The 269,246-nt window shown below is 40.1% G+C and overlaps 6 protein-coding genes and 3 non-coding genes across 23 annotated transcripts in view; 3 read left to right on the forward strand and 6 right to left on the reverse strand.

Moving 5' to 3' along the window:
• Positions 1-43,707, reverse strand: part of BDP1 (B double prime 1, subunit of RNA polymerase III transcription initiation factor IIIB) — an 85,066-nt gene extending 41,359 nt beyond the window's left edge. The window contains 21 exon segments of the mRNA XM_010816707.4: positions 1,490-1,697; positions 2,614-2,792; positions 4,404-4,626; positions 5,076-5,260; positions 5,930-8,054; positions 10,699-10,832; positions 11,751-11,946; positions 12,792-12,868; positions 14,711-14,870; positions 17,390-17,545; positions 21,202-21,349; positions 22,491-22,760; positions 26,228-26,371; positions 28,089-28,143; positions 34,032-34,126; positions 35,336-35,469; positions 36,585-36,713; positions 38,692-38,751; positions 39,617-39,726; positions 41,552-41,828; positions 43,238-43,707. Coding sequence (XP_010815009.2) covers positions 1,490-1,697; positions 2,614-2,792; positions 4,404-4,626; positions 5,076-5,260; positions 5,930-8,054; positions 10,699-10,832; positions 11,751-11,946; positions 12,792-12,868; positions 14,711-14,870; positions 17,390-17,545; positions 21,202-21,349; positions 22,491-22,760; positions 26,228-26,371; positions 28,089-28,143; positions 34,032-34,126; positions 35,336-35,469; positions 36,585-36,713; positions 38,692-38,751; positions 39,617-39,726; positions 41,552-41,828; positions 43,238-43,449 — 5,277 coding nt within the window. The 5' untranslated portion in view covers positions 43,450-43,707.
• A 6,120-nt stretch (positions 43,708-49,827) lies between these two features.
• SERF1B (small EDRK-rich factor 1B) lies at positions 49,828-53,608 on the forward strand. The gene is given in 3 exon segments (NM_001113301.1): positions 49,828-49,964; positions 50,964-51,072; positions 53,342-53,608. Coding segments are annotated over 3 exon segments (189 nt in total). The 5' UTR covers positions 49,828-49,957; the 3' UTR covers positions 53,415-53,608.
• Positions 53,609-63,993: 10,385 nt separating this feature from the next.
• On the forward strand, positions 63,994-95,917 carry SMN2 (survival of motor neuron 2, centromeric; the record flags this gene model as incomplete). Its single annotated transcript, NM_175701.1, is given in 8 exon segments — positions 63,994-64,062; positions 85,113-85,184; positions 86,613-86,729; positions 87,822-88,019; positions 88,148-88,303; positions 89,684-89,776; positions 90,569-90,679; positions 95,758-95,917. Coding segments are annotated over 8 exon segments (864 nt in total). The 3' UTR covers positions 95,806-95,917.
• A 7,116-nt stretch (positions 95,918-103,033) lies between these two features.
• Positions 103,034-145,247, reverse strand: NAIP (NLR family apoptosis inhibitory protein). Of its 8 annotated transcripts, none has more exons than XM_010816709.4 (15): positions 145,143-145,246; positions 141,165-141,738; positions 138,771-138,870; positions 134,655-134,736; positions 132,970-133,021; positions 129,492-129,620; positions 127,183-127,282; positions 122,196-122,277; positions 120,428-120,485; positions 118,073-120,178; positions 111,892-112,053; positions 110,576-110,728; positions 109,909-109,995; positions 107,555-107,719; positions 103,034-105,601 (listed from the first exon to the last, which is right to left on the reverse strand). In XM_010816709.4, the coding sequence occupies exons 2-15, from the start codon at positions 141,733-141,735 to the stop codon at positions 105,228-105,230; spliced, it is 4,221 nt and encodes a 1,406-aa protein (XP_010815011.1). In that variant the 5' UTR covers positions 141,736-141,738; positions 145,143-145,246; the 3' UTR covers positions 103,034-105,227. The 8 variants fall into 8 exon arrangements, with proteins under 8 accessions (XP_010815011.1, XP_059734839.1, XP_059734841.1 ...); XM_059878856.1 differs by having other exon boundaries at positions 141,165-142,984; positions 145,143-145,205; XM_059878858.1 differs by lacking the exons at positions 138,771-138,870; positions 141,165-141,738; positions 145,143-145,246 and adding exons at positions 134,022-134,103; positions 134,254-134,293 and having other exon boundaries at positions 134,655-134,679.
• A 5,745-nt stretch (positions 145,248-150,992) lies between these two features.
• GTF2H2 (general transcription factor IIH, polypeptide 2, 44kDa) lies at positions 150,993-181,896 on the reverse strand. Of its 5 annotated transcripts, none has more exons than XM_024981256.2 (17): positions 181,860-181,896; positions 178,988-179,077; positions 178,277-178,354; positions 177,919-177,955; positions 177,613-177,699; positions 176,903-176,953; positions 176,532-176,586; positions 170,436-170,541; positions 168,887-168,977; positions 168,609-168,696; positions 168,005-168,112; positions 167,457-167,520; positions 165,513-165,616; positions 164,854-164,956; positions 162,117-162,156; positions 160,556-160,667; positions 150,993-151,845 (listed from the first exon to the last, which is right to left on the reverse strand). In XM_024981256.2, exons 2-17 carry the CDS (start codon positions 179,071-179,073, stop codon positions 151,808-151,810), a joined length of 1,248 nt encoding a protein of 415 aa, XP_024837024.1. In that variant the 5' UTR covers positions 179,074-179,077; positions 181,860-181,896; the 3' UTR covers positions 150,993-151,807.
• Positions 181,897-187,370: 5,474 nt separating this feature from the next.
• OCLN (occludin) lies at positions 187,371-234,388 on the reverse strand. 4 transcript variants are annotated; one of them, XM_005221440.5, is made up of 9 exons: positions 234,035-234,096; positions 226,843-226,958; positions 222,912-223,590; positions 219,642-219,803; positions 201,040-201,185; positions 194,332-194,547; positions 192,510-192,681; positions 190,081-190,122; positions 187,371-188,740 (listed from the first exon to the last, which is right to left on the reverse strand). In XM_005221440.5, the coding sequence occupies exons 2-9, from the start codon at positions 226,890-226,892 to the stop codon at positions 188,639-188,641; spliced, it is 1,569 nt and encodes a 522-aa protein (XP_005221497.1). In that variant the 5' UTR covers positions 226,893-226,958; positions 234,035-234,096; the 3' UTR covers positions 187,371-188,638.
• On the forward strand, positions 189,368-189,440 carry TRNAK-UUU (transfer RNA lysine (anticodon UUU)). Its single transcript has one exon. It is a non-coding gene; the product is annotated as a tRNA-Lys (tRNA).
• On the reverse strand, positions 221,036-221,094 carry MIR7858 (microRNA mir-7858). The gene has a single exon (NR_107838.1). It is a non-coding gene; the product is annotated as a microRNA mir-7858 (primary transcript).
• MIR11986B (microRNA mir-11986b) lies at positions 222,015-222,071 on the reverse strand. The gene has a single exon (NR_162290.1). It is a non-coding gene; the product is annotated as a microRNA mir-11986b (primary transcript).
• Positions 234,389-269,246: the final 34,858 nt, after the last annotated feature.

The raw sequence follows: 269,246 nt of genomic DNA on the forward strand, positions 1-269,246 counted from the left end.
AAATGGTACCTCATAGTGGTTTTGATTTGCATTTCTCTGATAATGAGTGATGTTGAGCATCTTTTCATGTGTTTGTTAGCCATCTATATGTCTTCTTTGGAGAAATGTCTATTTAGTTCTTTGGCTCATTTTTTGATTGGGTCGTTTATTTTTCTGGAGTTAAGCTGTAGGAGTTGCTTGTATATTTTTGAGATTAGTTGTTTGTCGGTTGCTTCATTTGCTATTATTTTCTCCCATTCTGAAGGCTGTCTTTTCACCTTGCTAATAGTTTCCTTTGATGTGCAGAAGCTTTTAAGGTTAATTAGGTCCCATTTGTTTATTTTTGCTTTTATTTCCAATATTCTGGGAGGTGGGTCATAGAGGATCCTGCTGTGATGTATGTCGGAGAGTGTTTTGCCTATGTTCTCCTCTAGGAGTTTTATAGTTTCTGGTCTTACGTTTAGATCTTTAATCCATTTTGAGTTTATTTTTGTGTATGGTGTTAGAAAGTGGTCCAGTTTCATTCTTTTACAAGTGGTTGACCAGATTTCCCAGCACCACTTGTTAAAGAGATTGTCTTTAATCCATTGTATATTCTTGCCTCCTTTGTCAAAGATAAGGTGTCCATATGTGCGTGGATTTATCTCTGGGCTTTCTATTTTATTCCATTGATCTGTATTTCTGTCTTTGTGCCAGTACCATACTGTCTTGATAACTGTGTACCACAGCTTTCTTATCCATTCATCTGCTGATGGACATCTAGGTTGCTTCCGTGTCCTGGCTATTATAAACAGTGCTGCGATTAACATTGGGGTACACGTGTCTCTTTCCCTTCTGGTTTCCTCAGTGTGTATGCCCAGCAGTGCGATTGCTGGATCATAAGGCAGTTCTATTTCCAGTTTTTTAAGGAATCTCCACACTGTTCTCCATAGTGGCTGTACTAGTTTGCATTCCCACCAACAGTGTAAGAGGGTTCCCTTTTCTCCACACCCTCTCCAGCATTTACTATTTGTAGACTTTTGGATCGCAGCCATTCTGACTGGTGTGAAATGGTACCTCATAGTGATTTTGATTTGCATTTCTCTGATAATGAGTGATGTTGAGCATCTTTTCATGTGTTTGTTAGCCATCTGTATGTCTTCTTTGGAGAAATGTCTATTTAATTCTTTGGCCCATTTTTTGATTGGGTCATTTATTTTTCTGGAGTTGAGCTGTAGGAGTTGCTTGTATATTTTTGAGATTAGTTGTTTGTCAGTTGCTTCATTTGCTATTATTTTCTCCCATTCTGAACATTTTTGTAATGAATAGGTTAGTGGGGGGGAGGGAGAATCTATTTTCATTAAAAAAAAAAAAAATCCACAATAGTAAATCTGAAACAAAAGTAAATATGTTATGTATTAATTAACTAGAGTAAACATCAGGTGCTTATATTCTAAGCCAAGTCTGAGCTACCATTTGATATTCTCATATGCATTAAAGGGCTTGATTTAATTACACAGCAATAACTCACCACAGTCAGGAATTTCTCTCCAGTTTCATCTTTTTGTAGCATCTTTTCTTCCTTAGTTGTTTCTTTGGTTTCACTAATTTCTATTACTTGTCTCTGGCCAGCCTTTCTTAAGTTTGGTCTGGGTCTCTGAAGTCGACCCCTTACTAGTGGAGCAGTTTGGATAACCCTTTCCTTTATTCCTTGTTCAAAAGTGTTTATATTATGAGTCCTAGATAAGGGGACAGGAGAAAAGAGAGAAAGCTTGATTGTAAAAAATGAAAATTACTGTAAAAATATAAAATTTGAATCTAATAAAACTATAAAAACATTTTGTACAGTAAAGGAAAATTAAATTACTTTCTGATTATAACTCATTTTATTAAAAAAAAGTTATTTCAATTTTCAAAAGGTAGTGAGGTTACCTACAATATCCAAATTCATAGTAATAGAAAGTACGATGGTGGCTGCCAGGGACTGGAGAAAGGGGCAATGGGAAGTTCCTCTTTACTGGGTATAGAGTTTCAGTTTGGGAAGAAAATGTTCTGGAGATAAATGGTGGTGATGGTGTACTGATGATGTACTTAATGGCCCTGGACAATACACTTAAAAATGGTTAGATAGCAAATTTTATATGTATCTTTGTTGTTGTTTAGTCGCCAAGTCCTGTCTCTTCCCTGACCTGATGGGCTGCAGCCCGCCAGACTCCTCTGTCCATGGCATTTTCCAGGCAAGAATACTGGAGTGGGCTGCCCATTTCCTTCTCCAGGGGATCTTCCCAACTGAGGGATCAAATCCGCATCTCCTGCATTGTTGGCAGGTGGATTCTTTACCAGAGCCACTGGTGAAGCCCATATGTACCTTACTAAAATTTTTAAAGAGGTAATCAATACATACCTTATACACACATATTTTTAAAATTCATTGCTTTGCATAAGATTCTAAGCAGCTAACAGTGAATATAAGCAGGCAAGTGTTGAAACGTGTTGAAGTAAAACTGATTTTCTATTTTAGGCAGTCTGCCACATGAATAAAAAATAAACCAACTACTCTTGATACTCACTTTTAAACTACACTAACACATCTTAAAAAAAATGAATACTTGAAATGATTCTATTTTAGATTTTTAAAATACTATCACTTTTTACCCCATAGAAACAAGTAATTCCTTTTCCTGGGCTTGTGTGGACTGAGACTCCTCTTTAGATTCACAAGAACTCAAAGGTGAAAGGTCCTTTTCGGTCTGCACACATGGTAATATCACAGTCTCCTCTGGACCGTGATCTAATTTGTCTTTTTCTCTTGATGTCATTAGAGAAGCCACATCCTAGAAGGTAGATTAAAAAAAACTTCATCAAGGGTTGGTAAAAGTATAGGGAAATAAGAACTTTATAAACGATTAGAAGAATAAATTGATATAGTCTTTGCAGACAATAAGGCAGTATCAATCAATAATTTTAATTCCCAGCAATTCTACTTCTAGAAATGTATCTTATAAAAGCACTCAAATAAGGATCTAATAAATTATAACAAGGATATTTATTTATTTTTTTAACAAGGATATTTATTGTAGCAATATAATGCTGCTGCTGCTGCTAGCTCCCCAAAAAAGAAAAAAAAAAAACTGGAAATAAGACAAATCAGTAGGCAACTGAATAAATAAATTATAATTTCTTTACAATGTAATAATACAGTCACTTAAAAGAAGTTTAACTTGTATATACTGATCCAAAAAGATGTTCACAATATTGTACATGAAAAAAATTATAAGATATGATGCTATTTTTGGAAAACAATGAAAATACCAACACATTCTATTATTTATATAAATAAGTATCTATACAGAAAAATTTAGATAGACATATTTTAAATTGCTACTTGGGATTAACTTGGGAGGAAGAGATGGAACATTATAAAGGCCTAACTTTTTAGATGATTTTTTTAATTTGAAATTTTTATAATTGGATAAAATAATCAACAAAAAGTGATTTCGAGGGTTGAGGAGGGGCCATGCCATGTAGCTTATGGAATTTTAGCTCCCCAGAGACTGAACGCAGACCCTCAGCTGTGAGAGCACAGGATACTAACCACTGGACTGCCAGGGTATTTCCATGATTTATCTTTTTTAAATATAAGATTAGGAGGAAAAAGCACAAATATTCAAGTATAGTAAGAATTAAGTTAAGCTGTAAAAGAACTTTAATTCAAAAAAGTACTCTGTACATTTACAGCACTCAACTTATCAGTGTGAACGTTTCATTTCAAGGTTTCTGATGCTGTATCATACTTCTTGATCTCTTATAGACTACGTTAATCAAGTAAATAAAAACCATCTCCTTTAACTCATATCAAGCTTTTTAACTTTTTATTTTACTTTCACAACAGAGTGAAATAAAGATGGATTGTCATTCTCAATCCCCCTGTGAAGAAAGTGGCTGCATTATATGGCTTATGGTCACATAATGAACTTTAGGTCACATAATGTAGCTCAATAACTTGAACTACAGCTGGGGCCTCTTAAAATCCTTCCCCTGATATTTGTCCATCATCAGAGATTTGAGATTCTTACAAAAACCATGTGGAATAATGAGGTACATTAAGTTCAGCAACAATAATATCGAACACAGTAAAAATTACGTGAGAAGGACTTCCCTGGTGGTCCAGTTGTTACAAATCCACCATTCAGTGCAAGGAACTCAAGATTTGATTCCTGATCAGGGAGCAAAGACCTTGTATGCCTTGGCGCAACTAAGCCCATGCACTGTAACTAAAGAGAAGCCCACAAAAATCCCACGTGCTGCAACTAAGACCCAATGCAGTCAAACAAATACATTTTTAAAATAACATGAGAAAATATTTGCAAACTTTCACTCCAAATGTTTTACTTTAATAATTGTAATAACTAAGACAGAAAACCTCCATTTTAAATAACACTCACATGTTGAGAAGGGAAAGTACTCATTTGTTCACAGTTCTGCTGTATCACAACCGTCTCTGTTTTATCAGCTTCCGCCTCCTTCCCAGGTGCATGCTTTTCTGCTTTCGTAGTCTCTCTTTTTGAAGCTGCTCTTGCTAAGTTTGGTTTAGGTCTTTTGAATCTACTTCTCACAAAAGGTGTCAGCTTAATTTCACATGGCGTCTGTTCTTGAGGAAGAGATTTGCTTTTGGAACAAGGATTATCAAGCTTTAGGATGAAATGAAGGGGCAGTGGGAGTGGAGTCTTAGGACAACTTTAAAGACTGGCAGTAAATATTTAATTCTAAGTCTTAACAGGAAAACAAATCAGACTATTTGGTAGATCCTGAAAAACATGAGTGGTACAATCCAGGAATAAGCCCAGGAATTATAGTATCTTTGCACAAAGAAAATACAGGTTTGTCACACCTGTAATGACTTAAAAGTATGTGTTGCACACAATTTTGTATGTTTGGTGATTCTCACAATCTACTGTCAAAATGACCTCAAACCTCTCCCAGTTTTCCCCCAAACCAACTTAAAATTTTCAACACTGTGCTACAGATGGTATGTCTTAAAACCTTAGTTTAACATAATCTGCAAATTTAACTTTATATCTTTCTCTTCAAAAGCACACAGACCTATATACTTGTACCTTAAATTAATATCTGAAAACTGCTCTGGAACACTTGGAGGTCGCATCCTCTGGTCTTCTACTTTATCAAGTTCCGAAGACTGCGAAGAAATGTTCAAATGACTCAACTGATTTGACACTTCCTTTTCAGAATTTTTTTCTTCTACAGATATATGAACCACGGACAGCACTTCCCTGCCCAAGTCCTGGAAATAAATCGGCACATATACTGGGTTGGCCAAAAAGTTCATTCAGATTTTTCTATGTGAAAAGAGCTTATGGTAAAACGGAAATCAACTTCTTGGCCATGTCATACATTTCAAACAAAAGCCTATATATTCTATTGTCTTTAAAAATACAGAAGTTTGGAGGTTTTTCATTTTTAAATAAAATTAAATTTAATTTACAAATGGTGAAACAGAGAATTTAGGAAAGTCTTTCTATATATTGTACATTATGTTTTTTCCAAACTAGAAACACCATTACCTATCCAAAAAAAGTTAGAAAACTAGAAAATGTTAGAATATCTGCAACTTCAATGAACTGGAAACTTTCAATAAAAGGAACTTTTAAAAGTAAAGTGAAATGAGGTGGGGCAGGAAATAAAGAGAAAAACTGATACAGGTACGGTCAAAAGAAACAATTTCACTGTATGTTCATACGAGCATTAGCACAAATTCAGTCCAATTTCCTATACTCCTTTTATCTAAGAGTAACTTTAAACTGACATTAAGAACAGTAACTTTGCCACAATTAAAAAATTTTAGTGATTTTATGTTATTGGACTTAAGGCCAATAATCCTGGAATTACTTTGATAACTTTTCTCCAAAAAAAACTATTCATAGATATTTTTAAAGGACAGAAAAATACATACTCTATTAGTCAGTGAAGACACAGTGCTGGAGTCATCACTACTGGTCTGCAAGGGATCTGCCTCAGCTCGACTTGAGGTCCCAGTGTCCTCTGGATCTTTTTCCCTTAGAGAAATGTCTATTTCTTCTATGTTTTCCAAATCTGCCATGCTTTTCTCAATCTCTTCTGATCTGCTTTTCGTCAAGGAAATTTCTTTTCCAGTGTCTTTCAAATCTGCCTCTATTTCCTCAACGGCAGCCACCTTTGCTGATGCTTTCCGCATCAGGAAAATGTCTCTCTGCCCAGTTTCTTCCAAATCAGTCTCTCTTTCCCCTGTGGCACTGATCCCCACTAATACCTTTTCCCTTGGGGAAGTTTCTATTCCAATTTCTTTCAAATCTATCTCCATTTCGTCACCTACAGTTTTGACCTCTGAGGCATTTTCTTGTGTAGATATTTCTCTTCTATCAGTTTCTTCTAGATCTGTCTCTACTTCCTCAGCAGCATCAGGCATCTCTGTTATCTCCTCATTTGGGGAAATTTCTCTTTCAGTTTTTTTCAAATCTGTTTCTACTTCCCCGATAGTATCAACTTCCTCTGGGGCATTTTCCTGTAGGGACATTTCTCTTCTTTCAGTTTCTTCCAAATCTGTCTTTCTTTCCTCAGTGGCATCAGTCACCACTGTTATCTCCTCCCTTGGGAAAATCTCTCTTCTGGTTTCTTTCAAATCTGTCTCCATTTCTGCAGTGACATCACTCATTTCTGGCATTTTCTCCCTGGGAGAGATGTAATTTTTTCCAGTTCCTTTCAAATCTGCCTCCATTTCTGCAGTGACAACATTCGTTTCTGGCATTTTCTCCATGGGAGAGATGTCATCTTTTCCAGTTTCTTTCAAATCTGTCTCCATTTCTGCAGCAACATCAATCATTTCTGGTATTTTCTCCCTGGGAGAGATGTCATTTTTTCCAGTTTCTTTCAAATCTGTCTCCATTTCTGCAGTGACATCACTCATTTCTAGCATCTTCTCCCTGGGAGAGATGTCATTTTTTCCATTTTCTTTCAAATCTGTCTCCATTTCCACACTGACAACATTTGTTTCTGGTATTTTCTCCCTTGGAGAGTTGTCATTTTTTCCAGTTTCCTTCAAGTCTGTCTCCATTTCCGCAGTGACATCAATCATTTCTGGTATTTTCTCACTGGAAGAGATGTCATTTTTTTCTGTTTCTTTCATATCTGTCCACATTTCCTCAGTGACATCACTCATTTCTGGCATTTTCTCCCTGGGAGAAATGTCATTTTTTCCAGTTTCTTTCGAATCTGTCTGTATTTCCACAGAGACATCAATCATTTCTGGTATTTTCTCCCTGGGAGAAATGTCATTTTTCCCGGTTTCTTTCAAATCTGTGCCCATTTCTGCAGTGACATCACTCGTTTCTGGCATTTTCTCCCTGGGAGAGATGTCATTTTTCCCGGTTTCTTTCAAATCTGTCTCCATTTCTGCAATGATATCACTCATTTCTGGCACTTTCTCCCTGGGAGAGATGTCATTTTTTTCAGTTTCTTTCAAATCTGTCTCCATTTCTGCAGTTACATCACTCATTTCTGGCATTTTCTCCCTGAGACAGATGTCGTTTTTTCCAGTTTCTTTCAAATCTGTTTCCATTTCTGCAATGACATCAATCATTTCTGGTATCTTCTCCATGGGAGAGATGTCATTTTTTTCAGTTTCTTTCAAATCAGTCTTCATTTCCACAGTGACATCACTTATTTCTGGCATTTTTTCCCTGGGAGAGATGTCATTTTCTTCAGTTTCTTTCAAATCAGTCTCCATTTCCACAGTGACATCACTCGTTTCTGGCATTATATCCCTGGAAGAGATGTCTTTTCTTCCAATTTCTCTTAAATCTGACTCCATTTCCTCAGTAGTATTAGTCTCCACAGGTTCCTTCTCCCTTAGTGAGGTTTCCAGTGTTGCAGTTTCTCTCAAAGCTGCTGTCATCGCCTCAGAGGCAATTACCTCCTTTGGTACCTCTTCCTTTGAGGAAATTCCTCTTCTTCCAGTTCTCCTTCCTATATTTGGCTTTGGTTTCTGAAATCGAGTCTTTGGAATTCGAACATCTTTATTTGCTCTATTATCCTCCTGAATACTAAAAAAAAAAAAGAAAGAAAACACACACACAATCAAATTTTAAACCTGTCAATTGAAGATGTGATCGTTAAGAAATAACTACTGAAAAATCAGGAACTCTCAAATTAACAAAAAAAATTAATGGAGCACCAGGACTCTTTGGGCCAAATTTAAAAATTAAAGGAGAGAAAAAAAACTCCATCCTTGGAAATTACAGTAAATTTTAAAAATAATTAAATCTATCAATAAGGTCAATGAGTGAAAGTGTGTTAGTCACTCAGTCGTGTACAACTCTTTGCAACCCCATGGACTACAGCCCGCCAGACTCCTCTGTCCATGGAATTCTCCAGACAAGAAGACTGGAGTGGGCAGCCATTCCCTTCTCCAGGGGATCTTTCTGACCGAGGGATTGAACCCAGGGGCTTCGCAGGTGGATTCTTTACTGTCTGAGTCACCACAGCAGCCCTAGGTCAATTAGAATAATAGCAAATTGGGCCTGAATAGTCTCTCGCTAATTGTCATCCACATCAGTGTTGGCAAATACCTACTGAGAAAGACTCTTCCATTCTCAACTTGGAGTTAAATCAATTTGTATCTGCTATTTCTACCTTTTCACCCTTACTATCCTTTATCCAGACACATGCCTGGATAAGAGTTAAAGAACTCATTTATATGGCCAGAATTAACCAAGATCTCAAATAGTTGGATGGAGGTATAATTTGAATAAGATACAGTCTTATGACTAAAAACTAAGTATACCCCTCCTCACTTTTTAAAAACAATTCAATTTGAGATTTCCTATACAGTCATTTCTCTAAAAGCTTGTGATTTCATAATATAAACTGGGAATGAAACAAAAGAGAAAATAAACAACATGGTGCAGTCTGCTGAATGCTATCACTATCTACTCCAAGTACCTTATTTTCCAAAAAAGCAGCAGCACACTGCTGTGCACTTTATCATCATACTGGTGGTAAAGCCAATAAAAATATACAACTGAATGAAAAACCACCTAGTGACTGGTTAATATTTTGATCTCCTAGGCCTTTTCTGGTGTAGGTATTTCTCTTCTTTCAGTCTCTTCTAAATCTACTTCCTCAGTGGCATCAATAAACTCCAGTATCTTCTCCCTTGGGGAAATCTCTCTTCCAGTTTCAAATCTGTCTCCACTTCACCTACATTTTTGCCCTTTCCTGGGGCATTTGCCTGTAGGGATATTCCTCTTTTTTTCAGTCCCTAGATTTTTTTCAACAGTGTCAGGCTATAATTCATATTTGTATCAGAGATATGTAATAATGCAATTGTACAGCCTTCCCAGGTGGCTCAGTGGTAAAGAATCCGCCTGCCAGTGCAGGAGACGCAGATTCAATTCCTGGGTGAGGAAGATCCCCGGAGAAGAAAATGGCAACCCACTCCAGTATTTTTGCCTGGGAAATCACATGGACAGAGAAGCCTGGTGGGCTACAGTCCATGGAGTAGCAGAGTCAGGCACAACTTAGCAACTAAACAGCAGCAGCAATGCAGTTGTATGTATAAGGTTCTACCCGGGATTTCTACGGCAAAGCAGAGAAATAGGTTGGGGGCATAGGGAGAGGATACAGAGAGGGAAGTTAAGAAGCAAAGGAAGAGAGAAAGAAGAGAGGAATAAAGGAATTTTTTTGTCTTCTAACAGAGACCTTTTGAGTAGTTCAGGAAACTTAGTTTTCACTGATAGGTTATTGCTACTGCTGCTACTGCTAAGTCGCTTCAGGTCGTGTCTGACTGTGTGTGACCCCATAGACAGCAGCCCACGAGGCTGCCCCGTCCCTGGGATTCTCCAGGCAAGAACACTTGCCATTTCCTTCTCCAATGCATGAAAGTGAAAGTGAAAGTGAAGTCGCTCAGCCATGTCTGACTCTTATTGATCCCATGGACTGCAGCCCACCTGGCTCCTCCATCCATGGGATTTTCCAGGCAAGAGTACTGGAGTGGGGTGCCATTGCCTTCTCCGACTCATAGGTTAGGTAGTATTTAAATGGGTTCATATAGCTTTAAAGTATACAATAGGCCAGACTGTGAATGCAAAGATTGGTAAAATATGAATAACTGCTGAAACTCGATAGTAGGTACACAGGAATCTGTTATTCTGTTCTCACTACTTTTGTGCACTGAATATTCCCAAAAGGAAAAAAAATGTTAAAGCTAACTAATAGCTCTGTCGATCTAGTTTGGTATCCTCCAAAGGGGAAATAACAAATACAGAGAACTCTGGCTGTAAAAAGGTATCAATTTATATATATAAGTATTATATACGATCTACGTATGTGTGATCAATCTAAGCCTAAAGAAACAAATACTAAAGTAAGTAGGATTTTCACATTTGGATATAGACATATAATTTAATATGCTTGTCAAGTGATATTAGTAACTATGCATGTTATTAATAACTCAAGGTCTAATTTGTGATGGGTAAAATTCATCAGAATACCAATAAGTGAGAAATCAACATGAAGGCAGTGAGATAAACTGCCTTGAAAGGTGAATATATGTTTGCAAATAACTATGTAACTTGATAAACAGATAACAAATCAATCTGATTTGCTATTGTTTTTAAAAAATGTTTGATGATTTCTAAAACTTTACATATAATTAAAATATTATACCATCAATAAGATGATGCTTACCTCAGACATTCATTAACAGCCTTGGGGTCATCTGACTGCACATTTTGAAAGGAATTGTCTTTTTTTTCAGATAGTGATGCAATGTCTTCACACTCAAAATTTTTACATGACTGATCTTCTAGCTGTTCAGGAGTCTTAATAAAACAAACACATTTTTTTTAAAGTTTTAGGTCTTAGAATGAAACACCCATTTATAAAAGATTTCACTCATTATGTACAATTTGAGTACAAGGAAAATGGTAAACATTTCAAAACTGTAAAATGATATTCAAGGGGCACTTTTCTTTTTGGGCTGGGCTGTACAGCTAGTAGATCTTACCCAGGCCTCCAGCAGCAGAAGCACAGAATCCTAACCACTGGATCACCAAGGAATTTCCTAAGAGGCACTTTTTAATGTTTTTTCTTAAGATATAGAAAATTTCATAAGCCACACCTTTTATCTCATCTCAAAGCCCTTATTCTTTCCTTCCCAGTCAGAAAGCAAGTAATCTGTTAAAATTATTCCTTGGGTTCTGTCTTTCTAAATCTTTTGGATTATTAAAATCACATTATAGACCTCGGGAATTACTACAAAAGAAATTCCAATCTCAAACCATACCAATTTTTACTCTTATCACAAAGACCAGTTATTATGTAAATATCTAAAGTTTATAATGTTTGTTGAAGGAATATTATAGTAGGGAGCTTTTAACATTCTATTTGTTTAAATCAGTGTTAAAATTCAGACACCTACCTATATTTTCGAAAGAGAAGTATAATCCTGTAATTCCCTTCAAAAGGGAAGTGTAATCATACCTGCTGAGTGATGGGGGAAGAAGGCAAGTCCAAACATGCATAAGGTAAAAGCAGATGATTCATTATATAAATGCTTAAAATCCACAGAGCTGAGAGCTAAGTGACTTTACAATTAGCAAAGCTTCTGGCTATGACATACAGGCATTAAATTTAAAGAACAGTGTAGATAATTGTATAATATTGATGTTTTAAAACGGGAGATGAAAGGAGGCTTATGTTTTGTTTAACAAAACACTGGAGGGCATCAGAATACTTACATCTCTGTTGATACAGGATTCGTTTTCATTTTTTTCTATACTGGCACCAGGTTTTTCCTGTGATGTAACAGTTTCTTTTCTTTCAGCAGCTTTACCTACATTTGGTTTTGGCCTTTGTAATAAGCCCCGCATTAGTCGTGCAGGTCTGAAAGCCTTTGGTTGATCATCTTCCTGCACACAAGTTTTTTCACTCAAACTAGAGTAATTACAAAGGAATAAAATCAGTGGTTATTCTGAAGTCACATAATTACTCATATATCACAGAGAGACTTATTTTAAACCATTTGGAAATACAAAATAAGTCACAAGTGTCAAGAACACCTGCAAAGATACACATACCTCTTAATACCTTAACTCTCTAGAACAGACACAGTCCTAGAAGCATGACTATAAAAAAAATTTTTAAATCAAATTTTCACCACAAAATTGGAAAAAATCTATACCCGACAAATATGGAATATTATTACCCACTCAGGATAGCACTGTGTAACATACATCTTCAGGGCACTAGACACAGATTATGGCATAAATATACAGTCCTGAATCCACTGGTTCAGGTTTATATTGGACCAAGACCTATTATAATTCTCACTCCGTGTTAAATATTCTGTTGTTTTTTTCTTTTTGGTCACACCGAGCAGCCATGTAGGATCTCAGATCCCCAACCAGGGATTGAATGTGTGACCTGCAGGGGAAGCACAAAGCCTGAACCACTGGACTACCAGGGAATTCCCCTAAATATGCCCTTTTGAAACCCCTTGCTATAAATAAAATTACCCATCATCAAACATCTTAACCATTAATGTATCTAACAAAATTTGGTTAACTAGTGGACCCACACCGTAATTTATTTAAGTGTATTTATTATGCTTGTAATACCAAGCATAAATAACATTATTAAATGTTTCAACAATCCATATAATTAAAAATGGACTTAATTACACTAGCTGAAAATAAAATTCAGACATTAGCAAGTAGAAAACAATCCATTACAATCATTCCTAAGAGTTACTATTTTTATTCTAGTTCCTAAATACTTACTTAGATACAGTCTCAGGTTCTGGGTTCCCTTTCTCTGTATTCTCCATTCCAGAAATACAATCCTTTTCCATGGGATTCTACAAATTTAAGTTTTTATATTTAATCTACTTAACATAAAAACTTTATAATAAATAAATAAGTGGGAATAATAAAATTTATCTTTTTTGTACTTAACTAATTATTAGAAGAGTTGTTAAAATCATAAACACGGATGAGAACATTTTAAACATATAATCTCATACATTACTAATAGAAGCACAAATTGATATATCCTTACCAATATCTATCAAGAGCTTTAATAATGTTCATATTCTTTGACCCAGTAATATCATTTCTTAGATGCTACTCTAAGAAAATATTTAGACAAAGACTTAAGTACAAGGATGGTCACTGAAACACTATGCAAAACAGCAAATACTATAAACTGACAAATATCCAACAATGAATAAACGGTTAAATAAATTTAGTTACACTCACTGATAGAATATTATGAAATTATGAAGTCACTAAAAATCATGTTTTCAAAAGACATTTAATGATGTGAAAAAAAATTTATGAAACGTTAAAATACCAAAGTATACAAAACTGAATTAACAATACTACTCAACTTTGTAAAAAAAAAAAGTTGGAAGTATATATCCTAAAACAGTTGGTTGCATGTGGATTAAACAATTAGTTTCTATTTTAATTTTTACATAAGTCTGTATTTTCCCAATTTTCTAGAATTTAAAAATATCTTCGAGAATATAATAACTACATTACAAAAAGTATGGAAAGATTTCACATAAGAGGAAAAAAGCAGACTAAAATTCAAAGAATTATTTTAGCAAAAATAAAACATTTTTAATAATATAATACTGGCAAAGATATAATGAAGCAAACATTCATAATGCTTACAGAAATTTAAATAGATTTTTTGGGGGGCTGGGGGGGGTGCTGCATGGCTTGTGGGTTCTTAATCCCCTGACCTGGGATTGAATCCAGAGCCAGGCAGTGAAAGCACTGAGTTCTAACCACTGGACTGCCAGCGAGTTCCTAAGATTCATTTTTTTTTTGACTGTCAGTTTGATAATACATAACAAGAGCCAAAAATACATTTTAAATACTATGGCCCAGTAATCCCTACCACCTCTAGAAATGTATTCTTTGCTATTTACAAAACTGCTTTTACTTAATAGAGTTAAAAAAAAAAATGGAAACAACCTAAACATCAGAGAAATGGCAGGTAAAGTAATAATAATGTTCATCTGAAGCAGCTATTAAAAAGATCAACTAACCCCCAAGAGAGTATAAATTAATAGTTTCAGAGAAAAAAGTTTTAAATGTAATATATGTAATAACTAAAAAATACAGAAATGTTTATTTTCATAAAAAGAGAAAATCTATAAAGGAAAGACAAAGGAATAGATCTGTGTTTAGAAAAGAGAGTTGTGGGTATAATTTCACTATAGCTGGTTTAAAAAATACTTTTAATAAAATCTTATATAAGTAAACAGAAGATAGCTTTATCACGACTAAGGATGTTCAAAATATATCAGATATTCTAAAGAAAATAGAAAATCCCATGGATGGAGGAGCCTGGTGGGCTGCAGTCCATGGGGTTGCTGAGAGTCGGGCACGACTTCACTTTCACTTTCATACATTGGAGAAGGAAATGGCAACCCACTCCAGTATTCTTGCCTGGAGAATCCCAGGGACAGGGGAGCCTGGTGGGCTGCCGTCTATGGGGTCGCACAGAGTTGGATACAAATGAAGCGACTTAGCAGCAGTAGCAGTAAGACAATTTATTAATGTGTGAATTTCTTATATCTTGGCTTTTTATCATTTACTTTACAATTACAAGTTAAACATTTTTATTCCCAACTACTTAGGAAAAAAGTTTTATAATTTTAATTTCCATTATGCCTCTTACTCCATACCTTTTCAATAGGAGTTTCTTTATGCAAACTCTTGTTCTCTGCATCTGTTTTGCCTCGTGAAAGAACTGATTTCTTCCCAACTGCCCTTGATAAATTGGGTTTAGGTCTCTGGAGTCGTCCTCTTGTCATTGGTTTAACAGTTTCTGTTTGATCAGTTTCCCTAGAAAATTAACATCCTTCAAATTTTACCAACATGCAGACATATTCAAAAGAAATTCTGGAAAATTCTTTAAAAATTCATTTAGAGCTAGAAAAGAACTCTTTTAAGCTTACTTACAATAAAAGTAGCCAAGAAAACTGAACAAGAAGAGCAATGAATGATTATTAATTTGTTTTATCAGATATTTACAATACTCAGCATCGATAATTAAAATACTGTGGTACTAATACATGAATAACAGATAACTGAAACAAAAAAAACCTGAGATAACTTGAAAATACATATGATTTTAGTATACAATAAAGTTAGCAATTCAAAATAGAATGAAATGAACACAGAAGTAATATATCTTTTTAATAAATATTCAATTAAATGGTGACGGGAAAACTAGTAATACTGGGAATAAAATAAAATAAGTTTCATCCCTTGCATTGTACTTGCAATATATTCCAAATGAATCAAAGATTTAAGTGAAACCACAGAGAAAACATGAATCAATTATTTTATAAATTTGAAATAGGATAAGCCTTTCTAAAACTTGATTAAAAAATCAGGAGCCATAAAAGGAAAAAAAAAGAAAAGAAGGAGAGAGAAATCTGACAATATAAAAATAAAAAGCTTTTACATGGCCAAAAGATATGTTGTAAGACAAACTACAAACCAAGGCATGTTTTACAACTCTTATTAAAAAACTAACCTAAAAAAAAAAAAAATAAAAGTAAAAGACTAACCTCTCTAAAATGTAAAGACCTCCTACAAAATACACCAATAATAACTCATCAGAAAACTGGACAAAGGGTATGAACTCAGAAAAAATAAAAATAAAAATAAAGATAGGTTTGCAATGTGAAGAGATGCTCAATTTCACTCCCAATGAGAAACGTATTGAATACCAATTAAAAGTAGAGCAAGTAAGCACAAATGTGAAAAGATATTAAGAATCAGAGACTCTAAGGGGAATCATATACAAATGTTCATTATTCCATTCGTTTGACTTTTCGTTAGGTACAGAAAATTTTTAAATAAGCAACTGAAGGGGAAAAAAATAATAGAATTATATACGCCTGGTCAAAAAGGAGGAGGAGAGATATATCATACTGAGACACTATTTTCTTTTACTATCTAGCAAGGCTGGCAAAAGTCCAAGTTTGTAACACTGTTGGTAAGGGAGACATTTCTTATGTTGTTAGTGGAAATATAAACTAGAGTAACTCCTAGGAAGAGCATTTTGGAAGTATCTATTAAAATCACAAATGTACACACACTCACATACAAATACATCCTTTGGGCCAGCAATTTCATGTTTGAAACTTAACCTACAAATACACTGCACAAAGGTGAAAGGGCAGAGGCCTAAGTTTCTAAGCACTGCCTGTAAAAACAACATAGAGTCATCAGCAGGGCACGGATAATATAAACTGTAATTCATCCATACAACAGAACAGTATGCAACTATAAAAAGAATAGAGAAGGCCTTTACGTAAAGATATGAGGATATAGGACAAAAACTTGCAAAACAGCAAGTATACTATGCTACCACTAAGTTTTTGAAAAGAGTAAAAAAAAAAAATTATGTACTTTGTCTATTTGTATTAGCTTTAATGTCAGTTTTTTGTGTTTTTTTTTGGGGGGGGTTGTGTTTTAATTTTTTAATCTCTGAAAGAATGTCAGAAATAAGTAATACTGTTTGTTTACTTGTTAGGGTAAATGGGGCCACGGTAGAAGAGAGACTTCACTGTGTAACTTCTTGTATTTTTGAATATTTGAACCCCAAGAATATATTACCTATTCCAGAGACTAGTTTCTATTTTTATTGGAAAAAAATAAGTCTTGGGAATTACCTGCAGTCCAGTAGTTAGGACTTTGCACTTTCACTGTGGAGGGCACAGGTTTGATCCCTGGCCGGGGAACTTAGATCCCACAAGCCACTCAGCCAAAACCAATTTTAAAAAATAAATAAATTTGATTCTCAATGTGACCATGCTTTACTGAAAATAAAAATTCATAAACTAAACAGGTTTTAAACTCATCAGAGGAGTTATAAAGGAGACAAAAAGGAAATCTGAATTTCTGAGATATCTTTTCAAAGGAAGAGTCTTGTGGTGCTTTTATTGTTTTTACTGAAGGTATTAATTTAACCACTATTTTCACACTAGCAAGCATAACACATAATCTCTTTAAAGTATCAATATCAAAATCTACTACTTTGACAATAGGTATGAAAAATAACTCAGACCAAGTAAAAGTTAAATCTCATAGCAAATATTTAGGTTTCCAAATTATTTTAGAATTTCATTGTAAGTTACCACTTTGCTATAACTCCTATCACTACTATATATCAGATATAAAAGATAATCTTTCAGTAATAAAATATAAAAGTAAAAACCTTTGATGTCTCTCAGGCCACAGTATAATTACATACTAAATGGTCTATAGTACCCTCCTAATCCCTTAAGAATACAACATTATCATCATTTCTTAATGACAAATTTTAAAATCCTACCATGTAAAATACTTACAGTGATTTATCTTTTAGGTCAACATCTCTTTCTTCTGTACGACTACTCTCAGCACTGTTCACCTCACACAATGCTCCTGCTCCACCTTCTGATGAAAGCAAGTCTGAAGTGTTTGATCCTGCAGTCTCAGCTGCTACTGATACAACATCTTGTTGACTATGAAGGAAATGAAAATATATTGGGAAAAGAACCTTTTAGTAATTTACATCTTCTACTAAACATTTAAAAGATTTTTTAAAATATACAAGGTTAAAATTCTGGAAGGTGATCCTTCATATCATGGAATAAACAAAACGGGTATTTTGGTTTCTCTGAGATCCTTCCTTGCACCGTCCTTCCTTACTGTACCTTAGGAGACAATTAGCAGCCACAATGAACAGGGTAAGTGCTCAACAAGTTACAAAATGAACCACTCTTAACTACACGGGGTTCACAAACCAAACGTATGTGTAAAGTTTGGGAATTATCTCATTAAAATTTATTATCGGCAGTCCTTCACACAGTACTACCGCATTACCCAAGAGTCATGGAGATCAAGGACGCAGTTCCAATACCAAGCTGCAGTTCACGAAGCACCACGGAAGGAGAGGACTGCTGCATCATGAAACATTTCAACTAACGATAATATAGACAATGACTAGCTAGTGGCCAGCATTCAATTTCAACACAAATTCACATTTAGCCATGCTTTATTTTTGCTGCTTTTTTTCCTACTGGGTGTTTCTTTTCCCAGTGCTCCTTGTATATTCTTTTTCAGGTTAGATGTTACATGTAAAACCTCATAATCAGCAACTTGAGTTTTACTTCATGGAGGCTTTTGTCAATAAAAGTATTTAACGTTACTGCAGTTGAATTTATCAGTTTTATCCTTTAAACTTTGTGCTTTTTATGTCTTAAGAAATCCTTGCCATCACAAAAATATTTTTATACAGTTTCTCTTAAAAGTTTTAAAGATTTGCTTTATATATGTCATCTTTAATCTATGAAAGTTACTGCATAGGGTAAATAGGTAAAATAGGGATCTACTATCATTTTTTTTCATATCTAAACACCATTTAATGAATGATTAATTCAATCTTTACCTGCTAATCTCTTTTTTACCGTACATTGTTTTTTCTTATCTATTTTTATTGAAGTATATAGCTGACTTATTGTTAATTCCTGTTACTCAGCAAAGTGATCTGGTTACACACACACATTCTTTTTTTAATATTCTTTTCCATATGGTTTATCATAGTATATGGGAGATAACTGCTAATGCTACCTCTGACATCCATCAGATTCCTAAATTTCTCTTCCTAGATTCTACATCCAGTTCCTCTCAGTCAACTTGTCCTTTTCCAGTACCAACCACACTTTTGATTACTCTAGCTTTAGAATAACCCAATACATTTCATCTCCAGAGTTGTTTTCCAAAATTGTCTTTACCATTCATGACCCTTCACTCTTAGGGACATAACAATTATGGAATCAGCTCATTGTTTTGCAAAACCAATGGGATTTAAACAGTCATAACAGGGTTGTTTTCCCCCCTTAAAAAAAGTCATCAGTATTGTTTTGTGCATAGTCTATGAAGTTAGTTGCGTGTCTGAGGTGAAAATTTAGATATTTGTCACCCAGCAAGTTAAAGACCTGAGGTCTATGGCTTGTCTTCACAGAAGCCATTAATCTTCTGAACTGTGTGAGTAAATTGGCACATGTGCATACATGTATTTTACATGACAGTAAGTGGTTTTCATCAGATTTTTCAGAAAGGGTATACAGAGACCAATGGATCAGAAAAAACAGCCCAGAAATATACCCATGCATATATGATTAAATGATCTTTGACAGGGTGCCAAAACTACACAATAGGAAAAGGATAATCTCTTCAACAAATTATGTTGGGAAAGCTAGAAACACATACACACACACACACACACACACACACACACACACACACGAAACTGGACCTTTATCTTACACACAAAAATTAACTCAGAATGTATTAAAGATTTAAAGGTAACATTTTTTCTTCCCCTTTCTCAGCTGTGCTACACAACTTGTGGGATTTTAGTCCCTGCCCTGGGGACTGAACCCAGGCCCACTGCGTTAAAGGATAAAACTGAAACCGTAAAACACCTTTTAAGGTGCTTTAAGGTGCTTAAACCGTAAAGAACCCGGATAAAACACCTTAAAGGATAAAGCTAAAGGAAAACAGGGGGAAAGCTTCATAAGATTGGTACTGGCAATGATTTCTTGGACATGACACAAAAGGCACAGGTGAGAAAAGCAAAAATAGACAAGTGGGACTATGTCAAACTAAACACCTGCTGTAGAGCAAAGGAAACAATCAAAAGTCAAAGGCAAACTGTTGAATGGGAGAAAAGATATGTAAACTATGTATCAGACAAGGGCTTAATACTCAAAATAGATAAGAAACTTCTACAACTTAGTAACCGAAAAACAAATAGCTCCATTAAAAAACTGGAAAAGCGTGCTTCCCTGGCAGAAGTTAAGGCTCCGCCCTTCCACTGCAGGGGCAGGGGTTCAAGGCCAGGGACCTAAGGCCCCACAGGAGGCTGCAAGGTACAACCAAAAAAGAAAGAAAGAAAATAAAACAGTTTTTTTTAAAACTGGAAAAGGAATTGAATACACATTTCTCCACAGAAGATATACAATGGCCAACAAGTATTTAAGCATTTAAAGAGCTCAACATCACAATAATCAGGGAAATACAAATCAAATCCATAAGTTATCATCTCACACCTATTAGGAGCTATTGCATTAATTTTTTAAATGTAATTAAAATATATTAATTAAATATATATTAGTTTTTTAAAAATGAAATAATGCAGGTAAGAATGTGGAAAAACTGGAATACTTATGAATTGTGGGTGGGAATGTAAAATGCAGCCACAATAAAAACAGTATGAAGGCGCCTCAAAAAATTTAAAGCAGAAGAATTTTCATATGATCCAGCAATTCTCCTTCTGAGTATTTATCCAGAAGAACTGAAAACAGAGCTCTTAGAATTTTCTTCAATTTCATGTTTATTGCAGCATTATTCATTACAACCAAAAGATGGAAACACTGTAAATATTCACGGACAGACCAACAAATAAAGAAAATGTGATATATACCTACAAAGGAATATTATTTGACCATAAAAACAGAAATCTTGTCATATGCTTTAATATGGATGAACCCTGAAAATATTATGCTAGGTGAAATAAGCCACTCATAAAAGGACAAATATTATATGATTCCACGTATTTGAAGTATCTAAAGTAACTCACAGAAACAGCAAGTAGAGTGGTTACCAGGGGCCAGAGATGGGGAGGAAACAGAGTTACTGCTCAATAGATAGTTTCAGTCGTGTGCATAGTTAACAACATTGCACATTTTAAAAACTCATTTAGAAGAGTAGATCTCATCTTATGTGTTTTTTACTGGGAGTAAAAACAAACAAAAAACTCTCAGCAGGATATATCACATTCAAACAGCTGAAAACCAAAGTTAAGAGAAAATATTTATAGAAAATGATAAGTCTATGCAAACATTAACCACACAAAGGCTGTAGCGGCATAGCAAGCATCAGAACAAAGAGCAGGACCAGAATGATATCACACAAGTGATGAAGGGTGATTTCACCAAGGAGATCCAACAATCCTAGAAATGTACACACCTAACAAAGGAGCTTCAAAAGACATGAAAAAACAACCAGAACTGGAAAGAGAAATAGGCAAATTCACAATTACAGGTGGAGATTTCACACTCCTTCAGCATCTCTGAGAAGATGTAGACAAAGTGAGTAACCATACAAAAAATACCTTGGTGAAAGAACAGGGTCAGTTCTTTGCTCAGCGTCTTCACTAGAGGATAAATCCACAAGGTCATCTGTGTCCTGTACACAGGGAAGCTCTTGTTCCTTACTGGATTCATCTTCATTAATCTCAGGACTTAAAGACAGGCCTTTATCTATTAATACAAAACACATATTATTATAAAAATGATAGCAAAAACATTTCAAAAAGCACAAAGGAATTCACATACAACCCTATAAAGTAAGGATTATGAAACTGGCCCAAAGTGCAATTTCTTGATAGTTGAGCTCTTCTCCTTCATATGTAATATCTTTAACCGTAAGCCACAAAAGAGCATAATATTATGATGCCTATAAATCACACTATATTACCTATCAGTATTCACTTAAAATCTTGGTGAAGCTGAACCACATAAAATTTAAATTCTACAGAAAGATTGTTCTAGTCTGCTACTATCTTTTCCTCCTCTCTTACTTGGTTATCTGCTTTAAGTAATCTGTATTACTTAGATACAGAAATCTATATATACGTATTCACATATATAGTAATCTATATATGAACTCTTAAAGAAAGAGACTAAGATGTCCCTTAACTCTTAGCTCTCATTCTCCAGGAACTGAGAAGTGTCAAAATGTCTACATTCTAGGGAGTTCAACAAAAGAAAAAATGGAAGAATATTTATTTCAGTAGAGCTTCCCAGGTGGCACTAGTGGTAAAGAAACTGCCTGCAAATGCAGGAGACGTAAGAGACACAGGTTCAATCCCTGAGGTCCGGGAAGATCTCCTGGAGGAGGGCATGGCCACCCACTCCAGTATTCTTGCCTGGAGAATCGCATGGGCAGAGGAACCTGGCAGGCTATACGGTCCATAGGGTCGCAAAGACCTGGAGCGACTGAAGCGACTTAACACATACACACACACACCTTTTACACAAATTAAACAACTTACTTTGGGTTCATAGAGGGGCTCTGTAGACGTAGGACATGAAAATCCGTGATTTATTAACAGATACAGTATACATTTAACTATATAAACATGACTTGGAACCTTGTTAATATGAGTACCTAAGAGGTAACACTTCTCAAAGACAAATTGAGAGGAAAAAATTCATTTCACTTCATTTTTTTAAAATAATAAACTATTTTTTCTTTAAATTAAAAGGGTTTAATACAGTACCATGAATACGGAACCAATGAATACTCATCATTAGTTGCTATTATTCAGAGGAAGCATAGTTAAGTTATACGTGTCTTCACAAGTAATATAGGGGCTGTTAAAATATGTAATAAACTTACTTCTGTGTTTTTCTCCTTTAGAAGAGCCTGGCTGAACAGTGGCACTTCCTGAAAGATGCACTTCTTGTTCACTACCTTCACCCTGATTCTTTCTTCTTCTTTTCTTTTGATTTACATCTAGTCCTAATGCATTCTGTTCTGAATCCTGTTCAGATAAAGTCAGAGACTGCAGTTCTTCTTCAACTGTCTGAGCATCCTTTTGCGACCTTCCTGGGTTTGAAATTTTAGTGCTCACAGACTCATCTCGATCATCATTAGCAACTTTTTTCACTGAAAGTGAGAGAAATTGTTGTAACTACAAAAACAACCTATAGAAAAATGCTTAAAGGTGGAGAAGATAAATACTTAAGGATGTCTTAGCAAAAATTTAAAGACAACTTAAACTGTCCAATAGAGAATGACTAATAAGTTATAATACATTTATGCAATAGAAATCTAGGCAGTAAATAATGAGGTAGCTTTATATGCAGTAATATATAAGATTTCAAAAATTATTGTTGCATTTAAAAAATCAAGTTGCAGAACAATATACACAGTATCATCTCATTTTTATTTTAAGGATAAAAATTACATATATTCCAAGACACAAACATATATAGGCATATTATAGAAAAGAGTTACTGTACTAACTAAAAGGCTTCTCTGGTGGCTCAGATGGTTAAGAATCTTCCAACAATGCAGGAGACCTGGGTTTGAACCCTGGGTCAGGAAGATCCCCTGGAGAAGGGAATGACAATCCCCTCCAGTATTCCTGCCTGGAAAATCCCACGGACAGAGGAATCTGAGGGCTACAGTCTATGCGGTCACAAAGAGTCAGACACAACTGAGCATTTTTCACCTTCATACTAACTCATTATTTACTAATAATTATCCCGAAGAAAGCTGAAGAATTTGACTTGAGGGCAAGGTAGGAGAGAGAGTTCAAGAATTTCATTTTCTATATTCTTTGTTTTTCAATGAACAACCTTATTAGCAAAGATTTTTAAACAATTTCTAGTGCTTTTCTTTGAAGACACATTAACAGTTAACTATATCAAAAAGGTAAAATAATGGGGACTTCCCTGGTCATCCAGTGGCTAAGACTTCACGCTCCCAATGCAGGGGGCCCAGGTTTGATCCATGATCAGGGAACTAGATCCCATATGCTGCAACTAAAGATCTAAGGAGATCTGAGTGCCACAACTAAAATCCAGCACAGCCAAATATGGGGAACACATGTATAATTTTTTTTTAATTAAAATTGAATAAAAAAAAAAGTAAAAAAAAAAATGAAAATGAATATTTAAAAAAAGATAAAATAACAAATTACATTAAAAAAAACAAAAACAATAAAATTCAATGTCATTTGTGAAAGTGAAAGTCGCTCAGTCGTCTCCGACTCTTTGCGACCCCATGGACTATACGGTTCATGGAATTCTCCAGGCCAAATACTGGAGTGGGTTCAGTTCAGTTCAGTCACTCAGTCGTGTCCAACTCTGCAACCCCACGGACTGCAACACGCCAGGCCTCCCTGTCCATCATCAACTCCCAGAGTTTACTCAAACTCATGTCCATTGAGTTGGTAATGCCATCCAACCACCTCATCCTCTGTCGTCCCTTCTCCTCCCTCCCTCAATCTTTCCCAGCATTAGGGTCTTTTCAAATGAGTCTGTTCTTCCCATCAGGTGCCCAAAGTATCGAAGTTTCAGCTTCAGCATCAGTCCTTCCAATGAATATTCAGGACTGATTTCCTTTAGGATGGACCGGTTGGATCTCCTTGCACTGGAGTGGGTAGCCTTTCCCTTCTCCAAGGGATCTTCCACTGGAATGGGTAGCCTTTCCCTTCTCCAGGGCATCTTTCCAACCCAGGGATTGAACCCAGGTCTCCCAATTTTATTCAAAAAAAGTCAAACAAGATTTTAAAATTAAGAAAATACTCTGGATTATTTTCTTATCAGAATAATAATCAGCAATTTTTAAATTCTGACCTGTAACAAAATACCTGAGAAGTTCTCACATTAAGTTACAATGGGGGTACTTATGCTATCATCTGTAACATAGTAATCACAAGATTATTGATAGATTAGTATATTTATTTTAGTTTCCCAGGGCTAAAGAAAGTAAAAAATTGACTAAAGAATGAAACGACTTTGCAGTCTTTAACACTATGTTTAAAAAGACAGGGAACTATGCTCTAGAGAAAGAAGTTCTATATTGGCTCTGTGCAGAAAAGAGTTAACAAAGCAGGGCTCACTGCACTCCTTTGAAACGCCTGCATAAAAGGTTGGCCCATGGGCTGTGTCTGGAAACTTGGGTCTGGGGAAGAGTTCCATTAGCCTAACTGATGACAAAAGTGGCTCACTGTACCTAAATTGTTTAAACAATGTAGTTTATGCTGAACAACTGCTGTCCTTCTGGGCATTTTGAATTCTGGTACATGACAGGAAGATGGTGTCTACATGACCAACCTCTAAAGAAAAACCCTGGGTGCTGACTGGGTAACAAGCTTCCCTGGTAGACAATTTTTTTTTTTTTTTAAGTTTTTACTTTTTATTTTTTGGCTATACCACACAGCATGTGGGATCTTATTTCCCCCAAGTGTGTTAGCCATTCAGTCATGTCTGACTCTGCGACCCCATAGACTGTAGTACACCAGGCTCCTCTGTCCATGAAATTTCCCAGGCAAGAATACTGAAGTGGGTAGCCATTCCCTTCTCCAAGGAGACTTCCCAACCCAGTGATCGAACCCAGGTCTCCTGCACTGCAGGCAGATTCTCTAATCTGAGCCCCCACCCTGTGATCAAACTCATGCTCCCTGCATTGGAAGGGCGGAGTCTTAAGCACTGGACCCCCTTACACGTCTCATTCCTGCATGATGTTGGGAAATTAAGCACATCCCGTGTGGCTCGTAGACACCTGCACATGGTCCCCTCAGACTTTGACCTTTGTGCCGTCTCTCTTTGCCAATTTTGCTCTGCATTCTTTCAATGCAATAAATCTCAGCTATTTGTACAACTATATGCTGAATCCTATGAGTCTTAGCAAATAATTGAATCTGGGGGTCCTCTTGGGGTCCCCCATCACAGACTCTCACAGTCCTAGGTTGAGTTTTGCTGCTGTCACTACTAACACTGTGATACGTTAAGAAAAAAATGAGAGGATCTCTGAGGTTATTTCTGGGTTATTAAAACAAAAGGAAAGGGGCTGGGATGTACAGCTAACACATAAGGTTCCCTATAGTTCAAAGATCCTTTAAATGATAAGATTATAGCTAAACATTGTCCTCAGATCAAAATTCAAATAGTTAAGAAAATATAAGCCTAAAAATAGAAATACCCACATATACCTGGTATAAGTCCCTCAGAAATAAGTTGTGCCCACACAATACAATTTAGTCACAAGCTCAAAGTATTGGACTTCCATTTTTCATTATATTCGACTTTTGAGCCAGATTTGATTTACAGAGAAAAATAATAAGTAAGCAAACATGACAGCTCACGATTCTAACTCTCCTTTATTAGCTACAACTATGCCCCAGATGCAAGAAAAATGCTAACGGCCCAGTTACACCAGTTATAAAATTACAAAGGGAGCTGCTATTTGTGGCCAGTTAACTAGAAGACTGAAGAAAAACCAATGCCCTCCAATCAGATGTCTTCATGATCTCAACTGCCTGAACTATGTGAACGCCCTAAGACTTTAGACACAATACAGAGGGTCTATTCTTACTAAGTAAAATAACTCTTTTCAATAAATACCTTTTGCATTTTTCCGTGATTTAGACGACTTCTTCTCCTTTGAACTCTGATTTTTAACAGATTTTTGTTTTCTTTTCTCTTCTTCGGCAAGAACTTTCTGAAGCAAATGAGCAAAAAAATCGAAGTCAAAAGGGCGCTTTTCCTCTGTTTAAAAAAAAAAAGAACCTTCAAGTTTTTATTTTTAAAAAAAGGAAAAGAACTTCCAAGTTTTAATTTTTCTTAAGTAACATCAAAAGCAAATGATCTTGTCAGCAAGAGAACAAACAACTTTAATCACTATAGTACAGTCACATAACAGAATCCCACTGAGCAATAAAATAAGACATCTAGAACAAGAGAAACTAACCTATGATGATTCAAATAAACGTGGTTGCCTGGGTTGGGATTAGGAGTGGAGACTGACTAGAAAGGGAAAAGAGGGGCCTTCCTGGAGTGATGACAATGTTTCATGGCTTATTTAAAGTGGTGGTTACACAGGTGAATTATTTATCAAAAGTCAAACTATAAATTGCACTGTGCATAGTTATAAATAAACTTTTTTAAAATAATGGAATGACTAAGAAGTTCCCAAAAGCCTACCACCCACTTCATATCCTCACTTTATTACCACCTTTCACTATTAACTCTACTCTTTCAAATATCAGCAAAGGAGGAAGTAAATGAACATTAATTAGGACCATTCCACTAAATACCCATTAACAGTAAAATAATTTCTACTATAAAGCACCAAACAGTGAATTTTAAAGGTTTTAGAATGGTCTGACAAAGACTCCACACCCCATAAAGACTGTTCATAGATTTATGGATTCTTTTCTGATTAAATATAATGAAAAGTTTCAAGAGCACTTCTCTAAAATGGAGAGAGTTGAGGACTACAGCATTCCAGGCCCCCCAGGAGCCGTTCCTGGGAATGGTTCTCCTGAGCACTCAGCACCACACTGACAAGGTGCGGGGCCCACTCAACTACCTCTGTGCCTATACTCAGGAAATAAACGTGCAGAGCTACACGATCTAAGTACCTCTCTTTAGAATTGGTTTCTAAGATTAGCACTATAGCAAATGAACGTAGAACACATTTATCATGAAATGTTGGTGATTATCTTCCAAACAAAGAATGCAGGAACTACTTCAAACAGTACATTTAATTCTGTTTTTCTTTACAGATCCCTTGATGTATTTCTCTGGACTTAAAGAGAAACTAACAGCCTCATTTTAATGAGGTTATTAGTTAAAAATTGAAAGGTATACATCATTTCTTCAAATTAGGTCTAAATTCAAATGTCACACCTTTAGACAGACCTTCCCTGAATATCCAAACTCCCTCTTTTTTGATTCTTAGAAATTACACTATCTGAAATTATCCTGCTTACCAATTATATTCCTCCCCCACCCACTTAGACTTAAGGCTCTAAAAGCAGGATTCTCAACTGTCCTGTTCACCATGATATTCTCAGAGCCTACAACAGTAGCTGGGGCAGGGCAGGTGGTCTGCATTACCAACTGAATAATGGACTTACCATTGTAAGGAATCGTTTAATAGTGTCTTCCAGAAACAAGGAACTTCTTCAATACAATTCCCCCAGAATAAACAGCATATAGAAATGGTTTCCTCAGTCCCTCTAATTTCTTGGGACTCAGAAACCTGCTTAATTAGTTCTTGATGTTTTAGTTACTCCCTTGCCTATAAACTATATCAACTGCCAGACCTGAACTGCTAAAGAGAAAAATTTCCAGTGCTATTCTTCCTATGACAATATAGGGAGATAAAACAAACCTAAAACACACTGAAACCAAAGACAAAATACTGGTCATTTGCCAGGCTCTTCAAACCATTCATTCTTAAAGAGGCATTAATACTTACGGAATGCTTTGTCTATTCTCCATCCATTTGTTTTCTCTTCACGTTTAAATTTATTCTGTTAACAAAACAAAACAAACCCTATGGTAATTTTCTCCTGTTAAACAAGTGAAGATTATGTTTAAAAAATTACATCAAAGTAAAATTCTTATAACATATGATTCTCTAATAGAGAATAATAAATAACTTGCTAATAGGTAAATTACTTAAACCCTTAGCTTTTCAAAAATAGAGATGAAAGATTTCTACTAAGCTCTGTGCTCCTCAAGATCAATAACATGGATTAGCAATGGAAGCTGGATTTACGAGGACAGAAAATAAAAAATAAAGTTGACTAGCATGGAAACAGATCAAACTGTGATCAATTAAGCTAACTAGTATTAACTCTTTAAAAATTAATATATTTATATCAAGTTAAACTTCTTACATTATTATTCTAATGTTTTTAACAGCATGAAGGGGAGACTGTACAAAAACAGCTGAGAAAAACTTTGAAGCTGGCCAAGTTTATCTTTAGAACCTTCTTTATTCCCTAATGCTTTCCTGAGCACTAAAGAGCCCCATTCCCAATTTTACTACAGATTACCTCCTTTAAGATAGAGATGGTTAAGGTTTAAGGCTCAATGCATCCTAAGATCCAATTCTATTCCAGATAACCCCCTTTAAAATGGAGATGGTTAAGGTTTAAGGCTCAACGCATCCTAAGATCCAATTCTATTCCAAATAACCTCCTTTAAGACAGAGATGGTTAAGGTTTAAGGTTCAATGCATTCCAAGACCTTCAGAAAGTCTGAGGGCATACACATACACATCCTAGGGGAGGGAATGATTAGCCAGTCTCTCCCTTTACAGATCAGTGCTCTAAAAGCTTTTATTAAGAATACAAAAATCATATTATTGAAAAAAGAGAGAGAAATCACACACAATAACCTCTTCACTGACCCCTTCTTCCCTCCAAAAGAAACCACCCGCTAACCTGACTTTAAAGCAATCACTTTCCTGCACTTCCTTACTGTTTCTCATCCAAGGGTACACCATTAGGCTCTATAGTCTAACCTTTCCTATATTTTCCAGTATTTTGGTCATCTGATATGAACAGCTGACTCACTGGAAAAGTCCCTGATGCTGGCAAAGACTGAGGGCAGGAGAAGAGGGCGTCAGAGGATGAGATGGCTGGATGGCATGACTGATGCAATGGACACGAACTTGGGCAAACTCTGGGAAATGGTGAGGGACAGAGGCCTGGCATGTCACAGTCCATGGAGCTGCAAAGAGTTGGACACAATTTTTTATATGACTAACATTTTTCAATCTACAGATTATTCCTCTTTTCCATTCTTCCTAACCCTTATTACCAAGTAAAATAGAAGTTTCCAAAGAAAATCATCTTTCTCCCTTAAAGATGATATTATTCTTTAAATATTTCCTCAAAAGTTAACAAAAGTCATATCTACACATAACAGAAGTTACATAAAAAGTGACAGGCTACAATCACTAAACATCCTGAAGAATGCCAATAGGCTTTAGGCATTATTTAATTCTAAAACATGGCTACAGCATATTTTATCTAATTGAGAATATAGTCCAGAACAATTTAAAACTTTTAAGATGTATTGATATTAACCATTCTTTTTTAGGCCTCATCATGCGTGTGAGATCTTAGTTCCCTGACCAGGGATCGAACCTGGGCCCCAGCAGTGAAAGCACAGAGTTCCAACCACTGGACCACCAGGGAATTCCCTGATATTAATCACTGAATCCATGCAGGAATCATTGTAAGCCAAATTCCATGATCATAAAATAAACCCCATAACTTCCACTTCTGGCCTTGACAAAGTAACTGGTAATGGACTTGTTCCACACATCCAACCCACCATAAATACCTTTAAAACTGAACAAAACAAACGCATCAACTATTTTTAAGCACTGGACAAGACTACAATCTTGGGAGAGCAAGACCACAATTCCACAATCTCAGAAAGAAGGGGAACACTAAAGATATACCAACTTTCGCCCTGACTCTCTGCCTGGGCTAAATTTCCTAACCACGGAGAGAGAAAGGCCAAACAGAGCCCAGAGATCCCACTGAGCTGAGGAAGTAAAGTACCTTCAGAGGCAGGTTCTACAGAGAAGAGAGCTATTTAAAGAGGAGTCTCACGGATCTGGTAGAGGTATTCCACAGGTGGTTGGTCCACATCTGGGTTCCGTATGCCCTGAGCATGAAGTCTAGTAGAGAATAGCTACTACAGGGATGGGAGCAGAAAGAAGATCCTAGAAGCCACGTAACATAGGGAGATGACAGGGTTCATCATACCTGAACGCAAAGACTTTGTTTAACACCCACACATTTACCTCAGACATCAGAACAAGCACCAGTTAGAGACAGGGTCACACCTTAGAGCAGCCTTTCTCAGACAGGGTTGTAGCATGAGATTTACGCCCCAGTGCCCCCAAGGGACCTACTATATGTAATGAATTATCTTCTGCCCTATATATCTAGAATGGTATAATATGACCGTTCTTGGAAAAATCAGAAAACAGTAACTCAAATTATCTTCTGTAATTCAGATGAGAAACCTAGAGTAAGGATCAGTCTTAAGAAAGCCTAAAACCAAGACTTCATAAGAATAAGGAGAGCTGACAATACAGACATAAACACTCTGAAGGAAAAAATAAAAACAAACATAATCCAAACACTGTGTAACACATTATCCACCATGTCCAGCCTGCAATTAAAAAAAAAAAAAAAAAAAAAAACATGAGAAAAGATAGGAAAAGGTGCTGCATGGTCAAGGAAATAGTCAACAGAAACAGACTTCAGATGTTGAGATTAGCTGACAAGAAAGTTAAGCAGCTGTTATAAATATGTTCAAGAATTCAAAGGAAAATATGGAATGATCAGATACAGAAATCTCAGCAGAGGAATGGAAACTAAGAAAAATAACCAAGCTGAAATCCCATAAATGAAACCATCACTGAAAGGACTTAGCAGATTGAAAACAGCTGAAGACAAAATCAGTGAACCTATAAACATGATAACAGAAGCTAACCAATTGAAATAAAGAAAAAAGACTGGGAAAAAAATGGACAGAGCATTAGTACAATGTCTCACAAACTCACTCATATAAGTGGAGTACCAGAAATAGGGAACACAGATACATAAGGCCAACCAGAAGTTATATTCTTGACTGTAAGGAGGATCAGGACTCCTAACCCCCATTTTAGGACAAGGAATGATAGCAAAGATAAATAGGGACATTTCCTACTAATAAAAGGATAAATTCAACAGCAAGCTAAAATGTGAATGCACCCAATAAAAGAACTTCAATACACATGAAGTTCAAATTACACCCAAAACTGATCAATTTAAAAGGAGAAACACAAATCTATAACTGTGATTAGAGGCATCAACTCTTCTCTCAGACAACACCACACCCAACAACTGCAGAATACATGTTCATTTCAAGTGCATGCTCATCGAGATGAGAGTACGAGAGGCTTTAAAATAAATCTCAACAAATTTCAAAAAGACTGAAATCTTACAGATTATGTCCTGTGACTTTCACAGTGTCAAAGAAAACAATAACGGTAAGATATTTAAGACATGTCCCAACGTTGGAAATTAAACACACTTCTAAACAACTGGTATGTCATGGAAGGAATCACAAGGGAAACTAGACAACAGTTTTAACTGAATGACAATGAAAACAGCTTATCGATATTATAGGCTAATCTACAGTTCATATGAAACTATATAGCTTTAAATGTCTTCAATTAAAAAAAGAACAGTTTAAAGTCTACATTCTAAGTTTTCATCTAAGGAAGCTAAGGGAAAGAAATAAGAGAAGATTAAACCCAAAGTAAGTATAGGCATAAACCTTGAAGACATTGCAGGTTCAGTTCCAGACCACTACAATAATGTGAATATTGCAATAAAGCGAGTCACAGATTTTCGTTTGTTTCTCAGTGCAAAAAACAGTCGTTTACATTTACATTACACTGAGACAGTCTGTTAGGGGTGCAATAGCATTATGTCTAGAAAAACAACGTATATACTTAATTTAAAAATTCTTCATTGTTAGAAAATACAAAAAAAAATACAAACCATCATCAACCCTTTAATTAAAAAAAAAATTGCAGTATGCGTGAAGTGCAATAAAATGACGTATGCCTGAAGAAGGAAGGAAATGCTAGACTTTAAAAAAAAAAACAATGAAAACATACATACAATTGATAACATAGCTAAAAGTTGGTTCATTAAAAGACTTTTGAAGTCAAAAACCTTTAGCAAGACAAGGGAAAAAAAGAGAGAAAGAAAAATCATCAATCAGTAAGATACATCCTACAATAAATCCTACAAGCATTAAAACGGTAAGTGAATAGTATGAAATTTGTATGCCTATAAATTCAACAACTTAGCATCTAAACTGACACAAGAAGAAACTGAAAATATAAATACCCGTATCTCTATTAAAGAAATTGAATTTATAATGAAAACCCTTCGTCCAAAGGAAATATAGGCCCAAATGATTTCACTGGTAAATTATATCAAACATTAAGAGGAGAAATAATACTAATCCTAAATAAAGTTTCTCAGAGTTCAGGATGCGAACACTTTCCAACTCATTTTCCACGACCACCAAAATGCTGGTACCAAAACCACAAAGACACTAAAAGAAAATTACAGACCAATACTGTCATGAACAAAAGATACAAAAAATCCTCAAGAAAATATATTAAAAATCAGCAACATATAAAAAGAATACAGTATGACTAACTGGGATTTATCACAGCAACGCAATGTTGGTTCAAAATTTGAAACTCAATATAATTTACTAGTCCATTTTTACTTTTCTGTACTTTGCCCAAAGACTTGCTGGGACCACACTAAATTTTTTTTTTTCACACTGAATTTTTAAGGGAAGAATCTAAACTATTTTTAAGAGAAACAGTCTCAATTCAGTTCAGTTGCTCAGTCATATCCGACTCTGCAACTCCATGAACAGTCTAGTGACAAATTTATCATTAAATACTCAGATCCAAGAGCTCCCCTAAACAAACAACTTTTAGCCTTCAAACACTTTAACATTTTGTTCTCATTGTATCAGAGATCAATATTCAAAAAGGAACATAAAGAATATAAAAGATCCCTCATCTTCTACAGAAATAGAAAGACCATTACGCTATACAATGGTTCCCAGTAAATCAGTCTATGCCTGATCTATTTAAAAAAAAAAACAAACCTAACTTTCCTAATAGTCCCTTCAATTAATGAAAAAGAAAGCCCATGGTCGCATAAAAATCTCACTATGAATTAGAAACGCATTATAGCAACACAGTGTGCACTCGAATGCACTCCAACACAGGAAACTTATGATGAGGTTTCTCAACAAAAAGAACTATACGACAGAGAAAGATCATTCTTTTAGGCATATTTAAGCACTAATTGATAAACATCATTGCTGTTGTTAATAGTATCACTTAAAAAAAACCAAAAATTAGTATCACTGGTTGTCCTCAAAGTTAAAGTGGCCTAGGAAAGCAACAATTAGAGAACTACATAACTCAGCGTGTTCTTTTCCTAGAAAATTCAAAGATACATTTTGTGTTCAAAATCTATCCTTAACCCCAAAATTCTGGTACATTTATTCCTCTTCATTATCTAACTCTACTTTTATCTCAGTTTCATTGGCTTTGTTGGTACGCCCTCAAATCCCTTATAGAAGTGGAAAAAGATAAATAAGAACATATAATACTGAGGGTTAAAGAGACAATACTCATTTTAGAACTGAGAAATATTATATTACACTACTTTTTGAATGATAAAGGACAGATGTACCAAAAACACAGTAGCAAAAAAGGATGGACTGAGATTTCAACCAAAGGTTTAAAAGACAGTAATTTTTAATCTCTTTTCAATCAACAAATGTAATGAGTTTACTTTACCTTAATTTCTATTCTTGCTCTGTGAGGAAAAAGCTGTCCAATCATAGAAAAGTCAGTTCCTACCATGCTGATGGCTAAAAAAAACATATCTGTCTCTGTAAAAATAAAAGATTTAGAAAGACTGAGAATTAATCTTATAAATATTTCAGAGGAAAAAAATTTTACACAAGTATATAAAAGTGTTAAGTCGCTCAGTCGTGTCCGACTTTTTGCAATCCCATGGACTATAGCTCACCAAACCCCTCTGTCTATGGGATTTCCCAGGCAAGAATACTGGAGTGGGTTGCAATTTCCTTCTCCAGGGGATCCTCCCGACCCAGAGATCAAACCTGGGTCTCCTGCATCACAGACAGATTTTTTACCATCTGAGCCACCAGGGAAGCCCTACGTAAGTATGTATTTCGAGTTAAAAGTAAATTTGACAATACTGAAGTTTTTATTAAAGTCCATCAAATCTTTAATCATAGAAATATACCTATGAACACATAGACAGTTCAATTTTACTGCAAGGAGCCTCATGGATCTAAAAACACCTTCGTTAAACTTTTATATAAAAATATGGTTTAAGAAATTTGCATGTTCATATCAAAGTAGCTGGAATTTTTAAAAAGACATTCTGCCTATCTGGTCTCAAATGCCTTGAAGAAAACTTTCAGTCAGAACCAGTACATTAAAAAAAAAAAAAAAAGAACCAGTATATTGCTGCAATGTAAGCAACTAAGATGTGCTAAGTAGTACACAAAAGAAAAGTAGCTAGAAAAACACTCAGGAACAGAACTAGCCTCAAGAGAACAGGGCTGGGGAAGTCAGAAATTCATTCTGTATTACTCTGTTGTGTCTGAATTTTTTCCCAAAACAAACTGTACCATTTTTATAATAAAAAGTAAGTAAAACAAACAACAGCCTGCAGTAGGTAATATATGCTTTTTTACATGTACTTTTTATCATTAAAGACTGTATTATACAATAGTGAGGTAGAATATTATTATGAGCACTAAAAATATTGGTAATTTTTCATTAAAATGATGTTTGCTGTACAAGGATTTGACAATGAAGAATATTCCAGCTGAAATGATCATAAGGCTAACCCCTAAAAAGATGTCGAAAGTAAAGTCAGAGGCATAGTTCTATGGTGGGGCAGGGGAAAGGTGCCAATAAAATTAGCTACAGAAAAAACTAGCTGGTTTGCATTTTATTTATTTATTTTTTACTCAGGGGATACCTGGCATAACACAGAAACCAAGAAACAAATTCACTTCATTTCCAATAAATAATCTACATAATTCAAAATGAAAATCAGTTACCTTTATTTGACCATGGTTTAGAGTAGTAGCTTTTCCTAAAGCTGGAATATGTAGTTGTAGAACCACGCTCAAATATGGGGTCATTTTCTTCAACCACACAGGGACCTTTTGTCCTTAAAACTTCTACAGTTAAACTGAAAGAAACATTTTTAAATAGATCCACACTAAACATGTAAGGAAACAAACAGTAAATGAGATTTAATAGTTATATTCTGAAATCTACCATGCCAAAAACCACATCAAAAGTATAATACACAAAACAAAAAAGTAATATACATTTGAAGTATGCATATTTTCTAAGAATCTGCCAATTTTCACTTAAAATGTGATTGCCAGGGAGCAAAAATTAATGCCAACTTGTTTTTAAAATCCTTAATAGAAATATAAAATCTGTAAAATATCTTTGGGCCACCTAAATAACTGTTTTTTTACTGACTTCTGCATGTCTCCTACATTTAACATAGCTTATCATGCAATACCCAATAGGGGATATTGAGAAATATAAGCATTTTATATTTACATTTTATATTCCTGCACACAAAGCAGTTAAGTAATGCTTTTAACAATAAAATCATCATCACAAAATAGTGCAAAACAACATGCATAAACAATTATTATTAACAGCATTATATTTTCATTTATCATAGAATTTATATCCTGTAAACCAATTTATTATTAATTAAACTGTAAGGAGACTTTCCATCTCTTTTTTTTTCTTCCTAGTTTATCTTCTTTTTTAAAGAAACACACATTGGAAAGACAAGTAAGTTTCACACTGCCAAATTTGAGAAATTTAATGTTATAACTACGAAATTAAGCCAGAAAGTTAATTAAAAACCATAAAATATGTTTCATTGAATTTTCAACAGTTAACACCACACACCAGAATATGGTAATAGTTAATAAATATTGACATCAAGGCCGAATTAATCTTTGAAATGTATTCTTAGTTGCGGACAGTATGTGATTAGTTCAATAGCTCATTTCAACTACCAGTAAAATTAGTAAAACAATGGTAGTAGGTTAGTGGGTGGCAGGTCAGCAGTACCATCTTCTCATGTAAAGGACACAATTATAAAAAATTGCTAAAAATTATAAACAAATCTAACCCACCCTTCTATTTATAACATCTATTATGCAAATATAAATATCAGTCAAAGTGACAGTGAGAAATACGGAAATTCAATCTCGCTCATTAGACAAAACTCATTTGTTCTCAAAACCACAATCTCTCTCTCTCTTAACTTACCTTTCTTCATCCAAAATAATAGAACCATCTTCTGCCACTTTTACTCGAGGAACCAGCAAGGGCCCATCATCCAACTCTTCTTCTATTTCTTCGTTATCTTCACCATCAGGAGTAGTCTTGCTTTCTTGCCTACCAAATGTCAAGGTAGGTTACTTCATACAGCCATCAGAGACATCCCCTGAGTACTATGAACTTCTAAAACAAACTACTGCACCTTCAACCTTCTGTTAATAGCTATTTCCCACTTTTGCTATAACCTAACTGAAAATACTATGTTATTGAGACCATGGCTATAAGATTTCCTCAAATTGTATCTAGTAGCATTTCATAGGAGTCTTTACTCTCTTTGAAAAGAGAAATAAATGCTCATCTATTCTATCTCAATAGAGCATTGGAGTAAACCATACAGATATTATAAAATTAATAAAAAATAATCCATACAGGATTAATTTCCATATCATTTTATTACCTCTTCAGAACAATCCTTGGGGGTTAGATTTTCACACCCATTTGATGTTTGGAGAAGATAAATTACTGTTGCTCTAGACTACACAACAATAAGAGTAGACCAAGAAGCCAAACACAGTTTTCCAAATAATGGTTCCAAACTCCATACACTTTCCATTCAATTAGATTATCACTTTAAGGTCTTACTGAAAGAGGCATAACCTATAAATCTGTAAAAACAAAACCCATTTCTGGACTTCCCTACAGTGGATAAGAATCCACCTGCCAATGCAAGGGACAGGAGTTCAATCTCTAGTCCAGGAAGATTCCACATGTCACAGAGCAGCTAAGCCCATGAGTCCCAGCTACTAACCCTGCATGCTGCAACTATTGAAGCCTGCCCGCCGAGCCTGTGCTCCACAAGAGCAGTCACCACAAAGAGAAAGCCCGCACACTGCACTCAACAGTAGCCCCTGTTCAACTGCAACTAGAGAAAGCCCAGGGAGAAGCAAAGACCCAGGGAAGCCAAAATAATTAATTCATTAAAAAATAAAACAATGCAGATTCTAAGAAAAAGATTAGTCATTACAGGGAATTCCCTGGCGGTCCAGTGGTTAGGACTCGGCACACTTCACCGCCCTGGCCTGTGTTCAATCCCTGGTCACAGAACTAAGATCCCACAAGCTGCGTGGTATGATCCCCCACTCCAAAAAAAAGTAATCATTACTTAAGGATTCTTACTTGAAATAATAACCAGAAAATTCCAATGTTTCTGCTATTTTTCCACAATTACAAGTCCACAATAACTTCCAGTGTCTTGGAGGGATTTCTTCTTTATTTTTGGGCCGTGCCGTGTGGCACATGGGATCTTAGTTCCTGGACGAGGGATTGAACCCACACCCCCTGCAGTGGAAGCACAGGGTCTTACCCACTGGACCACCAGGCAAGTCCTTTTTGCAGACATTTCTTAGGAATAAACTAATATATATAACAGTGAAAGCTTGTATGCAAAAAGGGACTCTGTAGTTGTGTCAAAACTATACCTACTGAAGGACAGTATATACAGAATGCTAAGGAAAAAAAATGGAAAGATAGAAAAAGAAAAGGCAAAAGGAGAAAATGGAAAACAAAGAAAAGAAAAGGAAACAGAAAAAAATAGGTTTGCTTGGAGAGACATAGACTAGACTAAAAAGATACATTTAAAGAGTGGTAGTTGGTGATGGACAGGGAGGCCTGGCGTGCTGCAATTCATGGGGTCACAAAGAGTCAGACACAACTGAGCAACTGAACTGAACTGAACTGAACATTTGTTGCCTTCAGAAAGAAGGATTAGGTGGCAGAAAACAAAGTCAGAAAGATTTTCTCAGTATTTTAGTCCCTTTTGAATTTTGTACCATATGAATATCATTATTCTAAAAGAAAACCTTTTTAAGTCTAAAAACTTTAAAATCATAATACTATTTATATATGTAACACACAAAGTACAAATACATAGTGTGAGGCTTCCATATTGATTTAAATCAAGCAGCTTTTTTTTCTTGTTGTGGGTCTAAAAATTCCTATCACATGTAATTTAACTAAAATAGGAAGAATCATTTGATTTCATTTCTTTTTAAATGTACCCATAACAGAATATATTCAAAACAGATGAGATGCTTACTCTCGTGTTCGGACTGGTGTTGATGATTTTTCAGTTTTCTTTTCCTGCTCCAGTGAAGAACTATCAATCACAAATTAAAACATACCTTTTAATAAACAAGTAATTTACAGTTTGTCAATTCCATCTGAGGCAAGAAGCAAATAATTTACCTTGCAATTTTTTTTATGATATACCATAACACTAACACTAATGATGGTGTGGTCCTACACTCAATTTTTCACTTAGGAACTTTTGTTATCAATATAAATAATTTGTTAGGCCTTAAGAAGGAAACACTGTTCCCTCAATTCCTCAGCAAAAGCATGAAGCAAACTCGGTGGCTTGTTTCCAACTCCTAGATGTCAAACAACTCAAAATCTCGGTTTCCAGCCCTTCCCTCAAGTAGGTCAAAGACCTGCTGAATGTGAAACAGGCTACACTGAAAATATGCCACTACTCCTACATTCACCTTCTACCCCATCAACAACACAACAATGAGCAGATTTATTATAATCTCTCTGCCTCCCCAGACTAACTTTGATCAAACAAATTTTGTTCTTGTAGGATTGGTTAATCAAATGTTGCTATGTTTAATTAGGAGGTAGGGTATAAAAGTTAGATCACCCTTTTAGACCACATTATAGTATGTAAGAAATATAAATGGCAATCCAGATTAAAGAAAAGCTGTTTAGTTGGTTTTTACTGCATCTTGGTAATATAACAAAGGAAATTTATCTTTAATCTCAGAGGTAAAGGTCATCATTTACCATCCCAAGAAAATAGTTACCTGAAATAACACTAATTTTTGTTATAAAATTCTTATCCAAATGGACATCACATGTGCTAAACATTTCATCAACATGTTTTTGGAAAACTTGAACTCTAAAAGTGATACTTAAATCACTACATACTCAAAGAAAGTAAAATAGAAATAAAGATTACTTACGTCATTGGATTGCTTTCTGGTAGATAATATATGAAGTCTCTCATAGTCATTTTGGAACGATCCAGTGGCCTCTGAGTTTCATTTACGGCATACTTGTTTTTCCATTGCTTCTAGATACACAAACACACAGACATGCACTATTATTTGACAAATACAGAAGAGCTTTAGGGCAAGTCCCTGGCAGTCCAGTGGTTAAGATTCCGTGCTTCCTCCACTGCAGGAGACACGGTTCAATTCCTGCTGGGGGCCAAAAAAAATACATAAATTTTTAATACTTTTAAAAAGAGATTTTTAGATGTATATATTTACTACATTCATTTCAAGTGTGTTATTGAGTGTATTATTCCCGTAACAATTATGCCTAATTTTAGGAAAAATTTTATAAACTGATCAAAAACTTGTAGCACATAAAACCTCTCGGAGCTTATTTCCTCCTAAATAAATAGTGACAGCCACTTCATACAATTGAGATATTTGAATGAGATAGACATAAACCACGAGGAAGGACTTCCCTGGAGGGCCAGTGGTTAGGACTCCACGCTTCACTGCCCAGAGCAAGAGTTCAATCCCTAGACAGGAAACTAAGATCCAGCAAGCCTCAAGGCGTGGCCAAAAAAAAAAAAAAAGGCACCAAGATAAGGGCCTTTCTCTTAGTTAAAAAGGGAGGCACTCTACAAACTAATAATAAAAGTTGACATTTGCCAGGCTTACTAATTGGTAGACACTAGTCTAAATGTGTTTTACCCATATTAACTCATTTATGCTTCACAACCTTCCAATGCAGATGGACACTATTACCAGTCTATTTTACAAATGAGAAAACAGACATGGAAGATTACTTAAATTGTTCAACATCACATATTAATAGTAAGGGAGGACTCTAAAGTTCAGCCCTTAAGTATCAAACTCTAGAGGTTACATGTTTCACTACTCTGTTACATTGCACTCAGAAAAAGAATGCAGACTCTATTATACATATACACACGTATTTCCCCCATTCATAATTTCCCATATTGTCAGTTTAGAAACGGAGAAGGCAATGGCACCCCACTCCAGTACTCTTGCCTGAAAATCCCATGGACGGAGGAGGCTGGTGGGCTGCCGTCTACCGAGTCGCTAAGAGTTGGACACAACTGAGCGACTTCACTTTCATTTTTCACTTTCATGCACTGGAGAAGGAAATGGCAACCCACTCCAGTGTTCTTGCCTGGAGAATCCCAGGGATGGGGGAGCCTGGTGGGCTGCCATCTATGGGGGTCGGACACGACTGAAGTGACTTAGCAGCAGCAGCAGCAGCAATTTAGAAAATATTACTAATTCATTTTGCTCAACTACACATGTCATAATTCAAATGAATGTAACTCAATTGGACATCCTCACGAAAAATCTCACTGAAGGATTAGTTTATAAATACATTTGTTTGTGTATCTGTATATGTGAGTGTGCAAATGTGAAACTTCTATCTGTGGCCTCCACCAAAAAGAATGAAAGATACAGATGAATAAAATACAGAAAAATTAATACGGGGCAAAAATAGCTTATAATTCCATTGTGCTTCTCAATCATTCTCTCAACAAAGGGAGATACTCTATTAATACGAGGGATCTTATTTGGTTTTGTTTCCCACATCAAAATGCTATAGATGCTTGGGACTTCCCTGGTGGTCCAGTGGCTAAGACTCTGCTCCCAAGGAAGAGGGCCTGGGGTCCCATCCCTGGTCAGGAAACTAGATCCCACATGCTACAACTCAGAGTCCACATGCCACAACTAAAGATCCTGTAAGTTGCAGCGAAGATCAAACCAAGGTTCACCGCAGCCAAATAAAAAAAAATTTTAATGTTACAGATGCTTATTTTTCCTCCAAATGACAAGTCGACTAACATAAAAACAGAAACCTAGAAGGCAACAGTCAAAATTCTGATTTTTCTATCATACCTTCTCTTTCCTCAATTCTTCTTTTAACATTTCCCTCAGTTTCTGGGCTTTGTATATTCGGTATCTGTCTGAACATGGCTGTTTCTCTTTTGTTGGAACAGGGTTTGGCTGTGGAGCTTCTTGATTAACTGTAGATAATGGATGAGGTTCTGAAGGAACACTGACACTAGGTTTGACCAGACTAGAAGTAGTTGGTATTCGCTTTCTTCTCTGTGAAACAGTAGAGGAAGGCTTACTGGATTCTTCAACATCCTTCCCATCATCAGTCTTTTCAACACTGTTGATATTTAAAAAGAAAAAAAAAACGGTATTATGGATCTTCTTTGAAACATTCTAGTACTAGTCTGACAAAAATTCAAAACAGCAAAGCCTTTTGGATTATTAAAATCATAATCACTTATTAAAAATCAATGACTTAAACAGAGGTTGCAATAAGGAGAAGAACATACAATCTGTGGGCTCTTACAATTAGCAAAGACCCACCCAAAAAATAGGAAATATATGATAAAAAACACACATATTCCCAAAATGTCAAGCTGTATTCTTGAACTTAAACAGATCAAGACTACAGAATGAGTAATTTTGTAAATTATCAATAATCATGCATCACATGTACATTATCTCTGTGAACTTTATTAATTTAACAGCTGAAGCCCAGGAACACTGCCAACTGCAGCTGGTCCCAACACTACAGTAACTGCTATTTGTATTCCATTGTTGGGAGAAATTCTGAAAAAATTCATGTAAAAAACTTGGAAATTACTAAGTACCAGTTTGAGATCAACAGAAGTCAGGCCAAAAAAAGGAATAAAAAATAAATTGTCACCTTCCTGTCACAATATAAAAGAAATTTATGCCATCTCACTGTTATTTAATAGGGTTGATTTTCATTGGTCCCCTCACATTTATAGTATAGAAACAGAGATCATTATTAGCTTAACATATCTTCACTTTAACTACTTTGTTGCCTCACCTTTAAACACCTAAAGATAGGCAACTATTCCGCATGTCCTGTGCAAGACAGTTTTTATCAGTTATCTCTAATCTCCACAATAACTCTTGAAGTGAGAGTTATCCCCACTTTGCAGATGAGTAAATTCTGCCTGAGCAAAGTCTATAAATTGTAAGATAAGTAGAAGAATCCTGAATCCAACTGTGGTACATGATACATGCTTTTCTGTTCAGACAACAGATTCACCATAGTTAAAGGGGCACACCCACAAATCAAAACAAGTAACCAGACTTCCTTTCCACTGACATAAATCAGCAGAATCAAAATAACACTGCTTTTCTTTTAAAGTGTTTTCAAGATTAAAAAAACAAACAAATTTACCCACTTACCCCTACAATGTACTTCAAAAGGATCAAAACAGTGGTAACCTACACGCTCTAAAGAATAGTACCACGTGTGAGTTTTCCCGAAGACGGTTAGACCGGGATTCCTCCCACCACCACTTGAAGACATGGTCCTCTCCCCGAGAATCTACACCCTGTAACAAAACCCACACCTGCCACACCGTGGTCAGAGGGACCAACTGCACTTGGCAGCGTGTTCGTGGGCCTCAACTGTCAGGCTTAGTGCAAGCGAGGGAGTACTTCCACGGTAAACTTTCTTTGCTCAGCTTCCAGGTGACGCGCCCGGAGAGGCAAGGGCAAATGAAAATGCTCCCCTCTGCGAGCACTTACCTGCTCTTGGGAGTCTTTTCTTGGGGCTGCGCTTCCCCGAAATCCACCGGGGGCACATCTGTGGACTCCGCCGCCTTCGGAGCAGAGGCCGCGGCAGGCTCCTGCGGCCTTGGAACCTCTTGTTCACGCTGGGAATTGGGGGCGGTGGAGGCCCTGGCGCCTGCTCCGGGCCTGACATTCGGCTTCACGCTAAGGCGTGCCCTGCGGAACATGGCGGAGCCAGGGGGCCCGGGGAGGCGGCCCCAGGGCCGCTCGCAGCCCCGAGCCCCGGCCGCTGCCCGGAGAGGGCTTTAGGAACTACGCCCTTCTCACAAAGCCACACCACCAGCCCAGCGGCCAGCTACCGCAATTTCGCGCCCCGGCCACCGCCCGGGATCTCCCGCCGCCGCCTCTTCTTCATGACCCTGCTACACTAATAGCTAAGTTTTCTCCTATACCTTGCTCCCCCGCCCTCGGAGGGCGCCGGAACTGATTACGTCATCATCCAGCGCCGGAGAATGACGTACAGCGACCGGAGCCATGGTAACTGTCAAGCTAGGGAGCCTGGGTTACCTGAGAACCGGAAATACTGAAAGAAAGACTTGTGGCAGTGTGCTCTTCTCTCTCCAGGGGTCCTTAGGCGGCGTTCAAAAGAGGAGAAGGAAGTAGTAAATCCCTCAGCCCACACTTTTACGGAAATTATTAAAACTGCTGGCCTTGGGACTTCCCTGATGATCCAGTGATTCCATTGCAGAGGGCACTGGTTCCATCCCTGGTTGGGCAAATAAGATCCCACCTGCCAGGTAGTGTGACCAAAAAAATTCTTTTTAAACTACTGGACATTTTTAGTGAAAGTGAAGTGGCAAAGTCGTGTCCGACTCTTTGCGACCCCATGGACTGTAGCCTACCAGGCTTCTCTGTCCATGGGACTTTCCCGGCAAGGGTACTGGAGGGGGTTGCCATTTCCTTCTCCAGGGGATCTTCCCAACCCAGGAATTGAACCCGGGTCTCCCACATTGCAGGCAGATGCTTTATTCTCTGAGCCACCGGCCATTTTTAGAGGGTCCTGTAGAACACTGTCTGTTCGTCACCACGTCCTAAGGCTTAAAAATTCTAAATTGAAGGGACTGCTCTGGTGGTCCAGTGGTTAAGAATCCTTGATCCAATGCAAGGTACATGGGTCTGATCCCTAGTCCGGGAACTAAGATTCCACATGCCAAGGGGCAACTAAGCCCCTGCACCAGATCTATTGAGCCCAAACTCTAGAGCCCACAAGCTGAACTACTGAAGCCCTTGGGTCCTAGAGTCTGTGCTCAGCAACAAGAGAAACCACCACAATGAGTCCCTGCACAGCAACTAAAGTAGCCCTGCCTCACCACAACTAGAGAAAAAGCCCACCAGCTGCAACAAAGACCAGCACAGCTATAAATAAACAAACAAATAAGGTAAAAAATAAAGTTCTCCAAAAAATTCTAAATTGAGTAGAATGTAGATTAGAAATTCAAGTGTGAAGAAAGTGGTAACAGTTAATTTCCAGAAAGGGAACTGTGTTTCTGAGAAGTAAGTCATGGGAAGAACAACATTCATTGTATACCTTGTTTACTGTTAAACGTGAATATAATCTCTGTTCAAAAATTATTATAGTTAATGAGAATTCCCTGGAGGTCCAGTGGTTAGCACTCTGCACTTTCACTGCCAAGGGCCCTGGTTTCATCTCTGATCACGGAACTAAGACCCACAAACCTTATGACACAGTCAAAAATTAAAAGAAATTTAAAAGTTACTATAGTTAAACTTTGTCAATTAATGTGAGCATTCTTAATATGCTTCAAGAGGGAGCAATAAAGCAATAAGCAAGGAATACTGGGTGGGAGAAAAAAATTCAACAAGTGAACAAGATAATTTAAGAATTATTAAATGCCATGAAAGAAATTTAAAGGAAATTATGACAGAGGTTAATAGGAGGCTGGCTTACCTTATGCAGGGTGGTTAGGGAAGTACTCTATGATGAGAGGGAAAATGTCCAGAGAACAGACTGACTCTGTAGATTGTGGGCCTGTGTTCGAACTGGTTATACAAGTCCCCTGACTCATAGGTGGAAAACAAAGACCTGACTTCCTTCTTAGAAGGAGAAGAAAATTCTATAAGAACATCTTACTACATTAAGAACAAAATGTCAAAGGAATAAAATCCTGAACTGATTAAAGAGATTGCTAGTTCATCCAGAAACAGAAAGAAAAGAGACAAGTGTTTTTAAGAGTAGGAAAACAAGGCTGAAAAATCAGAAGAGATTCCTTTAAGACTGAGAAGGAAATGAAGGTCTGACATGGTCTCCCTCCAGTACTCTGGAGAGGGAACAAGACCTCAAACACACCTCAGAGAGCTCAGTTCAGTTCAGTCCAGTTGCTCAGTTGTGTCTGACTCTGCGACCCCATGAATCGCAGCATGCCAGGCCTCCCTGTCCATCACCAACTCCCGGAGTTCACCCAAATCCACGTCCATTGAGTCAGTGATGCCATCCAGTCATCTCATCCTCTGTTGTCCCCTTCTCCTCCTGCCCCCAATCCCTCCCAGCATCAGAGTCTTTTCCAATGAGTCAACTCTTCGCATGAGGTGGCCAAAGTATTGGAGTTTCAGCTTTAGCATCACTCCTTCCAAAGAAATCCCAGGGCTGATCTCCTTCAGAATGGACTGGTTGGATCTCCTTGCAGTCAAGGGACTCTCAAGAGTCTTCTCCACAGTTCAAAAGCATCAATTCTTCTGCACTCAGCCTTCTTCACAGTCTAACTCTCACATCAATACATGACCACTGGAAAAACCACAGCCTTGACTAGACGGACCTTTGTTGGCAAAATAATGTCTGCTTTTCAATATGCTATCTAGGTTGGTCATAACTTTCCTTCCAAGGAGTAAGCGTCTTTTAATTTCATGGCTGCAGTCACCATCTGCAGTGATTTTGGAGCCCAAAAATATAAAGTCTGACACTGTTTCCACTGTTTCCCCATCTATTTCCCATGAAGTGATGGGATCAGATGCCATGATCTTTGTTTTCTGAATGTTGAGCTTTAAGCCAACTTTTTCACTCTCCACTTTCACTTTCATCAAGAGGCTTTCTAGTTCCTCTTCACTTTCTGCCATAAGGGTGGTGTCATCTGCATATCTGAAGTTATTGATATTTCTCCCGGCAATCTTGATTCCAGCTTGTGCTTCTTCCAGCCCAGCATTTCTCATGATGTACTCTGCACAGAAATCAAATAAGCAGGGTGACAATATACAGCCTTGACATATTCCTTTTCCTATTTGGAACCAGTCTGTTGTTCCATGTCCAGTTGTAACTGTTGCTTTCTGACCTGCATACAAATTTCTCAAGAGGCAAGTCAGGTGGTCTGGTATTCCCATCTCTTTCAGAATTTTCCACAGATATTAAGAAGAGGTGGCAAGAATACACAGAAGAACTGTACAAAAAAGATCTTCAAGACCCAGATAATCACGATGGTGTGATCACTGACCTAGAGCCAGATATCCTGGAATGTGAAGTCAAGTGGGCCTTAGAAAGCATCAGTATGAACAAAGCTAGTGGAGGTGATGGAATTCCAGTGGAGCTATTTCAAATCCTTAAAGATGATGCTGTGAAAGTGCTGTACTCAATATGCCAGCAAATTTGGAAAACTCAGCAGTGGCCACAGGACTGGAAAAGGTCAGTTTTCATTCCAATCCCAAAGAAAGGCAATGCCAAAAAATGTTCAAACTACTGCACAATTGCACTCGTCTCGCACGCTAGTAAAGTAATGCTCAAAATTCTCCAAGCCAGGCTTCAGCAATATGTGAACCGTGAACTTCCAGATGTTCAAGCTGGATTTAGAAAAGGCAGAGGAACCAGAGATCAAATTGCCAACATCCGCTGGATCACCGAAAAAGCAAGAGAGTTCCAGAAAAACATATATTTCTGCTTTATTGACTATGCCAAAGCCTTTGACTGTGTGGATCACAATAAACTGTGGAAAATCCTGAAAGACAGCTCAAGGACTTGACAAAAATAACCCCTGCTGAAGATATCTCAAAAATCTTAGAGCTACCGCCAGAACCATACAGCTTTGGACAGCATATTCTGGTATACACTGAAGACACCAGACCTTTCCCCTAATGCTCTGTTTCACCTAAGAGTCTATGGTATTCACACAATTCTGTGGGTAAAGAAGTAAAAAATGACTAGGATTTAATTTCCTATTTGTAAAGAGATGGGACTAGAGTCAGATTCAATTTTACTATTTAAGATAAAATCATAAGATATTTTTACATATCAAAGTTGGTATAGTCTTATCAGTATTATAATTTTAAAAGTCCCCAGGTTTGTCTGGCAGACACACATATTACTTGTATACAAAGTATATATCATGTGTATCCCTGCAACTCAATAACTATAGTTGTAGCTACAAAGAAAAAACTCAATTAGACTCTTAAGACCACACACAGAAACAACTCTACCACTTAACTTTAATCCCAAACTCCCCTCCCTTCCTCTTTAGATGATCTCTTTATCTCTATAAAGTGCCAGAAAAATCAATCTTTCCCCCTGCTCAAGTTACTGCAGAAGAGGACTCTACGTGGAAACAGACACCTGGCCTGTGAGGAGTACTGAGGAGGACGAGTGGGATTCAGGGACAATGGTAAGCAGGAAAGGCTCTGGGAGGTTGAAAGAATGATGACAAATATAACTAACATGTGAGTGCATCCCCGTGCTGGGCACTGAGCACTTCACATATACTCATTCGATGAGTGAAGGAGGCACAATTACCTCCGCAATTTTTAGGTAAGAAAGCTTTAATGCAATGAAATAACATTCCCAAGTTCACACACCTACTCATTGGGAAAGCTGGGCTTTCAATATCCAGACATTCCACATCCAGAACCCTCAAAAAGTAGTTTTTATGAGGTGAAATAAAAATTGTTGAAGCTTGGTCATATATACTTAGAGGTCCATCATGGTATGTTCTATACTTTTTTATATATATGAAACCTTCCAAATTAAAAACTTTAAAAAAATAGGGTGATTTTAGGGTGTCCAGACAAACTCTACACATTTCTCAGTTTGAAATAGAGGAATAAACAAAGAAAATAAGCACCAATCATCCATGTCTGTTTCTAGCAATGGCAAATGCTCCATGGCTTTTATGTAAGTTTAGGTTCAGTTCAGTCGCTTAGTTGTGTCCAACTCTTTGCAACCCCATGGACTGCAGCACGCCAGGCTTCCCTGTCCATCACCAACTCCCAGATTTTACCCAAACTTATGTCCACTGAGTTGGTGATCCTCTGTCGTCCCCTTCTCTTTCCCAGCATCAGGGTCTTTTCAAATGAGTCAGTTCTTCGAATCAGGTGACCAAAGTATTAGAGTTTCAGCTCCAACATCAGTCCTTCCAATGAACACTCAGGACTGATCTCCTTCAGAATGGACTGGTTGGATCTCCTTGCAGTCCAAGTGACGGTCAAAAGTCTTCTCCAACACCACAGTTCAAAAGCATCAATTCTTTGGTGCTCAGCTTTCTTTATAGTCCAACTCACATCCATACGTGACTACTGGAAAAACCATAGTCTTGACTAGATGAACCTTTGTTGGCAAAGCAATGTCTCTGCTTTTTAATATGCTATCTAGATTGGTCATAACTTACATTCTCGGCTATTTTGAATTCGTGATAAGACTGCATTCCCTAGCACTCTCTCCCCATCACACAACCCAAGCACAGATCCACAGAACTCTAAAGTACTATCCACCGTGACAAGCGCACTGGGATCAAATGGGAAATGAAGAGACTTTGAGAGTCCTTTTTAAATTTGAATCTCACTTCTACCAGTCCCTACTTATTAGGTCTGCGCTTCTGGTCTCAGAGTCTCAGGCTCCTCTTTCCTAAAATGAGAATTAAGCCTACCTTGGGCTTCCCTGGTGGCTCAGATGGTAAAGAATCCGCCTGCAATGTTGGGAGACCTGGATCCGATCCCTGGGTTGGGAAGATCCCCTGGAGGAGGGCATGGCAACCCACTGCAGTGTTCTCGCCCGGAGAATCCCATGGCGGTCCCTGAGGGCGCAGAGTCGGAGACGACTGAACAACTAAGCACAGCACAGCACAAGCCTACCTTGGGGCTTGGTGCGTGAATAAAGAAGGAAAAGATGTAAAGGGCCAACACTGCCTTTCACAATTAACCTTCAACCTGTTCTGTCCCCCTTCTCTCTGTTCGGCCTCTACAATGGGATGCGGTGAAACAACAACAAAAAAACTAACGTTCTTTGTCGAAAAAGTTATAGATACTGTTGTGTTTACGTCTTTACCAAAAATATGGGGGCTAGTGAAGCCCCAGTGCCCCGGATACAGAGGGGAAAATCCCCAAACGCCTATACATCTCTCAGACTCAAGGACCCGCTTTCAGGACGCTACCAAACTTGCACGGGCAAAGAGAACCCTGAGACCGACCTACGGCGCTACTCTGGCAGCTGCGGCTTCGGAGCCCCAGCAGAGCACAGCCCAGCCCCGCCCCCCTGGCCGCGCACGCGCAGTCGCTCGCCGGCCACGCCGGCGGCTGTTGTCGGGTCTCGGTGGGCGGGACCGCCGGCAGAGCCCAGGCGTATCCCGGCGAGGGGCCGGCGGGGGCTTAGTCTTCCAGATCAACGGGTGGGGACGGCGGCTGAGCGTGCGAGGCGGTCGTTGCTTTTCCGAGTCGCTCTCTTCCAGGCTCGGTCCGGTTGTCATCATGGCCCGTGAGTGTGCGGACGGGTAGGGAAAGCGGCGGGGAGTGTCCTGCGAGGAAGTCGAGCTCCGCGGCGTGGCGGGCGAGGAGGCAGGGGCGGGCTGGTGAAACCCCTTCGGTCTAGCAGCTACGCGGACCAGGTTTTTAGTCCGCGGAGGGAGAGGGGCTTTGGAGTCTGGTCCGGCCTGAAACGTCCGGCAGGTAGGTGTCCGCCTCACTGGGGCGAGTTGACACGTAAGGAACCGCTCTCCGGAGGTGAGGTGTGTGGAGATCCCAGGGAGCGAGGTCCTAGGTCTGGAGGTGGTTTATGCTGGTACTTACTACTTAAAGTCCTGAGGCCTAACGAGCACTGGGTCTCCTCTCTAGTTCTTTGTTTGGCTCTGGAAGGTACTGTCTTGGAAGCAGCTGTATTTGCTCGCTTAACGGTTGAATTACAATGGGCCAACTTATGCGAGGGCTTCTCTGATGGTTTAGCGGTAAAGAACCCGCCTGCCAATACAGGAGATACAGGCTCGATCCCTGGGTCTGGAAGATCCCCTGGAGAAGGAAATGGCAACCCACTCCAGTATTCTTGCCTGGGAAATCCAATGAACAGAGGAGCCTGGCGGGCTACAGTCGTCGCAAAAGAGTTGGACACAACTGAGCGACTAAAAATAACAAAATGTGTGCGAGATATCATCTGTGGTATGGATCTTTCTCTCTTCATCTCAAAAAGCCAGACTTTATTTTAGGATACTGGTCCATATAGACAGACCATTGGAATGCTTCTTTTAAGAGGTCTGGTATTTATAGTCAGGGAGCACCTTAACGGGTACCATAATATTATTAAGACCTTAAGTATTTACCTTTAAGCTTCCTTCTTGTCGTCAGATCCCTAAACACCTTTCCATGCAGTACTCTGCTGGCTCATCTTGTCAAAGGCAAACTTCAAATCCTTTTAAATAAGAGCCCTAGAATGGAATTATCAATTTTGGAGATGGAAAAATAACATGGCTGTTTCTCTTTGTAGGTGGAAATCAACGAGAACTTGCCCGCCAGAAAAACATGAAGAAATCCCAGGAAATTAGTAAGGGAAAAAGAAAAGAGGATAGCCTGACGACCTCTCAGAGGAAGCAGCGGTAAGTGATAGTGAAGGAATTCTCAAGTCACAGAAGTTTTCATTCTGAAGAATGGAAAGCAGTTTTTAAGTCCTTAGTAGAATGAGGCCTAACCTGCAGGAACAGGTAACAGTTGCCTATCGGTTATGTGCCAGTCATACTAAAACTATGTAGGGTAGTCATTATCCCAACTCATGGATGAAGAATTTGAAGCTCTCAAGCTATAATTTGTCTTGCAGAGAATTTCATTCAACTCCACGACAACCATAAGAATTTCATTTAGCTTCTGTGTGCAAAGCATTGTTAGGTGCTAAGGATAAACATTTTCAAAGCAGACAACCTGCCTATACTTGTCTGTATGACAGGTCACCAATTATATTGATAACTCTTTTGAAAAAGATACAAAGTATATGTAGTTATATCTTCAGAAGCCACTGAATTGGAGAGAATGCAGATATACAGCCTTGATATATGACTATAAATGACAAATAATATAAAGTTGCTACAGAAATACTTTACAGCTTAAGGGTTTTTTAGGAAAATCATTCATTTTTCTAAAAAAAAGTTAGCAAAATTTAATTTTTTTCTAAAATCAAATTTTGTTGTCCATGTGAAGCTTGGAGATCAGGTGAATAATTGATGACACAGGGTTCATTATGGCTTCTCTGCAGTCCTCAAGCCTGGCTACACATTAGAACCACCTGGGAAACCTTCACGTCTGCTCAAACCTGTGCCTTACACCCAGTCCTGGTTTAATTGGTCTGGGATTGGACATTAAAAGGTGCTTTAGGGAGACTTCCCTGGTGGTCCAGTGGCTGAGACTCTATGCTGGTCCTGGAATTAAGATCCCGTATGCCACCATGCTACAGACCCCCAGAAAGGTGCTTTAGGTAGTACATTTTATTATACTTAAGTTAAACCTGACTTTAAAAGTTCCCTAGGTGATTCTGATATACAGCCAGAGTTTAATGAGGTTGAATCCCTTAATTACCACTTCACATTTTCTGTGACATTTATTGTTAAAGTGATAAGCTTTGCTTTAAATTTGCTTAGATAGGAGTAGAGGTGAACTAATCAGCGGAGTGATACAGGTCAGTAACGCTGAAATCATATTTTTGTTGGGAGACCTAGTACAGCGTGGCTTAGTGATAGCCACTGCGTAATGACTACCCACTATTTACAAAGCTCTGTGCTAGGTGCTCTATATCAACCTCTACTCATTACAATCATGAAAAGCAGTGTTAGCCTCAATGCATGCAATGAGAGAGTGAGGCTCTGAACTTCAATAACACTACTAGTGTCATACAGCAAACACAGCAGAGTTTGGTCACAAACAGAAAAGTAACTTTTTATTCAGGATACCTCATTTTTTTGGGGTAACTGTCTTGTTTTTCCTTCCTTCTCATTCTTTATTTTTGCTATTGGCTTTACAGAAATGTCTTAATGACATGGACAGAGCTACTTATCCTGAATTAAAGCCTAATATGAAATATGCAGTGACAATATAGGAAAGAGCCTCGACTTTGAAACTGGACAAACCTTGGTTTTTATGATTTGAGGCAGATGAGTTAGCTCTAAGCCTTTAACTTTTTAACCTGAAACATAAAGACAATAACTCAAAGTTGTTGTGGGATTTAATTCAGAGCCAGCAAAATGCCTGGCACATTGGAGCTGTTGAATATATAGTGGTGTAATATGTTTTTAATATGGGCTCATGGACCATCCAGCCCAGGTAGTTTGGTCTTAGTTCTTAGTACTTGCTGTTCAACCAGAGACACAAAGGGTTAAGAAAATGCCCTGAATATCCTGCTTGAGTGTAATCCATTTTTCATCACTAGCTATTTGGCTTTTGGCTTGTAAGAAACTGAATTGCTTAATATAATGACATCTGTGTCCTAATCCTAGGTATCATTTAAGATACCTAGAACACTTCTGAAATGCCCCTTTCATGAAAAAATTTAGAGTGAATTAACTGTGTTGACAACCAAGAATAACTGCCATTATTTCTGCATATAACTGCCTCTTGTCAAATGATGTGTAGATGTGTGGTATATATGAAACATAAGGACACACACACATACCTGAACACAAACTGTATTCAAAATAAGACTTCAAAGCATTTCTGTTCTTTGCCTTCCCATTCATTCCATCTCCACCCATGAAAATGGAAAGACATGAAACTGTATATCTTCTTTTAAATTGTCTTCTATGATACTGAATGGATTATTATAGAATACAAGAGAGAACATAATTTTTCTGTAACGACTTACAGCCTTTTTCCCCATTATAGGGACTCTGAGATCATGCAACAAAAGCAGAAGGCAGCCAATGAGAGGAAGTCTATGCAAACAAGAGAGAAATAATGACTATCTGGAAAACCTGGGTGCTACTGCTAACTAGGTGTATCATAAGCTCTATGATCAAGATTTTGTAGAGTGAACAGTCAGTACATATGTTATATCCTTATAAAACTATTTTAAACTTTTCCTTTCAACCTGACTTAGTGTGATGTTTCAGAACCACTCTTCAAAGAATAAAACACTAACCATGCATATGACATATTGGTGAACATTATTTTTTTTATCAGCAGTGAGCATTTATATAATTTATTAGAAAGGTAATATGATCAGGTAATAGGATCATGTATACAAATCTAGAATCTTTGCCATAAACTTTGTTAAAGTAGATCTTTAAAGTCTACTTTATAATATATAATAGTATAATAGTTTATATATAGCATATAGTAATATATATAACATAGTATAGCAGAATTTAAGATACATTTATCTAATTTTGCTCTGTAGTCAACTAGTTTGCTTGAAGAATTTACAAAATAGTGCAAACCACTTGGAACCACAACTAAAAGAAGGTAAACTAAATGAAGTCTCAGTAAGAACTCACTCACAGCTTTAAAATTTTCTGGAATAAGTGCCTTTCTTAATAGGCTTAATTTTTTTAGAGCAAAATTAGGGTCACAGCAAAATTTATTAGATTTCTGGTATACCCCCTGGCTTTACTCATGCATAGCCTCCCCATGATGAACATCCCCAGCCAGAGTGGTACCTTTGTTATAACTAATGAACCTACATTGACACATCATTATCACCCAAAGTACATAGTTGACATTAGGATTCACTCTTAGTGTTCTAAGAGTGCCTCTTTTCCTATGATATGTTAGTATTTTTTATTGCAGTCTAATTGTTTACACATGTAAGTGAAACTATACGGAATTTGTCTTTGTCTGACTCCACTAAGCCTAATTCCCACCAAGTCCATGTACATTGTTGCAAATGGCAAAATTTCATTTTTTTTTTAATCACTGAGTAATATTTGTGTGTATGTGTGAATCTGCACACACATATATACCACATCTTCTTTATCCATTCATCTGTTGATTGGACACTAGATTGCTTCCATATCTTAGCTATTGTAAATAATGCTGCTGTGCACATTGGGGTGCGTGCATCTTTTCAAATTAGTGTTTTCATTTTCTTCAGATACTCTAAAGAGTGTTATTGCTGGATCATATGGTGTTTCTATTTTTAGTGTTTTAAGGATCCTCCATGCTGTTTTCCACAGTGGCTACACCAATTTACATACCCAAACAACAGTGTACAAGTGTTCCCTTTTCTTCACACCCTACGTTTTATGTTTTTGATATATTTTATATCTTTTTATTTTATGCATTACTTAGCATCTAATTGTAGTTTTAGTTGCTTTTGTTTTTTAACCTTCATACTAGCTTTTTACTGGCTGATCCACTGCCTTTATTATCTATATTTGCCAATTTTAATCTGTTCTGAGACTCTTCAAAAATTTGTGACTTGATTTTAAATTTGGAAATACATTAACTTAGAGAAACTGACGTTTGAAACCTCATTCTATTCTGAAGTAAACATGCATATTTATTGCAAGAAGAATAAAAATATCATGAAGTGATGAATAACTTTAAAATATTACTCAAATATTTGATTTTTCACATCATACAATTCAGGTTTTTACTAATCATCTATTACGTCTACCACTACATGAATGGACAGATCTTCAAGAGTTCAGCTAACATCTTAATGATAGTTCTAGTGATCTTGTGATAGGTCACATACCCATGGTACCAACCATAAACAGGACGGAATCCTAAGTGTCTCTAATACGAATAAGGCAAACATGTTTTTTAGCTTGAGTTATCTTCATATTAACAAAGATTTTCAGTTAAAATAAAGCTGTGTTCTATTGTGGGGGTTACCTTTCATCTTCAAAACTTTATATGATGGAGGAACTTCCCTCGTGGTCCAGTGGTTAGAGGTCTGCACTTCCAACGCCAGGGGCATGGGTTTGATCCTGGCCAGGAAACTAAGATCCCACATACCACATGGCAAAAAAAAAAAACACTTTATTTGATGGTACTCACAAGGTCAAAAGGACTACAACAGCTTAAGTTACATTCCAATGAAAGATATAATGAAGAAGACTGATTGTACCACAAAGATTCTTTGAGTCTGATTTCTGTAATTCTATCTCCAGAATTTCTTTACAGAGTGATAAGCCTTGAGTACAAAGAGCTTATTATGCTTGAAGCCGCATCCTTTCTTTTTTTGTGTGGCCAAACTGGGTGGCATGCAGCAGGATCCTGGTTCCCTGACCAGGAATCAAACCCACTCCGTCTGCAGTGGAAGAGCAGAGTCCCAACCCCTGGACCCCCAGGGAAGCCCCCCTTTATTTCCTTTTTTAAAACATGAGTAATTTTCATGTCTAAAATATCCTGTGGAGAGGAATGACTTTGGACTTTTCAAAAGTTCATTCTTGAGACGTCCTTGCTGGTACAGTGGTTAAGACTCATAGCTTCCAAAGTGGGCAGGGGTGGGGGGTAGGGATGGTTTGACCCCTGGTCAGGGAACTAGTAAACAAACAGTAAAGAATCTGCCTGCAATACAGGAGACCCCAGTTCGATTGCTGGGTCAGGAAGATTCTCTGGAGAAGGGAATAGCAACCCACTCCAGTATTCTTGCCTGGAGAATTCCATGGACAGAGAAGCCTGGTAGGCTACAGTTCACAGGGTCACAAAGAGCTGGACATGACTGAGCGACTAACACGTCACTTGAGGGAGCTAAGATCCTACAGGCCCTCAAGGCATGGCAATAAATAATTAAACGTTAATTCTCAAAAATCTGGAGAAAATTTCCATCTTCAAAAGAATATAGATATTGATAAGGAAGATTTCTAGGTTGTAACTAATCATTAAAATTTAAATCCAAAACAATGTTTTTTGATTAATTTTTATGGCACTTACTTGAATGAATTCATTGTTGAAATAAAGTACTTGGTCTTTTTAATCTTTTTAAAATTTTGAGATAATTATAAATTCATATAAAATTCTTCATAAAGAATAAAGAGAAATCCTGTGTATTTTTTTTTTGACCATGCCTTGTGGCCTGTGGGATCATTTATATACACATATGTATATACATATACATACATATTATATATATATATACACACACATAATTATATAACTATGTATATATTTATTTTTGGTTCTGCTGGGGTTTTGTTGCTGTGCAGGCTTTGCTCTAGTTGCGGTGAGCAGGGCTTACTCTCTAGTTGTGGTGTGCAGGCTTCTCCTTGTGGTGGCTTCTCTTGTTGCTGAGCATGGGCTCTAAGGCTTCAAGTATTTGTGGCGGACAGGCTTAGTTGCTCTGCAGCATGTGGAATATTCGCGGGCCAGGCATCAAACAAGTACTAGAGATAACAAGGGAACATTTCATGGAAAGATGGGCACAATAAAGGATAGAAACAATATGGACATAACAGAAGCAGAAGATATTAAGAGCTGGCAAGAATACATAGAAGAACTGTACAAAAAAGATCTTCATGACACAGATAACCATGATGGTGTGATCACTCACCTAGACCCAGACATCCTGGAATGCGAAGTCAAGTGGGCCTTAGGAAGCATCACTACAAACAAAGCTAGTGAAGGTGATGGAATTCCAATGGAGCTATTTCAAATCCTAAAAGATGATGCTGCACTCAATATGCCAGCAAATTTGGAAAACTCAGCAGTGGCCACAGGACTGGAAAAGGTCAGTTTTCATTCCAATCCCAAAGAAAGGCAATGCCAAAGAATGCTCAAACTACCGCACAATTGCCCTCATCTCACATGCTAGTAATGCTCAAAATTCTCCAAGCCAGGCTTCAAAAGTATGTGAACCACGAACTTCCAGATGTTCAAGCTGGATTTAGAAAAGGCAGAGGAACCAGAGATCAAATTGTCAACATTGGTTGGATAATCAAAAAAGCAAGAGTTCCAGAAAAACATCTACTTCTGTTTTATTGACTATGCCAAAGCCTTTGACTGTGTGGATCACAACAAACTGGAAAATTCTTCAAGAGATGGGAATACCAGACCACCTTACCTGCCTCCTGAGAAATCTGTATGCAGGTCAAGAAGCACTTAAAAATGGACATAGAACAACAGACTGTTTCCAAATAGGGAAAGGAGTACATCAAGCTTGTATGTTGTCAACCTGCTTATTTAACTTATATGCAGAGTATATCATGTGAAATGCCGGGCTAGATGAAGCACAAGCTGGAACCAAGATTGCCGGGAGAAATATCAATAACCTCAGATATGCAGATGACACCACTCTTATGGCAGAAAGCAAAGAAGAACTAAAGAGCCTCTTGATGAAAGTGAAAGAAGAGAGTGAAAAAGTTGGCTTAAAGCTCAACATTCAGAAAACTAAGATTATGGCATCCAGTCCAATCATTTCATGGCATATAGATGGGGAAACAATGGAAACAGTGAGAGACTTTATTTTGGGGGGCTCCAAAATCACTGCAGATGGTGACTGCAGCCATAAAATTAAAAGAGGCTTGCTCCTTGGAAAAAAAGCTATGACCAACCTAGACAGCATATTAAAAAGTAGAGATATTACTTTACCAACAAAGGTCTGTCTAGTCAAGGCTATGGTTTTTCCAGTGGTCATGTTTGGATGTGAGAGTTGAACTATAAAGAAAGCTGAGGACGGAAGAATTGCTGCTTTTGAACTGTGGTGTTGGAGAAGACTCTTGAGAGTCCCTTGGACTGCAAGGAGATCCAACCATCCACCAGTTCATCCTAAAGGATATCTGTCTTGATTATTCATTGGAAGGACTGATGCTGAAGTTGAAACTCCAATACTTTGGCTACCTGATGCAAAGAACAGACTCATTTGAAAAGACCCTGATTCTGGGAAAGATTGAAGGCGGGAGGAGAAGGGGACAACAGAGGATGAGATGGTTGAATGGCATCACCGACTCGATGGACGTGAGCTTGAGCAAGTTTCGGGAATTGGTGATGGACAGGGAAGCCCAGTGTGCTGCAGTCCATGGGGTCACAAAGAGTCTGACACAACTGAGTGGCTGAACTGAACTGAGGCATCAAACCTGTGTCCTCTGTATTGGCAGGCAGATTCTTATCCACTGGACCACCAGGGAAGTCCTGTTATGTTCATTTTTATAGAGTTTATGGAAACTGAGGTGTTTTTTTTTTTCCACCCCGCCCCGAAACTGAGGTTTTGATTAAGGACTTTCCCCAAGGTCACCCATCTAGTTAGTGGCAGGTTAAGAATATGAATCCAAGCAGACTGAATTCAGAGCTTCCAGAGTTTGGACATTTGTTCAATATTTATTGGCTCTTTTGTTTTTTTCTTCTATGACTAGCTTACTTTGCTGTTATTTGTATTTGACAAAGCTTTTTTTATATATATTAAAGAATATTCACTTTTCTTGTTACAAATATTTTCTAAATTATTGTCCTTTCATTTTACTTACGTCATTTTTGTCAGTTATTTACATAATCAAATGCCTAGTTTCTTTTTTTAATTGAAGTATATAGTTGACTTAAAATGTTGTTTCAGGTGTACAGCAAAGTGATTCAGTTATACATACATACATGTATATTTTTTTCAGATTCTTTTCCTTCATAGGTTATTACAAAATATTGAGTTTCATAGTTCCCTGTGCTATACAATAGGTCTGTATTCATTATCTATTTTACATCTAGTTGGGTGTATATATTAATTCCAAAATCCTAGTTTCTCTCTCCCACCCCCGTCCCCTTTGGTAACCATAAATTTGTTTTTTATGTCTGTGGGTCTATTTCTGTTTTGTACATATGTTTCTTTGTATCTTTTTCCCTTAGATTCCACATGTAAGCAATATTACATGGTATCTTTCTCTGGCTTACTTCCCGTAGTACAGTAATCTCTAGGTCTGTCCATATTGCGGTCAATGACATTGCTTCCATGTCTCAGCTATTGTAAATAGTGCTCCAGTGATTATTGGGGTGCATGCATCTTTTTGAATTATGGTTTTCTCCAGATGTATGCCCAGGAGTGGGATTACAGGATTTATGTGGTAGTTCTATTTTTAGTTTTTTAAGGAACCTCCATACTGTTCTCCATGGTGGCTGTAGCAATTTACATTCCCACCAATAGTGTAGGAGGTTCCCTTCTCACCACACTCTCTACAGCATTTATTTGTAGGGTTTTTGGTGATGGCCATTCTGACCAATATGAGGTGATATCTCATTGTACTTTTGATTTAAATGTGTAGTTTATTAACTGAAGATGCAGACTGACAACCGGCAGACTTGTCCTGACATGTTAAAATTTTTTACTGTGAACTTGAATGCCTTTGTTTAGGATGGGAAGTAGGTGGAGTGAGTGGGGGTGCGGAGGTATGCAGAGGGGTAGTCTTGAGTTAACTGATTACAGTACCCAGCACCCCTTATTGCTTACTCTTTACTCATCTCCTTTTCCTGCTTGACCCCCAAAAGGTATTTGAGTTTTCAGTCCTTGCATAGTTTCTTATTTCTGTCTTAAAATCTCCCCCATCCCAAAGGTTACTTTATAAAAAGTCACCCAGAATGTATTTTGGTGTATGATGTGAGGGAAATGAATCCAAACTTTACATATTGGATGAGTGATTATATCTATGTCATTTATGAATTATGCTACTATCTGTCCATAATATCATTCAAATATTCTTCCAAAACATCCTTTGGAATTTTCAAATTTCTGCTGCTTTAATAGTGAGCATTCTTGTACACAAATCACTGACACATCTCTAATATCCTGATCTATCCTTCAGATAGACTCTGAAGATGAGGTAAAAGGAACTACTTGGTTTTGGTCTTTTGTTTATTGGCTGTTGTACATGACAATACCGATATATATTACCCTAAGTGGAAACTTGTTCACTAATCATTTGAGTAACCTACTTGATCATGGCAAGTTCCAAGATTCACCAAATGTAGGTTTTTGGTGTGTAAATGCCATATGCACAAAGACTGGTTCCAGTTCATGAAGTTAAGGTTTTTTCTTTTAAGGTTTATTTTATAAACATGTATGAAAAGTTCTACATTATTGTTGGTCAAATTACAGAACAATCTGCCTTGAAGCCAGTATACAGTTTTCAAGATCATCAGAGACACTCTGTTTTTTTAGGTCTTCAAAGAAAAAATGGTTTGACTTGTTTTACTTCTTGTTATGTAAGATTTAAAAGCATATACATCAACTTATTTGTGCAGCAATTAATTAATCTATGAAGCCATGATTTACTGTTAAAGTTAACCCATACCGTCTGTTGGCATTTCACGATAACTTGAAAACAGCTCCAGTGACAGTGGGAAGGCAATTTTAAGCAAAAGAGCTGTTACTGGGAAAGAGTTGTTTCTCACCAACTGGATCAGATGCTAAGAAATGGCCCAACAGTCCCTTTTCAGTTCCTCTTTGCTTTCTGCCATAAGGGTGGTGTCATCTGCGTATCTGAGGTTATTGATATTTCTCTTGGCAATCTTGATTCCAGCTTGTGCTTCATCCAGCCTGGAATTTCACATGACGTACTCTGCATATAAGTTAAATAAGCAGGGTGACGATATACAGCCTTGATGTACTCCTTTCCCAATTTGCAACCTAGCCATTGTTCCATGTCCATTTCTAAGTGTTGCCTCTTGACCTGCATACAGATTTCTCAGGAGGCCAGTAAGGTGGTCTGGTATTCCCATTGTTGAAGAATTTTCCACAGTTTGTATTGATCGACAGAGTCAAAGGCTTTGGCATAGTCAATTAAGCATATATTTTTCTGGAACTCTCTTGCTTTTTCAAGGATCCAACAGATGTTGGCAATTTGATCTCTGGTTCCTCTGCCTTTTCTAAATCCAGCTTGAACATCTGGAGGTCTACTTAATGAAATTCTTTCTCACGCAAGTACAATTTATACATTTGTGAATAACCTTCCTCTAGTAGGGGTCGCAGAGTCGGACATGACTGAAGCGACTTAGCAGCAGCAGCAGCAGCAGCAGTAGCAGCAGACTAGCCTACTGACAGAAGTGTCAAAGCTGGGATGGGGTCGAACAATTCATTGATTTACCAAACAGTTTTTAGGCATCACTTACTCTGAACTGGCCTCATGAGAACAGAGATAAAACGTGAAGACACTTGCTCACAGGGGCTGCTAGCAGGAAAAACAGAATATGAAAATAGAGTGTTGTGTGTACAGGACAGAACCACCAGGACTAGCCTGTAAGAGGGTCCTAGGACCTTAGAGAATGGAGCCGTTCCTGCAGTAGGGGGAATTACACATTCAGCCATGTGTATGAGGCCCCTGCCTGGTGTCAGGCAAGGTACTCAGACCTGGGACCCTCCATGATTGTGATGTTAAATGTAATACTTACATAAGTGCCTTCAAATCGGATGAAATGGTTTCCTTTGAAAATCCACTACCCTATGCTTTGAGTGCTTTGTCTATCATGTGCAATAACTTTGTAAAATCCATATAGTGATTCAAATCTGGATGTCACCATCAAGAAAAAAAGAACATGTTTTCTCTGATAACAAAAATTGCTGTAGTTCATTTTTATTGAGGAACCAAGTAAGGGGAAATTTTCTGGTAAGTAGAAATACTTTTTCAACAAAGAAACTTGCCATTAAATACTAATTAAAGCTAATTCCTCCTTGAAAACATGCTAAGTGAAGAAAGGCACAAAAGATCATATATGATGCCATTTACATGAAATATCCAGAGCAAGCAAATCTAGACAGTAGGTTAGTGGTTGTGAGGGACTGGGAAAAGGAGAGCATGTGGAGTGACTTTACTGGATACAAGGTTTCTTTTGGGGGGTGATTAAAACATTTTGCAATTTAGTGGTGGAAATGCACAGTCTTGTGACTATACTAAAACCCGCTAAATTGTACGCCTTAAATAATGAATAGGCTCCCTTGCTACAACTAGAGAAAGACCATGCAGCAAGGAAGACCCAGCACAGCCAAAAGCCATCAAATTTTTTTAAATGATGAGTATTATAAAATGTAAAGTCTATCTAAAAAAATTTTAAAAGAAACCTGGTTCCAAACTGTTTAAACTTCTGCATCATATTGCCATTGTGAGAATTATGACTGAAGCGTTTAAAAAATACATCTATTTCTGGTATCTACAAAAGCCGAAGGGAGCCCTCAAATTTCCCTGACTTTTAAAAAAAATTCTCTTACAATAGGAACATGGAAGCCATTTAGCAAGTCTAAATGCTCAATAAGAAATACTGGAAAAGTATAGGGCAAGCTTCTACAAAGAACTAAAAACCTGCTTGACCCATGTAAACACAAAGATTAAAAAAAAAATACAATTCATGGTTTTAAGTTCAAAAAGTCACAAGAAGATTTGGGAGAATATTAAGCCAAATGCTATGGCTGGGCCGTGTTAAAGGAATGCTGGATTCCAGATAGCTGTGTAAATGCTCTGTGCCTCGGTTTACTCATCTTTAAATGGGAACACCTTGCCATGCTAAGTCGCTTCAATCGTGTCCGACTCTGTGCGACCCCATAGACGGCAGCCCACCAGGCTCCCCCATCCCTGGGATTCTCCAGGCAAGAACACTGGAGTGGGTTGCCATTTCCATCTCCAATGCACGAAAGTGAAAAGTCCGACCCTCAGCAACCCCATGGACTGCAGCCTTCCAGGCTCCTCTGTCCATGGGATTTTCCAGGCAAGAGTACTGGAGTGGGGTGCCATTGCCTTCTCCGATTAAATGGTAATAACAGCCCCTAATTCAAAAGATTGTTGTGAACATAAGTACATAAAGGGGCTTCCCAGGTGGCGCTAGTGGTAAAGAACCTGCCTGCTAATGGAAGAAACGCAAGAGATGTGGGTTCGATCCCTGGCTTGCGAAGATCCCTTGGAGGCGGGCACGGCAACCCACTCCAGTATTCTTGCCTGGAGAATCCCCATGGACAGAGGAGTCTGGCGGGCCACAGTCCATAGGGTCGGAAAGAGCTGGACATGACTGAGGACCCACACATCCTTCCATCCTTGCCAATGTAGAAGACTGCAAGAGATGCAGATTCAATCCCTGGATGGGGACCATCTCCTGAAGGAGGAAATGGCAACCCCCTGCAGTCTGGAGAATCCCATGGACAGAGGAGCCTGGTGGACTACAGTCCATAGGGTCACACAAAGTCGGACACGGCTGAAGCAACTTAGCACAAGTACATGAATGTCTTAAAAGCACTTTTTAAAAAAATGGCAGCTATATAATTATCGGTTAACAATGGACCAACTTTTACTTCTTGCTTACCCATATTTTCTAAGTGACCTGCAACGAACACCATTTTTCTAAGAGGACTTATTGTTTAAAACAAAAAACGGGTCGAAACATTCCACGAGCAGACGAAAGAGTGAGATCAAAGAACTTAAAGGATACAGAGAGGGCACACCAACGCGCCCGACGGAAGCCGACGGAGGCAGGTGGCGCCCGCGGGCGGAGAGCACGCGGGGCACCCCGGACGCCGGCCGGCAGCCTCCGGCCGCCATGCTCTTCCGGTCCCAGAGGCCGGGCGGCGGAAGTCGTCACTCGCCGAGGGACGGAACCCACGCCGCGCACCCGGCGGCAGGCTAGCCATGGCGATGGGCGGAGGCGGCGGCGGCTTCCCGGAGCCAGAGGACTCGGTACTGTTCCGGCGCGGCACTGGCGAGGTGAGGTTGAGGCCCCGCTGTCGCCCACCGACCCCCGCGCTCCTTCCCCGGCCGGTCTGCTCACTGCGCGGCCGTGATCCGCATGTTTCTACATCTTTCCCCACCTTGGAGCCTCAGCCTCAAGCTCCTTCTTCGCCCAGTTTGGGCTCCGTAATGACTTTGAGCGCTGCCGCCACTTGACTGTCCCTTGGCTGTCCACCCCCTAGCTCTGAGAGGGGGTGGGACCTGTGTGGGGACAGGCCAGGGCGAAGCAGGGAAACTAGTTAGGTGTTTATTGAAATGATCCAATTGTTAAGCCGTGAAGAGCAAAATCACTTGGATTCTGGATATATTTTGAAATCGGAGGCAACAGGTTGTGCACGTGGATACAATAATAGACGCGTGAGAGGAAAGTGAAGGATAACTCCAAGATTGTTCTGAAGAACTAAAAAGATTAAGTTGCCTTTTACTAAGATGGGGAAGACTACACGTAGAGCAGGTTCATAAGGGGGTAAGATTTGAACTCATTCTTTAAAAAAATATATTTTTTTTAACTTTTGTATTGGGATATGGCACCCAACTCCAGTACTCTTGCCTGGAAAATCCCAGGGACCGGGGGGGGGGGGGGGGGGGGGGGTGGAGCCTGGTGGGCTGCCGTCTATGGGTCGCACAGAGTCGGACACGACTGAAGCGACTTAGCAGCAGCAGCAGCAGCATAGCCGATTAACAGTGTTGTGGTAGTTTAGAACTCATTCTTGAGTGAAATGTGATTGGAGCGAGTTCAAGAGTCAGAGAGGAGAAATTCAAGGCAACGCATATAAGCAAATATTTCAAGTTTTATTGTGGGTACTGGAAGATAGAGAAATCAGATGGAGAGGGAGTGAGATAAAGAGGATTCTTAATTGGTTTTTTATTTTGAAGATGGGAACAATGTTTCAGCATGTTTGTGGGCTGATAGGAAAGATCCAATAAGGACGATATAATCGATTTCGCAGAAGAAAGAAGAGGATTGCAGCAGCAATGTTCTAGAGTAGGTAGGAGGGAATGGATTTGGCCTTTGTTAGAAATATTGACAGTTCAGTTGTATGGGTACAGATTTGTGTGGATGGGCAGATAGAGTGGCAGGAGATTATGAAAATTCTGTTTTGATTGTTGCTATTCTCTCAGTAAAAGAAGCAAGTCATCAGTAGTGAGGAGGGAGCAGGGGTCAGGTGTTGGAGGTTAGGGAAGAGAGAAGGTAGGAAGTGAGCCTCTAGGAGACTGAGTGAGTGTTGGATTAAATGTAGTGGAATTGTTGCTAGGAAACATTCAAGGCCTACTTCAGATTTGTGGTTATGAATTTAAAGGAGACTAGATAGTATGATTGTTGCTCAGTTGTGTCCGACTCTTTTCGACCCCATGAATCCCAGCACGCCAGGCCTCCCTGTCCATCACCAACTCCCGGAGTTCACTCAGACTCACGTCCATCAAGTCAGTGATGCCATCCAGCCATCTCATCCTCTGTCATCCCTTTCTCCTCCTGCCCCCAATCCCTCCCAGCATCAGAGTCTTTTCCAATGAGTCAACTCTTGACATGAGGTGGCCAAAGTACTGGAGTTTCAGCTTTAGCATCATTCCTTCCAAAGAAATCCCAGGGCTGATCTCCTTCAGAATGGACTGGTTGGATCTCCTTGCAGTCCAAGGGACTCTCAAGAGTCTTCTCCAACACCACAGTTCAAAAGCATCAATTCTTCAGCACTCAGCTTTCTTCACATCCAACTCTCACATCCATACATGACCACTGAATAACCATAGCCTTGACTAGACGGACCTTTGTTGGCAAAGTAATGTCTCTGCTTTTGAATATGCTATCTAGGTTGGTCATAACTTTCCTTCCAAGGAGTAAGCGTCTTTTAATTTCATGGCTGCAGTCACCATCTGCAGTGATTTTGGAGCCCAAAAATATAAAGTCTGACACTGTTTCCACTGTTTCCCCATCTATTTCCCATGAAGTGATGGGACCAGATGCCATGATCTTCGTTTTCTGAATGTTGAGCTTTAAGCCAACTTTTTCACTCTCCTCTTTCACCTTCATCAAGAGGCTTTTTAGTTCCTCTTCACTTTCTGCCATAATGGTGGTGTCATCTGCATATCTGAGGCTATTGATATTTCTCCCGGCAATTTTGATTCCAGCTTGTGCTTCTTCCAGCCCAGCATTTCTCATGATGTACTCTGCATATAAGTTAAATAAGCAGGGTGACAATATACAGCCTCCTTTTCCTATTTGGAACCAGTCTGTTGCTCCGTGTCCAGTTCTAACTATTGCTTCCTGACCAGCATACACATTTCTCAAGAGGCAGGTCAGGTGGTCTGGTATTCCCATCTCTTTGTAAAGCGTCTGCCCACAATGCGGGAGACCCAGGTTCGACTCCTGGGTCGGGAAGATCCTCTGGAGAAGGAAATGGCAATCCACTCCAGCACTCTTGCCTGGAAAATCCCATGGACGGAAGAGCCTGATAAGCTACAGTCTGTGGGGTCGCAAAGAGTCGGATACAACTGAGCGACTTCACTTTCACTTGAGCACTCTTTGGCATTGCTTTTCTTTGGGATTGGAATAAAAACGGACCTTTTCCAGTCCTGTGGCCACTGCTGAGTTTTCCAGATTTGCTGGCATATTGAGTGCAGCACTTTCACAGCATCATCTTTCAGGATTTGAAATAGCTCAACTGGAATTCCATCACCTCTACTAGCTTTGTTTGTAGTGATGCTTTCTAAGCCCCACTTGACTTCACATTCCAGGATGTCTGGCTCTAGGTCAGTGATCACACCTTCGTGATTATCTGGGTGGTGAAGATCTTTTTTGTACAGTTCTTCTGTGTGTTCTTGCCACCTCTTCTTAATATCTTCTGCTTCTGTTAGGTCCATACCATTTCTGTCCTTTATCGAGCCCATCTTTGCATGAAATGTTCCCTTGGTATCTAATTTTCTTGACGAGATCTCTAGTCTTTCCCATTCTATTGTTTTCCTCTATTTCTTTGCACTGATTGCTGAGGAAGGCTTTCTTATCTCTCCTTGTTATTCTTTGAAACTCTGCATTCAAATGCTTATATCTTTCCTTTTCTCCTTTGCTTTTTGCTTCTCTTCTTTTCACAGCTATTTGTAAGGCCTCCCCAGACAACCATTTTGCTTTTTTGCATTTCTTTTCCATGGGGATGATCTTGATCCCTGTCTCCTGTACAATGTCACGAACCTCCGTCCATAGTTCATCAGGCACTCTATCCATCAGATCTAGTCCCTTGAATCTATTTATCACTTCCACTGTATAATCATAAGGGATTTGATTTAGGTCATACCTGAATGGTCTTGTGGTTTTCCCTACTTTCTTCAATTTAAGTCTGAATTTGGCAATAAGGAGTTCATGATCTGAGCCACAGTCAGCTCCCAGTCTTGTTTTTGTTGACTCTATAGAGCTTCTCCATCTTTGGCTGCAAAGAATATAATCAATCTGATTTCAGTGTTGACCATCTGGTGATGTCCATGTGTAGAGTCGTCTCTTGTGTTGTTGGAAGAGGGTATTTGCTATGACCAGTACATTTTCTTGGCAAAATTCTTATTAGTCTTTGCCCTGCTTCAGTCCGTACTCCAAGGCCAAATTTGCCCATTACTCCAAGTGTTTCTGACTTCCTACTTTTGCATTCCAGTCCCCTGTAATGAAAAGGACATCTTTTGGGGGTGTTAGTTCTAAAAGGTCTTGTAGGTCTTCATAGAACCGTTCAACTCTTCAGCGTTACTGGTTGGGGCATAAACTTGGATTACTGTGATATTGAATGGTTTGCCTTGGAAACGAACAGAGATCGTTCTGTCGTTTTTGAGATTGCATCCAAGTACTGCATTTCGAACTCTTTTGTTGACCATGATGGCTACTCCATCTCTTCTGAGGGATTCCTGCCCTCAATAGTAGATATGGTCATCTGAGTTAAATTCACCCATTCCAGTCCATTTTAGTTTGCCGATTCCTAGAATGTTGACGTTCACTCTTGCCATCTCTTGTTTGACCACTTCCAATTTGCCTTGATTCATGGACCTGACGCTCCAGGTTCCTATGAAATATTCCTATGAAATATGCTGTAGCATCCTCGTTCCTCACCTCCACCGCCAGATGATTCTTCCTCCCTAAAACTCCCAGGAAAATTCTGTCACCAAACTCCACCGTCCACTATCCCTTCTCACAGCAATCACCTACAGCCTCCTGGGTCACCCTGCTTCATTCCCTGAGGTTTATATCCCAGTACTCTCTCCAACACTACTCCTGTCCTAAGTTTTGGTTATTTAAAAACCCATGTACATGATCCTTCCAATACCCTATCCTTGTTAGTTCTGTAAATGCTTCACTACCAATGACCTTTTAGAGCGCCCAGTCTCAGCTACCCACTTCTATGGCTTTTCATATAACCATTAACTACAACCTCTCTATAAACTCAACTAAGAATCCTACTCTCCAGCTACCCCCTGCCAGGCTCTCCAACTTACTCTTAGTAGGTTGATGATGACAGTCATCTTCACCTCCCTGGGGCTGGTGAAACTGTGACCTTCCCACTTTTTAAACTGTCTCTCACCATCCTAATGTCCTCCCTTTCTTTCTTAGCCAGCTTAAATTCCACCATCAGTCAAGAAGATAACTCTCTGTACTGGCCTCCTCACTTCATACTAGGTTAAAACCATAACCCTATTAATTTCTACTTGTCATTGAGTAGAAATTTAACCTAGTCATCATCAACCTACTGGGAGTAAGTTGGAGAGCCTGGCAGGTGGTAGCTGGAGAGTAGGATTCTTAGTTGAGTTTATAGAGAGGTTGTAGTTAATGGTTATATGAAAAGCCATAGAAGTGGGTAGCTGAGACTGGGCGCTCTAAAAGGTCATTGGTAGTGAAGCATTTACAGAACTAACAAGGATAGGGTATTGGAAGGATCATGTACATGGGTTTTTAAATAACCAAAACTTAGGACAGGAGTAGTGTTGGAGAGAGTACTGGGATATAAACCTCAGGGAATGAAGCAGGTTGACCCAGGAGGCTGTAGGTGATTGCTGTGAGAAGGGATAGTGGATGGTGGAGTTTGGTGACAGAATTTTCAAACCTGGGAGTTTTAGGGAGGAAGAATCATCTGGAAGTGGAGGTGAGGAACAAGGAAGATTCCTTCCCACCTCTGGCACACTGATTTGAGAGATATGGAGAAGACATTTCATTTTGAAATGCCTGTAGGGACAGAGGTGGGCTACTGTTGATGACTGAGGAACAAATAAAAGTCAGTCCTGATGGTCTGTTCTCTTTGCTATGCTGGGTAACAAGTCATCCAAAACTTGGTGGCTTGGAACAATAATCATTTTATTTTTTCCTCATAATTTCCGTGGGGCAGGAGCCTGTGAAGGTCTCGGTGGGTGGGTCTCCTTCATTCCTTTCATGTGTTTACATGCACATAATTGTCGGAGCTACAGTAGCTGGTGACTGAGCAGCTGGGGACCAACAAGCCGTCTCTTTTCTTCATATTGTCCCAGCTTCTCCATGTACTACCAGTGTGCGGGACGATTTGAATTTCTTTATCAGATCAGATCAGATCAGTCGCTCAGTCATGTCCGACTCTTTGCGACCCCATGAATCGCAGCACGCCAGGCCTCCCTGTCCATCACCAACTCCCGGAGTTCACTCAGACTCACGTCCATCAAGTCAGTGATGCCATCCAGCCATCTCATCCTCTGTCATCCCTTTCTCCTCCTGCCCCCAATCCCTCCCAGCATCAGAGTCTTTTCCAATGAGTCAACTCTTGACATGAGGTGGCCAAAGTACTGGAGTTTCAGCTTTAGCATCATTCCTTCCAAAGAAATCCCAGGGCTGATCTCCTTCAGAATGGACTGGTTGGATCTCCTTGCAGTCCAAGGGACTCTCAAGAGTCTTCTCCAACACCACAGTTCAAAAGCATCAATTCTTCAGCACTCAGCTTTCTTCACATCCAACTCTCACATCCATACATGACCACTGAATAACCATAGCCTTGACTAGACGGACCTTTGTTGGCAAAGTAATGTCTCTGCTTTTGAATATGCTATCTAGGTTGGTCATAACTTTCCTTCCAAGGAGTAAGCGTCTTTTAATTTCATGGCTGCAGTCACCATCTGCAGTGATTTTGGAGCCCAAAAATATAAAGTCTGACACTGTTTCCACTGTTTCCCCATCTATTTCCCATGAAGTGATGGGACCAGATGCCATGATCTTCGTTTTCTGAATGTTGAGCTTTAAGCCAACTTTTTCACTCTCCTCTTTCACCTTCATCAAGAGGCTTTTTAGTTCCTCTTCACTTTCTGCCATAATGGTGGTGTCATCTGCATATCTGAGGCTATTGATATTTCTCCCGGCAATTTTGATTCCAGCTTGTGCTTCTTCCAGCCCAGCATTTCTCATGATGTACTCTGCATATAAGTTAAATAAGCAGGGTGACAATATACAGCCTCCTTTTCCTATTTGGAACCAGTCTGTTGCTCCGTGTCCAGTTCTAACTATTGCTTCCTGACCAGCATACACATTTCTCAAGAGGCAGGTCAGGTGGTCTGGTATTCCCATCTCTTTGTAAAGCGTCTGCCCACAATGCGGGAGACCCAGGTTCGACTCCTGGGTCGGGAAGATCCTCTGGAGAAGGAAATGGCAATCCACTCCAGCACTCTTGCCTGGAAAATCCCATGGACGGAAGAGCCTGATAAGCTACAGTCTGTGGGGTCGCAAAGAGTCGGATACAACTGAGCGACTTCACTTTCACTTGAGCACTCTTTGGCATTGCTTTTCTTTGGGATTGGAATAAAAACGGACCTTTTCCAGTCCTGTGGCCACTGCTGAGTTTTCCAGATTTGCTGGCATATTGAGTGCAGCACTTTCACAGCATCATCTTTCAGGATTTGAAATAGCTCAACTGGAATTCCATCACCTCTACTAGCTTTGTTTGTAGTGATGCTTTCTAAGCCCCACTTGACTTCACATTCCAGGATGTCTGGCTCTAGGTCAGTGATCACACCTTCGTGATTATCTGGGTGGTGAAGATCTTTTTTGTACAGTTCTTCTGTGTGTTCTTGCCACCTCTTCTTAATATCTTCTGCTTCTGTTAGGTCCATACCATTTCTGTCCTTTATCGAGCCCATCTTTGCATGAAATGTTCCCTTGGTATCTAATTTTCTTGACGAGATCTCTAGTCTTTCCCATTCTATTGTTTTCCTCTATTTCTTTGCACTGATTGCTGAGGAAGGCTTTCTTATCTCTCCTTGTTATTCTTTGAAACTCTGCATTCAAATGCTTATATCTTTCCTTTTCTCCTTTGCTTTTTGCTTCTCTTCTTTTCACAGCTATTTGTAAGGCCTCCCCAGACAACCATTTTGCTTTTTTGCATTTCTTTTCCATGGGGATGATCTTGATCCCTGTCTCCTGTACAATGTCACGAACCTCCGTCCATAGTTCATCAGGCACTCTATCCATCAGATCTAGTCCCTTGAATCTATTTATCACTTCCACTGTATAATCATAAGGGATTTGATTTAGGTCATACCTGAATGGTCTTGTGGTTTTCCCTACTTTCTTCAATTTAAGTCTGAATTTGGCAATAAGGAGTTCATGATCTGAGCCACAGTCAGCTCCCAGTCTTGTTTTTGTTGACTCTATAGAGCTTCTCCATCTTTGGCTGCAAAGAATATAATCAATCTGATTTCAGTGTTGACCATCTGGTGATGTCCATGTGTAGAGTCGTCTCTTGTGTTGTTGGAAGAGGGTATTTGCTATGACCAGTACATTTTCTTGGCAAAATTCTTATTAGTCTTTGCCCTGCTTCAGTCCGTACTCCAAGGCCAAATTTGCCCATTACTCCAAGTGTTTCTGACTTCCTACTTTTGCATTCCAGTCCCCTGTAATGAAAAGGACATCTTTTGGGGGTGTTAGTTCTAAAAGGTCTTGTAGGTCTTCATAGAACCGTTCAACTCTTCAGCGTTACTGGTTGGGGCATAAACTTGGATTACTGTGATATTGAATGGTTTGCCTTGGAAACGAACAGAGATCGTTCTGTCGTTTTTGAGATTGCATCCAAGTACTGCATTTCGAACTCTTTTGTTGACCATGATGGCTACTCCATCTCTTCTGAGGGATTCCTGCCCTCAATAGTAGATATGGTCATCTGAGTTAAATTCACCCATTCCAGTCCATTTTAGTTTGCCGATTCCTAGAATGTTGACGTTCACTCTTGCCATCTCTTGTTTGACCACTTCCAATTTGCCTTGATTCATGGACCTGACGCTCCAGGTTCCTATGAAATATTCCTATGAAATATGCTGTAGCATCCTCGTTCCTCACCTCCACCGCCAGATGATTCTTCCTCCCTAAAACTCCCAGGAAAATTCTGTCACCAAACTCCACCGTCCACTATCCCTTCTCACAGCAATCACCTACAGCCTCCTGGGTCACCCTGCTTCATTCCCTGAGGTTTATATCCCAGTACTCTCTCCAACACTACTCCTGTCCTAAGTTTTGGTTATTTAAAAACCCATGTACATGATCCTTCCAATACCCTATCCTTGTTAGTTCTGTAAATGCTTCACTACCAATGACCTTTTAGAGCGCCCAGTCTCAGCTACCCACTTCTATGGCTTTTCATATAACCATTAACTACAACCTCTCTATAAACTCAACTAAGAATCCTACTCTCCAGCTACCCCCTGCCAGGCTCTCCAACTTACTCTTAGTAGGTTGATGATGACAGTCATCTTCACCTCCCTGGGGCTGGTGAAACTGTGACCTTCCCACTTTTTAAACTGTCTCTCACCATCCTAATGTCCTCCCTTTCTTTCTTAGCCAGCTTAAATTCCACCATCAGTCAAGAAGATAACTCTCTGTACTGGCCTCCTCACTTCATACTAGGTTAAAACCATAACCCTATTAATTTCTACTTGTCATTGAGTAGAAATTTAACCTAGTCATCATCAACCTACTGGGAGTAAGTTGGAGAGCCTGGCAGGTGGTAGCTGGAGAGTAGGATTCTTAGTTGAGTTTATAGAGAGGTTGTAGTTAATGGTTATATGAAAAGCCATAGAAGTGGGTAGCTGAGACTGGGCGCTCTAAAAGGTCATTGGTAGTGAAGCATTTACAGAACTAACAAGGATAGGGTATTGGAAGGATCATGTACATGGGTTTTTAAATAACCAAAACTTAGGACAGGAGTAGTGTTGGAGAGAGTACTGGGATATAAACCTCAGGGAATGAAGCAGGTTGACCCAGGAGGCTGTAGGTGATTGCTGTGAGAAGGGATAGTGGATGGTGGAGTTTGGTGACAGAATTTTCAAACCTGGGAGTTTTAGGGAGGAAGAATCATCTGGAAGTGGAGGTGAGGAACAAGGAAGATTCCTTCCCACCTCTGGCACACTGATTTGAGAGATATGGAGAAGACATTTCATTTTGAAATGCCTGTAGGGACAGAGGTGGGCTACTGTTGATGACTGAGGAACAAATAAAAGTCAGTCCTGATGGTCTGTTCTCTTTGCTATGCTGGGTAACAAGTCATCCAAAACTTGGTGGCTTGGAACAATAATCATTTTATTTTTTCCTCATAATTTCCGTGGGGCAGGAGCCTGTGAAGGTCTCGGTGGGTGGGTCTCCTTCATTCCTTTCATGTGTTTACATGCACATAATTGTCGGAGCTACAGTAGCTGGTGACTGAGCAGCTGGGGACCAACAAGCCGTCTCTTTTCTTCATATTGTCCCAGCTTCTCCATGTACTACCAGTGTGCGGGACGATTTGAATTTCTTTATCAGATCAGATCAGATCAGTCGCTCAGTCATGTCCGACTCTTTGCGACCCCATGAATCGCAGCACGCCAGGCCTCCCTGTCCATCACCAACTCCCGGAGTTCACTCAGACTCACGTCCATCGAGTCAGTGATGCCATCCAGCCATCTCATCCTCTGTTGTCCCCTTCTCCTCCTGCCCCCAATCCCTCCCAGCATCAGAGTCTTTTCCAGTGAGTCAACTCTTGACATGAGGTGGCCAAAGTACTGGAGTTTCAGCTTTAGCATCAGTCCTTCCAAAGAAATCCCAGGGCTGATCTCCTTCAGAATGGACTGGTTGGATCTCCTTGCAGTCCAAGGGACTCTCAAGAGTCTTCTCCAACACCACAGTTCAAAAGCATCAATTCTTCCGCGCTCAGCCTTCTTCACAGTCCAGCTCTCACATCCATACATGACCACCGGAAAAACCATAGCCTTGACTAGACGGACCTTTGTTGGCAAAGTAATGTCTCTGCTTTTGAATATGCTATCTAGGTTGGTCATAACTTTCCTTCTAAGGAGTAAACGTCTTTTAATTTCATGGCTGCAGTCACCATCTGCAGTGATTTTGGAGCCCGGAAAAATAAAGTCTGCCACTGTTTCCACTGTTTCCCCATCTATTTCCCATGAAGCTTCCCTTTTATCCCTCCTCATGTCATGTCCCCAGACAACTGCTGATCCACTTTTTGTCAGCCTTGTTTAGTCTGCATTTTCTAGAATTTTACAAACACAGAATCTTTTTTTTAATATGGCGGCATCTTTTATTCAGCATATTTTGCATTTCATCCATTTATGTATCAGTTATTCATTCCTTTTCATTGCTGTAGGATCCTGTTGCATAAATATGCTACAGTTTATTCGTTTGCTTGTTCATGAACATTTGGGTTGCCTTCAGTTTGCAACTATTAAAAATAGAAACACCATAAATATTAGTGTAGAAGGCTTTGTATGAGCATATGCTTTTATTTCTCTTTGGGGAATGCCTGGGTCATGGAGTAGATATATTTTAGTTCTTTTTTTCCTTTTTTCTTTTGGCTCCCCTCCGAGGCTTGTGGGATCTTAGTTCACTGACCAGGCAATGAACCCAGGCCCCTAGCAGTAAAAGCAGGAGTCCTAACTACTGTTTATTAAATTGTTTAGCTTTTATTCTTCAGGAACCCCATTTACTCATATGCTAGACATTTTTTGCCAGTCACCACTTTTTTTCCTTCCTTTCTTCTTTCCTTTCTTTTCATCTATTCTTTGGTACCCGTTAGATGTTCAGTCAGCTATCTTCTTTGGGTACCTTGTAGTCAGTATTACTTTTTCTTCCTTTTCTTTCTTGATTTTGTTTAACTTCTGATTTGACTCCCAATTGCCTTCTTTTTTCATCTGAGTTTTTAGAAATTTTGATTGTGTTTTTTTCCATACTGCAAATGCTTGTTTGACAATTTAATTTCAGATGGCTATTGCATTTTCTTCTGTTTGTGATTGTTAGTTGAGAATTTTTGTCACCTAAAATATTTCTTCTTATAGTAGCTTTGTATGGATATCTTGGTGGTTCATTTTGAGATTTCTTGTAACAGTTGAAATGTGATGAGTTTAGACTGCTGTGTATTTGTGTCTTTTAAGAGTGCCCGCGTCTAGTGATAGAGTGGAGCAGGACTTTCTTTTATAAGTAGTACCTTTTGCATTGGCAGAAGTGACGTATCTTCTGCTTTAAGGAACATCTCCCATTCCAAGGGCAGCATAACCTTAGACGAGTCAATTACTTGTTTGTGGTTACTTTCCATATCTACAAAATGATTTAATGATTTTAACAAGTGTGTATTTATTTATGTTTGGCTGCGCTGGGTCTTTCTTGCTGCTCTGGCTTTCTCTAGTTGCAGAGAGCGGGGGCTACTCTACTTGCTGTGCCAGGGCTTCCCATTGCAGTGGCTGGTTGCGGAATACAAGTGGCTTGTTGCAGAATGCAGGCTCCAAGGCACGAGGGCTTCAGTAGTTGCAGCTCCCAGACTCCAGAACACGGGCTCAATAGTTGTGGCTCCGGGGCTTCAGAACACAGGCTCAATAGTTTCGACACACAGGCCTAGTTGCTCTTGCTGCTGCTGCTAGCGCTGCTAAGTCGCTTCAGTCGTGTCTGACTCTGTGCAGCCCCATAGACGGCAGCCCACCAGGCTCCCCCGTCCCTGGGATTCTCCAGGCAAGAACACTGGAGTAGGTTGCCATTTCCTTCTCCAATGCATGAAAGTTAAAAGTGAAAGTGAAATCGCTTAGTCGTGTCCGACTCCTAGCGACCCCATGGACTGCAGCCCACCAGGCCCCTCCGTCCATGGGATTTTCCAGGCAACAGTACTGGAGTGGGATGCCATTGCCTTCTTCTCAAGTTGCTCTTGAGGCATGTGGAATCTTCCCCAATCAGGGGTTGAACCCATGTTTCCTGCATTGGCAGGCGGATTCTTTACCACTGAGGCCACTGGAAAAGCCCGACTTAATGATTTTTAAGTACTTTCTACTATAGAGCAAGATTAATAGCTTTATATGAGAACGTATTTCTCTCTGTATGGTGGATATTAACAAGAAAAAGAGACATTCATTTTACAACTAAATGAGTTTTATATCCAACCTCTTTGGAACTTATCAGTTGACTAATATTGTATAAAATCCAACATACAAATTGATGGTGTTTTATAACCTGTCTTCCCTTCACCAACATTGTGTATTCAAACTTACCTTCAACTCCTCTATAGCATGGAAATTATTCTAGTTGGACTTGTTGCCCCACTGACCTGTCAAAGTGTGTATTTTTGAAAGTAAAGTGAAGTGACAGTGAAAGTCACTCCGTGGTATCCGACTCTTTGTGACCCCACGGACTATACAGTCTGTGGAATTCTCCAGGCCAGAATGCTGAAGTGGGTAGCCTTTCCCTTCTCCAGGGGATCTTCCCAACCCAGAGATCAAACCTAGGCCTCCACATTGCAGGCGGATTCTTTATGGGCTGAGCCACAAGAGTTTTTAATTGTGGTTTCAAAAAAAGACTATTATCATCTTAACTGCTGTTAAGCATACACCTCTGTGTGCGTGTGTGTGCTCATTGCTCAGTCGTGTCCGACTCTTTGCGACCCCATGGACTGTAGCCCGCCAGGCTCCTCTGTCCATGGAGCTTTCCTGGCAAGAATACCGGAGAGGGTTGCCATTTCCTCCTCCAGGGGGTCTTCCCGACCCGGGGATGGAGCCTGTGTCTCTTGCGTCTCCCACATTGGCATGGATATGCTTTACCTCTGTGCCACCTGAGAAGCCTGGACGTTTACAGTAGTGTTAAATATATTCATATTGTAGTACAGTAGATCTCCACAACTTTTTAATCTCGCAAAACTGAAACTCTACCCATTAAACATTTATTTCCTCCTCTTCTTTTAAAGCCTGAGGTAACTGCCATTCAGCTTTCTGTTCCTCTGACTTTTACTTCTTAGGTCCCTCGTATGAGTGGACTCATACAGGCAGTGTGTTTATTTTTGCTTCCATGCTTTTTTTGGCTCATGGTTGTCCTTAGAATGCTTGGTAGTTTCTTTTCTATCTGTCTAAATCCTTTTAGTTTCTATTTCCTAGCCTGTTTCCCCCATGATCATCCGCCGTATGTTTCCTCTTTTTAATTGAGGTATAATTGACATACAACATTATATTAGTTTTAGTTGTACAGCGTAATGATTTCAAATGTATACATATTTCAAAATGATCACAATAAGACTAGTTAATCTGTTACCATCAGTTCAGTTCAGTTGTTCAGTCATGTCTGATTCTTTGCAACCCCATGGACTGCAGCACGCCTGGCCTCCCTGTCCATCACCAACTCCAAGAACTTACTCAAACTCATGGCCATTGAGTCGGTGATGCCATCCAACCATCTCATCCTCTTGTTGTCCCCTCCTCCTCCCACCTTCAGCCTTTCCCAGCTTCAGGATCTTTTCCAGTGAGTCAGTTCTTCACATCAGGTGGCCAAAGTATTGGAGTTTTAGCTTTAGCATCATCAGTCCTTCCAATGAATATTCAGGACTGATATCCTTTAGGATTGACTGGTTGGATCTCCTTGCAGTCCAAGGGACTTTCAATAGTCTTCTCCAACACCACAGTTCAAAAGTATCAATTCTTCAGCACTCAGCTTTCTTTATAGTCCAACTCTCACATCCATACATGACAACTGGAAAAACCATAGGTTTGACTAGACGGACCTTTGTTGGTAAAGTAATGTCTCTGTTTTTAAATATGCTGTCTAGGTTGGTCATAGCTTTTCTTCCAAGGAGCAAGCCTCTTTTAATTTTATGGCTGCACTCACCATCTGCAGTGATTTTGGAGCCCCAAAATATAAAGTCTGTCACTGTTACACTGTTTCCCCATCTATTTGCCATGAAATGATGGGCTGGATGTCATGGTCTTAAGTTTTTTGAATGTTGAGTTTTAAGCCAACTTTTTCACTCTCCTCTTTCACTTTCATCAAGAAGCTTTTTAGTTCCTCTTCACTTTCTGCCATAAGTGTGGTGTCATCTGTGTATCTGAGGTTATTAATATTTCTCCCAGCAGTCTTGAGTCCACCTTGTGCTTCATCCAGCCTGGCATTTCACATGATGTACTCTGCATATAAGTTAAATAAGCAGGGTGACAATATACAGCCTTGATATACTCGTTTGCTTATTTGGAACCAGTCTGTTGTTTCATGTCCAGTTCTAACTGTTCCTTCGTGACCTGCATACAGATTTCTCAGGAGGCAGGTCAGGTGGTCTGGTATTCCCATCTCTTTCAGAATTTTCCACAGTTTATTGTGATTGACACAGTCAAAGGCTTTGGTGTAGTCAATAAAGCAGAAATAGATGTTTTTCTGGAACTCTCTTGCTTTTTCGATGATCCAGTGGATGTTGGCAATTTAATCTCTGGTTTCCCTGCCTCTTCTAAATCCAGCGTGAACATCTGGAAGTTCATGGTTCATGTACTGTCAAAACCTGGCTTGGAGAATTTTGAGCATTACTTGCTAGCATGTGAGGTGAGTGCAATTGTGTGGTACTTTGAAGATTCTTTGGCATTGCCTTTCTTTGGGATTTGCAGTCAGGTTGATGTAAACAAATAGCCCCAGGTCATTCACCTTAAAATCTAAATAAACAAACAAACAATTGGCCAACCAGAGGTATAGAATTGGTATAGAATTTAAAGACTCAAGCGACAGTTTTCTATAACAGGTTAACCTGGGGTGTCCTCTAATGCACATTAATGAAGTCTCCTTTATGTACAGCTGGGAAGGTCCCCTGGAGGAGGAAATGACAACCCACTCCAATATTTTTACCTAGAGAATCCCATGGACAGAGGAGCCTGGCGGGCTGTAGTCCACGGGGTCACAAAAAGTTGAACACGACTGAGCAACTAATACTTCTTTGGGATTGGAATGAAAACTGACCTTTTCCAGTCCTGTGTGCACTGCTGAGTTTTCCAAATCTGCTGGCATATTGAGTGCAGCACTTTCACAGCATCATCTTTTAGGATTTGAAATAGCTCAACTGGAATTCCATCTCCTCCACTAGTTTTGTACGTAGTGATGCTTCCTAAGGCCCACTTGACTTTGCATTCCAGGATGTCTGGGTCTAGATAAGTGATCACATCATCGTGATTATCTAGGTCATGAAGATCTTTTTTGTAGAGTTCTTCTGTGTATTTTTGCCACCTCTTCTTAATATCTTCTGCTTCTGTTAGGTCCATACCATTTCTGTCCTTTATTGAGCCCATCTTTGCATGAAATGTTCCCTTGGTATGTCTAATTTTGTTGAAGAGATCTGTAGTCTTTCTCATTCTATTGTTTTCCTCTATTTCTTTGCATTAATCACTGGGGAAGACTTTCTTATATCCTTGCTGTTCTTTGGAACTCTGCATTCAAATGGGTATATCTTTTGTTATTTCTGTCACCATACTTGGTTACAATTGTTTTTTCCTGGTGTTGAGATTCTGAGTTTTGCATTTTGCAGCGTGTAGTGCAGTGTTATTAACTGTAGTTAGCATGCTGCACGTTACAGCCCATGACTGACTGACTTCATAACTCGAAGTTGGTACATTTTGACTCCCGGTGCCCTTTTCAACCCCTCCACCCCTGTTCCTGGAAACTGCCAGTCTGTTCTTTGAGTCTTTGAGGTTGGGCTTTTTATTGTCGTTTGGTTGTTTTGTTTTTGTTTCTAAATTCCACATAAAAGTAAGATCACATGGTATGTATCTGTCTTTCTCATTTCATTTAGTGTAATGCCCTCAGGGACCATTCATGTAGTCTCCAAATGACAAGATTTCATTCTTTCTTATGGCTGAATAATATTCTATTGTATATGAACAGGTATCCCCTGCTTTTTTAAGTTGACTTTCTGCCACTTTGGTTTCATAAAAGACCTACATTAATATGTGTTTTCATTAACTGAAAGAAATCCAGAGAGGATTTTCACTTTTATGAAAAAAAAAAAAAAAGTGAAAAGTAAAGATAACACTGTTTTGTTTTGCAGCAAGGCATGATAGAGGCCGCATGCCACCCAAGCAGCGAGAGTGGCACCACCAGGCTCCTTCCCCTGGAGCTAACTCAGCATCAAGCCAGCGTAGCTTTGAACTGTGCCTGTGAGCATCTGTGCTTTATCCTGATTTTTTTTGAATCCATTAGCAGGTTATATTCTAACGTCATTGATTCTTTGCTTTATTCTGTCTCCATTTATAAAAGATTTCATAGGAATATCCCACTTTCAGGTTTTTCAGGTGGTGGGCAAAACCTGTATGCATTTTGTTTCCATTCTCCCATTGTTGGACACTTCGCTTATTTCCATCTCTTGTCTTTTGTAAGTGATAATGCAGTGAATGTGGGGAGGGGTGCATGTACCTTTTCAAGTTAGTGTTTTTGTTTTCTGTGGATAGATTCCATTAGTGGAATCAGCTGGATCATGTGGTAGTTCTGTTTTTTGAGGAAACTTCATACTATTTTCCGCAGTGGCTGTGCCGGTTTACATGCCCACCAGGAGTGTACTATTGTCCCTTATGTCTCCATCCTCATCAACACTTGTTATCTTTTTTTTAATGTGTATATATTTTATTTTATTTTTTCAAATTTATTTTTAATCGGAGGATAATTACTTTACAATGTTGTGTTGATTTCTGATGTACAACAAAGTGAATCAGCCACAAGTATACATATAGCCCCTCCCTTTAAGCCTCCTTCCCACCAGTTATTGCCTTTTTCATAATAGCCATTCTAGCAGGTGTGAGGTGATGTATCATTGTGGTTTTGATTTGCACTTACCTAATGATGTTCAGGCTGGTTTTAGAAAAGGCAGAGGAACCAGAGATCAAATTGCCAACATCCGCTGGATCAGGAAAAAGCAAGAGGGTTCCAGAAAAACATCTGCTTTATTGACTATGCCAAAGCCTTTGACTGTGTGGATCACAATAAACTGTGGAAAATTCTGAAAGAGATGGGAATACCAGACCACCTGACCTGCCACTTGAGAAACCTATATGCAGGTCAGGAAGTAACAGTTAGAACTGGACATGGAACAACAGACTGGTTCCAAATAGGAAAAGGAGTACGTCAAGGCTGTATATTGTCACCCTGCTTATTTAACTTATATGCAGAGTACATCATGAGAAATGCTGGGCTGGAAGAAGCACAGAGTGGAATCAAGATTGCCGGGAGAAATATCAATAGCCTCAGATATGCAGATGACACCACCCTTATGGCAGAAAGTGAAGAGGAACTAAAAAGCCTCTTGATGAAACAGGAGAGTGAAAAAGTTGGCTTAAAGCTCAACATTCAGAAAACAAAGATCATGGCATCTGGTCCCATCACTTCATGGGAAATAGATGGGGAAACAGTGGAAACAGTGGCAGACTTTATTTTTTTGAGCTCCAAAATCACTGTAGATGGTGATTGCAGCCATGAAATTCAAAGACGCTTACTCCTTGGAAGGAAAGTTATGACCAACCTAGATAGCATATTAAGAATCAGAGACATTATTTTGCCAACAAAGGTCCATCTAGTCAAGGCTGTGGTTTTTCCGGTGGTCATGTATGGATGTGAGAGTTGGACTGTGAAGAAAGCTGAGTGCTGAAGAATTGATGCTTTTGAACTGTGGTGTTGGAGAAGACTCTTGAGAGTCCCTTGGACTGCAAGGAGATCCAACCAGTCCATCCTAAAGGAGATCAGTCCTGGGTGTTCTTTGGAAGGACTGATGCTAAAGCTGAAACTCCAGTACTTTGGCCACCTCATGTCAAGAGTTGACTCATTGGAAAAGACTCTGATGCTGGGAGAGATTAGGGGCAGGAGGAGAAGGTGATGACAGAGGATGAGATGGCTGGATGGCATCACCAACTCAATGGAAATGAGTTTGAGTGAACTCTGGGAGTTGGTGATGGACAGGGAGGCCTGGCGTGCTGCGATTCATGGGGTTGTAAAGAGTCAGACACGACTGAGCGACTGAACTGAACTGAATGATTGGTGATGTTGAGCATCTTTCCATGTACCTGTTGGCCTTCTGTGTCTTTGGACATACACATTCCTCCTTACTTTATTATAAGTGATACCTAAAATAATGTAAACACTGAAGTGAGTCCCCTGTAGGTAGCATATAGGTGTTTTGTGTTTTTTTTTAATCCATTCAACCAGGCTGTCTTTTGATTGGAGAATTTTGTTCATTTCCATTTTAAGTAATTGTTATGTAGGTTTCTTACTGCCATTTTGTTAAACTTCTGGAGGTCTCATAGTTCTTCTGTCTCCTTATTTCCTCTCCCTTTGTGGTTTGATCATTTTATCTAATGGTATGCTTAGATGTTTTTGTCTTTATCTTTTGAGTATTTCCTATAGATTTTGCTTTTTGCTTTGTGGTTACGAGTCTTACATATAATAACTTATATTTATAGTCATCTATTTTAAGTTGATAATGAGTTGAATTTGAATTGGTTCTAGAGCTATGCATTTTTATTCCCCTCCACATTGTGCCTTTGATGTCACATGTTACATTAAGCTTCATTCAGAGAGTACAGTGAGCTTGAGCCAGACAGAGAGGGTGAAAATGTTGCATCTGGCAGCCTCTGAGCATCTCCATAGATCCCTGATATGCACCAAACTAGAAGCCTTCTCCTCAAGCCTAATTTTCTGGACAAGCAATGGGCCTATTTCACAGAAAGACTGGGGTGTGTTTCAGTCTGTTATTGGTGCAGTCCCCTGGGGGCAGTAGCCTGCCAAGGACCATTTCTTTGACTGTTGGTCCTGTGGGACCCAAGAACATGTGCCCACCCTGGGCTGCAGCTGTAAAAACCTGTACACCAGACGTAAATTATTAGGCCATGAGATGTGCATACGTCCCCTGTGGGAGATAACTGGTGCTGTGGAGAGCAGCAGAGGGCAAAGATGGCCCTTGTAGGCTGGAGTGAGGCAGACAGCATAAAGACGGTGTTCCTCGCCTCTGGTCTCAGTGTCCTAGCCGGTCACCAGACAGATGATAAATTAAATGCCTGGGCTTCCCAGGTGGGGCTCTCGGTAAAGAATCTGCCTGCCAGTGCAGGAGAAGTAAGAGTCTTGGGTTCCGTCCTTGGGTCAGGAACATCCCCTGGAGGAGGGCATGGCCATCCACTCCAGTATTCTTGCCTGGAGAATCCCATGGGCAGAGGAGCCAGGCAGGCCACAGTCCATAGGGTCACACAGAGTGGGACCCGACTGAAGCGACTTAGCACGCATGTGTATCCTGCAGACCACCACTTTAAGATAAGCACATGAGCCTCTTACAGAAAGTCTGGGCACCTCTCAGCCAGCTGCTTCCGCACCGGTATTATGGGGGAGGAGGGGTTCCAAGCATGGGAACCCTTTCAGAGCCAGTCCTCAGTTCTGTTCCTTTGTGTGACTTGTAGATAAAAAACCCCTTGTTTTATTGTTGTTGTTTTTTAATAGTAACCCGTTTTATTTTTAATTAATGACTTTTTAATAAATTAAAATTTATTTGGGTCTTCGTCGCTGCACGAGGGCTCTCTCTAGTTGCAGAGAACAGGAGCTGCTCTCTGGTTGAGGGGCATGGGCTTCTCGTTGCAGTGGCCTCTCGTTGTGGAGCACGGACTTTCGGGGCACACAGGTTTCTCTAGTTGTGGTTCCCGGGCTCTGGAGCGCAAGCTCAGTAGTTGTGGCACACGGGCTTAGCTGCCCCACGGCATGTCGGGTCTTCCCAGGGCAGGGATTGAACCCGTGTCCCCTGCATGGCAGGTGGATTCTTATCTACCGTACCACCAGGGACGTCCCACTTTGTTTTTTAAGTTAGATGTTTTGGTGACTCATCTCTCAGTTACTGGTCTTAAAACTTGGGATACCTAATTTGGGGTTCAGACCTTTTCCTCCTCAGGAAGAAGATGCAGGTTTTTGCGTTTCCTCCTGATTGTGGGTCACCACGCCAGGAGTGGAGTTTATGGCAAAATTCTTCCTCAGCCTTTCCTTCCCACTTTTGCATTAAAACGCTTATTGTTTGACTTCACATTTTAGTATTTTATTGTATTTGTTTTATATCATTCTTTTGTTTTGTGTGACAATATGTCTTATATCCCTGATTAGACCATCTCTCCTGAGAACATGATTTCATGTACCTCTCAGTGAAAAGTGCTTAGTACATGGTGGGCGCTCAAAAATATTTCTTTTTGGATTGGATTAAATATAAATAAAAAGAAATAGCTTAATTATTTTAGGTATTGATTATTTAATATCACTGCCTTTTAAAATTAAAATTAATTGATAAATCACTTTTAATGGTTTGTATCTTTAAACATTTTGAGAATTCTTTTTTTGAACAATCTAGACACATTGTAAGGTCAAAAAGAAAAAATATTCTTTGGACCACAGAGTCAGTGGTTAGAACGGCCTTCCCAGAGTCTACATACAGCTGAGCTGATGGCCGGGTGTTTTCCCATTCTGCCAGACTGAACCCCTTCATCTGCTCTTAGAAAAGACTGAAACTTGGGTTACCCCTGAACAGATCCACTTATGGTTGGTGGATAAGAGTTACATTGTAGAGTATTTACATCATGGCACTCCTAGAACATTTCCTTGTGTCTAGCTTTGGGGGTAATGTCACATAATTTCTAAGCAAATGGGCTTCTTGTGATTTATCTAGGTTATAAAATACCCCTTTTTAGTGTGACATTATGTCTGGATTAACTCTTGTTCCTCACACACATTTTTGATGAAACACAACCAAACGTGAGTTATCTTTATTCTTTACCTTTCCCAGAGTGATGATTCTGACGTTTGGGATGATACAGCTTTGATAAAAGCATATGATAAAGCTGTGGCTTCATTTAAGGTATGAAATGTTTATTTATTCTTTTCCTTATTTCCTCATGTATACTCATTTGGGAAGAAATTGATAACATACACCAAAGTGTTACAGTACATATTATTCAGTTCTAATTTTGAAGATTAAAGGATAACAGATAAATTAATTAGCTTCCTTCAGAAGTTGGTAACCTGACCATATGTCATCTCTTTAACAGAGGCAATTTAAGTAGTTTTCAAACACTATTTTGAATATATTTACACTGTATCAAACTTTTGGGGTCTTCTATTTCAGATTAGTGGAAGGACAGTCTAAATTATACTTTTAAAATATTTAACAAACCCTTATTGAAATAATATTGATGATAAATAGCCGTAGTGCAGTAACGAGTATTTGCAGGTGTTTATAGTGTTCCTGGCACTGTTCCATGTGCTTTACATGCATTAAATTAATTTAATCCTCCCCAAATCCTATGAGGTATCAAGTGTTCCTGATGGTGATGAATGTCAAGAAAGACACAGTTCATTTGCAGGGTGAAGCCTGTATTTTTGCAACCTAAACAAGACTTTTACACAGTTGTCCAATATGATCATTTTCTCTGCTGTTGGAGGTGTTTAGTCTCATTGAGCATCATGCCTGGCCCGTCAGTAGTCTGGGCACAGCATACACTCCCCTGCAGAGCACCAAGTGTAGCGTCTGCTTCCTTTCCTGGTCACTCCTGTAGTATGAAGGAAAGAGGAGATCTGCATGTCATCCTTGATAACATGGATGAACTCTAAATTGACCAGTAACATGCTTTCCCACATACATTTAGACTGTCTGACTTGTATGACAGCCAGAGTTACCAAGAGAGTGCCGTGAAATGCAGATCAAAATAGGGCTGAATGTGGGATGGGTTGGTGATATTGAAGGGGGAAGTAGACTGAGTAAAGAAAAAGAACTGATGTGGGCAAGAGATAGTTTCCTTTTAGTGGTGGGGTTAATGTGAAGATATGAAATTGGTGGTCAGAAATATTGAACTAAGGAGAAAAGCCAGAACTAGATAATAGTTTTGGAAGTTTGTTAGCATAGTAAGCATAATTGAAGTAACAGGAATAGATGATCATAAGCAGGTAAAGATGGCAGTTCTTATTGGGAATGCCCAAGTTTAAAACTTGACGAGAGAAGTAATAAAAGCATTAGGGCTCTGCATTGCTATGTCATCAAAAATGCTGTGACTATCAAGAAAAATGATTGACAGAGAGGCTGAGAGTGGGGAGACTTGCTCGAAAGGGTCCTTAGAGCTGGTGATCAGTATATGATATCTTCAAGAGCAGTTTCTGTAGCCTGTGGGATGGTGACAAAGAGCCTCTCTGAGGTGGTAGGGCCTGGAGGCCACTTTGTAGTGGCTGAGTTACATTGTGACTTTTTAATAATATATCACTCTGTAACACATTTCTATTCACATTTTCATAGCACGCTCTGAAGAACGGTGACATTTCCGAAGCCTCAGAAAAACCAAAAGGCACACCTAAGAGAAAATCTGCTAAGAATAAAAGCCAAAGAAAGAACACCACAAGTCCTTCAAAGCAGGTTATTTTAAAACCACAAGATTTAACTTCTGAGCATTTCTTGTTACTGTCCTTATTAAATAGTATAAAATATCTTTAATTAAATGATTAGTACAGTGTTTTCCATTGACATGTAATCATAAAATTTCTGAAGCACCTCAACTTTTCTATTGTTCAGGAACATGCATGTTAATAAAACCATAAGGGATTAGGAGGGAATGACACATGCTAAATTCAGGACAGTGTCTACTGTATGTTGGGGTAGCGGGGAGGAAGGTGGTGCTTCATGGGAGGGGTACCTGAGGGTTACACTGAATTGGCAGTGTTTGACTTTTCTAAAACTGAGACGTGTCCTCCTTTTCCTTCAAAATCCTAAAACTGTTAATACCCAGGGACTACATATTCTGGGTAGAGTCGCTTCTCCTATTTAAACAGTCAACCTAGAAGGTAATTAATTATTTTGGCATCTCACTAGTAGCTTTAGTGTCCTCTTTACCAAGGGGGAGCTAAACTCTTCCCTGGTGGCTCAGAGGTTAAAGCGTCTGCCCACAATGCGGGAGACCCAGGTTAGATCCCTGAATCGGGAAGATCCCCTGGAGAAGGAAGTCGCAACCCACTCCAGAATTCTTGCCTGGAAAATCCCATGGACGGAGAAGCCTGGTAGGCTACAGTCCACGGGGTCTCAAAGAGTCAGACACGACCGAGCAACTTTACTTTCACTTTATGAAGGGGGAAGAGAGCTGATGTGTGATTGGGAACTTGCTGTGCGCTGGGCCAGGATACTGGACACTTGTCATGCTTCCCATCCTCTCTGTTTGTCACAGCACATGTGTGAGGCAGATTATACTACAACCACTTAACAGATGAGGAAAACACAGCTCAGAGTAATTAAGAAACTTGTCCATGATTATATAAATGACGGAATTATGTGGTATTTCGATTAGAATTCAAATTTATGTGTTTTGGGCCCCAAATCTTTTTCTCTGTAACATTCTGTCTCCCAGAACAGTTAACTGGAGACTCCCTCCTCCACCCCCAACTCCACCCCACTCAAACAGGATTACAGTTTACTTTTTTTTAAGAAATGTGTTTGTGTCTTTGGTTTCTTTTACAGTGGAAAGTTGGTGATAACTGTTGTGCCATTTGGTCAGAAGACGGGTGCATTTACCCAGCTACTATCGCTTCAATTGATTTTAAGAGAGAAACCTGTGTTGTGGTTTACACTGGATATGGAAATAGAGAGGAGCAAAATTTGTCTGATCTACTTTCTCCAACCTCTGAAGTAGCTAATATAGAGCAAAATGCTCAGGAGGTAAGGATAAAAAAAATTAGAATTCTTAGAAGCAGAGACTAGATGAGAAACTTTGATCCACTGAAGCTTTAAATTTTTCTCAATGATGCCTTTATAACAAAAATACGTATATTTCTTTCTCTTAAAAGAATGAAAATGAAAGTCAAATTTCAACAGATGAAAGTGAGAACTCCTCCAGGTCTCCTCTAAATAAACCAAATAACATCAGGTCGAGAGCTGCTCCATGGAACTCTTTTCTGCCTCCACCACCCCATATGCCAAGATCAGGCCTGGGACCAGGAAAGGTAAACTTCAATCCAGGAAAGGTTTCCCAGGACGTGGTTAACAGTATTGGAACCTTCAGCCCCTGCATTAAGTGAATTGTAGCTTTTCTCATTAAACTGTTGGGGTGTTTTTTTGGCTGTGGATGCAGTCCACAGGATCTCAGTTCCCTGACGAGGGCTTGAACCCGGGCCACCGGGACCACCAGAGCTCTCCCTCATGAAGCTTCTGTAGCTTTCTACACGTGTTGTGAATAGGTACCAAGAATTCCCTGAAAAGGAAATAAGACAGTAATGCCTTTCCCAACAATTTTTATTGAGTATACATGTTAGAGTAATAATTTAGCAAACTTAAATTTGAAAATATTTTATCATCAGCTGGATGTTGTAGTCTAGTTCCTTATGGCACTTGTATAAGGTATATAAAAATTGGAAGAGAACCCAGTATTTACATCTGGTACAGGTGAAATCCAAAGAAGCTCCCAGGTTGTTTTGTAGAGTAAAATGTAAATACTGTTTTTACTTATAGTTTTTTTGGTTATCAGTAACAAATAAAAAAGGTTTTTACCTTTGTCATAGAATCCAAATCCCTATCCAGTTGTCTTGTTAAAGCATTGATTTCTTCAAGCAATAATAATACTAAACATTTTTGTTAATCAAGCATGACATTAAAACTTTTTCTTAGGATTTCCTGTTGAGAGCTCCTTATTGAAATTTGTATTAAATTACGTTTTTCAGAATGATCAGACCTCTTAGTTTATATACATATAATGCTTTGTTGGTCTCAGGGAGCTGATTTCCTTGTTAAGGAAGAGGTTTATAGTTTATAATATATATTTTTATAATACATACTCTTAAGTTAGCATGTGTAACTGAAAGGACATCCAATAGATGATACAGTTTAGTTTATGAAATTGTGGGAGAGATAGTCTTACATGATTGAAACGTCTTGCTGAATATTTGATCTCTTGCTTACTAGATAATGAAAATTTTTCCTTATTTTGCTTTTACTTCCTGACTGTCTATATAGAAAGGAAGTGAGAAAAATCTAAATTTGTGAGTCTAGGGTCTTCCCTGTCGGTCCAGCAGTTAAGACTGTGTTTCCAATGCAGAGGGTGAGGGTTAGATCTCTTGTAAGGGAGCTGAGATTCTACATGCCCTACAGCATGGCCCTCCTTCCCTTCCTCCCGCACCCCGCCAAAAAAAAAAAGAATCTGTATGATGTCAGCATTTGGTATGTGAAATTCTATCTAACCTTTTTGATATGAATAATATAGATGTTATTCTGGGCAGCTATTTTGAATCTTTTGACCTTGGGTTTTTGGGGTTGTTTTTGTTTTTTTTTTTTTGCTTTTTACATTTTAAAACTGGTAAATAAATTTTCCTTTGAAATACTCTTTATAGTCAGGTCTAAACTTCAGTGGCCCACCGCCGCCACCCCCACCCCCACCGCATTTCCTGTCACGCTGGCTGCCTCCATTTCCTGCTGGACCACCAGTAAGTGCAAAAGAATTCAGATTAAACTGTACTTTCATACAGAGTTTGGGATTTAGCCAGAACACAGGTAGTTTGGAAATGTCGTTGTATACCATCCCTGTGGCCAGGTTCTGATGGGTAAAAGTTCAGGCTAAACCTTCGGGTTTTTCTTTTTAATGCCCAGACTCAGTCCTCTTAGGGACCCGGCTCTGAGCCCTGCTGTGCGTGCTTCCTTCCTGGCAGAAGTGTCTCGTTCTAAGGGAAGTAGCTCCTGTCTAGAAGGATTTAATGACACCATGCTTAGGGATCAGTGTTTTACCTTTCAAGGCATGTAGACTGTGGATAGCTAATGGTAGACTTTTAAATATCAGTAATAGGTGAAATACAAAGACAGTTGTTTTGGCAAACTGTGTTGGTGTGGGGGCAGTATAGATGTTCTAGCCAGAACCTTTACTTGAAATGCTATGTGGGTGTTCTTTGAGGAAAATCATAGAAGTATCTATCCTTGGTTTTTTACCTGTAGATTCATAATGGAACAGATAAATAGGTCTAATGAAAGCAAAATGTTTAAATATTTTATAGGATCTGTTGTCTTTTGGTTCTTGTTCAGTTTAATTTTATTGGTCTTTTTTTGTTATTCATTACTGGTTAGCTTTCTCCAAATCCCAGATTAAAAAAAAAAAAAATTTGACCAAGAGATGACATGGGATGTCAGGAAAGATACAACTAACATTGAGCATTCTGTACATGAAATACATTTCCATACTTTGTATTTTTGTCTACTGACTTTAAAGTATATCTTTCTGTTTCCAGATGATTCCCCCACCACCTCCCATATGTCCAGATTCTCTGGATGATGCTGATGCTTTGGGAAGTATGTTAATCTCTTGGTACATGAGTGGTTATCATACTGGTTATTACATGGTAAGTGATCACTCAGCATCTTCCCTGACGGTCACTTTGTGGTTTTGTGACTTTGTTTTGCTTGTAACTAAAAAGTGGTTTCTTACGTTAGGTAGATGCTTAGAGTTAAAAACTGTAGGCATTCCTCAGTGAAGCAAGGCATGTGACTCTTTTGGTTTCCTAGTACATACAAAAATTATGTTTACATTATACTGTATTCTAGAATGTATATAATAGCATGATGTCTTAAAAACAGTGTGCAAACCTTAATTTTAAAGTATGTTATTGCTAAAAAATACTAACTACTGTCTGACAACACAGTGGCCACAAAACCTTCAGTTTGAACAGTATAGCTATTTAAAGCTGCAGGGAGCAAAGGTTTGATCCCTAGTTGGCAAACTAAGATTCTGCATGCAACAAAGCACAGCCACACACAGAAGAATAGCGAAATTTGCTTTTCTTATTCATCAGTCCTTTGGTGGCCAGTTTCACTAAACTGAGTGACCGTTTACTTCAACTATATTCTTTCTAACTTCCCTAGTTAGTTACCACATCATTTCTTTCTCCCCTTTATAGACAGACTTCTTTAAAAAGTTACGTCTAGTTGTCCTCTTTGCTTCCTTACTTTGTTTCGTTTTTTCAGGTCTATCGGGTAGACTTCTGTCTTCCCCACTGTATTCAGATTTTTACCTCCAGATTGCTGACTCCGTTTTTCAGTTCTCTGCTTTATCTCTTACTTCTCAGCAATGTTTTGATCTATTTGACTACACTTTTTTCTCCTGCCTTCAATAACATGTTGTAGTCTGCTAGTCCTAAGTCTTCCTTCTCGGCTGCTCCTTCTAGACTCCGTAGACAGCTTTTCCTCCTCCACCCAGTATCTGTGTGAGATCCCTCATGCCCAATATATATAGCCCCCTTCTCGAGCTATAAACTCACTAGGTGACCTCATCTACTCCAGGACTTAAAATGCCATGTTTGTACTGTTAAATTCTCAGATGTTTAGTTCTGAACATCAGACTGGTTTATCCAGCTGGCTGTTAGGTGCATCTCAAACACATCTCACCAGCACCGGACGACGAGAGTCATCTCATACACTGCCGTTCCCACAGCCTCTGACGTCTCAGAAAGCAGTGACGTTGGTGCGCCAGCAGCACCACTCTCTCAAGGCACAGGCATGGAATTAGCATTAATTGATTCCTCACTTTCCTTCACTTTCTTCAACCAATTTGTAAGAAAATTCTGTTGACTTATGTCCATACAGATCTTGAATCAGTGCACTTTGCTTTCACTCCCCTGCTGTTATACCCATTCAGGATACTATCGTCTCTTTTAACTGAGACATAATCACTATTTTATGTATTATTTAAAATATTTATGCACTGCTTTGGCTGCACAGGGTCTTAGTTGTGGCCCTCAGGATCTCCGATCTTGGTTGTGGCGTGTGGGATCTAGTTCCCTGACCAGGGATTGAACCCAGACTCCCTGCACTGGGAGTGCAGAGTCAGCCACTAGACCATCAGGGAAGTCCCATAATTCACTCTTAAAAAGTACAATTAATTGGTTTTTAAATTGTATTCAAAAGGTACAACCACTCTCACTACCTAATTACAGAATATTTTTATTTTGCATTTTAAAAAGCCATACCAGGTAATAGTCACTAGTAATCTCCTCTGCACCCACCTCCTGGCAACTGCTAATCTGCCTTCTAAGGATTTGCTTATTCTGAACCTTTCATATAGATGAAATCGTACAATACACGGCTCTTTGCCCCTGGCTTCTTTCACTTGACCTGTGTTTCTTGCTGTTCCTCTGCTTTAGCGTGTATTGACGCTCCTGCCACTGCTGAATGGCACTCCACTGTGTGGATGGTACGACACTGTGTGTACCCATTCATCAGGTGATGGACATTTGGGTTGTCTCCTCTTTTTGGCTACAGTGAATAATTCTGTTCTCTACATTTGTCTACAAATTTTGTATGGACACAGCGGTTTTCCATTTTCTTGGATATAGACGTAGGAATGGAATTGCTGGCTCAAAAGACCGCTCTAGTGGAACCATTAGATGCTGTTTTCTGAGTGCATCATCCTGTGTAGCTTCACGCAGTGTGTGAGGGGCCTGTTTCCCCACTTCCTCACCAGCATGTATTGTGGCCTCCTTGTTGGATCATAGCCATTCTGGTGGGTGTCAAGTGATACTTTATTATGGTTTTCATTTGTATTTCCCTATTGACTGATGATGTTGAGCATCTTTTCATGTGCTTATTGGCCATTTATATGTATATATCTTTTTGGAAAACTGTTCAAATCCCTTACCTGTCTTTTTGGTTGATGAGCTGTAATAGCTCTGTATATATTCTGGATAAGACAACATCTCTCACCTAACTGCACCAGATCCCAAGTATTCTTTTTGCTTATGAAATCTCACGTCCCATTCTGTCAAATCCATTCTGCATACAGCAGCTAGAGCGATATTTTAAAATGTAAAGCATACCGTGTCTTTCTCTTTAATACCCTCTGATAGCTTCCAGTCACAGGCTAAACTCCAAAACCCTCGTTGTGGTTTGCAAAGATGATGCACCATATCTTGTCAGGTTCTTTGCCCACAGTTTATTCCCTGCTCTTCTTACTCAACTATTCTCCTGCCACCCTGGCCTCTCTTCTTGCTCACGTCCAGGTTTATACCTCTTCTGGACCTTTGCACTCATTATTCTTTAGTTTGGAAAGCTGTTACCCTACAGTTTACTTGCTGACTTGTTATTCAGATCTTAACTGAAATTCCATCTTGCCTAGAAATATTTAAGCTAGAAGAGATCCACCCTTCCTCTCTATTGTATCACCCCGCTTAGATTCTCTGTGTGGCAATTACCGTTTCTGGTATGATTTTCGTTACCTGTTTAACTGTCTCCCTCCAGTAGAATGTAAGCTCCATGGGAGCAGGGACTTTGTCTGTCTTATAACCCTTGAATCTCTAGAATCAGGAATAGTGTCTGGTTCAGAATAAGTTCATCATTTGCTAAATGTTAAACATTAGCAAGCTTCTTGCAGATAAGTTTTGTATGATATCTGGAAGTACCATTATTGGGTCAAAAAGTATAAACTTTTAATTAAAAAAACATTTTAATAACTTTTGATACTATTGACTGACTTTTCACAATTCTTTTCATGTGTATTGCCACGAGTGCAACTTGAAAACGTCTGTTTTGCCACAGCCTTAAAATAGTTATACACCGTATTGCTTTCATCTTTTATAACTCTGAAGAGCAGTTACAAATATGGATGTTCTGGGACTTCGCTGGTGGTCTAGTGGCTAACCTCCATGCCCCCAGTTCAGGGGGCCCAGGTTTGATCCCTGGTCGGGGAACTAGATCCCCCACACGGCAATTAAGAATTCACATACCACAGCTGAGCTCCCTCATGCCACAATGAAGACTCAGTACAGCCAAATAAATAAGCATATTTTTTAAAAGTAGGGATGTTCTAATGTGTTAGAATATATTTGATTTGAAAGATGACATAGATGAAAGTTAGAGTTGAAGTGAGTACAGTGAGTTAACTGTGCTCAAATATTCATATTTCATGTACTTGATTCAACTGTTGTTAAAACCTAGCAGATTTTCCATAGACTTTGTTGTTTATTTTTTTTAAATATTTATTTATTTGGCTTGTTGGGTCTTAGCTGCAGCGTGCAGGATCTTCCGTTGTGGTGCACAGACTCTCCGAGTTGCGGTGTGTAGGCTCAGTGATTGCAGCCTGCCCACTCCATAGCGTGCAGGCTTCAGTAGCTGCAGCTCGCAGGCTTAGTTGCTCCTTGCCATGGAAGATCTTAGTTTCCAGAACAGGGATTGAACCTGTGTCCCTGTATTGCAAGGTGAATTCTCAACAACTAGACCACCAGGGAAGTCCTCAGCAGACTGAACACCGGTCCTGATCAGCAGACCGCAGCTATTTCTGTTTCTTTCCACAGTTCAAGCAACAGTTCCTGGGAGAGGAGCCTTGTCTGATATATTTGCCACAAATTCAGTACTAAGCTATGATTAGTTTGTTCCAGAGAAAATGATCTTTACTTTTAGAGGCATTACTTGTGTATCTGTATAAATTAAAATATAAACGTAGGTTCATATTCAGAAACAAATTCCCATTTCCTAGGTCTTGGCATTTTTTTTCTCTTGGAAATTGTTACCATTAAACAGAAGAAGCTACTATTCATTGTCATGTTTTCCAGTGGCTTTACGTGTGTTTTAGAGACTGTTGCCTTCAGCTTGCAGTGCTTAACTGTTGCTCCACAGAAGCATACATGTTTGACAACTTTTCCATTGCTAACCTGTTCCCATATGAGCAACAGAGGTTTGGGTCTAGCTCTTAACCTATACCTTTTTCTTTTTCTAGAAATCCTAACAATGCAAATAAATGAGGATAATATTATTAAAATAACATAGCATAGGCTCTAACTTTGGTACTTATTACTAAAAAATCACTTTTAAATACATCTTATGGCCTCAAAGATAGAGATTAGTGAACTAGAAAGTTAGTGTATGTGTGGGGGAAGGTAGCAGACACCGAGGCCGGAAGCCAGGAGCAGGACTCTGTGCTTTGAGACCAGGAAAAGTGGCAAACATTCCATTCTTCACCTGTAAAGTGCCTCTGTCTAATGCCAAAACATTTTAATGGTTTTAATAAATGAGTATGACACATTGTATGTATATCTTAGACTTCGTGACATCTTGAGGAAATTGTTTACTTTAAAGCACCTTTCAGAGACTTCCCCAGATGTCCAATGGTTAAGACTTCTCCTTCCAATTAAGGGGTGCAGGTTTGATCCTTGGTGGGAGAGCTAAGTTTCCACATGCCTAGGGGCCACAAAGAGCAAAACAAAAACAGAAGCAATATTGTAACAACTTCAATAAAGTCTTTAAAAATGGTCCACATCCAAAAAAAAAAAACCTTTTTTTTTTTTTTTTTTTTAAAAAGTGCATTTGAAGGCTATAAACTTATTTTCTGATGATATTTTATTAAAGAGAATTAATGAAATATGTGAAACAATGTTTACTTCTATATAAAATGTGTATTCTGTTCTTCTAAATTCCTTTATTTTCCTTACAGGGTTTCAAACAAAGTCAAAAAGAAGGAAGGTACTCACATTTCAATTAAGGAGTAAGTCTGCCATCATTTTAAAAGAGAATCTTACTTTTATATGAATTTTATAGTTTGTGGCAAATATATGTTTGAAAATTAAAATGTTGAAAAGTAAAAAAGTTAATGTAAAACTATATTAAAGACATTTTGATGCAAAACTATTTGATATAAGGTAGATCTGTATCCCCTCTAGAATCCTCATGATGTCAAAGTATCTTTTCAGCAAATACTTGTTGGTTGGTGGTGTGGAAGGCAAAACACACCTTTACAATAAAGAGATCCTTAAGGGACTTCCCTGGTGGTCCAGTGGTTAAGAATCCGCCTTCCAATGCAGGGGATATGGGTTCAGCCCCTGGTCAGGGAATTAAGATCCCTCATGCCACAGGGCAACTAAGCCCTGAGACCCAACGCAGCCAAAAATAAGTAAATAAATTAAAAAATAAAATTTTTTAAAGAGATATCCTTAGAATCAGAGATGAAATTTTGTATCACTATAGACAATCAGACTTGCTTTTTGATTTGTGATACAGTAAGGATCAGTTTAGTTCAGTCACTCAGTAGTGTCTGACTCTTTGTGACCCATGGACTGTAGCACACCAGGTTTCCCTGTCAATCACAAACTCCTGGAGCTTGTTCAGACTCACATCCGTCGAGTCAGTGATCTCATCCAACCATCTCATCCTTTGTCATCCCCTTCTCCTCCAGCCTTCAGTCTTTCCCAGCATCAGGGTCTTTTTCAGTGAGTCAGTTCTTCACATCAGGTGGCCAAAGTATTGGAGCTTTAGCATCAGTCCTTCCAGTGAATATTTAGGACTGATTTCCTTTAGGATTGACTGGTTGGATCTCCTTGCAGTCCAAGGGACTCTCAAGAGTCTTCTCCAACACCACAGTTCAAAAGCATCAGTTCTTCGGCACTCAGCTTTCTGCTTCTGTTAGGTCCATACTGTTTCTGTCCTTTATTGTACCTATCTTTGCATGTAATGTTCCCTTGGTATCTCTGATTTTCTTGAGGAGATCTCTAGTTTTTTTCCCATTCCATTATTTTCCTCTGTTTCTTTGCATTGATCACTTAAGAGGGCTTTCTTATCTCTTGTTGCTATTCTTTGGAACTCTGCATTCAGACGGGTATATCTTTCCTTTTCTCCTTTGCCTTTCACTTCTCTTTTCTCACCTGTTTGTAGGGCCTCCTCAGACAACCATTTCGCCTTTATTTTACACTTTTGGTCCATATTCATCTATATTTTGATACGTTTGTCATCAGTATTTTGTGCCTGTGTGTGGGTGTACATATCCGCACTTAACATCACATTTTTAATGTTTTGACACATTCTGTTAGATTGTTTGTATGCTATGTCACTGTTCCTTTAGTTCAGTAACCTTTGGTGTCTTGATAACATTAGTAAATACCTTCTTTTATATAGTGCTTGATTCTCTTCTGTCTTAGCCTTAAGGTAACTTTCTGTGCTGTGACTCTTAATAAAAAGTATGGACATTATGATTCTTGGTGGATATTTCTATGTTACCTTGAAAAGCAAATTTCAAAAAACATCTTTTCCAAATCGATGCATTCCTGGGAGGGGTATTTTTAAAATAATATAAATCCTCACACTTAACTGTGTAGTTGCCTATATTTCATTCTTCGATTAAAGTCATTTTTATTCAATTAAAGTTCTTTAGCTAAGTGCTAAGTCTAAAAAGGTGAATAGAAAGATTAGGCAAGGGGTGAATTGGGTTGAAGTGTTCCAGTCAGAGAACATACAAACTGGAGCATTAGGACAGTGTGTTTCAGGGCCTGCGTTAGCCCAGGTGATGCCCCTGTCTCTGATGCTACTCAGCCTTCTTACGCGTTCCCCGTCTGTGTTAGTTCCCCTCTTCTGTTTTCTGCTTATTTGTCACTGTATATTATCCTTATTATGTGTTTGTCTTCCCTCCATTGTTAGCGATAAGGCACTAGACCCCATTCTCCATCATGTCTTCAGTATCGGGCACAGTGTTTTGAAGTCTAGGTGGGCTTAGAGCATAGACTGGATGGAATGTCAAAGAGGAGAGAAAGTAGTGAATGGGAGTGAGATTTCAGAGTTTTTTCAGGTCAGATTTTTTTAACCCGTCATGAGAGGTTAGGCATCAGTTGTTTCTTTCATCTTTTTCTTGGCTGTGCTGGGTCTATTGCTGCATGCAGGCTTTCTCTAGTTGCGGTGAGCAGAGGCCACTCTTCACTGCAATGTGCCGACTTCTCATTGCGGTGACTTACCCTGTTGGGATGCATGGGCCCTAGAGCATACAGGCTCGGTAGTCGTGGCCCATGGGCTTAGTTGCTCTGCAGCATGTGGGGTCTTTCCAGACCAGGGATCAAACCCATATACCCTGAATTGGAAGGCGGATTCTTCATTTTTTATTTCATTTATTTGTTTCGGCTGCATCGGGTCTTAGCTGTGGCGTGTGGGCTCAACTGCTGTGCCGTGTGGGTTTAGCTGCCCTGTAGCACATGGGATCTCAGCTCCCTGACCAGGGATGGGACTCAGGTCCCCTGCGTTGGAAGGCTGATTCTTAACCACTGGACCACCAGGGAAGTCCTCATTTTAATAATTTTGAACTGACTCTCTCTGTCGATTTTGTTCTCTTTGCTTTTATGGACAGAAAAATGAAAAGGTCTGAATTTTCAACTGTGATCAAAAAAAGCTTATAGGAAAAAAAAAGATTACAAGGATGGTGTCTCTAGACTTCCATTAACACTTCTTGAAAGATAATCCGGTATTTTGGACAACAGAATAGAAATACTGAAGGATGGTGTAACACTGATGTTTATTTCACTGCTAATGATTTATTTCATCATCCTTTCCAGTGATTCCATCCTTTCATGTTCTTATTTTTAGTCTTTTTTTTTTTTTTTTTTAAGCACAGCTCGAGGTCATTGGTGAATGTGTTATCTGTTGCTCCATAACAAATCATCCTAAAATTTAGCACCTTGAAACAGCAGATATTTATTTATTTATCTCTAGTTTCTATGGGTCAGAAATGCAAGGGCAACTGAGGTGGGTGGTTGTCCTAAGACTGCAAGGCATCAGCCTCAAGGCAATGATCATCTCAGAGTTCTGGGGCTGGAGTGGCTGCTTCAAGCCCCCCCTCATGGTTGTTGTCAGGAGGCTGTCTTGCTCTTTGGGACCCTCCATAGGCAGCCTGAGAGTCCTCACAAGCAGATAACGGTCGGCTTCTCCAGAGTGAGTAACCCAGTGCAGAGTGATCAACACCCCATACACTTTATGGCTTGGTCTCTGAATCACACACCATCTCTTTCACCTTTTTCTATCCTTTTGACGAAGTGCAGCCCACAGCCAATGGGAGGGGATTAGATAAGGGCAGGTATCACTGGGGACTCTGTTGAAGGCTGGCTACCACAGTGAGTTAAATCCTGAGATGAAGACTAACAGAATGTTTCAAGTAAGGGATAATTAAATCACTAAGATTCTACATTGTAGATTTATGAAAGAGTCCAATAGAGTTACAGCTTAACTGCAAGATAGTTTTTTTTTTTTTAATAAAGTAAAATTTTTTATTTATTTTTTAAATCTTTGTTCTTTGGCAGATCGCTCAGAGTGAGTCCTGAATCCTTATAAATAGTTAGAACTGCTTGAATAAGAAACTCAAAAATGGGAATTCCCTGGTGGTCCAGTGATTAGGATTTGGTGCTTTCACTGCTGTGGCTTGGGTTTAGTCCCTAATCAGGGAACTAAGGCAAGACTCAGCCAATAAAAAAAGAAAGAAAAACAAACACAGAAATTAAAATTGGACCCAGATGATATACTCAGGATTGATTTCCACTCTCTGCTTTCCATACATGTTTTTAAAAATGTCTTCCTATCTGTTATTTATTAAAATGGACATTTCAGGACCATAAATTTTTCTCTGAAAATTTAGTTGATTCTGTAGAATTCTTGTTTTCTAGATATTCCAAATTTCAAAATTGTTTTTAATTCTAGAAATTTTTAGTAAATTTTAATTTTAGGTAGTTAGGTTTAATTTCTGGTTTTATTGTTACTGTAATTGTAGAATGTCATTTGTGTTGGTCTAATTACTGTTCTTTTTAACACATAAGTTTTATCATTGTTTTTAATATGTCTTAAATTCTGTTAGGACAAATCAGATACCAGTGGTCCTTAAGATTTTTTTTAAAGAATACTCTTGTCTATTCCTTCAAATGAATCTCACAGTTTGTCTAAATACCTAACTATCCCATAAAGATTGAAATTAGGATTACATTGTCTTTTACATTAGCACATTTTTATTCTAGTTTTATTTACCCTGATGACAGTGTTGCTGTTTTCTCTCTTCATGATTTTATATGAAAATAGGTTTTGTTTAGATTCATGATTGTATTTAGGTTTTTTATCTTTCAGATTCAGGTGTAGCTCTCTCCCAAGGAGATGGTATTTTGATGTGCCCTGGTTGAAGTGAACAAATGTTTCATCATTTTCTTCATGCACACTTGGATGGGTGCATGTCATCTGCATTTCCCCTTGTTGCATGTGACTCATGCTTAAATAAACAGATATTTTAAGGGAATAATCAGTTTGAATAACTGAACAACGGAAATATGATTAAAAGAAACTCAAGGTCACACACAGTGCAGAAAGTCAATCCATCAAAATTGCAACTGAGCCCATTTGTATATTGTAACTTTCTTAGTAAGTATGTTAAGCTTTTTATTAATGCCTTTAAAAATAAATAACTTTTTAAAAAAACTTGACTATCTGAATGCTTTTCTTTGGAATACATATGGTAAGTTGGAGCCTATGGAAAGATGTAAAAAGAACAACTCAGGCTTTTTTGGGTAAAGGATAGTATTGTAAAGATACAACCAACTGTAAAACAGTGTTGCTGATAATCCAAGGTTAGGGCAGAAAGCCTGTCTGAAGCTGAATGTCAGAGGACTGGGCCTGGCTGCTTGGGCGCTAAGCCTGTGTTCTGTTGCTCCGAAGTCATACTGTCATTCTCCTCCAGCACCTTTTCTTGCCTGCCTGCCTGCCTGTCTCCTAGCCTCCTCCACACCTTCCTCACGTACCCTGCCTGACATGATTGCCCAAGCCGTTGTCTTTACCACCGCCTTGCAGTTCCATCTGCCATCCATTTGACTGTATCTATGTGAGTCTCTCTGTTCAAACTCTCTAGAGAGGTAGAACATAATACTGGTTTAGTTCAGTCTAAAGCACTTGTGTCCATAGCCTGAGATTCTCCCTAGTCCATTTAGCTGTGGGAGATGTTAATATGATAAGTGCTATTTCTTTCAGAGGTTTTGCTTGGGCAAACTGCATGTGCCAAGCATATTAGTATTTATTGAATACATAAGTGAATATTCAAGTGATTGATAAGGAAGCTTTACAGAATTTTTTGTACAGGGTAAATAGAGTTTCATCATTTTTCATAACAAGCACCTAATATATTAATTGCCTAAAATGTGCCAGGTTAAGTTTAGTTCTGAAGGTAGCTTATTTGCCTTGTGAGAGTTTCGGATGTTACCTTCCTTAACACCTAATATGGTTGGAGAGTAGTTGTACATTCAGGAAAGTCATTCATTTCAGCAAATAGTTACTTGGCTTTGTGTGAGGCACTCTTCTATGTGCTTGGGAACAACACAGATGAATGTTCCTGCTTACAGTTGTGGGAACTAGCTAGTAAGCAGGTGAAATTTATAAAGTAGCAATAGTGATTCACGTCATAGAGGAAAGGGAAATAGGAAAGGGGGTTGGGCAAATTGGGATTGGAAGCAGAGACACTTGTTTTAAAAAAAGAACGGGGAACTCCTAACTGAGGTGACATTTGAATAGAGATCAAAGAAAAAGAGCCATTCATGTGTATAGAGAAAGAGCTTCCCAAGCAAAGAAAATAACAGGTGCAGAGGCCCTAAGACAAGAGTGTTTACATGTTCAGGGAACAGCAAAGAAACCAGCTTGGCTGGGCTGGAAGTAAGCAAGGAGAGATGAAAGAAATGGAGGTAAGAGAGAGGTAGCCAGGGGTCAGGTCATACGTAGACCTTTGCAACGTCTTCAACATTTCTTGGAGCTAGGAATTCATTGGAAAGTTTTTGAACCAAACGTATTGTGTGATCAGATGCATTGGAAGAGGCTTCTGGGTGAGTTCCTTGGTGGTCCAGTGGTGAGGACTCTGCACTTCCATTAGAGGGGCACGGGTTTGATCCCTGGTTGGGGAACTAAGATCCCATATGCAGAGTGGTGTGGCCAAAAAATAATTTAAAAAAAGCTTCTGACTGCTTTGTTGAAAATAGATGAGAAGTTTCAAGAAAGAGCAGGCTGAGTAGGACTTGGATCTGAGTGTATTTTCCAAGTAGAGCTCAGGGTTTGCCAATAGAGTCCATGTGGAGCTGGAAAGAGGAGTCCAGGATGACTCCCACGGTTTTTCGCCTGAGCAAGTGGGAGAATTCTCCAGCACCACAGTTCAAAGGCACCAATTCTTTGGTGCTCTGCCTTCCTTACAGTCCAGCTCTCACAACCAAATGTGACCACTAGGCAGACCACAGCCTTGACTATTTGTCATCAGAGTGACGTCTCTGCTTTTCAACATGCTGTCTAGGTTTGTCATCACTTTCCTGCCAAGAAACAATCGTTTCTGATCTCATGGCTGCAGTCACCATCCGCAGTGATTTTGGAGCCCAGGAAGACGAAACCTGTCACAATTTCCACCTTTTCCCCTTCTGTTTGCCATGCAGTAGTGGGGTCAGGTGCCATGATCATAATGTTTTTAAAATTTAATCTTAAGCAGGCTCTTGCACTCTCCTCCTTCACTCTCATCAAGAGTCTCTTTAGTTCCTCTTCACTTTCTGCCATTAGAGGGGTATCATCCACATTTCTGAGGCTGTTGATGTTTCTCCTGCCTATCTTGATTCTAGCTTGTAACTCATCCAGCCCGGCATTTCTCATGATGTGCTCAGCGTATAGGTTAAACAAACAGGGTGACAGGAGACAGTTTTGTGGGCCTCTAAAAATGTAAGAAATACTCTTAGCTCGTAGTCTGTAGTCTGTGGCCATACTTTGCAGCTCTCTGCTTTCCAGGGTTGGGGGGTTTGCTATATGTCCTGTGAGATCTTAGTTCCTGGAGCAGGGATTGAACTTGGGCCCTTGACGGTGAAAGCAGCCCTAACTACTGGACTGCCAGGAATTCCCACTGCCCCCTGCTTTATACTGGAAGTCCTTAGCAGAAGCTCTGGACAAATAATTTGCATGGAGTCCTGTTAGTTTTGTAAAGTATCATTTTTAATAGTACATGTATATAGTGCAGAATTCAGATGATTGTATGTAAAGTAAACGTCCCTACCCTGCCCACTATCCTGCCCCTCTCCCTGAAATGGATCATTAATACCAGTTTCTTGTGTATTTAGGAAGTTTTTCTGTGACAGGATGAACCTGAATACATATGCTTTCAATCTTAAATTTAACTAGGTTCTTTTTCCTTTAGGTCAGAACTATGAAATGTAGTAAGTAACACTTGTACCACTTCGACGTTACTGCCTTCATGTCCAAATCCAGCCTTCACTGCGTGCTCTGCAGTAGTGGATCTGGACCTTGGAAATACCCCTGCCTCGTCAGCAGGAACCGTGAAAAGCTTCACAGTAGAGGGTGCTGTTGACAGGAGGGGCACGGGCCTACCTCTGGGTCCAGTGTACCTCTCCAGCAGGTATGTGGAGCTCATGGTCTCTACACCATGTGCAGCACCTGGCTTCTGCAGTACCTGGTGGCCAGCATCACTTAGCACCCCCATATAGAAGGCTTCCTCTGGCACCCCCAAAGTTTCTAAGCAAAATGCTCCAAGCTTACACCTTCTTGGGTTGCAGCTCTTTAATTTAGCCAACCTTTGTTGTCCAGGGCCGTGCCTTCTCTCTTGAGGTCCAGACCTCAGTCCTGGGGTCAGTCCTTTGGGTGCTCTGTCACATCCTAATGTGAAAAGCCAGTAGGCTATTCCCTATGTCCATGCTTGGAGTAACAAGTAATCCTTGTTACTCCAGTTGCCTATTACAGTAAATAACTCTTAATAGTAAACTCCCCAAGTTACTAGGTGGTTTCTGTCTCCCAGTTGGACTTTGATACAGTACTTAAAACCTTTCTGATTACAAAAGTATTAGATATAAAATCAGACAAGAAGATAGCCCTTCTCAGCTTCCAGTAATCTCACTCTACAGAGCAATTATTCACGTGGTAATGCTAAACTAATTTTATATTTTAAATACAAAACAGGCGCTTGTAAAACAAAAAACAGTACAAAAAGGAAAAAGGAATGCCTTCCTATCCCTTTTCTAATCATTTAAAATGGTTACCACTGTTAAAATTTTTCTTGTATATTCTTTGCAGAAATTCTTAATGCATCTAGAAACATGAGAGTACATTTTTTAAACAAATAGAATCATAACCATATATACAGTCCCTATGTTTTGTGGTAAAAATAAAAATTACTGTAAAAGAATGGTTGTTTTCCAGCTTACACTAGCATTATGAATTTGGAATGGCCTTCTAGCCATTCAGAACACTACACTGATTAACTAATAGTGAAATTTTGGACACAGGCACAGATGTAGACATTGACATCAGATGTAATACCTGATATGATACTAATATATATATAATATATATATTATATATACTATATATATTATAATACTATATATAAAGTCACTGACAAAATATTCTTGAGCAAAGTGGATACATAAGACTTTAAGGCCATTATAAATGTATACGTTAGATTCTCAAACATCTAAAAAAACATTGATACTCAGTATTTTCAAAACCGCAGATTTAGCTAATTTCCAATGATGCTAAATTCTAAACTACTTTCTGCTTCTACAATAACCACTGAATCAAAGGGCTCTAGAATATGAGCATTTGCCCTAAATCCTATTTCTTCTGCAATAGATAAAAGGAAGGTATACATAAACCCTGCCACACTAAATTAAATGTACAAAAACAGACACTACAAGGATTAAGGAATATCTCTTGTCACACCTATGTGTGAAACAGATGCAGTCCTTAAATTAGCCATTTTGTAATAACTTGAATATTCCTTGCATATTGTGGCTTTACGATGGATACACCATTCTTCCCACCCCTCCCTGTGGCTTTGTTACCGTTTACCGAAGTTAGCCTGAAAGCCCTATATGACCTGAGTAATGAAGAGTTGGATGTGTAAATTTGATTAAAGGGCTGATCTTTGATTGGGGAGGATCATTTAGGGACTTCAGAGTCACTGGTAATACTCTGTTTCTTAAGCTCAGTAACAGGTAAGCAGGCTGTTTGGGGTTTTTTATATTACATGCTTTATGCATTTTACTCTTTTGTATGCAGCATTTAATAAGTTTTTGGATAATTAATATTATTCAAAATTTTATCCAACAGTTTTTAGAATTACTGACAAAAATTTTCTTGATTTAGTAGATTTTAGCTAATAGGTTCCTGAATGATTGGAGAGAATGGCAGTATCCATTTCCAGGAAAGGATGAAATGTTTAGACTGAGGGTGCTTTTTTATTGTGGCAGTAAGCAGTGTGATGTCTTCTGCATCCAGGAGCCAACTTAACATGTTAAGTCTCAAGAGGCTTGGCAGCCGTAACACACATTGACTCAAAGACTTGACTGTTGCAGCCTGAACTTTGATACATTCTTTGAAATGCCTGGAAATAGTTAACTCTTGCAAGCTAGGCAGGTTGTCCAGTGTTTGAAAGAAGTTTCTGTATCCTTCCTCTGTAATCTTGTGGTTCATTGAAAAATCAAGATGCTTGAGTTTCTGGAAACCTCCATTGATTGCTACCTTGGCTATAAATATAAAAGCAAAATATTTATGAGAACAGAATCATAGGGACTTCAATTTTAATACTGGTAGGCTAGATTATTTTAACACACCTCTTCTCCCACCATCACTTAAAATAGAAAATGCCCAATTTTAATAAAAATATATAAATTTAATAATACATTAGATTTACTTCTAACTGAAGTAGTAAATATTAATAAATTACATTTTTAAAAACTATATTTTTATAAGAGACACACTCTAAGCGTAAGAACATAGATTAAAAACAAAAGTGATACATCTCTAAATAACTGGTGTGGCAAAAAAATGAACGACTAAAATTAGAAAATATTTTGAACTGAATGAAAATATGACACTAAAACTTGTGAGAGAGAGCTAAAGCCAAAGTTAGTGCTCTAACTGTCCACCTCGGGACATTAGGACATTAAAAGGAATGAAAGAAGAAAGAATGAATTTAGAACAAAAATAAAAAGCAAATTATATCCAAAGAAAGTACCAGGGGATAATAGAGGTAAAGGCAGAGATAAATGAAAACTGTGTAGGGAAAAAGGCACAGGAGACCATCCTGCGTAGGATTCCATGACGTATTTTCAGAATGGGTAAAATTAATCTATGGTGAAAGAAAGCAGTATAGTGGTCACTTTTGAGAAGGACGGGGAATGTAGTGTCAGAAGGGACACAAAGGAAGCTTCTGTAATGTAATAATCTATATTGTAGTCTAAAGAGTAATTGTTAGCCAAGTATAAGTAGCAAGACTGTTCACTTGAAAATCCATTAAGCTGTATACTTAATTTTGTACTTTTCTTTATGTGTATTAATTTTCAATTAAAAAAAAGGATATGCTGGGCTAGATGAAGCACAAGCTGGAATCAAGATTGCCAGGAGAAATATCAATAACCTTAGATACAGATGACACCACCCTTATGGCAGAAAGAGAAGAAGAACTAAAGAGCCTCTTGAAAGAGGAAAGTGAAAAAGTCAGTTTAAAACTCAACATTCAGAAAACGAAGATCATGGCATGCGGTCCCATCACTTCATGGCTAATAGATGTGGAAACAGCGAGGGACTTTATTTTTTGGCTCCAAAATCACTGCAGATGGGACTGCAGCCATGAAATTAAAAGACGCTTGCTCCTTGGAAGGAAAGTTATGACCAACCTAGACAGCATATTCAAAAGCAGAGACATTACTTTGCCAACAAAGGTCCGTCTAATCAAAGCTATGGTTTTTCCGGTAGTCATGTATGGATGTGAGAGTTGGCCTGTAAAGAAAGCTGAGTGCCGAAGAATTGATGCTTTTGAAATGTGGTGTTGGAGAAGACTCTTGAGAGTCCCTTGGGCTGCAAGGAGATCCAACCAGTCAGTCCTAAAGAAAATCAGTCCTGAATATTCATTGGAAGGACTGATCCTGAAGCTGAAACTCCAGTACTTTGGCCACCTGATGCAAAGAACTGACTCATTGGAAAAGACCCTGATGCTGGGAATGATTGAAGGTGGGAGGAGAAGGGGATGACAGAGGATGAGATGGCTGGATGGCATCACCGACTCAATGGACATGAGTCTGAGTAAACTTTGGGAGTTGGTTATGGACAGGGATGCCTGGTATGCTGCAATTCATGGGGTCTCAAAGAGTCAGACACGACTGAGCAACTGAACTGACTGATAAAAAGGAGTATACGGAGGGTATGTGGCCAGCTGTCTGAAACACTACAGGTTAAGAGTGGACTTGAAGGTTTGTATAGTCTCAAACAGGAGGCTATCTTTTACTCCCAAATCTGACCAGAATGAACCAAAAATCCACAGAACATTAGAGGGAACATTATGATAGAGAAAATGAGGAAGTGGGAAATGGGTTGAACATTTTTAGAGAGGAAAATGTTTTTATAGACATTTTGCAGCAGAAAGCTTGAGTAGTACCACTGGCTTTCATGTGAGCTGAGTTTATCTGAGGGTAGCTCACCAATTTCTACCACGCTGTCATCATCCAAAGTCTTGAAAAACTGGAGAACTTGGAGACACTGAAGATGCTGACACTGCTGGATGATCAGTTTGGCCATTTGATGAATCCCATCCCCAGTGGGAAGGATCAATTCTTCCAGGTTATTTAAAGAACCTAAAGCGTAGGCTAATCAGAAGAGACAAAAAAAAAAGAGAAAAAACTATGTTCTGTGTTCCCAAATAATTGTAATCCAAAGCATCAAAATCTATACATTCTAGGAAGTTCCATGTAGCATAGAGGCTGGAGAAAGGGGTCAGCCTACACCTTGATCTTCATTGCTGCCTCTAGACAACCAATCTTCTGTCCTTCCCCAGTCAGCCTCCTGCCCTGAAGTCCCAAAGTTCAGAATGGGCTTCACATCCCCATTTCCTTTTTTTTTTTTAAACCACTGGACTGTCAGAGAATCCCCAACTATCTCCTCTTTCAGACCAAAGCTTCTACTGGACTCTCTATTAATGCCAGCTCCTCAATGCTTTTAGCCCCCTTCCCTTCTGTGATGCTGTCATCCTCAGTGATTTCTAGTACTAACTTCACAATCCACCACTCTCATAACTTGCCTTTTCACTTTGATCCCTCCTGAGTGTGATACAGTTTAGATCACTTGATCCCCAGAAAGTTCTCTACTTCTGCGGCCTCATACCTGGACATGTTTTGAACACTTTCTAGCATAAAACCATGTAGCAGGCTTTTCCTTTCGCTGTCCCAGTTCTTACATCAGCCATTTCTTCAAGGACCCTGGTTCCTTTTAGGGAGGCCAGTATTTAGAAGTCAAGATCTGGGTAGTTGGTATGCTCATTACTACTAGGGTACTTTTGAGTCTCTGTTGACTGAGCTGAGGGATGTATATACACGTATGTATAGTGAGATATACAGATATGCCCATATCTACCTATATAGGTTAAAAACCACAAGTCCACACCAGTATTTCCAATTCTAATTTAAGACCTCAAAGTTCCTTCTAGCCTCCCCTTGTGGGCTTCCCTATTTGCTCAGACAGTAAAGAATCCGTCTGCAATGCAGGAGACCCAGGTTCAATCCTGGAGTTGGAGAAGACCTCCTGGAGAAGAAAACAGCCACCCCCTCGGCCCCTGGTCTGGCCTCTTCGGCCCCAGCCCCCACGCCCCTCCCCTGCACACACAGCTGCCTCAAAAGATGGACAAAGGGGAAGGAAGAGACCCAGGTGCTCCTGAAGTGTGCTGAGTTTGATAGCACTACTGCTGTATGCGTCTCTTCTCTACTGACTGTCCTTGTATGTTCCTGGGTTAAAAGTAAGACAACAAGCTCCATGTCACCAAACTGTGACTCTGATTACAGTTCTGGCTGCCCAGAAATGGAACCTTAAACTAGTCCCTCAGGAATGGACCAATCAGCATCTGCCATCCCCATCGCCTAAAGGAAAGTAACCTTGCGATGACTGACGGGCATTTTTGCCTACTTTAAATCATTTGTCACTGCGCCCTTCTGCCTATAAAAGTCTTTCATTTCGTACAGCTCCTCAGAGCTAGCTCCCTTCTGTCTGCTAGAGTGAAGGCTGTCTGATTCAGAAACATTTTTGTTGGAAAAAAATCTTAATTTTTAAAAATACGCTTATCTTCTAATACCTGTTAGAAAAATTTCCAGAGCACACATGGTTATTATAATCATAAAAAAATAAGTAGAAAAGGTAGTTTCTATAGTTACCATTTTGTTAAGTCTAGGTGTTCACATAGAGTGTTCATAACTTTAAAAGGTAGTTTTCCCCATATTCTGGAAAACTTTGAAACAACAGGCATTTAACTTGTTTGGGATGGATACCTGGCAATAAAATTACATAGTGCTCTGGGTGTTCATTGTAAGGACTGATGTTGAAGCTGAAACTCCAATACTTTGGCCACCTGATGTGAAGAGCTGACTCATTTGAAAAGACCCTGATGCTGGGAAAGACTGAGGGCAGGAGGAGAAGGGGACGACAGAGGATGAGATGGTTGGATGGCATCACCAACTCCATGGACATAGGTTTGGGTGAACTCCGGGAGTTGGTGATAGAAAGGGAGGCCTGGTGTGCTGCGGTTCATGGGGCCGCAAAGAGTCAGACACGACTGAGTGACTGAACTGATAACAAATAGTCTAAGAAATGAATTGCTTTAAGAACATTGCTTTGAAAGACATAAAGTGAAATCAAGGCATTTGGAGGGTAAAAGTTGAGCAGCACTATCCCTCCCTCCTAATGACCAAGGGCAGCTAAAACATTGTAATTTATTATAGCTAATGCAAAATAGGATTTTGTGGAGGGAAAGGATCAAGAGTAAGTAAAAGGTACTGTGTTATAAACATACCAAATTTTTCAGCTGTTTCCTTATCTGGAATATATTGGATCCCAAGTTTTAATATCTTCAGAGAAGTAAAATTTGGCAAGACAATGACTATAAAAGGGAAAATTAAAATTTAGTTATGTCAGCTACATTTCTTATACCAAAAAGTAATGTATTTATAGAGTATAAAGGGGCTTCCCTAGTAGCTCAGTTGGTAAAGAATCCACCTGCAATGTGGGAAATCTGGGTTCGATCCCTAGGTTGAAAAGATCCCGGAAGGAGGGCATGGCAACCTGCTCCAGTATTCTTGCCTGGAGAATCCCCATGGACAGAGGAGCTTGGCAGGCTGCAGCCCATGGGGTCACAAAGAGTTGGACATGACTGAGCGACTAAGCACAGCAAAGAGTATTTCAAAAATGATAGAAATTACTATAATTCAGATTGAATTGATTCGTATGGCTTAACTAGATAACACAAATCTTTACTCAGGAAACAGTTCTCATAACTAGAAATGTTTAAACATCTATTAAGGAAACAAATATACCTTATTTGAAAATTCATTTACGATCAGATATCTATTGCAATGGTTTTGTTCTCTGCCATCAAATGCATGTTTTAAAATTTGACTATTAAAAAATGATTCTGTCCACAAAAGCATCTTAAACCAAAATTTTACAATTATAGCTCTTACCAAATGGGTTGGCTTGAAAAAATTGTCCAGAAAATTTAATTTCTTCAAGTTTCTTGCGGGAAGCAAGTGCAGTCACAAGAGATTCAAAATCCGAAAAGCTATTACACTCCAGATGGAACACTTGAAGGTTTGGAGAATTCTGAACTAATCTGACTGTCAGATAAAATATCAGATTTCAGAAATCAGAGATTGAAAAGTTCTATCTGAATTAACCATATAAAATTAATAAAATTAATTTATTAATTTGTTTCAGCAATAGTGAATCGAAATAAGGCATCATGATTGTAATGACTCGGGCTTAGGTTCAGGTTCTGTAACTAACTGATAAAAAGTATATTTACTGTATTGTAATATAGTAACTAACTGACGTGCTGTGTGAACTGTCGTTACGGACCCTCTCTGGGGATCCATTTTCTCCTCCGTATAATAATGGCATTGACTCAGCTTTAATATCCTAATATCCTAATGTCTCTAGTTTGCACGTGACGTTTACACTATAGAAACACTATGCAAGGAAACATAAAGTCAGGGACAACTCTGAAGCAAAACCTAAATTTCATGAAAAAATTGCTGAGAAATATAAGAAAACTACACTTCCAGCCTCAGCTACAAGGTTTTTTTGCATGCAAATCTGCATGTCAGTTCACTAGCGATTTGTCTTTTTTCACTCAGTCTCTAGTGTTTAGTCTAAGTGTTTAAACTTGGTGTTTAAGGAACTGATGATGCCTATGTCACCTTGCTACATGACATTTAAGAAAGATAGCTGTACAGGTTGTTCATTAACCAAGAGAATAGGCTGGTGAGAAACAGGGAAGTGCCTCTGATTACTACTAATCAGCCGATTTCCTTCCTTCTGATCTGGTAGATCACTAAGTGGCAATGTAAGAGCAACTTGAAAACAGTGAGAGAACTCTACAAACTACTTTTGGAGAGGCAGTATACTCTGCTTAAGAGCTCAGACTTAAGAGTTAGAATTCCTGTGTTCGAATTGCAAATTTACCATTTCCTTTTCTGGGTGACCTTGAGCAAATTAATTAATTTCTATAACTCCGTTTTCCTATGTAAAATGATTAGTTTACCTTGTAGAATGGGTATGAATGTTAAATGAGTTAATATTTATAAAGTGCTAGAATAATTCATAGCATGTAGTAAAGGCTCAATTATAAATAGCTCTCTGCTTTTTTAGTAACAATGAGTGCTGTTCCCACAGTTTACCTGGATTATAGGTTATACCCTCAGATCTTCAACTCTTAATTATTGGCCAGGTAGCTTTTCCAGATGATGTAAAAGCAAGAAAATCAAAGTGCCACACTTACCTAATTTGGAAGGACTGCACTTAGATGAAATTTGGATCAATAATTTCTCCATATGGTGGAGATTTAGGAATTCTTCAGAAATGGCTGAAAAAACATCTTGTTGCAGATTCACAGACAGTTCTTTCAGGCACAAGAATTTGTCCAAACTAAGAAAGAGTTGGTCTAGAAAGCAGCACACAGTTTCCTGTTATTAATTTAAAGAGTTCCAAATGGAAATTTTCAAACTGTCATTTGGATTCATCAAGGTATTTTCATATTTTCAAATGAAAACTTTTCACATACCATAAGACATTCTTTTTTAGGAAGCGCATATATGAAAATAATGCTTTTTGTAGCATTTACTAGTATGTTGACTAAAAAAATATATGCACACCCTAAAAGTATGAGAATTATTTTATCCACTGGACGTTCTTAGGACGTCAAGTCTGGGAGGCAACATCTCAAAGTAAGCCTAAGAAAATTGCTCCAAGGAGATTAGGGGGAAGCAGTTTTGCCAACAAAGGGCAAAAGATTACTGTCAATAAAGGAAAACCAAATGTCTCAAAGAATTTAGCGCTTTTCTATGTATGGGAAGATGCAAGAGTCCGGGCTCACTGAAATCATTCCTTTGATACGCACCTCGGCTATCTGGAGCCAGTATCCTGTGTTTTCCTATCCTGTGTTTTCCCATCCTGAGTTTCCTCAAGCTGCACCTTTGGGGTGGCTGCAGCCTAATGCCTGCTAGATAATAGGTATTCTTTGTTTCCTTCCTGAGTTTCCTCAGGGCTCGCCCTCATGGGTGTAATTGCAATTGCTGATGACTATAACACCCTTTGTTTACTGAAATGGCAGGCAATATTTTCTTTCTCATCTACTATATAAAAGTCCTGTATTACGCTCTGGATTCAGAAAAATGAGACATCTCAGTGAATGGGGCTCAGACAACTGAATTTCTCCATGCAAAAGAAGTTCAACCACCGCCATATATGAAATTAGCTCAAAATGAATCAACTACCTAAATTTAAGAGCTAAAACCGTATAACACTTTAGAAGAAAAGATGACTTTGGACTTGACAGTGGATTCTTGATATGCTACCAGGAGCATTAGCACAAAAAGAGACAAATTGGACTCAGTTGGAATTTGAAACTTTATAGATTGAAGGACATTACCAAGACAGTGAAAAGGGAAATTTACAGGAGAAAATGTTTTATACACATGACAATAAAAATTATATGTAATTACACTGTGATTATATAATATATAAGGAATATATTCTTTCCCAAAGAAAGGCAATGCCAAAGAATGCTCAAACTACCGCACAATTGTACTCATCTAACACGCTAGTAAAGTAATGCTCAAAATTCTCCAAGCCAGGCTTCAACAGTATGTGAACCGTGAATTTCCAGATGTTGAAGCTGGATTTAGAAAACGCAGAGGAACCAGAGATCAAACTGCCAACATCTGTTGGATTATCGAAAAAGCAAGAGAGTTCCAGGAAAACATCTATTTCTGCTTTAATGACTATGCCAAAGCCTTTGACTTTGTGGATCACAACAAACTGTGGAAAACTCTTAAAGAGATGGGAATACCAGACCACCTAACCTGCTTCTTGAGAAATCTATATTCAGGTCAGGAAGCAACAATTAGAACTGGAACAACAGACCCGTTCCAAATAGGAAAAGGAGTACGTCAAGGCTGTATATTGTCACCCTGCTTATTTAACTTATATGCAGAGTACATCATGAGAAACCCTGGGCTGGATGAAGCACAAGCTGGAATCAAGATTGCCGGGAGAAATATCAATAACCTCAGATATGCAGATGACACCACCCTTATGGCAGAAAGTGAAGAACTAAAGAGCCTCTTGAAAGTGAAAGAGGAGAGTGAAAAAGTTGGCTTAAAACACAACATTCAGAAAACTAAAACCAAGGCATCTGTTCCCATCACTTCATGGGAAATAGATGGGAAACAGTGGAAGCAGTGAGGGACTTTATTTTGGGCTCCAAAATCACTGCAGATGGGACTGCACCCATGAAATTAAAAGAGGCTTGCTCCTTGGAAGGAAAGTTATGACCAACCTAGACAGCATATTCAAAAGCAGAGACATTACTTTGCCAACAAAGATCCGTCTAGTCAGTTCATTTCAGTCGCTCAGTCAGGTCCGACTCTTTGGGAACCCATGAACTGCAGTGTGCCAGGCCTCCCTGTCCATCGCCAACTCCCAGAGTTTATTTAAACTCAAGTCCATTGAGTCGGTGATGCCATCGAACCATCTCATCCTCTATCGTCTCCTTCTCCTTCTCTGGCGTGCTGCAGTCCATGGGGTTGCAGGTGCGCACAAGGTTTGTTTGAGCCCTCTGAGTGTTTATGGCGCAATGGGGTTTGATTCTGAACGTGATTTCGCCCCTCCTACCCTCTTGCTGGGGCTTCTCCTTTGCTCTTGGACATGGGGTATCTCCTCAGAGCTGCTCCAGTGGCTCTGCACAGCTGCCGTGCAGCCGCCGCTCTAGCGACTACTATCTTGCTGAGGCTTCTCTAGCCGCCTAGTCAAGGCTATGGTTTTTCCAGTGGTCATGTATGGATGTGAGAGTTGGACTATAAAGAAAATTGAGCACTGCAGAATTGATGCTTTTGAACTGTGGTGTTGGAGAAGACTCTTGAGAGTCCCTTGTACTGCAAGGAGATCCAACCAGTTCATCCTAAAGGACATCAGTCCTTGAATATTCATTGGAAGGACTGATGCTGAAGCTGAAACTCCAATACTTTGGCCATCTGATTTGAAGAAATGACTCATTGGAAAAGACCCTGATGCTGGGAAAGATTGAAGGCGGGAGAAGAAGGGGACGACAGAAGATGAGATGGTTGGATGGCATCACCAACTCAATGGACGTGAGTTTGAGTAAACTCCAGGAGTTGGTGATGGACAGGGAGGCCTGGCATACTGCAGTCCATGGGGTTGGGCAAAGGAACAAACAACCCAACCTGAAAATGGGCAGGAGACCTCAAGAGACATGTCTCCAAAGAAGACATATATATAGCTAACAAGCACATAAGATGCTCAAAATCACTGATCATTAGAGAAATGCGAATCAAAGCTATAATGAGGTATCACCTCACAGTGGTCAGAATGACTATCATCAAAACGTCTACAAATAGACAAAAAACAAAACAAAAAATGTCTACAGACAATAAATGCTGGAGAGGATGTAGAGAAAAGGGAACCCTCCTACACTGTTGATGGGAATGTAAATTGGTATAGCCACTAGGGAGAACAGTTTGGAGGTTCCCTAAAAAACTAAAAATCGAGCTACAAGCCAGCAATCTCACTCTTGGCCACACATCTAGAGAAAACTCTTATTCTGAAAAGATACATACACCCCAGTATCCATAGCAGCACTATTTATAATAACCATGACATGGAAGCAACCTAAATGTCCATCAAGGATGACTAGATAAAGAAGATGTGATACACATACACACAATGAGATATTACTCAGCCACAAAAAAGAATGAAATAATGCCATTTGCAGCTACACAGATGGACCTAGAGATTATCATATTAAGTGATGTAAGTCAGAAAAACAATATATGATACCATTTATATGTGGGCTCTAAAAAAGTAATACAAATGAATTTATTTACAAAACTGAAATACACTCACTGACATAGAAAATAAATTTATGGTTACCAAAGGGAAAAGAGGAAGGAGGGAGGAATAAATTAGGATTTTGAGATTAATAGATACACACTGTGTATAAAATAAGCACCTACAGTATAGCACAGGGAACTATATCCAGTATCTTGTAATGATCTACAGTGAAAAAGAATCTTAAATATACATACATGTGTGTATACACACACACACACGGTCTGAATCACTTTGCTGTACTCCAGAAACTAACACAACATGGTAAATAAACCACACTTTCATTTTTTTTAATGGACAAAACGATTTAATAGACTCTCTTCAAAAAAGATATACTACTGTGAAGAAGGCTGAGCGCCAAAGAATTGATGCTTTGAACTGTGGTGTTGGAGAAGACTCTTGAGAGTCCCTTGGACTGCAAGGAGATCCAACCAGTCCATTCTGAAGGAGATCAGCCCTGGGATTTCTTTGGAAGGAATGATGCTAAATTTGAAACTCCAGTACTTTGGCCACCTCATGGGAAGAGTTGACTCATTGGAAAAGACCCTGATGCTGGGAGGGATTGGGGGCAGGAGGAGAAGGGGACGACAGAGGATGAGATGGCTGGATGGCATCACCGACTCGATGGACGTGAGTCTGAGTGAACTCCGGGAGTTGGTGATGGACAGGGAGGCCTGGCGTTCATGGGGTTGCAAAGAGTCAGACACGACTGAGCGACTGAACTGAACTGAACTGAACAGCCAACAAGCACATGAAAAGATGCTCAGTAGCATTTTAGTCATCAGGAAAATGAAAATCAAAACCACAATTAGATATAATTTCACACCTACTAGGATGTCTCTGATTTTAAAAAAAAACAAAAAAAGCTTCGAGATGTGAAGAAACTGGAACCCTGGTACATTGTTTGTAGGGATGTAAAATGCTGCAGCCAGTGTGGAAAACAGTTTGGAGGTTTCTTGAATATTAAAATAGAATTACTATCATTAATATGATCCAATAATTTCTAGGTATAAATCAAAAAGAATTGAAAGCAACATTTGTGCATCCATGTTCACAGCAGCTTTAGCCAGAATAAACAGTGCAAGTGTCCATCAACTGATGAACTGATAACAGAGCATGATATATTTGTTGTTTAGTCACTAAGCCGTGTCCGACTCTTTGTGGACCATAGCCCACCAGGCTCCTTTGTCGGTGGGATTTCCCAGGCAAGAACACTGGAGTGGGTTGCCATTTTCTTCTCCAGGGGATCTTCTCAACCCAGGGATAGGAGCCATGTCTCTAATATTGGCTGGTGGATTCTTTGCCACTGAGCCACCAGGAAAGCCATTGTATATATACATACAATGCAATATTATTCTAGCTATAAAAGTAGTGAAGTTCTGACACAGGCTACAACATGGATGAACCTTAAAAACATTATGCTAAATGAAAGAAGTCAGACGCACAAGGACAAAATATTGTATGTATTCATTTATATGAAGCAGAATAGACAAATTCACAGAGACCTCAGTGGCTGGGAAGAGAAAGGGGTTATTTAATAGGTACAAAGTTTGGGATGATGAAAAGGTTGTGGAAGTGAATAGTGATGATGGTTCACAGCACTCTAATTCTACTTAATGCCACTAAACTGTATACTGAAAACTGTGTTTTATCATAATAAAAATACTTGAAAAAAGTGAACAAAATTTTTCTAAATTTGAAGATAAATATCAACACAGATTCAAAAAATGTTCAGTGTCCCTCAAGTAAGATATAAAGCAAAGCACTGCTAGGCATTTAATAAACTGCTGAAAATCAAACCCATACTAGCAACAATCAGAAAATGAAAAAAATTAGTATCATTTACAAGAGTATCAAAAACAAGTATCTGGGAATAAATTTAATGAAAAATGATACAGTCTACACCAAAAACTCTAAAACACTGCTTAGACAAGTGAAAGGAGACAAAAATAACGGGAAGGTATTACTTCCTACTTGTTTATTTCCCAGAGTACAAGCCCTTTCTTCCATGAAGCAGGTGAGGTGTGAGTAGTTCTCAAGCATTATTTACATAGGCAACAGCACCCCGCTCCAGTACTCTTGCCTGGAAAATCCCATAGACAGAGGAGCCTGGCGGGCTGCAGTCCATAGGGTCGCTAAGAGACACGACTGAGCGACTTCCCTTTCACTTTCCACTTTTCACGCGTTGGAGAAGGAAATGGCAACCCACTCCAGTGTTCTTGCCTGGAGAATCCCAGGGACGGCGGGGCCTGGTGGGCTGCCGTCTATGGGGTCGCACAGAGTCGGACACGACTGAAGCGACTTAGCAGTCATTTGTTTACTAAGAGCCTTCATTAGTCATTTTATTATTTATATTAGAGTTTGAAAGTCATTCTATTATTTGGAGGCTTTTCACTAATTCATATTACTAAGAGAAATATATTAGTGAAATTTAAATTGTCCAATCAGCAAGGATTTACAGTCTGATGCTTTCAAAAGTTTTTATCCATTTAAAACTAAGAGTGAAAAAGTGAAGTACACATCATAATAGTCATCTAAAATAGGTTCAAGCTTACCTTGTGGATGGGTTGTCTCTGAGACTTCAAGAGATTCTAGGGAAGTTAGAGTGAGAAGCAATTCCTGTTCTATTGCACTCAGCTCACACTGGCTTATGCAGCACTTGGTGAAAGACGCCCTGAACTGCTCAAGAGCTGGGCGGATGTTTTCAATAAAACCCCTGCTGTGGTTCAAGTGGAGTTCAATGTGCTGTGCAGCTGAGAAAACCTCTGTTAGAAACCTCAGCATCTCCTGATCCACAGCATGGGTATTAGTCACATGAACTTCCAGAAGGGGAATCTTGTACTGCTTTGAAGGAAGGTTCCAATAGCCAGTGTTGATGGCTGGTGGTGCATTGAGTCGCATGTTCTGAAAATTCTGAATGATTTCATGTTTTTCATCTAAACTCTGCTTCCATTCACTCTCAAGTTCAAAGGCAGAAGCATAGTCCTGCTCTATAGTTGGTGCCTGGGATTTGTCGAAAATTCTTTCCAAGGGCGTATCTGTTTTGAATAATCTATTTCCATTTATGGAGACCTGGATACTCCTCAACAATAACAGGCTTTCTGGGTGGTCAAAAAAATACTGTAACTTAAGCACATCCAAACACAGGGTTCTCCCACGAAGGAATTGCAAAATGAAAGGAGAACATGCAGCAACAGTGTTGCTTTGATACGCAATCCTTATAGCCAAAGCTAGCAAATGTTTTGAAGCCAGTGAAAGGTAATTTTGCGGAGATAATTGCCATATCAACCTGAAAAATTGCATCACCTCTGAAATTTCTGGATGATGCTTCAGATAGTCGTCATTTTCAGATATATTCTCCAGTGTCTCTTTATTATCGACCAAGAGAAGCAAATGGGATACAATTTTTGGCCCTGCCTTTGTTGAAGGATGGCGGGAGACACAGTTCAAAAAATTGGCATAGGGATAGATAACCATCAAGGTTGAGTTGATTCGTTTCAAATAATGAAGTCCCAAATCTTGGTCTTCTTGCCTATCAGAATCCAGGAGTTCGGTCAGCCTCATTCCAGCAAGGAATTCTTGAAATGCAGGATTTAAAAACTGATAGACTGGCCTCAGTCTCTGGGCTGTGAATTTGCTCATCAGGTACATGGCTAGATCTTCCTCTTCACCAATCCCTGCTTCTATGAGGTCCTCATCACTAAACTCAAAGCAAGATGAAAAAAACCCTTTCAAGGCTAGATCACCGCAGGAGGACACAGTTGCTTTGAGAAGGTCAGCTTCGGTTTTGTGCTTTAAGAAAAGGCATTCCATATAGGACTCGAAAACAGCCACACTATCAAAGGACCGATGAAAACGATTCTGAAGCCAACTAGCACGGACTGCTGCTACAAACAAGGGAGTTTTCTGAATTCCCTGCCAAGTTTGATTCATTCCAAAGTCAACCATCAACTTTCGCAGACGGGTCAAATCACCTGGAAAGAGCTTCCGTAATATAGAAATAGTATTATAGAAAGGAAACGCCTTAATCTCTATGATTGTATCCAGGTATCGGCGGATGTTCTTGGCCCTATTTGTACGGACAGTGATCACCAAGCAGGTCCTTGACAAGTGTTTTTTTTGAATCATCCTTGCTATGACTTGGGGGACTGAGCACATTTCTTTGTAGTCATCCAAAAGGAATAACACCTGGTTCTTTAACTGCTGGATGATGTTCCTTAGGCCCATTTCAGTAACAGATAGCTTTGTCTCTAAGAGTTGGTCACGAATGACACTGGCCAGCCCCTGCTCCGGTCTAGTAGAGCCAAGAGAGAGACAGAAAACCAGCCGGAACCTGTTTAACAAGGGACAGCGTCCTGATGCCCACAGATGAGCTATTTTCTTCAGGAGGATGGTCTTTCCACTCCCAGCTTCACCCTCCACACACATGACAGAGTTCAAGTTAGCAAAGACTTCAGGCAACACCACAGGCTCTTGCACAGGATTGGTGATGTGTTTTAAGGCAAAGGACAGATCACAATCCAGCCACTGGTCAGTGGCTAGACAGGAAGAGATCTCAAGCAAAGACATGTGGCAGAAAGGAGCACTGGTATAGACTTTTCTCAGGTGCTCACTCAGGCTCTCTGCCTCCTGAAACCACTGGGCTTCACCCTGGGCCACCTCTGTGGAGAAAAGCAAGGAGGCACAGTTATAAACAAATATTCCTATTATCCCCTACATATGGGACTTCCCTAGCAGTCTAGTGGTTAAGCCTCCATGCTTCCACTGCAGGGGGTGCAGGTTCAACCCCTGGTTGGGGAACTAATATCGCACATGCTGTGTAGTTTGGCCATAAATATATAATAAAATCCTCTATATACAAAGATATGTATACATTCATATAATCCCATGTGCTACCTCCAAATCCTTACCTGGCACTATAGAACTAACTGCTGTTGACTCTTCAAGATTGCCTTCATTTGTGGTTTCCTTTGAAAAGAAAATTCTCTATTAAGTTAACATCTATATAAGTGGGTGGGGCCTCAACTTGCAATCAGAAACCAGACATTTTCTAAACACAAGCCACCCTCAAGTGTTTATGCCAGTTGCAGGGAGGAGTGCTACAAATATGAAATAATAAGTGATCTGCAAACACATGCAAGTGTATGCTTCTGTATGGTACCCAAACAGTGCATCCCTTGGGTGACATGAGCAGTGATTACTGACCAGGTGATTAGAATCACAGTGTCAAGAGCAAGATGGACCCTCCAGAAACTATTCGGTGTAGCTTCTGATCTCAGTTATTAAAAGTATTTTAAATATTACATACCTGGGATATAGGGAGATTAAGTTTCTTCTTTTAAAAGTAAGTTCTTTAAGGGAGGTGGGGGGAGATGAGCAAAATTGGTGGAAGGGATTAAGAGATACAAAAGTTAAAGTGAAAGTGAAGTCGCTTAGTCATATCCGACTCTTTGCGACCCCGTGGACTGTAGCCCACCAGGCTCGTCTGTCCATGGGATTCTCCAGGCAAGAATACTGGAGTGGGTTGCCATTTCCTTCTCCAGGGGATCTTCCCGACCCAGGGATCGAACCCAGGTCTCCCACATTGCAGGCAGACGCTTTAACATCTGAGCCACCAGGGAAGCCCTAAGAGACACAAACTTCCAGGTGTAAAATAAGTAAGTCACAGAGATGGAATGTACAACAAGGGGAAAATAGTCAATAATACTATAATAACTTTTTATGATGCAGACAGTAACTAGACTTATGGTAGTAATCATTTTGTAATGTACAGAAATATCTAATACTATGTAGTATACCTGGAATTAATATTGTAAATCACATATACATCAATAAAATAAAAACAGCTATTTCTATACCCCCAAATGTTTTCCTTCAATTTCATTTTTGGTTCACAAATGTAAAAGATGAGTCAAATGAATGGCAAATTACTCTGTTTTCTTTTTCATGGGATGACAATATACTTAATATACAGCCTCAAATAAGGGGTGTGTGTGTGTGTGTTAAATTGGTAGTGGCTAATATTCCAGAGAAATATATAGAATTTCTTAGTTTAAAGGGGTCAACCTATTAATCTGACCATTAATTGTCAGATTGGTTGGTCATTTGCATTTGTAAAAGAAACATATCTTCCCAGCTTTGAGAAAAGCCAACTAGCAAGTCAGACCTTACTGCCCTCCAAATGAAGATCACTGATGGGATCTAGGTAGCCTGGATGCTAATCAAACTCTTAGGTCCAAACAAGTCTGGGCACCAAAGTAGAAGGGACTGACTCTACATTTCATGAAGCTAGGTATTATGTTGTGTTTAATGTAGTATCCCCATCTGTAAGTAGCTCTTAATAGATGCTTAACAGATATTGGCAGAATTTATTGACTGATTTATTTATGATGGATCTTCCCTGTAGCTCAGATGGTAAAGAATCTGCCTGCAATGCAGGAGACCCAGATTAATCCCTGGGTCGGGAAGATTCTCTGGAGAAGGGAATGGCAATCCGTATTCTTGCCTGGAGAATCCCATGGACAGAGGAGACTGGCAGGCTACAATTCATGGGGTCACAAAGAGTTGGACATGACTGAGCGACTGACACTACTTATTTATGATGAGTAGTTCCTGCTCAAAACGGTTCTTAATCACATGATCACACACTCTGAAAATAAACAAGGTTGCATTCGATACCGTTAACTCAGAAAGTTCATCGTGGCTCTGAAGGTCTGGAATCGCTTCTGCAGAGGACTTCACACTCTGGAGAAACTGACAACTAAGCACACAAGTTACAAGTTACAGAGATAGTTGTATGCAATGAAACCTTTGCTTTAGGTTTTCAAAAACACTGTCAGAGTTTTAGTGGCAAAGATTAAGTATAAAATTAACATTTCCTGTGAGTCTGTCAGTGTCTTTATCAAGCAAGGCATGTAGACTGTGGCTCCTGGGAGCAGAGATGTAAATGGCTCATAAAGTAATGGTGGGGATAACCAGCCAATTTGGTGGAGTGGGAGCATATTTAACACTCATCCATGAAACCAACTAAAATGAACCTAGTGGAAAGAAAATACAGACAACAACTCCATCTATGGATTCTGGGACAACGACAACAAAAAGGACGTGAGCAGGAAAAAAATGGTGAAACACATGTAAACACCTGGAGTTGACTGTAATGTACCAGTGTTGTTTTTTTAAATTTTAACAAATATACCAGGGTAATGTAAGATGTTAGTACTAGAGGAAACTGAGTATGGGAATACAGGAACACTCTGTATTATCTTTTCACCTTTTCTCTAAATCTAAAAATACCCCCAAATAAAAAGCTTATTTCAGAAAAAAAAAACCTCCATCAATATGAAGATTAGAGAATGGCCCTAAAAACAATTTGCTAGACATCATGAAATTGGAACATACGATACTTTCTAAATTCAGTTATGATGTTTGCCTGAAGAACCCAGGAAGAAAATTCTACAGAGTTCTATTGACAATCATTAACTCAGATAAATGAGAACTATAAATGTGAGTAGGTAAATGATAAAACTAGAAACAACTCTCTCCGCTTATTTTTATGCTGCTGAATTACAGGAAAGCAGGAGATAAAGCAAGAGGACACATTTTTATTTTCCTAGATGAATGACTTGGAGATGAGCCCAGGAATAGAAGGGCAGCTATAGAAAAACCTAACAGGACTTTAAATGCTTCTGTCCAAGGTGACTGTGCAGATAAACCCATCAAGGGAAAGCACTCTGAAGGAAGGTAAAATGCAGACTTTTCTGTACAAACAAAGCCAATGAATTTAGCTGCCAGCAGACTAGTACAACAAGAAATGTTAAAGGAAGTTCTTCTTAAGTTCCTTCTTAAAAGGAAAATCATAACAGATGGAAACTTGGTTTTACCCAAAGGAATGAAGTGTTCCAGGAATGGTAACTCATTGGGTAAATATAAACTATGCTTTCTCTCTTTCTAAAATGTATTTAAAAGATAATTATTTACAACAAAGATATAACACTACATTGTGAGATTTAGAATACATGTGAAGTAGAATATATGGTAACAATAGTACAGAGAATAGGAAGGGGAAAATAGAAGTATACTATTGGTTCATACATTATATGTCAATTGTTCTAAAATTATTTGAAGATGACTGTGATTTGTTAAATGTGCATTATGTAGATTATAGAGCAGGCACTAAAAAGATAAAGTTGTACAGCTAAAAAGCCAACTATGGAGATAAAATGGAATATTGAAAAATACTCAAATGCAAGTCAGGAAAAGAAGAAACAAACAAGAGATGGATAAATAGAAAACAAATAGCAAAATAGTAGATTAAAATCCAACCATATCAATGATTCTATTAAATGTAAATGTTCTCAACACTCCCAGTAGGAAGCAGATATTGGGGAATCTCCTGGTGCTCCAGTGGTTAGGACTCCTTGCTCTCACTGCCAGGGCCCTGGTTAGGGAACTAAGATCCCACAAGCTGTACAGCACAGCCAAAAAACTCAAACAAACAACAATAACAACAAAAAAAGAAAGCAGATGTTGTCAGACTGTTAAAAAAGCAAGACCCACCTATGCTGTCTACAAGAAATTCACTTTAAAGTTACAGGTTAAAAGTAAAATTATTTTGGGAATTCCTTGGTGGTCCAGTGGTTAGGACTCCATTCTCTCTGGGTTTGATCTCTGGTCTGGTAACTAAGATCCCTCACGTTGTACGCCGCAGCCAAAAAAAAAAAAAAAAGATTTCAAAAAATATAGAATCATGCAAAAACCAAAAGCTGGAGTGGCTACATAATATTAACATCAGATAAAGACTCACGAATAAGGAGTACCAAGAGAGATAAAGAGGATATTTCATATACTCTCTGAATAAGAAAGAGGAAAGGGTAAAGAATACACAAGATATGTTTCTGAAGAAAAAGAGCAAGGAAACTATGTGGGAAAATACGAAAATATGTTCAACATTATTAGTAATTAGATTGACAAAAATTGGGGCAATACTAAGTTAGTGAGGGAGCAGACAGAATGGAAACCAGTGAGAATATAAATCAGTACAGCCACTTAGGAAAAAGTTTTGCATAAAAGAGTAAAGTTGAATGTGTACATCGTATTACTTTGCAATTCCATGGCTGGTTATGTATCCTAGAGGAATATGAGCACTGGAAATTATGTCCAAGAAGGTTCATAGAGGCATTATTTGAATTGCAACATTCTGAAAACAACTCAGATGTTGAATCTAGAAGGATAAATTTTATATTCATAAAACAATATACTATATACCAATGAGAACAAGTAAATTGCAACTCTAACATAATTACGAATGAGTCTCAAAAACGTTATGGAGTAAAACAAGTCAGTCATCACAGAAGAACCATGCAGTATCCTTCCATTTATTTAAATTTATAGAACAGGCAAAGTATGTTTAATGATACATATGTAGCTGGTGAAACCATTTGGAGTAAAAGGAACAATTAACACAAATTTCAGAATTGGTGGTGGTTTCATCACTAAGTCGTGTCTGACTCTTGCAATCCCATGGACAATGGAGCCTGGCAGGCTTTTCCAGGCAAGAATACTGGAGTGGGTTGCCTTTTCCTTCTCCAGGGGATGTTCCCAACCCAGGGATCGAACCTGGGTCTCCTGCATTGCAGGCAGAACTGAGGCGACAGGGAAGCCTTCTGGATTAGAGGGACAAGGATATAATCAGAACTTGGAAGATAGGCACACACTAGCCTTCTAAGGACTTGATAATATTCAGTTTCTTAACTTTAGTGGTAGGTTCATTGGTTTCTTTAATTTTCCTTTAAGTCCCACATGCTTATTTAAGGGCATCCTAGTTTGCAATTTTAAAAGAGAGGCAAAAGAGTCAAGCCTCACTCAGAGGACCAAAAAACAAAAACAATAACAAAACAAACAAAAAAGGCAGAGGAGAAATAAAAAGCTTCACAAAAAGGAAATGACAGAGTCGAGAAAAGGTCCTAAATACAATCAGACTGTATCCTAGTTTATTTTTCCAAAAACTAAGAAGACCATCTCCACTGTTTAACAATTTACTAAATACTAAATCCAAATAAAGAAAAATGCAACTACTTCTGTAAAAACACCTTCAAAACTATATCTCTTGAGAATCTTAGATAGAAGCATTTAAGACCTATTTGTATTAATATTTATTTCTAGAAGAGCATTTACTAATTACAAAGTGAAAACAACAAAATGTCTTCTTGAACATTTTTCAAGAGTTTGGTGAGTGAGAAATAAGCCCTCCAAAATGTTAAAGAGCTACAGAAAACAAATATTTAAAAATAGCCATTTCTTCATGAAATTTTATTTTATTTTTTTTTCACGAAATTTTAGAACACTGGAAACAAAGAGAAAATCCTAAATGCCTCCAGAATGGGAAGAAGTAATAAAAAGATTAAGAATCAGAAAGACATGGAACTTCAACAGCAATACTGGAAGTTATTAGAAAAGGCAGCAATGTCTCTACAATTTGGAATTAAAATGATTTCCAACCTTGAATTCCATACCTAGCTAAACTACCAAATGAGCATGAGAAAATATATATAAATATTCAGATATATGCATTAAGTGGAAGCTAAAACATGCATTTCTTATGCAGTCTTTCCCAGGGATCTGTGGGGGAGTATTTCAAAGTGAGTGAATAAGTCAAGAAAAGGATAACAACAGATCCTGGAAACACAGGAGAGAGGCAGTAGGAATCTCTAGGATGACTTGAAGAACAATCCTAGGATCCTAGGGTAACTTCAGGACAAAGTTCATATTGAAGCAGGTCAGAGACTTCATGACAGCCTCTTTAAGAAAATGAAAATAGTGGGCTATATTATAAGTATGAATGATTGGAGAGGAGATTTAAACATTTGGGAGAATTTGAAGATGAACTGGTGCTAAATACATTTTAAAAACTAGGCAAATGACTATATTTTTTAAAAAGGAAAATAACAGGTATTGGTGAGATGGAGAAACTGAAATACACACATATATATACACATGTACAATTACATATATCTCAGTCATAAAAAAGAATGAAGTACTGATACATGCTACACCATGAACGAACCTCAAAACACTGCTAAGTAAAGTCAGAGACAAAAGATATTATACGCTTCCATTTACATAAAATATCCAAGAGGGTAAATCTATAGCAGCAGAAAACTAAAGCTCTCAGGAAATAGGGTGTACTGCTTCACAGGTACAGAGTTCTCTTTTGGAATAACGAAATGTTTTGGATTTAGTGGAGGTGATCGCACAACACTCTTCATGTCCTAAATGCTACTGGGTTGTGCACTTTAAAATAGTTTATGTGTGAATTAAGGGGAAAAAGTAAGCAAACATACTGATAAAACAGTTGTCACTCCCTACAAAAACTGGAAGTTGTACAGGGAGAGAAAAAAGTTATTTACTACAAAGCTCCGTTTATGAAGTCATGATAACATAGACAGTGATGTGAAAACGATGACTGAAGCAAAACTGCACTGTAATATTGTGAGAGGAGGGCCAGACGGGAAGGGGGTTGCGAAAGAAATGGAATGAAAGAAAGGAAGACTCCTCCCTTACTGTAAGAATGAGACAGGTGGGCAAAGACTTAATCAGAATATAAAATGAGGGGGAAATTGCTAGAATACATCCAGATTCGTAGATACTAAGCATCCATTCCACTTACTTGGGAAAAAATTTGGCGTGTTCTTCTAATGGGTCATCACCTTCTTTCCAATCATGCAAATATCCTCCACAGGAATAACACTGGACAATGTCCGATTTACCTAGAAGTGAGGAAATTCCATCAGTGCCACAGGCCGATGTATTTGTCAAGTGACACAGATTAACCATATTAGCAAAACCCAACTTACACTTTCTATCAGATTTTGTGACAAAGTCACAACTTTGTGTAACGGTGAGGAAATATTCTAACTAGGGCTCTTCTTGCACCAGTGGGATCATGAGCAAGTACCACTGAATGTTCCTATGTACCATGCACACTGATCAAACCCTGTCCCTGTCCCCTCTTCATTCAATGGGGCAAGAGATTTGCAAATCAGAATGTGGAATTGAAGCTCCATGAAGGAGGAGGTTTTTGCTTGTTTTGCTCCCCAATGAATCTCATGGACCTAGAACAGTGATTAGCACTTATTATGCACTTTATAAGTTATCTGTTCAATGAATAAATCAGAAAGAATACATCTGGAGCTCAGGAAAATATGAGCAAATATAGCCACTCTCATGTAAGTAAGATCGTGAAGAATCAGACACCTCTTACTATAGGTTTATTCCACTAGAAATAGGATCAAGTTTTCATGTGAGATTCTATTTTTTGGAAGGAAATTAGCATTTGGATCTACCAAAGCACTGAACTAGAAACATCCTAGTTTCTAAGAGGGCTTCCATGGTAGCTCAGGTGATAAAGAATCCGCCTGCAATGCATTAGACCCTGGTTGGATTCCTGGGTCAGGAAGAGCCACTGGAGAAGGGACAGGCTACCCACTCCAGTAGTCCTGGGCTTTCCTGGTGGCTCAGCTGGGAATCCGCTCAGTAAAGAATCCGCTGCAACGTGGGAGACCAGGGTTTGATTCCTGGGTTGAGAAGATCCCCTGGAGAAGGGAACAGCTACCCACGCTAGTAAGATGATGGAACATTCCTCATCTTCCTTCTCCTCTTGGACTCCTGCAGTCATTATAAAGCCAGAGCATAGGAAAATCTCCCTTTGTGTCTGTACAGAAATAGGAGGTCCTAGAGCTTGCGATATCCCCAAAGGGTAAGATGACTAGGACTTGTGGGTGAGGAGGAGTTCAAAAGGAAGAGGGTGAGGACACTGCTAGGCAGAAGGTCCTTGAGCAAGGCTGCCACGGGGAAACGAGAACAGAGAGAGCAAGAAGAAAGCGGGGAGCACTAACTCTCCAAGTGCTTAAGATACTGAGCCATTAAGATTTTTGTACCAATGGAACATGTCTGTTAGTTCAAGTGAACACTACACTCCCCTGCTCTGTACTCTGTGGTATTCATGACTTCACCCCACCGCAGAAGTTCCCCCATGGACCTTCACTGTAATTGAGCATGTGTGTTTGGTGTGGAGAAGGTCAGCAAGGTCCCCAGAAAGGATACAGTATCATTTCACCTTTCTATACCGCAGGCAGAGGTGAAGTTGAGGGGAACCCCCTGCTTTCTTTGCAAATGACAACGTGGGACTCCTGACGACCAGTAGCTAAAGAGAGAATACTATGAACCGATGGCAGATTCTCCATGCTTAGGAATTATAAGAAGGAATGTTCTGACTTTCTCTTCCAAGGAGAGTGTGGCAAAGACCCTCTATCCAGGGGAATTCTCCGCTGGTCCAGTGGCTAAGACCCCGTGCTCCCAATTCAGAGGGCCTGGTCAGGGACCTAGGTCCCACATGACTCATCTAAAGAGCTCCTGTGCTGCAGCTAAAGATACTGCATGCCACAACGAAGAGCCAAGATCCCACAGTCAGATAAATATATATTTTTTAAAAGACCACTATCCACACTCCTAGATATCTCTCAATCTTCCTTAGTAACAGAAACTCCAATTTTCAGCTGGGCACATTGCTACCTGGAAGAAAAAAAAAATTGAACGTCCCAGCTCCTCTGCTATGTAGGTATGGACATCTGACTGCTGGGCTCTGGTTCAAGAGTGAGGGACTCAGAGTCATGTGACAGTTTCCAGAGGAGTGGGGGTAGAGAGTAAAGTGTACCAAGGCATGATAATTACTCCCAACAGAATACTTGTATTTGTTTTTAGCCCAGACCTTAAGTTTTCAAGGCTGGGGCTTTACTACCTAAAGGAGGTGTGGAGAATTGGGAGGGGATTTATGATACAGAAAGGAAAAAGAATATGTGAGGAATAATGAGAAGTAGGGATTTTTGAGCCTACTTAAATACAAGCCCAGGATCATGAAGTGCATGTGGGGCTTCAGTGGGCAGCAACGCAAGAGCTTGGGGCAAACTGCTGGCTCACCTGTGTAGAAAAAACCTGCTTTGGCCAGAGCTGCTGCTCCCACTGGGTACGACGGGTGCCAAGACTTGAAGGACTGCAGGAGGAGTTCTTCATTAACAAATGAAGAACTGTTGCTGCCATTGCAACAGACTGGAATAAAAGACATATGGTGAGACTAGCAAGCTTTGATACTGCTACTATCAGTGTTTGAGTTATCCTTAATGGCAACCCATTCCAGTACTCTTGCCTAGAAAATCTCATGGATGGAGGAGACTGGTGTCCATGGGGTCGCAAAGAGTCGGACATGACTGAGCGACTTCACTTTCTTTCTTTCTTTCTTTCTTTCTTTGTGTTCACAGATAGAACAGTATGTTTGAGCTTGTTTCAATACAATTGAAGGAGGGGGTTAGAAAAGGAGAAACAAAACCAGACTGACCATGTGTTAAATTGTTGAAACAGAATGGTGGATACATGGTGGGGATTTGCTATGGTCTTATTTCTGTATACATTTTTTTATAATAAAATATTTTCAAATTATCTTTGCATTGTAGAGCATCAGAATAAAGCAAGAGTAAGCTAGAGCAGCTTCTCTTCCTCCCCAAGTTAGTATCAAGACTTGAGAAAGGCAAATCTTTCTGCCCCCTAAAAAGGAGGCAGACTTATTTCTTGCCCTTGGGTGTCAGCTGTATGGGGGTGGTCTCCATTAGACTTTCCACATTGGTCCTAGAGTTTGGTTCTTGTCTTCTGCACCCCTTGAGGATTTGAAAACCAACTTATGTGTCTATTAAATATGGTAACAAAAGTAGATACTGCAAAATTCCTTAAGATGAAAGCTTGTTTCAGTATGACATCTAATCCCAGGATTCCGGCTTTCACTTCATTTTTAATTGGAATGTGACTTACTGTGCTGGAAAAACCTCAGTCTTCTCCAGTGTGTCTCCTTTACTCTCACACTACCGTCACATTCACAATACTTCTGATACTTTCCCCACCCAGCTATTCTCTGCACCACCAGCTGGGTGTCCTACAATTTACTCTGACACTATCTACTTAGTAGTACCAGATCCTACAGAATAAAGGCTCAATCCCATAAGACTGCTCCCACTCCACTTCATGCGATGGCATGGCTCACAGAACCCAGGAAAATATTTATATTTGTTTAGCAAAGGATGTGATCAAGGGTACAGATGAGCTGGGGGCTTTCTAGGTGGTGCTACTAGTAAAGAACCCGCCTGTCAATGCCAGAGACATAAGAGATGCAGGTTCGATCCCTGGGTTGGGAAGATCCCCTAGTGGAGGGCATGACAACCTACTGCAGTATTCTTGCCTGGAGAATCTCATGGACAGAGGAGCCTGGTGGGCCACAGCCCATAGTGTGGCAAAGACGCAGACATGACTGCAGCGACTTGGCATGCACACGTGCGCAGATGAACTGGCTCACAGAGATCTGGGAGCTTCCCTCGCCATGGAGTTGGGATGTGTCACATTTACAGTGTGGTTGTGTTCACACACCCAAAGGCTCCTGGATCCACAAACTACTGGGATTTTTATGGAGGCGTCCTCACATCAGATCAGATCAGATCAGATCAGTCGCTCAGTTGTGTCCGACTCTTTGCGACCCCATGAATCGCAGCACACCAGGCCTCCCTGTCCATCACCAACTCCTGGAGTTCACTCAGACTCACGTCCATCGAGTCAGTGATGCCATCCAGCCTCTCATCCTCGTCCCCTTCTCCTCCTGCCCCCAATCCCTCCCAGCATCAGAGTCTTTTCCAAGGAGTCAACTCTTCGCATCAGGTGGCCAAAGTATTGGAGTTTCAGCTTCAGCATCATTCCTTCCAAAGAAATCCCAGGGCTGATCTCCTTCAGAATGGACTGGTTGGATCTCCTTGCAGTCCAAGGGACTCTCAAGAGTCTTCTCCAACACCACAGTTCAAAAGCATCAATTCTTCGGCGCTCAGCCTTCTTCACAGTCCAACTCTCACATCCATACATGACCACAGGAAAAACCACAGCCTTGACTAGACGGACCTTTGTTGGCAAAGTAATGTCTCTGCTTTTGAATATGCTATCTAGGTTGGTCGTAACTTTCCTTCCAAGGAGTAAGCGTCTTTTAATTTCATGGCTGCAGTCAGCATGATCAATCATTAACTCAATTTATATCCCCTTTCCCCGCTATGAAGAAAAGGGGGTAGGGCTGAAAATTCCAAGCTTCTAATCATAACTTGTTCCGCCCAGTGACCAACCTCCAACCAAGAGCCCACCCAGAGTCACCACATCAGAAACCAAAAGTGCTCTTGGTGCTCTTATCACTTAGGGGTTTACAAGGGTTTTAGGAGCCCTGTATCAGGGACAGTGTCAAAGATCAAATATTAGAACAAGAGATGCTCCTCATGATCTTATCACTTAGGAAATTACATGGGTTTTAGGAGCTCTGTGAAAACATTGGCTTAAAACTCAACATTCAGAAAACTTAAGACCATGGCATCCGGTCCCATCACTTGATGGCAAATAGATGGGGAAACAATGGAAACAATGACAGACTTTATTTTTCTAGGCTCCAAAATCACTGCAAATGGTGACTACAGCCATGAAATTAAAAGACGCTTGCTCTTTGGAAGAAAAGTTATGACCAACCTAGACAGCATGTTTAAAAGCAGAGACATTACTTTGCCAACAAAGGTCTGTCTAGTCAAAGCTATGGTTTTTCCAGTAGTCATATATGGATGTGAGAATTGGACTATAAAGAAAGCTGAGTGCTGAAGAATTGATGCTTTTGAACTGTGGTGTTGGAGAAGACTCTTGAGAGTCCCTTGGACTGCAATAAGATCCAGCCAATCCATCCTAAAGGAAATCAGTCTTGAATATTCATTGGAAGGACTGATGCTGAAGCTGAAACTCCAATACTTTGGCTACCTGATGCGAAGAACTGACTCATTCGAAAAGACCCTGATGCTGGGAAAGATTGAAGGCAGGAGGAGAAGGGGACGACAGAGGATGAGGTGGTTGGATAGCATCACTGACTCAATGGACATGAGTTTGAGTAAACTCCAGGAGTTGGTGAGGGACAGGGAGGCCTGGCATGCTGCAGGTCCATGGAGTCTCAAAGACTTGGACATGACTGAGTGACTGAACTGAACTGAACTGAGGAGCTCTGTGCCAGGAATTGGGGGCAGAGATCAACATTTATTTTCTATTATTTCACATTTAATTTCTTAATAGACACTGATCCATTTAAGAATGTTTTCAAAACCATTTTATCCAGAAACATTCATTGTTTTAAGGGAAATTCAATTAAGGACCCAACCCTGATACATTTCCCTATGTTCATTTATGTTAAAAAATTAAGTCACCCCAGGAGACCAAGAAACTCTAATGAAATGGTTTTTTAAAAAATTACCATGGCACCACAAAATGAGGAGGAAAATGGAAAGGTTAGGGGGAAAAAAGCAAAAGAAATAAACAACTAGAGCTTTTCTAAATATGTCTGAGTCTTTACCTGATGCCACAGATAAATCTCTCTTGACCCAGGAATTCAGAAAATGTTCCCCCTGAAGAAAATGAAAATTCAAGCTATTATATAAACTAATGTGCATAAAATAAATAAGCCACAAGTATCTAACGTACATATCCAATATTCTACAGTGAATATATCCAATAAAATTATATATATATTGGATATATTCACTATTAGTCAGTTCAGTCGCTCAGTCAAGTCCGACTCTTTGCGACCCCATGGACAGTAGCCTAACAGGCTCTGCCATCCATGGGATTTTCCAGGCAAGAATACTGGACTGGGCTGTCATTTCCTTCTGTAGGGGATCTTCCCAACCCAGGGATCGAACCAGGCCTCCTGCATTGCAGACAGACACTTTACTGTCTGAGCATAGATCGACTGTACCTGAATCTAAAAAAATTCAAGTTACTGATTTGAAGTATACAACTATCTATGAACAAAAATTAAAAGAACTCCCTCCTCCACCCCCTGCCTGAAAATTAAGAGTTTAATTGAATTGAATGGCAGAGTTGTTAGAGAATTATTCCTTTAATTATTATTTCTATTAATATTGACATTTTTTACACAGTGTAATGGGAAAAGAAAACCTGTGAATATTTATACTCAACAAGAAGCCTTTTCTGGGTCAGTTTTTCCAGAGATCTAACTCAAAAGCTAAGTTACAATAAGATATCACAGAGGTCCTTAGACTAATGAGGAAGGTATGAGATATAGGAAAGAAACCGGATTCAGAAGGATGGTTAAGTGTTGAGTAACTGATTCTTCTCTGAAAATTGCACCCAGATTTCTCTCTGAAGAAACACTTCTGCCGCTGCAGGGTTCTCATCTGAGTCATGTTAGCCAATAAATCCAGCCCTCTGCGCTTTTTTTTTTTTTTTTTTTTTGCATAAGCCTGTGTAAGATGGGTTTTCCCAACACCTGCCACTAGGGAAGTCACATGATAGAGCATAGCGTAACCATCTCTGAGGCTTACTGTGGGTAGCGTCCTGTGGTCTGAATGTCTCATGAGAACACTGGAAGCTGGAGGAACTGACCTCAGTCCAAGAGGAGAGAACTACCAGGAAGGCAGACCATTCTAAGACTCTAGTTGACCAAAAGAACATGTTTTTCTTCCACCTGCCCAATGAGAGGTAGGGGAATGGAATAAAGGAAGAAGAAAGAAGGAGAGGCCATGAGAAACGAGGGATGTACGCTCCTCATTCTAACTAATTTATAAAATTTTTATAAATTACCATGATGCCAAATAGATAACTAATAAGAACCTACTGTATAGCTCAGGGAACTCTACTCAATGCTTCGTGGTGACCTAAACGGGAAGGAAATACAAAAAGGAGGGGTTATATGTACAGTGCTTCCCACATGGTACTAGTGGTAAAGAACCCACCTGCCAATGCAGGAGATATTAGAGATGTGGGTTCGATCCCTGGCTTGGGAATATCCCCTAGAGAAGGAAATGGCAACCCACTCCAGTATTCTTGCCTGGAGAATCCCATGAACAGAGTAGCCTGATGGGCTACAGTCCATCAGAGTTGTACACGACTAAGCAACTTAGCTCACAGCATATGTATACATAGAGCTGACTCACTTTGCTGTACAGCAGAAACTAACACAACATTGTAAAGCGAGTACACGCCAATAAAAATTAATTAAAAAGAATAATAAATTACCGTGACGTCAACAAATCCCTTGTAGCTTTGAATATACTGGGTAATTTCCTCTAAGGATTTCTTACTTTGAAGAAATTCACATCTATAATTAACAAACAAACAAAATTAAAGTGTACCCTGATACTGTGATAGAGATATCCTGTATCTTTATAACTGCAGTGACACAAAAAACATCCGTTAAAACTTATTGCATTGTGTACTTTACATTCTTTTTTACTTTGATAAAACTGTCAAAAAAGTTACCCCAAAATTTATGACAGTTATCTTTATTATCATATAATTACTATTTCCATTAATGACAACATGTGTAATAATGCAAAACTAAATCTTCAGATTATCTTTTCTCCTGAAACAAAACATAATACAATCAAAGAGATGGATTTATAACAATATATAGATTGGAGGTGTTTTGTTAAGTTAAACTACAGTGACGAACTAGTTCCTATGCTTACATAAAAGTTACTGGCGGTAAAGGTAACAAACCATAATAAATTTCATCTATTGAAAAACATATATACTACTCCTTAAAAATATACAATGGAAATTGATAGAATTTTTTAAAAAGAGCATATTGAATACACTTAAAAAACACATTCCTTTCCACAAAACAGAAGCAATTTTTACTTTTTAAAAATCTCTTTCTTACAAATTTAAGCTTCCTTTCTAGTGATGTCAGAGTAACAAGAGGGCTGAGAGTCAAGAGGCTAGAGTGTTAGTTCCACTTCTGCCACTCATGGGGAAGAGATAAACCTTTATATTTTTTCTGTCATACCACCTCCCCTGCCAAAGTGGTCAATCTCACCAGTGTTCTCTTGAACAGATGTGAGAAAGTGAACTCCATTAGATGAGTCATACATCACTCTAGGGCCATCTCCCTGGGCCACTGAGGTCCCCAGTTTTTAGGTGTACAGATCCTTCCAAGGAGCGCCCTAAATCCCCACACAACTCAAATCCATACATAACCCGAATCTGCACACAATCCACATAGCACATGAAGGATGGGGCCTCCCCACATGCTTAGAGTGGGTTGAGAAGGAGCTCAATACATACTACTTCTTTTAAAAACACAATAAAAATCATTTTATTTATTTACAATGATTTAGTACACCGAGTGGGCTTTCCTGGTAGCTCAGACGGTAAAGAATCTGCCTGCAATGTGGAAGACCTGGGTTCGATCCCTGGGTTGGGAAGCTCCCCTGGAGAAGGGAATGGCAACCCACTCCAGTATTCTTGCCAGGGAAATCCCACAGACAGTGGAAACTGGCAGGCTACAGTTGATGGGGTTGAAAAGAGTTGGGCAGGACTGAGCAACTAACACACACACAGTACACTGAGTACTAACATTTTAAATTGTAGGAATATACCCAGACATTGTGTCCATAGTTTATAAAAGCAGCAACAAAGCAAAAACTGATGCTCAGAGACTTCCTAATGGTCCAGTGGTTAAGAATCCACCTTGCAATGCAGGGGACACAGGTTCTGTCCCTGGTCAGGGAACTAACATCTCGTATGCTACAGAGCAACAAAGCCCAAGCACCTCAACTACTGAGCCCATGCACCAACACTAGAGAGTCCATGGGCAAAGGAAAGATCCCGAATGACGTAACAAAGATAACATGTGCCACAACGAAGACCCGAAGCAGCCACTAGATAAATATATATTTTTTAAAATGATGCCCAAACAGTTAAGGTTAGGGCACAATCAACAAGAAATTGGAGGAGTCTTAGTTCTAATTCCAGCTCTGAAATACACTGGCTAACCATATACTCATGGTGACAAACAGGTGAAAGGTGAAATGGTCATATAATACATGGTAGTTTTTACAAGGCATTTGCTCCATATACTTTGTTATAATGCTTACAACAACCAACCATCTATGGATTATCATTTTTTTTTTTTTTTTTTTGCACACGAGATGCAGAGGTTCAGTAACATGGCTAGGGTCTGGGTGTTAGGAAGCAGCGTTGTGCACCTCCGAGCCTCTGTGCTCTGCCCTCCTCTCTGCAGCAGCAGACCTTAGCTCCCTCCCGACCTGGGGCTGAGCTCAGGACTCACATCCTCCCCCGATGCTCCTCACCTTTCCCTAGGCTGTACATCAGAGAAGGCGTATGAGGGCCACCCAACACAGAATGTGCAGCTCTGGTTGGTGCTCGGCCACCGCATGAGGGTCTGTGTGGATGGTGCTGCTGGGAGTCGCCCAGTGTATAGCCCAGGGCCCTAAGGATAAGTGAAGCTGAGACAGGTGCCCCAGAGCCAGGACTGATGTTCACTCGGCACAGACCCACGTGGGGCACTGCCAACGCTAAGTATGATTGGCTAGGTGTCTGTCTTTGATTCATCAACGAACCAGAATGACATTCAAAGTATTTAACCATCTGGGGAGCTCCCTGGTGGTCCAGTGGTGAAAATTCTCTGTTTTCACTGCAGAGGATGCAGGTTTGATCCCTGATCAGGTAAGCCCTGAAGCATGGCCAAAAAGTAATCAATATTTACCCATCTGGCTTCATGCATCCCTATAACTGTTTCATCTGCTTGTCAGGAAGAGCTCCCCTCCCTTTCTCTTTCCTCTCCATCTCTCTCTCCCCCAATCCCTTCCCTTCTTTGTTCTCTTCCTCCCTCCCACCCCCTCACTTTCTTTACAACTTTAAAAGAAATGCATTTGTTTCCCAGAATTTAAACAAGATAGAAGCGAACAAAGTATAATGTGAAAAATCCCTCTCCACCTCATCTCCTAACAAACCCAAACCTTAAGATATCAATTGTTTGATTTGTATTATTTTAACTTTTTCCTCTGTATATTTCAAACAAGTCCAGATACTACACATTTATATTGCTTTTTTTCTTACTGAACAGATCAGACATCCTTCCATTTCTGTGAGCCTGGCTGTCTGTGTGAAAGATGACATATAATGCTAAACAACAGCCCAGTTTTTTTTTGCGGTGGACCTAAGATCTAACCAGCAACTTCTTTGCATGTGGTAGGTGCATGACAAGTATGATAAATTAAATGAGCCAAAGCCCACTGCAGATCCAATTATTAGATTACAGGAAATACAGGAAGTAGAGAAACATGTTAGATGACACCAGAAAAACATTCCGCCAGACCCAGGGGAGGAAGTTTTACAGGACAGACTACATGGCTCCTTTCATGAGAAAGTGACAAGAAAAAGTCAGGGAGGAGGAAATCTGTAAACTAAAAATCTTGAGATATCAACCAAATGTAATGTATGGACCCTGTTTGCATCCTACTTCAAATCAGTAAAGAAAGTAAACAGTAAAGAGAGAGGGGATGTGGACATTTGAACACGGCCTCAGATATTTGATGTGATTGAGGAATGACTGCTAATCCTCTTTAGGAGGCAGAATAATACTATGGTTATGTTTTTAAAAAATATTCTTGCATTTTAGAGTTATATGCTAAAATATCAACAAGTGACATTATATAATATCTGAGATTTGCTTTAAAATAATCTAGTTATTTTTATTTCTGGGGAAAAGTATGTGAGAGATGAATGAAATATGATTTGGCCATGTGTTGATAAATGGTCTCTATACTTGCATATGAAAATTTCCAGAATGAAAGTTTTAAAAATTTTAAAGGAATGAATGTGTATTTGGTAGATAAAGTCATGTAGAGAATACTAGTAAATGTAACATTAGAAATAATTTTTAAAACATGTTTTCTAAACAGAGAATTCAAGACCACTGTAATAATCAAAACTCTTACTGAGTTTTTGAAATACAATGTTTACATTTGGTATATATTCAGCAGTACATGAAACCATTTGTAATGCTGTTTTAAACATTGTTTTATACAATTTTACATTATCGCAATACAAATTATCCATATTTATTAAGGCAGATTCTGAAACTTCTACTTGGAAAATCATATCTTAGTATTTTGGATAATAAAACAATATTAAGAAATTATTTTAAAATTATATAATTAAAAAATTTCACAGTGTCATCAGGGCTTTCTTGCTTGAATAAATTCTGAAGCATTCTTATTTAGGAAGGAGAAAGGTCAAAACTGAAGGTTCTGCTCTGGGAAGGTGATGCTTTAGTTTTGCTTTGTCTTAAAAAAAATTACAAGCAAAAAATATTTATCTACTTACTTAGGGAACCACTTGGCATGTTCCTTCCAGGGGTCGTCATCGTCTTCCCAATTTCCCAAACATCCACCACAGGAAAAGCACTGGACAGTGTCGTGTTTACCTACATAGGAAGCAAGGCACTTAGATGGCCTGGCAACAGCACCGTGGGGTCGTCCAGAAGGGCTGTCTCTGCAAGCTGACTGCCCTGCGCATAGATGAGACATGCTCCATCACGCCTGCGCATTCACACTCTCATCTGGCTGAATCCCCACCCACAGTCCCACTGCCCTTAGTGACCATTTCTGAAGCCTGAACCTCACCTCTCAGCGGCGGCCATACCTGACACACACTCCGAGCTGTTGGACTCAACATGCCCACGGAAGCAGTGGGGAAGCAGAGGACCCTGTACTCACGAAGTAAAGCGCAGAAGACTTAAGCTGTAGCATTGCTATGAAATTTCTGTGGAAACGTGGGCATAGTTTTTTCCACTTTTGAGATGTATGTTCGACAAGTATATTTTTCTTTTTTGACAACTGTTTTTAGGGGAGTTACAAAAGGATCAACTTTCAAAACTAAGAGGAAAACCAACTTGCGGTTTAGGCCTTTTGAGATATAAATAGTACACAAACTGGTAGGCAAATTAAAGTCAAACTACAAACCAGAACCGCTGTGAACATGACAGAAAGACGTGGTTTTTCTGCGTTTTCTCTGCTTCCGTCTCTTGGTCAATTAGGACATTAACTATAATATCTTGAAGAAATATGTGATAAGTGCACTGTGACATCTGGGGAATCCTATACTAAAAATCTTTTAAATTTTCTTCTTTACATCCAACTTGAGTAACACTATCAATATGAATTTCTTCAAGCTTCTGCTATTAATTAACAATAATAGTAGCAATTAACATATCATATATCCAACATATGAAAGTGTTGGTTGCTCAGTCATGTCCAAGTCTTTGCGACCTCATGGACTGTAGCCCCCCAGGCTCCTCTGTCCATGGGATTCTCCAGGCAAGAATACTGGAGTGGTTGCCATTTCCTTTTCCAGGGGATCTTCCTGACCCAGGGGTCGAATCTGGGTCTCCCGCATTGCAGGCAGACTACCGCTGAGCCACCAGGGAAGCGTGTACTGTGAGTCAAGTGCTGTGCAGTGTACCTGAGGTGGAATGTAAACACTTTGTTTCTTTTTTTAAACTTTATTTTATATTGGAGTACAGTCGCTCCCTGGTGGCTCAGATGGTAAAGAATCCGCCTGCAATGCAGGAGACCTGGGTTTGATCCCTGGGTTGAGAAGATCCTCTGGAGGAGGGTATAGCAACCCACTCCAGCATTCTTGCCTGGAGAATCCCATGGACAGAGGAGCCTGGCGGGCTACAGTCCATGGGGTCGCAAAGAGTCAGACAGGACTAAGTGACTAAGTACAGCACATAGTCGATTAACAATGTTGTGAGTTTCAGGTGGACAGCAAAGGGACTCAGCCATACATGTATACGTATTCATTCTTCCCCAAACTGCCCTCCCATCCAGGCTGCCACATAACATTGAGCAGAGTTCCCTGTGCTATACAGTAGGTCTTTGTTGGCTATCCTCAGGCACGTTTCTTAAACTCTTTGGGCCTCAGTGACATTAGCTGTGAAATGGGGGAAAGGACAAATCTCTTGGATCAGTGTAAGTGCTGGATCCGTGCCTGGTGGTGGTGGTGGGCCTAGCATCGAGTAGGTGCTCAGTAAATGATAGCCGTATGTATTAATCAGTATTCTCACTCAGATCTGTCATGACATTTATCACGTGGCTAGGACAACTCAAACAACGTACAGTTTACTTCAGTATTCTTGCCTGGAGAACTCCGTGGACAGAGGAGACTGGTGGGCCCCTGTCCACAGGGTCACAAAGAGGTGGACATGACTGAGTGACAGCACACCCAGTTTTCTGAAATGCAACTTGACCTATATGTTATAATTAAACTTAAGGTTAAACACACACACACACCAAAACCCTCCAATACTGCAGCAATTAAAAGAACAATCACTTAAGAACTTAAAAGAATCATTTAAAAGAATCAGAGAACAATCCTTTAAGAGCAGTAAAAGGTGGATGGGTAAGAAGGAGACTAGGGTCAGGCTGACCTCACGGTTTATTTTCAGGGCCTTAGAAATCCAGTCAAGTATTATCTAACGTCCAAAATTTTAGAAAAAGTCACTTTCTTATTTTGCATATATTTTTGGTAAACTGACATGTTGTATTAAAGCTAAAGTAAAATTACTGAAGTTGAATCTTGAGAAAATAGATGTTCCTAGCATAACATGTTGACCAAGTGAGGAAAGATTTACAAAATACTGCAACGGAGCAAAATATTGCAACCGAACCTAAGCTTAATTCCAGTGAAATATTTCAGAAAATGATTTCAAATTACCTGTAAAGACAAAGCCAGCAGCTGAGAGCTCCCTTGGGGACGTCCCTTGGGCATAAAATGGCCAGTTCTTGAAGGATTCGAGTCTGGCCTTCTCTTCTTGGTATCTGGCTTTGTCGTCCCTCCTCAACGTGTTCTCTGGCTTCTGAACTCTTACATCATACTTGGCAATGTTACCAACATCTTTACCCAGAAGGAACTCACAGTCTGGATGGAACTTCTTGTGGTGTTCCATGGGGGTATTCTGGAGGCTAGTACCGAAGAGGATTAAGCTACAGCAGAAGCACTGAATGCCAGATTTTGTGCCAGTTAAATAAAACCCGGCCTCTGCCATCTCCTGCGACGTCCACGACCTGAAGGTGTTATAGGTCACAAAAGTCTTTAACCTTTTTGCTTCACTACGCATTTGTGAATTAAAGCCTTTTTGCATTTTTTCCCTGTCTCTGTGCTCTTTTTCTTCTATTTCTTTTACAAATTGAAGTGCATTTACACCTAGAAAAGCAGACATCTCTGGGAGCAAAGCATAATCAAACTGTGAAATCCTCTCCTCAGGGGCTTTCTCCTGGGTGGCCATTTTCTGAAAAGGGAAAAAAAGAGGTTCATGAACATTGTCACTTGGTTTACTAGTCCTGAGATTTGTTTAAGCCCTTTATTTTTTTGTTTTGCTGGTTATACCATATTTCTTTTTAATTGGAGGATAATTGCTTTACAATGTTGTGTTAGTTTCTGATGTACAACAACAGACTGTAGTCCACCAGTCTCGTCTGTCCATGGGATTCTCCAGGCAAGAATACTGGAGTGGGTTGCCATTTCCTTCTCCAGGGGATCTTCCTGACCCAGGGATCGAACCTGGGTCTTCTGCACTGCAGGCAGATTCTTTGCCATCTAAGCCACCAGGGAAGCCCATACAACAATGTGGATATATCCCCTCCCTCTGGAGCTTCCCTCCCACTCCCCCCACCATCCCGTCCCTCTAGGTCATTCCAGAGCGCCAAGCTGAGCTCCCTGCGCTCTACAGCTTCTCAACAGTGCCTGCTTTACACGCGGCAGCACGTGTATGCCAATGCTACTCTCAGTTCGTCCCACCGTCTCCTTCCCCTGCTGTGTTTCAGCCCTTTACTCTTTTCTTCTGAATTACAGTGCTCTTCTGCTTATAACTTAGTCTAATTCAGAGAAAATATGCTAGTAGGTCTGTAACAGCAGACCTTTATCCTGCCTTCAACAGTAAGGTCACCTATGGGGTCCTAGTAGTATCATAGTATCAATCGTCACTTAAGATAAAAGGATCAGTTCAGTTCAGTTCAGTCGCTCAGTTGTCTCCAACTCTTTGCAACCCCGTGAATTGCAGCACGCCAGGCCTCCCTGTCCATCACCAACTCCTGGAGTTTACTCAAACTCATGTCCATCGAGTCGGTGATGCCATCCAACCATCTCATCCTCTGTCATCCCTTTCTCCTCCTGCCCCCAATCCCTTCCAGCATCAGAGTCTTTTCCAATGAGTCAACTCTTCGCATGAGGTGGCCAAAGTACTGGAGTTTCAGCTTCAGCATCAGTCCTTCCAATGAACACCCAGGACTGGTGTCCTTTAGGATGGACCGGTTGGATCTCCTTGCAGTCCAAGGGATTCTCAAGAGTCTTCTCCAACACCACAGTTCAAAAGCATCAATTCTTTGGCGCTCAGCTTTCTTCACAGTCCAACTCTCATATCCATACATGACCACTGGAAAAACCATAGCCTTGACTAGATGGACCATTGTTGGGGGATCTTCCCGACCCAGGGAGTGAACCTGGGTCTCCTGCATTGTAGGCAGACGCTTTACCGTCTGAGCCACCAGGGAAGTAGATAAAAGGATAGATTAGGGGAAATCTGTATCATCATATAACAAGTTCAAAGACACATGTTTGCATTCTCAACATTTCAGGAATCAACAAAGTATTTCGTTTAATGCCTACAGGTGGAGTTGGATAGTTCCACATGACCAACTTTGCTCTGTGTGCCCCGCCTTAATCAGGGTCAGCTGATTTGGAATTTGCCCGTCTACCTGCATTTCTGCAGAAGTTGCAGCTCACTGAAGATCTTATTTAAGCCCAAGCATGCCCTTCATCTGGGAGTACTCAGTGTAAAGAAAACTCCTTTGTCTCTAAGACGTTAAGTCCATTTCAGCAGTGGTTCCTCGGGAAGCTCTCATCAGTCCACAAGGTTACTGGGCTTTTTGACTGAAGAGCGCCTTCATTTCAGTTAGTGTCTTCATGCGCTCTCCCCGTAGAATTCCTTTAGCGGTTAGCAGATAAGGGCCACATTCCAGCCAAAAGAAGTATTTGCTCAACTCTCCCTTTGGTTTCAAGTCCCTTCCCTTACAGAAGAAACCAGCCAGCCTGGTGGACTTGGCAGCCTAGGGCTCTTCCTTAGTACACTCATCACTACTTCTTAGTACTTTCATTGTTGCCAAAGCAGCCCAGGCCATGAAGGGGAGAAAGGTTTGGAACCACTGATCCCGGGCTGGCTGCGGAGGCCTGCCTTGTTTGCCTCACTGTTTTTGACTGAATTCCCCTCTCTCTGAATTTGTTTTAACCTATTTAAATGCTTCCGCTGGCTCTGGATCTACCACCTTTAAATTCCATTGCTGGGGTGGCGGGGAGGAGAGGGGAAAGTGCTGTGCTGTATTCAGTCAACTCAGTCGTGTCTGACTCTTTGTGACCCCATGGATGGCAGCCCACCAGGTTCCTCTGTCCATGGGATTCTCCAGACAAGAATACTGGAGTGGGTTGCCATTACCTCCTCCAGGGGATCTTCCTGACCCAGGGATCAAACCCAGGTCTCCCACATTGCAGGTTAATTCTTTACTGTCTTGAGCCACCAGGAAAGCCCAAGAATACGGAAGTGGGTAGCCTTTCCCTTCACCAGGGGATCTTTCCAACCCAGGAATTGAACTGACGTCTTCTGCATTGCAAGCAGATTCTTTACCAGCTGAGCTATCAGGAAAGCCCATAAATGAACTATACTTCAATTTTTAAAAATAGCAAAAAGAAAAAAAATCTATTGGTATGCTTTCCCCCCAATGAATAATTATAGTACTAGAGTGAATTGAAATCAGGATGCCTTCATCAGCCAACCTGGCATCAGTGGTTCTAGGTAGTTCTCCCACTTTTTTTCTCCTAAACAAAGCCTGAGCCAGTGTGTAAATAATCAAGTCAAAAACTGTTCCCATAATCCCATTCACAGTGCCAACTTCAGCAAGTACACAGGGTCAGATAAAAGAAAAAACTCACAAGCCTCTACATAGTATACTTACTTCAGACTTTAATAAAGTTAAAAGATATGATACAAAAATAAAAACAAAGGACAGGCCAACATCAGCGTGGTCTCAGACTCCAGGCCCAGCTTCTAGGAGCCTTCCTCCGCTATACAGTCCGTGCTTCATTTTAGGTAATGAACCACCTAGACACGTGCTAGGTACCTTTGTCTCAGGGAAATCACTCTCTCACCTAAGGAGGGATATTCTCTGCCGCTTCGGTCATGCAGCCCAAAGCAGGACACCTAACTTGTCTCAAGCAAGCTGGAATGGGCTGCCCCTGTCCTCTCAGATTCTAGCACAGGGCTACATTCGTCGTAGTTAGTATGTTTCACTTAGGCTTGGCCAATAGGCAATGCCATAGCTCCAGGCCTCCCTGGAGATAAACAAGCACAGGGTGGCAACAAACTCCCTGGAATCCCTCCTGCAGGTCTACAAAGTTCAGTGCTCAGTTTTGCTAGTCCCAGGGCCTTTCTGGGGAGATCTCCAAGGCCTTCTCCAGGTTTCATGCTCTTTAACCGCGGTACTAACAGGACCAGTGCAGCTGCTGTGTCATGGAAAGGATTTAAGTCCACATCTGTATGACTCCAGTGCCCTGTCCTTTTGCCTCCAAAGAGAAACAAGAGTAAGAGAAACAAGAGGGTCATAAGTGGAAAAGTACTTTTGCCAGAGGTGGTAATTTACTTACCTCGAAGTTAATCCAGAGTCCCAGCTGAAAGGAAGGAGAAAGTAGAGAGTAAATACAACTATTCTCTTTGTCCTTTTAATGGGAAGCAGCGAGAACAATTTGAGGAACTAACACCCAGAACAAATTGCAATTTCCTGAGAAATCACCAGTAACTTCCCTAGGGTACTGAGTCATCAGGGTTAGTCAGGACTCCAAAGGTCTCACAAAACCAAGTCCCACAACAGAAGTATTTTATTCTAAATAATTTAAGACTGATTAATGTTTCCGCTGCTAGTACATACATGTCTTTATTACTTTGGTGTTAGCTTCCATCTTTCCTGTATCTTTTTAGGGTTTTCTCTTTTATCCATGGGTTATAAAATCTCAAAGTGACTGTGTCTTGGTGTGGGTCTTTGTACATTTACTGAACCCAGTGGACGTGTTCCAAGCTGAACACATGGACCTCCATCAGTCCTGGGAAATTATCTTCTATAATTTCTTTGGTAATTTCCTACTGCCTACTATTCTATTTTCATTCTTTCTCGTATTCCCATTATTCAGATGGGAATTTATCACCAAAGGTTTTTTTTTTTTTTTTTTGCTTATATATTCTTTCCGTCCTATGGCTGTACTTTCTGGGAGACTTCTTCTTCAGCATCTTCCAACTTTCCAATAGTAATTCTAAATTCAGCAATTATACTTTCAATTTCCCACAGCTCTTTTTTTTTTTAAATTTTATTTCATTTTTAAACTTTACAATATTGTATTAGTTTTGCCAAATATCGAAATGAATCCGCCACAGGTATACCTGTGTTCCCCATCCTGAACCCTCCTCCCTCCTCCCTCCCCTACCCTTCCTCTGGGTCATCCCAGTGCACCAGCCCCAAGCATCCAGTACGGTGCACGAACCTGGACTGGCGACTCGTTTCGTACATGATATTATACATGTTTCAATGCTATTCTCCCAAATCTCCCCACCCTCTCCCTCTCCCACAGAGTCCATAAGACTGATCTATACATCGGTGTCTCTTTTGCTGTCTCGTACACAGGGTTATTGTTACCATCTTTCTAAATTCCATATATATGCGTTAGTATACTGTATTGGTGTTTTTCTTTCTGGCTTACTTCACTCTGTATAATAGGTTCCAGTTTCATCCATCTCATTAGAACTGATTCAAATGTATTCTTTTTAATGGCTGAGTAATACTCCATTGTGTATATGTACCACAGCTTTCTTATCCATTCATCTGCTGATGGACATCTAGGTTGCTTCCATGTCCTGGCTATTATAAACAGTGCTGCGATGAACATTGGGGTACACGTGTCTCTTTCCCTTCTGGTTTCCTCAGTGTGTATGCCCAGCAGTGGGATTGCTGGATCATAAGGCAGTTCTATTTCCAGTTTTTTAAGGAATCTCCACACTGTTCTCCATAGTGGCTGCACTAGTTTGCATTCCCACCAACAGTGTAAGAGGGTTCCCTTTTCTCCACACCCTCTCCAGCATTGATTGCTTGTTTTTGTTGTCTGTTTCTTTCACGAGATCTAATTTTCTTAGCCAAGATAATTTTTTAAAATCTCTACTACAATACTGTCAAATGACAAAACTAAAATAACAAGTTTGTTGCTCTTCAGTCAAGGGAAAACAATCCGTGGACTGGAGGAGCACAGCGTCTCATGGCAATGGAGTGCTGCTCCAAAGGGAAGGGCGGAGGTCGAGGTGGAGAGTGAAGGTAGGTTTCATAGGGAAGAGGCATGATTGGCCAGGAGGTCAAGGATTCATTAAAGGGTAACATGTCCTGTTTTCTAGGGTCAGGCAATCTAGGTAAAGCTGAGTTGGGGTGATTCTGATTGGTGTATACTAGGTTTCGTTGTCAGGCGTTTCCTGAAAGTGCTGGCTGACCTGGATTTAGATTTGTGACTTGGGCCAGGTCACTGAGGTCGTCCCCATTTTCTGGGTCTGATGTGCAAACTATCTTTATCAGTACTAATCCAAATAGTGTTCATCTGTTTCCTGAATGATCTGTTTCCTCCAAGGCTAATTACTATTTACCTTTATGTTGAGATTTTTCACATTACCAGCTTTCCTCCAATGTGTAGAGACCCAGGGTTTTCAATTCATGTTTGAAAATTAGGTGATTGCAAAGCTGACTGATCAAAATTCTGGTTAAAGAGTCTGATTAAAAGCCACATGAGTGTGATCTGAACTTTACGGAGGAAGATAGGGGAGCTAATACTTGCCCAGGAGAAGCCCTCAACTTCAGAGAAACACCTCAGAAAATGATTTCAAGTCAGTTGTAAAGTCAGAGATAGCAGTTGAAAACTCATCTAAGGAACATAAAAAGACCAGTTCTTGAAGGATTCTTTGTTTGGGGATACCCAGGACCCACACTAGCTCCTCTAAGTCAGTTTATTCCTTTTTTTTTTTTTTTTTTTTAAGAAGAGAAGAACCACTAATGTTTTGCCTTAGTGATAAGACCTGCATAGTCAACAGTCTGATGGTGAGGCAGACGGAGCTGGCAGTCTCTCAGAGATTTTTCAGTTAGTCCCTTGGCTTTCCTGCCCGCCTTCTTAGCTGGCATTCTGGGCCACCTGCTGCTCCAGGGTTCTCTACAAGGTACAGTCTCCCAGGTGTTACATGTGTATTCAGGCTGCGGGCTCTGTCAGTCTGCTTTATTGGTTACTATTATTCTATTTGAGTTTCCATCTTCCAAAAATGTGTTAAAATAGTCTGTGTGCTGATGGTCCCCTCCTGCTTTCTTAATTTTTCTGGGTTTATAATTTCAAAAATCATTTCAATAATATTATGCATAATAACTAAAATTTGTTTAGCGCCTACTACTTGCCAGGCACAGTTCTAAGCACCTTAGACATGTCCATTTAATCCCTTTAACAGTCCAAATGAAGTAGCTGTTTTTATTATCTCCATTTTACAGATGAGGAAACCCAGGCATACAGGGGTTCTGATTAATCAATCTGGCAATGGAGTTTACACTTTTAGCCACTGTTCCATAAAGCCTACTACATATTAAGAAAAGGCAAAAACAGGTGTCCCTCTCCATTTTGGTAGTTCGGCCAGTTGCTGAGTTAGAGATAAACTGTTACCAGCCTCATTGGCACGTAAACTCTTCTGGCCAAGCCCTGTTTCCACAAGGCCATCTACTCAGCCTAGGAGCAATCATTGTTAAATAGTTGACTCCTCCTAACTTTCGTATTAACACATATAACATTACAATGACAGTGTTTTTTAGGACACTTGCCCTGGTACATCCAGCTGCTTATGCTGCTAAGTCGCTTCAGTCGTGTCCGACTCTGTGCGACCCCATAGACGGCAGCCCACCAGGCTCCCCCATCCCTGGGATTCTCCTGGCAAGAACAATGGAGTGGATTGCCATTTCCTTCTCCAATGCATGCAAGTGAAAAGTGAAAGTGAAGTCGCTCAGTCGTGTCCGACCCTCAGCGACCCCATGGATTGCAGCCCACCAGGCTCCTCCGCCCATGGGATTTTCCAGGCAGGAGTACTGGAGTGGGGCGCCATCGCCTTCTCTGATCCAGCTGCTTAAGGACCAACAATTCTTTCTACAGAAGTTCAGAGGTCAGGGGGAACTCTACATTGCTGACCCTTCTGCTGATAAAATTTTGCCCCATCAACCTACTCCTCACCTATATTATATACACCAATCACACTACATTTATTTTAGCACCTTGTAGATTTTGTTACCCTTATAAATTGAATTTTTTTTTTTTTTTTTACTATTCTATCTTCTAAATGTTTGTTGATGATATATAGGACTCCTGGTCTACTTTTAACATCTGATTGTAAATATTTTTGAATTTTCTAAGTAGATATTTGTATTATCTGAATATTATGATGGTTTTGTCTTTAGCATCATTTTGTTTTCTTTTTGAATCAAGTATATCCTTTAATACAATATTGCTTAATAACAGCAATAATAGATATCTTGACTTCGGCAGTTTGAAGATATCTAGTAGATATCCTTTATCAGTTGAAAGAGCTTCTCTTTTGCTCCTAGTGACAGGAAAAACATCTGCACAGTCTTAACTGGAAAAAGATATACATACCACCTCTATATAGCAGAAAGGGGAAAAAAAAATCTCCAAAGAAAGAAAATGTGGGTAGCCAAAAAACAGACACATATGTCCACAACACAATCGGAAAAGAGAATCTGACGTTTTGAGTTTTAAAATACTATTTTCAATGCCTTTTTTTAACCAAAACATGCAAACACATCTAGAGAGCAGTATCATTTAGCCAGTTTAGGGCATAGGTATGTATCTCACTGTGGCTTTAACTTAATGACTTAATTGCCTATTCATATATTTCCTTTGGTAAGGTGATCAGATCTCTTGCCCATTTCTTAATTACTTTTTGGTTGCATCAGGTCTTCCTTGCTGCTCGTGGGCTTTTTCTAGTTGCAGAGTTGGGGTTACTCTCTAGTTGTGGTATGCTGGCTTCTTAACTGTGGCCCAAGAACTGGTTTCTCTCATTGCGGAGTACGGGCTCTAGGTGCACAGGCTTCAGGAGTTGTGGCACATGAGCTTAGCTGCTCGGTGGCATGTGGGATCTTCCTGGACCAGGGATTGAATCTGAGTCTCTTCCACTGGCAGACGGATTCTCATCCACTGTACCACCAGGGAAGTCCTTGTCCATTTTTAAGTTGGGCTGTTTAGTAGGATTCTGGGGTGGTGCTTGACAGTACTGCTGTCCTCATGGTAGAATGAGCTCACCAAAGTGGCTGCCACCAGCATCTCTGTCCCCAGGGAGTGACTGGAGATGTGAGCGTGCACAGCCACACCGAGGGAAAGCCAGTAACATCAAGGCTGGCTGTAATCTGTGGAACATCTTGTCATGTGGGGATAGGCACAAAACTGAATTTTTCTACCAAGCATCTGGCCACTTGTTTTTAACCATGGTCCCTGGGTCTTGGCTGAATGAAAGTGGTCAGTGTTGGTGGCAAACTGATAGACCACATGGGACAGGGTCATGCCAACTTTGCAGATGCCAAGCATATATGCAGTTTAAGCAGTCGCCTGGATCTGAGTAAGAAGGCTCAGCTTGTGGGGTTCCTCACTGTTGATTTACATGTTTGCTGAGATTTCCACAGCAACCAGTCTCCTTCAGCAGATCTGACACTAAAGGGCATGGCCTCTGGATTGAAATGTTTTAAGTTTTAAAGTAATACTATTTTCAATGCCTTTTTTTAACCAAAACATGCATACACACCTAGAGAGCAGTATCATTTTGCCATTTTACAGCACAGGCATGTATCTCATTGTGCTTTAATTTAATGACTGAATTGGCTATTCATATATTTCTTTAAGGCCTCTGGACCTTGACGACCTGCTTTCAAGGCGTGCATCAGTACAGAAGCCAGGCAGGCAGCTGGGCACCCTGTCAGCACTCTCTACTTGTGTGGGGGCCTGAGCAAGAATCCCTTGTCTGTGCAAATGTGTACAGGTGGAATTCCACAGAGGTGGAATCTGTCCTTGTGGGTGCTGCTAGTCTGAGAGCCTGTGCCTCAGGGTGTCTCACTTCTGTACAGGAGGCCATGGCAAAGAATGAGCCAAGTTGGGAAAGCTGTGCTTTTCAGATGAGAGGATAAAAGACATCATGACAAAAATATCAAATATTCCTGAAGCTGGTTGAACACCAGAAAGAGTATGCAACAATCAAGAAACGAGGTCTAACAAAGCCTGCAGGTGCTAATGCCAGATTTTATGTCATTGCAGTGGGGACCTTGGTCCTTGCGGCATATACTGGGGACCCTTAGACATCATTTCATGATTCTGTACCGTCTTTCAATTTAAAAAGACCTGGGACGTGTGCAGTCAGAAAAAACAGTAAAAACAAGATAAATTGGTCATTTACCGTTTATTATTGAGCTGCAAGAATTATGTATTTTTAGACACTAGTCCTCTGTTATATGTTTGCACTGCAAACATGTTCTCCCCATCTATGAACTCTTTTTGCTTTCTTAATGGAGTATTCCAAAGCAGGTATTTTAAATTTTGATGAAGTCTGACTTTAATTTTCTCCTTTTAAGATAGATGCTCTTTGTGTCCTAAGAAATCATCACCTACTCTTAAGGTTGTGATGATGCTCTAAAAATAAACATTTGTGTGGTTTTAAAAAATTAACTGTCAACATTTAAAACTTTAAAGTCCAGATTTTCAGTTTCTTTTTAAATATTAAAATATACAGTCTGAGGGAAACTACATTTTCAGAAATAAAAAATAGGTTGGAGCTGAGTAATAGTTACCTCCTTTGAAAAAACTGTTTTCTTCTGGACCAGGTAACAGATGCCCATGTATAAAATTCAAAAGGTAGAAAAGGGTGTACCGAGAAGACTACATCTCTCTACCCCTGCTCCATCCAGAGGCTGCCTCCTGCAGATGGAACCAGCACTTTTCAGGTGCTTACCACTTTGCATTAACCTGGCTCCTTTTCAAGTATTTGCATAACCTGCCCAGTCCCCTCGGGCATTTGAATTTGCACCAGGGCCCATTTCACAGCCTCTCTTCTGCATTCCCACGCACTTGGCAAATCCTCAGCACTGTCACATGGACCTCTTCACAGGTCTGCCTCTTAGGCTGGGAGGGTCACAGGGCCGCAAGGTCAGGGTTTGTTTCCTCTTCTTGGTATCTATATCCAGACACCTAGGGTCTCATCAGACAGACAGCAGATGTACAAGGTTTGCTGAGTGAACTAATGGATAAATGAACAAATTGTGCATTACTTCCTGTGCCCTGGCCTGAGATGTGACTCAAGTAACAATTTAGTCAGGTGAAATCAAGAATTTATATCCCATAAGAATTCCATCTATGTCCCCAGCCCACCGTGTAACAGGTCTCCATAGAACCGAATTGGAACACATGGAAAGAAAACAATGACTCTCCTATTCTTACAGAACTGGACCCAAAGGGGTATCAGGACACTCTGAGGCTACTTCTCAGATGCATGACAATCTCCTATGCTCTTTTCTTCCTTACTATAGGCCCTAGGGACTCATGGTTCTTGCCCTTTCTCCTAAACGCTCACCACTACAGACAGGGGAATTCCACTGCCCCACTTCCCAAGGGCTGGTTGTACCACCCTTGCTTTTCACCATTCATGAAGGCTTTCATGTTACAAGTGTTGTGATTGTTACAGAGATATAGACAGCTGAACACAGAGAGGACCACAAACAAGGAATTTCACAAATTGAGAAATCTTACAAAATGTTTACAGTTCCTCTTCCCTACTGCCACTCTGAGCAACAGTGAAAGTGAAAGTCACTCAGTCATGTCTGACTCTTTGTGACCCCATGGACTATACAGTCCATGGAATTCTCCAGGCCAGAATATTGGAGTGGGTTGCCATGCCTTCCTCCAGGGGATCTTCCCAACCCAGGGATCGAACCCAGGTCTCCCACATTGCAGGCGGATTCTTTACCAGCTCAGCCACAAGGGAAGCCCAAGAATACTGGAGTGGGTAGCCTATCCCTTCTCCAGGGGATCTTCCTGATGCAGGAATCGAACTGGGGTCTCCTGCATTGTAGGTGGATTCTTTACCAACTGATCTATCAGGGAAGCCACCTCTGAGCAGCAGAATCCCTGTTTTTCCCTCACTGTGTCAACACAAGTTAGTGTTCCAACTGTGACCTGTACTCAGATGTACAGTGGATCAACTTGTAAGCCTCAGATGCAAGACTTAGCATGCTTTTAATCTAATTACTTATCTTCTTCAGCCTCCACACAGTACTGCCATCTTCACCTTGCAGTTACTCTAGGGCAAACACGGTCACGACAAACACAAACAGTGCACATCCTGCCACGTACACTTGGAACATATGTACCCAAATAAATAAAAAAGCAATTTTACTACAGTTCATCTTCAACCCCCAGCTCCATACCCACAGCTTTATTTGATGAACATGATTGATTTCAGGTCCTTAACTAAGAACTAACATTCGTTACTTTATTTTGTCTTACCACAACTTCCCAGGATTCCATAAATTTTACTATTTTTGAATACTAAACTATATAAAAATATTTTAAGATAATTCTTACTCTCATCCATTGTTCTCTAGTTTCCTATGTATTCTTCCAGTGTTTCCTTTTTTTTTAAACTTTATTCTTTTGGCTGCATGGTGTAGCTTGTGAGATCTTAGTTCCCCAACCAGGGATTGAACCTGTGCCCGCTGCGTTGGAAGCACAGAGTCCTAACCACTGGGCAGCCGGGGAATTCCCTTATTTTTTTTTTTTAAAGATTTATTTATTTTTTGGCTGTCGTGGCTCTTGGCTGCTGTGCACAGGCTTCTCCAGTTGCTGGGTGCAGGCTTCTCCTTGTGCTGGCTTCTCCTGTGGAGGAGCACAGGCTCCAGGCCTGTGGGCTGCAGTAGCTGCGGCTCCTGGGCCCTGGAGCGCAGGCTCAGTAGTTGTGGTGCACGGGCTCAGCTGCTCCAAGGCAGGTGGGATCTTCCCGGACCAGGGGTTGAACAGGTGTCCCTTATGTTCCAAGACTGATTCTTAACCATTACACCACCAGGGAGGCCCCCAAATTCCCTCATTAAAAAACACAAAAAACAGCTTTCGTGACATACACTTCACACACCATACAACTCAGCCTATTCAAAGTGTTTAATTCAGTGGTTTTTAGTGCAATCACAGAGTTGAACAATCATCACCACAATCAATCTTACATTTTCATCAGTCCAAAAACAAACTCCATATTCATTAACACTCACTCTTGCCCCTAGCTGTCTGTAGTGTTCCCTTGTGATCTTTATTTCTGTGAGGTCCAAAGTGATGTTTCCTCTTTCACTCTTGATTTCAGTAATTTGAGTCCTCTTTTTCTCTTGGTCAGCTTAGCGAAATATTTGTCAAGTGGTTGGACTAACTTTTGGTTTCACTGATTTCCTCTATTGCTTTCCACTGCTGCTTCTTTCAAATACAAATGTATATTCTTATTTTTCTTTCTTCCTTACATAGCAGGTAGCATATTATATATCCTGAACACTAGTATATTCTGAAGGGTACACTTTTGGTAGAAGGAAAATGATCCTCAACAGATCTAAGCTATAAGAATAAATCAAGAGCCAAGAAAGTGGTAAATATGTGATAAAATCATAATAAACACTAACTGGTTAAAACAAATATAAATGTCTAGTGAAACACAAAAAGAAATATACAATGGTAATAATATATAAGGAAGGAAGGAGGCAAATGAGGTTAAATAAATTATCTGTGGGGAGGGCAAAGGTACAAGTTAACTTTAGGTCTGATGTTATGTAGGAGTATTGGAAGCAATGCTTCCCCAGATTCTCCTGGCCACTTCTTTCTTTCCAAGGTGCTGCCTACCTCCACCTCTGCACTGCTGCTGTCTTTGCCCAGCTTCCTGAGCTGGCTGGAGTCCAAACTGAAATGCACCAAGCCTATCTGACTTTACAGAATTGGCTGCAATGCCATACCACTGACTTTAGTTCAGTTCAGGTCAGTCGCTCAGTCATGTCCAACTCTTTGCAACCCCATGGACTGCAGCACGCCAGGCTTCCTTGTCCATCACCAACTCCGGGAGCTTGCTCAAGTTCATGTTCATTGAGTCAGTGATGTCATTCAACCATCTTATCCTCTGTCGTCCCCTTCTCCTCCTGCCTTCAATCTTTCCCAGCATCAGGGTCTTTTCAAATGAATCAGTTCTTTGCATCAGGTAGCCAAAGTATTGGAGCTTCAGCTTCAGCATCAGCCCTTCCAATGAATATTCAGGACTGATTTCCTTTAGGATGGACTGGTTTGATCTCTTTGCAGTCCAAGGAACTCTCAAGACTTTTCTCCAAAACCACAGTTCAAAAGCATCAAATCTTCAATGCTTAACTTTCTTTATGGTCCAACTCTCACATCCATACATGACTACTGGAAAAACCATAGCTTTAACTATATGGACCTTTGTCAGCAAAGTAATGTCTCTGCTTTTAAATATGCTGTCTAGGTTGGTCATAGCTTTTCTTCCAAGGAGCAGGCCTCTTAATTTCATGGCTGCAGTTACCATATGCAGTGATTTTGAAGCCCACAAATATAAAGTCTGTAGCTCTTTCCACTGTTTCCCCATCTATTGCTGTGGAGTGGTGGGACCGGATGCCATGATCTTTGTTTTTTGAATGCTGAGTTTTAAGCCAGCTTTTTTCATTCTACTCTTTCACTTTCATCAAGAGGCTCTTTAGATCTTTTTCTCTTTCTGCCATAAGGGTGGTGTCATCTGCATATCTGAGGTTATTGATATTTCTCCTGGCAATCTTGATTTCAGCTTGTGCTCCCTTTAGCCCAGTGTTTCTCATGATGTACTCTACATATAAGTTAAATAAGCAGGGTGACAATATACAACCTTGACGTACTCCTTTCCCAATTTGGAACGAGTTTGTTGTTCCATGTCTGGTTCTAACTGTTGCTTCCTGACCTGTATACAGATTTCTCAGGAGGCAGGTCAGGTGGTCTGGTATTCCCATGTCTTTCAGAATTTTCCACAGTTTGTTGTGATCCACACAGTAAAAGGCTTTGGCGTAGTCAATGAAGCGGAAATTTTTCTGGAATTCTCTTGCTTTTTCTATGATCAAACAGATGTTGGCAATTTGATCTCTGGTTCTTCTGCCTTTTCTAAATCCAGCTTGAACATCTGGAAGTTCTCAGTTAACATACTGTTGAAGACTAGCCTGGAGAATTTTGAGCATTACTTTGCTAGCATGTGAGATGAGTGCAATCGTGTGGTGGTTTGAACATTCTTTGGCATTGCCTTTCTTTGGGATTGGAAGGAAAACTGATTTTTCCAGTCCTGTGGCCACTGCTGAGTTTTCCAAATTTGCTGGCATATTGATTGCAGCACTTTCAGAGCATCATCTTTTAGGATTTGAAATAGTTCAACTGTAATTCCATCACTTTGAGTAGCTTTGTTTGCAGTGATGCTTCCTAAGGCCCACTTGACTTCACATTCCAGGATGTCTGGCTCTAGGTGAGTGATCACACCATCATGATTATCTGGGTCGTGAAGATCTTTTTTGTACAGTTCTTCTATGTATTCTTGCCACCTCTTCTTAATATCTTCTGCTTCTGCTAGGTCCATACCATTTCTGTCCTTTATTATGCCCATCTTTGCATGAAATGTTCCCTTGGTATCTCTAATTTTCTTGAAGAGATAGCTACTCTTTCCCATTCTATTGTTTTCCTCTATTTCTTCACACTGATCACTTAGGAAGGCTTTCTTATGTCTCCTTGCTATTCTTTAGAACTCTGCATTCTGATGGATATATCTTTCCTTTTCTCTTTTGCCTTTCACTTCTCTTTTTTTCTCGGCTATTTGTAATGCCTCCTCAGACAACCATTTTGCCTTTTTCCACTTCTTTTTCTTGGGGATGATTTTGATCACAGCCTCCTGTACATTGTCAGGAACCTTCTTCCATAATTCTTCAGGCACTCTATCAGATCTAATCCCTTGAAACTATTTGTCAGTTCTACTGTACAATTGTAAGGGATTTGATTTAGGTCATACCTGAATGGTCTAGTGGTTTTCCCTACTTTCTTCAATTTAAGTCTGAATTTTGCAATAAGAAGTTCATGATCTGAGCCTCAGTCAGTTCTTGGTCTTTTTTTTACTGACTCTATAGAGCTTCTCCATCTTTGGCTGCAAAGAATAGAATCAGTCTGATTTCAGTATTGACCATCTGGTGACGTCTATGTGTAGAGTCTTCTCTTGTGTTGTTGGAAGAGGGTGTTTGCTATGACCAGTGCGTTCTCTTGGCAAAACTCTGTTAGCCTTTGTTCTGCTTCATTTTGTACTCCAAGGCCAAACGTGCCTGTTATTCCAGGTATCTCTTGACTTCCTACCTTTGCATTCCAGTCCCCTATGATGAAAAGGACATCTTCTTTTGGTGTTAGTTCTAGAAGGTCTTGTAGGTCTTCATAGAACCATTCAAATTCAGCTTCTTTGGCATTAGTGGTTAAGGCATAGTCTTGGATTACTGTGATATTGAATGGTTTGCCTTGGAAACAAACAGAGATCATTCTGTTGTTTTTGAGATTACACCCAAGTACTGCATTTCACACTCCTCTGTTGACTATAAGGGCTACTCCATTTCTTCTAAGGGATTCTTGCCCACAGTAGTAGATATAACGGTCTTCTGAATTAAATTTGCCCCTTCCAGTCCATTTTAGTTTGCTGATTCCTAAAATGTCAATGTTCACTCTTGCCATCTCCTGTTTGACCACTTCCAATTTACCTTGATTCGTGGGCCTAACATTCCAGGTTCCTATGCAACACTATTCTTTACAGCATCAGACTTTACTTGCATCACCAGGCACATCCACAACTGGGTGGTGTTTTCGCTTTGCCTCAGCCTCTTCATTCTTTCCTGAGCTATTTCTCCACTCTTCTCCAGTAGCATATTAGGCACCTACTGACCTAGGGAGTTCATCTTTCAGTGTCCTATCTTTTTGCCTTTTCATACTGTTCATGGGGTTCTCAAGGCAAGCATACTGAAGTGGTTTGCCATTCCCTTCTCCAGTGGACCATGTTTTTTCAGAACCGTCCACTATGACCTGTCCGTCTTGGGTGGCCCTACACAGCATGGCTCATAGTTTCATTGAGTTAGAGAAGGCTGTGGTCCATGTGATCAGTTTGCTTAGTTTTCTGATTGTGGTTTTCATTCTGTCTGCCCTCTGAAGGATAAGGATAAGAGGCTGGTGGAAGCTTCCTGATGAGAGGGACTGGCTGTGGGGGAATCTGAGTCTTGCTCTGATGGGCAGGGCTATGCTCAGTTCAGTTTAGTTCAGTTGCTCAGTCATGTCCAACTCTGTGACCCCAGGGACTGTAGCACGTCAGGCTGCCCTGTCCATCACCAACTCCTGGAGGTTGCTCAAACTCATGTCCATTGAGTTGGTGATGCCATCCAACCATCTCATCCTCTGTTGTCCCCTTCTCCTCCTGCCGTCAATCATGCTCAGTAACTCTTTAACTTTCTGTTGACAGGTGGGGCTGACTGACTTCCTTGGTGGTGGTGGTTTAGTCACTAAGTCGTGTCCAACTCTTTGCGACCCCATGGACTGTAGCCTGCCAGGCTCTTCTGTCCATGGGATTCTCCAGGCAAGAACACTGGCTGGAGTGGGTTGCCATTTCCTCTCCAAACTGACTTCCTTAGCAATTACCAAAGGACAAAGAATCTGCCTGCAATGTGGCAAACCTGGGTTTGATCCCTGGGTTGGGAAAATCCCCTGGAGTAGGAAATGGCAACCCACTCTAGTATTCTTGCCTGGAGAATCCCCATGGATAGAGAAGTCTGGCGGGCTGCAGTCCATGGGGTTGCGAAGAGTCAGATACAACCGAGTGACTAAGCGCAAAGGACCAGATGACACTGCACTATGCGGCAGGCCTTGGCCAACGGGAAACGGGAGAAGTTAGGAAACTGCATTACTCTTCCTCCCTCCCTTTGATGGACTGCATGAGGGGCAGCTCCTCCCTGTACATCTTCTGGAGACGTCCCAGACTCTTAAGTGAGCACACTTGCTGGGAGATTTCTATGATTCTTCACAGCTCGTCATCAAGTCTGGCCACCATGATCACATATTGTTTTTCCTTGTCTCACTTTTCTTTTTTTTCCTTATCTTTACATTCCTGAGCTACACGTCTCAAATAAAGTAACAACACTTTCACCTTTGCTGGAGGTTCTACTTTCTAGAGGACCCAAGTTAAGGATTTATGTGTACTATAATTTCTAGGATAACCACTAAAAGGATGAAAATAAAGTATACAATTTCCAAACTAGTTTAGGAAAACACAGAATGGTGGAAAACAAGCAATCCAAAAGAAAAAAAAAGGCAAAAAAAGAAGAGAAAAATGAAGACAGAATAACTGAAGCAAATAGCACGAAGTAGGAGGGTAGATTTAAACCAAAATATATCAGTAGGCATATTAAATATAAAGGGATTGAATGCTTCAGTTAAAAGATTGTCAGGCATAATAAAAAAGAATATGAAGCAAAATGTATGCATTCTAAAGTATTTAAAATAAGTCTAATTTTCATTATTAATTTTAAGTCTCAAGGAGTTTTCTAATCAAACAACAGAACTCAGAAAGACATACTGCTCACAAAGGTCTCTAATGTTGAATAGTTTCCTTCATTTTTATAGTATATTGTGGTGTTTCACGAGGGAAATTAAGGCCAGAGCTAACAATGTTATCAGATCGTCATTTTTATTACTATAATCTTAAACAAGCTAGGATTTTCTCTATAATTTTCAGACTGGAAATTCCTCCTTAAGCCTAACTAAAATATTCACCTTAACCATGTCAATCATACTAATAAAACCCAAAAGAGATAAAGAGATAAGAGATAAAACTGGCCCAAAAGGCACTCAATATCCCTTTTATAGATATTATAGAGTAGTGTGGGTGTGTGTCTAATGTATTTCCAAGTAACTGTTCAAGAGGTGCCTACTCATACCCTTTCTTTTAATTCAAGTAGAGGGAGATACGATACTCTGATTATGTTAAAGGCATCTCTTTCAAGCCACTGATACCTCTTGTGGACAGAGCAGAAGGAAGGAAGCTGGCAGTTACCTGGTTACCTACAGCTGAAATCTGTTTGCTAGTAAAGAACCATTTGGGTCTAGGCAGAGAGTATGACTCTTGGGAGAAAGATCTGTACTTATGTCTAATTATGTCTATTAGTAAGTGTGTGCACAATGTGCTATTAAAAATGCATATTTCTTCTAATAGCCTATAAGAGAAAAGAATCTGAAAAATAATATATATATATGTATGTATAACTGAAAAAAAAAAAAGCATATTCCTGGGCTCCCCCCAAGACTTACTGAATAGACTCTTCAGGATGGGATTACACTGTATTTACTGATAATGTTCTTCACTAAGACTTATTATTTATAAAATCATGAATATCATAATGAAACTCAGTCTAGAGTGACCAAAGTTTGTAAATGTAAAATAAACTTACTTTGCTATGGAAATTTGATTCACTCTCAAAAGGGTACACCCTAAAAAGAGTTCTGCCTTTCTGCCTACAACAATACACCTTCACTGAACCTGACCTCATCATACATTCGCACCTACATTCTTCTGATGACCCAGAGTAGGAAAGTTGAGGAGGATTAAGTTAAACAGTCCTTGGGTATGAACCTTAGTGAGGCTAACCTGAACTATAAGGTAAATCAGATAACAAACCACCAAAATGCTGGTATTCAATAGACTCCATTAAGTGAAAACTTAACCAATCGTTATAGAGGACGCTGTAAAGCAACAGGCTCCTGAAACCAGATTTTCCTTTCAAACTGTTCTTCGTGTTTTAACTGGAGTTTCTACTAAAGAATCATTTTATTTACAGTTGCAAATTTCTTTTTAATACATTCAATGTGTATTACATGCTGGAATCAAATACCTGAAGGAACTGGAATCTTATGAATACAGCCAGGACAACAATGAAGAGAGTCATGAACAAAAACATCACAGTCCACACAGAACACATTCTGGCACACACTGCAAACATAGACCTGCAATAAAAAGAAGAAAACCTGAATTTAAAAAGTAGTTTCCAAAAGTACAGCATAGCTAGAAGACTTGCCAGTTGCTTTGCTCTTTCATGTACTTATCACTTTTTCCCCACTCACCTACCTGCTTTATTAGTTCCAATGTACTATATATTCTCAAACCTATGGAAATTCTTTCTTTCCAAAAAATTATTCCTTAGAACTGAGGGAATAATTTTGTTTCTGAGTCCTTAAAGTCCCTTGACTTATAGGATACTCTCGATTACTTCATGTTAAGTAATTATTTGGGGAAGACACATGAGCTTGAAATTAGTGCTAGCTTTGAATACTTCGATAGGTTACTGGAGTGATTCAATTAAAAAGAGCACAAAAGTTTTAACAGAAATTTGTTATACCTAGGGAATTATAAAAGTTATATTCCTCTTTTAATTAAACCACTAAATAATAAGGCAAAAGACAAATATATATATATAATATATAAATTATTTTATTTTTTATTCTTATTGTCATACTTATATAATAAACAATAAAATAATAATAAGAAAAAAGAATAATAATATTCTATCAGTATTATATATATAAATACTAGCACCTTGGGGTGAAATTTCCAGGGCAACATCATACACAGATTAAAAAATCATCAAACTCAAGCAACACAGAAATAATGATGCTATATTCTTAAAAACTATCAAATGAGTCAAACAGTGATTCTAGTGAAGATGTAGCTAATGATGTCAAAGAGGCATGTAAAGCTTCATAAAATTATTTTTTTAACTGGTTTTCTTTCAGCCATGCCTCACAGCTTATGGGAATCTCAGTTCCCTGACCAGGAACTGAAGATGGGCCACGGCAATGAGAGCACTGATTATCAACCACCAGACCACAAGAGAATTCCAAATAAAATTGTTTTATGAAATGCTGAGAGTAAAATAAAACAAGCAATCCTTTCTACTAGTATTTTATATAGTTTATAAAGTATAGTTTTAAACATGGACATGTAACTAAAACTAAACAGTGACCTATCTTATTTGCAACTTTACATAAGTTGCTATGTTCAAACTGGCCCCCGTTAACATTTTAAAAAATATTTTCTCAGTTCCTCAATGGGGAGAATATTCTTAAGATCTGAGGCCACCATAAATGGTAACTTCAAAATAAGTTATGAGAGCCTAAAGTAAAATAAAGTAAAAAGTAAAAAATGAGACCCTAAAGTTAAAAAAAAAAGAGAAAAAACTTTTAGTACTTTCAAGCTAAATGCAGTTTAGCTTGCAAACTGAAGACAAAGTAAAACAACTGTCTGTAATAGCTCCCATTTAATCTCCACCTACTGCTATACTTCTGAGGAATAACCTGATTTGAGCTTGGTCTTCAACAATCTATTGAAAACTTATAATACCATTTCTTCAGTATTTATTGTACAATAATTAATATTCACAAAGCACATGAACTTACATGTTGGTCTTTCAATTCCCCCTGACAGGCATAACAAAACCTGAAAAAGAAAGTTTAAGAATCATTTTGTTAAGAATTTACTCATTAAAATAGCTCAGGAAAATCTCAATAACAAGAATTCTCTAATTAGTAAGTACAGTTGGCCCTTGACCAACAGGCAGTTTAGGGCTGTCAACCCCCAAGGTTAAAAATCTGAGTGTAACTTTACAGTTGGCTCTCTGGCCCTCTGACCCTCCATAGCTGTAGTTTCACATTAGAGGATCCAACCAGCTATGGAACATGTAGTACTGTAGTATGTATTTACAGAAAAAAATGCATGTAAGTGGACCCTTGCATTTCAAATCCATGTTGTTCAAGGGTCAACTGTAATTATCTTTAGGCATGATTTTTAGGAGAAATAATTAAGAATACCAGTAATTTAAGAAAATTCCACACTATACCCTAAGGTTATCTGATAGCTTAAATTTTTCCTCAAACTAATCTTATTTACATCAAGGTTAAATATGAGTATGCTTTCTCAACTATGATTCTAGAGAAAACAATTTTCATGACTATTTTTCAACTTTCCCAAAGATAGCAGACAGCTGAAACAAGTCCAAATGAACAGAGAGGGGTTAATTTATGGCAAAAATGGATGCCTAAGGGCTTAATTTTCAAGGAACGGTTTAAAGAATTAAAAGTTCTCCAAACTTAATATAAAAAAGATCAGTTCCCTCCCAACCCACCCCTCACTTCATTTACAGAGCAAATCCTTTCAAAAATTTTAACTGTTTGACAGTTACCTATGCTCACAGCTCTTGGTCTTTTCATAGGCATTGGCTATGAACTTTCCACTATGGAAGATGAGATTTTAATTCTCTTTCAACCATCTTGAACCAATACAATACAGTACACACATAACAAATCCCATTCTCAATTCTTTGTAGCTAAATCATTCCAGATGAAACAATATTAAATATTTAGTTTATCATCACTATATAGACGTATTCAGCTGAGCCATGCCATACAACTTTTCCTCTCTGTAAAATACATTTTTTTCCTGGAGTTAATAAGTATGTTATTCATAAGCTTATTTGTTCTAATTACTCAGCCCCAACCGTTTCCTGAGAAGCCTAAATACCCTATTGTTATGTTCAGCTACATCAAGAATTCTATAGTTTCCATCTTCTGGTGACACCTCTCCTGGAGCATTCTGACGTTTTCCAAACTGGACTGACTATTCTCCGTATCTGACAAATAAGTGTCATTCTGGGACTTCATCTTACAAGTTTGCTTTAGCCACTTTTGATTAGATAAATATTCCTATTCTCTTTCATTCATTCTCATTCTCAGTTCCTTTGAGTCATCTCTTCCACAGCTTCCCAAGCAAGTCTCTTTTTGAGACCTTACAAATCTGAAAATACCTTTATTCTACCTGTGTGTGTGTGTGTGTGTGTGTGTGTGTGTGCATGTATGTATGTATATATGTATATATATATATATATATATATATATATATATATATATATATATATATATTGGCCAAACCATGCAGCATGTAGGAACTTAGCTCCCTAACCAGAGATTGAACCCATGCTCCCTGCACTGGAAGCGTGGAGTGTTAACCACTGGACTGCCAAGGAAGTCTCTAGTCTACCTACATTTAAACAGTAGCTTGGCTGGGTATACAATTCAGTTGGCAATAATTTTCACTCCAAATTTTGAAGGAAATTGCTCCATGTCAGCATCCAGTGCTGTTCACGAGATGTCAAACAATGTTTTGGGTTTTTTTTGCTGCACCACACAGCATGTGGGATCTTAGTTCCCTGCTGCTGCTCCTACTGCTAAGTCGCTTCAGTCATGTCCGACCCTGTGTGACCCCACAGACGGCAGGCCACCAGGCTCCCCGGTCCCTGCTTCCCCCGTTCTTGCTCTCCAGGCAAGAACACTGGAGTGGGTTGCCATTTCCTTCTCCAATGCGTGAAAGTGAAGTCGCTCAGTCGTGTCCGACCCTCAGCGACCCCATGGACTGCAGCCTTCCAGGCTCCTCCGTCCATGGGATTTTGCAGGCAAGAGTTTTGGAGTGGGGTGCCATCGCCTGACCAGAGATCAATCCTGTACCCCACTCAGTGGAAGCGTGGAGTCTTAACTGCAAGACCATCAGTGAAGTCCCAGAAGCCAAACAATTTTAATTCCAGGTCATGTGACCCCATTCTCCCTCTATAGAAATGTTCAGGGCTAATGTTCTGCTGCAGTGTACTCTGAAATTTCACAGTGATACATGTTAGTGCAAGTCTGTTTGCCTTCAATATGTCAAGCACTTGACAGTTCCTTTCCATCCAGAAAATTCTCTCCTTCAATAGTAGAAATTATCCTTGAATATTTCTTTCCCATCTTATATCTTTTCTTTATTTCTTACATTATTTTGATATTAGGCTCCCTGGATAAATCTTCCAGTTTTATACGACAGAAATCAACAAATGCTACAAGTCAGGGCCTTTTTTTTCTTTTTGGAGAGCTGATTTACCAACACACCACCACTCCAGCTACATATAGCTGGGGTCAGGGAAATAGGTTTCTGGAGATCCAGGTCTGTTCAATCATTTCAGTCATAAACAAGGCATTCTACATCTCATTTTCTGTAGTAGCAATAATCTTGCCCAAGTGAATGACACTCTTTTATGTAGTGTTAATAACAACATATTTGGATATAACTTTACCACTTGAAACAGGTATAAATTAATCAAAACTCATATACCTTTCTCCATTATGTTCTTCTAGGGGAATTTCTTGAAAAGCATCCAAAGGAAATAAATGATGGTAAGATCGTGCTAAGTGGGGAGCAGACACCAAAGTAAGACCTAACATACAAAGCAGAAAGACATATTTAGTAACCCAAACCTCACAAAGATGATGGCTGAAATGTCAGATGATATAACTTAGGCTAAATATTTTCAAGTTTGTTTTTTTCTAGGATTGCAGTTATTCATTTCTTAGTTAATCAGTGGCCATAAAAGGAGACTCCAAGATGGAGTCTTAGCTCTGTCACTAAGTACGTGATCTCTCTTGGCCCATGTGCTTACTTGTAAATGAAATAAAGTTCTACAACTCTATTATTTTAATTCTTCATTCTCATATGTATTTATTTCATGAAGAGAAGCAAAAACGTCAACTAGATCTACTGCACTGTCTTTAAAGAGCACAGTTTTTCTGGAAAGAGAACCAGGAAACATCCATAATGCCATGTTTATTCTTAAAAATGAAGTACTAGGCACACAATGAAAAAAACAGCCTATGTCTCTTTTAATAGATCAAATCCAGAAAGATAAGCAGAGCTTAATATTTATATTTAATAGCAATATAGGTAAGAAGTTATCCAATATTAATTTACTAGAAAATGAACAGTTGGTTTCTTACCACAGATTTTACATTCGACAGGAAGCTCACAGTACTTTGCCCGACACTGGGGGCAGAAATAGCCTCCCAATGTAAGTCCTGGCTCAGTGTTGCTATCCAGATGCCTGTTGCGGGGCAGGGGGAGGAAATATTACTTTTTAAAAAGTGATATACAAAGATGTGAGCAGGTAAAGCAAAACAAGGGATGCCACTGTAACTTTAAAACCTTTAAGTTGTTTCATAGCTCACTTATGCTCTGTTCACATTTGTCTTTTCCTCTGTTTTGTTTTGAATAGCTTCTATTAATGTCTTTGAATTCACTTCTCTTCTTTGGTGACTAATCTGCCATTAATCTTTGTGGCTCAGCTGGTAAAGAATCTGCCTGAAACGCGGGAGCCCTGAGCTCGATCACTAGGCTGGAAAGATCCCCTGGAGAAGGGAAAGGCTACCCACTCCAGTATTCTGGCCTGGAGAATTTCATGGACTGTATAGTCCACAGGGTCGCAAAGAGTCCTGAGCAACTTCCACTTCCCTTCACTTCACTGCCATTAATCTTAATCTAGTATATTTTTCACCTAACACACTGTATTGCTCATCTCTAGAAATGTGATTGGGGTCTTTATTCTATCCTCCCTATCTCTTATCAAATTCATGTACTCTTTAATTTTCCTGAGCACACAGAATACATTTACAATAATTTTAACACCTTACCTACTAACAACTGTGTTATTTCTGAATATGTTCCCATTCTATGATTTTTCTTCTTGTTATGGGTCATATTTTCCTACTTCTTTGCATGACTGGTAAACTTTTTTAAAAACATTTTATATCATAGTTGATTAACAATGTTGTGATAGATTCAGCTAGACAGCCAAGAGACTCAGCCATACATATACACATATCCACTTTCCCCTAAACTCCCCTCCCATCCAGGCTGCCACGTAACACTAGGCAGACTTCCCTATGCTATATACAGTAGGTCCTTGTAGGTTATCCATTTTAAATACAGCAGTGTGTACACGTTGATCTCACTTCCTATCTCTTCTCCCCATCCTTCCCCCTGGCAAGCATGAGTTCGTTCTCTGTCTATAATGCATGACTGGTAATTTTTGATTGGCAGCCAGATACTGTGAATTTTGCTGTGCTTTTGGTGACGGATTTTTTTTTTGTATTGATTTAAATATGTTGTGTTTCTTTTTCCAAAATACACTTAAGCAAATAGTTTGATGCCAAAACTTGCTTTTAAGTTTTCTGGCTGTCCAGAACAGCTGCTAGTCTAGGGTAAATTCGGTTTCATTACTGTGGACTCCATTCAATGCCTGTGACATTAAGAGGCCTTTCCACACTGACTGGTGGGAATGAGCCGTTCCCTGCCCACGTGAGCTCTAGGGACTGTTCTGCTGCTCCACTCCGTGCTTCTTTCTCTGGCCTCCAGGAGTGTCCTGATAGGAATGTACACATCAACACTCAGCTAATGATTCAAGGTGGTTGATATTTCTCCCAGAAATGTTGATTCCAGCTTGTGCTCCATCCAGTCCAGCATTTCGCATGATGTACTCTGCATATAAGTTAAATAAGCAGGATGACAATATACAGCCTTGACGTACTCCTTTTTCAATTTTGAACCAATCCATTGTTTCACGTCTGGTTCTAACTGTTGCTTCTTGACCTGTATACAGATTTCTCAGGAGGCAGGTAAAGTGATCTGGTCTTCCCATCTCTTTATGAATTTTCCACAGTTTGTTAGATGATCGGTAGCATATGACACACTTTTCTCTACCCTGCTGTTTTAGCCAGTAATATTACAGGAGTATATATAGTTCTCTCTCCTTTTTACAGCTACATAGAAAGTAATTGTCTACAAAAGTCATTACATTTCAAGCCTATCTTTTTAATTTGTAACTTATAGGAAGGAATTAACAATGTAAAAACATTATCATAAACAGTTTTAAGGTTTTTACTTACGCCATGCTGAAAGAGGGTTTTGCATCTTGGTCAGACAGAGAGGCAATGGTATGCTGAGGAAATCCTTTATGGAAGAAAATATATTACTTTTTCTCCCCCAAGGAAATAGAAAAATTCTAGTAATAGAAACCTAAAAATGTTCCTACCAGAAAGCTTACAAAGTTGTCCAAAAGTTCTCTTTCCTGTCTTTTGTACATTTATTAGAGCATGGTCAAACTGACAGCAATTTCCAGTTAGAAGAAAAATTAATAGTGGAGTAAAACGGGGGAAGTGGAGGACCATATGTCCATACATATGGTCTCAGATTCTAAAGTTTCATATGCATATTTTCTAACTTAACAACACTTAATACATAACACATACTACATTTTAAAAAGAAAATGCAATTCTTAAATACTTTCTGACACAACAGAGGAGTCCATGACATAGTTTACTTTCACTTTATATAAGAACATACTTCTGTTTAAAATTTTGGAATGTCCAAACCTATGTACTTTATTTTTCATATAAATTTTTATTTAATTAAATAACACAAAATAAACACCTACCCATACGAATAAGTGAGCATTCAGAATTTGAGCTAGCAGGAGGAGGACTAACATGATGTGTTAACAATTCTTTGTAATGGCTTTCATCTAAAATAACATGGTACGTGCCTAGCAAGACAAGAATAAAAGAAAAGAAACATGAGCTTTCCAGACATAAGAATGATCTGTAATTTCTATATGATTCTGTAAATGTTCTACCATCTAAAAATGTTCATTTTCAAAATAAATGCTTATGTTAAATTACCATTTTTCAAAATATTTATTTAAATAACATCTCTAAACTGACTTCACTGACAATAACTGTAATTTTCAGTTTAATTAAAGCCAATTAACAAGATTTTCACTAAGTGTTACACATAGTAAAATTTCCAGCTTTCCAGTAGTTATAATGGTTCCTCTAAACACTGGCATAACTACTAAAAACTTCTTGCATTGGTTATACAACTGGTGATATATTTAATATGACTACCCACATTTTGGACTTTGGGACACACACTAATTTAAATTTAGCAGCTTTAAAAAACCAATAAAAGTATTTTAACTAATAAATTGTTACTTTTCACATAGTGATTATGAGTAAATATTGAAGATTCTAGATATATACCACCAGTTTCACGAGCAAGTGCAGTGCATACTCGAACCTCTGCAGACAATCCAATAATAGACACTCTGATTTTAGCTGCCTTTAGACTCTTCGTAAAATCCAAGTAAATGGAGAGTTTTGAGGGAAGAAAAAAAAGAATAATTAATACGCTTGATAAATAGAATGCTCTGAAAACTAGTAATAAACTCGGAGAATTCTAGTAATAAATTTAGAGAACTCTAAAGAATTCTCTTTAGAGCTGTAACTGGTTTTGATTATGAAGAAATTATTGGTTCTACCTTGATTAAATCATAGATGTTAGAGGGATCACAGGTTGTGAGGCTGCTAAAGATGATTAGGACTTCTCTACTTGTATGTCCGGGCATGTGTCTAAAAAAAGGAAAAAAAAAAAAAAAAACACTCCAAATAAGTATAATAAATTACATTAATTAAAAAAACTTAAGACTAGTACAGATACAAAAAAGTACACATGGTTTACAAACAGACTACAGAACAATCCCGTCTGTTTCAACATCACAAAGGAATGAACTGTGAGTATACTCTAAAAACCTTAATACCAGTTTTTCTAAAATTAGCTACACACAAAAATAATTCACTGATTCATTTATTCATTCAATAAATATTTACTGAATACTCTTTCAAGTTCTAAGGATAAAGTGATAAGATCAGTGAGGTTCCTGACATCATGCAGCTTACGTTCTAACAGGTTGGTTTCATACAAAGTCTAAGGTATACACTGGAAAGTATGACAATACCATATGAATCAACATTAAGGTACACATATGTGGCCTGAAAATAGTAACATACTTCTTTTTTAAAGACTACAATTTAACCTCATGGTGATTGTCATAATAGTCATAAATGACTGTGTACCATTTCGGTGGCACATTGGTAAAGAATTCACCTGCCAAGCAGGAGATTCAAGAGACACGGGTTCGATCCCTGGGCTGGGAAGATCCTCTGGAGCAGGAAATAACAACCTACTCAGTATTCTTGCCTGGACTACTCCATGGATAGAGGAGCCTGGTGGGCTACAGTTCACAGAGTTGCAAACAGTTGGACATGACTGAGCACCACCACCACCATTTAATTAAATGATGGCTTACAGGATTTTAAGATATGATGAACTGTTCTCCTCTAAACTAAATAGAGATATCTATGCTTTTTGGTGTGATGTTATCAATTATTTATAGCTTTCCTGCTTTAATTTTCATTGTTAGGCTCAGTTTTCACTGTGGATATTGCTATTGTATCTACCTTCATTGTGTGTGTTACCTCCTCAACTACTTCAAAACTAAAAAAAAGTCTATTATTTAAAGGTATAAAAATTTGAGTCAGGATAGACTATCTAAGGATAAAATATATAAGCTTTAACTATACTGAATACTTTCTTTGGGGTTTTAGCTATATTCTACATAGTTAAAACTGCTAGAAAAGTGGTATTATTAATTTACAGATGTATTATAAAATTAGTTAACAAAAACCAGTATACAACAAACTCAGTTATTATACCACATTAACTTCCACATATAATCAATTTTCAATAAAAAAATTTTTTCATCGTTATTTCTTCTCCACTAGTAATATTGCTACATCTTTAATTATATTTTTCCAAAATCTTTAAGGATATACCTCAGCAACTAAAACGTAAAATCAAAATTATTAACCAACATCATACTATACACTATAAATAATGTTACGTATTTCTCTTAATAACAATTTCATTATAGTTAGGTTTACGGAGATGCATATTAACATTATCATTTCAACTTAACTCATTCAAAAAATGTTGAAATAAATTATAAACAATAAGTGTAAAACACTAACTTTAGAGTCTGCATAGCCATGCTTAAGGAGTTATAAAGAGATGGTTCTCCATGGCAAGTCATATCTACAGCTTTCTTCAAAGATGTTATATGTTTCCGTGGGTTTCCTAAAATATAAATGGAAAATATCTTTTAATAAAATGTATATATACACTATGGAAATTTACCTTTCTCGCAAATTTACATATTTATGATGTTAAACAGAATCCCTTTGATTTACAGTTTTAGCAAGATGCACTTTTACCAGAAATGTTATAAAGTCTCACTCATATTGAAAAACTCAAATACAAATAATCTTTTTGTCTTTTAGCAACACATTTTAATAATATTAAATTGAATGTAAAACTTTTTACTCTTCATATTTCCTATTTCATCATTTTTAATACTAACATATGTTCACATTTAACATCTCTGAAATCACGATGTGTCTTCCAACCACTGGCAGCCAGTGACACAGCTGCCACTGCCTGCTCCTGTGAACGCTATTGCTACGCTGCTGGTCCAACCGCAACACGTGCACTGTTTGTGCTGTTCCTATTAATTTCTATTTAAAGTGTTTTTTTTTTTAAGTTTATACAAAAGGTTATATTTTTATGTAGAAAGGCATGGAACAGAACAGTAAGGCGCAAATTTGTTAGTGGAAGCAAAAACTCATTGATGGAAGAATGCCTACACTTCCATGTTTTTCTGCAGGGGGAGAAAACAACCACTTTATAAGACCTAAGAAAGGATTTCCACAAAGAGACAAAACTGTGTTATGTTGTTATTGGAATGGCCTCTGAAAAGACTGTCTAATTCATGCTAAGCAATATAAATGAAAGGAAGAGAAACCGCCAAAAATTGAGACCTGTCAAACCACCAAGAAACTGGTATGAACAATTCACATGTCATTTGACACTGTGTCAAAGGTTAAATGCCAGAGTGTTTCCTTCTTGAGGGCTCATAAAATAAAGGTGTCTTACAAACAATAAAATCTGAGGTTCAATAAAATATGGTATTCTTCAGACTCTTCCTCCTGTTTCATCACTGTTCTCATATTACTTAATGATAATGAAAACATCGAATTTATCATACAGCAAATTATCCTCATACCAGTGAACATTTAAATTAGTTTCAACTTGTCACTATTATACATAGTGTTGTAAACAGAATATTTGTAGACTGACAATTTTTCTTCTTTCATAACATTTCCTAAGCTTACTCCAAGGAACATTATTTTTTCCCCTTGGCTGCGCCTCAAGGCTTTAGCCATCTTAATCCCCTGACCAGGAACTGAACCCAGGCCCTTGGCAGCCAGAGTGCAGGATCCTAACAACGGAATCACCAGGTAATTCTCTTATGGAACATTTTTATGGCTCTTTTCCAGAAAATGTTGAACAAATTAACCAGACTATCAGTACTAAAAGTATCAGTTTCTCCATGGTTCAACAAGCTATATATTGCTTTTGAAACTTCATTGTGCTCATTTAAAACATGGAAAATGTTGTTGAGTGTGCCCTTTTTTTGAATACTCAGTTCAGTTTAGTCATGTCCAACTCTGCGACGGCACGGACAGAAGCGCACCAGGCCACCCTGTCCATCACCAACTCCCGGAGTTTACTCAAATTCATGTTCATTGAGTCGGTGATGCCATCCAATCATCTCATCCTCTGTCGTCCCCTTCTCCCGCCTTCAATCTTTCCCAGCATCAGAGTCTTTTCCAATGAGTCAGTTCTTCGAATCAGGTGGCCAAAGTATTAGAGTTTCAGCTTCAGGATCAGTCCTTCTAATGAATATTCAGGACTGATTTCCTTTAGGATTGACTGGCTTGATCTCCTTGCAGTCCAAGGGACTCAAGAGTCTTTTCCAACACCACAGTTCAAAATCATCAATTCTTCGGTGCTCAGCTTTCTTTATAGGCCAACTCTCACATCCATACATGACCACTGGAAAAACCATAGCCTTGACTAGATGGACCTTTGTTGACAAAGTAATGTCTCTGATTTTTAATATGCTGTCTAGGTTGGTCATAACTTTTCTTCCAAGGAGCAAGCATCTTTTAATTTCATGGCTGTAGTCACCATCTGCAGGATTTTGGAGCCCCCCAAAATAAAGTCTGCCATTGTTTCCACTGTTTCCCTATCTATTTGCCATGAAGTGATGGGACTGGATGCCATGATCTTAGTTTTCTGAATGTTGAGCTTTAAGCCAACCTTTTCATTCTCCTCTTTCACTGTCATCCAGAGGCTCTTTAGTTCTTCTTCATTTTCTGCCATAGAGTGGTATCATCTGCATATCTGAGGTTATTGATGTATTTCCTGGCAATCTTGATTCCAGCTTGTGCTTCATCCAGCCCAGCGTTTCTCATGATGTACTCTGCATATAAGTTAAATTAATAGGGTGACAATATACAGCCTTGACGTACTCCTTTTCCTATTTGGAAACAGTCTGTTGTTGCTTCTTGATCTGCATACAGATTTCTCAAAAGGCAGGTCAGGTGGTCAGGTATTCCTATTTCTTTCAGAATTTTCCACAGGTTATTGTGATTCACACAGTCAAAGGCTTTGGCATAGTCAATAAAGAGAAATATGTTTTTCTAGAACTCTCTTGCTTTTTCGATGATACAGTGGATGTTGGGTATTTGATCTCTGGTTCCTCTGCCTTTTCTAAACCAGCTTGAACATCTGTAAGTTCACGGTTCACGAATTGCTGAAGCCTGGCTTGGAGAATTTTGAGCATTACTTTACTAGTGTGTGAGATGAGTGCAATTGTGCAGTAGTTTGAGCATTCTTTGGCATTGCCTTTCTTTGAGATTGGAATGAAAATTGACCTTTCCCAGTCCTGTGGCCACTGCTGAGTTTTCCAAATATGATGGCATATTGACTGCAGCACTTTCACAGCATCATTTTTAGGATTTGAAATAGCTCAACTGGAATTCCATCACCCCCACTAGCTTTGTTCGTAGTGATGGTTCCTAAGGCCCACTTGACTTCGCATTCCAGGATGTCTGGCTCTAAGTGAGTGATCACACCATCGTGATCATCTTGGTCGTGAAGATCTTTTTTCTACAGATCTTCTGTGCATTCTTGGCACCTCTTCTTAATATCTTCTGCTTCTGTTAGGTCCACACCATTTCTGTCCTTTATTGAGTCCACCTTTGCATGAAATATTCCCTTGGTATCTCTAATTTTTTTGCTGCTGCTGCTAAGTCGCTTAAGTTGTGTCCAACTCTGTGTGACCCCATAGATGGCAGCCCACCAGGGTCCCCCGTCCCTGGGATTCTCCAGGCAAGAACACTGGAGTAGGTTGCCATTTCCTTCTCCAGTGCATGAAAGTGAAAAGTGAAAGTGAAGTCGCTCAGTCGTCTGACTCCTAGCGACCCCATGGATTGCAGCTTACCAGTCTCCTCCTTCCATGGGATTTTCCAGGCAAGAGTACTGGAGTGGGTTGCCATTGCCTTCTCCCAATTTTCTTGAAGGGATCTCTAATTTTCTTGAAGATTTCTTGAAAATAATTTTTCCCATTTTATTGTTTTCCTCTATTTCTTTGCATTGATTGCTGAGGAAGGCTTTCTTATCTCTCTTATCTCCTTGCTATTCTTTGGAACTCTGCATTCAAATGGGTATATCTTTCCTTTTCTCCTTTGCTTTCGCTTCTCTTCTATTCACAGCTATTTGTAAAGCCTCCTCAGACAGCCACTTTGCTTTTTTGCATTTCTTCTTCTTGGGGATGGTCTTGATCCCTGCCTCCTGTACAATGTCACGAACTTCCGTCCATAGATTATCAGGCACTCTATCAGATCTAGTCCCTTAAATCTATTTGTCAATTCTATTGTATAATCATAAGGAATTTGATTTAGGTTATACCTGAATGGTCTAGTGGTTTTCCCTACTTTTTTTTATTTAAGTCTGAATTTGGCAATAAGGAGTTCATGATCTGAGCCACAGTCAGCTCCTGGTCTTGTTTTTTGCTGACTGTATACAGCTTTTCCATCTTTGGCTGCAAAGAACAGAATCAATCTGATTTCAGTGTTGACCATCTGGTGATGTCCATGTGTAGAGTCTTCTCTTGTGTTGTTGGAAGAGGGTGTTTGCTATGACCAGAGCGTTCTCTTGACAAAACTCTATTAGCCTTTGCCCTGCTTCATCTGTACTCCAAGGCCAAATTTGCCTGTTACTCCGGTGTTTGTTGACTTCCTACTTTTGCATTCCAGTCCCCCATAATGAAAAGGACATCTTTTCTGGGTGTTAGTTCTAGAAGGTCTTGTAGGTCTTCATAGAACCGCTGAACTTCAGCGTCTTCAGCATTATTGGTCAGGGCATAGACTTGGATTCAAAACTAGTATTTTGAATACTAGCTTGTTTAAATTTTCTTTTTTAACAGTTGTTTAATTCCTTTTTATTCTGGTATGAATTGTGTATTTTTTGCCCATTCATTCATTTGGAACTTCTTGGTGTTCTTATTTACTTGAGTAAGTTTTAAAATATTAACTATCTGCCACAGTTAATATACTGTGGACCCTTGAACAGTAAGTGTTTGAACTATGTACGCCTACTTATATGCAGATTTTTTTCACTAAGTACATACTACAGTACCACATGATGTGCAGATGGTTGAATTCTCAGATGTGGAACCAAGGAAACAGAGGACCAACTATAAAGTTATAAGCAGATTTTCAACTATACAGAGGGTCAGCACTCCTAATGCTCAACTTGTTCAAGGGTCAGCTATATATTGCAAGTGTTTATTTTTAGAGTCATAAATTTTAGAAATGAAAAGTACCTAAGTCCAAATCCTTCATTTCATAACTGAGAAACAAATCTAACAAGTTAAATGATTTGCTGAAAGACATATGCCTACCCAATGGCAGGACCAGTAGTCAAACCTTGATAGTATGGCTCTCTATCCACTTTTCTTTCTACCACACCATACAAAAAATTTTTTAATCTCCTATTGTGTTATGAGTATAAGAAAAAAGTATATTTACATTACTCTCGGTGTGGTTTACAGCAGTGATTCTGTTCAGGGGAAAAGAGGGTTATAGGCCTCTTGTATTCTCAAGAGGCCTATAAGAATCTCCAGAGGATTTTCCCTCTCTGTACATATTACCTCCCAGGCACCCACAGAATACTATTATTAACTAGGGGGAGGGAACATGCGGGAGGGTTGGCCCTACATCCTTTCCTTAGGGGAACCATCCTTCCCTCACTATATAATAATCCAGTTTAGACGACATGGTGCAGGTGGAACTTCTATCCTACTTCAAGCAGAGACATGTAATCCAGGCCTACCAACAAAATACTTGATTCCCTTAGCCACTTGACTGCTCACGGATGGGCAGATCTTAATCAGGGTCAATAGGGACCCTCTTTGGAGCTTGTGCTGAGACTATAAACTAGGAGGGTCATGTAGACTTGACAGACATCTTACTTAGGGACTTCCCTGGTGGTCCAGTGGTTGAGTCTGGCTTGCCATACAGGGGACAAGGGTTCCATCCCTGGCCTGGAAAGATCCCACAGGCCTCCAGGCAACTAAGCCCTGTGTGCCACAACCACTGAAGCCCTCGTGCCCTAGGGCCCTTGTTCCACAACAAGAGAAGCCACCGCAACTGGAAGCCCACACACTGCAACTAGAAAGTAGTCCCTGCTCGCCGCAACTAGAGAAAGCCTGTGCACAGCAGTGAAGACCCTGCAGAGCCAAAAACAAACAAATAATTTTTTAAAAAAGATTAAGTGGCTCTTGTGAATGATTACAATAATTTTATCCTGACACTTTCATGATTGAAGAAACATTTAAAGCCAGTATAATACTATTCATCACTGTGCAGAACTCAATTTAAAACAGCTCATTTTAGGGACCTCTCTGATGGTCCAGTAATTAAGACTGCATTTCCACTGCAGGGGGTACAAGTTTAATCCCTGATTGGGGAACTAAAATTTTTAAAGAAACAGGCCATTTTAGAGACAGAGAGTTTAATAGAAGTTTTTTTAAAGTGTTTTACCTAGACAGCCTGCAGGAAGGTTTCATTTTGCTTATTAGGCAACCTCATGAACAGGGTTACAAGGTTAGATAAATAAAGCAAAGTCCTTGAGTGCGAAAAAGGTAATTTTATGCATACCTGAGAGTTCAGTCAGTTTTTCAGCTCTTTTACTCTTTGTTACAATTATTCCAATCTCAAAATAAAAACAAAAATGATTATTAACTTAAATTACTTTTTCTTGATAAGAATGTATGTAACTAAAATAAATGACTAGTTAAAAAGGAATAAGTAACATGTGAACAACTTTTGACATAAATTTAGCTATGAGTTCACTGTATATTGTTTAACTTCTAGAGTTATCTTGCTTTTCATTGACAAGTGTCACAGTAACTTGTACACAATCTGAATCACTTAAGTGATAGAACATATGTCCAATGTTTTAAAAAATACATTATATTTGGCAATAATATCAGGATGCTAATTCTGAATTATATCACTTATCTACATACCTGACTAATAGGATTTTGATCAAAATATTCCTCTACGAAGTATTCCAGCAACTGTTTAAAGAAAACAAAAAGAAAAAACTAGGTAACAGCAAAATAACAACACAGAGAACAGGTTTTGTGAAATCTATTTATCAAGCATTATTTCTTATGATTTTTAAGCTTACAAAAATGTTAAGTAGTAAAGATATTAATAAATAAAATAATACATTTTAAAATATTAAATAAATATAAAAATTAAAATAGTAAATAAAATTGAATTTGAAATGGTAAGTGATGAGACAGGTTTAAGCTCAGCCTTAAAAGATGGAACCATTCGGACAAGTAAGACAGAAACAATCTAAGTAAGAAAAAGATTCAAAAAAGACAAACAGGAAAATGAGCAAAACAGAAGATGGGCTTGAATAAGTTAGGAATAATATGAATGTATTTATAAGCTGAGGAGATTAATTCAAGTAAGTCAAAGGAGAATGAAGATTCAATAAAGAAAAGGAATAACTGACGAAGCAAGATCCTAACGTGGAGTGGAAGTTAAGAGCATAAATAATTAGCAATTTTGGTAAGTAGTCCAGAGTAGCACTTCTACTTAGCTATAGTTTGCATTACCTCAAAAAAAAAAAAAAAAAAAAAAGACTGCATTCTTTAAAAACATTTCTTTTGGAATTCAGCAGCCTTCCTCACAGGTAATACAAATCAGAATAATTTTAGTATACCTTTAATGTACATGTCAGTCTATTTGGCTTTAAATCTTGGTCTTCCATTGTTCTTGATCCATCTACTACCACATATAGATGGCGCATCTACCAAAAATAAAATCCCCCAAATAAACAAAACACATAAATAAAAACAATTTTCAAATACATTTTTGACCAACAAGTAAAAATGGCACTTAGCATTTACATATTCTACATGTATATTTTTAACATATTCCTTTAAAAAGTTTATTCTATTTGAGCCAGAATGTTTGTGTAACTCAAACTAGTTCTGTAGCAGTAAAGTGAAAAAGAAAAACATCATACCATTCCAAGTCGAACTTGTCCATGGTGCTCAAATACCCTGTTAAAATTATGCAAAGGTTTTAAGGAAATAACATATACTACCTGAAAGATCATTACAACTTTTCAACTAAAGTGCAGTTTTCTAGGGAAGTAAATTATTAACTTACGGGATGCATATAATTATGTGTATTTGAGATAAAACGCTGAAGATGAATTTCCCTGATGAGGCTCTAGGTTGCTGGGTCTACCCTCGCTATTTAAAAGGCTGTAAGTGAGGTTCTCTGAAACACAGCTCAAATGAAGTACTGGGGAGTGGGCAGAGGTGGACAAAAACCCTTAAAGGAATTTTACCTCTGCAACACACACAAAGGTTACGTACCTTTTTCTCTTCGCTTTGAAGAGAATGTCTTCAATTGTAGCTTTAAGTGATCCTGATTCATCTTCTTTAAGAATTTCCCTGTAGGGAATATTTAATTGTTTAAAAAGATACGCTATAATTTTATTAACCCAAGAGAAAGGAAAATATGTCCACACAAAGAACTGCAGCTGAATATTCACAGCTACATTATGCATAACAGCCAAAAATTATATCTAAATGTCCATCAAATGGAGAAAGGATGAATAAAAAATATGGCATAAACATATAACAGAATACCATTCAGCATAAAAAGAAATGAATTACTTACACATGCTACAATATGGATGAACTTAAAAACAGCATGTTCAGTTAAAGAAGTCAGACAAAACTGACCACATATTATATGATTACATTTACATGAAATGTCCAGAAAGGGCAAATCTAAAAAGACAGAAAGTAGATAGATCAATGGTTGCCTAGGACTACAGATGGAAATGGAATTAATTGTATATGGACATGAGGGATATTATTGGAATGGTAAAAATGTTCTAAAACTGGTTTATGTTGATGTTTTCACAGCCCTGAAAATTTCTAAAAATCGCTGAATTATACATAAGATACAGATGAATTTTAACATGTGTAAAATATACTTCAAAAGTGTTGTTGAGGGAAAAAAAAAAACACCTAAAACAACGTCTAAAAGGGAAGAGAGAGTAATAATGCCCTACTTACCATGTTCTTTCATAGCCTCCTTCCCATCGCTTAGTTCTTTCAGGCTCTTCATCCATTTTGTTCCTTACATATTGTAAAAAAGTCATTAGACTGTGAATTTATTAAAGATGATAGTCACCAGATGTATATAATTAAATTTGAAAAGTAAAGAGAGGGAAATAAACATACAAAGCAAAAAAAAGAAAACTTGGACTGCAAAGTCATATTATTCTTTGCAATTTATTCAATAATTGTAGTTGAATGCAAATATGTTTAAATCCTCATGGAACTTTTTCATATCCCCAAGAAAGAATGTGAATATTTATGCTCAAATTTGGCACCAATATAAATAAGCTTCTCTTTACAATTAATAAAAAATAAAAATGCATTAAAGATGTGTCACAGGACAGAACCACAGAATTATGAGAAGTGGGTACAGGAACAGACGAAACAACACGAGCTACAACTGCTGCTTCTTATCACTGAGTGATAGATACATGGTGATTCATTTACTGCCTCTCCATCTTTGTGTCTGTGTGAATTTTTTCATAATCAAGCTTCTTTAATAAAATTTACTTTATTCATAAATGATAAATGTTTATGGCTCCTAATTTTAAAAAATCTATCTTAAAATTTTTGGTCACTCCTCATGGCACACGGGACCTTAGTTATCCCACCAGGAATCAAACCCACACCCACTGCACCGAAAGGCAGAGTCTTAACCATTGGACAGCCAGGATAATTTTTTAAAATAATACAGTGGCAAACCTACACTATAATCCCAACTATTAAAAGAAAACGGAACCATTTAGTAATTCAATAAACAGGACAAATGGTTTTGAGTGGATGTTAGGATTAAGGATGATTGGGTTTTTGTTTATTCTTTTCTGTATTTTCATATTTTCAATATAAATGTGCATTTTTTTTAATAATCAGGGACAAAATTGGTGTTGGGAGGCATCTATTAACCATTTGTTGCTGTTTAAACTCTAAGTCACATTGGACTCTGCATTCCCATGGACTACAGCCCGCCAGGCTTCTCTGCCCATGAAGTTTCCCAGGCAAAAATACTGGAGTGGGTTGCTATTTCCTTCTCCAGAGGATCTTCCCCACCAAGGGATGGAACCCACACCTCTTGCATTGGCAGGCAGGTTCTTTATCATTGAGCCACCTCGGAAGCCGCTCTATTAACCATAACCAAGAAATAAACACCCCATCACATTCACACCTCCACCCTCCCCAATGGAATCTCCCTCTCCACCTTACATTCTCACTTTCAACTTCCTTCTTTCATAAATGAAGGATCAAAGGAATCTTAAGTGCCAAGACATTAAGGACAAAACAAATCCCATCAATGGCAGGGGAAAAGATTAATTTTTGTGATAAGGACAATAACCAAGACCCATTCTCCACTGGCCTTCCCTGGTGGCTCAGATGGTAAAAAATCTGCTTGCAATGTAGGAGACCCATGCTCAATCTCTTGGTTGGGAAGATCCCATGGAGAAGCAAAGGACTACCCACTACAGTATTCTTGCCTGGTGGATTACAGTCCATGAGGTCACAAAGAGCTGGACGTGACTGAGCGACTAACATTTTCATTTTCACACTACTCATTCATTGTTCTATAGAAAAATATACTTAAAAATCCAAATAAACGTAGACTTTTATAAATGAACTTCTGGAATTAAAATCTATTGATAAATTGAAAACTGCCTTTATGGCATCACTGCTTTCTTGGCACCTGCTACAATCAGATATTGTTTACTAAACTTCTGAGGATTCAATTGTTTCAGGAGATCAGGTGTTCCACTTTAGTATCCTGAAATAACAAGAAATGACTTAGTTTTGACATCTGTGCTTTCTCAACACACTTATATTGGTGCCTTATAGACTTAATGGAGTGTAGTAACACATCATGCAGCGACGAAACTGAACATTTTGATCTTCCATGGAGGTGTGTTTGTATTTATCGTGAATATAAAAAATCAAAAGCTTAAATTCTTAAAGATGTGGTTACTGCCGTTCATCACATCAATATTTAAACTATTTTTAGTTTATGACTTTTAATTCCCTCAAAGTTCAGAAACAACGTGAGAACCAATGAGCAGAAGCTGCAATCTGGAACACCTCTGGCTCACTGCATACAAGAATTTCTTAATTCGAACTGACTGCAATGGGAAATTACAGGGATAGGACAGAGGTAATAAGATCCTCATAACTGCAGATGTTCAAAGGGAAGCTGGATGTTTACAATGCAAGCAGTTAATAGAGAAGGGATTTATGCCGCCTGGAGAAAGATGTACTTGGTAACCTCTTAAGCAGCATCTTCAACTGCCTATGACTGAATAGTCCACCTTCTTACAAATATCGCTGGGAATCCACTCCAGAAAAGCCACTGCCCTCAGGAGAAGCCTGGTGGTGGGATTCCTTCACATGTGCTCAGAATGTTACATGTAAACAATGAGATTTGCACCAAACATCGCAATTTATGAAGCTTTCCCTCACAGCTAAACTTGCCAAGCGCTTTGAGAGAGGCAAGGGTGATAACAGTCCTGCTTTTCAGGTGTGGAACTCAAGGCTCAGAGGTTGGTAACTCTATTGAGGCCACACAGATGGAGGCTGGTCACAAGCTAAACCCAGGGCCGCATTTGCGTCCTGCCTTAGGGAAAGAGAGTCACTCTCCAAACTGCTGCCCTAGATAGATGCTTCTATGCAGCTTCATAGACGGAAATTCTCCTTCTCCTCCACACGCTTCCACACACCCTTCTTCCCTATGAGGCGTTTCGGGATCATTCAGCCTCCGCTCCCAGCCGCGAAGGCCCCTCCCGCCGCCTTGCTTCCTAGGCGGCGGTCGTCCGCCGCGGCTCCGGGAAATCCTCTACCACTGACTTACCTGTCCTGCCGAGCTCTGTTCGCCCGGAAGTTCTGCTCAATCCGTTCTAAGTGCTCCGCCGAAGTCCTTCCGCCGCGCGCGGTAGTGACGCGCAAACGTTCCGACTGCTGGGAGTGGCGCTTGCTCGAGCCGGGCGCTCACTGGCCCGGCAACCTTGTACAAACTTTGGGTGTGGGAAGCACCTCCTGCACCCTTCCCGCTATTCACAAAGAGACAGGAGGGTGGTGGCCATTCGCTCTTGGAAATTCGGAGGCCTAGTAGCCGTCCACACAGGATCTGAGGACTGGATGACCCCAGCGGCAGTCTCAGCTGAGCCAACTTGCAGTGCAGCGGTTTTCCGGAACTCCTCTGCTGCCCGTGCTAAAAGCCACAAATACTTATTGAGCACCTACTTTGGGACTGATAACAGTTCTAAGTACTGAGAAATAGTAGTGAAAAACTGACAAAAATCCGTGCCCTCATGACATTGTGAAGAAAAACATACTGTATCAAATGGTGATGGTGCCATAGAGAAAAATGAAGCAAGGAAGAGGAAAGTGAAAAGTGAAAGTGTTATCGCTTGGTAGTGTCCGACTCTTTCGACCCCATGGATTGTAGACCGCCAGGCTCCTCTGTCCATGGAATTCTCCAGGCAAGAATACTGGAGTGGTTAGTCATTGCCTTCTCTGGGGGCTCTACCTATCCAGGGATCCAACTCATCTCCCGCATTGCAGGCGGATTCTTTACCATCAAAGCCACCAGGGAAGCGGAAAGGGGTTGCAGTTTAAAATCGGTGCTCAGGGAACTGCCGTCCATCAGCAGCTCCTTTTATTTATCCCCGGAAGAAAAGGTCTTATTGTTTAATGTTGTTGTTGTCTTTAGAGGAAATTAGCATTACTGATTCCCAGTGCCAGTTGGCTTCCATCGTTGCCTTCCTCCACATCTTTGACTCCAAGACTCTATATACAGACTCCACCCCTTTCCTTTTCATTTCCTTATCTCCTCCCTCCTTTCCTTCCACAATCTCCACACTCCTCCTGTCTCCCTCTCTGTTCTGAATGGCTATTCTGTTCCAAGACGGGATACAAACCCACAGGACAGACAGCTGCCACCCAAGCCCCAAGCTTCTCATTTGTGTTTACCATCCAGCTGACTGGGAAGACTGTGGAAAACCAGGAAAAGGACAGAGGGTTTGCCAATAGATTTAAATTAAAGCATATTTGTGGACAGGAGGCTGAATTATTCAAGCTTTTCCCAACTGTGAAGTTCACTCTCCTCTAAATATGTTTCAGTCTCAGATCTTAGCTCAAGTAGGAATGGTATTAAGGAAAAACAAAAATGCATAAATCCATGGTAATCTTTGGCCATTATTATGACTAACATAATATTTTGTGTACAAAGTGGTAGAAAAAAGAAACAATATAACCTAGCCAAACATTTCAATTTGTAAAACTAAGGAGCAACTTTAAATAATGGAACAATCTGTTCTTTGCCCATGGGTGGCTGGACACAATCCACAGAGTTAGGAAATTTGTAAATGGCTCAGCCAGTGGATCAAGCTGAAATTCAAAGTGTACAAAGACTGGGAGAGGTGAATCTGACTACGGCAATACCTTTAGATGGAACCTCAATCATTCAGACTCATTAAAAACCTCCAGAATTGCTTATGAGTATCTAATAATCTTTATCTTGATGTTAACTCTATACCATCTTTTAAAGCATTTGTTCATTACCTGTGAATGGTCTCAATGCCAAACCTAATGCAGTTATCTGCCTAAAATTAAAAAGAATTTACACTGTAGAGCTGTATTCAGCACACACCAAGTATGTGGAATGGGGTTGATACATGTACTTTTAAAACCCAGTTTACTTTTAAAAACTTGTTTAAAGTTTCACCATTTGGCTTTGAAAAATAGGGGTAACTGGCCATATTTATTATTGACTTTCTGACAAGGACTGTTCTAAGTCACACATTAACTACCTTCATAACAACCATGATTTAGGTACAAGTGTCTTTTGTACATATAAGCCAACTAGGCATAGGAAGGATAAGTAATTTGTCCAAGGTCACCTGGCAACTCAACGGACATAAGTTTGAGCAAACTCCGGGAGGTAGTGAAGGACAGGGAAGCCTGGCATGCTGCATGGGGTTGCAAAGAGTCGGACACAGTTTAGCGACTGAACAACAACAAAGCAACAAGAATAGGACAACATACGCAGGAACAGCAAGCGGTCCCATGGCAGCAACTGGAATTTTGGGGAGACACCCTTCCACGTTTTGCAGTCACAAAAATCCTAATTGTATGTCCATGTTCTTTTTCTAACTCCAAAGTGGGGTTATTTTCACACATTTTCTAAAAACTACCCAAGTTACTTAGGTATTTTTGTTTATGAAAACTATTCACACTAGAAAGAGATGTCATATATGTCCTTCATCTAGTTTATTAAAACCATGAGCTGCCAGCAGATTGAGTTTAGATTCCTCCAGCTCAGTCTTGGAAAACTTCCAGATGTACAAGCTGGATTTAGAAAAGGCAGAGGAACCAGAGATCAACTTGCCAACATCTGCTGGATCACAGAAAAAGCAAGGGAATTTCAGAAAAACATCTACACATCTGCTTCATTGACCACCCTAAAGCCTTTGTGTGGATCACAAGAAATTGTGGAAAATTCTTAAAAAGATGGGAATACCAGATCACCTTAACCTGTCTCCAAGGAAACCTGTATGCAGGCCAAGAAGCAATAGTTAGAACTATTGGAACATGGAACAATGGATTGGATCGAAATTGGGAAAGGAGTACATCAAGGCTGTATATTTAACTTCTATGCAGAGTACATCAAGTGAAATGCCGGGCTGGATGAGACACAAACTGGAATTAAGATTGCCCAGAGAAACATCAACCACCTCAGATATGCAGATGATACCACTCTAAAGGCAGAAAGCAAAGAGAAACTAAAGAGCTGCTGATGAAGGTGAAAGAGGAGCATGAAAAGGCTGGCTTAAAACTCAATTCAAAAAACTAAAATCATGGAATCCAGTTCCATCACTTCATGGCAAACAGATGGAGAAAAAGTGCTAACAGTGACAGATTGTTTTTTTCCTTGGGCTCCAAAATCACTGTGGACAGTAACTTCAGCCACAAAATTAAGACGCTTACCCCTTGGAAGAAAAGCTATAACCAACAGAGACAGCATATTAAAAAGCAGAGACATCACCTCGCTGAAACAGATCTGTATAGTCAAAGCTATGATTTTTCTAGTAGTCACGTATGGATGCGAGATTTAGACCATAAGGAAGGCTGAGAGCCAAAGAACTGATGCTTTTGTATTGTGGTTCTGGAAAAGATTCTTGAAATTCCCTTGAACAGCAAGGAGATCAAATCAGTCAATCCTCAAGGAAATCAAGCCTGAATATTCATTGGAAGGACTGAGGCTGAAGCTGAAGCTCCAATACTTTGGCCACCTGATGTAAAGAGCCAACTCATTGGAAAAGACCCTGATGCTGGCAAAGATTGAAGGCAAAAGGAGAAGGGGGCAATAGAGGATGAGATGGTTGGATGGCATCACTAACTCAATGCACGAGTTTGAGCAAATTCTGGGAGACAGTGAAGGACAGGAAAGCCTGGTATGCTGCAGTCCAAGGGCTCACAAAGAATCAGACACGATTAAGTGACTGAACAACAGATGGGAGATACTTCTATCCCATCTCTGAAGCAGGGAGATTGTCTGCTTCAACCTCAACTTAAGATCCCTGGAGTCATGGCTAAAGCAGTTTTCTGCCCTGACTCTTCTTTACACAGGCATACCCATTCAGGCATTCACAGATACTGCAGATCTTCTACATGAAGCACCTTATGCTAATGAAAAGTACAGATAACTATTGAACAATGAGGGAGCTGGGGGTGCTGATCCTCCAAGCAGTCAAAAATCCACATATAACCTTACGGTTGGCCCTCTGCATTCATGGATCATACAGTATGTGTTCAATGAAAAAAAAAAAAAAAAATCCACACATAAATAGACCCACGCAGTTCAAACCCAAGTTGTTCAAGGGTCCAGGGTCAAATGCACTCAAATTTATAACAGGATTAATAACAGCAGACAGAACAATCCAACCTTATCCAACCTGATCCAACCTGCTGATTTATTAACAAAGTCAACCTAGAATGGGAATATAGAAGGTAATATTCCAACAGATCATCCCAATCCTAGTTTAGTCACTTGCTAATGAGACAATGGACCAATTAACCTATCAAATCATTAGTTTATCTGTAAAATGAGAATGAGAAATGGTTATGTCAAGAGGCTATCATAAAGATTAAATTAGATTCCATATATGTGTATACTATGTAACTGTTACTACAAATACTTATAGTTTTAAATTTATTTCAAAAAATACAAAGCACATATGACAAAATATTAACACTTGTTATTTCTGGGTGGTGGGTTTAAATGTTCATAGTTTTCTGTGTTTCTTTAAATTTTTCCAAATAAAAAGAAATTAAAATATTGATCTTATCTACTTGTAATCCAGTGTAATCCTTACACATGTAAGGGAATCACTTTATGTTGTGAATTCTCATCAGACAAATCACGTGCTTTTTCAACAAAATCTTTGGAACAGTGGTTTATAGCGGAAAGCATAATGCAAACATAACCAGAGAAGATCAAAGATGGAAGAGATCTCTGAAATCTAAGCTAAACCTCCAACTTTCAGACTAGAAAACTGCCTGAGTAGTTTTTCAAAATTATATCCCACTGGTTAATGCCAATCCCCCAGGGGAATTCCCTGGCAGTCCCGTGGTTAGGAGGGCTTCCCTGATGGCTCAGTTGGTAAAGAATTCACCTGCAATGCAGGAGACCTGGGTTCAATTCCTGGATGGGGAAGATGCCCTGGACAAGGGCATGGCAACCCCCTTCAGTATTCTTGCCTGGGAAATCCCATGGACTGAGGAACCTGGCAGGCTACAGTCCATAGAGTCGAAAAGAGTTGGACACGACTTAACAACTAGACCACCACCACCATCACCAATGGTTAGGACTCTGCACTTCCACTGCAGGGGGCACAGGTTCTACTCCTGGTTGGGAAAGCCAACACTCCCCTCCATCCTGATCCTGGCTCCTGGAGTGGTCAAGAGTGTAAGTACCACATTTGGAAAATGATTTTTTAAACTTTCAAAGTCCAATTTTATGGCACAATTTTATAATGCAAACTCATGCTACTTGATTTTCTGCATTCAGCTGAATAGCTTTGTTTCATCACAACACTGGCAAACGTGCCTTCGTAAACTATGCTGACTTCCTAGAATAGAGTTTAAACTTTAACACACACAAAAAATCAATTACATTGCTCAAGAGAGTCCTCACTATTTGGCATGACTCCAAAAGGCATGAAAAACAAACTATTACCTTCTGTAGTCAGCATGTGCAATACACGGAAAATTAAGAATTTTTCCAACTTGAAGAACTAAGTCAGTGTTATAATGGAAACCTTATTTAAAAGTTATCTTTGGAAAATGATTCAGACTAATATATTAAAAACAATATATTTTAATGAGAGTTCTAAACTGAGGGGATAATCACAGTCAATTTGGTTAGCTATATATCCAGTATTATCAGCTAATTTTACTTTACCAGGAAAATATTGAATTAAAAAAAAATGCTGAGAATTAAAGGGCACCATTTGAAATAATTTGGTGCTTTACGATACTGGATTCCATTTCCAGACAAGTCAGCCTTCTGTTAGCCAAAGGATTTAGGATACTACCAACCAGCACAGCACCCAAAATAATTTAAAACAACAACAAATACAACTTCCGAGCGTAGTTTTCCACAGCTTAATATTAACAGCACTAATGATGTCAAAAAGGTATATTATGGAAAGAAAACACCAGGTTTAATAATTATAAAATATGTACAAAACTTGAACATTCCCAGAAGTGAATTATAAATGTAATTAGATACTTTGATAAAAAGGAAACGCCTAGTTGGCTTTAAAAAAGTATGTAAACCATAAAAGATAAAAGGCATTTAAAAATACACAACAAAATTCTAACCAGAAGGTTTAAACTTTGATTTTTCAAAAGTAAACATGTATTTACAATCTTCAAATTTCATACATTTGTTACTTTTACATGATCTTTATTACCAGGATAACATGAAATAAAAAGCTCTTAAGCATTTATACACACAAAAAAAATCAATAGGGCGGTTGGTAGAATTCAGTATTCATAGTAGCTAAAATAGGAAAAGGCAGGGGACTTTATCAATGGAGTCATAAAATAGACTTAACCAAAACTGCAAGCTAGCCAACAAGCAGTTTCACTTCAGACTTTATTGCAAGGGCCCAGTTTCCTTATCTGAAAATGAATGATTATTTATTTATAAGTAACAGTTACCTGAAGGGAGAATTCTGGGAGGATTAAACTACCCCCTACAAGACCAGCCCAATGAGCACACACTTAGGTATTAAGACCTGATTGCCCAGGATGTCAAAGTTCATAGCACAGTCCACTCCAGGACCTTCCTGAAAAGTTTAAAAACCTCAAATAACAGTTCTTAACACAAGAACCAATGTTTGAAGCATAAAATCCTTAGTTGGAGTGTTCAGCCCAGTTGATTATCAAAAGCTATTTATAAACTGCTTCAACACTGATGATATTAAAGCTACCAAAACTCTGTAATGATCAGAGAGATTTGGCCTCCCGGGTTAGAGCCCAAAGTCATTTTGACTCCTGATAACATTGCAGAGATGTCAGTCAGATACTTCTTAACCTCTCCAACAATGTGGCGTCTGCCGTCTATGTTTTCCGTCGGTCGTAATCTCCAACCATCTTCTTAATGTGTGACAATTTGCTCTTCAACTGTTTACAGTAATTCCTCTTACTTTTGTAATCTGCTGACTAAAAAAGAGTGGGGGGAAAAGAATCGAGTAAGTTTAATAACATAAAAACGAGTTACGTATTAGCTGCTGGGACGGCAGAGGTGAACAGCAACAACAAAAAGGGAATATTAGTCATACAGAATTGCAAGGAGCGTTAAATGAAGCGACACGCACAAGGCACCTGGCAGCACCTCTAACCACGTGAGCAGCTGATTCTCTCTGCTCAAGCATATCTCAAAGGATACACTCATTTCTAATGATTTGGAAAGTCGTCAAGAAAACGTTAGGCCTTTTTGGCTAACACATGATCTTGAAAAAAAAAAATCAGTAAAGCAAGAAACTGGTTATACGGATTGACTTAGAGTAAGGAAACTAGATAAATGGGGAATTAGACAGGAAATTTTACTATATACACCATTAAACTCTTGAATTAAAAAAAAAAATTATCTAGCTGCACAGGTCTTATTTGTGGCACGTGCAAGTTTTAGTTGAGGCAAGTGAACTCTTAGCTGTGGCATGTGGGATCTAGTTCCCTGACCAGGGATTGAACCTGGGCCCCCTGTATTGTAAGCTCAGAAACTTGGCCACTGGACCACCAGGGAAATCCCTTTAGTCTTGAATTTAAATTCATGAAATTTCTAGGAATTCCTTAGTCGTCTAGAGGTTAGGACTCTGCACTTTTACTGCCGAGGACCCAGGTTCAATCCCTGGTTGGGGAAATAAGATCCCACAGGCCGTGTAGTGTGATAAAAAGAAAAAGACTGATGATGCCAAGTGTTGACAAGAATATGGAGCAACAGGAATCTATAAACTGGTACAAACCAGGGACACTGCTGACAATCGCTACCCAAGGCTGGATCCCCACTGCTCAATGACCCTCCGATTTCATGCCTATGTAAATACCTAGCAAATGGGTGCCCATGTGCATAGATGCTTTAAAAATCACACACAAGCTACATACTCTATGATTCCATTTATACAAAGTTCAAAATAGGCAATACTAATCCATGATGTTATAAATTAGGATGGTGGTTACCCAGGAAATGTGTTTCAAGGGGGTGCCAGTACAAAGGTGTGTGGCTGCTTTGTGTAAGTTTGCCAAGCTATATACTTATGATCTGTGTATTTTTAACTTCCTTTTTTACTTGTTTGTTTTATTTTTTTAAGTTCCAACTTCTTATAGTTTTCATCTTGCAATTATAGGGCCTTTTGTCTACAATTGTTGTATGTGTGACAAGGTATCAGAGTATCTAAAGTTCTCTAAAGGTATCCAGAGTCATTCTAAAGGTTAAATGAAAGACGCATACTAGAAAAGGTCTTCCTAAAAGAATCAAGAATCTTACAATCTAGGATACTTACTCCCTTAACTTGTTTCAGTCTATTGTACTCGTCGGCAGCAGCCTATTAATAAGAAACAAAGGAATGTATTTAGTGGGGCATTTTCTCTTTCAGAAGTAACACTCCTGATGTTATACTTTGGAGCAAAAACTGTCAGCTTATGACAAGAATATAAGAAGTTAAAATAAAGAAGTCTTAAAGTTCTCAAAACCTTTATGGTCAGTGGGAGGGCCTGAAGGAATCTGGTTATGGGAAATTTATGACATTGAGATGCTTTTCACGTTGCAATCACACCAGCAGGTAACTCTCTGTTCTGTGACTCTGCACTCTCCCATGGTGCAGTCCACGCACCATGTGGACCCCATAAAGCACAGCTCTGATCCCATTACCAGGATAAAACTGGGGCAAGCACCCCATTAAATTCTCTACTGATCTAGTCTCCTATCATTCCAGTGTCCTTCACATTGTAATTCCTTCAAAAAAAATTAAGCACATTCATGTGTTCAGATTCCCATTGTGTTCCCCTTATGGCTGTACTCATGAGGGTCTCATGTACTCCCCTGCTGTCTGGAGAATCTGCCATAGTTACCTCTCAGTCAAGCCTCCCCTCAACTCTCCAGGCCTTCAGCAGACTTTATCCCTTCTCGGAGCACTTAGTTACAGTACTTTCTATACATACTGTAAAGATGACATTAGTACCACTGTTTAACTTGTTAGGTGTTGGTTTCTCTTGTTTTTTAACATGAGCTCTTTGAAGGTAGAAACATGATTGACCTTTCTAACCTCAGCACTTCCACATCAAGCACATAGTAACAGTGAATAAGCATTGAATGGACTGAGAAAGGTTTACAGGACCACAGAGAAGACAGAAAAGAAAGCAATAAACAAACTATATAAGAAGCAAATACTTCAAAACCAGCAAGCAGATCACCGCAGTTAAAAATGGCAAAAGGTATTTCATAAAAGGACTATGAAGCTCCAATAAGTACATGATGTGATTAAAAAAAAAAAAAAAAGGTTAAATACTGGTATCTAAGACACAAGACAGTCATTTTTCAGGCATAAAATGTTAGTGAGATGTGGGTCACAGAAGCCCTCTAGAGCATTACTAGCGGGGAATACAGTTGATATAATCTTTCTGGAGGGCAGTTTTGCAACAAAAGTTTACAGGTACATAACCTCTCACTCAGCAATTTCACATACTGGAATTCGTCCCAGCAGATAAGCAAGTAAGTGCACAAGGCTGGAGAGCTTCACCAGTGTAGGTTCACTAGTAGGGGCAGGTCGGGGGAATGGGGAGGGAGACATACTTGAAAGTCTATTCATAGAGAATGACTATTAAGTAAATTATGGTACAATCACAAAACTGAAAATAATGAAGTTTTTTTTTAACATACAAAAATATTTTCTCAGCAAGTAGATCTTTATTATTGATAAAGATTCATTAAAAAAAATTAAGCACGTTAATGCTTTCAGATTTCCATTGTGTTTCATAAACTGTTGTTGATAATCATACACTGCTGTTGAATAAAACAGCAAAATATAAGCAATGTCAGAAAATATTTAAAAAGAGAAACCTTCACAACGATGGGAGTAGGTCAAAGAAACACAAGAGGCAGCTGAAAGGGTTCCTAGTGGTCCTCGCTAAAGCAACTCAATCAACAAAACTACGCAGTGCTGGATTGTAAGCTGAAGTTCAGAACAGACATCCCTGCATCTACACTGATATAAATGATTAAATAAATGGAAGTGACAAATTTCCTGTGCAGACAAATTCCAAGTAACTTGTGTAGGTATACTGCCTTTAAAGAGCTGGAGCATAATTCCCTGATTTCTTAAGTGTGATCTATGCAGAGTGACTTCCTTCCAAAGAGCACAACACAGAGAGGGGACATAAGAAGTAAAGAGTAACTTTACATGGACAAACACGACCCCAGACAGGTGATCAAGGGAAAAAAATAAAGACAAGCCACAAACTACTGTTGAGTTAAAAAAAAAAAAAGCAGGAAGGATACAAGTAAAGCTTATGATTCTTTATGAAAGATCACTTCTAGGTACACTTCTGCAGGGAGGGGACATTTTAACAACTAATATTTTGGTTGAAAAAATTTAAGGCAATCTATTTTTCTGTCTTCCATTCTGTATTATTTGAATTTTTTTTACAGAAAGAGTAAACTCTTTTCTGTTTATAAATAGAAAAATTAATGTAGCTATTTTCTTTTAAACAGGAAGGGATATATGTACAGATTATTTTTTTATAAATCTTAACTACATTAGTACACTGTTCCATTTCAAAAATACTTTAAGACTGGATTTCAATTATTATTCAATGAAATTACAGTTTGGTAATTACTAGCAAAATCTGTATCAATACTAGTATAAAGGATAATGTAGCTCCACAGACTAGAATAAAATTCTATGTAATATCTAATTATAAGGTTTGATTTTACCATGTACTCTTCACTTTCTTCTCTATAGTCATCCAGTTCTTTATCCAGACGAGAGAGTTCTTTATTGACCTCATCAAGTTCTGCTTGTAGGCTCTTATATTCCTGTAGGCCAGTGTCAAAACTTCTCTTGTAGAGTTGTCTTTGTTGATCTGAAGTGATAGGTGGATATTCCCTAAAAATTCAGAGAGAAAACGATTTTTTTATATATCCTTAGCAGACTTAAGTTCCACAAAGATAATAAAGCTGGTGGCATGTGGAGAATGACATTCTCTTGGTTTTCTTTTTGTTGCTATTGCTTATGGATAGAGGAAGGTGGGATACAAAGAAGTTCTTTTAAGAATGATTATGCTTCTTACACTGATGCTCATCTGTTGTTTTTTTTTTAAAACTCTGCTTATTGGTTTTTAGAAATAAGTGTTGAAAATCATTTATGAAATTTCAGGGTGGTCTTAGGAACTCATTTGTTCTGAATACACAACATCACAGGAGAATGGACACTTACATTTAAAGTCTTAAAACTGGAATTATGAACACAAAGGATATTTTCATCCCTTCAGTGGCAGAGCAGCTCATTGACAGGTGCCTGTTTTCTGCTACCATCTGTAGTTTTCAGATGGTTTTGAGCATTTTTTTGGTGGGAAAATGGGAGGGCGGGTCTTGTTTTTCTTTAACAGAAATCGTTTTGATTGTAAAAGCAGACATGAAAAGGTACATGTATGAAAATGCATGCTCACTGTACAAATAATCTGACAATGTGTTAAACTATGAAAAAAATCCTGGAATTCTTATCACTTGTATCTCTCAATATGCCAGCTATTCCTTACATATGATGGTGATGCTGTTAACCATCCATAATCCACTGAGGAAATACTCTGAGTTGTTCCACAGGGTTAGGGTTAGGGTTAGGTGCTTCATAGCAATATGGAATTTTAAACGTTCTATCGGAGACAGTCTAAGTATCTTCATTTTAAAGAGGGGAGAAATTAAATGATTTGCTCGGAAGGGAAATGAGTATTCAGAATTTCTGAAAGTTTGCATTTAAATCTTGCATGATACAAGATAGGCAAACATTTTATAGACAGGTGGCTAAACGAGACCAAAAATCTAGAGGGGCAAGGGGGGATGAAATATGAGAGCCACCAGTGAGTAAGGGATTTCTAGGTCTGTTTGCCCTATCCATCCCTCCTAACAGCTTGAGAAGCAATGTTTTGATTCACCACAATTCACACAGCAAATATTTCTGATTTGTGTCCCAGTCCTCAGAATATTTGGGCCAAAAGGCTATAGGTCATACCCAAGTACAGCTGGGGATCAATGCTGGACGATTACCAAACCACTGACACAAAAAGTAACTTAACCACAACACTAAAATGTTAACTCAATTGTTTACAAATCTGTTTGCCAAAGTCCTTTGGATTAAACTTTTAAAAGAATCTCTGGTCTCATCATGAAAGCTTAACTTAAAAGTAAACGTCAGAAGAAAGAGCCGTAACACTAGTCTGGAATTTTCTAATTAATAAAACAAAGTTCTCCTATATGTGTATTTTACTTATTTGACAAACCTTTTTTGGGTGGCTACTGGTAAAAATATACAGCACTGGCCAAGTTTGTCATTTTGCGGGGGTGCATGGAAAGTGTTTTAAAGATAAACACACTCCCTCCACATCAATCTTTATTACAAAGGGTACTAAGGGGGGAAAAATGTAACAAAAACCAGCCTAGTTGGCAAAGAATGAGGTTACACCACCCACCCTAGGCAAGGAGGCAACACCCCCAAAACCATGGGATTTTGCAGGGCTTCCAGCGAGAGATGCTCCGGTACCTGATCCAGTCGTCCTCCAGCTCATCGCAGGACTCGCCTCCGGTCGTGTAGTCTGTTTCATAGTGGTCTTGCTCTGCCCGCCTTGACTTCCCTGCCCTGCCCTTCGCGGGAGCCCTTTTTGAAAGCGTCTCCAAGTTACCACTGCTGCTGTAATGAGGCTGCCGGAAGTCCTCCACAGGTGAAGTCAATGGCAGCTCCTGAGCCACTTCCGGCACCCTAACAAAACAGGAATCATCTGTCCGTGAGCACTACCGCCCTTTGTCAGAGCACTGGGACCACAGAGGGCGGCGGCACCCACGCGTGGGCCCGCGCTCAAGCAGCCACCTGCCCAGCGCCGAGCCCATCCCCAGCTCCCCGTGCTCAGCTCGGCACCAGCGCAGCGCTCCTCTAATACACACGAGCCCCTTTAAGGCTCTCATGTAAGGGGAGCCCGTTAGTCAACCTTCTATGTAAAATGGATATAAGACTTCACTTTAGGAAACTCCCACAGACCTGGAAGAGGTGTTGACCTGACCTGTGCCCAGGACATACTCCACAAAAGGCTATTAGGAAGATAACAATCGCCTTTCTTTTCTACAGGTTCTTCCAGTTCCATGGAATGCTGAGTGGGGAGAGGAATGCACATCTATATCTCCCTTTGGGGGCCAACTCCCAGAGATAAGCTCTCCGTAATACTAATTTTAGACTCCTTTATATCACTTCTCTTTTCAAGATACAATGATAAAATGAAACAAATTGAAAATTTAAACTAAAAAAACTAAAAGCAAAGAACCTAAAAAGCATTTTACACTGTAATAGATGAAAGGACTTATTAACACCTATTTTTTTAAACATTTTATTTTACACTGGAAAACAGCTGATTAACAATGTTGTGATAATATCCAGTGGACAGTAAAGGGGCTCAGCCAAGACCTCTTTAAATTGCACTGTTAAGCCTGAAGCCTTGAAGAATGATTGAAATGGAAGAGTTAACATTACACTTATTTTTCTAGCACCAATTATTTAATATTGCATCAGATTTTTAATCGCATAAACTGTTTCTGCCACAAGCATCAAAAAACAAAGACTAACATGGAATAAAAGACCAAGAGCTGTGGCAACTCTCAACTACTTCTGAGTAACAGAAATGCAAAGCTGCATTTTCCCTGCAGCAGAGCTGGAGAAGGGCAAGAGTAGAAACAAGGCACCGGAGACTTCCCGACATCAGCCTTGCTATTCAAGTCAACTAGTTAAAGAAGAATTTTTTTTGTTGTTTTTGCTGTCAACTTACAGAAACTGTCATCTTGAGTTTTATCCACAAGGTGGACTGTTTTCTAGGTGATCCAAAACTGCTTGGTTCTGTTGCCAAAGTCTTACGACTTTTAATCACACTAACTAATTTCTTGCAGATGCCTAAAGCTTTGGTGGGTGATGGGGAAGGGGGGGGCGGTAGTTGGAGGTGATCATGGTATTGAGTTTTTCTTTCTAAATTCTATCCAGGTTAACATGGCTTTAAGTGCTCTGTTAACACTACCTCTAAAGGAAGGAAAATGTGACTTTCTCTCTGAGTGAATGATTAACAAGTTCCTAGACACTCTGCCAGCTACTATGCTTCTAGCTTTGAGGTGGCAAACAAAACCTTTAGAATGCAGTGGGTTTGTCTGAGGGGTTGGGGGCTAGTGGGGGTGGGGGATGCTACAGGGCAAAGGAAATTGGAAAAAAAAAAAAACCACCCAAAATTGCAAGGCAGGCCTCCTCTCATAATTTTATATTAGAAATTGATATTATAAATCTTCATCTTAGAAGTCTTCCATCTCCCCTCTTCCTATACCCTTTCAAACACTAAAGAGTAACTTGATAGAGCATAAAAGCTAAAAATGAAATGCTTGGCAAGAAAAGTAGTATATATAAATTTAAGAGTCAGGGAATGGGTGCACTCTTGGTCATCTACAAACCTGCTTTTAGACCCAAGTCCAATTAGGTAAAAAATCTGCACAACCCAGAAACAAACACCTGTACACTTTCCTTAGTATCTGATTCAGTCCCCTAGGTGTGGAAATCTGCTCTTTTGTAGTTTTTGACTTCCTTCTTTCTTACACTTGTTTTATTCTCTCTCAAACACACACACATGCCCTTCCTGCTCTATCTCACCCCGACAGTGTAGTTATCGTGCACTTTTTCCCACTCACGTTAGACTGCAACCTCCATGGGAACACGAACTCCGTATTTCCAGGAGTACTTGGCCCAGTAAATGGCAGAGGTTCAAGCTAATTACTAAATTGAAAAGACATTCACAAGAATCCTCTTTTCTGAGGACACCCAGTATCCGGGAGAGAGAGAAACAAAATGCTTGATCGCATCATTGCCATGACTGTAGGAATGATGTCCATAATATATACAGTATTTTTAAACCACCATATATCATTGAGGGTCCTATCCAAGCCTTGTCAACCAGACAACTCCATCTTCCTGGACCCAAAAAGGGCCAATTAGAATGGCCCTTTCACTAGGATTTGACAGGTAAGTTTTGGGAAAGGAAATTTCACTCTGAATCCAGGAGTGTCAGATCAGGGCAGCCTGAGGAATGTGCATAGCCAGCCTGCTACAAAAGAAGTTGTACTGAGAATAAAACTACTGAAGTAACAAGAACCCTGACATTTTTTGAGTCCCTGGATCATGCTATGCTGGAAGTTGGTACCATCTCTGGGCCTCATGTGAATCATCAAATTCCTACAACTTGCATAAATGTCCTAAGAGATTATCCTACCAGCCCAAATACAGCTACTAGACAATGATCTCATTTGGCACTCTGTCAGCCTGCCTTGAAAGCTCTGCATTGCATCAACACTCTACTTCTTTGACTTACAAAGGTTAATTCATCCTGGGTTCGATCCCCGGGTCAGGAAGATCCCCTGGGGGAAGGCACAGCAACTCCAGTATTATTGCCTGAAGAATCCCATGGACAGAGGAATCTGGGGGACTACAGTCCACGGGGTTGCAGAGAGTTGGAAGGACTTAGCACACACATAACCTGTCCTGGGTGTGAACAGGATAGGAGGGAGTGTACCTGCTATCTCCCAAATCCACTTACAAAGGGTAGAGAAGCAACTATCTTCAGCTACATTCTGCTGTTTCCTAATCCAGGATTAATTCTAACTGTCTTAATATTCTAAGGTCAGGACATTATGGTGAGCAAGAAGAACCAGACACTAAAGTAATTACCATATGATTCCATTTTATAAGAATTCCCATATGGTGACAGGTATCAAAATAGTGGTGATGGGGAAAGGAGAGTATCCATGAAGAAAAGAATGTTTCAGAACATTTGAAATGCCTCTCTTGATGTGGTGGCAGTTACTTAAGTGTTCACATGCGTGAAATCTCATCAAGCTTATATCAAGATTAGTGTTCTTGACTGAATGTATGTTATGCTTTAGGGGGAAAATATCTTAGTATTGAGGTACCTCATTCTTAACCTGGACCTCAGACAATGTTCCCAATTCTAATTCCTTCTCTATCCACTATAATAGTGAGGAGAGGCGCCTGTGGGTTACTAAACACCTTCAGGAAACACCTGAGCAAAGGCAGGTTATGACTTAAATGTGAGTCCACTATGTCAGCAGGAAGATGTACACTGAATCCTCCACAGCACTCAGTGCTCTGCCATGGACAACAGTCAACGAATTCTATTACCCCCCAGAGGCTGCAAGTTCATCACTATGACACACTGTTGCATTCATATCCCTTAGCACCACCCCCATCCTGCCCTTCTGCAGGGTTAATGAAATTAAAAGACACTTACAAAAAAAAAAAAAGACACTTACTCCTTGGAAGCAAAGTTATGACCAACCTAGACAGCATGTTTAAAAGCAGAGACATTACTTTGCCAACAAAGGTCTGTCTAGTCAAGGCTATGGTTTTTCCAGTGGTCATGTATGGATGTGAGAGTTGGACTGTGAAGAGGGCTGAGTGCTGAAGAATTGATGCTTTTGAACTGTGGTGTTGGAGAAGACTCTTGAGAGTCCCTTGGACTGCAAGGAAATCCAACCAGTCCATCCTAAAGGAGATCGGTCCTGGGTGTTCATTGGAAGGACTGATGCTGAAGCTGAAACTCCAATACTTTGGTCACCTGATGCAAAGAGTTGACTCATTGGAAAAGACCCTGATGCTGGGAGGGATTGGGGGCAGGAGGAGAAGGGGATGACAGAGGATGAGATGGCTGGATGGCATCACCGATTCTATGGACATGAGTTTGGGTAAACTCCAGGAGTTGGTGGTAGACAGGGAGGCCTGGCATGCCGTGATTCATGGGGTCACAAAGAGTCGGACATGACTGAGCGACTGAACTGACTAACTGAACAATAAGAATCATATTTGGATTTTCCAGATCTTCAAAAAAGTACTGGGGTGTATGCTGGAAATACCAACTGGTACAACCCTTATGGAGTACAGTTTGACTACACCCATCAAAATCATATATGCAATTTCCTTTAATCTTGCAATTCTGCTTTTAATATTTTTCCTCCAGATATATCCACATACTTGCAAACTGATAAGGGTGCAATGTGCAAGTTTATTCTCTGCTGAGGTTTGTAATAACAAAACTTTAGGGAAAAGTGTGTATCAGTGTGGGATTAATAAAACAGATCTTAGTCTACCCATCCGATACAGTATTATGCAGACATAAAACAGATGAGCAAACTTTGTATACTGATACGCACAATCACTGAGATACACTGCTAACAGTGCATTTAATATGTTATTACTTTTTAAAAGGAAAAATAACCAATATATGTACTTGGCCAGCATATTCATTTGAAATAACCTCTGGAAGGACACAAAAGAAACTGGTAACACTAGCTGTTCCTGGGGAGAGGAACTAGATAGCTGGGGACAAAGGGATCCCCTTTTGCTCCTCTTAAATTTTACATCATGAATGTGCTGATTTATTCAAGAAAAGGTAAGATATTTATTTAAAATTTATTTTACTTTTGGTTGTGCTGGGTCTTCATGGCTGCGTGAGGGTTTTCTTTAGTTGCAGAGAGTGGGAGCTACTCTTCATTGGGGTGCATGGGCTTCTCTTTGCAGTGGCTTCTCTAGTTGCAGTGTCTGGGCTCGTGGGACCCGGGCTTAGTTGCTCCGAGGTGTGTGTGATTGAACCTGTGTCCCCTGTATTAGCAGGCGGATTCTCAACCACTGGCCCACCAGGGAAGTCCCTAAGTAAGATATTTAAATTGCTCCAAATGAATCTGTGACAATATCTTCATTCTCATGAAAAAGGACAGCATGTGGGAATGTTGTGGAGCCCTGCAAGCCTTACAATTAACTGGGAGGCACAGCTGGTCACAAGAAGAATGAGAGATATTTATTGTATATGCATGGAAGTTGTGCAAGCCCTAGCTTCAAACTTTTACAAGGACTGCATCTCTACGGCGCACCTCTTCTCACAGCCTCATGTGATTTGGCTTTTGTCAAAATCCAAAGAGAAGAAGGAGAATAGAGAAAATGTTCTTCCTCACTCCTCATTCACAACTGAAATCAAAAGCAAGGTAGAATCTGAAGAGCCAAAGTATCTGGAGGGTAAGGCAGAAAGCCAGTCTACTTCCAAATTCCAGTCCAGGGTAATAATAAAGCATTCTCAAACTGATCCCAGACTTAACTCAGCTGCCAGTGTCATCCCATAGGGTTCCAGGCACCCGAACTATTGTACACGCAGAGCAGATCTCAACAAACCTGGCCCACTAGAGGCGGCTGGAAATACAACTTTGAACTAGTGGATAAACCTTTAATGTAGAAGGACCCAATTAGCTAAAGGGAAGGTTTAATTTTTTGGTCTATGAAGGAACTTGGGGTTCTAGAATTATATACAGGAACACTAGTTTATCATCCTTAGGCAAAAACTACATTCAAGTCCTTAACAACATCCTCAATGTCTCTCTCTTATCATTAAAGTAAATTAGAATTCGGCTTTAGGGTAACCTAGAACCACAACAGGGATACTATTTCAATAACCTGAATGGCACCCCCTCTAGGCCAAAAACTCACTGTGAGGCTTTCTTTGTTTTAACATGTAAAACAAAACCTAGAGGCTTTATCAGCTTCACGTCCTCCAGCAAGATGAAGGATCTAGCACAGCAAAGGGGCTTCCCTGGTGACACAGTCAGTAAAGAATCTGCCTGCAATGCAGGAAACCCGGATTTGATCCCTGAGTCAGGAGAATCTCCTGGAGAAGGAAATGGCAACCCACTCCAATATTCTTGCCTGGGGAATCCCATGGACAGAAGAGCCTGGTGGGCTACAGCCCCTAGGGTTGGAAGAGTCGGACACAAATTAGCAACTAAGCAGAGCACAGGAGTCTCAGAATTCTGGAATGCAAATGAAGTGTTCTAATTTAATGAAAATGTATGTGGATAGTGTTGACCAATGAGTAATCTCCTCCTTCTATTAAAGAGATACAATAATTACAGGCAGGGAGAGAGACTGAGAACCACATTTAGCTCTGCTATCAATCCACAACACCCTTCCACCCTTATCTAAACTTCAAAATCAGAAATAACAAAGAATTTTCTGCACCTGTAAGGCAGAGATCAGTCTTCAGCCTTTGTGAAAACTGTTGGATGTTTCTTTTTCCTTCAAGCTGAATGGCACAAAATAGCAACCGATCTATAAATACATACAAATCTCATTTTTTCAGGCTCATTCTAGCAAAAGAAGGAAGACATTACTTACGGGGTTGATTTATAGGAAGACTCTGGATACAGTCGCTTCTCGTTCACTTTACCATTGGAGGAGTAGGCCACTGGGCTGTCCACTCTCTCCACATAGTCTGAGAGGGGAGGAGGCATGTCTTGTGTACCTGCAGAAACGTTTTTAACCTAAGGAAACAGTTCCAAGAGACTCAGTTATTACTTAGCCTGCAACTTAAAGGGGGAAAGAAATGGAAGAAAAATATCATATATAAAATTATCTAATGTTTACTCGGCTCATTAAATACTATTAATGTATCTGATGACCTTGTTATTATATAGTGTTAATAGTCAAATCAGCACAGAAATGGTGTTATTGTTAGTTTAACAAATCCAGAATCAATTACAAAGAAGAAAAAAGAAATCCTAATTATCTGATTCTCATCCTGATATGATTAGGCGGAATAATTATCCACCCCATCTTAGGAAGACTAATCTCATTTTATCTGGCTCTAGAGTTATAGTGAGAATTTTCATTTCTAGCAAGTTCTAAGTAATGCTGATGCTGCTGTCTGAGCATCACTCTTGGAAAACCACTAATCCAGGGCACAGAATATTGGTTCTTCTTAATCCATTCACCCTGAATATGACATTTTAAAACCACATTAAGAAGCCCAGGAGCTTCCCTGGTGGCTCAGTTCCTGCCAATGCAGGAGACCGGGTTTGATCCCTGATCTGAGAAGATCCCACATGCTCCAGAGCAACTAAGCCCGGGTGTGCCACACTTTCGAGCCCATGCTTCACAATGAGAGGGAGCTAGAGAGCAGCCACAACACTGAGAACTAGGACCAGACAGTAGCCCGCTCTCCTAACTAGAGAAAAGCTTGTAAAGCAACACAGACCTCGCACAAACAAAAACACGTTCAAATTTTAAAAAAGAAGCCCAAACTGATTCCTGATTTAGTCATAAAAGATCTGTGTATTCTCCCTCTACGTTTTCAATGGCTCTACCGCTAATAGCCTATATGGTATAGTCAGAGCATCACTGCCTTCTCTACCTTCCCTTCTATTCCATGCTGACGCGTGAGTGAATCTGTCCTAAGAACTAATACACATTGGAGATCATGCCTTGTTAACATGAAAGGTTTCCCAGAGAACCTTTGGGAGAAAATCTATATATAATAATCACAGCCAATTAGAGTTTTAACATTGTCTATTAGATTTCATGCAGTAGATCTAAGACTTTAAATTTCACCGAAAAATCTTCACATATAAATTACTCTGCTATAAAAAATAACTGCTAAGCCCAGACAAGTCAGAGTTGTTTCAAAGTTAAGGGAATAAAACTAAGGTGGGAGGGGGGGATAACTCAAAAAATTATTTCCATGAAAAAGGTCAATTTTTCAAAAATAAGGCTGGTGGGACTCTTTTAGCTTGGTGATGAGAACAGCAGCATCCAATTATAATACCTCAGTTCACTCCAGATCTGCTGAGTACAAGTTCTAGAAAGCCTCAATCACTTCATCTGCAAGACATGGGGAAGCTACTTGCTTCATAAAGTTGTTCTGACAATTAAATAAGATGACAAGGCATCACAGCAGGGGCCTTTGTGACCACAATAAAAACTCAGGAGATGCTGGTTCCTGGAATCAAAGCTGTTGGAACTGAACAAAGAAGTTTTACAAGTATTTGAAGGGAACAACAGACTTTTACTGGGCTGTTTTGCTACGTAAGTCTTTGCAACGAGATCCAGCATCAACACAGTGCAGTTCCCTGCCACCCGCACACTTTACATCTTGCTGTTCACAAAGCACAGCATTAAAACCTGACCTGCTTCTTTCCTATCTCTGCTCTATCACCCATCTCAAGATATTTATTTATCCACCCCTTGAAGTACATAGAGGTATTTATTCTTGATTGTTTAGTATTCCCATGAGTCAGAAAGGAATGGAATCATTTCCTTCTCAAAGTGGAGTTTGGCAGCAACTGGGAAACCAGTGGGTGGATTACCAGGGAGTGTGCTCAGATCCCACTACGGGGGGTCGGGTGGGAACCATTCCTGGCGCCCACTGAATTCTTGAGGACTCGACAGCATCACCAAGCTTCACAGGCAGAGACCCGGCCAACCCAAAGGTGTATTAGGTTTAAAAAGACCTCCTTTTCTCAAAAAACCATTTAACTCTTCTCCAGGTTTCTTTCCTCTCTACAAATTTAGCAGAGGGTGCAGAGCTCATGGATTTCCTACTGATCGTGGCAAACCGGAAACCAAAACCTCCCCAAAGAGGTGTCTGAGTGTCTCTGCAGAGACTTCTCACTGCCCAGGAGGGAACCCCCTTCCTCCTTTCTTTGCGGCTAATCCTTAAGTGGACTTCAAGTCCTGACTCACTACCAAGTAGCAGTCACGCCCCCACCTGCTGGGGCCTTCCCCACGTGCCCCCGCTGGGAGAGGCACCTCCCTCTCCTCCTGTCCCGCCAGCACCTGTGCACACACACCTCCCACCAGAGCACGTGTGTAATGAAGACAGAATTGTTTACGCACAGGTGCCGCTGCTCCCACGTGTCTAATTGCAACAGGCAGTGGACCGCTCTTTAAGCCACCATCGTCTGCTTGCTTACAGCACACCACATACTGAACTGAGGGATCATTCAGTAGGTACACTTTTACAGGTAAAGTGAGGGGGTAAAGTGATCTTTATCTAACACTCCATCTGTAAGCAGGTAAGTGAGGGGATCCCTGGAGAAAAAGAACCAGGACTGGTTTTCCTGACGTAAGAGAGGCCATTTGTGATCTAAGCGTGGCCACAACGCTCACCCTCGCGCAGATCTCAGTAATTAACCATCTTGAAGGAACCAAGACATGCAGGAACAGAAAAAAGACACTCAAACGACACTGCAGTGATAAAGCAGGGTTCTAGTTCCTCCTCAAGGGATACAAAACATGTCCCTGAGTTTCTCCTAGCTCCTCCTCAAAGGATACACAACATATCTGTGAGGTTCGCATGAACTAAGGCTCCCAGCCAGGTGGAGGATGGAATGATGTAGACGCTCCTGACTTGAATCAACTAAAGCCTGGACTCTGTCAACCTCTGCCCCATATTCCATACCGAATTCTCCTCTGCTCAAGCCCCTTCACAAATACACAGGTACCCTTTGCTTAAAACTTATACTTAAAACTGCCTCAATTTCGCTGTTCAGAAAGATGCTGCTTCGGAAAAGATCCCCAGTGTTCTCCTTACTTGCTGCAAGTAACAGTAAATTCTTCCTTCTCCCGATCAATGGCTTGGTTGTGTCTATTAGCTCAGCACCCACCAAGAGGTGAACCCAATTTTCAGGTAACAATACTAAGTACTCTCTGAAGGAGGAAGCAAGGGCTCAGGGTGCCACGACAGCTTTCCCAAGGACCTACACTTAGTAAACGGAAAAGTGGGATTTAAATAATTGAAAGCCTCAGTTTCAATCCACTGCCTCTCCCTGGACAGTTGTCTGCCTGCCTTCCTCTTTGGGTCCTGCCCAGCCCAGGACCTGGCGAAGAGCAGGAGCCCGGAGTCTGCTGCATAAACCTCTGCTCTATTGCCTTATCAGATGAGCTGTTCTGGGCTGAGCTCTTTTATCTCCTACTAGAGTCAGCAGAACTGCAGAGCCTGATCACTGACTTTACCCTCCAGTACAAGTCTTTTGTTACTTCAACCTTTTTCATACACAAAAAATTTCAAGGCTGTGCTCGCTTTGGTGGAGCAATACCCTGGTAGCTGCAATGCAAGAGACCAGGGTTTAATCCCTGGGTCAGGAAGGTCCCCTGGAAAAGGGAATGGTGACCCACTCCAGTGTTCTGCCAGGAGAATTCCATGGACAGAGGAGTCTGGTGGGCTACAGTCCATGGGGTTGCAAAGAGTCAGATAAGACTGAGTGACTAACACTTACTTACTTACACTAAAATTAGAACAATACAGAAAAGATTATTAGCATGGCCCCTGGGCCAGGATGGGCTTCCCTGGTGGCTCAGAGGTTAAAGCGTCTGCTTGCAATGCAGGAAACCTGGGTTTGATCCCTGGGTCGGGAAGATCCCCTGGAGAAGGAAATGGCAACCCACTCGAGTATTCTTGCCTGGAGAATCCCATGGATGGAGGAGCCTGGTGGGCTACATACAGTCCACGGGGTCGCAAAGAGTTGGACACGACTGAGTGACTTCACTTTTGGGCAAGGATGACATGCAAACATGTGATGTGATAAGTATTTCTGACAAAAATGCCCAGCCAGACTTAAAGATGAATAAGAAGTACCTTGTCCTTGAAAGGAATTAAATGTCTAGAGGCAGAGGCAAAATGTGTTTGTAAAACAAGGAGTAAGGTCATTTTTTTTTTCCTTTTTATGCTTCACGTTTCCCCAAAGAAGCTGAAATATGACTTTTTCTCACGGTACCAACGAGAAGTGAGTATAAACCTCTGCTTTCAAAGGACAGTGGGAGGAGGAGGGGAAGCCACTCATATCAGTCATTATATGAGTCCTCAACCTGTGTGTCCTATGGTGAGAACAGGGATTTTTGAGACTCACTGTTGTTATTGATAGGATCCCAAGCCAGCTCACAATGCCCACGAGAGGTAGCTAAAGTTCTTTAAACAAACAACAAAACAACCCTATTATTTTCATAACTATAGTAAGTTTTTATAAAGATTTGGAACCTGAGAAAAAGTTGGCTTAATTCTAAACAGTAAATGGTGAAGTCTTCCTCAAGGAACTTCAGAGCAGGTCTAAGAAATTCGGGGCAAAAGAAAGCAGGGTGAAAAACAAAATTCTACAAGATATGTCTTCTACTAAGTACTGAGGGGAAAGAAACGTTTGAGAGTCAAGCAAACGCCGGAATTTGCTGCTGTGAGGCTAAGAGGAGCCCTGGGCCTGAGGGTGATCCACCCCCAGGCTCTCTGGGAAGGTGGGGTGTGAGGGGAAAGGGTGTTGCCTGCCCAGAAATTCACAGGGCAGCGCCCAGCTGGCTGCTCTTCACTAGGATCTGCCTGGAGAGTTCCTGGTCCAAGTGGGACCCCTACCCCACAGACAGAGTTTTTTTCATATAAAAGGGAAAGAAAAGACAGCAGAAGACACTCAGAGAGGCTGAGGCTGAGGAGGAAAAAGATCCCTAGGAGTCCCAAACAGGCACACTACAGAGGCTAAATTCCAAAAGGACAAGCACTCACCGACCATGTTTAGGAATAAGAGTTAGTAACTTAAAATGACAGCAAGTTTTACTAGGAGTCACACTCCAATCAAGAAAGACATTTCTAAAATGTCAAAATGAAATAAATTCCAGTGAAATAATTTCAAAAGATCTTCACAAGAGGCAGTTATATCGAGGACAACATTTTGTTCAGAATTTAATTACACTCATTAGAAGTGGTCTATGCCACTTGTGAAAAAAAAAATCTTTGTAACACGTAACATCCAACAGTCCTTGGAGAATTAATGAAAACATCCCACATCCCTGTGGGGTGCCAAGGGTGGGGCACAGAGGGCGGATCAGCGCAGCTCTCCTCCCAGGACCTGTTGGCACTGAGCCTTCCTCCCCGGGATGAGGATGGAGCTGCCAAACCAGGCAGATCAACATTTCTGGTGCACGAGCAAGCCTCTCCACCTTGAAGTCAGGGATGGAATTGATTGAAAAGGTCAAAGAAAAAAAATAAAAAAAGGTCAAGAGTGCTTTAAATCAATTCTCTCCTCTAAAAGAAAGTTGGGAAAAAACCTTTCTCTCCACACAAATCAGCTAGAATTAGAACAAGCAGGACCAACAAAAGCCATGCCCCATTTTGCTCTTGGTTCCATCTGCATTGCAAGCTGCTCACACAACACAGGAGGAGAGAGACTGGCCCTGCATCCCTCTGGTGCAGCCACCTGATAGAAGTCATCCACCTCTAAGGAGGAGAGAGACTGGCCTGCATCCCACTGGTGCAGCCACCTGATAGAAATCACCCACCTCTAAGGAGGAGAGAGACTGGCCCTGCACCCCACTGGTGCAGCCACCTGATAGAAGTCGTCCACCTCTAAGGAGGAGCGAGACTGGCCCTGCACCCCACTGGTGCAGCCACCTGATAGAAGTCGTCCACCTCTAAGGAGGAGAGAGACTGGCCCTGCATCCCACTGGTGCAGCCGTCTGATAGAAGTCACCCACCTCTAAGGAGGAGAGTAAAGTTCACATGCCAGGCAAAACCTGGCCCCATTCGTTCCTCACCACTGCCGAGTAAGATGCAACTATCTTCACAGTCAGATGGGGAAACTCAGTCTCCAAGGTTCAGTTAACTTGCTCCAGGTCACACAGAAGGTGACAGGGTAGAAGGGGGATGTAAACGCAGCCCACCTGCCTCCCGAGCTCAGAGACTTCTGCCGTAACAAATGATACCTCAGTAATTTAAATATGGCATGAAGTACCCATCTCCTCTGGGCACAGACTATTCCCTGTAAGAAAAGGAACCATCCCCACAGCCTTACCTCCTCGCCACACCCGAATGAGATACAATGTGAATTCATTTTGAAGAGTCTTATTTGCCTACCAGACTATGGTTCTGAGAGCAGCTTTGGACACAAAATTACTATGAATGTGTGCTCCAGTCATCTCACCTTTGTTTACGTCAGTGTAGGAACACCACCCTCAAAAACGGAAACGGGGGGGCTTTTCCTGCTTGGTAATTACAGTGAGAAATAACCCTGATGTCAGGGGGAGGAGCGCCTTCAAGTCCAGTCTTACAACCTGAGGTTTTGTACTCCAGTTTTACAATGTGAGGTCCACCTTCCTGGCCATGTGCCCTGGCGCTACAGGTTTTCAAAACATGAAGTGGTCCAACTCGTTTTTCCTGTTTTCTGATACTTTACATTCACAGATGCTCCCCCAACAAGAGCGACTGGAAAGCCTCTGACTCTGCAAAGTTCCCTCAGACTTTCCTCCACCCTGGGTGGCTTGAAGGCAAATGCTCCCAGATACACTAATCCCACAAAGGAAGAGATCATGGACCAGGCTTGAGAGTCTGATTGATTTACGTTGATCAGTTGGCCCTGGGGATTTAGCAAACACAACGCTCCCCATCCAAACGCAGGCTGCCCATAGGTGACATACACCAGCAAAGGGGAATTCTGAAGCTCTGAAAGAGTCAGTGAATTGCTAGAGCTTTGGAAGGGGTGAGGTGGAGCAGCTTACCCTCAGTAAGTGATCCCATTCAAGGTCCCTGGCTCTAGAAAGGGAGACCGTGGAGCAGACTGCATTTTATACTCATGCGTCTTGTGCCGGCCCCCCCAGCAGCTGTGTCACAGGCATTTACACCTTACTCTGAGCCGATGCCAGTCACCACCTGGCCTTCCAAATCCCCTTCGGTTTACGACAGCACTCCCTACAACCTCAGCGTGTTCTAAGTTTGCCCTGCCTGGAAAAGCCCACGTGCATACCTTAACTCAAAACCCCCTGGGCTGGCAGGGCTAGGGCTGCAGTCTGGCTCCACGGAACCGTGTGGAGTATTCTCACAGTGTGGTCCCCAGACCAGCAGCATCAACGTCACCTAGGAACTCAGAGATGCAAGTTTTCAGGCCCCATTTCAGATCTGCTGCAGGAGAAACAGGGGCTGGGGGGAGGTCTGAGAACCACTGACGGAGGGGGGAGGTTTTCCTCTACGTCACAGACAATTGCCCTGTTTAGACCATTATATCTATATTTAGGATTGACTCAATTATTGAGTGCTGGATTTCCCTGGTGGCTCAGACAGTAAAGCACCTGCCTACAATGTGGGAGACCCAGATTTGATCCCTGGGTCGGGAAGATCCTCTGGAGAAGGAAATGGCAACCCACTCCAGTACTCTTGCTTGGAAAATCCTGTGGACAGAGGAGCCTGGTAGGCTACAGTCCATGAGGTTGCAAAGAGTCGGACATGACTGAGTGGCTAAACTATATGTAACCATATTGAGTGCTGAAATCTAGGACTCCCTGCGTTCAGAGCCCCAGAGACACTCGGCAGCTCCAGTACTGCTCACCTTCCATCACAACAGTCTACAGCAGCTCCCCAGGATGCCCTGGACAGACAGGGCCTCTGTCCTCCACGCTGCTGGGTTCTGAAGGTCAGTCCCGAGGTAGGACACTTGCACTCTCGTTCCATTTCACCCCACCCAAAGCCACAGATAACAGCAAAACCTTTGCCGGGGGAGAGCCCGGTATACCAATTGTCGGCAGCCCACAGGACTGCTTTCACGTTAAAGAACGCTTGGACTTACTGGCTGAAAATAAAAGTTATTCGAGTTTCTTCAGCTGTCTAACTCTGACTGCCGCCACCGCCCCGTCCTAGTCACCTGCTCCGCCTGGGTGGAAGGAGATGAGATGCAGAGCCTGCCTACACCTTTCAGAGAAACATCTGTTCTTATCTTATAGCAACCTTTCAAGTAAGAGGAAGAACAACAGTTTAACAACTGCAACCATGAAATGTATTTATATTTTGGGTATTCTTACCCAAACTCCTTTATTCCATGCCATCACTGCAAATACTAACACAATTATTCCTCCAGCTAAAATTGATTGGGAATTAATAAATTATATGTTGGCCCTGACCTAAGCCCTTTCATCGTTTCAGGATCAGCATATTCTGTGGATGGAACTTCTATTTTCCCGATGTACACAGAAGAACCTACTAAATGAACAGGCAAAGTGATTATCTTCATCGGAGTCCAAAGAAACCAAAAACTAGCCAAGGCTGACCACAAAGGACAGTGTTCAGGACCCTGCCTCTTCTCTACACCCAGCCAGACCCTCCCCACTAGCTCCTACCTTAACAGGTAAGTGCTGGGAACAACATTATAACAGTCCTGCATCACAATGTCAAAGCCTTAGAAACTTCTAGAAATAAGGCTAACTATCACACTTGTTAACTTTTAGATCTAAGCATTTCCTACTTAAAAATAGGCTCGTGTTTAACAACCTTCATTTACTACTTGCTAACAATGGAGAAACAGTTTATGGGATGTTCTCTCCAAACATAGTCTGTGCTTGCTTCTGACATAAATCATGTGGCATAATAAGAAAATGTGCAACTTAGGAGACAGGCAGAAAACACTCCCTGAAAACTGGCATACTGATTTGTGGTAGAGAAAAGCACTTTACACACATACTACCTCATTTTAATGTTCGTGCTATTTACTGAACTATTTCCCCCAATTCTACTGGCAAAGAAAACAGAGGCTTGGAGATCTGAGAGGCAAACACGCCAAAAAACACAAGTTATAAAGGCAAACGTAAGATGTATCCTGCTGCTAAGTATGTCAGGCTTGAGACAAATTAGTGAAGCCCTCTGCAAACCTCAGTGTCCCCTCGTGTAAGAAGAGTATCCACACTGTGAAGACTGCACTTAGGATTATAAGAATAATGTACAGAGTGGCTACACCTATAATGGCTATTTAGGAAATGGTGGTTCCTACCTTGCTTTTACTGTGACTTTAAAAAAAAAAATTTTGGGCTGCACCATGCAACATGCTTGGGATCTCAGCTTCCCAACCAGTGACTGAACCCATGCCCCCTGCAGCGGGAGCTCATAGTCCTAGCCACTGGATCTCCAGGGCAGTAGCTACTGTGACTTTTTAAAAAACTTTCTTGCCAAAATGAAGACCAAGGAGCTCACCTCCCAAATCAGCCTGATGTACTGCACTGAAGAGTACTGAGAAAGCAGAGTCTAAACCTCTGGCCCCCATGCATTAAGTCACCACCAAGTCTCCATTTACTGCTGTGTCCACCTCACAGGTCTTCAGCTTCCTTCGTGTAAGTTCACTGAGACAGACTGGATGACCTAAGGTCCCATGCTGCTCTTAGATTCTGCTCTCTTTTACTTTACCAAAGCGAAACCAAAAGTTATTCATAGGAGCATCTGAAAATGAAGTGCTTAACTTCTAGTAACTATTTCTCCAGAATACCGCAGGTATCAACTATCAACTAAAACTAATTTCAAGTACACACATCTTACAATCAGTTCTTTAATATTTTCTGTAGGTGTGTGCTTTTCCAAAGCCAGATCCCAAGTTCTAAGAATTTACAGAAAATGAAGATGTATGTACTGATATTTATATTTATGACCTTCTGAAAATGCAGGTGGGGGAAGAGATTTGAACAGAAAGATTAACATGTACCACTCACATTCATGGGTGTAAGGGTATCAGTCAGATGCTGCAAGCCAGATGATGTGCGAAGGGCCCTGTCCTGGGCACAGTGCTTAGTGTGAGAATGGCCACCTGACCCAGGCCTAATCATTCATCTGCGCCTCCTCTCCTGGTCAGTCTTAGGTGAAGCACTACTCAAGAGTTCTCAGTAGCTGCTTTCTGCTCGCCTTCTACGTGAGAAAATGAAGCCTACCGGGCAGGAGGGAATCGAGATGAGAAAGCAGATCCCAACGGCCCTGAAGTCCTGACTCTAGCTGTTCCTGATACACAGCCGTGTCCTTGCCTCTGTGACTAAGTTGTTTCAACTCTTTCTAGGTTTCATAAATTACCATCTGAAATGTTGCAGATAAATTCCTTTTTACCTCTTCTAATTTAAGCTCTGTTTTTGTCAACTATAACTGGTACTCATGCAAAATTCTTTTCTGCACAATCAGCTGTTTTCCTTTCACTCTCCCTGTAAGGCAGACAGCCATATTTTACTGGTCTTCTTCATTCTCCCACAGGCATCTCACATTCGTCTTGAGAGGCAGACCAAATAACAGCCAATTTCATAAATAAGAAAACTGAGGATCAGAAGGGTTGTTAATCTGTTTACCAAAGAGTGCTGGAATCAGGACTCAAACCCAGAGCTTTAGGGTCCACCACTGTCTGTCTGCCAGGAATCGTCTCCAAACGAGGCTTCCCTGACATACACATAGGTTAAAAAGAACAGAACTGATCTTAAGAGTCACAGCGAAAGCAGGGAAGCTGGAATTCAAACCCTGGTATTCTACCTGCCTGACACACTGCTTCTAAGTAAAGAAGAACACACACAGCAAGAGTGGAGGAAAGGGGAAGACTACCAGTCCTCCAGGGCTGTTCACCTGAGACTGAACAAGAGGTGTCCTCTAAAGCAGGGCTACCCTGCAGAGCTGGTAAGTGTACCCAGGACACTGGCAAGGAAGTCTGCTCAGTGTGAGAACATCTGAGGATCTACTCTGATCACAGTTGAACCACGAGTTCCACTTCTAGCACCGAGAAGCACTTCAGCCATGCGATCAAGACAACAGAAACGGAAAGGAACACATCGTGGTCTTTTCTAATGAAAGCAGGGGAGGCCTGCCAGGACAGGTCACCTCTGAGAGCAGGCAGAAGCAGGTGGGGGGGAGAGTGAAAAACACGGGCTAATGTAACTGAGACCTAGTAATGCAGGATGTATGGCAGGACGATGGGTGTTCATGATGAAACAAATCAACAAACACAACAAGAGGGTTATGAATGGACCAAAGACGACCAGGTCATAAACAAAGAATGGGGAAAAACCAATTTCTGTGCACTCGAGTCCAATTAGAGAGAGAGAATATATAATCATTAAGGCTTTCCCTAAGAGCACTTTGGCATCGAAATGCTCAACTGGGGCTCCGACCCTGGTTTTGTCACTTTATGTGAGCCCAGGCACATAGTGGGGGAAGGGGAAGGTGGGATGAACGGAGAGACTGACAGTGAAACATCTGGGTGGCCCGTGGGAATTTGCTGCATGACTCAGGGAGCCCACAGACACACACTGCTCTGTGACTACCTAGACGGGTGGGATCGGGTGGGAAGTGGGAGGGAGGTTCCGGAGGGAGGAGATGTGTGTGTGCCTATGGCTGACTCGTGTTGATGTGTGGCAGAAGCCAGCACAATACTGTAGAACAGTTGTCCTCCAGTTCAAAATAAATTAAAAAAAAAAAAAAAGCTTTCTGTTTATATAATAGCAAAGTTACCCTCAACATCAATTTTCTCCATTTTCAAAAAACGTTACACATACTTACTGTAAGAAAATGACTTTATTATTACATAATTATTCTGGTCAAAAATTGGAAAAAACCTAATACACAACAATACAGATTGGTCAAATACATCTCTCCAGTGGAATGTTACTAGAAAAGGTGTGTAGAACCAGAATTTCACACATTGCCGATAGCTGTATAAATCGGTACATCTCCTTTGAAGGGCAATTTCTCATTGTCTATCAAAATTACAGACGTGTGTGTATATATACCCCTTAACTCAGTAATACTATAGGAAAGTCAGCCTACAGAAGTATATACATGGACAAACATGTTTACAAGGCATACCAAGCTTTCTTTTTTTTTTTTTTAAATCCTATTACTGTCTGTAACATTAAACAACAAATGCACCCACCAATGAGAATGATTACATAAACCATGGTACATCCATACCACAAAGAGGCTATCGAGTGGTGAGGAAAGATCACCAAGATGCACTGCAGGACTTTCCTAATGGTTCAGGGGTTAAGAATCCGCCTGCCAGTGCAGGGGACACGGGTCTGATCCTTGATCCGGGAAGATGCCACATGCTGTGAGGCAACGAAGCCCACCTGCCACAGCTACTGAGCCTGCCTGCTGCAAGCAGAGAAAGCCCGAGAGCAGCAACAAAGACCCAGCTCAGCCGAAAAGAAATGAATAAATAAATAAAATGACTTCACAAAAAAAGACCCTGTCGGGAATTCCCTGGTGGTCCAGTGGTTAAGAATCTGCTATACAATACAGGGGACTCGGGTTTGATCCCTAGTCAGAGAACTAAGGTCCCACACGCTGCAGAGCAAATAAGCCCACACACCACAACTGGAGAGTCCACGTGGCACAATGAAGACCCAACACAGCTGAATAAATATTTTATTTTTTAAAAAAAGACACACTGTCAAGCAAAAGGGTGAGGTGCAGACAGAATGGTGTGATCAGTACGTTAACTTCTGCATAAAAAAGCAGGGAGTGTTTTGTTTTTTTTTTTCAGGAAATAAAGCACTGAAAGGAATTATAAGACACCAAGAAGAGCACTTAGGAGTGTGGGAGAGGGTGTGAAAGATACCCGGAAATAGACAAATGGAAACATAAGGATGGGAGGCAGACTGCCCTGTTTTGTGGTTTTCTGTTTGTTTTTTTTTGAAAAATTATTAATTTTGGCCATGGATTTTTTTTTTTTAAAGGAGTAATTAGAAAGCTTTTATCTTGCCGAAACATACAAAAATAAAAAGTATCACACTGACCAATGCAACAAATAAATGAATCTCATAGCATTATGTTGAGTGGACACAAAAGCACACAGCACATAATTCCATTTATGTGAAGTTTAAGAATAGGCGAATCTAACTGATCTGAGAGAAATAAGAGGAGTCACCACCCCCTAGGGGGTACTGACCAAGAGGCATGAGAAAACCCTGGACACTGGAATGTACTGTATCTTGATTTAGCTGCTGATTGCAAATGGGCTTATATGTGTAAAACTTCACCAAGCCATATAATTAAATTTAGTGCACTTAATGTCCTTTATTCTGTGTGCATATGGATATACATGTTACACTTCAGTAAAAGTTTTTAACAGTATCAAAACACTTTGAGGAGGGGACTTCCCTGGCAGTACAGCGGTTAAGACTTCACCTTCCAATGCAAGGTGTGGGAGTTCAATCCCTGGTCAGGGAGCTAAGATCCACATCCCTCGAGGCCAAAAAATCAAAACTTAAAACAGAAGCAATACTGTAACAAAGTCAATAGAAGACTTTTAAACATGGTCTACATTAAAAAAAAAAAAAAAAAACTTAAAAAAAAATTTTTGAGGAATATTTAATGATGTGATAAAAAAGCCTCTAAGAGCAAGTTAAAAAGGTAGAATTTGACACTGATAAGGACTATAATCATACTTCTGAATTAGAATAAGCAATAGGAGAGGAAAAGGATTAAAGAAAATACACCAAAAAGGTAACTCTAGATGGCAGAATTTTCTTTATACTTCACAGTATCTGAAAAATTATTCACAGTTACCAATCAGATAAATAATCATATATATACTTTTTAATTCAGAAAAAGTAATAACCTGGGGTTTGAGGACATAATAGAAAAAAATTAGGATTTAGAAGTTTCACTAACAGAGCCTTTAAGTATTTAAAATACAACAATGTTGGTACAAACTTAACTGACTACAAAACATCCAGTGTGCAAACATGGCCTGTTTATTTTTACAAAGCACAAGATATCCAGAAAGGGGAGGGAAAAAAAACAGCCCTAAGATTCCTAAGAAGGCAGAGAAACTATTGTGGTGGAGATTGAGACACAGTAAATTAGAAAGTTGCAGGTTTTCTCACAGATAATACAAATGGGTTGAAACCTGCTTAAAAAACTCTGAAGGCTCAGCTTGTTGAGCTGATGCTTTGCTCTCTTAACCTAAAGATTTTAAAAATCTAAGAAAGGCAGTAAGATTTAATAATGAATTTCTAGACATACCCCAATGTGTAGAGAAGGAGTAAACAAATATTCAGCAGGTAACTGTTCCTTCAATAAGTTTAGAAAGATACCCACCCCTACCCCAAACAACCCATTATTACCATATTATATACATATATATGCTGTCTTGTGCTCAACCCTGTCTGACTCTTTGCGATCCAATGAACTATAGCCTGCCAGGCTCCTCTGTGCATGGGATTTCCCAGGGAAGAATACTGGAATGGGTTGCCTTTTCCAGCAGATCTTCCTGACTCAGGGATCAAACTCACGTCTCTTACAACTCCTGCATTGGTAGGTGGATTCTTTACCACTGTACCACCTGAGAAGCCCTTATATATGTCTCCAGTTCAGTTCAGCAGCTCAGTCGTGTCCGACTCCTTGTGACCCCATGAATTGCAGCACGCCAGGCCTCCCTGTCCATCACCAACTCCTGGAGTTCACCCAAACTCATGTCCATTGAGTTGGTGATGCCATCCAGCCATCTTATCCTCTGTCGTTCCCTTCTCCTCCTGCCCCCAATCCCTCCCAGCATCAGGGTCTTTTCCAATGAGTCAAGTGCTTTGCATGAGGTGGCCAAAGTACTGGAGTTTCAGCTTCAGCATCAGTCCTTCCAATGAACACCCAGGACTGATCTCCTCTAGGATGGACTGGTTGGATCTCCTTGCAGTCCAAAGGATTTTCAAGAGTCTTCTCCAACACCACAGTTCAAAAGCATCAATTCTTCAGCGCGCAGCTTTCTTCACAGTCCAACTCTCACATTCATACATGACCACTGGAAAAACCATAGCCTTGACTAGATGGACCTTTGTTGGCAAAGTAATGTCTCTGCTTTTGAATATGCTATCTAGGTTGGTCATAACTTTCCTTCCAAGGAGTAAGCGTCTTTTAATTTCATGGCTGCAGTCACCATCTGCAGTAATTTTGGAGCCTAGAAAAATAAAGTCTGACACTGTTTCCCCATCTATTTCCCATGAAGTGATGGGACCGGATGCCATGATCTTCGTTTTCTGAATGTTGAGCTTTAAACCAACTTTTTCACTCTCCTCTTTCACTTTCATCAAGAGGCTTTTGAGTTCCTCTTCACTTTCTGCCATAAGGGTGGTGTCATCTGCATATCTGAGGTTATTGATATTTCTCCCGGCAATCTTGATTCCAGCTTGCGCTTCTCCCAGCCCAGAGTTTCTCATGATGTACTCTGTATATAAGTTAAATAAGCAGGGTGACAATATACAGCCTTGACAGACTCCTTTTCCTATTTGGAACCAGTCTGTTGTTCCATGTCCAGTTCTAACTGTTGCGTCCTGACCTGCATATAGGTTTCTCAAGAGGCAGGTCAGGTGGTCTGGTATTCCCATCTCTTTCAGAATTTTCCACAGTTTATTGTGATCCACACAGTCAAAGGCTTTGGCGTAGTCAATAAAGCAGAAATAGATATTTTTCTGGAACTCTCTTGCTTTTTCCATGATCCAGCGGATGTTGGCAATTTGATCTCTCGTTCCTCTGCCTTTTCTAAAACCAACTTGAACATCTGGAAGTTCACAGTTCACGTATTGCTGAAGCCTGGCTTGGAGAATTTTGAGCGCTACTTTGCTATATGTCTTACTTATATATATAGGTCTTACTTATCCATAATTAGAATTCAAATTTTAATTATCACGTAGTACAAGTTATTAATTTAGATTCTCTTCCATTATTTCAAGTGGAGGTTATTTTTATGATATTAATTTTTAATAACCAAAAAGAAAAAATACTAGTCCGCTCCACTGTCAGGCACTGTAGATGCAGCATCAAACGTTTCCACTTGGGCAGCTATGTTATCGGAGTGAAACCCACTGGAGCAGAATTATTGCGTAAGAGTGGAGAAAAGAGAGTAAGTGTCTGCATCTGGTTGTGGACATAAACTCAGGCAAAAATGAAAATGAGGGGCTGAGTTCAGCAAAGCACACCTGAGCAGGTGAGGGACAGAGAAAAATGGAAGGAAAAACACAATACCTGTAGCTTAAACCAAGGCCTTATTTCAAACAGCCTTTCTTAGACGCTTCAGTTGGGAAAACAAGGGAAAAGGAAATGAGGAATTTAAGTGATTAGGTTTTGCATGAAACATTAGTGTGTTCAAAGTCTCACATCTGCTATTCAACAGATGATTATCTACCTTCATATGATGAAACATTTATTACTATAGACAAACTATGAAGTTCACCTGAAACAATCTATAGGCTAGCTATCAAATTTCTAGAGGTTCAGTGAGGAAGCATTATAAAAATAATGCCTTTTTAAAAATTAAAAGTCCCTTCACTTCGTCATCATCACCACCTCCCTAAGTTACTATCGCTATCTTCTGTCAAATTATCAAAAGCACCTAGAACTGATTAAACTTTCAGGACAGTAAAGTCAGATGAGAAGTCAAAGTTCCCTGGGATTGTAATATCTCTGGCCCTGGTCTCTCCTGAGTCACTTTTTAGGCTCTCGAAACCTTAAGTAAACAAATCCAACAGCCAGTGAAAACTGACACACCCAGAAACTCTCAGCGAAACCCTGACTTCACAGTTCACAACAGACTGTCCTAGTCCCTCTATAGGTGGCTTTGCCTGGAGCTAAAGGTCAAAAGAAAACAATCGCCAACACCCTCACAAGTCATGGGGGGAAAAATGAGAAAAACAAGCAGCAGGCTTCCAGGAGAGGTCAGGAACACAGGCATCCACAGACCATACCTTCTGATTTTCCTGACTGCTTTGTCTTAGTACCTCCACTAGGAAATTTCATCTACATTCCTAAATTTCTTCAAATATCAGGTACACAGTATGCAAGAGCTAGGAGCCTTCCAGATGATCAGTATCTCCACCCTAGACCTGACCAGCAGGATGCACCCTCAACCCACTCCGCTCTGCTCCCACTGGCCAAAACCAACCTATCCTGGAACCAGAATCCAGGAGTCTCAACTAACCTTCATGGCAAGAAACAAATCTGCTCAAAGAAACCAAGGAAGGCAGTTTCTGAGGCTGCTCTCTCAAGAACATCATAACACAGCATTTCCAAGAAACAAAGCTTGGAACATCCCTAAAAACAGGTTAGTTAGCTATCAGTGTTACGACCAGGGGTCTTGGCCTCCTTAACTAAAAAAAAAAAAAAAAAAGATCACAGACAAGAAATTCAGACAAGGCTTTACTGGGGCCCCTGCTACAGTAGGGGGAGCAAAAACAAATAACTGGTTCCCCTGCTTGCCTGATTCTTGAGGGGGTGGTGGGCTTAGTCTTCAAATGGAGTGAGGGTAGGGTGTATCCCAGGGTCGAGTCAGAGGGGTTGCTGAGGTGGTTTGCCCACCGCTTAGGTGGTGCTATGTGCAGGGGCCTGTGCAATACCAGGCTATTGCTCCTGACCCTCTGCTTTTGCTCCAGGCTCCTCAAAAACAGCAGTTGGGTTTTTTGGTTTCTTTGTGTCCATTGTCCAGAATCTGCCCCAACTGTGCATGCATGCAGTTATTTTTAGTCCCAGATAATTCCTATTTTGTTGCTCCAGGAGAGATGTGTCTAGGTGCAAGCACTGCAGCAAAGGGCCCTAAGTCCCAGTTTATCTCATCAGTAACATGCATTTGTGAGGTATTTTTGGTAAGAGAGACTTTCTACACTTTCACATCATTTAGGAAGCCACCTACTGGTAGCATTAACAGTATATGCCAAAAAAAAAACCAGAACCTGCCGTAATCTCTGCCTTCACTAAAGTATTTCATATATCTATGTTAGTGCTTCTGAGTCACCAGGCTGTTCTCCATGTAAAAGGTTTAAAGATTTCCCACCTGCCACCACCCTAAAAACACCCTTGCGGATCTTGACCGAAGACCCTGCTTCCCTCCAAAACGATTAGCAAGAAAATAAAAGCGAAGGGGAGAGGAGTTGTTTTCGTTCTTCAAAGCCACGTACGTTTTTTTGTCCCTCGTGATTCCTTAAAAGCCATTTCTGCTCAGGGCCTAGATCCACTTCTTAGAAACAGAAATCTGGCTTTTTACCTCGGAGTAAATCCATGTCCACTCACCCCACTTTATTAATGTTCAAAGTAAAACCTGAGGCCTCCACTTTTGCAATATACAAAGACAATAATTCTAAGAATAAAGTTTCACAAAGCACACTAGATCAAATTTAAAGGCAGATCTGGGGTGTTTATAGGGAAAAAAACACAAAACAAAGCAAAACTGGATGTTTACTGACTTTCATAAAACACTTACCCACTCTTCAACATTGGGAGGCTGCTCATCATAAATACGTTCCTTGTCCCACAGAATATTTGACTTGTCATAGCAGTTCATCTTTCTTCGAGTTTTCACAGCAAAGAAAATCATTAGAGCAAAAGCCACAATAACCATGAACCCCAGTACAATGGCAATGGCCTAAAAAGAGATTAAAGATATTGAGATATTTAGCTTTTAGTTGTTTACTTTACTCCAATCCAACTCTACAAATACCTAAGGCCCTACTAACTAGCTTAACTGCTCTAAAACTGATACAAATGGTTACATTGTAAGACTGCAAAACCTAGCCCAAGCCACATGGGTTAAGGCTAGCAAAACACACAGGGACACACATACACACAGAGACACACACACACCTCAACCATGAGTCAATCCTTGGAATAATGATCCCTGTTTTAGAATTATAGAAAACTAGTTCTAAAGTCTGAGAACTAGGGGCCATATTTTCATAAATAGAGGATAATGGCCAATAAATTAACTCAATCCCTGGCATACTTCTAAAGGGTTTTGAAAAATGTTATTCACAGAAGTTGTTTCAAATATCCAGTCATGCTTACATAGTCTTGTTCATAACACATGCTTGGCTCAACTTTTTACACTGAATGTAACCTTCAGTCCAAAGAGAATCTGCCTTACCATAAATAATGCAGACATAATCTAACCAAGCTATAAATTAAAGAAAATGGGCTGATAATTCATTTAGTCTGTTAGTTTTCTCTGTTTTGGGTGTCTTTTGTGTACTTACTAGAAGGACCTGTGACAAGGAAACCCTACCTCTGACAGTTCTAGTGTCTGACAGGTATGTTACATGGTATACTGGCCTGGAGGCACTTAGAGTTGAACAGGTACCAGAACTCTGGTCTGAATGTCTGCTAAGAGGAAGCTCTCTCTGTAGCTGGTCTAACAGTCATAACCTTTTTCAAAGAATAGAGGTTTCAGGTAGTCAGAGAACTAAGAAGGATGACAGTATGGTAAGACCCTCAGGCCTATTTACCAAATGTCAACAACAAATACTCTGAAACCTACATTTCAGTCTTCAAAATAATGGTAGCCATTGGAGAAGGTCTAGCCCCGAGAAGTGACTCATTCAGGTAAAGAACGAAAACTCCTGGGTCAGTGTAAGGAGAAAACAAAGCAAAAAAGGTTAGTAACTTAGAAACACTTTAATTAGAATGACGCATGGTTATAGAAGGCAGGCTTTACAACCGCACCTGTACATTTGAATCACCTAACAGCTTTTTGAAATACTGACTTAAACAACGAAAGTTAGCAAACAGTTTTAAAAGAAAGTAAAGAAGACCCAAGTAAATGGAAAGACACCCTATGTTCACGAAGCAGGAGACATTATAAAGATGACAATTCTTCTCCCAGCTAAGATTTTGAAGAATTGCGTTGATCTACAAATTCAAAGCAATCTTTCCAAATCCTAGCTGGCTTTTTTTTGCAGAAATGGGCAGGGTGATCCTAAAACACATATGAAAATACAAGAGACCTAGAATCTAAACCACAAAATCATGAAAAATAAGGACAAATTTGGAGGACCACCACTTCAAAATTGATGACAAAGCTGTAGCAATCAAGGAGTGTGGTACTGACTTAAGAACAGAAACACAGGTTAATGGAAACAAGTTGAGAGTCTAGAAATAAATCATCACATTTATGGTCAATTCATTTTTGACAAAGGCATGAAAATAACTCAATGGAGAGTTATTTCAATAAATAATACTAAGACAACTGGATATCCACATGCAAGAAATGCTGGACCCCTCCCTTACGATGTGACCCACGTTAACTCAAATTATAAAACTCTTGGAAGAAAACATCACAGTAAATCTTTGTGACCTTGAATTAGGCAAAGTGTTTTTAGACAACACCAAAAGCACAAGCAACAAAGAAAAATCAGATCTCATCGAAATGAAAAACTTTTGTGCAAAGAGCATCATCTAGATGTAAAATGGAGAGAAAAACTTATAAGGGACTTGTAGCCAAATAAAATTTCTCACAACTCAATAATGAAAATCCAAATACCCCCACTAAAAAACAAAGATTCTGAATTACCATTTCTCCAAAGAAGATATACTAATGGCCAATAAGCCCAAGAAAATATCATTAGCTATCAAGGAAATGCAAATCAAAACCAGTATCACTTCACACTCATTGGCATCAGTTCAGCTCAGCTGCTCAGTCGTTTCTCTTTGTAACCCCATGGACTGCAGCACGCCAGGCTTCCCTGTCCATCACCAACTCCCAGCTCAAACTCATGTCCATCAAGTTGGTGATGCCATCCAACCATCTCATCCTCTGTTGGCCCCTTCTCCTCCTGCCTTCAATCTTTCTCAGCATCAGGGTCTCTTCCAATGAGTTAGTTCTTCGCATCAGTGCCCAAAGGACTAACTCATTGGAAAAGACCCTGACGCTGGGAGGGTTAGCATGGTTAGAATCAAACAGAAAAACAATGCTGCTGAGGCTGTGGAGAAATTGGAATCTTCGTACATTTCTGGTAAATGTGTAATCATGCAACCTCTTTGGAGAAGAATGTGATAGTTTCTCTAAAGTTTAAATGAAGAGTTTCCATAAGACCCATCAATTCTGCCCCTAAGTATATACTAAACTCAAGTCACATAAAAACAGGTTTCACACAAAAGTTCAGAGCATTATTCATAACAGCCGAAATACAGCCAAATGCCTATCAGCCAACAATAAAGAAAATGTGGTATATGCACACAATGGAATAGCATTCAGCAATAAAAAGGAATGAAGCACTGGTATATACTATATATGGATGAACATTAGAACATTATTGCTGAGTGAAAGAAGCCAGTCATAAAGAAAACACATACTGTACGATTCTGCTTATATGAAATATCCAGAAGAGGCAAATCTCTAGAAAAGGACTAGTGGTTTCTGGATCTGGGGACGGTTAGGGAAATGAGGAGTGCCTGCTCATGAGGATGGGGTCTCTTTCTAGGGCCGGGAAAGTGTTCTAAGATGAACTGTGGTGACAGTTGCACAACTCTGTGAATATACTAGAAACAAGTGAACTGTACTTTAAGTGGAAGAATTAGATGGTATGTGAATTATACCTTAAAGGACACACAGCCCTTCTCTCAGATTCTGATTTAAACAGCAGTGGGGCCATGGCATCACTACTTTTTTAAACATTCCCAAGTGAATCTATTAAGCATCCCAAGATGAGAACCTCTGACCCAAGGAAAGAGGGGAGGAAAAAAACAAAACTACTCCTACCTCCTGGGGATCCACCACACAGTAGTGATATAAATATTGATCCACGTAGAGTCCAGTAGCTGCAGGTGTATAAAACTGGTTGCAGAGGGCATATATCTGTGAACTGTAGAGAGACCCAGAGGCCTGGGCAGTTGGATTGACTCCCATTATATAGACAATTGTGGCAATAAACATCATAATGCCCAGGACGGCGGTCACTATTATCACAGTCAAATAATACCTTCTTGTTCTAGATATGCCTGACCTTACAACGCTGGTAACAAATATCACCAATGCAGCAATGAAACAAAAGGCAGCCATGGCCAGCAGGAATCCCTTTGCCGCTCTGGGATCTGTATAGCCTGTTCCATAGCCATAACCATAGCCATAGCCGTAGCCATAGCCACTTCCGTAGCTACCAAAGGCACTTCCTGCATAAGGGTAGTTAACACCAGCTCCCATTAAGGTTCCATAGCCTCTGTCCCAGGCAAGAGTGGAGGCAACACAGGCGAAAATGGCGATGCACATCACGATAACAAGCATAGACAGGATCCGAATTACTCCGGGAGGAGAGGTCCATTTGTAGAAGTGGAGAATTTCATCTTCCGGGTAGAAGGAATATGCTGGCTGAGAGAGCATTGGTCGAACGTGCATCTCTCCACTATATATGTCATTGCTTGGTGTGTAGTGATTAGGTTTGCTGAAATGCACACAAAAACAATTTTAAGTTAGCACTTTTTAGCGGTAAGCAGAAAGAACATATAAAAGTACCTGGAATAATTTAAACAAACCGTTGGCAAAGGAAACTATTATTTGTACTGCCCCACTGCAGTGGGGCAATTTGTGTCTCCCCACCCTTCCCAAATCAAGTATCAAAATCCTAACACTCAATGTAATGGTATTAGAAGGTGGGGTCTTTGGGAAGTAATTAGGTCATGAGGGTGGAGCTCTCATGAATGGGATTAGTGCCCTTATAAAAAGGGCCCTAGAGAGCCTGCTCACCCCTTCTACAATGTGAGGATTCAAGAAGTTGGCAGTCTGCAATCTGGAAGAGGGCCTCCACCAGCACCTGCCTTTGGACTTCCAGCCGCTGAACTGTGAGAATAAATTTCTGATGCCACCCAGTCTATGATACTCTACTACAGATATCCCCAGCAGACTCAGACACCCACTGAACAGTAAAGGTATCTGTGCAGACACATCAGCATCACCTGGAGGGTTTGCTGGCCCTCATCCCCAGAATTGCTTAGTCTGCAGGTCTGGAGTAGAAGTTTCCAGATGCTGCTGATGCTACATTGTGAATGACTGCTTAGTTTCTATGGAGCAGAGGTTCTCAAGTTCTACACTTGAGAATCACCCAGGGAATGTGTAAAATCCCCAGAAATAGCACTCCAGACCAGTTAAATCATAATCGCTGGGGATGGGACCTAGGCAGTTGAGAACAATGGCATCAATCCTTTCCCTTTGTGGATGGAGACCAGTTCCTTTAGACGTGACACCTGCACTGGCCCACACTGGTCAGTTTCTGGCTGCCTAGCTCTCTTCCTTAAGAAAGCATATTTATTCCCTTATTCATTTTAGCAGCTATTTACTGGAGCCGCCAGGCCGACACATCTTGGGCTCTGTGCCAGGCACTGCAAACAAAACAACAGACAGGAAAGCCTCAGTCCAGGCCCCTCACAGAGTGCTCCTCACCAAGTTTAATGTCTTACCGCCCTGCCCCTCATTGGCAGGGCAGTAAGACATTAAACAAATTACTACGTGAGCTGCTGCCAGTTAAGGCAAGACCTACAAAGTAGATGAAACGTTAATGAGGGCTCATTAAGATGATGGCTAATGAGATCTTGAATCTTTTTTTATGAAAATACCCTGCGAACTCCAGTAATTTAACCATAAACACACAGCAGCCTGTAACAGACACACTAACGTGTGGACAACTGAATCTAAAAACTGTGGGCCCTGGGGAGATAAATTCAATTCCTAAAATGACTAAAGCCCCTTTTGTTTTTGCCCTTATTTCCACAAACCATCTTCCACATGCCAAAGGAGATAGCTTCCTACTGGAGGCTTCTCACCATGAGAATTAGATGAATTACTTGAGTATATGAGAATGAAAAGGAAATGGAGAAACTGGAGAACACTGAAAATGTGAAGAAAATTCTGTACCACATTCTACTTGGGTATTCGGGTTGTGTCCATTTAGGGCTGTCACGAACAGCATAGCTCTAACACAATCTCCTACTTAAATCCTGGTACACAAAGCCACTTTTTTTAGGGTATATACCCAGGAGCAGAATTTCTGGATCAAACTTTTAAAATTTTCAGCTCTACTAGACAATGTCAAACTGTTTTCCAAAAATGATTGTATCACTTATAATTCCATTAACTGTGTAATGTTCACAGAAACATTGCTTATGATAATCTCAAATTGGAAACAGTCTGAACATCTACCCAGAGTGCCATGGAGGACTGTGGTAGAGCCTCACGATAGGATGCTACAGAGCTGTGCTAATATGGCAGCCACTAGCCCAACAGACAGATGGGACACTTGAAATATGGCTGGTCCAGACTGAGACGTGCTGTGAAGGGCAAAACACACAGTGCTCGTCCTGTGAAGAATCTGACATCGGGAAGAGAAAACCCCAGTATCGACTACATACTTCAGGTGACGTGTCAGTAGAGGTTCATCAGCTGGAACAAACACACCGCTCTGGTGGGAAATATTAATAGTGGGGGAGGCTGTGCATGTGTAGGGGCAGGGAAATCTCTATGTCTTCCTCTCAGTTTTGCTGTGAACCCAGAACTGCTCCAAAAAATAAAGATTATGAGGACATGGAAAACATACCAAGTGAAAGAATTCAGTCACAAAAGACCAAACATTGTAAGATTCCGTTTATATAACATGTCCAGAATGGACACATCCAGAAACAAAGTGGGCTTGGTGGTTGCCTAGTCCTGGGGGGAACCAGAGAGTGCTACTGGACAGAGGGGTTTCTTTGGGAAGGGGATGATGAAAATGTGCTAAAACCAACTGTGGTGAAGGGATACACTAAAACCAATGGACCGCCCGTTCTAAATGGGTGAACCGTACAGTGGGTGAATTCTCTCTCAATAAACATGCTATTTGAAAACCTGACTACTGCCAACAGTCATCTAAACAAGGCACTGAGGACGTCCCTGGTGGCTCAGTGGTGCAGAATCCACCTGCCAATGCAGGAGCCATGGGTAAAAATCCCTGATCTGGGAGGATCCCACATGGCAGGCGGCAACTAAGCCTACGCACCACGACTGCTGCGCCGGCGCTCTAGAGCCCGGAGCCCCAACTCCTGAGCCCACGTGCCTCAACTACTGAAACCCGCACACCCTAGAGCCCGCGCCCCACAACAAGAGGAACCCCCACAATGAGAAGCCTGCTCGCCACCGGCAGAGAGCAGCCCCTGCTTGCTGCAACCAGAGAAAAGCCCTCTCAGCAGTGAAGACCCAGCACAGACAAAAACAAACAAACAAGGCATTACTATGGAAGCTTCATACCATTTTTTAAAAACAAATATACACACAAATATAAGCTCAGAATATATTGTAGCAACAATGAAAAAACAAGTGACAATGGCTCCCACTGCAGAAAAAAACTGTCATCTTGGAAGTTGAAGGTAAGAGGGGAGCTCACTCTTCACTGAATACCCTTTGGTTCAATTTGATTTTACAAATCCACGTCATTTTACTTTTAAAGCAAACACGTAACAGATGAAAGTTTCAACTACACACTTTTTTTAACATGTAATAGACTTTTAAAAAAGAAAAAGGAGGAACTCCCTGGCTGTTCAGCAGTTAGGACTGTGCTCTCACTTCCTGCCAAGGGCCCGAGTTCAATTCCTGGTTGGGAAACTATTAATAAAATCTCACAAGCAAGGCCTTAAAAAAAAAAAAAAGAAAGAATTACATATTTACTTACAATTCATCAGGTCTATAAGGAGGTGGACTTTCAAAAGGCCTGGATGACATGGCTGGTGTCAGTGGTCACTTGATCTTCAGGATGAGCACTGCCGGAGCCTCCTGAGATCAGCCAATCTAAGCAACACAAGTAGGGTAATGACATTACTACTGAGCTCGGTTTCCTTGCATCACTAAGAAAACGAATAACAGCAATCTCAAATGATGTCTCACTCCATGGTTATTTCTCTTGTCCTTCCCACTGTCATTTTTGCACATTAGACCATGAATTCTTTGAGCATAAGAAATCACTAGGGTAGGAATCATTCGGGCTTCCCTGGTGGCTCAGTGGTAAAGAATCCACCTGCCAACGCAAGAGACACAGGTTTGATCCCCGGGTCAGGAAGATTCCCTAGACAAGGACATGGCAGCCCACTCCAGCATTCTTACCTGGGAAATTCCATGGACAGAGGAGCCTGGTAGACTACAGTCCATGGGGTCACAAAGAGTCAGACACAACTTAGCAACTGAACAACATCCTCAAGGAATCATCTGGCCTGGTAGTCCTCAGAGCACCTAACGTTATGCTCTGCACATCACTGGCATACGAATATAGCTTAAACTTGAAATTATAAGTTCCAGCAATGAAAATTTCACAAAGCTGTTGATAGTAATAGGTAAAAATGGTGTTTTAAAAAAACAGTCATTGAAGAACACAAAGATGTATAAACATAAATTTCTTAAAAGACATTTATTCTATCTCATTACTTTTCAAAGTTCATAGAAAATGAGAATGCATATGAAAATGCAAATACAGTTGTGTCTAGCATATTCTAGCCCTTCAATGTTAACTAAAGCATAGTCTGGTTTAAAAGTATGCTTCTTCTGTCATTTAAAAGGGTTACAAAAGCATCTAAGAATCTAGGATTGTGGACATTTTCTGCTTATCTCCTTTTCCTAGTCTTCAAAATGGAATATAATTTTCAAAAAAGAAAAAACATCAAACATACACTGTATGAGAGTCCTGTTCACTAAGAGAAAAGCAGAATAATTTTGTTCTAAAAATCCCTCAAAGCAAAAATTCCTGAACAACTGAGAGGCAATTTCACCTAATCAACAAGGATTTATTAAGTACCTACACAGCACCACAGGCGCGTGGAAGTTAAGTATGAGACCAAGTTCTCCTGAAGGTAACGCACCAAGAAAACAGCAACTGCAACAGGCGTTATTTAGGACTATGTGACTAAGAGCAGTTTGGAGATAACAGGGAAGACTTAGCAAGAAAGAATCAGAGGCCTGGGGGCGGACGGGAGGAAGGGCATGAACAAGATCTATAACCTGAGTAAAGTCTTTAATATTTTTTCTTTTTCAAACAAAAGGGTTGTGTAATCATATGTTACACTGTTAAGAATAGTAAATCAATTCAAACTCTTTAAACTTTGCTCTTTAAAATCAACAGCAAGTATCCTCCACACCCTTAAGAACAGTCAATCACAAATTTCTCAATAAAATATTGCCCAAATGTATTTCGGTAAAACCTCAAAGAAGAAGTATATTAAATGTTAGTAACACCAACATGATTAGCATAATTTTCCAAACACAGTGAGAGAAGACAACTTCTTCACATTCTTTTATTTCTAAAAACTGCTTTATTGAAGTATAACATAAAGAAAAATACACAAATCATAAGTGTATATGGCTCTGTAACTAGCACCCAAACACACACACACAGACAAGCAATTTACCCAAAAAGTTACAGTGCTATGAAAAAAGTCCAGATTTACTGTCTTCCTAATTGATGCTTAGAAAAAGAACTAAGGAAAACTGAATTTAAATACTATTAAATATGGCACCCTATTTCTGAAGCTGAACATCAAACTAACACACTGACCTTAGAGGAATCTTACCTCTTCTATAGCTAGGTACCCCTCATTCAAGATTATGCCAAAAATTCCAGGCTCAATGGTAGCTTCTGAAAATTCTAAATTCAGACTCAGGCTACAGTTTTAAGCTTCACCAAAAATCCAGACAATTTTGCTTTCCAAACCATTGCCTGGATTTAGAGCTTAGCTGTCATGTCTCCCCTAAGAACGAAGATTTCAAATTGTGAAGTGAATACTTTCAGAAAGTTCATTAAGAACAAGTCATGGCACATTAACTTCATTTTCTTTTTTGAGAAGGTTACCAGACTGGCAGATGAGGGGAATGCAGAGAGAATCCTGAGACTCTTGGACACATCCACTGGTACAGAGGGTAGGTGGGCAGATTTCTACTGGGCTGAATAATGGAGCCTAATTAGGATGAATGAATGCACCACTTCTGTCCACCTGGAGGGAGGTCTCTAGTCATGACCGCAGACAACATGGACAAGTGTATCCAAATTTGCAGTTGACAAGACACTGGAAAGGATAAGTAACTCATTGGCTACAAGTACATCAACATTGATCAAGGTCTCAGCAAGGCTGGAATGATGGACTAAAACAAACCAAGTGGTTTCAAAAAGCTCACAATCTGAGGGGACAAATCCTTCTTCTCTTCTGTGAGCATCGCTAACTTCCTGAGTCAAAGAGGGAGATAATCCTCTTTGGGATGGGGTAGTAGATAAGATAATGTATTAAAGAAGATGTGCAAAAGCATTTTCAGCAAGATGATTATGCTGAAAGTGAGAAATTTTAAGTGTTTAGGTACTTACGTGTACTATATTCATTTTCAAATATTGGTGGCAGGAATAAGTCATTTTAAAAATATAAAACTCAATTAAAAAAATAGTATGAGGACTAGATAAGGGAAATCTGGCTTAGTAACTATTCATTTTTAAAAGTGCATTTCCTTGGGTCTTCCCTGGCAGTCTGGGCTTCCCTGGTGGCTCAGATGGTAAAGAATCTGCCTACAATGTCCATAGGGTCACAAAGAGTGGACACAACTGAGCCACTTTCACTTTCACTTTTTTCCCTGGCAGTCCAGTGGTTAGGACTCTGTACGCCCAAAGCAGAGGGCTGCTGGGGTTAGATCTCTGGTCAGGGAACTAGATCCCACATGCAGCAACTAGGACTCGGTGCAGGAAACAAGTACATTTCCTTGATCAGAATTTCAACAAAGCTAACAAGTTATTCCAATCTCAGGCATTATTTACAGAGTTAGTGCTTAGATCTACATATGATACAGCTATTAAAAAGAAACAAACCCCTGCAGAACCCTGAAATTTGAACATCATGTTCCAACTGGGTACCTCTTCAGGAGGTAGACTAGGATTGTTAAAGATCTAGAAAAACCATGTTTTAAGACAAATGACTGGAAAAACAGGAAATGTTTGGCCTGGAGCACTCAACATTAGGAACCACTATGGCAGCCTTCAAAGAGCTGAAGAGCTGTCTTTGTAGCCCTAGAAAGAGTTCCTTAAGAAAAAAAAAAAACCTCCAGAGGGTCAGATTTCATTTCAATGTTAGGAAGTTTCTCCACACACCCTCCCAAAACAACAAATAACAATTTGACCTCATGCTGTTTCTGCAAAGCTTGTTTGGTATTTGGCGAGGTGGAGAGGCAGGACATTGGACTGGAGGGCTGACTTCTAAGGGCTCTTGCAAGGCAGCCTATGACCAAGTTCTAGGGCCATGACAATAGGAAAAAGGTCCAAGAATGTTGCCCACTGCCCAGCACAGCAACATTAACAGTATCTGGACAATAAGTGTATGCTGAGTGAAGGAAAAAGTAAAATGAGAAGTGAAAGGCCACAGGCTCTGGCAAACAGCTGAACTGGATGGAGTCAGGGCCAATTTGGAGTTGACCCTTACTGAGTATGTTAAACTTAAAGCCAGCTGATGATAAAAAAAATAAAAAGTTCTCTCTTTTAAAATGTTTACTGGCCAAAATAATCTCAGTAGATTACTGAGCTAAGATAAAAAGACCTGAAAATGCTGTGCTTCAAATTATTATTTAAAGCAAACTGTCAGTAAGTAAAAATAAATAAACATTGTATTTAAGGGCAGTCTGTTCCTTTTCGATCACGTTCCTTTCATGAATCTGCGTCTAAGGTGTTTTTAAAGTTGATATTAAATGATTCTATTTAGGTTATAGGCGTATCATTAGTAAAGGATCTAAAATTTTGAAATTAGACAGATTTTGAAATAGACTAGCTCTGTGTCAGAAACCACATTTTAAATAAGCTCTCTAGATGATTTTTTAACCACACCATACATTTTGAAAATCACTCCCTAGAATAAAGATGTCAACTCAAGGAGGGCCTTGATCTTGAGGGTTTCCTGTTTAGAACACCCAAATCTCTACATAGCAGGCATTTCCCCATCAGTTCTCAGCTCAAATTTCACCTCCTCAGAGATGTCCTCCCAGTATCTCACCCCATCCACCAATTTATTTTCAGAGCAAATTTCCCCTTTAATTATTTTTTTTCTTTTTTTAAAACTACAATCTTCTCCAGTCCAAAAGGAATACCACCTTCCCAAGCACTTAAATGTCTGTCTTGATCTTCACTCTTATTCCTGATCCTTAGATCTAGTCCCTGGTACAGAGATGTGCAATCAATATTTGATTTAGAAAACAATAGCCCATATTAGAGTTGGGATTTCAATCCAGCAGTGAATGCCTTGAAGTTCTTCACATAACTAACACCCAAGAAATAGAATCCTTCAAGTTCCACAAAAGTAGTTAAGTGCTTACAGTGTGAGGGAAAGGGAGAAAAAACTGTACAGGCATCACCCGGGGACTTGGTAGAAAAGCAGAATTCCAGGCTCCACTTTTGACCTATGAATCAGAATCTGTATTTTCAGAAGATCCTCAATGTGATTCTCAGCACATTCAAGACTGGAAAGCACGAAATTACAGAACAGCTGCAACCTGGGGGCAAATTTTTTACGAAGGTGTGACCACCATCTTTTTACTCCATTAGTTCTATAAATAGTAATACGGATGAAAAAATCCAATAAATATTCTAATCACGTAAGCCTTGAAATGCAGCTAAAGAAAACTTTCTTCTGGGAGGTCTCTCCTTGGGAAGGTGAAGGACATTGGATCAGTTACTTTATGTGGCTGAAAGCAATCTTCCATCATTTTGAAACATAAGAAATTACAGCATTATCTTTAGAAGAAAACAGAAAGTTTTACTTTTACATCAAGCAAGATGGGGAACACTTATACGAGGCCATAGGGACTAGTCAAAAGTAGAGAATTCCAGAAAAGCTCCCCAAATCTGGTTCTCCACTGGAATATCAAGAACTGTCCCTTTAATAACATACAGTCCCAGAACCTCCCTGGTGGTCCAGTGGCTAACCCTCCCTGGGTTCCATCCCTGGGCAGGGAACTAGATGCCTGCCACAACTAAGACCGAGTGCAGCCAATTAAATATTTAAATATATATATATATTCACTTTCCCTGGTGTTTACTCAGGACTTCCCTGGTGGCTCAGACGGGAAAGGCATCTGTCTACAATGAGGGAGACCCGGGTTCGAGCCCTGGTTTGGGAAGATCCCCTGGAGAAGGAAATGGCAATCCACTCTAGTACTATTGCCTGGAAAATCCCACGGACAGAAAAGCCTGTAGGCTACAGTCTATGGGGTCGCAAAGAGTCGGATACGACTGAGCGACTTAATAAGACCTAGCTTTTAGACATGCTGGGATGATTAAACGACTTAAAAGTACAAAAGGCTTTTATCACAGTGCCTTACACACAGGAGGCAATGCTCATCAACTTCCTGCATTTCCTAGAAGTTGTGGAAATATCCCTTTCCTCGCCTTCACACTCTAACAAAAGAGGCGCCGAGGAACCAAATAAATGCAAAACGACAAAAAACGACAGTGCTGCTGCTTTGTCTGCGGAGATATCAATTACTGTGGTGCCACCTTTTAAAATGTCTATTTTAAAACACCAAGAAAATATTAAATGTGTACAGTGCAAAAGAAACAGTGCTACACTAGGGAATACATAAAAAGTTTGAGAAATCTACCTCCCTCTGGGAAGAAGTCGTTTTCAATCACAAAAAAAGGTACCAGTCCCTTAATGGGGAAGGGTTTCTCTTTTCCCGGGATCTCAATAATACACCTGTTGTGCGTGAGGGCCACACCTGGAAGGCTGCCTCCTCCCCGTCCCGGGTCATTTCCCAGGTGGGCAGGTTGCCCGGCCAGCTCCACGATGCCGCCCCTCTCCCCCGACTCTGTCGCTTCACTTGGGACACTAGACAAGGGGCTCCGGGGTGCTCTCCCAACTGCAAGGGGCATCTTGACCCCTCATCCCACCTGCCCGGCACAATTCCTCCAACGTAGGCAACGTGTCGGCGGCGCGCGGGGCCGGCCCTGCCCGGGGTCGCACCCCGGGGCCGGCGGTCTGGCTAGGAGCACGTGCCGGTGTCCTGGAGCACACCGGGCAGTACGCGTCCTAGCTGGGTGAGCAGGGACCGCCCGAGGCAGGTCCACCCACCTGGTGGCGGCCTTTAGGTCAAGGGTGAGAATCCCAAGCATGAGTGGCTTCCCTGGAAATACAGCTTCATTCGAAATTAAATCCCCGCCCCGGCAGCTTAAATCCACGCGGGCTCGTAACAACTCCCCACCAAGGGGGTTGAAAACAGCCGTTCGGCCCACCCCAGGACTCCAGGAATATTGCACGGATTAAACCCTGCCACCCCTTCTCCACCTGGGATACCCAGAGGGGTGAGATGGGGGCAGATAACAACACATTCCTCCCAGAGTCCCAGCCGCCCCGCCCGGGCCAGCAAGCGGCCCCTCTAGTTTCATCCCTCAAGCTCAGGCTCTCTCCTCAGGGACAAGCGTCCCCACCCTGCCCCCCCGCCCCCAAAAAAAAAACACAAAACTGCAGCCTGGAGAGCCAGTCGCAGGATTCTGGCTGGTCACCAATCTCCCGCCGGCCCCTAAGAAAGCGAAAAGTTGCCCACGCCGCCTAGACACTGGTGGTGGCTTGAATTGTTTCAGCGGAAGGAAAAGATGGGCGGCTCCAAGCAGCCCCTCGACCCAGGAGGCAGGCTCCGAGTTGGCCGGGTGCGGCTCTCTTCGCCGCCCCGAGCCTCTCCGGCTGCCGCGAGTCCCAAGCCTGGAGCGAAACAGCCACCGAAACCACCGCGGGGCGTCCTCTCCCTGCGCCTCCCCTACCATACAGTGCACGGAGGGGCCTTGGGGCCCCAGGCCCCGCGCCCAGCTCTCACCTTCTCCCAGCGAACCAAACACGGCGGGAGCCCGGGCGTGCGCTCACCTGGAGGGCGCACCTGCCGCCTTGCAGAGAGCCTGCGCGCAGCCGGGACTCCGCTGGGGACTGAGCCCTCCGCCCCCTCTCCCCCCTCCTCCCCCCGACCCACCCTGCCCGCCTGCCCCCCGGGCATGCGCACCAACCCCCGGCCCGGGTGCGGAAAGTCCGCGGCCGGGCGCCCGGGAGCCCCACCTGCGGCTCCCCGCGAGGGCTACTCGGCGTTCCGGCCAGCTCTCCCCGGAGTCCCGCCGTCTCCGCCTGAAGAAGCAGAAAGGGGGAGGTGGACGCTAGGGAGGAGGAGTGGTATGGCGGCCTCCACCCTCCGTGACCCATTCACCTGAAACTCCGATGGGAGGGGGAAGGGAGCGGTGCAAAAGGAGGCGGGAAGAACCGGCCCTTCTCCGCACACCCTGCGGCGTCCGGCCTTAAAGGAACAGCGCGGCGTTTCGGTCCAAGTGGGCGGGGACGGAGAGCAGAGCGGTGGCGGGGGATAGGGGCTCGGGCTCCCGGCTGGGGGAGAGTGGTTCCGGACCACCCTAGAAAGCTCTCGGAGCTCTTCGGGCAGAACTGCGCAATGTTTGGCGAGTGAAACCTGGAGAGACTGTTCCTCCTAAAGTGTTCTAGGGTGCTCAGCACTTGGGCAAGAAAGGCACGACCTGACACAAAAGTTTCCTGCTTCAAAAATTTGATTAAACTTTTTTTGGAAAGAAGCAGCTAGATGTGGGAGATTTTCACATGTCATGCGTAAATTTAGGAACTGCTTCTAAATCTCTGGATCGCTAAAAAGACTGTCACTCAAGACTGGTTCAGTGAGGTTGGAAGTATTGTAGATACTGGTGATGGTAAATTTGCCATCAAAATTAAGGGTATACTACGATTTACATTATTACCATTTCAGGACCCTCTGCCCCTCCTCCCCACGTTTAACTATGACAGGACCGAGAGTCTGATTTTCAGGGGTTTTAAACGATTTGAATATTCTCTTTGGTTTAAGAGGGTTTTTTAAAAAAAAAAAGAAGCCCTAGTTCTGTGTCTCTGTTCCATTTCTTCTGGGGGCTGTTCCCAAAGGAGTGTTAAATTTAGGAAAACTCAGAGTCTACACTGAACGATGTGTACACTTATCTATATGTTGTATTTCAATTTTTTTTAATGCACTGCTGAATAGGGCAGTTTCAGTTCTTGCTATTTGAGTTCGTATTAGTTGAGTTCAGTCGCTCAGTCGTGTCTGACTCTGCGACCCCATAAATCGCAGCACGGCAGTCCGCCCTGTCCATCACCAACTCCCGGAGTTCACTCAGACTCATGTCCATCGAGTCGGTGATGCCATCCAGCCATCTCATCTTCTGTCATCCCCTTCTCCTCCTGCCTCTAATCCCTCCCAGCATCAGGGTCTTTTCCAATGAGTCAACTCTTTGCATGAGGTGGCCAAAGTATTGAAGTCTCAGCTTCAGCATCAGTCCTTCCAATGAACACCCAGGACTGATCTCCTTTGGGATGGACTGGTTGGATCTCCTTGCAGTCCAAGGGACTCTCAAGAGTCTTCTCCAACACCACAGTTCAAAAGCATCAATTCTTTGGTGCTCAGCTTTCTTCACAGTCCAACTCTCACATCCATACATGACCACAGGAAAAACCATAGCCTTGACTAGACTGACCTTTATTGGCAAAGTAATATCTCTGCATTTCAATATGCTATTTAGGTTGGTCATAACTTTCCTTCCAAGGAGTAAGCATCTTCTAATTTCATGGCTGCAATCACCATCTGCAGTGATTTTGGAGCCTCAAAAAATAAAGTCTGACACTGTTTCCCATGAATTGATGGGACCAGATGCCATGATCTTAGTTTTCTGAATGTTGAGCTTTAAGCCAACTTTTTCACTCTCCACTTTCACTTGCATCAAGAGGCTTTTGAGTTCCTCTTCACTTTCTGCCCTAAGGGTGGTGTCATCTGCATATCTGAGGTTATTGATATTTCTCCCAGCAATCTTGATTCCAGCTTGTGCTTCTTCCAGCCCAGCATTTCTCATGATGTACTCTGTATATAAGTTAAATAAGCAGGATGACAATATACAGCCTTGACGTATTCCTTTTCCTATTTGGAACCAGTCTGTTGTTCCATGTCCAGTTCTAACTGTTGCGTCCTGACCTGCATATAGGTTTCTCAAGAGGCAGGTCAGGTGGTCTGGTATTCCCATCTCTTTCAGAATTTTCCACAGTATATTGTGATCCACACAGTCAAAGGCTTTGGCATAGTCAATAAAGCAGAAATAAACCATTCAGGTATGACCTAAATCAAATCCCTTATGATTATACAGTGGAAGTGAGAAATAGATTCAAGGGACTAGATCTGATAGAATGCCTGATGAACTATGGACGGAGGTTCGTGACATTGTACAGGAGAGAGGGATCAAGACCATTCCCATGGAAAAGGAATGCAAGAAAGCAAAATGGCTGTCTGAGGAGGCCTTACAAATAGCTGTGAAAAGAAGAGAAGCAAAAAGCAAAGGAGAAAAGGAAAGATATAAGCATCTGAATGCAGAGTTCCAATGAATAGCAAGGAGAGATAAGAAAGCCTTCCTCAGCAATCAATGCAAAGAAACAGGAAAACAACAGAATGGGAAAGACTAGAGATCTCTTCAAGAAAATTAGAGATACCAAGGGAACATTTCATGCAAAGATGGGCTCAATAAAGGGACAGAAATGGTACAGACCTAACAGAAGCAGAAGATATTAAGAAGAGGTGGCAAGAATACACAGAAGAACTGTACAAAAAAGAGCTTCACGACCAAGATAATCACGATGGTGTGATCACTGACCTAGAGCCAGACATCCTGGAATGTGAAGTCAAGTGGGCCTTAGAAAGCATCACTATGAACAAAGCTAGTGGAGGTGATAGAATTCCAGTTGAGCTATTTCAAGTCCTGGAAGATGATGCTGTGAAAGTGCTGCACTGAATATGCCAGCAAATTTGGAAAACTCAGCAGTGGCCACAGGACTGGAAAAGGTCAGTTTTCATTCCAATCCCAAAGAAAGGCAATGCCAAAGAATGCTCAAACTACCGCACAGTTGCACTCATCTCACACGCTAGTAAAGAAATGCTCAAAATTCTCCAAGCCAGGCTTCAGCAATACATGAACCATGAACTTCCAGATGTTCAAGCTGGTTTTAGAAAAGGCAGAGGAACCAGAGATCAAATTGCCAACATCCGCTGGATCATGGAAGAAGCAAGAGCATTCCAGAAAAACATCTATTTCTGCTTTATTGACTATGCCAAAGCCTTTGAGTTCATATAGAAGGCTAGAATTTAGGTTTCTTAAGTCCTGCTTCACTTTGTGTTCCAACCTGGAATGTCAGCATTGCTAATAAATTTCAGTCCAATTCCACCCACTTCCCTGCCTCTAATTAAATGGTTAGAGATGTGACTCTCCCATACGTTAAATCTTAAGGCACAGTTCAATACTTAGGGAAGTAAAAGGGTTATATAAATATAAGGTATTAAAAAATGACAGCCTTAATGAGTAATTAATCTAATTGGTGTGTTTTGTGGAAGTCATTGCTACAATTACTACTGTATGACTAGGTAGCTTTTGAATGATGCAATTTAAATTAGTATTGTTAACACTGGGGAAGTCAGGTTAATCCTCTTAAGGTTCCCTGTCAGATTACTGAAATCTCTAAACATTCCACTTGGTTTATAATTAAACAAGGGAACATTTCCTAATACTCTTACATTTATAAACACGTCTATTATTTTATAGTGTACTTTTGCCATGAAATTAAAAGACACTTACTCCTTGGAAGAAAAGTTATGACCAACCTAGATAACATACTGAAAAGCAGAGACATTACTTTGCCAACAAAGGTTCGTCTAGTCAAGGCTATGGTTTTTCCTGTGGTCGTGTATGGATGTGAGAGTTGGACTGTGAAGAAAGCTGAGCACCGAAGAATTGATGCTTTTGAACTGTAGTGTTGGAGAAGACCCCAGAGAGTCCCTTGGACTGCAAGGAGATCCAACCAGTCCATTCTGAAGGAGATCAGCCCTGGGTGTTCTTTGTAAGGAATGATGCTAAAGCTGAAATTCCAGTACTTTGGCCACCTCATGCGAAGAGTTGACTCATTAGAAAAGACTCTGATGCTGGGAGGGATTGGGGGCAGGAGGAGAAGGGGACGACAGAGGATGAGATGGCATCACCGACTCGATGGACGTGAGTTTGAGTGAACTTTGGGAGATGGTGATGGACAGGGAGGCCTGGCGTGCTGCGATTCATGGGGTTGCAAAGAGTCGGACACAACTGAGCGACTGAACTGAACTGAACTGAAAGAGGAGAACTTAAGAGTTTTTTCCCCCACTTTAAAAAAAATTAAAATATATTTTACATACTGTAAAATTCACCCTTAATTTTAACGCATATGTACAATTCAGTGGATTCAGTATATTTGTAATGTTGTACAGTTATCACCACTGGTTCCAGAACGTTTTCATCACCCAAAGAGAAACCTGAGTCTATCACTTTTCATTTCCTCTTGTCTCTAAACCCTGACATCCGCTGATCTATTGATACTTTCTGTCTCTTTTGATTTGCCCATTCTGGACATTTTATATGAACTGTTAGTATAATATGTGACCTTTTCTGTCTGAATTCTTTCACTCAGCATAATATTTTCAAGTCTTACTCATGTTGTAGTTCCTACTGGTACATCATTCCTTTTTATGACTCAATAAATATTCCATTGCATGGATGTACCACATTTTATTTAAACCTTCATCAGTCGATGGACATTTCAGTTATTTCCACTTTTTGTCATTTTAAATAATATTATAAACCTTCAAGTTTTGGTGTGAATATGTCTTCCTTTCACATGTAAATTAACTATTTAAACTTTTCATCATTCTAAGAGACTAACTTAAAATACCTGTGTTATTTTTCTTATTCCCATTTTAAACCTAAACTCAAAGACGTTAGGATAGAAGATTAGTTACTATGCTTTGTTTGCTTTCCTAATTCATTCATTCAGCAGCCATTTTCTAAGTGCCTTCCATGTGAATAATAGTAAACAAAACTCCCAAATCCCTGTTTTCAGGTAGATCACACTCTAGTTGCTTCTGTATTCAGGCATATGGAATAGCACGATTTTTGTTTAACTTCAGCTATATGAAACTGGTAATAGCTGATCATCTTAAACTATAAAAGCAACTTAATGTGGTTTAACTTAATACTAAACTAAATTTCTATTGGAATATTGTGTAAAATTTTTGTTCAATTTAGGTAAATTTTCCAAACAATGCTCATAACATTAGAACATCTAAAAACTGTGCTCTTTTAATAGTTACCTAATAGTGTACCTATTTAGGTAGTAGTTGAAAATGTTCAGAAAGAAAATACAGCCTTAAAACATAAACACATCAGTAGCCAAATTAAATTTGTTAGATAGTGAATGATGTAATGATGTAATAAATGATGTAATGCTGACTGTAATTACTTTACATAATCATAAATTGTAACAAAATTTTAATTAGTCAAATATTCCTTCTTGGCAACTCATTGTAGTATTAATCACTGTTATCCACTAATGAGCATTATTTAATGAAAATCTTTATGACTCAGAAACAAAGTAAATATTATTATCAAAGGACCCATGATTAGAAATTTGTTGACTTTACCTGAAGTAAAATGAATAAGATTTAAAAAATAATTCTTATATTCCTTTTCATATGTAAAAGAGAAAGTTAAGAGCTCAGATTATGGTGTCAGAATTTGGGTTCAAAATCTCAGTGTTACTGTTAGTGGGAATGCAGACTAGTACAGCCACTATGGAGAACAGTGTGGAGAGTCCTTAAAAAACTGGAAATAGAACTGCCTTATGATCCAGCAAGCCCACTGTTGGGCATACACACTGAGGAAACCAGAATTGAAAGAGACATGTGTACCCCAATGTTCATCGAAGCACTGATTACAATAGCTAAGACATGGAAGCAACCTAGATGTCCATCCGCAGATGAATGGATAGGAAAGTTGTGATACATATACACAATGGAATATTAAAAAGAATGCATTTGAATCAGTTCTAATGAGGTGGATGAAACTGGAGCCTATTATACAGAGTGAAGTAAGTCAGAAAGGAAAACACCAATACAGTATATTAATGCATGTATATGGAATTTAGAAACATGGTAACAATGACCCTATATGCGAGACAGCAAAAGAGACACAGATGTAAAGAACAGACTTTTGGACTCTGTGGGAGAAGGCGAGGGTGGGATGATTTGAGAGAATAGCATTGAAACATGTATATTATCATATGTGAACAGATCTCCAGTCCAGGTTCGATGCATGAGACAGGGTGCTCGGGGCTGGTGCACTGGGATGAACCTGAAGGATGGGATGGGGAGAGAGGTGGGAGGAGGGTTCAGGATGGGGGACACATGTACACCCATGGCTGATTCATGTCAATATATGGCAAAAACCGCTACAATATTATAAAGTAATTAGCCTCCAATTAAAATAAATTAATTTACAAAAAACCCCTCAGTGTTAGAGTAAAAAAAAAAATCTCAATGTTGCCACCTATTATCTGGAAGGGAATCTAAATGCATAAGTTTGATTTTTCTCCACTGTGAATTTGGGATGACGATAAGTAATACTCATAAGATTGTTGGCAGACACGTGGACCATTCACCAAGATAAATCATATGCTGGGCAAGAAAACATCTTGATACATTTAATCGGTCATTGCTGTATCCCATCTGCCTGAAATAGTCCCTATCGTGTCACACAGTTATTCTATATATATTTGTTGAATGAATGAATGTATTGAACCCTGATTCCTACATCCATCATGCCCGTGGAATCGTGTGCATCTCTCAGATAGCTTGCTGCCACTGTGAAAACAGCACATTCTTAATAGCATGTCAAGGGTAACATCTCCAGCTTGTGGTCTTTTTTTTTTTTGCTTATTTGTTTGTTTGGTTGTACCACTCAGATTGTAGGATCTCAGTTCCCTGACAAGGGATTGAACCTAGGCCATGACAGTGAGAGCACTGAATGCTAACCACTAGACCACCAGGGAACTCCCTAGTACGCAGTCTTAGAGGAGAACATATGGGGGGTTAGAATATTTCTACTCTGCCTCACCTGCTTCCTGGATGAATTTAATGATTGACGTTTATTTAAAGGCAACTCAGTTCCGAGTTGCTTGAAGGCTATAAATTCCCCACCCATTCTCTAGATGGGAGGCTCCCATCCCACATACTACATTCTCCTTGATGGATTCATGGAGGAATTTATGGGGAAGTTACCAGGAAGGCAATTTCAGAGAGGATGGTGACACTTGGTGAATAAAGCTCTATCTCCTCAATGCCAGGAGAAATATCAATAACCTCAGATATGCAGATGACACCACCCTTATGGCAGAAAGTGAAGAGGAACTAAAAAGCCTCTTGATGAAAGTGAAAGTGGAGAGTGAAAAAGTTGGCTTAAAGCTCAACATTCAGTAAACGAAGATCATGGCATCTGGTCCCATCACTTCATGGGAAATAGACGGGGAAACAGTGGAAATAGTGTCAGACTTTATTTTTTGGGGCTCCAAAATCACTGCAGATGGTGACTGCAGCCATGAAATTAAAAGACGCTTACTCCTTGGAAGGAAGGTTATGACCAACCCAGATAGCATATTGAAAAGCAGAGACATTACTTTGCCAACAAAGGTTCGTCTAGTCAAGGCTATGGTTTTTCCTGTGGTCATGTATGGATGTGAGAGTTGGACTGTGAAGAAGGCTGAGCACCGAAGAATTGATGCTTTCAAACCGTGGTGTTGGAGAAGACTCTTGAGAGTCCTTTGGACTGCAAGGAGATCCAACCAGTCCATTCTGAAGATCAGCCCTGGGATTTCTTTGGAAGGAATGATGCTAAAGCTGAAGCTCCAGTACTTCGGCCACTTCATGCGAAGAGTTGACTCATTGGAAAAGACCCTGATGCTGGGAGGGATTGGGGGCAGGAGGAGAAGGGAACGACAGAGGATGAGATGGCTGGATGGCATCACCGACTCGATGGACATGAGTCTGAGTGAACTCCGGGAGTTGGTGATGGACAGGGAGGCCTGGCGTGCTGCGATTTATGGGGTCGAAAAGAGTTGGACACAACTGAGCAACTGAACTAAACTGAACTGACTGAAGCAAGATCCTGCTGGAAGAATCTAAAGTTAAATAAAGTCAGCACTTGAACTGGAACTTCAACAAGTGGAAAAATAATAACCACCATCATTTATTCTGGATTTGGTTGCACCACTCAGACTGTAGGATCTCAGTTCCCCAACAAGGGACTGAACCCAGGCCAGGACAGTGAAAGCGCTGAAACCACTAGATACCAGGGAGCTCCCTAGTGCGCAGTCTTAGAGGAGAAAAGATGTCCCTACGCCAGGCACTGTTCCATGTGCTTTACGGACTCTGCTTTCTGTTTATAACAATTTTATCAAGTGTTATTATTTCCCCCACTTTCGAAAAACTGAAAGCTCAGAAACTTCTGATCATTTACTCAAGATTTCTGCTAAATTATAGTCAGGATTCAAACACAGGTCATCTACTTCCAGAACTAATGTTCTTAACAGTTTTACTATAGTTTAGCATCATTTTTTTTTGTCTTTAGAAACACTTAAACTAAAAAAAAAAAAACAAAAAAAACACAAAACTACCCATAGAGATAGTTCACAGTGTACCTATATAAAAAAATAATTGAATACAACTAAAAAAATAATTGAGGACTTCCAGGTACAGTGGATGAGAATCCACCTGCCAGTGCAGGTGACATCCCTGGTCTGGAAGATTCCACGTGCCTCAGAGCAACTAAGGTCGTGCGCCACGACCACCAGGCCTGTGCTCTAGAGCCTGGGGGTCACACAACTGAACCCACACGCTGCAACTCCTGAAGCCTGTGCGCCTGGAGCCCATGCTCTGCAATAAGAGAAGTCACCGAAATGAGAAGCCTGAGCACTGCTACTAGAGAGTAGCCCCCCTCACTCATGGCAACTAGAGGAAAAACCCGGGGAAGCAAGGAAGACCAAGCACAGCCATAAATAAATAAATAAAATAATAATAAAAAAATAATTGAGGAACTTCCCTGGTGGCATAGTGGATGGGAATCTGCCTGCCAGTGCAGGAAACATGGGTTCAATCCCTGGTCTGGGAGGATCCCACATGCTGTGGAGCAACTAAGCCTGTGCACCTCAACTACTGAGCCTGTGCTCTAGAGCCCATATTCCGCAATAACAGAAGCCACTGCAATGAGGTTAATAAATACATTTTTAAAATAAAAAATTATTGAGTACAACTCAGTGTTATGGATGTGAAGGAACCAATTAGAACTACTCCCAACAACAGGGTGAATCTTTCAAAGATAAAGCTGAACACAATAAAGAAGTCCCCATCCCTCCCATACAGGCTTCCCAGGTGGCTCAGTGGTAAAGAATCGCCTGCAATGCAGGAGACACAGGACACGAGGCTCGATCTCTGGGTTGGGAAGATCCTCTGGAGGAAGAAATGGCAACTCACTCCAGTATTCTTGCCTGGAAGATCCCATAGACAGAGGAGCCCAGCGGGCTGCAGGCCATGAGGTTGCAAAAGACTCAGACACAACTGACCATGCACGCAGCTCCCCCCACCCCCAAACAGTGTGGTTCCATGTATATAAAGTTCAAAAACAGGCAAAACTAAACTGCATCACTTGGGGATTCAAACGTAAGTAGCAAAGCAACAAAGGAAAGCAAAGAAATTGTTACAATAAAAGCCAAGAGAGTGGTTACCTGTGGGAGAAAAGGGCAGGTAAGGATGGGAAAGCAGGAGTAGAGATGCTCCTGGGGTGGGCTGCCAATAGCCTGTCCCTTCACCTGTTTGCAGGTTACATGGCTGTGAGCCTTACAACAAGTTATTAAGTTATTAAACTGTACACATATGGTTTATACACTTTTGGGTAGGAATTTTCTATTTTATAATAAAAACTTTATTTAAAAGTATAATAGAGTTTAGGGACTTTCTTAAAAGGTGGTTGGATACCCATCTCTAGGCTTTTTGCTTTGTGTGTAATATTCCTCAAACACTAATAGAAGATTACTCTATGTAAGTAGAGTTATCCTCTAAAGAGGGAGAGAGAGGGTCTTGATCCAGAATTCTATGGATAATGCAGAGAAAAAGATTTGAGAGCTGGGTGTTTTGGGGTTTTATCAGTCATCCATTGCAGTGGAAAATTGGCCTCACAAAGCTTTTTCAGGAACTTGCCTTCCTGAATATTTTCAGCTCAAAAATAGAAAGTGGGAAAAGTAAACATTAACCAAATAGTGTGAATGTTGTGTTCTCACATCTAATTTTAACTTCCTGGGGCTCTTTACCTCTTGTGTTCCCAAACTTTAGAAATGAGCTTGTCATTTACAACAAGGAATTCTAACCCTAGAAAAGTCACCTGAGTTGGGTCGGTATGAAGCAGATATACTCTAAATGGACAACTAACTTCCCATGACATTCTGTTGGTTATAAGACATAGTTCTCTTATCCTCTACCATGTCTTCCACATGACAGCTTTTCTAATGTTATTTGGAATTTCTTACTTTATTTTTCTTAAATTTATTTTATTTTTTTGGCTTCGCTGAGTGGCTTGCAGGATCTTAGTTCCTGGACTGGAGATTGAACCCAGGCCACAGCACTTACTGAGTCCTAAACATCAGGACTACCAGGGAACTGCCTTTATTTGAAACTTCTTTAGGAGAAATTTCCGGAGCCTGTAAAGGGGACTCACTACAGCTCCTGAAATGTTGATGCTCACACATAGGGTGTGGTCTATGGGGCACATTTGTCAACTGTATACCTAAAGAAATATTTATTCAGTCAAAAAACATTTATTTGGACTTTCCTGGTGGCCCAGTGGTTAAGAATCCACCTGCCAGTGCTGGGGATACGGGTTTGAACCTTGGCCAGGGAAGATTCCCCATGCCGTGGGGTGACTAAGCCCGTGCACCACAGCTGAGCCCGCACTCTAGGGCCCACGCATCACAACAGCCCCCAGTCAGGACAACTAGATAAAGCCCACGTGGAGCAAAGAAGACCCAGTGCCGCCAAAAATAAATAAATATATATATATATATTTAAATATATTTACTCAATATCCCCTATGTACCAGATCCTGCTCTAAGCCTTGGAGATACAGTGGACTCAGGACAGACAGAGTCCCTTGTGGAGGTTTATACTCTAGTTGGGAAAAGACATGCAATGATGATGACTAAACTGGAAATGAACAAGATAAGGTCAGGTGGTGATGAGTGGCTTGAGGAAATGAAACAGGATAAGGGGACAGAGAGAGCTGGGAGAGGCAGGGGGAGAAGCTGCCCAGGACAGAGTGGTTCTGGGCCGCTGCTCTGAAGAAGTGACATTTGGGCTGAGACTTGAATGATGAGAAGGGGCCAGCCATGTGGAGATCTGGGCCAAGAATATCCTAGGGCAAAATCTAGGGCTGTTTTGGAATTTCAAAGCACAAGAGGCCAGAAGAAAGGCAGAGAGTGGGGAGATGAAGCCTGAGGAAGACAGAAGTCAGATCCTGGATGCCGCTCCACCTGAGTGTTCATTTTCTTCTAAATGCAGCCAGAAGGCTGTGGAGGGTTTTAGGCATTCTATGGTGACAAATTTATATTTTGAATTCCATAGGATTTTGTGTCAAACTCAGCATTTTCCTGTTTTTTAAAATAATTTTTGGTAACTCTTGAATATTTGTCTTTCAAGTTTGTGGTTTCTAAGTGGAAAGGATTAAACCTGAGAAAGAGAGCCAGGGTAATCTGAAACTCAACTGATACGATCTTTGAGAAATGTAAACCACTCCTATTCCTCTTCCTACATGAATCTTAATTAGAAAGGTTGCCTACTGTACCAAAGAAGTTCCAGATGCAGAGGGACTGAAAAGGAGAGGGTTAGAGAAATTGCTTATTTTTCTTGCTTTTTCTATTTATTTTTAAAGAATTTCTTATTGCACAAGCTTGTATTTTTTTTAATTAATTTTTTTATTGATATATAGTTGAACTGGGCTTCCCTGGTGATTCAGCGGTAAACAATCTGCCTGCCAATGTAGGAGACTCAGGTTCTATCTCTGGATTAAGAAGAGACCCTGGAGAAAGAAATGGTAACCCACTTGAACATTCTTGCCTGGAAAATCCCACGGGTGGAGGAGACTGGAGCATTAATGTCCATGGGGTCACAAAGTGTTGGACACCATTTAGTGACTGAACAAGAACACTAGTTGAATCACAATGTTGTATTAGTTACTGTACAGCAAAGTGACTCAGTTATGCATATATACATACATTCTTTTTCATATTCTTTTCTATTATAATTTATCACAGGGTATCGAATATAGTTCCCTGTGCTATACAGTAAAATCTTGTTTATACAAAGCCTGTATTATTTTTGACAATTAGGGAAAAGATATTTCATTTTCCCCTAACTTACTATGTTGGAAAATTTCAACCTGTAGAAAAGTTGAGAAAATGGCACACTGAATTACGTTCTTCCCTTAAATTCACAGATTGTTAAGATTGTTCATATTTGTTTGCTTGCTTCCCCCACAGACACAACACAGACACAAAATAAGTACATAATATATATATATGTGTGTGTGTGTATATATATATATATATACATATTTGCTCAACCATTCATACACAGCATTCATACTTTTATATTTGGTCTGACCATTTAAAGCTAATTTGCAGGACTTCCCTGGTGGGAGAAGTGGGTAAGAATCCTCCTGCCGATGCAGGGGACACAAGTTTGATCCCTGGTCCAGGAGGATTCCGTGTGCTGAGAAGCAGCTAAAACCTGTGAGCCACAACTACTGAGCCTGTGCTCTGGAGCCCATGAGCTGCAACTCCTGAAGCCCATGTGCCTAGAACCTGGCTCTGCAACAAGAGAAGCCACCACACTTAGAAACCTGAGCACCACAGTGAGGAGCAGCCCCCACAACTAGAGAAAGGCACTCGCTCAACAATGAAGAGCCAGCGTAACCACGAATAAATAAAGTAATTTGCAGACTTAATGACACTTCACCCCTGCATACTTCAGCACCATCTCCTAAGCACAAAGCCATTTTCCGATTCAACAACTGTCTTGGTTTGTGCTGCTTCAACCGAGTACTATAAACCAGGTGGTCTATAAACAACAGAAATTTATTTCTCACAATTCTGGAGGTTAGAAGTCTGAGACCAGGATGCCAGCCAGCATGGTCAGGTTCTGGTGAGAACCCCCTTTTATATGGAGGAGAGGACAAGAGGGCTCTCTTTTGTTAGAGTGCTTTTCCCATTCAGGAGGGCTCTACCTTCATGACCTTATCATCTCCCCAAAGGCTCCATCTCCTAATACTATCGCACCGGGGGTTAAGATTTCAACATATGAATTTGGGGGAGGGATAAAAACATTCACTCCGTAACAACTAACTAACAATTAACATATACCCACAAATGAACATTAATACATAATCTTATCTGATATACAGAATATATTCACATTGCTCCAGTTGTACCAAACATGTCTTTTATGGTTTATTGTTTTATTTTAATTCAGGAGCCCATCGAGGATCATTCCTTGCGTTTCACTGTCATGTCTCTTTAGTCTCTTTAATTCTTGAACAGTACCAATGCCATTTTTATCTTTCATGACCTTGTCTTTTTAAAAAGAATGTGGTCCCGTTGTCCTGCTGAAGGTCTTACAGTTTGGATTTGTGGGCTCTCCTCTCACTATTAGATTTGGAAGAAGCGCTGTTGGCAAGTATACCATCTCGGCAATGCTGCGGAGTTCATAGTTCATTATGTCCAGAGACTGACACTATCAAGCTGTCCCAGGATGAATGATGCTCAGTTTGAATCAGGTAGTACCTTCCAGATCTCCCTTTTCCCTTTATAATTTGTAAGTATTCTGTATGTGGGGGAGGGGTGAATACTTTGGTTCTTCGTGTCTTATTCTCCACCAACGTTTTATCCATTGAAAGCTTTTAGTGCCCATTGCTGATTCTTGGTTGACTCAGGTATTGCATCAGTTGCTGCATAATATTTTTTCTAGTACTATCAAATACTAGTATCAGTACTATCTAGAGAATTCCCTGGTGTTCCAGTGGCTAGAGCTCTGCACTTCTACTGTATGGGGCATGGGCTTGAAATCTGGTTGCGGAATTCAGATCCCACATGCGGGCAATGTGGACAAAGAAACAACAACATCAAAACCCCACAAACAACATCTAGTACTCCGAAGAAAAAAAACAAAAGCCCAAGAATGTTAAAGCATGATCAAAAAACAGGTGGAAAACATTCTAATTCATTAAAATATTGACCTTACATTAGAAAAGAATTTTGTGACGTGATTTCTTTCTGGTTTGTGTCCTCACCTGCACAGTGTATGTACTGCTTGTTTATTAAGGAAGGTAGGTGATGTGGGAAGAAATCAAGGCACGCTGCTGTAGGGCAGTCTTCCCTCACGTAGTCTAGGAGATGAAGTGTATACTTGTGCAAACAAAAATAATAAGAGGACAGATAAGCACTGGACGAGTGGTAGAGATAAGGATACTTTCTTTGCCAGCCAGGTGGAACTGCTCACCTGGCTGCCCACATGCCCCTCCCACCCTTGTCTCTGTGGCTTGCCCTTTGCTCACACTAATTCCTGTGCCTGGAATGTTCCCCATCCACCCTTGTGTCTGCAGGTTCATTACCAAAATATTACCAGTAGTTCAAGAGTGAACTCTTCTATTAAAACCTTCTTTAACTTCTTCTCTAAGAAGTGACTTCTCCCAATTCCTTACATATTCCAAAAACAATTTACTTCAATCTTTTGACTGTCCAATGTTAAATCACTGTCTAACTCGGGTTACTTAAGTGTGTGGGCCTTTCTAAACTAAATGCTCTCTGAGGGTGAGCTCTCCTTGTGATTCGCCTGGGCTCCCTGTAAGCCCCTCCTTCTGGTACTTTGAACTTCTGTTACTTTTAACTGAGTAAATGAACAACAGTCAATGTCTCAATAAACTATACTTAAGTATATTGGAGTTGAATTATGCTGGTCATAATCGTGATGAGAAACTCTACTCTTGCTGCCTGTGCTTAATTTTTTCAAACATGTTCCTTACAGTAGTAGGTTAGTAAGGAAGTTTCCTTTACTCCCTTCCTCTAGACAGAGGGAAAAAAATAACAGGAAACCAACCCACTGCAAACAATGAAGATGGATATCAAATATTTGTTCCTTTCTGTACAAGAGGAGTTATGCATGATACTAGGTCATCATCATTGCTCTTGAAAGAATCAAAGTTGCTTTGAGCTTTAAGAATTTCCAATAGAAATTCTGTTTTCATCTAAAGGAAGTAAATAGAATCCAGCCTTTAACAGAAGTAAGTAGATTTTATTCCAAATATCCATAATCATCCAAAAACTATGTTTCTTATCAAACTTGCGATTCAGGAAACTAGTCTGATGCTGCAAGCAAGATAACTTGCTTCCTTTCTGTGCTCCTGTACACTTTGTACATTGTAAAAAAAAAAAAAAAAAAAGAAATAGAACATATATTTGTTGAGTAACTTCTCTGTCACTAAAATACTACATGTTAAAGAGTATGTACATTTTATAGGTAAGAAAACTGGATTTTATAGATAATAAAACAACAACAACCTTGCTTCAAATACACAGCTGTTGTTGTTCAGTTGCTAAGTTGTGCCTGCAGGTTCTTTACCATCTGAGCCACCAGGAAACCCTAAGAACTACCATATGATCTAGCAATTCCACTTCTGGGGATTTATTCAAAAGAAACAAAAACACTAATTTAAATAGATATCTGTACCTCCAAGTTCATAGTAGCATTCTTCACAATGGCCAAAGACATAGACAAAACCTAAGTATCAGTATACTAACGCATATATATGGAATTTAGAAAGATGGTAACAATAACCCTATATACGAGACAGCAAAAGAGACACAGATGTAAAGAACAGACTTTTGGACTCTGTGGGAGAAGGCGAGGGTGGGATGATCTGAGAGAATAGCATTGAAACATGTATATTATCGTATGTGAAACAGATCACCAGTCCAGGCTTGATGCATGAGACAGGATGCTCAGGGCTGGTGCACTGGGATGACCCTGAGGGATGGGATGCGGAGGGAGGTGGGAGGGGGGCTCAGGATGGGGAACACATGTACACCCGTGGCTGATTCATGTCAATGTATGGCAAAACCACTACAATATTGTAAAGTAATTAGCCTCCAGTTAAAATAAATTAATTAAAAAAAAAGAAAAAACAACCTAAGTATCCATCAACTGATGAATAGATAAAGAAAATGAGGTATATATACACAATGGAATATCATTCAGCCAAAAAATCCTATCATTTCCAACAGTATGGATGAGGCTTGAAGATATTATGCTAAGTGAAATAAGTCAGACAGAGAAAGACAAATACTGAATGATCTCACTTATTTGCAGAATCTAAGGAAAAAGAAAAAAAAAAAACACCTCATAGAAAAAAATATCAGATTTGTGGTTTCCAGAGGTGGAGAGGAAGAGGAGGGGGAATTGCAGAAAGACAAAAAAGGTACAATCTCCCAGGTATAAGGTAATAAGTACTAGGGATAAAATGTATAGGATGATGACTATTGCTAACACTGCTCTATGATGGATGGGAATGTTGGGAATAAATTCTGGGTTCTCACCACAAGAATACAATTTTTTTCCTTTCTTCTTTCTTTTTATTTCCTCTGTATGAGAAGATGAATGTTAGTTAACTGATCCTATTGTAGTAGGTAACCGTTTAACAATACACATAAATCAAACCATTATGCTGTGTGCCTTAGACTTGCACAGTGATGTATGTCAGTTATTTCTAATAGGTTCTAAGTTGAGTCGTTCAGTCGTGACTCTATGCAATCCCATGCACTACAGCATGACAGGCTTCCCTGTCCGTCACCAACTCCCAGAGCCTACTCAAACTCATGTCCATCGTGTTGGTGATGCCATCCAACCATCTCATCCTCTGTCATTCTCTTCTCCTCCCGCCTTCATTCTTTCCCAGCATCAGGGTCTTTTCGAATGAGTCAGTTCTTCGCATCAGGTGGCCAAAGTATTGGAGTTTCAGCTTCAACATCAGTCCTTCCAACGAATATTCAGGACTGATTTCCTTTAGGATGAACTGGTTGGATCTCCTTGCAGTCCAAGGGACTCTCAAGAGTCTTCTCCAACAACACAGTTCAAAAGGATCAATTCTTTGGCACTCAGCTCTCTTTATAGTCCAACTCTCACATCCATACATGACTATTGGAAAAATCATAGCTTTGACTAGATGGACATTTGTTGGTAAAGTAACTTCTCTGCTTTTTGGTATGCTATCTAGGTTGGTCATAGCTTTTCTTCCAAGGAGCAAGCATCTTTTAATTTCATGGCTGCAGTTCCCATCTGCAGTGATTTTGGAGCCCAGAAAAATAAAGTCTCTCACTGTTTCCATTGTTTCCCCATCTGTTTGCCATGATCTTAAGTTTTCTGAATGTTGAATTTTAAGCCAACTTTTTCACTCTCCTCTTTCAGTTTCATCAAGAGGTTCTTTAGTTCTTCTTCACTTTCTGCCATAAGGGTGGTGTCATCTGCATATCTGAGGTTATTGATATTTCTCCCGGCAATCTTGATTCCAGCTTGTACTTCATCCAGTCCAGCATTTCTCATGATGTACTCTGCATATACTTTAAATAAGCAGGGTGACAATATACAGCCTTGACAGACTCCTTTTCCTATTTGGAGCCAGTCTGTTGTTCCATGTCCAGTTCTAACTGTTGCTTCTTGACCTGCATACAGATTTCTCAGGAGGCAGGTCAGGTGGTCTGGTATTCCCATCTCTTTCAGAATTTTCCACAGTTTATTGTGATCCACAACAGTCAAAGGCTTTGGTGTAGTCAATAAAACAAAAGTAAATGTTTTTCTGGAGCTTTCTTGCTTTTTCTATGATCCAACAGATGTTGGCAATTTGATCTCTGGTTCCTCTACCTTTTCTAAATCCAGCTGGAACATCTGGAATTTCATGGTTCACATGCTGTTGAAATTGGCTTGGAGAATTTTGAGCATTACTTTGCTAGCGTGTGAGATGAGCGCAATTGTGCAGTAGTTTGCACATTCCTTGGCATTGTCTTTCCTTGGGATTGGAAAGAAAAGTGACCTTTCCCAGTCCTGTGGCCACTGCTGAGTTTTCCAGATTCAGGGAGGGAACACAGCCCCACCCATCAACAGAAAACTGGATTAAAGATTTACTGAACATGGACCCACCCATCGAACAAGACCCAGTTTTCCCCTCCCATAAGCCTCTTATCCTTATCCATTAGAGGGCAGACAGAATGAAAATCACAATCACAGAAAACTAACCAAACTGATCACATGGAGCACAACCTTGTCTAACTCAATGAAACCATGAGCCATGCAGTGTAGGGCCACCCAAGACGGACGGGTCATGGCAGAGAGTTCTGACAAAACGTGGTCCACTGGAGAAGGGAATGGCAAACTACTTCAGTATTCTTGCCTCAAGAGCCCCATGAACAATATGAAATGGCAAAAAGATAGGACACCGAAAGATGAACTCCCTAGGTTGGTAGGTGTCCAATAAGCTACTGGAGAAGAGTGGAGAAATAATTCCAGAAAGGATGAAGAGATGAAGCCAAAGCAAAAACAACACCCAGCTGTGGATGTGACGGGTGATGGAAGTAAAGTCCGATGCAGTAAAGAGCAATATTGCATAGGAATCTGGAATGTTATGTCCATGAATCAAGGCAAATTGGAAGTGGTCAAACAAGAGATGGCAAGAGTGAACATCAACATTTTAGGAATCAGTGAACTAAAATGGACTGAAAATGGTGAATTATTTCTAATAAAAATTGGTAAAAAAGAAATTATGTAAAAAAGTGAAAATAATTTTTTAAAAAAGATTCCTCTAGTCCCCCTGCCAGTGATTGGCCTGGGACCCATACCTAAACCTAATCAGCACTTATGTAGCTGAACACATTGCCCCATTGCTGGTGGTGGCCACCTTACGATTACAGGGGGATCCAGCCCACAGGTCAAGTTTACACACAGAGGAGGCAGAGCCAATAGAACTAGGGAAAGCCAGGGACTGGAGACCACTCTGGCCTTCCACTTATGTGAGATATACATTGCCTTATTATATATGCTACTTTAAACTCATTTTTTTTTCTGCATTAAACTAGAATCATCCTGACATAGAAATTAAAATCATTTAGTAAATGTCCACTGAATAAAATTTCTTTAGTGATGGGATAAAGGCTAGTCACTTTATAAACAACCCTTTCAAGATGGGTATAATCATCATCCCCATTTTATAAATAAGAAAATTAAGCTTCATTTGGTTGAGTGACTTATTTGAAGTCACAGATCTGGTCAATACTGAATTTGGGAATCAAACAAGAATCTTTTTTTTTTTTTTTTAAAGAAATATTTTTCTTTCTTTCTTTCTTTCTTTTTGGCTGTGCTGGATCTTTGTTGCTCCACGTGAGCTTTCTCTAGTTGCAGCGAGTGGGAGGCTACTCTCTAGCTGCGGTGCTCAGGCTTCTCAATCCAGTAGCTTCTGTTGTTGCAGAGCAGTGGCTCTAGGCTCGTGGGCTTCTGTAGTTGCGGCACAGAGCCTTAGCTGCTCCGCAGTATGTGGGATCTTCCCGGATAAGGGTTCCAACCTGTGTCCTCTGCAGTGGCAGGAGGATTCTTAACCACTGGGCCACCAGGGAAGTTCCCAAACTAGGATCTTTTGACACCATGGCTCTGTTGCCTTCCATATCAATGAAAGGATGAAGGTCCTCAGTTTCAATTAAGGAAGAACTCAATCAATGGGAAGTTTTAAAATCATTACAAGATTCATTTCTTCTCCCTCTTTTACTAAAGAGATATTCCCAGAAAGCTTCAGTGACATAAATGAAAACATCCATGTCCAAAATGGCCAGGCCCATCATGGAGATTTAGCTGAGCTAGATTATGCTGACGTAACAAAAACCTCAAAAAATTGCAGTGTATTTATAACAACAAAGGTTTGTTTTTGCTCGTGCTGCATGTCTAAAGAGAGGTAGGTAGGGACTTTGCTTCACAATTTTCTTATTCTAGGAACCAGGAGTCAGAGAAGCCACCATTTCTTTTATCTCCAGACACAGTAAGGGAAAAGAAAGTTCTGGAGGGTCTCACACTGGCAATTACTTGTTCTGACTGGCAAGTGATGCAGGTCACTTCCATTAAGAACATATTGCCAAACTTAGACATATAGTTTCACCCAGCCAGTCTTCCATGTGCCTGGAAGGGGAAGAAGACTGTGTATTTCTTCTGTAACCACAAGCTGGTTATACAGGTAGGAGAGAATGACTGCATTAATGTTTATTCTTAAAATAAGACATAATAATGTAAAATTGATAGCTTATAAATTCCATGGAACCCTTAAGGACACTTTACCAAGGTACTTTTACAAATATGACTGTATTTAATCTTCACTACAACCCCGTGGAGCAGGTATAGTAGACGTATGTTAGTATCACCCTATTTTGTAGGAGACTAAGGAGGTTATCCAGGTTGCCCACAGTTACAAGTAACAGATGGAGATTCAAACAGTTTGCCTGTACATCCTACATGACCTGTAGTATACTACACTACCTTTAAGAACCATCTTCATCTCCTGACTATTAGCACATTAAAGTATTGTCAAACACATGGGCAAATATTAGCTTTAAAAACAAAAACATGTGAGGTTTCCCTGGTAGATTCCACAACTCCATGAATTAAGTCCAAATAATGATGACAGCCATCATTACATATACCTGTAATGAGTTGGAAAGACAGAGACAACCTACTAGTCATCCACCACCATCATAGCCTTCTAGGGACAAAACTCTATCAAATCTTCTGAGAAGTAGTAAAATCATAACCAAAATGTCTCTTTCTTCTTTCCTTCTGATTTTTTTTGGGGGGGCAGGGCGGTAGCGAACTGTGCAGCTTGTGGGATCTTACTAAATCATTCTCCGACCAGAGAGAGAGCCCAGGTCCACGGCAGTGAAAACCCACATCTTAACCATTGGGCCACCATGAAACTCCCTCCTTCCTTCCACTTTGGCATCAGTCCTGGCATAAGTTCAGTTCAGTTCACTCGCTCAGTCACGTCCGACTCTTTGTGACCCCATAAACGGTAGCACACCAGCCCTCCCTGTCCATCACCAACTCCCGGAGTTCACCCAAACCCATGTCCATCGAGTCAGTGATGCCATCCAGCCATCTCATCATCCCCTTCTCCTGCCCTCAATCTTTCCCAGCATCAGGGTCTTTTCCAATGACTCAGCTTTTCGCATCAGGTGGCCAAAGTATTGGAGTTTCAGCTTCAACGTCAGTCCTTCCAATGAACACCCAGGTCTGACCTCCTTTAGGATGGACTGGTTGGATCTCCTTGCAGTCCAAGGGACTCTCAAAAGTCTTCTCCAATACATCAAGAGAGAAGAAAAAGGGAAGATGTCCTAAGGGAATTGCACTGAAAGCAGGGAGATGCAGTTATAAACTCCACTCTATCAGACCAGTTGTATAACTTTAAGCGTTATTTAATCTGTTGTTACCACTGACAATAAAATAATGTCTGTGGAAATGCTTTGCCATCAGTAGTTATTCACTCAATATTTAAAGCCAAGCCTCTTCTGTGTGCTTCAGTTCAGTTCAGTAGCTCATTTGTGTCCAACTCCTTGTAACCCCATAGACTACAGCACACCAGGCTTCCCTGTTCTTCACCAACTCCCAGAGCTCACTCAAACTCATGTCCATCTGTGTGCTTGGTCTTAGGGAAAACATAAGAATAATTACGGCATGGTCTATACTGTGGGCATCTGTTGCTTTTGCATGTCTAGCTTCTATTAAGAGCACACAGCTTTTTCTTTGACGACTTGTCCTTTCCCCGACTTCCTGAGGTCGGATGGGGTTGTCAGTCACAATGCCCTCCCATCCCCACAGCAGTGGGGATGAAGTCCAGGCTAGCTGGCTGGATGTGGTGATTGGCTCAGTAGTGGACACATGACCTAAATCACAACCTATCAGAGGCTTCCCAGACATGCAATAGAAGACTGCTGGCAGACAGCCTCTTCTTGTGTCCCTAGATATAACCATGCTGCATGCTAGAGTGGCTCTTTCTTCCTCAGTTACACAGAGGGAGGGTAAGAATGAGAACTTGAGACTAATATGCTGTGAGAAGGAGACCAGATAGGAGAGATGGGCCAAGATGGAGCCCTGAGGCCTAGTTAACTTCCGGACTTTTCACTTCTCTGAGTCACTAGATTCCCTTTTATACATGAGTTAGCTTGAGTTCAGTTTCTGTCACTTGCAACCAAGCATGTTCTGACTGATAGTGTCAGTCCTCAAATAACTCATGAATCATATAACTACTTACTTAACAAAAGATGTGTGTGTGTGTGCTTAGTCACTCAGTCACATCCAGCTCTTTGCCCACCAGGCTCCTCTGTCCATGGGATTTCCAAGCAAGAATACTGGAGTGGATTGTCGTTTCCTACTCTAGGGGCTCTTTCCAACCCAGGGATCAAACCCACGTCTCTTGTATCTCCTGCTAATTTTGTAACATACCTGTTGAGTTTGAGTACCTTGAAATGCCCTCAGCACCTTGGAATCTCACAGCTGGAAGGCAAGTTTATAGTGAACTGTCCTAATTCCTCCCAACTGTGGAATGGGTGGCGGCAAACTGTGTTATACCCAGGCTTGCTATTGCCACTTCTACTGTTTCATAAATTATCTGTGATTTCTAGTTTTAGTTTCCTTAAAATTGAGTGAGAAATTAAAGGCAATTGGGAAGCAATCTGAGAATAGAAGCCTTCTGGTTTTTTGTATTTTTTCCTTCTAAGCTTTTACATTTGTCTCTACCATGTCTAACTTGACAACAAATGTTTTCAAACAACATCTTTCTTGAGTCTTTTAACAATTAACTTGCTTTTCATATGAACATCTCTCTTTTGGGAGTTCATCATATTTCATCAGTGTATATAATATTTAATATATATATATAAAATAAACAATAGGAGGTACAAACTTACTTATGGGTTGGAATATTCATTTCAATCATAAAAAATCCATGTTTTTACATTTATTTTCTGAAAAAAAAATTTCAAGATGATTCATATATTAAGTGATAGAGTTTGATGGAGTCCACTTAAGAAACGTTTAATTACATTTATGTTTAGGACACTTTGGCTTTTAAGTCATATAATTTTGACATGGTATATGTCCTTGTATTTCCATGGTTGAGCAGAATGCCTGGCACCTAAAAGGCAAACATATTTGAGTATTGAAAGAACCCTAGCTAGGCTATTAAGCTGGACTGGAAGAAACACAAGCTGGAACCAAGATTGCCGGGAGAAATATCAATAACCTCAGATATGCAGATGACACCACCCTTATGGCAGAAAGTGAAGAGGAACTCAAAAGCCTCTTGATGAAAGTGAAAGTGGAGAGTGAAAAAGTTGGCTTAAAGCTCAACATTCAGAAAACGAAGATCATGGCATCTGTTACCGTCACTTCATGGGAAATAGACGGGGAACCAGTGGAAACAGTGTCAGACTTTATTTTTCTGGGCTCCAAAATCACTGCAGATGGTGACTGCAGCCATGAAATTAAAAGACTCTTACTCCTTGGAAGGAAAGTTATGTCCAACCTAGATAGCATATTCAAAAGCAGAGACATTACTTTGCCAACAAGGGTCCATCTAGTCAAGGCTATGGTTTTTCCTGTGGTCATGTATGGATGTGAGAGTTGGACTGTGAAGAAGGCTGAGCACTGAAGAATTGATGCTTTTGAACTGTGGTGTTGGAGAAGACTCTTGAGAGTCCCGTGGACTGCAAGGAGATCCAACCAGTCCATTCTGAAGATCAGCCCTGGGATTTCTTTGGAAGGACTGATGCTAAAGCTGAAACTCCAGTACTTTGGCCACCTCATGCAAAGAGTTGACTCATTGGAAAAGACTCTGATGCTGGGAGGGATTGGGGGCAGGAGGAGAAGGGGACGACAGAGGATGAGATGGCTGGATGGCGTCACTGACTCGATGGACATGAGTCTGATTGAACTCCGGGAGTTGGTGATGGACAGGGAGGCCTGGCATGCTGCGATTCATGGGGTCGCAAAGAGTCAGACACGACTGAGCAACTAAGCTGAACTGAACTGAACTAGAAATAAGGAAGAACATATACAAAAGCCTGCCTCCCTGAAGTGGACAGCCTCTCATGCCACCCCACTCTTACAGCATTGGGATGAGGTACAAAGCAGACCATGGGGTGTGCTGTGTATGCTGGAATTTTTCAATTTCATGATGTAGGCATGCAGAGGGAGCTTTTGAAGGAAGGTACACAAATGAAATCATGTTAGGACAAAGATTGCTTGGAACTGTGGAAAGAATGAATAAGAGGAGACTGAAGTTGAGGGTGATGGTTGCTAATGTGTGGTCTTTTCAAAACCCGGCACCTTCCTGTCCTCCCAAACTCAAGGATTCTGAGTTCTAAAGAACCTAAGGTTGAGCTTGCCACACCTTCTTCCACTTGCATCTGTACCTTCTTTGGGACTCACCTCCAATTCAGTCAATTTCACCCTCTCAGAGACTCTTTTTTTTTTTTTTTTTTTAATTTATTTTGTAATTGGAGAACACTTTCTTTACATCTCAGAGCCTCTTAACATACCCTACCTATTTTGTAAGCCCAGCTCAGGGCTGAACTGCAGCTTTACTTCTTCATCCAAACACTTTCTTGCCACTCCAGCCTACTGTGGTCTCTCCAGAACTCCCTGTCTCCAAAATTCCTAACACTGTTGGGGGCTGTCAGTCCTGAGATCAGTTATGTAAAAGGGCTTAAGAAAGAATAAAGGTTAAAGAATAAATGTAAAACTATACTATCACTTGAATTGCCTTTAAACATAAACCAATCCCTTCACCGTCAGCTCCGGGAAAATTCCTAAAGGACCAAAAATGTTTTTCTAACTTCTCTGAATTCTAAAGAACATAGCACTTATTAGCACAGCGCTCTTTATAATTCTCAGCCTTGCCTAGCCTTCACATTCTTTCCAGCTTAGCTCAAGAGAGTTCTGCTTTTTTACTGAGAAAATCTCGGCCACTTTTATCTTTCTCCAAGGGTCTCTGGAGTCAACTTTGTTCTCTAGCCCTCCACTCCCTCCCCTCCCCTCATTTAACACACCCTTCTTGGCATTAGATTTATTCTCTGAATGCACCTCCTAAGGGGCTGTCCACGAACCCAAAACTTCAAAGTCCTTTCCTGGGCTCCTACGTTCAAAAAATTCACGAGTTCTTTCTTTACTTTTTAAGGGGTAAAGTTTTATGTAACACTAAACATTATTAAGGACCTACAGAAGTTATTAAAGGTAACTCATCTTTGCTATTTATAAACCAGAGTATTGACTCTTAACTCATGTTTACACAGGAATTGATTCAGCCTTATACTGAGAAGTTGAGTTGTCAACAGCTTTGCAAAGACCCCACGATGCAATCACTCAGATAGCTGGAATTCTTTGCTTTTCCAGATAGAAGGCTTTGTTAAGGGAGTACTGTCAATGTTGACTCAGGTTGGTTCTTAGGTATTAAGTTGGCTTAGTGTTTCCTTTAAATGTCAATTATTGTTAGTTTAGTTTCATTATTGTCAATTTAGTGTTTTACTTTGCTCATTGTATTTTTTTTGTGATTCTAGATTACATCAGTAGGATTTTTGGACCATAAATTTTCAAGGAACTAGACTTTAAGATGTGTATGGGTTGATAGTCTAATAGGAGACTCTTATACTGTCATTGCTAAATCAGGTATTTTTATAACTCCCTAGAAATATCCTTGCACTGGCACTTCATTGGTTATGTGTTTCTCAGGAATTTGTGCTATTGATTTAACTTATAACATGGAATCTAGGTTAAGTGTAATGAAACAATGGGTTATTTTTAAATGTATAAAGCATTGTTTTATAATACAAAATCCTGTGGGCAAGTTCATATTCTTCTGTTATCAAGTAAATACAAAGTGATTTTATATTATGTATCCAGCTGTATATCCATCTCAATTTGTTTATAAGGAAAAACATATTAAGGATGTCCTTAGTCTACACTGTGGTATCATTTCGTGATGTGATATTAACAATACATTTGTTGTTTTGTCTAAAGTATATTGCTATTTTAGACAAAAAGAGCCAAGACTATTCAATGAAGAAAGAATAGTCTTTTCAAAAAGTGGTGCTGGGAAAACTGGATATCCATAATATGTAAGGAAACAAAGGAGGACCCTTACCTTACACGACATAAAAAAAATGACTCAAACACACCAAAGACCCAGAATAAGAATTAAAACAGTTAAACACTTAGAAGAAATATAGAGAAGAGGAGTTTTCACCACATCAGATTTGATAATGATTTCTTAGAAATGACACCAAAGACACAGGAAACAAAAGAAAAAATTGGTAAGTTGGACTTCATCAAATCCGAAAATTTGTGTGCATCAAAGGACACAATCAATAGAGTGAAAGACAACCCAAGAAATGGGAGAAAATATTTGGAAATCATATATCTGATAAGTGACTGATACCCAGAATACATAAAGAACTCCTAGAACTCAACAACAAAAATACCAAAAAACTCAATTAAAAATGAGAAAAGGACTTGAGTGGATGTTTCCCCAATGAAGATACATAAATGGTCAATAAGCAAATAAAAAGATGGTTAATATTACTAATCACTAGGGAAATGCAAATTAAATCTACTATGAGATACCACCTCACATCCATTTAGAATGACTGCAATAATAAAAAAAAAAAAAAGAAAGAAAAGAAATATTGACAAAGATGTGGAGAAATTGAACACTGTATTCTGTTGGTGAGAACGTAAGCGGATGCGCCACCGTAGAAAACTAAAACATAGAATTACCACATGATCCAGCATAGAAGAAGAAATAATTTTTTCTACCCTCTTAGGCTCTGTTACTGGAGCCTTGAATTACACTGGCAAAAGACAGATTAACAGGAGAAGAGCATACACATTTTTTTTTTTGACATTAATATTTTTATGTGGCCTTTGGTGCTTCATGGAAAAGAAATGAGAACCCTGAATAAGTGATTAAACTTTGGGGCTTCTATTTTATATTTATATCTTATTGGAGGCTTAAAATTTTAACAAAGGACCAAAAATGTGGAGAAATGACTATGAAAAAAAGGAAAAATGGGGTTGGGTTTTTAGGGGTAGTAAATTTTGGGAAAGTGACTAGTGTTAGTTGGTCAGTTATGTCCAACTCTTTGCAACCCCATGGACTGTAGCCCACCAGGTTTCTCCATCCATGGAATTCTCCTGGCAAGAATACCAGAGTGGGTAGCCATTTCCTTCTCCAGTGGATCTTTCTGACTCTGGGATCAAACCCCTGTCTCCTGCATTGCAGGCAGATTCTTTAGTGTTTGAGCCACAAAGGAAGCCCTAGGAAATATATGGGGGGAAATAATGGAAGAGAAGCATTACTTCTGTAAGGTTGGTTTGTGCAGACTTATCTTGGCGTCAATTCCCCATCTCTAGGGACTCACTTCCCTGGTGGCACAGTGGATAAGAATCCGCCTGCCAGTGTAGAGGACACAGGTTCGATCCCTGGTCCAGGAAGATTCCACATGACCCGGAGCAACTGAGCCCATGGGCCACAACTACTGAGCCTGTGCTCTGGAGCCCAGGAGCCGCAACGACTCATGTGCTACAACCACTGAAACCTGTGCTCCCTAGAGGCCGTACTCTGCAATGAGATGCCCTTGTACCGGAAGGACGAGTAGCCCCCGCTGGCTGCAACTAAAGAAAGCCTGTGAGCAGCAACAAAGACCCAGCACAGCCAAAAATAAATAAATTATGAAATAAAAAGTCTCTATCTCCAGTAATAAAAATGCCCTCTCTTTTCTGGTACCAGGAAGGCAGCTTTCTCCTAGAAGTGAGCGTATGCCAAAGGATGTGTTCATTTTAAATAGGTACTGCCAAATTGCTTACTATAGAGGATGCACCATTTTATACACCTACTGGTAATACAGTCTCTGAAGCTCAGACGGTAAAGAATTTGCCTGCAATGCAGGAGACCGGGGTTCAATTCCTAGGTCAGGAAGATCCCCTGGAGAAGGGAATGGCAACCCACTCCAGTATTCTTGCAGGGAGACTTCCACGGACAGAGGAGCTTAGTGGGCTACAGTCGATGGGGTCGAGAAGAGATGGACATGACTGAGTGACTAACACTTTCACTTTTTTCATCACTTAAATGTGGAATCTAAAATATGACACAAGTGAACATATGTATGACACAGAGACCCACAAACATAGAGAACAGATGTGCCAGGGGAGGAGGCATGGGGGAGAGAAGGATTGGGCGTTTGGGATTAGCAGATGCAAACTAGTATGTATAGGGTGGATAAACAAGATCCTACTGTATAGCATAGGGAACTAGATTCAATATCCTGTGATAAATTGTAATGAAAAAGAATACAAAAAATAATATATGTAAGTGAGTTACTTTGCTGTGCAGCCGAAATTAACACGACATTGTAAATCAACTATACTTCAATAAAATTAAAAACAATTTTTTATGAGGTTATACTGGAGAAGCATGGACCCCAATCCAACGTGACTGATGTCCTTATAACAGCAGAAACACAGAGACAGAGACATATGCAGAGCAAATATTATGTGATAATGGAGGTAGAGATTGCTGCTGTAAGCTAAGGGCCACCAAGGATTGCCACAAACCACCAGAAGCTAGGAGAGAAGCAAGAAGTCTCCCCTGAGGTTTCAGAGTGAACATGGCCTGCTGACAGCTTAATTTCAGACTTGTAGCCTCCAGAACCGTGAGGCATACATTTCTGTTGTTTCGTTTTTGTTTTTTTAATTTCTGTTGACTTCCTCTCTTCCTGTTCTCCTAAAAACTAGCCTGACCCTCCTAAAGATTTTACCTTTTTTCCACTCTGGGAAAATGGACAGAGGTATAAAACAAAGGTACATCTGTAGAGGTTGTTGTTGTTAATTGCTCATTCATGTCCGCCTCTTCTGTGACCCCATGGACTGTAGCTCGTTGCCAGGCTCCTCTGTCCATGGAATTCTCCAGGCAAGAACACTGGAGTGGGTTGCCATTCCCTTCTCCAGGGGATCTTCCCGATCCAGGGATCGAACCCAGGTCTCCTGCATGGCAGGCAGATTCTTTACTGTCTGAGCCTCCAGGTAGCCCAGAGATTTAAAAAGTTGTCTTCTCTGACCACCCAGAGTTAAGTAGCCATCCAGCTCTCTGACATAATTCCTGTTTTCTCATTTACTTTATATCCTTCACTAGAATATAAACTGCATGACAGCAGGGACCCATTCTTTTTTCTTCACTACTGTATCCTGAGGACTCACCAGACACATGAATGATCAATGCTCTTTGTACAATAATTGAATAAGATTCTTACAGAATTCTAGCTGATTACCATCTGTGTCCTAGGACATGTCATATAATTGTCCCAGCCCTCAGTGTTTTCATCTGTAAAATGGGGAGAAGTATATATGCCAAGAGTTAGGAGGAAAAAGCGACCAGTGCTATGGGGCTGTGCTGTGCTTAGTCGCTCAGTCGTGTCCGACTCTTTGTCACCCCATGGACTGCAGCCTGCCAGGCTCCTCTGTCCATGGGGATTCTTCAGGCAAGAATACTGGAGTGGGTTGTCATGCTCTCCTCTAGGAGATCCTCCCAACCTAGGGATTGAACCCTGGTCTCCTGCATTGCGGGTGGATTTTGTACACTCTTTACCAGCTGAGCCACCAGGGGAGCCCAGGCCAGCTATGGGGAGGTGGCCTAGTTTTTTGGTTTAGTGGGGGAGGAATCAACCAGACTAGAAGCTCTCCTGATTCTCCACTCGACTTTTTTTAGTGTGGTACCCTCAGTCACTAGCAGATCCTGACACACAGTAGATGATCAATAAATGTGTTGAATAAATGAATGGAAGGCAAGGGTTTTGAGAGATACTTCACAAGTAAAACCTGGTAAAAAACTGGATATTGGGGAGAGGAAGAATATCTGAGATGAAAACAAATGTTTTGTTCATATAGGTGGGGCTCCTTTGACGTGGCCTTCATACTTTAAAACTTTTCTCTGGGAGGGCAATTCTAAAGTCTAGAGGCAGGCTTCTTAGAAGAAGAGTCATAGATCTGACCCTACCCCAATTTTTCATTTTTAATTTGGCCGTGCTGCGCCACATGCGAGATCTTAGTTCCCTAATCAGGGATTGAACCCATGCCTCCTACATGGGGAACACAGAGTCCTAACCACTGGATCATCAGGGAAGGCCCCCCCACCCCCCACCAGTTTTTTTAATTTAAGGGAGTAATTAGCTTTTCCAATGCACACTCCTCTTTCAGTATTTCTTTGGAATTAAGACCGAGTCATTTCTTGGTAAGGGGCATCCCAGAGTGAACAGGGAAGAGAACAGGTGAAGTCAGTGGCTGTAAGCCAGCCAGAAATAAACAAAGATTATGAGGGAAGATAGAGCGTTGGTCAGTCATATTCTTTGAAACTGAGAGTCACAAAGCCACAGATTCTTCACCTTCCCCACTCTTAGATTTAAAATATCAACAAATTCAATCTAGGACTTCCATTGATGTGGTCCTGCTTCCAGAGTTACCAAGAGCCACATCCTCTCCCCACCCTTGGGGACTGGCCACAGGCATCCACAGCTTTTATACTTGTGAAGAAGAGGAAGTAACACCCCTCCGGTTCTTTTGAACTGGTGGGCCGTCCCCTCCTTTTTCCACCCTCCCTCCCACTCAGACCCTCAGAAAAGAAAAAGTAGACTCTCAAAGCTGGCAAAATAACAAAAGTTTGGTTTTTAAAATGGAAACAAAAACAAACATTTATAGCCCTTTTCCCACTTCTCAGCCTCCACTAGGCAAAAATTTAATTAAAAAAAATTTACCCTTTGCCCTCTCCCATTTTTCTTTAAAAAACAAAAATTTATTTATTTGACTGCACCAGGTCTTCGTTGCAGCGTATGAGATCTTGTTCCCTGAGCAGGGATTAAACTTGGGACCCCTGTATTGGGAGCTTAGCCACTGGACCACCAGGGAAGTTCCCCCATTTTTCAACAAGAAAAAACTCTATACTACTTTTCTCAATTAAATTATAGGACTGCCCTGGCTCTCCAATGGTTAAGACTTTGCCTTCCAATTCAGGGGGTGCTGATTCAATGCCTGGTTGGAGAGCTAAGATCCCACATTCCTCGGGGCCAAAAAATCAAAAGACATAAAACAGAGGCAATATTGTAACAAATTCAATGAAGACTTTAAAAATGGTCCACATCAAAATAAATTTTAAAATTAACTAATTTAATGTATATTTTTATATCTACACACAGATACATGATTTTAAATGTATGATATGATTTAGGTCCTTCTTTAAATCTTCTTTAGATAGATTAATAAAACCTAGAAAAAATTTAAAAGTTATTTATTCATTCATATTATTTAAAAAACTTTTAAACTGGTTTTGGTAGAATTTTTAAATAGTTTGGAATATATATCAAATAATAATAATGAAATAAGTAGATTAAAAGTAGTTTAAATTAGATACAGCCAATTTTGTGTTGCTAATTTGAAAAGGTCAATTTTTTTGTTAGTATGGGGCTTCAATTATTTATAATGTTCATATAATTATCTCAGTTTTCTCAATTATTTAAATTATATGCAGTGTACATCATGAGAAATGCTGGGCTGGAAGAAGCACAAGCTGGAATCAATATCAATAACTTCAGATATGCAGATGACACCACCCTTATGGCAGAAAGTGAAGAGGAACTAAAGAACCTATTGATGAAAGTGAAAGAGGAGAGTGAAAATTTGGCTTAAAGCTCAACATTCAGAAAACTAAGATCATGGCATCCGGTCCCATCACTTCATGGCAAATAGATGGGGAAACAGTGGAAACAGTGGCTGATTTTATTTTTCTGGGCTCCAAAATCACTTCAGATGGTGACTGCAGCCATGAAATTAAAAGACTCTTTCTCCTTGGAAGGAAAGTTATGGCCAACCTAGACAGCATATTAAAAATCAGAGACATTACTTTGTCAACAAAGGTCCGTCTAGTCAAGGCTATGGTTTTTCCAGTAGTCATGTATGGATGTGAGAGTTGGACTGTGAAGAAAGCTGAGCACCAAAGAATTGATGCTTTTGAACTGTGGTCTTGGAGAAGACTCTTGAAAGTCCCTTGGACTGCAAGGAGATCCAGCCAGTCCATCCCAAAGGAGATCAGTCCTGAGTGATCATTGGAAGGACTGATGCTGAAGCTGAAACTCCAATACTTTGGCCACCTGATGCGAGGAGCTGACTCATTTGAAAAGACCCTGATGCTGGGAAAGATTGAGGGCAGGAGAAGGAAAAGGGGACAACAGAGGATGAGATGGTTGGATGGCATCACTGACTCAGTGAACATGAGTTTGGGTAAACTCCGGGAGTTGGTGATAGGGACGCCTGGCATGGGAGGCCTGGTGTGCTGTGGTTCATGTGGTCGCAAAGAGTCGGACGTGACTGATCGACTGAACTGAACTGAATTACCTCAAAACTTAGATTCTTTTATCCTTTTGTCTTCAGTCAAAAGGCTTAAACTAAACTACTAACAAGGTAAAGGTTATAGCATGAAAATAAACATTTAGATTGTCTTTTAAAATACGTCTTGTCAGCTGCCTGTTGTGAAAGTGAAAGTTGCTTGGTCGTGTCCAACTCTGTGTGACCCCAAGTAGTCCATGGAATTCTCCGCACCAGAATACTGGAGTGGGTAGCCTTTCCCTTCTCTAGGAGCTCCCAACCCAGGCATCAAACCCAGGTCTCCTGCATTGCAGGCAGATTCTTTACCAGCTGAGCCACAAGGGAAGCCCAAGAATACTGGAGTTGGGTAGCCTATCCCTTCTCCAGCAGATCTTCCCAACTCAGGAATTGAACCAGGGTCTCTTGCATTGCAGGAGGATTCTTTACCAACTGAGCTATCAGGAAAGGCCCAGCTTCCTCTTAAAATAACTTTATTCCCATAAAATAATGTTTTTGAAACCACATCTGGGGATAAAAAGCATAATTGGGTGGTTAGTTTTAATTTTAAAATCCTGGCCCCAAATACTTACTTCTGAATTAACTGCTTTCATATTCTCTCACTCAATATTTATATTTAATGCCCATTCTCTCAATGTCTCTGAAACTGCTCCCCTATAATGTACTTTTAATTTCATTTCTCTGTCTCACCAAGTATATACTCCATTTTCTTCAGAATCTCTTGGCTTAGAAGATCCTGAATGATTCACTAGAGTATTCCTCCCCTCACTACAAGCAAAACACACTTCAGAAATGTGTCCCTTCCACTTCCCACCAGTTTATGGACACTCAGGCTGGAGGAGAAGGCAACAGCAGACTTGGGTACCAGGTGACACAGCAAACACAGGAATGAAAGGAGTCTTGGCTTTTGTTGTTTGACATTCACTTTTTGGTGACCTAAGGAGTCGGACATGACTGAAGCGACTTTGAATATTGTCTTTAAGATTACTGGCCAGCCCAGCCAACAGTCCAGAAGTAATGTTTGACCAATTTTTGTGTTAAGTTCCCTCCACCACCATTAAAGTTCCCACCAGATTATATTATTTTTTATATTTTTGCTTCTAAAGATAATCTAGTTAAGAATATTTTTTGGAGTCTATAAGTCTCCTGGTGCACAGACAATTTAATCCAGCTCAAAACAAACCAAATTCAGAGTATATACAAATCTACAATTCAACAACGACAAAAAACACCCAATTAAAAAATGGTCAAAGAACTTGAATAGATATTTCTCTACAGAAGATACAGTCAGTTAACACAGACACTATTTGTCTTCCTTCAAACTCACTCTCCACCCTTCTCCACCCTGACCCCAGAGGCTGACGCCGGTAGACCACATTATCAGACTCCTTGTCTCTGCCTTCTGGTTGGGTTAGTGGGGGGAACCAGCAGGACATGGGAGGAGGAGAAACATCAGGCTGGAGTTTTTGTTCCCTGGGTCTCTGCCCTGGGCATCTCTCATAATACATACTAAGCACAAATACGTAACAAATACAAATCCTGGACCCAACTCTGGACCGGTCAGAAAATGCCCGAGAGGGAAGTAGGAACACAAACTAGCAACAGCATGCTGGGTGATTTGGATAATCAGACCAACCACTTCAGGCAGAGGCCCTCAGATGCTGAAGTCACGGTCCCGGTCTGGGAGGTGAAGTGACTTGCCTCAGGTTACACAGCTGGTAAGTGATACCGTCAGGCTTTGAGCCCAGCCTTCGGTTTCCAGAGTCAGCACACGTAAAACAAACAAATACACAAACATATTATTATGACTTTTAATCTTGGAAGCTCCGTGAGTCTTATTTATTTATTTGGCTGTGTCTGATCTTAGCTGGATCATGAGGGATCTTTCACTGTGGTTCGTGGACTCTCTGGTCGTGATGCACAGGCTTAGCTGCTCTGTGGCATGTTTTTAGTTCTCAACCAGAGATTAAACCCTTGTACCCTGCATTGCAAGGCAGATTCTTCACCACTAGACCACCAGGGAAGTCCCCCAGAGCCAGTACTCTTAACCGCTCTACAGCTTCTAACACAGTTCATGGGCCTATGTATATGCCAATGACTGCTATGAGAGGAAAAACCATGGTTCGTCTCATGAGCAGCACTGTAAGCAAAGCATCTGCTTTGTACAAGGAGAAGCTCAATTCCTGTTCAACTAACACCACAAAATGGAGATGGGAAGACCGTGTAGGTGGCTCTTCCAGCCTAGAGGCACCAATTTCAGTACCAATTTCTCATCAAGGGAATAGGAGAAAACCAAGGAGCAGGCTGTGAGGAAACAGTGAAACCATGACAGTGACTCATGAAGAGTTGCTCATTGACACGCGCCATGCTGACATCAGACACCTGCCACAACATTCTCACAGGGCGTAATCTCTCTGTAGTCTCTGATTTCAGATGCTTAATCCCAGGGGTTTCTAAGAAAATCCTAGATATCACCACTAATTATATGAAGAGCAGCAGCCTGTTTCCACCACCCTGTTGCATCCGGGCCGGCTGAATCACGTGACAGGCACCTCCAAATACTTAGATGGTGGTTGGGCATAATTTTGTCCCACGGTTTAAATT

This window comes from Bos taurus, chromosome 20 (genome assembly GCF_002263795.3).
Source record: "Bos taurus isolate L1 Dominette 01449 registration number 42190680 breed Hereford chromosome 20, ARS-UCD2.0, whole genome shotgun sequence".
Lineage (NCBI taxonomy): Eukaryota > Metazoa > Chordata > Mammalia > Artiodactyla > Bovidae > Bos > Bos taurus.

Excerpts from the sequence above, each read along its gene's own strand:
- OCLN (XM_005221440.5), bottom strand. The coding sequence starts at position 226,892 with ATGTCATCCAGGCCTTTTGAAAGTCCACCTCCTTATAGACCTGATGAA. Across the intron at positions 223,591-226,842 it reads CCTTATAGACCTGATGAATT|CAAACCTAATCACTACACAC; the intron begins GTAAGTAAATAT and ends TGTGCATTTCAG. Across the intron at positions 188,741-190,080 it reads GACTGAAACAAGTTAAGGGA|TCAGCAGATTACAAAAGTAA; the intron begins GTAAGTATCCTA and ends ACTCTTTTTTAG.
- NAIP (XM_010816709.4), bottom strand. The coding sequence starts at position 141,735 with ATGGCCACCCAGGAGAAAGCCCCTGAGGAGAGGATTTCACAGTTTGAT. Across the intron at positions 112,054-118,072 it reads AGAGACAACCCATCCACAAG|ACCAACTCTTTCTTAGTTTG; the intron begins GTAAGCTTGAAC and ends GCTGCTTTCTAG. Across the intron at positions 107,720-109,908 it reads GGAAACAGCTGAAAAATTTG|CCTACGCTTTAGGTTCTTTA; the intron begins GTATGTTTATAA and ends TCTTCTGATTAG.
- GTF2H2 (XM_059878698.1), bottom strand. The coding sequence starts at position 179,073 with ATGACTTTTTTACAATATGTAAGGAACAAAATGGATGAAGAGCCTGAA. Across the intron at positions 165,617-167,456 it reads AAACCCTCTTTCAGCATGGC|GCATCTGGATAGCAACACTG; the intron begins GTAAGTAAAAAC and ends GCCCCGCAACAG. Across the intron at positions 157,148-160,555 it reads TAAGATTCCAGTTCCTTCAG|GCAAACCATTCAATATCACA; the intron begins GTATTTGATTCC and ends TTTGTTTCCAAG.